The following is a 252,350-nucleotide window of genomic DNA, read 5'->3' on the forward strand; positions in this document are numbered from 1 at the left end:
AGGTGATGCAGAGCCTGGCGGCTGGGGTCAGCAGGGTCACCCTGAGCAGACCCATTCTTCGCTCTGCAAGATCCCAGAGGGGATGGGGGTGCACCAGTTGCAAGGCCTCCAGCCTCGTGCATGCTGAGCAGGAGAGGAATGATATGCAGGGCACGCAGCTCTTGGTGCCTTTCCCCTGATGCCCGGAAGGTGGGGTCCCTCTGCTTTCCAAGTGCCTGGTGCAGACAGATCTGAAGGGGCCAGTTACAGCTCAGTCTGGACAATGAGCCCTTTGAGGGGAGTGAAAGCCAAGGCTGAGAGCTGGAGTCAGGCACGGGGCGAGCTGGGCAATGTCCGCTTCAGAGAGAACAACAACAGCGAAGCAGCTTGACCTCCAAGCTGCCCCAGAGATGGGAAACATGGTCCAGCCTCGGAGGCAGCCAGAACCAAACTAGCCACCCACGGCTGACCTGGCTCTGCCGCCAGGCAGCATCCCCAGCGCTGTGGGAGACTCGCCCTGCACAAGGCTCCCATGACCCCCTTGGGATTTCCTGGGCAGGCCCCGCCTGCACTGGGCAGCCAGCCCTCAGTGGCCAGCTGTGACACGGTGAGCTCGCCCTGGGCTTACGGGGCTAGCCTGGGACTTGGGGAACCGGGGCTCCGTTTCCTGCTCTGCCACACGCTCTCTGTGTGACCTTGGGCAAATCACTTGGCCTTCCTATGCCTCATTCCCATCTGTATAACAGGGATAATGGCAGTGAGCGGCCCCCTGGGGAGGGGGAGGGGTGACAAGACACTGGCACTTGTGAGGCACTCAGACGGATAGTATGAGTGGAGCACTGTGGGATCTGGGGTTGTCATAAGGGGCCGTTGCCAGCTGGTGTGAGCTGACTTTGCTTGGGGCATATAAAGGCCATTTAAAGCCACCTTTGTCTTGTCCTGAGTGGGACTAAGCTGGATCTGAGGCTCAAACCTTATAACAGCATCTCCTCAGCAATCTGGCCCTCACTAGGACGCTGAGGGTCACAGTCTGCAAGACTGTGGGACAAGACGTTTCCAGGCTGGAAAGTTCTGCCCGAGGAGCACGGACTCTGCCTGTGAGTCTGTGGCCCTTTTACACACCCGGGGGAAGTTCCGGAGCCAGGAGAAACCTCCCAGCCTCTCCAGGGCGACTTTGACCCACTTTGAGTCCAGCCACACCAAAGGCCACAGAGGCAAAAGTGCCTTCTTCCCTCTCGGGGGATGGAGGGGGCCAACACTCACACACTCACACGCCCAGTTCATATCCTGTTGCGCTCAACTCATTTGCTCCACTCTTGGTCACACCTGCACAGCATCATCCACACTGTCAGAGTGGCGTCGTGTGGTTTTCACACTCCTCTGCACTCTCTGGCACAGACACAGTTGTGACCTGCAAAGGCGAAGGAAATCAAGTTATGTATCCCCTCCCCCCACCTCTTTGCTTCTTCACAATGACTAGAGAAGCCCCACCAGGCTTATTTCTTTTAAATCTGCTTCTTATTTCCATTTTAGCCATCTTGGGAATGTCAAACCTGGTCTTCGCTGGTTTTGCTGGATGACCTGGATGTTCACATTGAGAACCACAGGGCTGCAGTAAACATCGCCCAACACTCCATTCTGGCCATTCTCCCTGGTGAAATGAGCAAAGCTGGTGCTTTCTGTTGTGTTCACCATGGACACAGAGAGAAGGTAGATAACAAATACTAAATATTCTTGCTGGAAGGTTGCAACGGACCACAACTTTTATTCTTAGACTCTGGAATGATAACCCACAGCAACCAAAAACAGAGAGAGAGAAAGCAGGCTGCTCCATAATGCAGCGATGCACAACTCAGCCACCTTGTGCTAGGCTGGCTCTTTCTTGATGGACTACTGCTCCCACATGGCATGTTTCCATGCAAGCAGGACAAGGAAACGTTCCTCCTACTCTCCCACTTTTAAAGCGATAGCTTGCAATTTCAACACAGTCCTCAATCGCCACACTTTCCTGCATCCACTTTGTTGCTGTTGCAGCTGGATATACTCTGCTTCCAGATTTCCTGACTGATTTCCCCCAGCTGGACCCAGTATCAGAGCCGTTAACCCATGTGAGGGACACCGTCACCATGTTGTGGGTGAACTGGAGGGTGAGGAGGAGGAGAGGACGGGCATGGCGGGAGCATCAACCCCAAGAGCCCTGGTCATTAGCAACATGGTGAGAGGGAACAGGGCAAACACATGGGGACAGCAGATGGATCTAATTGGCCCTAGCTGCCCTCTTTCTGCAGTCCCATCTTCGACCTGACCTGCAGTGTTAGAGCTTCCTTAAATGGATCCCCTCAGCTGTCAATCGGGGGTGTTGCCACAACCGCCTTCCTGCCCACTGAGGTCACTTTCTCCTCCCGGCCTCGCGGGGAGGCTGCAGGTTCCTCTTTCTAGTGAGCCCCACAGAGAGGTTCCTGACCATCCTTGGTGCTCTGCTCAGCCCGTCCCCTAACTCCCTCGCCCGTCTCCCTCTTTGTTCCCTCCCCGCTGGGGCAGATGGAGAAATTCCCCTTTTGGAGATTTGCAATAATCACAGGGTTTCCCCAACCCGGTACAGAAACTAAGGGTAAAAATGACAGCAAGAGAAGTAAATATCCCCCCACCTCTCCTGGGTGGCTCTCTATGGGGGCTCTTTGCCGGCAGGAGCTAGGGGGCAGCTCCCCAAGAGACCGGGAGAACCAGGAAGGAGCTGAGAGAGAACTAGGGCTCAGCAGTGACCCAGGACAAGGCCAGCTAGACTGAGGGGACGTGCAGGTCTCCCAGCTCCATGCCATGGGAGGACACTATCATAAGAGCTTCCCAAGGTTTATTTTGCTTCATTCTGAGTCTTACCATTGGCCCAGATCCTCAAAGACATTTAGGCACTTCCAGAGCTAGGTGCCTAAATCCCTTTGAGGAGCCGGGCTGTAGCGCCAGAGGAGGATGCCATTGTGCTAAGTGTTGAACCGATACAGGACAAAGGGACAGTCGCTGGCTGTAACGGGGCACAGCCAGGAAGGGGCTACAGAGCAGGCCTGCCCCACAGGCGAGGCCTGGCAGGCCCGGAGACAGGCCCTTACAAAGGGGGCGGCCTGGCGCAGCAGAGAGCTGCACTGGGAAGGGGACAGATCTCTGCTCTTGCAGAGCATAGCAGGGGGCAAAGTCTGCTTGTGTGCCCAGGGCCAGTCTGAGCACAAAGCGGGTCAGACCGCAGGCATCTGCTCTAGAACTCCTGCGGGCCACACTAGCCAAGCCGTATGACGGGCTGCCTACATCACCCCTGGTCTGTCCAACCAGCTCATAAAACCCTCCAATGACGGAGATTCTTCCTTTCCCACTTTTGGGACCTACGACTGTGTGTGGCCCAAGCCCCTGAGGCCGGACAGCTTGAGGACATGAAACCAGACTGCGGCTTGCCAGGGAAGTGCAGCCACAGAGGCCTGTGGGACTCTCTGTCTGGCTTTCCTGTCTTTCTTTTCTCCTGAGCCCTGGACAGGCTAATCTCCAGCCAGAGAGCAAGTTTCTACACCCTATGGCAGACCACACAACAAGGGGTTGAGCACAGGATCCAGTCACACCCTAAGGGGGGATGCGCTGTGGAGGGACTAAACCCTATTTATCTCATAGAGCTGGAAGGGACCCTGAAAGGTCATTGAGTCCAGCCCCCTGCCTTCACTAGCAGGACCAAGTACTGATTTTACCCCAGATCTCTAAGTGGCCCCCTCAAGGGCTGAACTCATGACCCTGGGTTTAGCAGGCCAATGCTCAAACCGCTGAGCTATCCTTCCCACCCTGACAGTGCCCCTCAGAACTTACAATCCAAGTCAGTTTAGGGCTTGTTTACACGTAAAACCCTGCAGCGGTGCAGCTACCACCCTTCAGCGCAGACACTACGTCCGGTTCGCCCGTCGGCGCAGGTACTCCACCTCCCAGCCAGGCAGTAGCTAGCTCCACAGCAGAATCCCCCATTGACCTGCCATGGGTGTGCAGAATCAGTTAGGTGGTATAGCTGCATCTCTCAGGTGTGTAAATTCCTAGTGCCAGAGATCCACAACCTGCTACAATCGAAGTCAATGGCGGAACTGAGGCACATTTTTCATCATCAAGTGTTTTTTGACCGAAAAGGGCTTTTCGGACAGTGAGACCATTTTGGCAGAAAATGTTCAGATAGTTCAACAAATTTCAATTTTTGGTCAAAATGAAATCTTGTTTTCTTTTTGTTGCCCCTTCCTTTCCCAGGGAATGAGGGGGACAAAATGTTCTGAGTTGTTGGTTTTTTGGCTTTTTATTTTTTTTCCATTTGATTCAGTTTATTTTGTAAATTGAAAATTTTCAAAATGTTTCCTTTAGCTGGGTTTCAACAACCACCAAAAAAGAAAACACAAGAAAATTTCCATGAAAAATGTAGGGGAGAAAATGAAAACTCCATTTCCTTAGAATATGTTTTGCAGAAAATACTGGGTTTTTTCCTCAATCCTAGTCAATGGCAATGAGCCCATTGCCCTCAGTGGAAGTGGATTTGAGCCTTTGGGCTGTGAGGGATACATTTGTAGACGCACTTGTCACAACATCTTCTGGTAAAAGACTCCCAGCTGGCCAACCCTGGCGTGACGCAGTTTATAAGAAATCTGATAAAGGACCAGTTGTGTAAGAATGCAAGCCCTGTTCATTGCTCACCACGGAGGAGATTTCAGGATGGCTGCATTCTCCCCTTCACTTCCAACCCTCACCTCTTCCTGTGCTCCACATTCTCCATGGTTTCCTCATCACCCCTGGTTGTGGGGTTCACAACGGAGTGGAGCAGAGACATTTAACCGTGCAGGAAACCCCCCTTATTTCTCCAGACATGTCGGGAACATGGCTCTAATCAATTCACATTTCTGCCTTCGGACACATTTCTCAGCCCTTTGCAGGGAGTGATGTGGAATGTGCACTTGGAGCCTGGCAAGAAGGACATAGATGGCAGGCGGGGGCTGCTGTGATAACTGGGGCTACCACTGACTTACTCAATTGTGAGCGAAACTGTAACGAGTGGGTTACGTTCCTAGGAGGTCACGATAACCGATAACAACACGTGGTACTTGGGGAAAGGTGCGAAAGTGAGACCGGCTGAATGAGTCTGAACAAAAAGGCCTCCTGGCTCCTGCTGGAACTCAAGGACTGTGTTAAAATCATGCTTGGTAAACAAGAGAAGTGTGGGACCAGAAATCAGTGAACCAAAGCAGTGTCTCAGAAACCAGGCCAAACTGTCTGTCGGCAGTGGCCAGTGCCAGGTACCCCAGAGGGAATGAACAGAACAGGGAATCATCAAGTGATCCATCCCCTGTCGCCCATTCCCTGCTCTGGCAAACAGAGGGACCCATCCCTGCCCAGCCTGGCTAATAGCCATTGATGGACCTGTCCTCCAGGAACTTATCTAACTTTTTTTTTTTTAACACACCATCAAGTAAGAACATCCTTCTCTGCCCCGTCTCTTTTACTGGGATTTGGCATCCGTACCCCTGCTTAGCAAGAGTGACCCCCTCACTCAGGGCAGGTTAAGCACAGTTCTGCCTCCCTTTACTCATATACTAGAGAGAACAGCATTGCATCAACACTAAGGTGCTTTGTAACCCAGCACCAGCCACAATGGATCACTTCGGGAAATCAGCTCCATCTGCTGAGCCCCTAGGCAAAGTGGCTGTGTCTATGCAAATACAGTCTGCTCCTGAAATCTCCCCCCCACCCCCCTTTGGATGGCAGGGGAGAGCTCATCCAGACCCCGTTTTACACAAGTGAGAGTCAACACCAGAGACAGAAGCTGCATTTTCAGTCTTCGCTTTTTCATTCCCTTTTTGTGTGTGGGTTTGTCCTGCTTTGTCTTCTAGGAAATGGGATCAGTCTTCCACACAGCAGCAATAACAACCACTTTAGGAGCCCGTCTCAACTAATGGCTTCTGTTTGCCCCAAAAAGGACAGTTCCGACCATCTTTGCTACTATCTAAGGGACAGTCAGACACAGGCTTTTTTCCCTTCAACAGACTCTCTTCATGGAAAGGAAAGGGAAGAAGGGTTAGTGCTGAAATGGCAGCTTTACTTTACATTTCAAAGGGTTTCACTGGCTTTCCTTCTTTGCTATATCTTTAAAAACAGGTTGAATGGTGAGTTTGCCAGGGCACCGAGCAGACAGGTTTCTGTCTGCCAACCCCCGAACCTTGTTTAAAACTGTCCGGTGTTGGACGGTTTCAGGATCATGGGGAACCTTTGACTCGTCGGTCCCATATAGTCCATGTAGCAGCAGCCTCAGACATATCTCATGGTAGAATCTGCTTCAGAATCCAGGGAGTTTTTTGGCTTTTTCCCTTCAGAGCAATTCTCATCCCCTCACACTGAAACCTGCTATAAATAACAGCGCGATCTCACATCCTCTCTCAGCAGCTTCTTCAATTCACCCATCTCAATGAAACACACGAAAAACTTCCCCTTTTTTGTCCAGTCACATTTATCTTGGGCATTTGTTTTTCTTTGCTTTTTATTTTCGGGGTTTTGGAGCCTACAAAACGGCAGAACTCTGACACTGCATGCAAATCACCGCTGATCAGTGTTATCCTGCCTTTACCCAGTGCCAGTGGGAATCTCGCCAGTGCAAGGTCAGTGCTGGACAGGAGCAAGGGCAGGCTCTGAGCTGAGCCCAGGATTTGCTTGCAGACACTCAGCACCAGAGCTGATTGAAATAGGGGGAAAGCAATTCTTTGCCAATCATGAAAAAAAAATTGCTTTAAACTAAAAAACAAGAACATCGTTCATTGAGAACGTCCATGGAATTCATGGGCAGCGGGTGAACCCTGCCTTTGGGAAAGCTATCCCCATGGCCACGCCCCTTCTGCCCGAGGCCCCACCCCCCCGAGTGCCTCCGTCCCTCCCCCCATGGCCAGAGACCCAAGCGTGCCCACCCCTCGGAGGAGCCCCAGCCACGCCCCAGGCCGCCTTGCAGCCACTTCAGCCCCTGGTCACCAGCCTGAGCCCTGGGCTCCAGGCTGCCAGCCCGAGCTGAGCCCTCACCAGCTTGCAGGGAGAGGGGCAGCGGGGACAGGACCTCGGGGCTGAGTGTGGTCGGGGCCACAGCCCGGGTTAGGGGAGGTTGGTGGAATTCCAGCCAGCTCCATTTAGCACGTCTAGATCCGTCTTTGCACTTCCCTGGCCCCGTCGGTGTAGTAGCTGACGACCTCCCAAATGTTCATTCATGTGTCCTCCCCTCCCGACTGTGAGGTGGGGCCCTGTTACCATCCCCACCTGACAGATGAGCAACTGAGGCCCAGAGAAATTAGGGCCCAGAGATCCTCAATGGTATTTGTGCTTAATAGAAGTTAGGAGCCACAATACCTTTGAAGGTCTGAGCAACTTGCCCATGGTCACCCAGGGAATCAGTGGCAGAGTCAGGAATTGAACCTAGATCTTCTAAATTCCATTCCAGTGCCTTAAACATGTGATCATCCTTCCTCCATAGAGCAGGCATCAAAGCACCATGCAACTACTAACTAAGTAATGGGGTTAGTGGTTCAGAAATCTCCAGCTCAGATACAGTATCTAGTACAGATTGGGCAGGGACTGAAACGCAATTTTGAATGTATTGAAATTGCAAATTTTGAAGGAATTCCCTCAGTAAAGTCATGTGATCACAGCAGAACCTTGGGAGTTACTTTTTGCTTTTCATTATGTGATATTTCTTTTGGCCTGATTATTCATTCTCAGAGCTTTTTTCCGTTTCTATTTGGTTTCAGTTTCCAGTAGTGCCAAAATCAGGCATTTCAACAGTCATGAGTCAGACCCAAAGATTTAAAATAATCAATGTCAGTTTCTTTTTCTTTGCCTGAGCCTCTAGGGAACACTCACTTCACATCTTCAATCTTTTCTCTGCAATCATGAGGGCTAGAAACGTACTTTTTCTGTTCTTTTTTTTTAGTAAAAGCTGAGATTCGCACGCACTGTGAAAGTTGGCGCCCCCCGAGTTTCACACTGTGTCACAACTAGAACAGGGCAAAAGATGAGAAAAAGTATTTGCAATTATTTCAGTGACCTCTAATTACAACATTGAGTCGATTGTGCCCACACACCCTTTTGCTTCACTTTCTGCAGACATTCCTGCTAGTGAAATTATAGCTGTGCGCATAGCTGATTTTTTAGTCGCTGGCAATGCCGAACAAAAACCAAAAAACAACCGGTTCAACTCAAAGAAACCAAAAATGTTCTGACTTTTCAGCAAATCAGAGGAGTAGGTGAAATTTCATTTTGGGTTGAACTAAGTGGGTTCATTGGGGGTTGGACTAGATGACCTCCTGAGGTCCCTTCCAACCCTGAGATTCTATGATTCTATGATAAGTGCTTCATTTGACATCTTTTTAATCTTTTTGCTAAAAGCAAAGGAAAAGACGAGGTAGATTCACAAAAGCAGCAGAGGTGGTGGTGGTGCCCAGGCCTCCTGGTAACCTCTGAGCCAGTGTTTGGGAACCTACTTCAGATGTGGAGACCTGGGTTTGATCCCCACTTTGCCTGATGTGGAGACTTGAATTTGGGTCTCCCACATCTCTGCATAGCGCCCAAGTCGCTGGCCACCACCTCCTTCCCTGTCCCTCCATTTTAGTGAATGGCAGCTGAATCTGCCCAAACAATCAAAATGTGGCGTATAAACACAGCTCTGTGTCTCTCCCTGGCTCCGGGATGACGTCACACCATCTGTAATGTTTGCTCCATTCTCAAACCATGGAAGCTCCATGGTGGGGAAACACGGGTCACTTATTTTGAGCAGTGTTTGTAGCCGAACTGGCTCTAAACATTGTGATCGTTCCGTGTCCTAGCTCGGCTGGGGGAGTCCTCTCGCCCTTGCAGGTGAGATGGCAGAACCGAATGTAGTGTTACGGCTCAGTGCTGGGCACAAACCGTTTCCTGAGTCTTGGCTGTCCCTTCACTTTTCTGCTATCAGCATGACAGCAACGAGCCATCAGCTGCTGCTGCGCTGGAAATTGCACCATCTTCTTACACTCACCCTCCACAGCCCCTAGAAAGAGACACATTGTCCATGGTTCAAAAGACTATTCAGGCACCTAATAAAGAAATATTTGACCTAAGCACTCCTTGTGGCTAATATTATAAATGGTAAAAACAACAAGAAGTACTTGTGGCACCTTAGAGACTAACAGATTTACTTGGGCATAAGCTTTCATGGGCTAAAACCCACTTCATCAGATGCATGGAGTGGAAAATACAGTAGGCAGGTATATATACACGGTACATGAAAAGATGGGAGTTGCCTTAGCAAGTGGGGGGTCAGTGCTAACGAGACAATTCAGTTAAAGTGGAAGTGGGCTATTCTCAACAGTAGAATACCAAGGGAGGAAAAATCAATTGTGTAGTGGTAATGAGGGTGGCCCATTTCAAACAATTGACAAGAAGGTGCGAGTATCAGCAGAAGGAAATTAGTTTTTGTAGTGACCCATCCACTCGCAGTCTTTATTCAGGCCTAATTTGATGGTGTCCAGTTTGCAAATTATTTCCAGTTCTGCAGTTTCTCGTTGGAGTCTGTTTTTGACGTTTTTTTGTTGAAAAATGGCCACTTTTAAGTCTGTTATTGAGTGTCCAGGGAGATTGACGTGTTCTGTGATTGGTTTTTGAATGTTAGAATTCTTGACGTCTGATTTGTGTCCATTTATTCTTTTGCATAGAGAAATGGACACGAACCAGACGTCAAGAATTATAACATTCAAAAACCACAAGTACGCCTCGTTGTTTTTGCTGATACACGCTACCACGGCTACCACGCTGAAACCTCTCACATTATAAATGATGACAGGTTTCAGATTGGTAGCCGTGTTAGTCTGTATCAGCAAAAACAACGAGGAGTACTTGTGTCACCTTAGAGTAACAAATTTATTAGGGCATAAGCTTTCGTGGGCTACAGCCCACTTCATCAGATGCATGCAGTGGAAAATACAGTAGGAAGAGATATATATACACAGAGAGCACGAAACAATGGGTGTGCCATACCCACTATAACAAGAGTGATCAATGAAGGTAGGCTATTATTAGCAGGAGAAAAAACCTTTTGTAGTGATAATCAGGATGGCCCATTTCCAACAGTTGACACGAAGGCAAGAGTAAAAATAAGCATGTCAGCTGTAATGCTCTGGATTTCGAATGTGCAAACTACCCCGCCCAAGAAAATCTTAAAACATGACTCAATCTTCAGTATAAAGGAAATATACCAACTTCCGCACGTGCTGAATTTGTTATTTTTAGACTCAGACAAACACTGGGAGTTGGAGGGCAGAGCAGGGGAAATTCTCACATACAGATTAAAGGCAAGAGGTCAAAGATCCTGAATAGTATCACTCCAGTCAGAACACCAGTAGGTTATTACATGCTGATAGCAAAGGATTTCAATAGGTGGCAGGTACCACCTCTCCCCCTAGTGGGGAGAACAAACAGAATTACAATGAATGCCCTTCCCAGCATTCTCTTCATTCGGAATTCCCTCCCTAGCCACATTCCTCCCTTTCATCTTACCAAAATCAACACCATGTTCAAGTCCTTCTTGTGGGGCGCGGGTGACAAACCCAAAATCTCCTTACACAGATTACAGCGTCCCGTCAGAGCAGGGGCGTTCAGATTTCCCGGGTTCAAACTTTGCCATCAGGCACTAATTCTTAGCCAAGCAGCGCTGGGGCTCGTTCCTTTGTGCTGCAGAGCCACCGGCTGGCTCCAGCTGGGAGCAGAATCGGCTGCGCCTTTACCCCTTCCCAACATACTGCAGATTCCCTAAAGAGCAATTGGCAACTCTCGTGGCAGCCAGGAATACTTGGTGGACGACAGCTACTACATTGAAACGTGACCCCCTTCTACACACCGGCCTTGGTCTGTCTGCGATAATTCGAAACACTGAGCAGCAGGCAACCCCATCAACGGCCAGGTCGGATTAGGAGCGGGATTTTGAATTTACTGGGAGTCAATTTATTGAAAATGATGCTTTCCTGCCTTTTACAATATTAAAAGCCAGGTTCAATGTAGAGACTAAGAAGGGGTGGCAATATAGCCAGTGTAACCATGTCATCTCCCAGCTGTTTGGCCCGAAGTCTGCGGTATCCCTGACCCACAGAAACTGCTTTCATTTCTCCAACACCAATGGCAACACTGCGCGCACCGGGCCAGCCAAAAAAAGGAATGGGAAGAGGAACTAGGCCAATTACTTCCTGCTAAGCAATGGGAACACATTTTAGCCAGTGTTCTGAGCTGCTCCTTTGAGCTCTGTGTACGATAAATCCATCGATCAGAAAATCACATGGAGGATGCATTGGAGCCCTCTCCAGCTGTTCAAAACAGGTGCTGCACCTAGATCTGCAGTTTTCGGCAGGACCAAACTCGTCATTTTAAACCCAATGGATGTTCACTGGAAGCTGAATAAATCTGAAAAACTTTGGCTCAGCAGAGCACTAACAATTGCTAAAAGGCCAGCACTCCAAAAATGGAAATCCAAAAAGCAACCAACAATTGGAGACGAGCACAGACGTCATAAGGTTGGCCACCATGGAAATGCATCTGCCCCCCTTCTCTACCATTTCCTTCCCTCTCCGTCTCCAGCCCCCTCCTCTGAATTTTGCTTCTATTCTTTATCTTATTTTAATCATTTTTCTTTAACTATTGGATTTTTATAAGCAAACTGTGTTTGTAAATTGTGCAATACAAATCACTGAGTTACCTGCTAACCATTCGTATTGTATATAATTAACTGTTTAAAGCATAGCTCAGGTTAGGTAGCACGTGGTTAGTATCATATGAGACGTGTATGTGGTATGAGAAGTTGGTGTATATTTAGTGATGTTTCTTTTTTCTATATATATTATTTTTTAAATGAACAAAAAGTTAATAGAAAAATAACAATAATCGTGGCTTTTAAGTCCTTTACTTTAGGAGGAATTGGGGAGTGTCCCTTAAATAGTTTGGCGACTGTCTAGGAATACTCCCCGCATTGTGTGGTTTTGGAGTGAGCTAGGCACGGCAGCGTGTGTCTATTCAGTGACCGTGGTTACTTGGAACCCAGCTGGGCCTCTTCGTGTGATAAGATTGTCATTGTTGTGAAAAGACCAAAAGGCCCCGTGTTGTGTTTTGAGGCGCGTTTGCGGAAGATAGGATATGAAACATCATGCTGAAGGCAGCTCCTCCCCTTGATTGGTGAAGTAACAGCAAGTTATGACTCAAATCTCAGCCCTTCGCAGCCACTCAGTTTTTCCTGCAGTCAGCACAACGGCACCCTGACATCAGCTGCCCACCACGCTGGAAATTCCCTCGCAATCTCCCTCCGCTTTGCCGCCTGGGCGCCTATAAAAAGACAGATTGACCTTGGGTGCAGCATCAGACAGAGAAGGAGTGTTCAAGAGTCCCTGGTCTGCTTCTGCTCCTGACGCTCATCCTCACCCGACAGCAACATGAAGGTCTCCGTGGCTGCCCTCGCCGTTCTCCTCGTCGCTGCCTTCTGCTCACTGGCTTCCTCTGCCCCAAGTGAGTCCAGCTTCTCTCCTCTCTTTCAGTGTTTCCCTTCAGAGAAGGAAGGAGAAATGTCATAGCCGGGAGATGGTTCCTCCTGCCAGCTCCTAGCCAGCAGGTTCTCGGTGGTCGAGGCAGGGCAAGGAGCTCTCTTCTGGGGAGGGGAGAGCCCTGGTGGTGTCAGGGCTGCAGCCAGCAGCCCAACAAAGATCTGACAAGAACTTTCAGACCTGGGTGTGTCCAGGAAAGAGGAAAGGCTGGAAGGAATTACTGGAGGAAAAGCTCTCCCATTTCCCTCCTTCCTTCACCTCCTTTCCTCATCCCAACTCCCTATGGCTGGAAGTCTTCTCTTCCTGCTCCGTCCCATGTGCCCCAGGCTGCTAGAGGGGCTTTTCTTTGCATACAGCTCAGCACACACTCATGTTTCTTGTCTCCGTCTCTCTCAGTTGGCTCTGATCCCCCGACTGCCTGCTGCTTTACCTACGCGTCCCGGAAGATCCCACGCGGCTTGGTGGTAGATTATTATGACACCAACAGCATGTGCTCCCAGACGGCCATAGTGTAAGTACAAACTTCAGACCTTGAGACAGAGATTTTTTCTGTCCCCCAGTTACTGGCCTTGGAGGTTTCTTAAGACCCACTGAATGTAGAAAGGAGGCGGGGGGGCTCTGGCAGAGACTCCACCAGAGAAAGAGAACAGAGCAGACTAAGGGTGTGCAATCTTCAAAAGCGCGAGGCTGCTGAGTCATTGAAGTCCCGTTGTCGGAAGTGATTGAGAAACACAGGAGCTGAGTCTCGCTGAAAGGCGATGGCCCTTGTGCTCCGATGTGGCGAGATCACTTTTGAGAATGGGCCTTTGGCTGCTAAATCACATAGGTGTTTTGGAAAATGTCCCCCTAACCTACGGGATCTGGGTGCAGCTGGGATTAGTGAGAGGAGAGGTTTTAAAGGGAGACGTTTGGTTCTCTCCACTCACAAAGTTCCCCTTGTTCTAATCCAAATGTTTTTCCTTCGGCAGATTTATCACCAAGAAGGGCCGTGAAGTCTGTGCTAACCCCAAAGAGGACTGGGTTCAGGAGTACGTGACCAATTTGGAACTGAACTGAGCAGAGCAGGGGACAGACCAGGGACCCAGCAATGAAAGTGTTAATGATCAAAGTGCACCCTTCCTGCTGATGCATCTAGTGGTAGTGCCACTCGCTGACTTAGCGGAAATAACCTGACATATATAAACATATTTAAAATATTATTTCAATTTATTTAAGAAATTTAATTTGCACTGAAATCTGAGCTAAATAGTGTACTATTTATGGATTAGTACATGGGGGTTTGGGGGCAGGTCACATGACATGGCTCCATTCACAGCTCAAACGTGAAGATTATTTAATATATTTTATATCAAACAGAACGTTTCCTGTAATGTTGAGTTATGTGATTTGATGGAATGCTGAACATAGATTATGAAGAATAAATATTTTTATATGAACGTCTTGTGTTTGCCTATTTGTTAATGTGGATCCTTTTGGGGAATGACACCTCTTATTATTAATAATGATATCGTTTCATAAGGGTCCATGCCCTTTTCTAGGCCAAGAAAACTACAAGCAATTTACAAATATATGTCTGATATTACACAAAGTGAGGTGAAGACAGGCAGTGCGGGAGTGAGGTATGAGAAAGACAATTTACAATCATCAACTTTCGCACTTCCATACATTGGAGCAGGGGCTGGAAATTCGGCAGGTGGGACACCCTAGAGTCAGGGAGGTGCCTTTTGCTGCCCTCATGAAAACCCATCCAAATCTGACCCAGTTTTAAGGTTTTAAGCCTGGGAAAGATCACAGTTCAAACAGGCTCACACCTAGCTAGACTTTGGCAGCTAAACTCTTGGAACATTTCATCTGTACTGAGCATGCTCCAGTTCTGGGCTGCAGGGGCAGAGCAGGGCTTTCCTTGCAACTGATCTGCAGAGCTAATGGGGGCCCCTGGGGGGGAGGCACTCAAAATGAGAGCAGGGAGACTGTCTCCTCCATGCCCTCACTGACCCCACCCGAAAGGGAGGAGGAGGCAGCCTGACTCCAGTGTAGATGGGTGAGGAGCAGTGGGCAGGGCAGAGGAGGGATGACGGGGCAGACGGCAGGGGGACAGGCAGAAGCTAGGAGGGGCAGGAGTAGAATGCGGGGAGGAGAGGGGCAGCAACCAGGCAGGTGGGGGAGAGGAGCAGAGGGAACAAGGACAGACAGTGATGTGAGCAGAAGGGTCTGTCTGTGATGGGGACCAATTTCAGATATTTCAGAGACAAATACACAACCCCCCTGCTGACAGTCGCCAACTCTTGTGTTGTTGTCACCATCTGTTCTCGTAGCATTTGATGCTTTTCTTAAAGCCCCACCTCCTGAAGTCATGTGATGGCAGGAGACTCTCACGTTTCATTTAAAATCAAAGTTGGCCATGCTGGGTAGTTTGGCATATTGCATTCAAAAACATTGGCTTTGTCTCCTCAGTGACTGTGTAGCTCAGAGACTCTGGGGTCTGAATTAACGAGTCCTTCATCCCTTACTTGTGGCTTCAAAAGGGCCAATTTCCCAAAGCTGAGAAAAATTATGAGCAAAATTGATTGGGAATAAAGCTTTAACCTGAAAAACATGAATGCCAGTGAGGAGTTCTTTAAGAAGAGTTTATTAGACGGCCAAACGTCACAATTCCAAAATCAGATAAGAGGACAACTTTGGCCGGAAGCCAGTCTGGTTCAGCGGTGAACCGAAGGCAGCAATTCGACATAAAAAAGTGACAGACAATGTTTTGCTAAGAAGCACTGGTGACTGCATGGGGCACAAACCTCTTTGACGTTGGGCGTGTACACACCCCTCAATTAACATAACTGTTGTTCATCTCAAACACCCCCCCCACACACACACATACACCCCTCAGACAAAAGGGGTTCGCTGGGTGGGTGGAGGGGCTTTAGGTAACGTGTGTGTGAGTTAGGGAAGACAGAGCAGAGGCATTCAGAAAGCCAAAGCAGCAGGCTGTGATCACATGACCCTGGGAAAAGCTAGAGCGAATTTTTGGGTCCGGTGTTGGCTAAAGAGGCTTGGGGATAAAAGCAAAGAAATTGCTCTTTTTGATTTTGTTTCCTCCTGACTTGGCAGAAGCAGAACTTTGTAAATTACTGTAATGAGCCAAGACTCCAGCAAAGAAAGTACCAGACTCCTGCAATTCCTGCTTCCAGCTGGAACATCCCCAGGGGCCTGAATGCTGACTGGCTGTTCGGGTCAACTCATAAATGGTGAAAGGGAGACTAGAGAGCAATCGCTATAAATTAGAAGTTATGAAGTGCAGAAAATGGACAAGGAATACTAAAGACATGGGGGAAAATCCATGACTGGCAGGTATAAGAACTGTAAGAAGGAGTATTTAAGTCATAGGTGCCAATTGCGTGGGTGCAGGGCTGGAGCACCCATGGGGGGAAAATCGTGGGGGCTGAGTACACACTGGCAGTCCCCCCATCAGCACCTCCCCCTCCCACTCACTGATAGGCCCTGCTGATCAGTGTTTCCCCCTCCCTCCCTGCACCTCCAGCCCACTGCAATCAGCTGTTCCGCTGCGTGCAGGTGGCTGGGGGAAGAGAGGGGAGGAGTGAGGATGTGGTGTGCTCGGGGGAGGGGGCGGAACAGGGAGGGGCTGGGGCCTTGAGGGAAGGGGTGGAGCTGGGGGTCGAGCACCCCCAGCACAATGGAAAGCCGGTGCCTGTGATTTAAGTATATTAGGAACAAAAGAAATCCTAGAAATGATATAGGCCCATTACTAGATGGAGATGATAAAATTGTTAATCCTGATGTAGGAAAGGCAGAACTGTTCAATAAATGTTTCTCTTCTGTTTTTGGAAAGAAGCAGGATGATGGTCTTCTATCATGTGAGGATGATTAATTAACTTTAGAGTTAATTAATAACCCATGATGTGGGCAGTCATGCCTTGTGGTCACAGCTGGGGTCAGCGCCCGAATCAGGAACCAAACTGAAGAGCAGGGTTGGAGCGAGGCTGGCACAGGAATGATCACAGCGGCAGGTGTAAGTAGTGAACATCCACTGGCCTAATGCTGCTGCTGGACTTAAGGGCAGGTCTGGTGACACCTCTCAGCCAGTCAGGTGGTTTGGTCAATCAGGGTGTTCAGCTCCAGGGCAGCTGGCTGATCCCAGGGTCAGCTACAGGCCCTGATTCCTGACGCTAACCAAGGAGGATGTTAAACAGCATCTACTAGGGATAAACATTTTTAAATCATTAGTCCTGGATAAAGAGTCCTGTGCAGGGCCGGCTCCAGACCCCAGCACGCCAAGCGTGCGCTTGGGGCAGCATTTTGCCGGCAGGGCAGCAGGCGGCTCCGGTGGACCTCCCGCAGGCATGACTGCGGAGGGTTAGCTGGTCCCGCGGCTCAGGTGGACCTCCCGCAGGCATGACTGTATATTAGGAACATGCGTCTGACAAAGTGGGTATTCACCCACGAAAGCTCATGCTCCAATACATCTGTTAGTCTATAAGGTGCCACAGGATTCTTTGTCGCTTTTTACAGATCCAGACTAACACAGCGACCCCTCTGATACTGGTCCTGGGTAATTTCACAGTCAAGAGTTTTAAAAGAGCTGGCTGAGGAGATCTCTGGCCTGCTGATCTTAATTTTTAATATATCTTGGAATACCAAGAAAATTCCAGAAAACTAGAAGAGTGATCATATTTTTCCTCTAGCCAAAACAGGAGCAAGCAGGATGACCCAGGTAACCATAAACTATTTAGCCTGCCTCAGTCCCAGGTAAAATAATGGAAAAGTCAACATGGGCTTCAACTGGCAAAGAATTAAAGGATATTAATATAATTAATGCCAGTCACTATGGTTTTATGGAAAATAGGTTTTATCAAACAAGCTGATTATTCTTTGAGGTGACTACAAATTTGGTTGATAAAGTAACTGCATAGATGTAATATACTTAGACTTGTGTAAGGTGTTTGAGTTAGGACCACATGACATGCTGATTAAATAATTGCTATTATACAATTTCAAGGACGCACTTGTTAAAGGGAAGTAGCTAACTGACAGATCTCAAAACATAGTCATCACTGGGGAATCACCATGAAATGGGGATGTTTCTAGTGGGGTTCCACAGGGACTGGTTCTAGGCCTGATGCTATTCAATATCTACACTAATGATCTGGAAGTAAATGTAAAATCACTGCTGGTAAATTTATGGATGGCCCAAAGATTGGCAGAGTGGTAAACAATGATGAGGATGGGGCAGTCATACAGAGTGATCTGGTTTGCCTGGTAACGTGGGCCCACTTGAACGAAATGTGTTTTAATACACCTAAATGCAAAGTGATACATCTAGGAACGAGCAATGCAAGTCTTACTTACAGAATGGGGGACTGTGTCCTGGAAAGCAGTGCAAGGGACGGGAGGTCACTCTACTTGGCGCTGGCTAGGCCTCAGCTGGAGTCCTGTGTCCAGTTTTGGTCACCAATATATAGCAAGGATGTAGAGAAACTGAAGAGGATCCAGAGGCGAGTGACAAAATGATCAAAGCCATGCGAGCAAAGGCTGAATGAATGGGGTATGTTTCATTTGGAAAAGAGGAGACTGAGGGGGAACATGAGAGCAGTCTTCAAATACTTGAAAGGATGCCGTAAAAAAGATGAAGAAAAGTTGTTCTCTCTTGCCACGGAGGACAGGACAAGAGGCGATGGGTTCAAACTACAGCAGAGCAGATTTAAATTAAATCTCAGGAAAAAATTGCTAAGTGTAAGGGCAGTAGTTCAGTGGAGCCTAAGGAGGTTGTGGAAGCTCCTTCATGGAGGATTTCAAAAGGAGGCTGGAGCCATCTGTCTGGGATTCTTTAGACACGAGAAATCCTGCATCTCAGCCAGGACCCTTCTAACTCTAAGGTTCCATAGTTCTGACAGTCTATGACTTTGACAAGAATTGAGGGTGACTGTGGACCAGTGAGTAGAGCTAGAAGTACCTTCATGGGATGAAAATACCAGGTACCCAAGGGCTCGTTAACCTAGCAGAGAAAAGCAGAACAGATCTGTGGCTGGAAACTGAAGCCAGACTAATTCAAATAAGAAATTACGCACCAATTTTTCAGTGAGAGTAATTAACCACTGGCACCAGCTCCCAAGGGCTGTGGTGGATTGTCCATCTCCTGATGCCTTCACATCTAGGCTGGAGTTCTTCCTGGAAGAGATGCTTTGGTCAAACAGAAGTTATAAGGGACAATACAGGGGTGAAAAGTAACGACCTGTACTACAAAGGAGGCCAGACTAGATAGTCTAATGGTTCCTTCTTGCCTTAAACTCCGTGCATTTCTCCTTAAGGCAGCAGGGTATCTACAGATTGAATGTCTCTGGGTTCCCGAACTGCTAAGGGCGTTGCTTTCCCGTAAGTTTCTGGACATACAAATTCCAACATTTTGAGGCAGGGTGTGTATTCAAATTGCATCAGTTCAATACACGAGTCAGGACTGCAGCTAATACCAAAAATGCACCAGATACAGAATTATCCAGCCCACTCCTTGCTCCATGTGCCATGACCAATCCATGAGATATTCAAACTCCTGACCTGTTTCCTAGCAAAGTTGTGTTTATGATTTCTAGGAAATCAACAACATTGCAACACAGCATGATGAGTTCACATCCTCTATCGTTAGATCATTTGTTCCCTTTCTTCTCACTTGCAGCATCAGAATCGAAGTGTGAACATCAGAACACAAGAACGGCCAGACTGAGTCAGACCAATGGTCCAGCTAGCCCAGCATCCTGTCTTCTGACAGTGGCCAATGCCAGGTGCTTCAGAGGGAAGGAACAGAACAGAGCAATTATCGAGCGATCCATCCCCTGTTGCCCACTCCCAGCTTCTGGCAATTAGTGGCTTAGGGGCAGCCAGAGCATGGGGCTTGCATCACTGTGGAATCCTACATCTCTGCGCTTCCCCTGCCAACTCATAAGCATCATTTCAATCTTCTTGGTTCAGCAGAATTTCTCATGCCCAGCACCTTTCTGCAATGAACTCTCCCAACATGTCCCTTGAAATTCTTCATTCACGAAATTTCATCCTACAAAGAGAGGGTAAGAGCCCAGGGCTCAGAGCAAGATGAAGGAGTATCTGAGAGAGCTGTGTTCTTCTTTGGTCCCTCACCTGGTTCTGCTCCTGCAGCTCATCCCACCCAATAGTCTCTGTGGCTGCCCCTGCCGTTCCCCTCTTCTCTGCTTTCTGCTCCCAGGCCTCTGCTAGTCCACACGTGTCCAGTTTCTCTCACTCTTTCTCGGACACATAATCTCTCTCCCTCTGTCTCTAAGCCCTAGTTACAGGTGAGGAAAGGCAGATTTCCTTGCAACAACCTCTGTTCTGTCTGTAGATATCTGAGGATCAAGCTGCAGCGCAGTGCAGCCTCCCACCAGCCAAGGACGCAGGGTCTCTTACACTGAACTCTGGCCTCGTGTCAGACTCCTGGGCACAAGAGAACAGGACTGGAGCTGGGTGGGAGTGGAATCTCCTTAGCCCCCGACCGGAGTCAGCTCTCCGAGACTCCTGGACACCTTCAGAGTCGTGTGTAACTGGGACATGCTGAGAACACCTGCCATATACTTACTGAATTAGTGTTAAGACCTCTAGGTACATTGTACTAGAAAGGCAAGTGCTTATGTGCTATTGCAAGGTGGTTTGCAACTTCTTTAGCAGGAAGACATGAGTGGTAGTGTAGCCATGGCCTACGCGTGAAGTGGATTTCCTTAGGAAATCCTTTGAGGTGAGGGGAATGCAAATTCTCCCCTCACAAGCCAGACCCAGTGCATGCTAAATACTGCCTTGGGGAACTCCGTATCCAAGACCCCTGAGCTGTATGAAGAGTGAGCTGAACTTGTCATGAGTGTGCTTGTTCCGAGCTGAAGCTGTGATGAACTGGGAGTCACAGGGACTCTTCCCTAGGGTGGGAGGGTTGAGCTTATATCCAAGTTAAGGCTGGGTTCTTGGTAAGCTTATTAGCACATGTGTAGGTTCTTTGATTGGTTTTAAAATATGTTTTCTCTGCAGTGCTCTTTACCACAGGAATAAAGTCGGCTTGCTTAGGGAGAGCTGGGTGGGGGTAATACGAGCAGCAATCACGCTGTTATCAGATTCTGAACAGAAAGTGAGCGGGTCTGTCTCTGCTGGGAAATACGCCGTGACAGGTACAGCCTGGAAATGCCCACTCGAAAGGGAGAGATGTGTGCCTCCACCCAGGAGAAGCAAGAGCTGGATGCGGAGTGGGGTGCCTGGCTGAACTACTGACGGGAGACACAGGGGCAGTTGCCCTGAACTGGGACAGCAACCATGGAGAGTTTGTCTTTCCTTGGAGGGGTCATCTGCAGGCCCCGAACCTGGGAGCTCTGCCTCTACAAACTTCAGCCTCTCCCATAGGCGCAGATTCCGCGCTCAGCACCCACCAGCCACAGCTGTTTGGCGGCACCTCCAATCAGCTGTCAGGCAGCACCCCCGATTAGCTGATCAGGGTGCTGCCAAGCAGCTGATTGGAGGCACAGCCAAACAGCCGTTTGGTGACTGGGGCAGGGGCGTGGGGGCGGGCGGAGAGCAGTGAGTAGGCGGGGCCTCAGGGAGGGGGCGGAGCCAGGCCTGGAAGAGGCGGAGCGAGGGGGGCCTTACAGGAAGGGGCAGAGTGGGGGCGGGAAGAGGCAGAGGGAGGGGGGGGTCAGGGGAGGAGGTGGAGTGGGGATGGGGCCTCTGGGCAGAGCGGGGCGGGTGGGGCACCACCAGGGAAAAGAAAAACTCGGTGCCTATGGCTCCTCCGGCTTGAGGCAAAGGCCTATGAACTCAGAGGCAGTGACAGTCTCACCACCGTCTAGCCCTGCTCTCGCTCCCGCGCTGTTCAGTTATCGGAGCTTGCGGGCAGTCGCTATATTCTGGATCTGGGTCCAAGCGGCTGTGATAACAAGAGCTGCTCGCTGCCCCACCCCCACCCCCGCCTCTCTGTTTGGGAAGCTCAGCCCTTAACAGCACAGCCCCCAGTGCTGCCGTCCCTAGGGGCGCAAAGAGCTGCACTGCGTCGCCTGAGCTACGTCAGCTGCAACATTGTTGTGACATTTGTTTATTCAATTTTTGCAGCTTTTAAATGTCTCTTCCTAAGAAACATTCAGGCCCTAAGATTTTTCACAGCGGGGCTTGGGGAATCTACTTCCACCACCATATTCCGAGCTTCGAAATAGCCCACGGCAGGACTACAGCAGCTGTCCCTGTCCTGAGGACTCTGGCTAGTGGGGAGGGATGGTGTGGGGGTGATTACTCACAAAGCACTAGGAGTGCACACGGGATGTAGGGGTGTGAACAGAGCGACGCACGGGGAGGCACGCACTCCGACAGCGTCACACAGGCAGACGCGCAGCAGGCACGGTGGGGTCACGTGCTCTCTGGTTCCACCTCCACATGTGGCTTGGGGATCTGTCCTGAGCCTCCCAGATCCCCGCCCTCTTGTCCATCCAGGGCAGGGGGCCGAAGTGAGGACCCAAGCACCAAAAGCTCCACTGCAAGGAGGCAGCATCCGCTGGATCTTTCCCCGGAGCACAAGCAGGCAGTGGCTCCCCATTGCTCTGGAACTGTTCTCACGCAGCACGGCAAGCCATGGGAGGGCCGTGAGCAGGCACTGGCCCACCAGCAGTTCCCTCTGCACCGCAGGCCCCATCCCATTCCTGTGCAGACAGAGCCCAGTGGCCTGCAGGTTCCCATGGGGAGGGGGGAACCGGCATGGCCATCGGCTCAGGAGGCACCAAGAGAAGTGTCTCTCTGCCCCATGTCAAGAGACACATTCAGCATCATCCATCGGTGGGTGATGCTCCATAGCGCTTCAGAGCTCTTGATGGGACCCCCCTGAGCGAATGCGAATCTGGTGTGCTGGTCCTTTCCCTGATGACGTTTTGGAGTTTCCAACCCCAGTTTGTCCTGAGGCTATTTCCTCAGGTCCTCTCCAGGTTTCTCCACTGCCTCTCGTGACCAGCCAACTATCAACTGCACTAAATGGTCTCATCATTTTTGGAGTTTTCTCCCACTTGTTATCTGGTCTGATCCGAACTGTCTGCAGAGCATCCTTGCAGCCAGGCAAATGACACAGAATTGGAGATGCAAGAGCCGTAGGCTGCGAACGCCATCAGTTCCTTAGCAAAATATTGTTCTGCTGCAAACCCAGTGTCTCACCCTCGAGAAGCTCAGCTCCATCAACTCTACTCTCATGAATGGAAATTCAGGGCACTCCGGGCTCGTGTGCATTACCAGAGGTCACCGTGTTTGAATAAGACTGTGAAGATTTAAGTTAGCTGACACGATGCCGGTTGCAACACGGGTCACCACATGTTGACATCCCCTCGAGGCGTCACATGACTCTGCGGTGGCACTGCCCAGTTTCCCCCAATTGCATCACCAATATGTCCACCAGGGGGCTTCTATTTATGTCTAACAGGCCCCCCCCCCGCGCGCGCACACACACACACACACACACACACACACACACACACACACACACACACACACACACACACACACACAGAGCGGTCTGATTTATTAATGAAAAATTCAACAGAAAAGACACAGAAGGCTCTTCACTCACACTTCCCAGCCCCTCAGCTCCCCACCCCTCTTGCAAAATGCTAAAGGAGACACTAAGTTATACCCAGGTTAGTTCTTTATTGACGTTGTGTATGGACAAGTCACTGTTAAATTGGCAGCTACACAGCACGTGCTCTACGGTGCACAACACCCGCTCGCTGGAATTCATCATAAGGAATTAGCGTGTAAGTAACATCTCTACTAGGTCATTTCCATCTCTCACATGTGGCTAAAATCACTCGCCTGTGGGTCACCACGGGGAGACTAAACTCTCACACCCCACTTGCCAGCCACCAAACCGCAACCTTTCCCCCATAAAGCGCTTTCCCGGGTGCGGCCTGGAACTGGTTAGCTGATGAGGACTCTGGCTAGCAGGGTATTAATTTTTCAGTAACGTTAAGCTGCGTGTAACATCTTTGTCATTGCGGACGTCCATGGCCACATGGAAACTTGTGCTGTGCTCGCCCCTGATACGGCAACTCTGCCCCCACGCTCCTGCTCTTCCATCCCTGCCCCCAACAGGCACCCAGCTCCTTCACCCCGCTCTGCTCAGAGCTCAGAACAAGAGTGAAACTGACCCGTTCTGAAGGGCTGGGACAGTAGCTCTTCAGAGCCGGTTAATTACACTCCTACCTCTACCCGTCGGCCCCAGCGCTGTGCTGATGGGAGGGATAAAGGGGCAGCATCGACACCTCCTGCAGACAGACAGTTACAGAAGGATGCACCCACTCCCTTCTGTGTCCCTGACCCAGGAGATCACCAGCGGCTCGGCATTTTTGCCACCCGCGGAGGCACCAGGAAAGAAGAGAGGCCGGAGAGGCCCAGAGAACTGGTCGGTGAATGTGTAGATGTGGTCTCGATCGGTCACATTGTAAAATGTGATTTCTCCAGCCTCGTAGTCCAGGAAAATCCCAACCCGCCTGGGTCTCACACTCAGGTGAAGCGAGGTCAGGGGGGAGGTGAGGGCCTCGTATTTACCTCCGCTCTGCAACCGCAGCACCCAGTAGCCATTTTTAGGGGACAGGACAACAGACCCCTTCCTGCTGGCAGACTCCCTACAAAGCCCCAGGCCCCACTCCGTCTTGTCTCCCACCTGCACTTCCCAGTAGCGCCTCCCCGTGCTGAAGGCCTGAACCCCCAGGACCAGTGGGAAGGCGTTAAATCTCTTGGGGTTGTCAAACAGAGACAGGATCAGTTTCTTGCCGCCCCGTCTCACACTCTTCCGGTCGTCGGACAGGATGAGTTCGGGGTGCGCCGTCTCTGGATCCAGCGTCACGTCCTCTGGAGGGAGAGCGAGGGAAAGAAAAGATGGGTGGATGGACAAACGGATTAGGGGAAGGACGTCATACTGGGAGAAGAGTCACAGGCAAAGGGGCAGAGAAGGGAGGGCAGTAACCAGGCATGCCCAGGGACAGCCAGTGTTGGGAGCGGGTGTGAACAATGGGATACTCAATTGTTACGTATCAGCCGGAGGGTTCTTTTCTCCTGCATTGTGATTATGGAGGCAATTTTGCTTCCTGGTTCAGAGGAGCTCGGCTCTCCCCTGGGAGGACGGGGTGCCGAAAGAGGAGACACCGTTTAACACAAGATGGCACTGCACCATTGTTGGCTCAACCTGGCAGTATTTGGCACAGTGCAGATCTTGCCGGCTCAAAGGCGAGAATGAACCGTATGACGCAGATGGGGAAACTGAGGCAGAGAAGAGTTAAGTGGCTTGCCCAGTGAGTCAGTGGGTGAGCTGGGAACAGACCAAGGGGAACAGTGGTAATGGCGGCTGGTGGGAGTCTACAAACAGCACGTGAACATTCCAGATTGCAGGGCGATTGGGCCACGTTCAAAGCCCCTGTTATTGGCTGCTCGTGAACCTTTATGCAAAGGGATTTTTGCCTACATGAATATTTGGAGAATGGTGGCTCTTTGTGCAGGTGCACAGACTTGCATGCGGACCAGGTGATACTTCGGTGGCCACAACGGTACGGTGGGCTGCTACGTTAGACTGTACATCTGGATTGTCAGCTCTTCAGGGAAGGGACTGTCTTTTGTTCGGTGTTAGTACAGCACCCAGCACGCTGGAGAGCTGGTCCGGACTGGGGCTGCTCGGTGCTACCACAATGCAGATCATCACCATCATCATCATCATCCCCACAATCAGCATCTTTTAAAAAAACCTGGCATCCAGTCAAAGAGCAGAAATAACACCATAGCCTTAGGTGCCCAACCATGCTTCACTACAAATGACACTCCGGGACTTAGCTTTCTGGGCAAAAGTTAACGAGACTCACAACGATGAAGGTACCAAATGAAGCTCAATAGGTGAACTACAGCACATGACGTCAGAACTCGACCTCCCTTTCGAGTTCAAGTGCGGACGCAGAAGTTGAAGGACAAGGCAAAGCTAAATGACATCAAGATTTTTAGTGATGGGGAAATTACTTACGGGTGGGAAGTCCCATGTCCAAATGTGGATTGAGATTTAGTTCATAAATTTAGGGGTAAAAAAGAAACGGGGTATTAAAAGTGAAGTGTCCCAGTATGTAGATACACAGTGGAGTCAGTTTTGTCAAATATAGACAAGTAGGTGCAAACAAAAACAGGAATTGTAGGGACAGCACATGGTAGCCCAAAATTTGGAATTACTACAGCTAAAAGAATATCCAGTTTTTGTAGCTGTCATGACAGCTGAACTTACAGCAATGATGCTAGCACTGAGCATAGGCATGGAAAAAAATCAGCGGGTGCTTAACATCCACCGGCAGCCAGCTCCCGCTCAGCACCTTCTGTCTGCCGGCAGCCCCACCAATCAACCCTTCCCCCTCCCTCCCAGCGCCTACCGCCCACCGCAATCAGCTGTTCCGCGGCATGCAGGAGGCGCTGGGAGGGCGGGGGAGGAGTGGGGATGGGGCATGCTCGGGAGAGGGGGCAGAACTGGGTGGGAAAAGGCAGGGCGGGGGTGGGGGCTTGGGAGAAGGGGTCGGGTGAGGGTGAGGCCTGGGGTGGGGCAGGGGTGGGGGCAGGGACTGGGGAAGGGCGGGGGCAGAGGTGAAAGTAAGCCGGTACAGTACGGTACTGCGTACTGGCAAGGGCCGGTACACAGCCAACCGTACCAGCAGGGGGCAGCTTTCCCAGGCCGGCGATTTAAAGGGCCTGGGGCTCCCTGCAGTGACCAGAGCCCCAGGCCCTTTAAATCGCCACCAGAGCCCCGCTGCCAGAGCCTCGGGGTAGCGGCGGTGGCCAGAAGCCCTGAGGCTCGGACGGCGATTTAAAGGGCCCCAGGCTCCGGGCAGTGGCTGGAGCCCCGGGCCCTTTAAATCACCATCCGAGCTCTGGGGCTCCAGCTGCTTCCGCAGCTACCGCTACCATGAGGCTCTGGCGGTGATTTAAAGGGCCCGGGGCTCCCAGCCGCCGGTATCACAGCCAGAGCCCCCAGCCCCTTTAAATCTCCCTGCTCAGGACTTCGGTGTACTGGTAAGTTCTTTCAATTACTTTCACCCCTGGTGGGGGCTTGTGAGAAGGGGTTGGGTGGGGATGGGGCCGGGGCGGGAAGAGGTGGGGCAGGGGTGGGAGCTTGGGAGAAGGGGTCGGGTGGAGGCAGGGCCTAAGGTGGAGCGGGGGCTTGAGCACCCCCAGGGCCAGAGGAAGCCGGCACCTAGACTCATAGACTTTAAGGTCAGAAGGGGCCATTATGATCTAGTCTCACCTCCTGCACAACGCAGGCCACAGAATCTCACCCACCCACTCCTGTAACAACCCCCTAACTTATGTCTGAGCTATTGAATTCCTCAAATTGTGGTTTAAAGACCTCAAGGTGCAGAGAATCCTCCAGCAAGTGACCCGGGCCCCATGCTGCAGAGGAAGACGAAAATCCCCCAGGGCTTCTGCCAATCTGCCCTGGAGGAAAATTCCTTCCTGACCCCAAATATGGTGACCAGCTAAACCCTGAGCATGTGGGCAAGACTCACCAGCCAGCACCCAGGAAAGAATTCTCTGTAGTAACTCAGATCCCCACCCATCTAACATCCCATCACAGACCACTGGGTATATTTACCTGCTAATAATCAAAGATCAATTAATTGCCAAAATTAGCTTATCCCATCATACCATCCCCTCCATAAACTTCTCAAGCTTAGTCTTGAAGCCAGATATGTCTTTTGCCCCCACTTCTCCCCTTAGAAGGTTGTTCCTGATGGGAAACCTTCATCTAATTCCAAGTCTAAACTTCCTGATGGCCAGTTTATATCCATTTGTTCTTGTGTCCACATTGGTACTGAGCCTAAATAATTCCTCTCCCTCCCTGGTATTTATCCCTCTGATATATTTATAGAGAGCGATCAGATCTCCTGTGCACTGACTTGGAATTAGCCACAGTGGACATTTTTTCAGACTCAGTCTCAGGATGTCTCAGCTCACAGAAACGATTTAATCAATGAAATTATATTTCTAATAACGGAGCTAGTGCAGACACAGATACATGTAGCATTAGCTTGGATCCCAGCGCAAACCGAGATAACAGGAAACAAAATGGCGGACAAAGCAGCTACAAACGCTGAAAGAAATAGAAATATTGACACAGGAATACCCTTGAGCAAACAGGAATTCCAAAGCCTCGTATAGAAAAATGTATAAGAGGAATGGCAAAAACAAATGAAATTAATGAAAAACGAGGAAGATTTTTGGAATTGTGCCCTAGAGTTGAGGAGAACGACATCCTTCAGGGCCTGGATTGGGAAAGTGACGTGATTTTGTTAGCGTACTAACTGGGCATGACGGTTCACCCTCAAAAATGTTGTGAATAAATAGACACAAAGACGAACTCTGTCTGCTCTGGAAGGGGACGAAACAACGGCTCCCCTTTTCAGGGCAGGTGAGGGCTTTGAGGAAGAGCGGGAAAAGCTTTCTGAGGAACACAAACATCTTAACTTAATGTAACTTTTGTTACCTTATTCAGTGAAAAGAGCAGAGAAATGGGGTTGTACTAGACACTATCTGCAGGACACAGGACAGAGTAAGAGGCCATAAACCACAAATTATAGCTGCTGGCGGCTATACACTATTCAGTCAAGTCTGCTTCACCAGTAAGAAAAAGAGAAAAAGAAAGAACAAAGGAGATGCTGCCAGAGAGCGAAGTATGACCTGTGAATTATGGTTAGGGACTCTATGTTTGTAAGGAATGCTGTCCCTAGCCTCTGTTTGTCAGAGGGTGGAGATGGATGGCAGGAGAGAGATCACTTGATTGTTACCTGTTAGGTTCACTCTGGGGCACTGGCCACTGTCGGAAGACAGGTTATGGGCTGGATGGACCTTTGGTCTGACCCAGTAGGGCCGTTCTTATGTTGGGGACTTATGAAGGGCTGTTTGAATTATTTTGTGATTAAGGACTCTGAGGATGGCGTGAAATGATCTGATATCACATCAGCCCCAGGGAGGGTGCTGTGAGCTGCACAAAGACTGTGTGAAGTGTTTAAGGGGCCCGTCAGAAGGAACAGGGGCAGGGTACTTGAAAAAGTGACCCTGGCCATGGTGGGGGGCTCAGTAAGCAGCCCCCCCACACACACACTCTACACGGATCCTATAGATACCTAGAACCGATTAATCTGGTTTTGTTGCTACAGCAAAATATCTGGAACTGTTTTAACAGAGTTCACACACAAACTGGCACCCATTGAACTAAACAGCTTTGAAAACACGAGAAAGTTGCACTGGTTTAGCTAAAGATGCAACTTTAACTCAGTCTCGTTAAACAAGTGCCCGAGGCCCCGAGGCTGTTCTGATTTCACTTCAAACCTGGCTTGTTTTGGTTTCGCATAAAGCCACTGGAAATTGGTTTAAGACAACCCAAAACACCCCTCCCCCCCGACTCTGAAATGAGTGTCCACACAGGAGGTTGCACCACTTTCACTCAACTGGTTTAAAACCAATTTAGGTTAAACTGGTGCAACTTTCCTCTTGTAGCCAAGCCCTTGGTTAAAGTGGTGCATGCCTGTGGCTCACCGGGCCTCGGTGTAAATGGGAATCCGACCTGGAAATTATTATTACTATTTCTTGTGGATGTGGCTGAAATGCCTAGGAGCCCCAGTCCGAGACCAGGATCCCCTTGCACTAGGCCAAAGCACTCACACACCCCATCAGCTCACAGTTCAGGAGCAAATGGTTGTAGCCACCTGCCCCCCTTTACCTTTGAATTTCTTCAGCATGTTCCTCGTGCCCAGGCAGTGCTCCGGGATGCTGTAATTCTCTTTCAGTTCCACGGAGCAAGCCTCTGGAGCCTGAAATGTCACCGCTTCACACCTGGAAAGAAGACGTTCCAGCAGGTCAGCACCGAGCCCCCGGCCAATCACCGGCTATGCCTGCAGCTGGGCAAGCAGAGCAGCCAATCCCCTGCAAGGAGCCGGTTGCATTGTGAAACATCTGTGTGTGGATTGTCTCCGCGCCCACTTAGGGTTCACTTTCCAGGGATGTCCCAGCCAACGGCCCTGAGCCTGAGGCCCACAGCCATCCAGGGGAGGATCAACCCAGCATAAGGGGGGGCCTCCCGACACATGGAGCTGGCTGCTCCCCTCCCCAAGGCTGTCATAGACCCTGATAGCGGATATGGCCAGAGCCTCCCTGTGCCTTGACAATCACCAGCCACTGACAGCCCTTGGGGCCATTAGCCACTGACCCCTTGGGGCCTCCTGGGGTTGCACTGTGCACCCCTTGACTGGGGATGCCAGTCAAGGCCAATTACTTTACTAGCAGAGGTGTCCATTGACTATTAGGCTCATTTCAAATTCACAATCATGCCCCAGAAATCTGAGTCCAAGAGCTGTGCTCTTCCAGTCAGGGAAGAGAGCTATACAGGGGACACGTGTCCAGTCACAGCAGCCTGAATTTTGAATGTAAATTACACCCAATCAGTTGCTCACGGAATAGCTACAGGCCAAGGATTACCTGCAGTCATTGATCGGTAGCCACTCCCAGGAAGAGAGAGAGACTAAATTAACGTACTAATTAATTCATCAAGAAACATTCTCAGCTCTAATCAGAGCAATAACATCATGCATTTCACAGCAACTCAATCCAGAGCAAACAATAAACGGTATATCATCCCTCAAGTGCAGCCACCTCTGGGGTGGGAGCTGGCAACCAACCAGCACGCAGTATGCGCCGCAGTAGTGGATGGGACTTGGGCTCAGGGGTACCAGGGTGAGCGGATTCCCTGCTCTTCATAACTGTGCCAGGAATTCTTTGCTGTCCGTGCACCCAGACGGGACCTTTTCTGGTTAGTTCCCATCATTAGTGAGCTACGTGAGACTTCTCCTTGGAAAAAAACAAGGGGGGGTGGAACCCGTGTTTTCAGGGAGACTGGGGGCTGCAAACCTGCCTAGCCCCTCAAGGTAGCCGCACCCGTTAACAGGAGCAAAACGAGGCACGTACCTGCTCAAGGTGCTTTTCGTGTCCTAAAAGGAGACAAAGAAAAATGTTGCCCACTTTAGCCACTCCAGAACTGTGGGGGAGCCGGTCAGTGTCACTTGGTTCTAACCCCCATGAGCACAGAGCGGAAGGAGGGCCCTGGCCTAGCACCTGGGAGACTTGAGTGAAATTCCCTCCTCTGCCACAGGCTCCCATGTGAGCTTGGGCAAGTCATCTAGCTGCTCTGGGCCTCAGTTTCCCCTCTGTAAAATGGGGATAACACTGCTTCCCTGGGTTGGGTGGGAGGCTAGATACACTAAAGATTAAGAGGTGCTCAGCTGCTATGGTAACAGGACCCTTGGAAGGACCTAACCTAGATCCGATCTGCTCATTTCACAGCTCTGTCTTCTCTCCCATCAGCTCAGAATGAAAGGTAATTCCGTACCGAGTCACGTCCTTCTCCCGGGACCCAGAGGTAGCTGTTAGCATCCACCCAGCATCCTTCACCTAAGGAATCTGTTGGGAAAGTGCTGGGATCACTGAGCTAGAGGCCACTTCTGTCCCACTCTCCCCAGGTCTCGCTGGGGCACCGTTTGGGTTTAAAAGACAATGCCATTGATCTTTGCAGCTCCCAATCCACTCCATGGACCTGAGTGAAAGTGGTGGGGCAGTCATAGAATCATAGAATATCAGGACCAACCCCAACTAAATCATCCCAGCCAGGGCTTTGTCAAGCCGGGCCTTAAAAACCTCTAAGGATGGAGATTCCACCACCTCCCTAGGTAACCCATTCCAGTGCTTCACCACCCTCTTAGTGAAATAGTGTTTCCTAATATCCAACCTAGACCTCCCCCACTGCAACTTGAGACCATTGCTCCTTGTTCTGTCATCTGCCACCGCTGAGAACAGCCGAGCTCCATCCTCTTTGGAACCCCCCTTCAGGTAGTTGAAGGCTGCTATCAAATCCCACCTCAGTCTGCTCTTCTGCAGACTAAACAAGCCCAGTTCCCTCAGCCTCTCCTCGTAAGTCATGTGCTCCAGCCCCCTAATCATTTCCGTTGCCCTCCGCTGGACTCTCTCCAATTTGTCCACATCCCTTCTGTAGTGGGGGGACCAAAACTGGATGCAGTACTCCCAGTGTATCCGCACCAGTGCCAAATAGAGGGGAATAATCACATCCCTCGATCTGCTGGCAGTGCTCCTACTAATGCAGCCCAAAATGCCATTAGCCTTCTTGGCAAGAAGGACACACTGCTGACTCATATCCAGCTTCTCGTCCACTGTAACCCCCAGGTCCTTTTCTGCAGAACTGCTGCTTAGCCAGTCGGTCCCCAGCCTGTAGCAGTGCATGGGACTCTTCCTTCCTAAGTGCAGGACTCTGCACTTGTCCTTGTTGAACCTCATCAGATTTCTTTTGGCCCAGTCCTCCAATGTGTCTAGGTCACAACATGGTAACAGCCCACCCTGCATGTTAGCTAACACGGGTTAGATGTCACTTCCCCTCCTCTTGAAAGGTGCCCAGCTGAGCTAGTGGGGGGGGGGGGGGGCAGGGAGCCACCAGAGAACGGAAACAAACTCGCACATTCACCTTAGGTGGCACTGTGCCTTGCTCTGGCACTGAGAAATCACAGCTCTTCTACTCCCTGAGGAAATAACGGAACTGATCGTGTCCGGCCCTACCTGGGGGGAAGGGGTGGCCAGGAGCCCTACCACACTCAGATGCAGCCCTGGTGTTTCCCTGACTGCAGGGGCTACTCCTTCCTGTGGGCACTTCCCCTCGTCAAGGGGGGCAGGGAGCCATCATGGCCATGTCCTCCCACTGGCCAGCAGCGTGGGTTGGATGCACTGGGCATAACACATTGCGTCCTCCTAAGGAGTGGGGCAGCGGTACCCGCCCCCCTGCACACCTGGAAGCACCAGCAGGAGCTGTGCTGCCCTGGAGAACCATCCCGCTTTGATGCCCCCTGGAGGCAGGGTGACTCCGCACCCCTCTCCCAGCAGGGGCCAGAGCCTCCGAGGCACAAGCTGGTGTTAGTAAAGCAGAGAACTGAATGCAGTGGGACGAGTCAGACACAACCGGACTCCAGTGTCAGGAGATCTAACCCTGACTCCTGGACTCCAGTGTCCTGGGATCCAAGTCCCTTTCCCTTCTGCCTGGCTGGAGAGAGGGGATTTCTGCCACCCACTCACCTTGAGCAACCCGTCTGCTGACTGCTGGAACTTCTCCCTTATCTCCAGGATCAGCTTGTCCAGAGAGGATCTCAGCTCTAAAAGTCTGGTTAGGTTTTCGTTGATTTTCTGCAGGATTATCTTCTCTTCCTGTTCCAGCTTCTGAAGAAGCAGCTTCTCCTCCTCAGCCAGCAGCTGGTGCAGCTTCCCAAATTCAGTCACAATCCTCTCTCTCTTTTTTTTAACTACCTCCTTTGGAAAGAAAAATACACAGGAACAAAAAGAGGACGTATCAACAGCATGGATTAAAATCATAAACCACTGGAGTAACTGAGAGAATATACAAAATCACAGTGCATCTTAAACAGGAGGCATTTATTTAACAAAACAGCTAAAGAAAAACCAATATGTTTCCACACAGCTTGAGCTCCAACTTCATCTCCCTTGTATACCAGGGATGAGACCCTAGTTGGAGCTGTCTGCAGCACAGAGATATCTAGTGGCTTAATAATGTACTGGAAGTAAACATCATCACAACTTTCAGAGGTACAGTAACTCCTCGCTTAACGTTGTAGTTATGTTCCTGAAAAATGCTACTTTAAGCGAAATGATGTTAAGTGAATCCAATTTCCCCATAAGAATTAATGTAAATGGGGGGTTAGGTTCCAGGGAAAAAATTTTTTGCCAGACACAAGACTATATATATATATATATATCTATATATATATATATATATATATATATATATATATATACACAGTATAAGTTTTAAACAAACAATTTAATATTGTACACAGCAATGATGATTGTGAAGCTTGAGGTGGTGAAGTCAGAGGGTGGGATATTTCCCAGGGAATGCCTTTCTGCTAAATGATGAACTAGCAATTGGCTGAGCCCTCAAGGGTTAACGTGTTGTTAATGTGGCCTCACACTCTACAAGGCAGCACGAATGGAGAGAGGGGAGACAGCATGGCAGACAGAGACAGAGACACACATCATGTGTGTGAGAGATGCGCATTGCCCCTTTAAATACGCTGACGCACTCTAAGTACATTGCCTTTTTAAGTAGATCAGCAAGTTGAGACAGCAGCTGCTGCCAGCAAGCTCCCTCTGCCTGAGCCCTGTCGTGTTCCCTCCTCCCCCGGACTCTATGGAGGTAGGGTAAAGGAGTGGGGGGGCCGGAGTGGGGGACACCCTGACATTAGCACCCCTCTTCCCCCCTCCCCCGCACAGAAAAGAGGAGGCTCCGGGGAGCAGCTCACGGCAGTGGGGGGAGGGATACCTGAACTGCCCAGCAATTGATAGTCTGCTGGGCGGCAGCTGCACAGGGAACTTAGGGGAGCTGATGGGGGGGCTGCCGGTCCACCCTGGTTCCAAGCCCCCACCAACTACCTCCAACAAGCTGCTCTTCCTGCAGGCAGTGGACAAAGCAGGTGGCTGCCAAACGACGTTAGAAGGGAGCATTGCACAACTTTCAACAAGCATGTTCCCTAATTGATCAGCAACGTAACAACGAAACAACGTTAACCGGGAGGACTTTAAGTGAGGAGTTACTGTACAAACTTCAGAGTGTATATGTCCACCATCAAGGCCTACGCTAATCAATCCGATTAGATCTCTCTGATAAAACACCATCATTTGTTCTTGTTGCCTATTCTGCTTCAGTCTTCACACAAAAAATAACATGTGACCAGTCGACTAGGAAAGTTATCACAGACAACAAAGGGAAAGGGACACACATCGGGATAAGTAAAGAAAAGATCAGAGATCTTCTGAGTGAGTTAAATGAGTTCAAGTCAGCAGGGCCTGATGCTATTCACCCCAGGGTGCCGAAGGAATTAGCTGAAGAAATCTCGGAGCCATGTGCAAAGTCATGGATGACAGGAGAGGTCTCGGAAGACTGGAGAAGGGCTAATGTGGTGCCCATCTTTCAAAAGTGAGGAAAGGAGGAGCTGGGGAATTATAGACCAGGCAGCCTGAACTTCATACCTGTAAAGCTACTTTAGACACACACAACAAATCCGCATCGTGGCGGGGGTTAGACTAGTCCAGGGGGAGGCAACCTATGGCACGGGTGCCGAAGGCGGCACGTGAGCTGATTTTCAGTGGCACTCACACTGGTCCTGGCCACTGGTCCGGGGGCTCTGTATTTTAATTTAGTTTTAAATGAAGCTTCTTAAACATTTTAAAAACCTTATTTACTTTACATACAACAATAGTTTAGTTATATATTACAGACTTATGGAAAGAGACCTAAAACATTAAAATGTATTACTGGTACGCAAAACCTTCCAGCAGAGTGACTAAATGAAGACTCGGCACAGCACTGCTGAAAGGTTGCCAACCCCTGGACCAGATGATTCAGTCCAACTCAGAGGGAATTATTACACCGTGTTTAAATACAATGGCCTCTAGATGGCAGCAGACCCTAAGGAATAGGCCGGGCTGCTCTGTTCGTCCCAGCGTGGTGATTGCAGCCCAGAGGCCACTGGCCACCACACTGGGCCTTCTTCAAACGGCCGCTGGGCCGGGGCTGAGCAGCCCATCTGTGCAGGCTCAGGAGCTCCGTGTCGAGCCCCTGCGCCTTTCGCTGCTCAGCCCCCGGCGCATGGTCCCACGCCTGATCCCACCTAATGACTGTCCGGTGGCCCGTGTGAGAGGAGCTGGGGTCCCAGGTCCTGCCGCTCGGCAACTGCTGCCAACACCTGGTTCTCCCTGGACTGGACCCTTCTTGGCAGCTGCGGAAGGAGGAGCAGGGCCTGAAGCGTGATCCCCTCCCGCTCAGACTGAAACAAGAGGGGAGATCTCAGCCCAGGGGGAGCTGGGTGGCCCTGCTTACCTAAGCCGCTCTGCGAGCTCTCCCCCAGCCCCGGAGGGGATCCCCCAGCGCAGGGGACAGCTGGCCGGAGGAAGTTTGCACTGCCACTGTCCCAGCACATCTGCTCCCCAGGCCGCTGAGTCAGACCCACAGCATCACAGCTCATGATAGCTGGCGTTTTCCCAGATGCCAGAGCCAAGGGCTGCAGGAGAAGCTTGGCTTTCAGTTTCACTCGGAAAACTCCTGGGCGCAGAGAAAAGCTTGAAAATGTGAAGTGAGGTCACCCCAGGAACATGGGTAGTGCCAGATTGGCTCAGAGCCCGGGGTCCTGTCTGTGACAGTGGCCAGGACCAGACCCTTCAGAGGAAGATGTAAGGACCCACCTGGCTATAGCAAATGGGGACAACCTACCCCTCACTTAGGTAGCACCCTGCTCTCTAACAGAGACTGGTTCAAACCCTGATTCAATATCCTGCGTTAATTAAGACCCTAAAGGCTCGAAGACCGGAAGGCAAATAAAAAGAACTCTTCCAATTTCTTTATTCTAATGTCATGATTTTTAAGCCTCTCTCAGGCCTTCTATGGGCCTGCCTCATGAGTTGTGGGTGCTCGGGGTGCTTTCACATGCACTAATTTGCTTGGAATATGAATTGGAAAAAAAATAACCCTCATATACAAATCCACGGCACGCCAGGGCTGCTGTGTTGTGCCCCTGGAGGAGAGATTTCCTAACCCTTGACTCAAACAAGGCACAGTCACAGGGCAGAAAGACACGTCATGTTTCATAACACCCTCCTCAGCCGTGTCCCCACATCTGTGCCAACACTGCAACCAAGGGATACTGTTATCTCGAGGATCACATGCTGTAAGCAAGCGGATTCATAGAATCCCAGGCCAGAAGGGATCATTGTGATCATTCTAGTCTGACCTCCTGTGTGACACAGGCCACAGAACTGCCGCACAATCATTCCTAGAGCAGAGCTTAAATTGCCAGTGATGGAGAATCCTTGGTAAATTGTTCCAGTGGTTAATTACCATCACTTCAAAAATTGTGGTTTTTTTCCAGTCTGAATGTGTCTAGCTTCAACTTCTAGCCACTGGATCATGTTTCTCTGACAGCCTGCAAAGCCCAATATCAAATATTTGTCTCCCGTGTAAGTATTTATAGACTGTGATCAAGTCAGCCCTTAACCATCTCTTTGTTAAGCTAAATAGATTTATTTCACTAATAACCCGCCAGGTCGTTGGGTGAAATTCTCTGCCTCCTGCTATACAGGAGGTCAGGCTAGATGGTAGCTTCTGGCCCCAAACCCGTAAAAAGTGAGAGATCTTTGAAAGTCACATTTCTTTGTTATTGCTGATGCTCCTTGTTTATTCTTTGCATCTGGCTCCTGCTCTGTATAATCAAAGGACTCAGTTTCACTTTCTGGCTTTCCCCCAGGCAGGGAGAATAGCCATTAGTGTAAAATACAGCACATTGTGTTGCCAACTCTCATGATTTTTATTGTGATTACTGGTGTTATTCTTAAAGAAAAATAATGTTCTCCAGTTCAGTTACTTTGTGAATTTCCCAGTACTTTGTGCCTAGTCACTCTGACTGGTTTCCCGGTATAGTCAGTTTCCTTTGTTTCTGTGGGTCTCTCATGGCAACAGGAGGGATTTTTATACACAAATGTTGTTATGAATTTTAAAAAAATTGGCCGAGGAGCAGATGTGGTACCTGAAACTGTTATTAATTTTTAAAGTCATTGATCTTTTTTAATAACTATATTTGAGGTTAACAGCCTTCTCTTAAATGTGGCATCAATGTCAGAAGTGCCCTTTTTACTACAAGAACCCAAACACCTGCCTTGCATTCCTGGGTTTTTGTCCTCTCCACCATTTCATGTTTCTTAATTTCATCCACCTCTTTCAACAACCGTTCCAGGGATTTCTGGAGTTTGATCTGACAAGAAAAATAAATCCAGTCAATCCTCCTTAAGTGTTGACCCATCTCTGCTTGACTTGATCTCAGCTATTTGCATTTCCTATCAAACCGGTTGAAAAGTGCACTCCAGTGGGTGATGGGGGGTATAGAGACCCTGTTTCAAGGATTGGCAAGGAGACAGTTAATATTCTAACAGCTGATCCACCCCTACTGCCCAGACAATCCCTCCATTGAGATCAGGCAGCTGTGATCTTTCCTCAGCTCAGGGAGTATTAATTGTCTCCCTGCCAGTCCCTGAACAGGCTTCTATACAACTCAATCACAGGGGCTGAGATTCTTCATTATTCGCAGCAGTTTAATGCCTTCCATTACAGGTGCGTTCCAGGAGCAATCTGTGCAGAAAGGGGCCTGTCGTTTCCTGGACCCCAAGTTGCCCCTGCAGGCCCCGTTCCTGCATTTCCACGTGTGCACAAAAACATGCACATTGGATTTATATGAGCAAAATTAGTGACTGATTAACAATCCAGATTGTGGTCCCGGTTCCTGCTGCTCTGTGGCTCTCTGGCAGCGCCAAGCAGGTGAACAGCTGGTTTCACTGGCCGCCTTGGCATTGCCCTCGCATCAGGGGAATCCCTGTGTGGCAAAGGTGTTACAGCTCTACACCCCGTCGGCCTGGCCTGCAGTGTAGGGGGCATGAATGGAGAGGAGGGAATGTTCAAGGCACCTCTGTGCTCCAGCTAGTCCAACCCTAGGAGCCCAGAACGACCCTAGGAGCCCAAATCAATCCCCAGCCCCAGAATCCAGAGGCTGCCAAGGTGGGGAGCAGCCACCTTTGCCCTCCCGCTCAGAATCTGGGCTGCTGTTTCTCCAGGCTCTGGCTAGAGCAGGTGACTGGGAGTGAAGTGGTTAAGACAGTTGTCCCCAAACTTTTTACCTTGCTCCCCCGTTACCCACGTCCATGCCCTCCCCACCCCCTCCAGATTCGGGGCCGGGCGCAGGCCTGTGGCTCTGGGAGTGGGGGACACGGACAGGGGCAAGGGGGCTGAGGCTGGGGCCATGGCCAGAGCTGGGGGCGGGGCTGGGAGCAGAGCCTTGCCCAAGGCTGGCAGCCAGGGCACCGGGTGCGGGGCTGGCAGCTGGGACCGGCACCGGGGCTGGGGCCAGGAGTAGGGCTGGGTGGCACTCCCTCCCTGCCCCCCGTGAGGGCTGGCCTGGGCCCCAGCTGCGCCCCCCTGGGGAAGCACCCCCCACACACACAGATTGGGGACTTCTGGATGGCTCAGGGGAACTGTGGAATAAGAAAGGGGGGTCCAGCCCCGGGTGGTTGTGCCCACAGCCTGTTGCCATCTGCTGGCCGCTCTGTGGCCTGCACGGAATGAGTTGCTGGGTCTCAGCCCAGCCCGAGGAAGGCAGGGGTTCACCTCGCCAAACCACCACCGCAGCTGGCACCGAATGGGCAGCTCAGTCCGCAGAGAGTGAATGGGCCATGGGAACTGACTCGCCCTCCCCCCACCCACCGCCCCAGAAGACTGAGTCATGGTTGGGTGGGGGTGTCCCCAGAATGCCGACAACCTGGCCACACCCCCTTTCCCCTGGCCACGCCCCTACACTGGGAGACGATGGGGCGTGTAGGGGAAGCTGTCAATAAAGAGCTCTTCCAGCACAGCTCGGGCTGTCAATCTTGGTTGGCCGTATCCCATGACATAAGCTTTAATTCCTGGAGACTCCAGGACCACCCTGGAGGGTTGGCGACCCAAAGCCCAGCTCCCCTCTACCTTGTACACCTGGGCCGCCTCCTCAATGGGGTAGACAGTGTGAGGCCGGTGTTCCAGGGACTCTCGACACACCACACAGATGGCCTCCCCGTCCTCTTCACAGAAGAGCTTGAGCTTCTCCTCGTGTTTCCTGCAGAGCGCCTCTGGCTGCCCCTTGGCCGGCGGCAGCCCCAGCTGCTTGATGGTCTCCACGATATTGGCCAGCTGCTTGTTGGGCCTGATGTTGCTCTTGCGAAAGGCCGCCCGGCACTGAGGGCAGGACACGGGCCCGCTGGCGCCGAGCCCCTTCTCCTGGCAGTAGGCGGTGATGCACGCCCTGCAGAAGTTGTGCCCACAGTCTATGCTCACGGGGTCACTCATGTACTCCAGGCAGATGGAGCAAATTGCCTCCTCCTGCAGCTTCTCCAGCGGGTTCACGAAGGCCATGGTGGCAGCTGCTGTGTGGCAGTTTCCGGGTCACTTTCACTTTCCCACTGCACAGGGGAGGAGTCATATTACTGGTGCGGGCGGGACTATGCTAAGACCGTGAGCTAGCTCCAGCCCTGGGGGAGCTGTCACAGCTCGCTCTAACGGCCAGTGGTGCTCAGATCAGAGACATTACTTAGAGCAGCCTTGGCTGTCAGTGCCACAAAACTGCACTCAGAGAGCCCAGAGCCAGGCTCACAGTGCCTGAAAGGAGGATGCTGCCTCACGGCAGATGTGTGGCTGATTCCAATGACCCAGCCAGACAGGAAAATTCCTTTTGCCCTGAAGGAGGCTCTTTTTTAAAAAGTGATCTTGATAATATGAGCAATTTGGGAACGGCTGAGACGGTAGCGCATCCGTGCACTAGGTTAGTCATGTGTCTAGAACTGAAAAGCCGAATGAGGTCTGACTATGCAACGGGTGGCAGATGAGAAAAGACCTGCTGGGTATCAGACAAAGAACCAGCATTCTGCAAATGAAGTTAGACTGGTCAAGCTCCAACTAGTGTATTTTAATTAATCACTTGAACATTATGGGCCAGAACCTCAGATGGTGTAAATCAGCATCCCTCCATTGAAGACAAGGCAGCTGGGCTGGTTTACGCCGGCTGAGGATCTAGCCCTGTAGGTGTCAGCGAATGCTTTTAGGGACTTATTGGGCTTCCAAAGTGCTTTGCTGAGTGATTGACCCTGATTTCTAAGGGATGCTGCAGTGAGAACGGATGACATCATAATGTGAGCGAGGGACCACACACTGCACAGTGATCAGTGCCGGTGGGATTGCAGAGAATGAGAAAACGACTCATAACACCCTACTTAAAAGTCAAAAATTGGTCATATAGAAATTCTCTAAATTGGACATAAATGGAGCATGTTCAGTTTAACCGATCAAGCAGATGAAATAAAAGCAAGAGCCGAAGTGCCCACTTCACAGGATCAACAGGGATGGGGGACAGTGGGATGCTAAGCTATTCTGTATGGGCGCTAAGGCCCAGAGCCACAAAGGGACTTAGGTGCCTAAACCCCAGATTTAGGAGTTAGGCACCTAAATCCCAGATTTAGGCACCACTGTGATCCCCAAAACTCCCCCTCGGCTGCCTCAGTCGCTGCTGGTGAAGCTGTTCCACTTTGGATAAATATGTGATGCTGGGTAAAAAGGAAGATAACTAGTTCACAGATCCGGTCCCCACTGTTACAGAGTTGCAATAAATCTTGTACAAGGTATGTCAATGGACAAGTTATAAACTGTTCAGTATGATTATCCTGCTTAGCTCCATGTGTCTCCCTTGTAGCTGAGGAGATGAATATTGGCTACGTGTTTGTATCTCAACTATGCCTTGTTCAGGGGTGACACCCACCAGGCAAATTTACATCCAGACTAGCCATCCCTGGGTTGATGGGCCATTAACTACAATCAGCTGGGCCAATGAGCCTCTCCTGGAGACATTTCAGGCAATGGCTGCCCCAGGACTCAGCAAGGCATGTTAGGACATCATGTGATCCAAGACTCCATCTTTGGCCATAACTTTCCAGGCACTTGGGCTGAAAGTATAAAAGGAGACTGTGACATCACTGCATTGTCTTCAGGCCTGCTCCTCACCTCTGGACTCTGATTTTCTAACAAACGGAAGCTTTGGACAATGGACTGATGACCCCAATCAGTTTGGGTGAACCAGAGAGACTAGCAGACGTCCATCCCTGCTATGACCCTGATCTACAGACTCTGAAGTCACTTGTAATGTATGATTCCTTTAACCATTTAATTACTCTCTTCTTTTCTTGTTAGTAATAAACCTTTAGCTTTTAGTTACTAAAGGATTGGCTACAAATGTGGCATTTGGTAAAGTCTAAACTAAGTATGTATATATACATTGACCTGCGGGAGTGGCGGATCCTTTGGGATTAGAAGAACTTTATGTGTAGTGAATCTGGTTTTCAGTAACCTTTCACCATGAAGACCAGCTGTCTGGGTGGTGATAGGGCCTGGATTGCCTAAGGAAACTGTATTTTTAGTGTCTTGTTCACCAGAGCGGCGATACAAGAGCTCCCTTTGATTGCTGGCTTGGTGAATTCTAATGTGAGAATACCCCAGTTTTGGGGAGTGTCTGCCCTGTTTCTTGTGGTCTGCCCTGAATTTGGCAGCTGAGACCCACAGTAGGCACGGTCACCAAATACTTTAAAAGTAGGTGGCTGAGAGAGAGAGACTGTATAGCATGGTGGTTAGGGTACCCACCTGGGAGGTGGAAGACCCAAGGCCCCATCTCTCTGCTCCAGTAATTTTTTCATTATATATCCACAGTGGAACAGCTTCAACAGGAGATATGGATGGATGGATGGATGGACACCCCCTCCATCAGAGTGTCCCATAGCTCAGTGGTTAGAGCAGTGTTTTCCCCAGGAATTGAAATTAGGGGGGGTGTTCAAATTTACGGGGGGGGGGGGAGAAGGCTGATGAGGGGTGAGACCGTGAGGGTGAAGGTGAAGGTGGGCTTTATGGCACCATAGTAAAAACTGAAATATGTTTCATTATCATTTTATTAGATTTAACTCATGTTTTAAAATCATCAAACAAATTAAAGTTGGCTACTCAAGCCTTCTATGAAGCACTACATCTACATCATTCTTGGTTTTTCATTATAATTTTGCACAACTTTGTTAATAAACTTCTTGAATGCAGTGCGTTCATCTTTGGTGGCTTCTTGTGTGTCCGGTACTTACATTCCTTCAGCTGATATGCTCATTAGTTCATTCACATGATCAGGCAGAAGGTGACTTCTTTCAGAACACAAAATTCTATTCAATGAGGAAAAAGAACACTCAACTGTAGCTGTTGTGACTGGGAGTGGCAGGAGATGAATTCCTACTTCTTTCATCCCAGGAAACATAGCACAAAGATCAGGTCAAGCCACTAGTGATGATAAAAAAGAAGTTGAAGTCAAATTCGTTCATCATATGATATTCCACTCTGTGTTCAAATCCTCTATTCTGTCCTGTGCTCTTCACTTAAGGATTCAATATAAATGCCTTCATTAGTCAACCTCTGGATTAAAGTCTTGCTTCCTCCAGTATGTTTTCAATGAATAGCTCTCTGATTGATCCAAATGTAGCTTCTATTGCTGGACAAGGATCTACTACTGTTGTAGCAGATGCCTGGATGACATTGTTTAATGACCCAAGTGGTTTCAACAGTAGACTTACAAGAGAGAGAATGGCAATAGTCTTCTCTGAACGTAGTAGCAAAAGTAGTCCACCAGCCTCCCTACTTAGATCCATCCCATATTGGTAGATGCTTTCCAAAGCCAGTAATAGCGTCTGGAGTAATTTTAAGACAACAGCCAAGAATCACTCATGAGAAAGCCAGAGGGTTTTCCCAGGTTGGACTAATTTGAACTTCAGTCCAGTGTATCTTCTATATTTTCCAAGATATTCAGTCTTTTTGGACCCTTGCTGAAAAAAGAGTATAATGAAGACATTAAAATTGTAGCTTTTTAAATGTCTTTTGAAGAGTCTGCAGCTCGTACTAGCGCTAGTTGGAGTAGGTGGCCTCTGTAGTGTGTATAGGGTTACACTTTTCTCTGAGCAAAGCTTGTGCTCCACTATGTATTCCAGAGAAGTTTGCAGCTCCATCAAATGCACAAGTAGCCATCTGTTTGGGGTCCAACTGACAAGCATTTAACTCTTCTAAGATGTGGATTGTCACAGATGCACCTGATGTGTCTCTATAACTTGAACATCTAGAAATGCATCTACTGACCTACCACTGACATCAAGATAACATACATAATGATTTAATACTTGATGTGCATTTGCATTGGTGCATTCACCAGCCATGTATGCAATTTTTTTTAATGTGGTGAGAGAGTTCTTCACTTTTTCAACTGTTGAGTCTTTCACTGTTGCAGAGTTTCTTGCAGAAAGATAGTGAGCATTTGCTGGTCTTGTTCAGAACCAGTGTTCAACTTCAGGATGAACAAGTGACAATGCACTTAACATTGGCCTCCAGTTTGTAGTGTGTGGTATCTCTTGCTTATATAGAAAGTAGGATGCCACAGCCATGTGTGTTTGCATGAACCGTGTTTGTGTCTCCAGAATTCTTAACAGCCTCATTAACACTCACCGGTGTTGTCCTTGGTCAGTGGAGACTCAGAATTCAGAGGTGCTTTCACATGAGTTCACCTCCCAGGTGAGGGGCAAGAATGCACCTTGCTCATTCCTCCAGCTGCTACTGTTCGCTCTGGCCACGGCTGTTCGTTGTGCCACCGTTCACTCCATCACTCTGTTGCCAACGGCCCTGCGCCTTCACCTTCTGCTGCCACCTGCCACTGTGACCTCTGCAAGTTGGTCTCTTGAGGTTGCATTCAGCTCTCAGTGATTTCAGCTGAGCTCTCAGTGGGGGAACCTTGCTGCTAGTGCAGTCTGGGCTGTCTCTTACACAAAAACACTGTCCCACAGCAGATCTAAGCACTTAGATCTGATTATCAGTGATTTCAGCTGCAGTGGTCACTTAACAAAACAAAAGTCTATCTATGGGGCCTAATCAGCTCTGTCTTTAAACAGTGGAGAGAGGCAGGTCAAATAGCACTTGTGACTCAGGCAGACCATCAAGCAAAACACCTGTCCCCACCCTCTCTTGATGCCCTCAATCAGCACAGGCTAAGTACAGTTCTACTGCCCTGTCTGAGTGCAGGGAGGCTATAGCTCTATTTAGCGATCCGCGAATGGGAACCCGCTGCCTGGAAGCAGGTGGCTCGGGCACCTAAGTAGTTTCTTGCAGGAATGAGGGAGGATCCTGCCTCGCTCCACCTAAAGTGGCTAGAGGCGGAGGTGGCCCCTGTGCTATAACTTTTAGTCCAGCGGTTAGAGCACTCACCTGGGGGGGGAGTCCCAGGTTCAATCCCCCTCCCTGCCCAAGAGGGACAAACAGTTTGAACAGGGGTCTCCCACCTCTCAGGTGGGTGCTCTAACCCAGTAACCCAGGAAACAAACTACATTCCGCAATCTCTCCCCTCTGCAGCACCTGCACCCTTGGGATGGGTCTTAGCAAGAGTAATATTGGCAGCACATTGCCGCTCCTCATCCTGTCCTGCCCCTTCCCCTCCTTGCTGGTCTCTCTTCTGTCCCATTAATTCTGCTCCTCAGTTGCGATGTGTGCTCCCTCCCATGCAACCATAAACAGCCAGTGCTCAAACTGACTCCACAGTGCAGCTCCAGACCCAGCCTGCTGCACGGGCACCCGCCCCCCCGCCAGAGAGAAAGACGTTCAGCTGTTCTGCGTGCAGAAAGATTTACTAGCCATGGCGCCCTCAGAAGCCTTCAATAGCAGCCTTAATGCCTATGATTTACTCATAGCACAGTCGTGCCTAGAGACCCTGATCCGGTTCGGCACCCTCTTGTCCTAGGTGCTGTATAAACACAGAGTAAGACACCCCCCACCCCCGCCCAGAAGAACCTCCAGTCTAAGGTCCTAGTCCTACAGACACATGGCATTTGGGTAGCTTTAAGCATGTGTTGTCCCACTGACTCCAATGAGATGAGTGCTTTCGAGTTAAGCCCGTGTTTGCAGGCTTGGGGTCTGAATAGAAAAGACAGACGGGATGCCTGCAGCAGGAGAATTAGCCCAAGAGTTTCCATTTTTTGTTTTATTTTTATTTTTTTGTAAAATAAATAATAAACTTAAACCCAACAAATACAAAGGAGAATGAAATATTTCACAGTTCACATGACAAATATATTAAAATTTCTCTTAAATACAATTCAGAGCCATTAAAATTCCCTTAAATACAATTCAGAGCCATTAGAATCTTTTGCAGTTCAACGTTAATTGTGTCAAATCGTCCATAAGGATTCAAAGTGTTGCCAATGTAGTGAGAGCAGGTAAAGTGCTTCCTGGAAATCCGTTTGGGAAGGTGCTTGGTAGGAAGTGATGTCAGCCCCTAGGCTAAGGGTGCCATTGAAACAGCTTCCCTCGCTCTCAGCTGAGTCACAATATCCTGGACCCATTTCTCATCTGGATTGGTGCATAATGTTTTGCCTTTGATGGTGGTGAAGCTGCAGAGAGAAAACCCCAGTTAGAAAAGCCTGGTACCAGCTCTGAAGGGCGGCGGAGGAAAATGGGGCTTGTTTTCAGGGCAAACGCACGACGGCTGCACACACAGGGGATGAATGGTCCTAACGACACAACGGCCAGTAGCTAATGGCAGCTCTGCTGGCCCATTGGATTGCTGGGTGTCCACCCACTATTCACTATTAACAGGTTTTTCAAAAATCTTCAGCCAATCAGAAACCAGCTTATTCATAACGCTGGGGAAGAGTTTCACTACAATTGGCTGAATTTCACCAAAAGGTTCTCTCAGCCAGTCAGAGAGGGAAATCCACCGTCCAGTCCCACCCCTGCTTCGCCAGCTGTGACACTGCACTATAGCTGTATGGCCTCAGCATCTGGGGGCAGGGCGGAGGGATGAAAACCCCCTGGAGCCTAGCCTGTCTCTAGTGGAGAGAACCATAAAACTAGCCGAGGGCCCAGGACTGTCTCTCCCACAGGCTGCGCTCATGATATCCCAAACTACTCGGTGCCCCAGGAGGCACTTTCCTGTGGGGTGGGGTGGGGTCTCCTGGAGCATATGGTATCTGGCTGGGTATTATACTCACATCACAGCCGGCTTGGAGCAGCCACCGCTGGTGTATTCATACTTCACCACGCGGCTCCGCGAAATTGGGTTGGGAGAGTATTTATAGCAGCAGACACTTGGGGAGTTGAGTGCCTCTGAAAGAGAAGACAAGAGAATCGTGGTTGGTCTTTCTCATCGCTGGCTTGGAGAGGTCCCTTCCTGTAGGTGCAAAGGGCTCCTGCTAAATCCTAGCTCCAAGGGAGGTTCCCAGAGAGATCTCTGGGCTGTCTGTCATGGGGGCTACCTCGCATCACAGCATCATCCTTCAGTAAGGCAGCGAGAAGGGGCAAGCCTGCCTCTCCTTACTGGCAATGAAAACTCAGAAGGAGCGTTGCCTGCTGTCACTGTCTCGCTAGCCTGGGGAGATGGAGGGGAGAGCGGTCACAGCTCCACAGACTGAACTTGGACTCACGTGGACCAGCAGCTGAGGCCTGCGAGCAGAAGGCAGCAATGAGGAGAACGGCGAGGGCAGCCACAGAGACCTTCATGTTGCTGTCGGGTGGGGACGAGCTGCAGGTGCAGAACCAGAGATGGAATTCCTTCAAACCCTCCTTGTGCATCTGACACCGAACCCTGGATTCTCTCCTCTTTTTATGGGGAGTGGACACTGAGTGATGGTGTCAATGCTGTCACCTCCCAGGAAATGCCGTGATAGGACAGTGGTGATACAATGGAACAAAGTCTGCTGAATCAAGCGAAGCAGAAGAGGGAAGTGCGCTCTATGACTGGGCAATTCCACCCCCCTGCTGCAAGGCATGGTGCAAGTGACAGAGGAAAAAGGATGTGAGCCCATCCAGCACCTTATCTGCTGCTTTTTCTTTGAAATCACCCACCAGCCTTTACACGGAGAAGAGGCCAAGGGGATGCATGTCTCAGGGCATTAGTAACCAGTGGAGATATGGAGTACTTGTGACACCTTAGAGACTATGGGACCTTTCATGTAGAAGATGCTGGATCTAATGAAGCTGTCGATCAAGGGTCATTACCTTGTAACAGCTTCTTTGTGCTCTTAGTTTTAAGAACAGCATCTGCATCACAGAAGAAACCAACTCAGTCAGCCTGCTTGGTGACAGCCCCAGCAGAGACACCAACATTGCATGCGTCACAGAGGCTGACCTGGCCTCTCACCACTTGAAACGCAGGTCCCTTCAGACCAAGGTTGAGGAATGTGGGGGACGCTTGCCCTGCCATTCTGCACACCTACCCTTGGCACCTTCTCCCATGGAAGGGGATCCCAAACACCATCAATGTTCAACTGCTACTTCCAGAGGAACCAGGGTTGAGTGGTTGGAGCACAGGGCTGGGAGCCAGGAGATCTGGATTCTGTACCCACTTTGCCACTGACTCATTGTGTGTCTTTGGGCAAGTCAATTCCCTTCCCCATGCCTCACCTTTCCCACCTGTCATTGCAGACAATCATACTGGGGGCAGTGAGGCTCAGTTCTGTTAGTGTTTATAGAGAGCTTTGGAAGCCTTGGATGGAACAGACTAGAGAAAAGCAAAATATTGCTATGCTGCGGCATGTGGTTAGCTGCCAACAGGTGTATCATTGCTCTCTGGGCAGTCACAGATCTCACTGAAAGCTTCTGGGTATGCTAGCTACCCTTCATTCAGGTTAAATGGAGGAAGCAACTAAGCTCCTTTATGGAGTAAGATAGCCGAAACAATAGAAGCCACCACTCAAAGCACTGGATAACAAGAGGGGTTTCCCTGGAAACTGATTGAAAATGCCTGGGCTGAGTCTTCGACAGGATTGCAGCTGTGTGTGTCAGAAGGAGAGAGCCAGAGAAGTGCTAGTAGCATGCCCCTGAGAGGAAGCCAAGAGAGTGAGCTTCTTTTGGGCAGAGAGCTGGCTGGAAAGGCAGGCTTGGAATTATAAGCAAAGAAACTGTTCTTTGTTCCGATTGTGCTGAGAGAAACAGGCCACTGTGTGCGTTCTTTGTAATTAAACAAGATTGCACCAAAGAAATTCCAGACTGGATCCTTAATTTCTCTTCCTAATGAAAACAGCCAAGCTAAGCCCCAAATATTGGAAAATTGTTCAGGTTAGAGGAGCAACGATATTATCATAATTTTGCTCACCCAAATATTATCCAGGTGAAACTAGCGCAGCAGCAAGGTACTCCAGCCCTTTCTGAATCTACCAGGAAAGGGTAATTGAATGATGCATAATTCAGCTTCATACTTCATGTCTCCTCACCCACCAACTTAGTGGGAGAATCCCCTGCCTGAGTGCACTCCAGGTAGACTGAACATGGGACACCCCAATGCTGGGTTTGCCAAGAGGCCTCAGGGAGTTCAAAGGGATTTGGGTGCCTAGACTAAGCGCTTTGGGGTCCTGGGCCATGACTGGGTCTGCGAGACACTATCACAACACAACTATTTAATAGTAATAGGTCCCTGAGGCGCCTTTGCAAATCCCAGCCAGAGCCTTAGGGTACGTCTACAATGCAAAAAGTCCCGCAGCAGCGAGTCTTAGAGCCCCCGTCAACTGACTCGGACAGCAGGGCTACAAACAGCAGTGTAGACGTTCGGGCTTGGGGTGCAGACGGGGCTCTGAGAACCTCCCCCTCACCGGATTTCCGAGCCCAGGCTCCAGCCTGAGCCTGAATGTCCCAACTGCCAATCTCAGTCCCACAGCCTGAGTCAACTGAGCCGGGCTCTTTTTTCGCTGTGTAGACGTACCCTCGGGGCCATTGCAACATATGGGGTCTGTTTAAAAAACCGAACTCCCATCGTCCAAACTCCCGTCACTGTGCTGGGGCAATTGCACCTCTGCCCCCTTGTGGCCTCCTCGAGGGCACCCCACTCCGATCTCAGGCTCAGCCATAGCCGCCGATCCCGGGGGTGCTCCGGGGCTGGAGCCCCCATGGAAAAAAATAGTGGGTCAGCACCCACCAGCCACAGCTCTTGGGCAGCACCACCGGTCAGCTAATCAGGGGCGCCGCCAAAGAGATGATTGGAGGCACCACTCGGGGAGGCGCTCGCGGGAGGGTGGAGAGCAGCAAGCGGCGGGCAGGAGGGCGGGGCCTCGAGGAGGGGGCAGAGTGGGGGCGGGAAGAGGCAGAGCAAGGGTGGGGCCTCGGGGGTGGGGTGGAGGGGGGGCAGGGCCTCGGGGCAGAGTGGGGGTGGAGCACCCCCTGGGAAAAGTGAAGCTCAGCGCCTGTGCTTCTAGCTGTCACCTTTCCCAGGGCGGTATCTCATGCTCCCCTCCCTCCAGGCCAGGGATTTGGGCTGCAATTTCTTCCCGAAGCTCACTGTGCGTCTCCCTGCCGGTCTCATTAGGCCTGCCCCTGCCGTTCTGCTCTCTCCTGGGGACAATGACAGGGTTTACCTGCCACCAGCCGGCCTTCCAACGGCAACGTGTTTCTTTAGAACAAAAGCAAGACAGAAAAAGTAGACCATAAAACAGTACACGCGAGCTAGGGAATTAAAAAGAACCGATGTGTATAAGCTGGAAAGGACCCAGAGGCGAGCGACGAAGACGATCAAAGGGCGAGAACACAAGCCATAGGAGCAAAGGCTGAAAGACCTGGGCATGTTTAGTTCAGAGCAGAGGAGATTAAGCGGGAACATGACAGTGGTCTTCAAATACTTGAAAGGCTGCCATAAAAAAGATGGAGAAAAGTTGTTCTCACTTGCCACAGAGGCAGGACAAGAGGCAGTTGGTTCAAACTACAGCAGAGCAATTTAGCAGATTTACCTCAGGAAAAACTGCCGAGCTGTAAGAGCAGTGGGACAATGGCACAGAGGCCTAGGGAGGTTGTGGAAGCTCCTTCACTGGAGGTTTTCAAAAGGAGGCTGGAGCCGTCTGTCTTGGGTGGTTTAGACACAACAAATCCTGCATTGTGGCAGGGAGTTAGACTAGCTGACCCTTGCGGTCCCTTCTAACCCTGTGGGTCTATGATTCTAAGCTTATCTGGTGTCGCCCATCATCCACATGGGATCCTGGCAGGTCCGTACACTAAATGTGCCAGTTCTTTGTTCCAGAGCGACTCTGACGTGCGTCAGGTCAGGTTGACCTATATGCAGTTTGGGGGCCTCTGTCTCCCTGACCTCCTGACCCTGGTAAAACCAGTCAATGCCCCTAGCCACAGGGGCTGAAGCTTCAAAGGGCTGAGTATCTGCAGACTGGGCATTAGGAATTTGCAATAATTACCTCCCCCATGATTCCAGCTTCCACTGGAAACCCAGCCAGTGAGCCAGGAACACAACACGCACACCCCGCTCCTTGGTACATACGTCGACGAATACCTGTGCACGCATCACGCCTGGCACATCTCACTGTAATCGTCTTTTAAGAATCCATGCTTCCAAGGCCAACCTCTGTCACACCCCCGTTATCCAAACGTCACACAACTAGGGTGACCAGACAGCAAGTGTGAAAAATCGGGACGGGGTGGGGGGTAATAGGAGCCTATATAAGAAAAAGACCCCAAAATTGGGATTGTCCCTATAAAATCGGGACATCTGGTCACCCTACACACAATGCACAGTCAACCTGTGGAACTCCTTGCCAGAGGATGTTCTGAATGCCAAAACTATAACTAGATAAGTTCCTGGAGGAGAGGTCCATCAATGGCTATTAGCCAGGATGGGCAGGGATGCAACCCTATGCTCTGAGTGTCTCTAGCCTCCGTTTGCCAGAAGCTAGAAATGGGCAACAGGGGATGGATCACTTGGTGATTCCCTGTTCTGTTCATTCCCTCTGGGGCACCTGGCATTGGCCACTATCGGAAGACAGGACACTGGGCTAGATGGACCTTTGGTCTGACCCAGTATGGCTGTTCTTATGTACATAGCAACAACAAAGCAGGGATATGTGTGTGGAGAGTTACCACGTAACAGCTGTGGAAGGAAAGTTCTCACAAGTAATCCAAATGTTGGTATGTGCATTAAATTTTATTCCTTAAGAAATCATCTGGTTCTCTCCCTCAGTGGTTTGACTCTGCGTGATGAGTCCTGAAAGGACTGAGCACTGTGCTTCGTAGAATGAAGTACAGGGGAAAAGGGGGTTTATTAGTCATCTCTGCACCCGTGACAGCTGTCCACCCAGGAAGTGCGGCAGTTAAAAGAATCTCGGTGACTCTGCAATGGTTTTAACCTTGTGAGAATTCAGCTGCACGGGGGAGCTGGCTGTTGATTGTTCATCATCCCTGATCTCTCGGAAACCACACTGGCAGCGCTGTGGGTACTCCACCCACCCGGGGTGAGCAGCAGGCTGGCTTACAGGGAGGGAGCCTTCCCCACTATCCCGGGCAGCATGCCAGCACTGGGGCAACGTAGCAGCAGTGCAAGCGAACTGCCCCAAGAAGTGCCGTATCCTCCCCACCTGGCTGACCCTTCCTGAGGGCACCTGTGATGGAAGGATACTGCCACATGACTTGCCTCCCGTCGCCCAGAGGCTGATTCTATAGCTCTGCTCTTCCAACCCCTTGGGGAAACCCCATTCTTCTACTAAGCCAGTGCTTGGGCTCTGGTGGAACTGGACAGCCTCCCTATCTCGAGGGCCCCGATGCCCTATGAGTGTCCCCTAGGGAGTCCCCCAGCCCCCTCACATCTCCAGGGAGAGCTGAGCTGTAGCAGCACAGTGCCTGAGGCACAATCACTCTGCTGAGCTCATTAGCGGGGGGCGGGAGGGGTGTATTCACTGCCCTCCTGAGTCAGAGTTTCCTTGCTGAGTTGATACCCAGCCAGGTTCCTTTCACCCTTATTTGGCCAGCGTGAGCCACTGTCATGTCATCAACGTGGGGCTGGAAAGAGCGTGGGATTCTGCCTGCCCACTGGGGTTGGGCTGTGGCCATGGGACCACTGGGTACGGTGACCAGACAGCAAATGTGAAAAATCGGGACGGGGTGGGGGGTAATGGGAGCCTATATAAGAAAAAGACCCAAAAATCGGGTCTGTCTCTATAAAATCAGGACATCTGGTCACCCTACCACTGGGTGCGATTCAAAGTGCTGCCTGTCACTCTGAATGGTCTGGGAGGCAGCTGTCTGAGAGACCTCTCCCCTCGCATCCTGTCGTGGCAGATATGCTGAGAGATTCTGCTGCCAGCCCCTGGGGGTTAAACTCTCCACACCCAGCAGTAGGATTTACTCATTGAGCATCCTGGTCTATGAAACTTGCTGTCTGCCAGAACACAAGTCTGGCAGCCTTCTGAGCATGGTATAGCCCTCTGGCTCAGCATTTGGCTGTGATGTAGACTGTGCTGGTAGGAGTCACCAGGTGGCACTCTTACACATAGTTACACTGGTACACGTAGTCATACAGACGCTTGTCTTTTCTTGAGTGAGGTGAGATTTTTTGAGCACTGCCAATAACTAATTAATTTCTATTAATCTAAAGATTGTATACTTGAATTGCTTCTTACATTAGTAACCAGTTATAGCATCACATAACCTTGCTATATGTTGACATAAAACATCTTACTGTTCATATAACAGCGATATCAGGCAGTTATTGTATGAAGACTTGCATTTAGATACAAAATATTTGCAAATATATGTCTCAAAAGAAGCATATTCCCTGAAGCTTTTGGCCTCAATAGAAGCTCTGTGTGGCTCGAAAGCTTGTCTCTCTCACCAACAGAAGCTGGTCCAATAAAATATATTACCTCCTCCACCTTGTCTCTCCAACAAAGGTTTAAAACACTTCCAATTATATGTGTTTTTCCTAGGGGGTTTCCTGAACGAAGATTTTTAGAGTTCTGTGATTATAAAATTCATTTCAATTAAGTTATTTCTACAATTCTCTGTGTGAGTTTACTTAGATTTATTACTCTGAAAGCCTACTCTCCACTCCTTTCACAATCAGATCTTTTCCTAAAACATGAATGTTTTACAAAATCTGTTTTCTTGATATAAAGATCATATCTATACCAAACTGGTATCATATACAAGAGGGATGTGTCCTAGTCTATGATAAGCCACTCCGATCTTTCTGTTTACTTTTCTCCTAGATTTACAATCTACCATCTGCAGTATATTTACAATTTGTAATTGCAGACTTGTATCAAGCATTCTGTACCAGGCACAATAATTCACTTATATACATCTTTCAAAACATAGTATAAAACAAAACAGGATAGAATATTAAAGTCAAATAGAAGTTATAAAACTGCATTATAGAGTCTGTGTAAACACACACTTTGAGGTAATAAACATTTTATGGCTATAAAACCATATTTACCTTCTCTGATATTTGCTTGTCCTTGGAAAACAAGGTAGAAACCTCCTAAAATTCCTTTGGTTAGCTTGAATGTTTCATATAATTAAATAAACAAAACATATGTGCACATGAAGAATGTTTTTCAAAGCACCATATGTATGAAAGTATCGTGAACTATATTATAAGCATCAGTAAAGGCTCAGGCAAGTTGAATGACCTGATATTTAAAAATTTGTATTCATTTCATATCACTATTAAGGTCTCTCCCTATGGTGGGCAAGGGGAGCTGGGGAGGGAAAGGAGGCAGGGGTGTATCACCCAGCACAGTAAGTGGTTCTTTCACCACCTGCCGTGTCACTTTGCGTGTCAGAATGCCATGTTGCTGTGATTCAGCGCTCTGACACCAGTATGCAGCCTGCACGGTCCCACCCTGGTAGCTAGATTCCCTTTTCTGCTCCAAGTTACTCCGGTCTCTGAACAGCTTCCCAGCAAGCCCCCTGCCCTAGAGGGGACCCACGGACAACACCCCGCTTCGATGCTGGCCCTGGGTTTCTGGAGAGCCTGCACTTCAAATCCCTTCTTTTTTAACAGGGTTTGCAGGGGGGTTTTTCCGTTTTTTCAGGCTCTCTGGTCATTCCTGGTTACACAGAGCAGGCGGTTCCGAGATGGGGTTTTTGTTGCAGTTGCAAGCTGTGAAGGTCCTCCTTGGTCTCTTCCTGGCTGGACAATGCTAGGTGCTTAGAGCCAGTTTCATGTAAACAGCCGGCCTGGGCAGCGCCTTCATTGCCTGATTGCCTCACCACACTGCTGGGAGGCGATGCCCCAGTTGCGCTACAGTTACAATTACAATGTTCTACTCATGCATATATCCATTACCATAACCTGGGTACAGATCTCCTAATGCCCAGCAACATCAGGACATTACAAGCTTTCATACAAGACCTTATCGGACATATTTTTATACACAATAACATTGTCTACAAGCAGTGGAATCAATTTAGGGCTGCCACTAGGGCTGTCAATTAATCGCCATTAACTCACACGATTAATTTAAAAAAATGTATTGTGATTTAAAATATTAACCCCAATTAATTGCCATTTCAATCATACTCTTAAACAATAATAGAATACCAATTGAAATGTATTAAACATTTTTAGGGGTTTTTTTACATTTTCAAATACCGGTATATTGATTTCAATTACAACACAGAATACCAAGTGTATAGTACTCACTTTACAGTATTTTTTATTACAAATATTTGTGCTGTAAAAATGGTAAACAAAAGAAATAGTATTTTTCAATTCACCTCATACATATACGGTAGTGCAAGCTCTTTATTGTGAAAGTGCAACTTACAAATGTAGATTTTTTTTTGTTACATAACTGCACTCAAAAACAAAACAATGTAAAACAAGTCCATTCAGTCCTACTTCTTGTTCAGCCAATCGCTAAGACAAACAAGTTAGTTTACATTTACAGGAGATAATACTGCTCACTTCTTATTTACAATGTCACCTGAAAGTGAGAACAGGTATTAGCATGGCACTTTTGTAGCCAGCGTTGCAAGATATTTACGTGCCAGATATGCTAAACATTCGTATGCCCCTTCATGCTTCAGCCAACATTCCAGAGGACACATTTCCATGCTAATGATGCCCCTTAAAAAAATTGTTAATTAAATTTTTGACTGAACTTCTTGGGGGAGAATTGTATGTCTCTGGCTCTGTGTTTTACTCGCATTCTGCCATATATTTCAGTTATAGCAGTCTCGGATGACAACCCAGCACATGTTGTTCATTTTAAGAACACTTTCACTGCAGATTTGACAAAACACAAAGGTACCAATGTGACCTTTCTAAAGATAGCTACAGCACTTGAGCCAAGATTTAAGAATCTGAAGTGCCATCCAAAATCTGATTAGGACGGGGTGTGGCGCATGCTTTCAGAAGTCTTAAAAGAGCAACACTCCAATATGGAAACTATAGAACCCGAACCACCAAAAAAGAAAATCAACCTTCTGCTGGTGGCATCTGACTCAGATGATGGCAACGAACATGCATCAGTCCGCACTGCTTTGGATCATTATCAAGCAGAACCCGTCATCAGCCTGTACATATGTCCTCTGGAATGGTGGGCGAAGCATGAAGGGACATATGAATCTTTAGCGCATCTGGCACGTAAATATGTTGAGACACCAGATACATCAGTGCCATGCAAATGCCACAAAGAATCCTGTGGCACCTTATAGACTAACAGACGTTTTTTTTTGCAGCATGCTTTGGTGGTGAATACCCGCTTTCTTGATGCATCCGAAGAGTGGTGTATTCACCATATCATGCTACATCTGTTACTCTAATCTCTGATGCTCTAGCTGCTACTACAGAACCAGACTAACACGGCTACCACTCTGATACATGCAAATGCCAGTTCTCACTTTCAGATGACATTGTAAACAAGAAGTAAGCAGCATTATTTCCCGTAAATGTAAACAAACTTGTTTGTCTGAGTGATTGGCTGAACAAGAAGTAGGACTGAGTGGACTATCTAGGCTCTAAATTTTTACATTGTTTTATGTTTGAGTCCAGTTATTTTTTGTACATTATTCTACATTTGCAAGTTCAACTTTCATGATAAAGAGATTGCACTACAGTACTTGTGTTAAGTGAATTGAAATATTATTTCTTTTGTTTCTTTTTTACAGTGCAAATATTTGTAATAAAAAAATAAATATACCACGAGCACTGTACACTTTGTATTCCGTGTTGTGATTGAAAATCAATATAGTTGAAAATGTGGAAAACGTCCAAAACTATTTAAATAAATGGTATTCTATTATTGTTTAACAGCACAATTAATCACAATTGATTTTTTTAATGTCTCGTCAGCCCTAGTTGCCACCTTTCTAATGACTGGTAACCAGACTGTCAAGGCCCTGCCTCCCGCTCTGCCTCTTCCCCCAAGACCCCACCCCTGTTCCACCTCTTCCACCAAGGCTCTGCCCCTGCTTCGCCTCTTTCCCCCCAATAAAAAAAACAGACATCAGGGCTTATCAAATGGCACCCGGCGACACAAGCTGAAACCCGGACCGTCCAGGTGAAACCCAGATAGATGGCAATACTTATGGGGAGGGTTCAGAACCCCCCTGTTATCACCTTGAGGTGTCTGGACCTTGATTGTCACAGGGTGACAGATCGGATGAGGAGCTGGGGGGAGGTATTGGGAACCAGTGGGGTAGGGGGGATACAGATCTGATAGGGAGGCAGGATATGGGTGGAGAACTGGGACTAGCTGGGCAAAGAGATGGGGGGCAAGAAGCCAGAGGGCACAGACGCTGAGATTGGGCAAGGCACCTGTGGCGGCAGATTGGGAGTGGGAGCTCGGCGGGTGGGGAATGAGGGGAGGAGCGGGGAGGCTGGAGGCCAGGCTGAGGAAGAGGGACGGATTGGATGAAGAGCTGACAGGGGGGATCTGGGACTGACTGGGCCAAGAGATTGACCCTGGGAGGAGAAACCTGAGGAGTGGTGCTTTGGACTGGCTAGGTGAGGAACATGGGACTGGGAGGAGGCAGAGACAGGGACAGGTTGGCGGGAATGGGGCAGACGGGATCACACTGGGGAGAAATGGGCAGCAAAGCCAATGCCCATGAGCGCACACTCCCCTGTCGTTGGTGTTAGTTACTTTAGAGCACAAGCTGGCACAGCAATAGCTGAGGGTCGCCAGCAGATGGAGACCGTTGCCTGCCTTTGGGCCAAGGCCCTAGAGCCCACGCCCGGCCCAGTAACCAGCCCAGCCTATCGGTTTGATGTCACGTTCTGCAGGGCCAAAGGAGAGTGGCACCAGTGGGGCTGTGGGAAGGGCCTGTCCCCTCGCCCTGGAGGCATGCAGCCGGGGCCAACAAGACCCCCGCGCCTCTCTGACATGCACACTCTGCCTGGTTTGGCAGGGGAGAGGGGGGCTCCTGGGGCAGAGGGGGTGGTATCCACCTAAGGAGGTTACAGGGACAGGGTCACAGGACAGCTCATACGAGCTGTGGAAATTAACCCTTTCTGTTCCCCTACTACAAGCCCTAATGGTCTCTCAGATCGCCCTCCCAAATCCTTTACCGTCCTCTAGCCTCTTTAAGGTGAGGATCTCAAGGGGCTTCACAAACCCTCATTAACTGAACCCCAAGCCTCCCCTACCTCGAGACATTTTACATGTAGGGAAACTGAGGCACAGAGCAGCGACGTGGTACTGCTCCCTGGGCCAGGGGATAGCTCAGTGTCACAAGGCAAATCAATCCCAGAGCCAGGAACACAAGCCAGGAGTCCTGACCCCCCAAGTCCCCACATCTAACCTAGGGTTGCCAATTTCGACTGGACGTATTCCTAGAGGTTTTCTCACATGACATAATCTTTAATCAAAGATGAATATTTAATTCCTGGTGACTTCAGGACAATCCTGGAGGGTTGGCAACCCCAGTCTTGCCCCTAGGCCCCAGTCATACCCTGTACACGGTGGGACCTAGGCCATGTCTTTGGGAAAAAAAGGAAGGGCTGTAGTAAGAACATAAGAACATAAGAACAGCCGTACCGGGTCAGACCAAAGGTCCATCTAGCCCAGTATCTGTCTACCGACAGTGGCCAATGCCAGGTGCCCCAGACGGAGTGAACCTAACAGGCAATGATCAAGTGATCTCTGTCCTGCCATCTTATCCTCTTCCGTCCTCTGCTCCTGACTGGAGATTCTCTATCATCAGACTCTGCCCTGAGAGAAGTCTGTGTCCGATCCACATGCTCCTCTGCAGCAGTCGGCTTTCCCCCATCTCCTAGTTTAAAAACTGCTCTACAACCTTTTTAATGTTTAGTGCCAGCAGTCTGGTTCCACTTTGGTTTAGGTGGAGCCCATCTCTCCCGTATAGGCTCCCCCCATCCCAGAAGTGTCCACATGGACCCCTGCAGCCAGGCAGGGAGGAGTCAGGGGCTTGCCCCTGGGTGGTATGCGAGGGTTACTGAGGCTAGCAGGCAGGGTTGGAAGCTTGTCCCCTGGGGGGGTGATCAGGGAGAAGGATCTGATACCCTGTGCACACTCAGCTCTGGTTCGCCTGCTCCAGCAGACTCAGCTGGGTAACAGAGGAAGGACTGTGGTTGTCTCTCTCTGTTTTCCCCCTGAAACAAGGCGGATCTGTGCTGTCCCTGAGCTGGGGCCAGGCCAGGGGAGGGAGAGCATAGAGGCAGCACCTGGGAATCTCACAGCTCTAGGAGGAGCAAACTCCTTCGCTCCCAGGACGTTAGCAGAGCCAGTCTCCACGGGGCTGCTTCTACCTCACCCCGATGTTATTTTCCCAGCTCCAGTCACTTCCAGACCAGCTAAACTCCTCCTCCTTCACTCAGCCCCTCTCTGCCCCTTCTGCGGCTCCCTTATATCTCCCTTTGCTGTGGGGGGGAGTGTTCTTTGGGGTAAACCCAGCTGTGATCAAATTGCCAGTCACCCCCCAAATCAGAGATGGAACCACACTGCAGAGCAACCCTGCTGGATCAGGACAGAAGGGGCGGCAGGCAGCGAGGGGAGAGTCACCTTAATGAATCCTGCTGCCAGAGAGAGGAAATAGCCCGTTCAGCTCCACAGGGCCTGATCCTGTGAGGCACCGAGCGCCCTCCTCATCAATGGGAGCCGAGCACTGGAACGAGTTCACGTGCATCTCCTGGCCAGATCCTGCCCCAGCCAGGCCATTTTCTGTCCCTGAGCACTGCAGCTGCCCTGGGAAGGGGTGAGGGACAAGGGGTGATCAGGAGGCTGGTAGGGGATGCAGGCGGCTGTCAGCCCTCCCCAGACCAGGACCCCATGTCGTGACAGATACAAGTTTAATCCCCTCCCACCCTGCCATAAGGAGAAGGAGAGGGCTCATGCAGAGGGTGACCAGATGTCCCGTTTCTAAAGGGACAGTCCCGTATTTAAGCCCTCCTGCAGGTGTCACGACTTTTTCTTAAACACGGGCAAATTGTCCCGTATTTTCTGTCTCTCTCCCCCTTCCCCCCCAATCAGTACTGGTGGGTCCTGCTGCTGGCTCGATCCCTGCTCGCTAGCTGCCCACCCAGGGAGAAGATGCAGAGTGGAGGGAGGGGCCATTCCCCCTGCCGGTCCATCAGCACAGCCCCCACAGCGTGCCAGCGGCCAGCAGGGCCCTGCGCCCCCGGTCCTGTTTCCGGTCCAGGCTGGCTGTGAGCTGCGGTGGCTGGTGAGTGCAGGCAGGTGCCAGGCGACAGCTGATGACGTGTCACCTCTGCTGCCCACCCATCGGCCCCTCACTGTCCTCTCTCTGCTTTGCTCCTTTGCCCCCACAGCCCCGCTGCTCCTCCATATCCCCCCTGACGAGGCAAGTCTCACTCCTAGCGCTGTGCGGAGAACCAGCCCCTGGTCGGAGCGCTTAGCTCACTGGCAGCCTGGCCGGCAGGCTCCTTCCTTCCCCTACTGCCTCTGGCTGGGCCGGTGCCCTGGGAAAGCCCAAGACCCTCCGTCCCAGGGCACTGGCCAGGAGAAGCCAAGCCCTGCATGTGCCAAAGCCCCACACAGCACTGGCACAGGGCAGCATCTCCAAGCCTCAGCTATGCTCTGGACTGGTGGCGGGTGGGGCAGGGGGGAAGCGATTTCCAGCCTGTTCATGCCCCAGCCCTGCACGCTCCGCAGCAGCTTCCCGGGCAGGGGCTTAGCACCCTCTTCACCCCCCGTCCCCACTCTGCGTCCTGCCCCCAGGGAGCTGCTCCGTCCCCTAGGCACCCTCCCCTGCTGAGTCACCTCTCTGGCCGGGTTCACTGAAGCCCCTGCAGTCCCGTTCCCTGGGTCCTGGTACACAATGCATCCTTAGGGTTTAACCCCTTCCTGCCTATGCTGTAGCCAGGGGACAGGAGGCAGCTGGGTTATGTCGGTGGCCAGCAGTAGCCAGGAGGTGTTAGCTGCCTTTCCACACTGGGCAGGAAGGGACAAGCTGCTTCCAGCCACATGGGGGTGGGGGAAGAGATGAGCTCTGCAAAGACAAGGGTCAGGTCATCCCTTCTCCCCTCCCCTGCAGCTGGAAGCAGCTGCCCTCCCTTCCCTCATGCAAAGTGCCAAGAAGCTGCTGCTGGCCACATTCTGGTGTGAACCCTGGCAGAAATCTGTGGCGGGGGGGCAGGGAATGTGACCCTCATGCCCCTCCACATGTTATCTCAGGAAGACGTGGTGCCAGGTATCAGGAGAGGTGGGTCCGTCCCAGGGGCCTAGCCAGGCATGGAGGGCGGAGAGCGCCTGGCAGGGAGGGGAGGGTCAATCGGTTCCTCCCCACCCATGTAACAGAGGTGTACGAGGGGGTGTGTGTCACCTCTCCCTGTGTGGACCCTAAAGCCCTAAAGAGAAGAAGGGAAATAAAAAGAATCCAACTACACAATATTTCTTTTTAACAGGGGCTCAGTCAACTTGATGTTAATTTCAACGTTTGTACAGCCTAGTTCTGACTGATGACTGTTGAACTCGCTTGAATACGAGTAATTTTACCAGGTGTCCCGTATTCAGCACAGGGAAATAGGGTCACCCTACTCATGCCCCACAGCCCAGGAGCCATCCCACTGGTGATCCTGGCCTGAGGAAGGGCCCTTCCCCCAGCAGGAAGACATTTGAGAACCACCACTCTGGAGCTTAAGGGGGAAAAGTGGAACCTCTTTGGAGCCTAAGAGACGGGGTCTCCCCTGCTTCCCCATCCCCCCATCAGGAGCTGCTTCATGGGAATGAGCGCGGAGGGTCAAAGGGCACAGTTGTGTGAGGTGCTGAAGTCAGTGGCGGCTGAGCACTGGATCAGGCCCTAAGAGAGGACTGGAAGGGACTTGTCCACTAACCTTGAAGCCAGGCCCACACCCACAGAGACTCCCCACCCCAAGTCCCTTCACCCCCAGAACTCAGACTGACACCATGGACTGGCTGCATGGAGCATGGACAGAAGAGGAGCTGAGCATTTGTGGGGCTGAAACCATGTAAAGGGCCATCAGTGGGAAACACTTTGATCTGAAGGGGTGACAACCAACCCCCACCCCCACCCCCCTGCCCTCTCCACTTCCACCCAGGGCACTTGCTGTGTCGTCTACTGGGGCACATGAACCTCAGACCCTCTGCTGCTGACTGGGAGAATCATGTCAGCAGCACATCCAAGCATATCCGCAAACCACACACCAAGCTGTCCTTGAGCATCCTTGGTCTGCCAAAGAGAAAGGGGACCTGCTGCATTGCAGGAACCTCTCTGCATCCTGAGCTGAGCACAGCTTGAAGGCACGGTCCAGCTCAGCCACTCAGTGGATTGGTTTAGGCAAGTAGCACCCCACTTTACCCCTCCCTCCCCCCCAAGAGCCATGTTAGCAACTTGCCAGAAACTCACAGGTAGCCCCATGTGCATGAAATGGACCAGATTGCTACAGCCTGCCTCCTCTTTAATAAACAGGTGCAGTGGATAGATGCTACAGATCCCATCATGCCATGCTCCACTCTCCTGCGCCCGAGATCAAGATACACCTCCCTCCCAAGACTGCATGCGGGGACGTGTGGCCTCTGCAGGCCATGCCCAGAGTAGGCTGCATGTGTGCACTCTGTGTGAAAAAGGATGATAGTGAGCCAAGTGGAACGGTCTTTGCTCTCCTTTGTCAGGTACTCTTCTCCACCTCTCCTCCTCATCGCTGTGCAGCAATGACTTCACCTCCTCAATTATTAATCCTCTTTTTGCAGCCCCAGCTGTGGCTGGATTAAGCCCATTAAACCTCCTGTGGGATTGGCCCCAGAGAAGGAGGCAGGTTTCCAGGAAGCGCATTAGGGACAGAGGACAGACAGGGAGCCGAGACAAACAGAAGGGGAGGAGATGGCCTCTCTGAACAGTCTCCTCCATTTCCCATCAGCTTTGGTATCAATAGCCAAGGCAGAAGCAGTGATGAGTAAAAGGGGCATCATGTGAACCATCTCTTTGCAGATTGCACTAGCTGAGCTGCAGCCTGGGAGAGCATGACTCAGGATGCATTTTGGCTGTGAAATTAGCCATGGGACTCAGCCAGCAGGGGAGAAACATCTAGAACAAAGCCCAGGACAATTTAGCTCTCAAATCTGGATGTCTGACAAAGCATGCTTGACCTTTCTTCCCCCTTGGCGCTGCTGTCTCCATTGCTTTTGGTAGCAGAGTAAAGGGATTTGGACTACATGGCTGTCCCCACAGTCAGAGAGAAGCTGCTGAGCTCATCTGACTTGCACTTACAAATCCTGGGGGTTCTGACTAGCTGGTGTGTCTCTGATGAAGTCACCGCTGTTCTCTTGTAATCACCACTGATTAGCAGATGGGATGACCCATCCCTCCTACTCTGCTCAGCCAGCCATGCTCCATAGTGCACTGCAGCCATAGGGGCACATGGCAATGGCTGTGGGGCAGTTCTCCCCTTTACACCACTCTGGTGACATAAAGAAGGCAGAAATGGCCCCTGAATACCCACTGCAAATGGGAGCTCTCCTGCTGGAGTAGGGTTGCGCAGCCTCACTCCCAGGCCCCGACATAGTGGGAGTGTCAGAAGCATGCTACAGGAGTGTCTGCTGCTCTCCATGCTGAGGTACAGCCCTGCCATAGCAGTGTAAATGGCCCAGGGACATCTCCATGCTCCTGACCAGAACTTTGACACAGCTCTAAAGCAGGCTCTCAGCAGAGACTCCATCCTAGGTTTTACACAGGGCCCAACGTGTGCTGGGAGTGCGACTGTTGTGTGAATGCTCATGCAGTGCATGTAAGTCTGATAAAGTTCATAGGGCTCAACTCACTATAGAGTCTAGAGTTTTCAGTAATCTGGGAGGAAACATGCAAGAAGTTGGGGTCTTTGCCCATTGAACTCTCTGCCTCTTGGCTCTCCATCAATGAATGTGCATCTCTGGCATCCTGCAGGATGAAACCTCACTCCCTCTGGGACCGATTTGAGTTGTGAGTTCACTCAGTGTGTTTGTGATTTGCTATGTGCCACGGGCAGCGGCCAGGCGTGGGACCTGTTACCATTTCCTCCCTCTGTTCCTGCGCTGGGGCTTTACTAGGGTAACAATTTTGTTTCCTTTCTAGCTTGTCAAAGTGCCCAAAGGCCTGGGGGCAGAGGCATCACATTTATGAGTGGTTGGTTGATCTCTTTCTGCCTGTCCCTGCCTGTTTCCTCTGTGCATGTCTGCACCACTGTTTCTCAACGGCTGTGGCTTCCAACCAAAGGGCAGCTTAGTCAATAATACTCTGAGATTGTAGGAGCAGGGGACACGGCGGGGAGAGGCACCGCAGCCTGCTCAGGGCACTGGGACTGCACTGGTGCCCCCAGAAGGGGCCTAGAGTAGCTCATGCCCTCAAGTGGCTGGGACCCTGCTGGAGGGCATAGGGAATGGCAGGCTTGGCTGAGGATCTGTACAGCCACCCCACAAGGCTGAGCATCACTGTCTGTGTCTAAGGGCAAGGGGGGATGCTGGGGACTGGTTGAGCTACCCACAGTGCTCCACTCCTACTGCCCTGGCCAAGATACCCACAATGCTCCACTCCTATTGCCCTGGTCAATGTACCCACAATGCTCTACTCCTACTGCCCTGGCCAAGATACCCACAATGCTCTACTCCTACTGCCCTGGTCAAGGGGGAGTGGCACTAGACGACCTCCTGAGGTCCCTTCCAACCCTGATAGTCTATTCTATGATTCTACTAACGTACCCACAACGCTCTACTCATGACTGCCTGACTGAGGTACCCGCAGCGCTCTACTCCTATTGGTACAGAAGGAGGCGGGCTGTACATGGTGGACACGCCCAGCAGCCAATGAGATGGCCTTCTTTGACTGAGGGTCCCTGATTTAGGTAACCCGGGCAAGAAAAACAAGGGGGTGGGGAGTTTGATTGGCAGAAGGTGGGTGTAGGGGGCAAGATCTGGAGGTAAGCAGCAGGGGTCGGGGCCAATGAATGAAGAGTAGGCGGGGTAAGAGGAAGGTCTGTAAATCTGGGGCGGGTCGAAGGTGCAAAGGGCCAATGAGCGAGGAGGAGGCGGGAGAAAGGGGCGGGTCTTGGGGGGGGCAGTTCTCTTTGGAATAGCAGCTGCCTAGACCTGTGAGCATGGAGAAGGGGCGGGACCGTGAGGCGCCTTACGGGTCCCACTGGGAGTTCAGTTCGAGTAGCATTCGCAGTGGCCAATGAGAGACGGCAGGGCCGCGGGGCGGGAGGTGGCTCCCGGGGGGGCGTGGCCGCCGTGTGAGCGGCAGGGGCGGGGGCCAATGCCGCGGGCGTGGGTCCCGCTAGCGGCGGGTAGCGGCTGCGGGGCGCGCGGCTGGCGGGCCGGGGCGAGCCGGGATGGACCGTGTGAGCAGCTCCATGAAGCAGGTGCCCAACCCGCTGCCCAAGGTGCTGAGCCGGCGCGGGGGGGGCGGCGGCAGCGGCCTGGAGGCGGAGCGCGAGGGCTTCGAGCGCAGCCAGGTACCGTAGGTGGGACCGGGAAGGGCGGGGCGCCGAGCGGGGCGGGGGGGTGAGTGAGTGGGGCTGGTGGAGGGGCGGGGCGTTGAGGGGGCTGGTGGAGGGGCGGGGAGATGGTGTTGAGCAGTGGCAGGGTTGGAGGCATTGGGGGCTGGTGGGGGCTGAGCAGTGGGGGCATTGGGGAGGGGCTGAGGAGTGGGGATATGGGGGTGCTGGGGAGGAGGAGTGGGGGCATTGGGGAGGGCTGAGGAGTGGGGATATGGGGGTGCTGGGGCATTGGGGATGCTGGGGAGGAGGAGTGGGGGCATTGGGCTGAGGAGTGGGGGCATGGGGATGCTGGGGAGGAGGGATGGAGGGATAAGGAGTAGGGGCATTGGGAGGATGCTGGGGGATGAGGAGTGGGGGCATTGAGGGAGGGGGGCTGAGGAGTGGGGGGATGCTGGGGGAGGAGGGCTGGGGGGATAAGGAGTAGGGGCATTGGGAGGATGCTGGGGGATGAGGAGTGGGGGCATTGAGGGGTTGGGAATGCTGGGAGGGATGAGGAGTGGGGGCTGGGGGGGATGAGGAGTGGGGGCATTGAAGGGTTGGGGAGATGAGGAGTAGGGGCATTGGGAGGATGGTGGGGGATGAGGAGTGGAGCTGGGGGTGCTGGTGGGGACGCTGGGGGATGAGGAGTAGGGGCATTGCGGGGCTGGTGAAGGTATTTGGGGGGGGGGGATGCCCTGGGCCATGCAATACCAAGATACCCAGTCCCCTGAGAGCCAGAGGGATGAGATATCAGTGGGCAGAGAAGGCAAGACACAGACATGACCAGTTTGGGGATCCAGCCCCAAATGCTGTCCCCTCCCCAGTCTGTCCGTCCATCCATGTAGGTGCTTTCTCTACCTGCAGTCGCTGCTGATAACCAGCTGCTGTTATTTATATGCACTGAGGTGGCACCATGCCTTTGCCCGGAAGAGCCTGATCTAAATTAGACCTGCAATAAACAGACAGATGAAGCAAAGGGAGGGGCAGGGGAAGAAGCAGTGAGGCCCAGATATATAAAAGTATTGTTCCGTCACACAGAGAGCTAATCATCTCCCTTCTGGTATTTTTAAGCAGGCACTGAGATGGGGCAGAAGCTGAAAGTCTGAAAGTGTAGCTCAGATGTGAGAGGCACCAGTTTGGGAGAAGAGATGATTTTTGACAGACAGACACAAAAGCAGCAACTGGAGTCCACAGTTGCTGCAGTGTGTCAGAGCAATGAGGAGAAGAAGGCAGCCTCCTGGCCCCTTCACTGGAAGAGTTTTGCTCAAGTTAGGGGAGTCAAATGAAGGAAGCTAAGATTAGCCCTTGGTCTAGCCTGCATAGGACTAGCTCATGCAAGTAGATCTTATTGGTCAAAGATTTCAAGTTTCCAGGAGTTTTATCTACAGTTGGATGTTTCAAAAATTGTAGCTGAACAGATGCTACAGTGGTGGGTAAAATAATGGCAGCCAGGGTGAAAATATGTGTCTAGGTCTTGTAAAGATGAGTGTAATGTCCTTTAAAAGGAGAGATTCCCATCTTGCAATTAACTCCAAATGCATATGCCTCACTGGTAATGCACACCCAGGTGCCCTCTCACATTCCACCTCTATCATTACATTGGTTTCCAGAGCAATTCCAGATAGGCATTAAATGTCCCTTAACCTTCAAGGCTCCTAGCTTTCATACAATGGCCTGTTTAATGGAATCAGAGATGCTTTTGGTTCTGAATCTTCTCCGTTGCTTTGAAGTGCTTATTTCAGTAGCTGTTCCATTATGCAGTAGGATTTATTATATGCCTTTTGCTTTGAAATGTCTTATACCTTTAGATTTGTGCAATTCACTAATATTCTAAAAGAAAACTCCACTCTAGTTATCCTTGTAGGGGGCATTTTTATTTTTTGCACAGTGTGCACTTTGTTTTGTATAGATTGGAGGGTCTTGCATTGGCTTAAATAGCATTGCACCCCCATATAGGCAATGCCAATATGCTAGCAGATTGTTATTATCTATGTAGCTCTGTAATTGTGTATGTTAATATACATAAGGAACAATGTTCCAATGCAAATTACAACGTCCCTGCCTTTCAGCCTAAAGTCATGAGCAACCAGCACAGAGTGGCATGTGGTCTTTGTAGCTGTAATGCTTCTTGGAACAGGCAGGTTTTTCAGAAGGTTTTCTGGAAGAGAAGAGGAAGGCGACCTGGATGCTAATTGGGAGGCTGCTTTAAGTATAAGTGGGTCGGGGTGGCATGCAAGAAGGCACAGACTCGGAAGCAGTGGAAAGTAACAGAGGGATCAGTTGGGAGAGATGCTTGGCCAGCCCAAAGGGATTATATAGCAGGAGAGGAGAACAGAGTCAGGGGGAGAGTGCTGCAACTGATGTAAAGTAGGAACTTTGGGGAAGCTTCCCTATTGCTCTGCTCTTCATGGAGTCATTTGCACCAGTGCAAACTGCTAACATTTTGATCTAGTAGCATTTTATACCCACTTTGCACTCACTGGTGTAAATGACTGCACAAGGGGCAGGGCAACAAAGAATCTGGCCCTCTGTGGGGAATAAGAGGTAAAGCCAAGGCAGAGATTTGAGGAAGGAATGGAGGTAGTGCAGGCAGGGGATTGGGATTGCTGGTCAGAGCAGTAGAAGAGGGAGGGGATCTGCCCAACAGTATTATTTGTATTATTGTTGTGCCTAAGAGCACCAGTCATGAACCAGGGCCCCCGTGTGCTAGGTGCTGTACAAACACAGAACAAAAAGACAGTCTCTGCCCCTGAGAGCTTACAGTCTAAGTATAGGATGAGACACAAGATGGATAGACAGACCAAGGGGGGAGCGAACAATATTGATCAGTGTGGTAGGCTGTGGTTTCAGCACACAAGCAGCCTAACAGTTGTCAAAAACTGACTGTGAAAGGATGGGGTAGAGGGTGAGACTACAGAAAAGGCAATAGTGGTTGCTGAGGTGGGAAACAACCGGAGTATGGGTTAATGTCCTGATGGTAGAGACATAGAGTAAGGCTCAGTGTTGAGTTTATGAGGTTTTGAGTAAGGACTCCTGTTCTATTGGAAGCTACCTAGAAAAAGTACTTAAAGCCCTACATTTGGAGCCGGGACTAGCTTTGCAATCTAACAGGTCCTAAAGGGGATTGAGTGCAATCATCACTCGAGACCAGTGTCTCCAGTGTGATTCAGAGCCTGTAGAAAACAGTGAAGCCTGTTTATTTCAGATTTGAAAGCCTTTATTCCAACTAAAGTTCTGTGTTTCACTAAATGGCCTCACTCTGCCCAGACTAATGGGGTCCTTACATCAAATATGTAGTATAAGTATTCCCTTGAGAGCCTCTTCTTCCCCACAGAAAGTGAACATTACTAGACGGGTAATGGCGCTAATACTTAGTGCAGATAGCAAAGCATCAGAAGATGATAATTCATGCCATCTGCAACAAAAGTCTGTGCAAAACTTGGAACATCTGTATCACCTGAGTTTCATTTTCTTGAGGATATTATAAGCTCTAACTGGGAGGACACAATATGTGAACATCAGGGTCACAGGAACAAACTAGCAAGGTCCAGAAAGCTGGTTATAGGACCAAATTATTCAGCATTTGTTTCTAAGCAAGTACTTATCAGCACCCAGCAAGATGCTGCATCTTTTCTTGTTCTTAGTTGATCTTTCCAAATCTTTTGGTAGCTGGAAATCTCAGGGCACTGTGATGGAGAGTCTTTAACTCCATCACAGGATGCATGATCCCATTCCAGTTTATGGTGAAGTCTCTGAGATATGCCAAGGTGACTAGAAGTTAACTATGATTTTTCCAAACACTGGTTATTCAACACTTTTCTGATCTGTGCCTCCAGATTTTGCATAGAACCTGATATGCATTTATTTGAAATAGTGATTTTTTTTTAATACAGAAGTTTCATCTGATTCCCAAGACCTTTATAAAATCAAGGTTTACCTGTATTTCTGTATCCCCAGCCCACTCACAGTGTACTTCAGTATCTGCCTGGTCTTCTGGCAGCAGAACATTTATGAAGAGGAATGTCCCATGCCAGAGGAGTATCCCAAGTGGAAAAGCCATGTCAAAATGGTTATTCTGTCCTGTTGGATGACTGACATCTGTTTCTTGTCATGACTCATCCTATGTCAGTGTTTCTCAAACTGAGGTCGCCGCTTGTGTAGGGAAAGCCCCGGGGCCAGGCCGGTTTGTTTACCTGCCCCGTCTGCAGGTCCGGTCGATTGCGGCTGCCACTGGCCACGGTTTGCTGCTTCAGGCCATTGGGAGCTGCTGGAAGCGGCGCGGTCCGAGGGCCTTACTGGCTGCTGCTTCCAGCAGCTCCCATTGGCCTGTGGTGGTGAACCACAGCCAGTGGGAGCCGCGATCGGACGGACCTGCCCGGCCCGCCAGGGGCTTTCCCTACACAAGTGGCTACCCCAGTTTGAGAAACACTGTCCTATGTGGTGTGAGATCGGTATTGGGGTACTCTGCGAATATGATGAGACTGTTTCATTAGACTCTACGCAAGGATCCTGAATTTAATAGTTTTTCCTCTGACAAAGCTAATTTGTTGCTTTTGGGCCGGATGGGAATGAACTTTATAGTGGCAGACTTGCAGTCTCCGTTTCCCTGGCCTTGGTAGGTGAGTTCCTCAGGTTGCTTTGTGATGCAAACATAAAGATAGATCCAAATAAGTTTATTTTTACACTGTTTCAGTGCGTGTTTGCCAACTCTTGATGGACTTCCTGCTGGATGAAAGAACCTCTCCTAGAGCAGCTTAGATTAGACTGCCTGCTGTTGCTTTTTACATACCCGTAATGGCTCTGCTTTTCTTCAGCCATCAACACAGATGGTTTTTAATGGAAAAGCTGAGCAGTAGAGACATTGAGATCCTATAGATCCTGCTGTCTTACAGATACAAAACCAGATAGGAGTTAATAATTGCATGTGGAGGTGAGGGCTTTTAAAATGACTGCCTAGCTTAACATCTGTATCACTTGTTTGGATCTGCTAGTGCTTGTTACAGCGGCTGAAATGGAACAAATTTTAAGAGCTGAGCAACAACACTGGCTGGGGGCGGGGACCAACAAAAAAAATAATGAATCATGACATATGTTGTTAGAAATGTTGTTACTTGTGTTTCCTGTAGCATTTAATTTAGTCTGACATCTGTATCCTCTGGAAATGATTCTTTTGCTGTCAAGGAGTCTGCTACAGTAGTAACTATTCTGGATGAACCTTTAAAATGTTGTCAGGGTTAAAGCTCTAGCAACAAAGTTTGAAGCCAAAGGTCTGGAATCTCCTTGGTTAGGTTAGGCGTAGCACTACAATCTAATCTACTTTGATTTCCCGTCTCCCTTCCATTGCATTTGTCCTCAGGGGATGCAGTTGTGATGCTGGGGACAGAGAGTTGATTCATGCTCTGTACTAACTGAATTTTTGCCTAGCAAACTAGCAGAGACAAGATGTTCAGCTGTTGGATAAGCCAAATATTTAACCAAAAAAAAAAAAAAAAAAGAGTGAGTGAGAATAGAAGAAGGATGCATGTGTGGTGGGTAAGATGCACGCAGGGTGTTACATTCTGAGATATACCACAGAGCAATAAAGGATCACAGAAGGCTCCAGGAGCTTTTCTCAGGATGGTACCAATTACTCTTGAAGGAAAATGGATACAAGGAGACAATGTAAGTGAGGAGGGGGAAATGTGCACTCAGAATAGCAACTTCACTTGACAGAGCAGCTTCAAAACATGGTCTGCTTTTTGCCTACATTTAAATGATCTGCCCTTCAAAGCAGTGGTTTTCTGAAGGATTTGTGTTCTGTTGCAGGAGCACTGCATTTCTACACAGACTGTTTAAACCTCAGCACACCACTCTAATCACAAAAGCCTTGTCTACACTGGTGTTTGCAGTGTTGCTGCAGCTGTGTTAGTCCCAGGATATGAGAGAGACAGGAAAAGCTATAACCTTACCCACCTTGTCTCTTTTGTCAATGCACCTGTATGGAGGCACTTACGATTGGAAAGAGATGCTATGTATCAGCCCTTGGGAGCTGTGCAGGGCGTTGTAGGGTAACAATCCCTGCAATACATGCTACAGGTATTGTGTATGGACTTGGTGCCCCGTATGCGCCCAATGCATGATATGGATACATCACTGTTGTCACTTGCACCAGTTCAGACACATCAATGAATGTTCCAGTAGTGCAGCTGTCTAGTGTAGACAAGCCTACTGAGGAGAAGCAGGCTCCTAGGCTTTGTCCACACTACACCCACATTCTGAAGACTTCCTTCTCTGTATCACAACCATGGGAAACTTTAGGAAAATACAGCTAATGAAGGCAGAGCCTTACTCCACATGATTCAGGTTGGCCCTTTTAAACACAAGCATGCTGCAAGCCCTAGGTGAAATAAGGGCAGACACCCACTCCCAGTTGTTCTTTCTGTCTAGCCTTAATACCGGAGTGGTTTATTCAAGTAGGGAAGGAAGCAGTGGGAAAAGATACTACTTCCCCAAGGCAAGCCTTCCTCCAGATATCTGGAAAAATGGGATTTCAGGCCTTCCCTCAGAATATATCGGAAAGGCACTGAATAGTAGAGGGAGAGACAGAGTGGGTTGTATGCTGTTTGGGGCAGGGACCTCTTTTTGTTCTGTGGATATGCAATGCAGTGCCCAGCACGGTGGGGCCCTGATCCATAACTAGAGCTCCTAGGCTCTACTGCAGTACCACCAACAATAATCAATACTAATGGCTGTTGACAATTTTGGATGAGAGGCAAATCTAGAAGACCTTCACTGAGCTTCTGGACCACCACAGGGCTTGATTCACTGTTGCCCTGCTCCATGTTCATGCTGGTGCACTGTGGTTGTAAAATGCTGCCAAATAGGAACAGTAGAGTTTTACTCCCCCGTGCACTCACTGTGGATTGATGTAAATCACTGCACAAGACACAGGACAATGGTGAGCTGGGCCTGCAGACTGAAAGCTCTGCTGAGAAGTGAGGAACTTTTCTGGGTTGTAAAATAGCTACCATTGCATATGTAGTCACTAGAGGCTGTTTACTTTAAGAGAAAATTGGCTAGCAGATTAACATCTGACCCTATGTGAATTTCAGGAGTCCATTCAGCTGTCAGTAATGCATCTCCAGGCTAGAAGTACAGTTGAATCCCTGAATATGGCCTGATCTACACTTAAAAGTTAGTTAGACATAGCTACAATGGTCGGGGGTGTGAAAATTTCAGCCCCTAGAGCGCTGTAGTTAAGCCAACCTAACCCCGCTGTAGATGTGCTATGTTGACCTAGATACCACCTCTTGGAGAGGTGGATTATCAACAGCAACAGAAATCCCCCTCCGTTGCTGTAGCAAGCATCTGCACTATGGCTCTACCATGGCATAGCAGCAGAACCACAGCTGGGCTGCTGGGGCACCCACAGTGTCGATGTGCCCTTTGTCTGCACTGCGGGCAGGTGGTGTGATTGCAGCCTCAGCTAGATCCAAGCTAGCTTCAATAACAGTAACAGTGTTGCCACAGCAGCATGCATGGTGGCACAGCTGCTGCTGCATTATGTTCTTGGGTAGGGTTGTACTTTGGTAGACCAAAGCTAGCTCAGGTATGTCTACATGTGCTGCAATCACACCTCCTGATTGCAGTGTAGACACAACCTTGAAGTTTTAATTTCCATTTAGAAGACATACTGAAGTGCATTTTCTCTGTCCCTGGCCTGTTTCTCTCTTTACAATGTATTGTTTGACTGCTGTCCCCCTGGGATCCTTGAGAAGACAAGATGTGCCTCTCATAAGGCTATCCCTCACTGAGCAAAATCATGTAAACAAATATTTATTGCCCTTAGACTGTAAGGTCTTTGTGATGAGGACTTATTGGTTGACTCAGTTTGCGTGTTGTACATCACTTTGTGCACTTATGGCACTACATAAATAATGATATACTGCATCAAATGTCAATCTGGCATCTGGTTTAGGAAAGAGGGAGCAGGCGTGCATACAACATCAATTGCTGGGACAGGAGTTTAATGTGCCCATCTTGCAACATAATTCATTTTACAGGGAATGTAAGAGAGAAGATGTCTTGGTGTGATCCTTAGAGAACATAGAGTCAGAACACGGTTGGCTGGAACTGGAGTGAGGATGAAGAACTGTTGTTCCTATAGAGGGAGCCTGTTTTGTCACTGTAAGAGCTGATGTGCTCTGAATGTGAATGTAAGTTGCATTGGATAGGGTAACTTTGAGACATAGTGTTTGAGCACCTTCCAGTCGTGCATGACTAATATTCGTCACATGTGGTTTGTTCTTTTGCTGAGTGTTTGTGAAAGTGTCCCATTGCCAGTGCTTGATTAAGGCCAAGAAGGGGTATTCAGTGTCTGTGACCATTTTGGTTTGGGGCTATCTTCTTAGAGTGCCAACAGCCCATGGATTTTTCTTTGTTTTTGTAGAGGGAGGGAGGGCCGGTACCTTTCTGTTAGTCAATGGACTGAGATCACTAGCTTGCTTCATGTAGTCACTCGACAGCCATTGGATGGTGGTAACATTTGGTGCTACTGGTGTGTGTGTGTGTGTGTGTGTGTGTTTCAAGCTGGTGATGGAGAGGTGGAAGCCAAGTATCCCCTTTCCTGTCTCTTGAACCATCCAGTCCTTGCTGATTCGTTTTAAGTGAAAATGGCATAGACTGAAGGACTAGAAAGTATAAGAGCTTTGTTCTGTGTTTTAAGTCTGTTGATCACTTTAAACACCCGGTAACACAACTGTAATGCATAGAAGTAGCATCATTGCTGATTGGCTAGCTCGGATATCTGGAGAGCTTCACCTCTTCTAAGCTATGAATTCTCCTTTAGAGACCCAGAATTATTCCTGTACCAGGAACAACTTTGTTTCAGAGCCTGCAGCAGAGAAACCTCTTCCTGTTCTGCAGTTCAGAGGATGTGGGCCTTTGGCGTCCCAGAGGGGGATGTGGTCAAACAGTTGACAAGAAGGTATGAATATCAGTAGGGGGAAATTAGTTTTCTTGTCAGCTGTTTGAAATGGGCCATCCTGATTACATTGGCCTCATTATCCTGATTTTTCCTCCCTTGGTATTCTACTGTTGAGAATATCCCACTTTCACCTTAATTGAATTGACTCGTTAGCACTGACCACCCCCACACACACTTGGTAAGGCAACTCCAATTTTTTCATGTACGGTGTATTTATACCTGCCTACTGTATTTTCCACTCCATGCATCTGATGAAGTGGGTTTTAGCACACCAAAGCTTATGCCCAAATAAATTTGTTAGTCTCTAAGGTGCCACAAGGACTCCTCATTGTTTTTGCTGATACAGACTAACAAAGCTACAACTCTGAAACCTGTCACTCCTGAATGTTCCCCTTTTCTAGTGAATGTCCACTTTCAGAGATCCATCTTCCTCCACCGCTTGCTGACTGAGCTAGGGGAGAAAGGCAGAAATTTCTCTTAAGTGTAGTGGGATTGGCACAGTGTACAAAACTCAAATAGAAATACTGTCTTCATTCCAAAAGGCCACATTTTGCCATCCTTACTCACAGTGAGCAGTACATGTTTGCCCATGGATTTCAGTGGAACTAGTGGGTAGTAAATGGGAGTGAGGGGGGGAGAATGTACTCCATAACCATTAATATCCTGTATGTGTGCATCTCCCCGATGTGTCCTCCCAGTCCAGCTTTGGCACCATGCAGTTAATGGGCTGCATTAAGAGAAAACTGCACTCAAAAAGCTGATTTGGAATCTCCCAATTTCAAGGTACACGTGAACGTGAAAACTATCCAGGCGAAAAGATTTTAAAGTAGTTTCAGGTACCATGCCTGCCCCTGAGTCCTTCTGCCAACATCTCCAGTCTTTCAGTCAAATTTCCCTATATTTAAAAAAAAAAAAATTCTCTGGTGCTGGGGAAAAGACCCTCACAAACAGCATAAACAGACTGACTACACTGGAGAAAGTGGGAACCTGACTAGACCCAAAGTGATAAAAGCACTAAGTAAACGGAATAAAAAGAGAATATTTGTGATTTTTTTTATGTATTAATAATCAAAGGTGTTACTTATAACCACAGAAGGTAAAATCTTATGAAATGGATGTGTGATTTCTTTTTTTAAGTTGGTGGTCTAACTTTAATTTCTTTAGTAAAAAACTTGAAAGCAGCTCACTGCAAAGCACAATAGCTGGGCTGGAGAGTGCTGTCCTTGGTTGCCTTTGCAGCCAAAAATAATAATATTTAATAAAATACTGTATGGGGGAGATTACTGTCTCCCCTGTCCCTTTTCTTTCTCATCTCGTGTGCATAATGGGCCAAATTGTCTTCCCACTTGGCCCCTGAGCAGCCCTGTGAATTGGAGTGGACTTGCTTGGAAGAGGTACATTGGCACAGAGATGGGCCCGGTCACAGGCGTGAAGGGAAATACTAGTTTACTGCTAGCAGAACATTTAAAAAATCTGTTATTTTCTCAGTGGTTCAGATGCTGTAGCCATCCATCAATTTTGCTAAGAACATCAACTCTTACACAGGAAATGAGGCTCCTTTTAAAGTGCCAGAGTGTTACTATATATAGCCTTTGCGAGTAGATATTTAAAGAATCGTGTTGACACTTGCAGAGAACTGGGGAAAAAATAGCTCTTGTCTGTGGAAAGTGACAAATTAAGCCAGATGAACCCATCCTAAGGGAGTAGGTGATACAGTGGATTAGTTCACTAGACTTTCACCTTTGGAAAAATGAGCTCTTACGATCTGGAGGCTGAATGCCCTCAATTTCCAGTGACTTAAATAGGAATTGAGGGTGCTTAGGACTGGAATTGTAGTTGGCTTCCGTAACTAATGAACATGAGTCATCTGGTCTGTTTTGAGTCCCTGTTAGAGATTTATTTATATCCCAATGGTTTCACTAACGTGAATGAAAATATTTTAATTCTTAACAATTTACTGTAACATGTGGCTTCTTCCCCTTTTCCTGTGCTTTTGGGTGGTGGCTGCTGTTATATATATATATGCGCAGAGATCACGATTAATTTTTTACATAATGATGCACTCTGGAAACTAACACGTGCTGTGAAAATCACGGGTCTGAGCCTGCTTCCCCTGAAGTCAAGGGAATTTTGCCACTGACCTCAGTGGGCGCAGGACTGGGTCCTGTATTTTCAGGGTGTTGTTTGATTAGTGCTGCTATAGTAGGGCATGTGATGTGTCTGTATTTGAGTGAATTTCAAGCCATCTGGTAACAGGCGGAGGTCCTCTCACAGTGAATACAGGGGTCTGCAAAATGACAGTGACCGCCTGAGGCCAAGGGAAGTCTGCAGTTGTGAGAAAGCTTTGTCATAGAGTTCAGCAATGCATTAAATGAGCCTGAGGTTCTGATAAAGTAGGGATCAATATAAAACATTCTAACAGTGACCGGTTTAAATTGGATGGATTCTGTATTCAAGTAAAGGATTTTCCAGTGAGTATTTCACTGGTATAATGAAAATAGGAATTGCCTCTATTTCTTCTAAATCTTGGTAGCAACCTGCTTGTTGTCCATTTTTAGTGATTAGTTCAGCCTTGCAAACTAGACTACATTATTTTTCTCAAGGTCTCTCTGAAGCGGAAGATGCCATTTGCTCTTCAGTATTTCAGCCGGGTTTGCCAAGGCTGCAGGGATTTATTGCCAGACACAGAATGGAAAGTAATATTCAGTGGTGAAAGGAGGAGAGAGTTAAAAGATACACACTGATTCTACTGAGTGCATCAGCCACAAAGGATGTGATGTGCCTGGTCACTGGGAGCCCAGGATGAGAGGGAACTACAGGTAGTTTTTTAGATAGGAAATAAACAGTTTCTCTTGTTGTCCTGACCAACCTGTATTAACGATTCTTGTCACAAACTCTGCTCTTCCTCTGCATGACTGCTGTCAGTTGTATCTGCCTATGGCGTGTCCCTTCCCCCACCACACCTGGACTCATGCAGGAATGAGATTGTGCCTGTAACAGGGTGCTGGCCAGGCCCCTGTTAGCCCCAGCTCCCATTAAGGGGAATTAATTGGAGCTGGCAGGGTGTGGCTAATTGCTGGGCTAAAGAAGAAACACCTGTGGGTTTTATGGGCTGGGGGCTGTATAAAGCTCACCGGAAGGAAAGGGAGGAGCCCTAGGGTGGAGTTCCCAGCTAGCTGCAGAAGCCAACTGTCCCCCAAGGGGCTACCTGGCCTGAATTGAACTGTATCTAAAAAGTGGTGGGAACCAACACTGTGCAGACACCAGTGCCCTTTTATTTTCAGAGAGGGCTCTGGTTGGTTTTTGAGAGGAGTGGTGAAGCGCACCGCTACAGTGCCCCACAGCTAAGTTGACTGCTGATCTGAGCATTTTAGCATCTCATTGGAGCCAGAGCAAGAGCAATGTCCGATAAAAACAACCCTTACAGGACGGGGAGTCTGCTAGAATTCAGGGTAGCTTATTTTGACTGCTGTGGAACTGGAAACAGCCATCTGTATGTTCCCTCCAATGCAGACAATTGAACAGATCCTGCAAAATATGTTGTGAGGTACTTTAACAGCGTAGCTAAAGCAAACACATGAAACACATTTGGGACATTTAGTCCTTAACCTTTGACTTTTCAGATAGTCCCTGGGCAGTTCCAGGGGACACAGGAAATCAAAGGAATGGGAATTGGATGAAACTGTTACAACATGGATACATACCTGGCTAGGAAATCCAACAAGGAGTAATGAAGGGTTCAGTGATGGGTGGAGTCCCTGAAGATCTGCATGCAATACTAGATATTTTCAGTACTCGAGGAGAGAATGAAGAATACACCAATCAGATTCACAGATGATACAAAACAAGGAGGACTCACAAATATGTTGGAGGATAGTATCACAATACTTGACAGCAGGATCACAGAGTGGAGGATATGGGTGTTCTAGTGAATGTTGCCACAAAACCAGCAAATGCCCTATTGCTGTGTGGTATTAACAGGCATATCACAGACAGAACAAACTAGACAACTGTTCTGCTCAGTCCTGGCTAGGCTTCACTTGGGCACCACATTCTTTTTAAAAAGACATAAACAAAATGGCAAAAATTCAGAATCAGAGGGATAGCCGTGTTAGTGTGTATCTGCAAAAACAAGAAGTCCGGTGGTACCTTAAAGACTAACAGATTTATTTGGGCATAAGTTTTCGTGGGTAAAAAACCCACTTCTTCAGATGCAAAAGTTCAGAGGAGAGCAATAAAATGTTTGTGATAGAAGACGTGAGGAAAGGGCAAGGGAAGGGGAGTGCAGGCTGGAGGAGATGATGGAGGTCTCTCTGCCATATAGAAAGGGGACGAGGATTAGTTGTTCTTATTAGTCTGCTAGGACAGAACTGGAGCTAATGGGCTTAAGCTACAGGGGGGAAAACTTGGGTTGAATATTGAGAAAATCTTTAACTCTTAACAGTTCAGGGAATGGAACAAGTTTCTGAAGAGGCTCTGGAGACACCATCACTGGAAAGATTCAGGGTGGAAAATGCACCCCATCTATGAAGGATGGCTTTGTAAGAATGAACCAATCCCATCCAGCGAGAGAGGATGTCTAGGTAATGTACTCTATAAAGGGCCCTTCCAAATTAAGGGAATCTGATACTTGTGTATACTCTTTCTGGGTTCATGTATGTCCTCTGGGATCTCTTTGCCCTAATCCAGGGCTCCATGTCAACACTCCTCTGTGAGAGTTGGACCAGGCTCCTGCTGGAGCCACTCATTGCTGCTCTAAGTGCTTGCCAGAGCAGGTGACTCTAGCCTAGAAGGTCTAGGTTGGTAGTTGGTCATATTAAGTCGCATTCTTTGACCCTTGGAGCTGTTTCAGATTTCAGCCTCCTCTTGTGTGGGTTGAAACTTCCAGGGTTTGTTCTGCTAAGTGTTAAGTTACATATTTGCACTGGTTACTGAGTTTCCAACTGCAGGGGTTGGACCTATCACTGTATTTGGGACTCTTGGGGAGACAGTGTGGGCCCCTCAGGTATTGGGACCAGCAGTTCCAGTGAGATGAAACATTGTCAGAGAAGGGTATTGTGTTTCCAGCTCCTGTAGCTGTGGGTCTCTTGGTGTGTCTGAGGGGGAGTTCCTAGTGTGTAATCATGGGTTTGCTTGCATGTTACCCAGCCAAGTCGTAACACTAATAGAGGGCACCATTTTAGCCATTATTCAATTGCCTGGGCAGTGTTAGCCCAGTAGGTGCAATGGCGGGTGTGAGGGTGCCATTGGGCACTGTGACCAGAGCAGCACTGCTCATGAAGCTGTAGTGCAGGTAGTATTAGTTTCCTTTATAATCCTCTTTCTTTTTCCACATGCCTTAAGGCTGGAAATTGACTTAAGGAACAATGTGTTTAGATTAGATTTTTCTTTTTTTCTTGCATTTGTAAATATCTGACTTTAAATATTTCAAAGATAAAGAAAAGAAGAAGGTACAAGTTAAAGCTGCTATTCCATCCTTCATAGACTTTAAGGCCAGAAGAGACTCTCGTGATCATCTAGTCTGAGCTCCTGCACATTGCAGGCCACAGAACCTCATCCACTCATTCCTATAGTAGGCCCAACAACTCTGGCTGAGTTTCTGAAGTCCTCAAATCTTGATTTAGACTTCAAGTTACAGAAAATCCACCAACAGCCAGGTTGTTGACCACAACAAATTGTCAGTCTCTGGAAAGTTTTGTTACAGTCTTAGGCCATGTCTACACTACCACTTCTGTCAGTTTGACTGATGCTGCTGGGGCGGGGGGGGGGGGGGGGGGGCTGTGAAAAACACCCTCCTGAGAGACATAAGTTACACTGTCAGAAGCACCAGTGTGGACAGCACTATGATGGCAAGAGAGCTTCTCCTGTCGACACAGCTACTGCTGTTCGTGGAGGTGGTTTTATGATGTTGACGGGAGAGCTCTCTCCCACTGACATAGAGCAGCTACATGAGTACAGTGGTGCAGTTGCACCAGTACAGCTGTGCCACTGTAAACTCGCTAGTGTAGACATGGCCTTAGCTGAAAAACTTGGTTTATTTGTCATTCCCTGAAGGTAGGGAGCACTGGTTAAAGCCACGCATAATACAGTGTAGGTTTTATGCAAATTTATCTTATGCAGATCTGCCAGTGTAACTCAGTCCTGGCTTCCAGCATCTCCTGCTGTTCCAGTCCAGTCCCTTCTGGGCTAGATTCTAATCTAGGAGTTTATAGTGACTCATCACCTTGGTAGGTATCTAAGGCCGTGTCTACACTATAAACTTTTCCTGACACAAGTTATATTGGCATAAAGGTGTCACAGTTAATGCAGGGAGTCCTCGACTTTACAACATTCGACTTACAGTGAACGGCACTTACAGTGTTTCTCAGTTGACATCCTGATTGGATTTACGACAATGGTTTTGACTTTATGATGCTCCGTCCCGCAATGGAGTGAATTGCGGTTCCAAGTTACGACGTTTTGACTTACGGCACAATTTTCAGGAACCAATTGTGTCGTAAGTCTGAGGACTGCCTGTATATTGCTTGGCTCCTTGCATCAGCACTGCATGTGCTCACTAGGAGTGCTTGTGTCATTGCACAGTGCGGTGCCCAGTGGGCAACCTGCCACAGCGTGATGCTGCAGAAATGAGTCACTTCGGGTGACCGGGAGCAAGGCTCAACTTCCCAGCATGCAGCTGTCTCCTTTCTGTAATGTCATCTGTATCCCGTAATTTTTATGCCTTTTATAAAAAAAAATCCCTCAAACTGCACGGGCCTTGTTGCTGTTCTCCCTCTCTGACTGAAGCATGGAACCTGCACAGCTCTGTGCCATTGTCATGTGTTGCAAGTGCAGGAACCACCATCCTCTGGTATTTGCAGAGCTACAAAAAGAACCGAGTCAAGGGGAATGTGACAATTTTTTGGAGAACAGATTGCTCTGGGACATAGTGAGAATCCATTGAAGGTTGTTGGCATTCATGGAGCAGCTGCAAATGGTGGAATGCTGCTTTTGGGCCCAACAAACAAGCACCGACTGGTGGGATTGCATCGTAATGCAGGTTTGGGATGATAAGCAGCAGCTGCAGAACTTTCAGATGTGCAGGACTGCATTCCTGGATCTGTGTGCTGAATTCACTCCAGCCCTCCAGTGCTGGGATGGCAGATTGAGAGCTGCAGGGACAGTGGAGAAGCAAGTGGCAAACTTGCAATGCTGGACTGCTGCTGGTCAGTGGGAAATCATTTTGGAGTTGGAAAATCCACTGTGAGGGCCGTTGTCATGCAGGTGTGCAGGGCCATTAGTTGTCTCCTGCTCTGCAGCACTGGGACTCTCAGCAGTGTGCAGGCCTTAGTTGATGGATTTGCTGAAGTGGGATTCACGTACACTAGTGGAGCAGTAGATGGCATACATATCCCTATTTTGGCACCAGCCCTCCTTGTCATAGAGTACATCAAAAGAAAGAGCTATTCTTCTGTTGTTATGCAAGCATTAGTGGGCCATTGTGGGCACTTCACCAGCATCAATGTGGGCTGGTCAGGGAAGGTGCATGACACTCGCATCTTCAAGAACACAGGACTGTATAGAAAGCTATAAGCAGGGACTTTCTTTCCCCACTAGTAGATTGCCATTGGCAGTGTTGAAATGCCAGTAGTCATCCTCCGGGACCCATCCTGCCCCTTGCTCTGTTGTATACCAGCTACCCGGACAGCACCAAGAAATGACTCAACTACCAGCTTAGCAGGTGCAGAATGACAGTTGAATGTGCTTTTAGTAGATTGACGGGATGCTGGCATTGTTTACTCACAAGATTGGATCTCTGTGCAAAAACACCTAGTGGTTATAGCTGCCTGCTGTGTCCTGTATAATATCTGTGAAGCACGGGGGAGACATTTCTGCCAGGGCGGAGGTGGAGTGGCTCTCTACTGAGTTTGAAGAGCTAGACACAATTGCTATTAGAAAAGCTCAACATGGAGCTATACAGCTCAGGGAGGCTTTGTTAAAGTGCTCTTTCAGAGAGTCACAATACTGTGTCGTGGTGTGCTGTGTTCTACCTAACCCTGCTGTTTTGGGGCCTGTTAAGAATTGTGTGGTGCTTGCTATACATCTATGAATATAACACTAACAATGCACCTATTAGTTTTGTGGTGCTTGTTGTCCATTTATGATTATTACACTGAGTTTGTCACTGATACTATGAGTTGTTATTGCACAGTGTGACCCAAGTAAGTGGGTGTTTTCACTACTGCTAGGGACTCTGCAGCATATGATGGGAACTAATAACGGCTTGTTTTCCAAAGAATAGAATCTTGAGTTATAAAATCAGTGCAAAGAAAAGACTGCAGCTTAAAAGCAAATACATAAAAAACTTAATAAATTAATGGAACAGAAGTTAACAGAGGGAAGGAACATTCATGTCCATTTTATCTGCACATGCACTGACCTGTGAGTGTCATGGTTGCTGTATGTGAAGCTGTGGTTGTCCTCAGTGTCCACCGGAGTGCAGTGGTAGGAATGGAGATGCAGCCCCTGATGCCATGTGTAATGTTGAGGGGGTGGGGTGTAGGGAGGAGTTCTCCATGGACTGCAAAGGGAGGCAAGTCTGTGATTGTGATTGTTGAACCTGTAGATTCACAAGCGTGTGCAGCATCTGTGTTTGCTGCTAGAGAAGCCCCATTATGTCTTGGTGCATCTCCCTCTCCTTTTGGTGCTGGGACTCCTCCTGTCTGCTCTTCTCTTCACCAGGTTGTCTGCAATATTGATCCCCAGGGCTTTGTGCTCACAATCTGATGCAGCACTGACACTTGCAGGATCTCACTGAACATGTAATCCTGAGTCCTCTTCTTTCTCCTCCTTATCTGGCTCACGCGTTCCATGGGTGTGGAGGGGGAACCCCTCAAGGCCACAATGGCAGCAGCCTCAGACAAAACACACAGAGTAGAGTTGTCAGTAGAGTCACAACAGGAAGGAAAAGTTAAGATTCAGAACTTCCATCCCTTGCTCCCCTAAAGTTTTAAACAAGACATGCTGATTGACACTTGTGCTTTGGAATGCGTGTGCACGGCACCACTCACAGCACCAGCCGTGGTGAGTACGGCCTGCCAGAGGCTAGGGAAATTGCTCAGTTGCATGAAACTATGAGCCATTCAGGCTGTGGCACTGAATACTGGCACCATTTTCCACAAGCAGTGGTGATTTTAGCTGATATCTCACTCTTGAGGGAGACAAAGGCACAGAGAGCCCAGCTGCTGCTGCTGTCCTGAAGCTGGGTGGGCCCGTATGTTGGTAGCCTGTGCACTGCAATGACGCCTACAAAAGTTATCGCTGAGCGGCATGGGACAGTGTCCTACTGCAGAGGAAGAAGTAAGGCTGCCATCCCTAGAAGCTGTGGGGAGAGGATTGCAGAGTACCTCCATGGATGTTCCATTGAGAATATCAGGAGGATTCAAGGGACATCCCTGTGCGCATAAACAAATTGCTCTGCTTGGCTCCTCCTGCCTAACTGTGCAGGGGAATGAAAAACAGATAACGCTACCTCTCTTTGTTGTCCCACTGCCTTGTCTAGTAGTAGTAAATTAATGAGAAGTCAATAGCTGGGTCCCATTAAGTTGGGGACGCCATCAGTACATCATTGTAATGGGAAATACACATACCTGAGGTTCCTTCCTCTGTATCAGGCTCACCCATGCGCCACTGACTGGACTGTGGGGAAGTCTCAAACGGGTTCTGGCTCACTGCATAGATGGATCCACTAGTTTCATGTCCCACCTCTTCCTCATCCTCACTGTTCACAGCAGGGGTCAGTGCCTCGGGCTCCTCCCGAGTATTCCCACTGTGGGGAGGGGAAGGGCGTGGAGGCTCCGCCAGCTGTGCATGCAGCTCTTTGTAAAAGCAGTAGGTCTGCAGCTTGGCATTGGATTGACTGTTGGCTTCCTGAAATGCCTGCCGCAGTTCCTTCGCTTTCATGCAGCACTGTACTGATCCCTGTCTTACCCCTCTCCTGCATCCCCTGTGCAATGTCCTCATTGGTGTCCTCATTGCTCAGTATTGGTAATGATGAGAGTCCTAGGGCAGACTGCTCTTCGATTACTCCATCCGTCCATGGTTGGTACTTATCTGATACTGCCTCCCACCCCCCCACATTGCTGCAGTATCTGAGTGTCTCACTATTTTTAATGCACTTGTCCTCATACCACCCTTCTGAGGTAGGGAACTGCTGTTATCTGTTTGAAGATGGAGAATGAGGCACAGAGGATCCAAGGGCTAGTCTGTGCAGTGGGTGGGGTGGGGTGGGGGGCTAAACTGGATTAAGTTGAGTTAATCTGGTTTGAAGATGCTTGCATACACACGATGCAGTTCATATAGCGCACTCACTCCACATTTGTCATGAACTCTGAAGTCCTCTTTCAAAGTGACTTTGGTCTATTGTTCGTGTGCACACAATGCTGTTGCTCACTACTGCTATCCCATGCTGCTTTGTGGGCATCTGGTACTGACCCGTCTGTGTAACTGCTGTGTGCCCTACGCTGCTCTGGTGGCAAGTGACTGGATGTCCTCTCCCCATTTTAAAAACTGGTGTGGGGCCAGAATTTGTTCTTTTGCTCCTGGATTTGAGTATATCAGCATTGCTGCAACACTACTCCAGAAGCTGTACAGCATGCCTTGAGAAGCTGCTTGGAGCCATGCTGAGAGCCTAGATCTCATTGCCATCTGTGGAGAAGCCAGCCACCAGAGTAAAGATCTTTCTGTGGATATTGCAAAGCAGTTGTCCATGAGGACGCAACCAGGACGCCAACTGTACAGGATGAAGAACAAACAGCTCAGTAGAATGTACATTAAAACCAAGATCTGACAGTGGAAATGTGACCTTTTTTCCTTTTTTGAGGCGCTAGACAGGATTTAGCTCAGTGACACCACTACCGACCCCAAGAAGGGGTCTCAATTCCTAGCCAGAATCCCAGGCTGGGACTGAAGGGTCAGATCCTGTCAAGGGAACCTCGTCATGTCAGTTATTTTTAAAATTTCTTATTATTTTTATGCTGCTACACTGCTCTGCTAGCTTCTGTCTGGGTGTCCCACGGCCACAGCCATTTTAAGTGGATGTGATTTAGAAGCTTTTCTGAGACTCCAGCCCCTGCCCTCCTCCCTCTCTGAGCCCAAACAATCTGTTCGCTCCCCAACTCCGTCTTTAAAATGCGGTTGCTCTGTCCAAGCAATTGGCCTCTCTCTTATGCTAAAGCCCTGACTATCAACTGTTTTTAAGCCCATGCTCCAGTGGACACATGCCCATGTACATATTTTTCCTTTCATTTCCTTCATCTGTCCTGCCCAACTAATGTCGGGGTGGCCAGCTTCTCAGTGGTTATGGCCACCACATGTAGTACGTTGCCGCTGTAGCTCCAGGGCTGCATGTATGCCTTCACCATCCTGAAATTCTCTCGTCACTGCTGGTCATCACAGGTCTGCAGAATGATCCTTTTTCACCTACTGATGCTGGTTTCCCAAACCAGAAACATTGTTGCATGGTGTGAAGCTGCTCCAGGAACAGCTCCTGTAGTGGTAGTTGCTCAGTGTCGGCCTCTTCCTCGTCTTCATTCTGCTTCCTCTGCTGCTGCTGAAACTCCTGCTACTGCTGCTGCCACGTCATCTGCTCATGGTGCAGTGGGCAAAGTCTCAAACTGAATCACCTGGCTTTGAGAGCTGAAATACAGCCCAACCAGCCTCTGCATATACATGGTTGTCAGCGTAGTGGCGTGGAGAGCTGCTGGCTGAAAGCAATTTGAAAATGGCACTAGCCTGCTTGATTTCCACTCTTGTATGCAGTGTAATTGTAGCTGTGTTGGTCTCAGCATATTAGAGAGACAAGGTGGGTCAGGTAATATCTTTTATTGGACCAACTTCTGTTGGTGAGAGACAAGCTTTCGAGCTGCACAGGCTCTTCTTCTGGTCTGGGAAAGGTACTCCCAGGGCTTGTCTTCACTACGGGGTAAATTGGCGCTGCTGCAATCGACGCAGCGGTGCTGATTTAGCAGGTCTGGTGAAGACGCAATAAGTCAGTGGGAGAATGCTCTCCCATCGACTTCAGTACTCCACCTCAACAAGAGGAGGAAGCTATGTCGACAGGAGAGCGTTAAGTCGATGTAAACTATGTCAACTTAAGTTGCGTAATTTACATCGATTTAACCCTCTAGTGTAGAAAAGGCCCCAGTGTCACAGCTAAAGGCAAGGTGAAAGGCAGTCATAGGAGAAAGGAAGGGGTTAGTGGGTTACGGATTGTTGTAATAAGCCATAAATCCAGTCTCTCTTTTCAGGCTATGATTTTAAGTGTCTATCAGAGTTAAGAATTTAAGCTTCCAGGCTTACCTTTTGAAAGTGTTGTGCAGGTTTCTTTTGAGGATGAGGACTGAGAGGTCAGACCTAGAGTGATCCCTCTGTGAAGTGTTCACTTCCATGTGTTAGGGTGTTTTTGTCTTATATCATTTTCCTGTGTAAGTTCATTCAAAAGCGTAGTGATTGGTTTCACCCACATAGATGTTGTTGGGGGCATTTAGTGCACTGGATGAGGTACACCCTATATTGTGATAGGCATGTGTAGGACCCATGGATCTTGAAAGGTGTGTTGTGGGGGGGGGTGTTGATCGTTGGAGCAGTGGAGATATGTTTGCAGATTTTTTTTATCTGTTGTTCTGGCCGGGTCTGGTGCCGCTTTGAGTTATGTCCCAGTCTATAGGGAGCTTGTGTGGGTTACGCTTGCTTGTGATGATGAGCCTGGAGAGGTTGCAGGATTGTTTGAAGGCCATAAATGAGGTTTCAGGAAAGATTTCTTTCAGGATAGGGTCCCCATTGAGTATGGGCTGTAGTTATTTGATGATACCCCATATGGGTTGTAGTGTGAGGTAGTAGGTGACAAATAGGTATGTGCAATCAGAGAGAAACAGATTCTCTCGGGGTATTTGGATGGTCACTCCCCAAGCAAGCTCCCCACAGACCAGGACATACCAATTCAAAGCAGTGCCAGACCCTGCCAGAATAACAGATGCGAAACCTGCAGACAGATCTCCACAGCTACAATTATCAACACCCCCCACAACACACCTTTCAAGATCCACAGGTCCTACACATGCCTATCACAATGTAGGGTGTACCTCATCCTGTGCACTAAATGCCCCAACAACTGCTATGTGGGCGAAACCAGACACTCGCTACGCTTTCGAATGAACTCTCACAGGAAAATAAGAAGACAAAACCCCCCTAACACCTGTGAAAAGTGTTCAGCCACAAAGCAATCCTCTGCCAGACCTCAGTCCTCATTCTCCGCACAACATTTTCGAAAGTGAGGCAGGGAGCTTAAATTCATTACTCTGCTCGACGCTAAAAATAAGACTGAACAGAAACACTGGATTTATGACTTATTACAACAATTTTGGAACCCGCTAACCCTCTCTTTTGTCCCATGACTGCAGAGGTGTTAACAGGCCACTCTGCCTTGAATGGTCCTTTACGGTATGTGCTAAACAATTTGTTCCAGACTTCCATTTAGCTGTGACACGGGGAGGACCTTTCCCAGCCCCGAAGAAGAGCTCTGTGTGGCTCGGAAGCTTCTCTCTCACCAACAAAAGTTGGTCCAATAAAAGATGTTACCTCACCCACCTTGTGTCTCTGGTTTCCACTATGTATCCCACAATACACAGCGAGAAAAATCCCAGAATGCACACTCTCAGCAGCAAAGCAAAGGATCATGGGATACATTCCAAGAATGGCCCATGCTTAGTACAAAGCAAGCTGCCACCATGTGTACACAGTGATCTAGACTGAAAGAGGCCATAGCCATCCCATGTGCACAGTGTCGGTGCAGCTTGCATTTGCATGCGCATCAAATCTATCTGGTTTAACCCTCCATGGAGATAAGTCCTAAGTTACTTGCTCAAGAGCACACTGGAAATCTGGGGGAACAGGGGTTTGACACTGGATCTCCTGGGTGCCAGACTACTGCTCCTACCGCAGTACCATTTGCACCAGGCCTGCAGGACCCGTGCCAGGCTGATCCTAATGTTGCTAACACCAGAAGGAATTTTTAGAAAATGTCCCTAGTGTAACTAGAGCCAGCGATGTTAAATGGCTTGCCAAAAGCCACAGCTAAAGTCAGTACGTTTTGTGTCTAAGGACATGCAGCTCTCTGCTTTAATGGCTAGACTTCATTCCTTCCTTGTGGGGGTTTATCTGCGGGAGACTTTTTTCTTAAAATTTCCCACTGTTGCTACCACCAGTGCTGGTCTCTCGGCGCTAGCAACATGGAGAGCTGTCATGTGGCCTGGCTGCTGCCACTGTAACTACCATGTTGCCTAACCCTGCACAGGGCAGGTCTAGACAACATGGTGGCTAAAACACCAGTGTCGTTTGTGACATAATCAGAAACTGTCAAACTCAGGTATGTAAAGGTTCTCCTCCAAACTGAAGTAGGAAGTTGGGGTTTGTTTGGGTTCATTGTTTAAACTTGATTTCTAGTTGCAGAACTGAGTGAAAGGTTTGTGGTTTCTGTAATTGTCCTAGGAGTTTCATAGCCTCAGGCTCTACTTTTGCATGCTCTCTGGTTGCTAGCTCAGTTTCAAACAGTTACAATAAGACCGCAACTGAGTGGCAACTCTGCTGTAAGCTGTGTCACTCTGTGGTCTTACCAGATTCTCTCGGAACATGGGTGGCTGCTGATCCTGCTGCAGTGAATCCTCTTTAAAGGGTGCTGCATTCTGGTTTGCTGTTCTTCAGGGGCTGTCTCAAAGTACAGCTTTCACTGCCTGGCTCTCGCTTTGCAGAGTGACCTAATTCCTTTGTAGTACGGCTGCAGCCCATAAAAACTGAAGCTGCAGGCCACTGTGCGAATAGCTCTATTATTCTGGCAGCTGTTGTCGGCAGCTCAATTTCTCTGCAGCGGAAGATGGCACATTAAATATTTACCATACAGAAACAAGGCAAGTCACAGCAAACAAAGGGATCCATTGGAGAGATGGGATTCTCTCATCAGGGCCACGCTAGCAACTTTCTATTTATTGTTAACGGGTTTTTTTATTCTATACAAGCAGCTTGGAGCTCTGTAGAATCATAGAATATCAGGGTTGGAAGGGACCTCAGGAGGTCATCTAGTCCAACCCCTCTGCTCAGAGTGGGTGGCATTGCTTTTAATTTTACTTTTCAGATGTTGGCTGGGAAATAAGGGTTTCTAAGACATCATTTTCACATTAAAATTAACAAGAGCTTGGGGTATTATGAGCCCTAATGGTGTCTGAAGGTGCTTGTAACGGTATAGCAGGGGTGGGTAAATATGCATACAGTGGCCACTGTTTACAGGAAACATCAATTACGTTCATTGGTTGTTAAATGTACCACGTGTTGCATTTCCCATTTTCAGTAGGGGATAGCCACCCATAGTGTGGTTAAATTTAAATACAGTGGTGTGAAAATGCTGATGCCCAATGTATGATTAGGGCCCTACCAAATTCACAGCCATGAAAAACGCGTCATGGACCATGAAATCTGGTCTCCCATAGGGTGACCAGGTGTCCAGTTTTCCACTGGAACACCTGGTTGAAATTGGCAGCACCACAGGTGGGGCTGGCAGGCTCCCAGGAAGCAGCTGGCATGTCCCCCCTCTGGCTCCTATGCATAGCGGCAGCCAGGAGGCTCCACACGCTGCCTCCATCTCTAGCGCCACCCCTACAGCTCTCATTGGCTGGGAACCACGGCTAATGGCAGCTGTGAGGGTGGTGCCTGCGGACGGGGCAGTGCGCAGAGCCGCCTGGCCGCACCTCTGTGTAGGAGCCAGAGAGGGGACATGCTGCTGCTTCCAGGAGCTACTTGAGGTAAATGCCGCCTGGAGCCTGCATCCCTCTGCCCCAGACCTGACTTTCCCACCACCACCCTCTGAACCCCTCGGTCCCAGCCCAGAGCACTCTCCTGCATCCCAAACTCCTCATCCCAACCCCACCCCAGAGCCTGCACCCCCAGCCGGAGCCCCTCCCCCACACCCCTGCGCCTCAACCCCCTGCTCCAGCCCGGAGCCCGCTCCCATACTCCAAACTCCTTGGCTCCACCCCAGGGCCCACTCCTGCACCCCAAACGCCTCATCCCTGGCCCCACCACAGAGCTTGCATCCCCAGCCGGAGCCCTCACCGTCTCTCTCGTATCCCATCCCGCTCCTGCACTCTGAACTCCTCATTTCTGGCCGCACCCCCCCAGCCGGAGCCCTTACCCCCTCCTGCACCCCACCCCGCTGAGCCAGCCCGGTGAAAATGAGCGAATGAGTGATGGTGGGGAGAGCAAGTGACAGAGGGAAGAGGGGATGGAGTGAGCGGGGGCAGGGCCTCGGAGAAGGGGCGGGGCAAGGGTGTTCAATTTTGTGTGAGTAGAAAGTTGGCAACCCTAGTGTCTCAGATTGGGGGTTCTGTGGGGGGTCACAAGGATATTTTAGGAGGGCTGCCCTTCCTTCTGCACTGCCTTCAGAGCTGGGTGGCCGGAGAGTGGCGGCTGCTGACCGAAGGTCCAGCTCTGAAGGCAGCAGAGCAGATGTAAGGGGGCAGTATCACACCGTGCCATACTTACTTCTGCACTGCTGCTTGCAGAGGCTCTGCCATCAGAGCTGGGCTCCCAGCCAGCAGCCTCCGCTCTCTAGCTGCCCAGTTCTCAAGGCAGCGCTGCTGCCAGCAGCAGCGCAGAAGCAAGGGTAGCAGTACCGCAAACACCCCCCTCCCCCCCACACACCCTCCACAACTCCTTTTTGTGTCAGGACCAACCCCTACAATTACAACACCATGAAATTTCAAATTGAAATAGCTGAAATCATGAAATTTGCGATTTTTAAAATACTATGACCGTGAAATTGTCCAAAATGGACTGTGAATTTGGTAGGGCCCTATGTACAATGTAACCCACAGTCCCCTCTTCACTGTTGAGGTTTAGCCCATGAAGACTGAAGGTTCCTGCCAGCAGTGCTCCATCATAGTCTGAACAGCCTGGCCACTCGTACTCTGAAGAAGCATTGTGCGTTGAAATCCATAGTCTCTCTGGACTGAATTGCTTCTGGACTGAATTGATGTACTAAAAAGGCCGGGATTGATCTGCCTCCTCTTATGCAAATTAGAGGTAGTCATAGGGTTCCTGGCAAGTTCCCAGTTTGGTTCTTAACTGGGCAAAGTTTGTGTCCCTGCAATGTGGGAAATAAAGTAAGAAATCAGACAGTACTTGACTCCGACTCGCTTAAGTATTTTTAAATCTCATGCATCTGGCTGGTGCAGTGGCTTTGTGATTGCCCACTCTATTGATGACCTGAGGATATTATGATCACCCCCTTTTATCATTAACCATTGATAATGTGGCTCCATGTCCAGTTAAGTGTGCTGACTAATTATTCTTGCGTGTCACACTGATATACAGGATGACCTGCAACAAGTGTGCGGATAGCAAAAATCACACTGTTTCATGGTAACATAAAAATTTTTGGAAGCCCTGTGTTAAGTGGCGGCAAAGAAAGATTTCTTCTTTTCTTACTGTAGTGTTTGAAAAAAATCTCATGTGTTGTATGGCAGCCTGGCTCCACTTGGAAAAATTTGGATCTTTACGATGTGAGGAATTTTCTGTTTACTTCACAGGCAGAAACAATCATGTTCCTGCTGCATTTGCGGGGTTTAACTGCTTTGGAAGAGGCAAATCCATGTCTGGAAAGGGCAAAGTTGGATACTTCTGAGTTCAGGGCAGCTTTGTTGTTGTGCTGTATTTTCTAGGGTCACTTTGTCCTGTGATATGTAGTTTGGATATTGGCTCTGGTTGGCTAGAGTGTAATCAAGTTGGGAGTTGCTAGGTCTATTGTTAATATCCTTGCACAAGAATCTATCTCTGGATGCTGCTAGTTCCTACAGTTATCACCCTGTTTCTACCCTTCCCTATTGTGGGTGGTTAATTGAGAACGTGGAAATGAAACAACTTTGGAGCCATCTGGAATCAGCAGCTTTCCTTGATCCCTTTTGCTTTGCCTTTTGGCCTGGCTATGGCATGGAGACAGTACAGGTCTGGTTGGCCAGTAATCTCCTGATGTACAAAGGTCACATTCTTTTAGATCAGATACCATTGATCATAACGTTTTGTTGACTCACCTGCAGCCCTGAGTTGGGGGATCCATAGAAAGAATGCAACCATACTGGAATAGGCTAAGAAGTCTTAGAAGGTGGTTTATTCTTATTTGTTTCCATTATGTACTAGGCGCTTTCCAAACACTTGAGAACAGACACTGCTTCAAGGAGCTTTAAGGTTTGGGGCACTTGTTCTGTTAAAGGCTCTTTCCCCCATGCAGGAGGTCATGGGGCAGTATTTTTGCCACTCTTCTGTTCAATGTGTATGGGAAGCTGTTGTAGGAGATAACTTGAGCCATGGAGCCATCAGTGTGCTGATGACACACAGCTCTGCCTCACTTTCATCAGACCTAGCTGGTGCACTGCCTTTGCTGTCAAAGTGCCGAGCCAAGATTGGGACATCATGAAAGCAAGCTGGCTAAAGCTTAATCTGGATAAAACAGAGGTAATGCTAATGGGTTGGGGAAGGATGGGCAGTGTTCCAGCCTCCATTTATTGAGGGGTCTTAGCTACCCGTCTTCTAAGAGCTTTGTGATTTGGATGGAATTTCAAGATGCCATCTGCGTCTGGAGTTGCCAGTGGTGTAGGTAGCCAGAAGCATCTCTTTCTCTCTCTTTTTTTCCCCCTTATCTGCATCTGGTTAGATATTTGCAAACTCTTCTCTTGATATTGTGATCTTGCCTTGGCTGTGGTCTGTGACTTCGTGGCTTGCACATTAAATCTCATTGCACTTTACATGATGCTTCACATGAACACCACTCTGGGCTACATTTGGTCCCAAATATGCCAACATTATCCTCAGAGAACCTATTACACTGATTTTTCACCAATTGCATTGGGTGCAAGTCAAGTTGTTAACTTTGTTCTATAAAGCCCTAAATGATTTGGGACTCAGCTATGGGCGAGATCCATTACTGCACCTCACTTGCGTGCAGATACAGAAATTGAAGCTTCCCTGGATTTAATCTAGTGGAGTATTCTCAGCTCTTGACTCTAGAATTCATGTACCTAGCTGACCCAAAAAAGGTCATGTTTGCTGATTTTTAGGATGTACTGTATGCTCTTCTCTTGTTCCAAGTTTTCTCCTTTCCTGCATAGTTATTGCAGTGCCATTTGGGCTCTTTTTATAAATCAAAAAAGAAATGTCTCATTACCTAAATTGCGAGGAGGCCAAATATTCTGGTGTTTTTATATCTAGCAATAGCAATGCATTTGACTCCCAGACACAAATATTTTTATAAACCAGGCTTGACCAACTTTGAAATGACTAAAGCGCCCACAAGAATCCACTGCTACAAATGCCTAGTTAGGAAAGGCACATAACAGATCTTTCCTAATTTAATCAGATTTTCTTTCTTCTTCAGTTTCCTCACTACTCACTGGGGTTGGAGTGTGTTTTGAAGCCATCTGAGAGGCACTAAATGTTTTCTAGCCTGCATTGTTCCAGCCTCATCCACCCAGCAGAAATAATGTGAAATTATCTGCTGTGTCAGTCTTGGCAGAGCTGTGTGTGTTTGTTCACTGGATAGGAAGGTTCATTGAAGGCCCTTTGCTGAGATGAGGTCAGTAACGAAGGAAGATTGTGTTGGTCCCCCCACCCCTTGTTAAACAGCAACAGATGGGAGTGGTCTGCTTGGAGTGAGAGTAGGGAACACTTCTTGATCTTTGGTTTAGGTCCATTGTAAACTGCATCTATGTCCTCTTTCCAGGGAAGTATCCTGCCTTTCAAGGGCATGGACTATGATCAGAACCCTTTCTTTGCCACAGCCTCGGCCTCAAACTTTGCCATAGAATTGTGCTCCACATCCTTTTAAAAAAACTGAAGTGTCTGGTCCTTGTGGTTGCAAAGAAAACCTTATGCAGAGAAAAGTAGAATGCGAAGTAAGTGTAACTGATAGTAGAGTGATGTCTGCAAAGAGCCTGAAACAGTAGCTCTATCAAGAGATGAATTGCTTCCATCTGTTTAGGGGAAAGCGGTGAGGTGGGGGTGCTGGCCCTGACGCCTAATAATGATAATGCAAATGTCAGCATTAACTATTTCACTGCTGATCATTGTTAGCAGAAGTGTTCAGCGCACACGCCATCCTTATTTACTGAAGATGCAGAGATTGAGGTGGGGACAGTTGAAGCAGCTGATTGCTGGTAAGGTTTGTCTGTGTGGAGAACTAGGAGGTCAGGCCCTAAAACTCATGTGCCCCGGGGATGGAAAGAGAATTGTTCTGTGATGGGGGAAGCTGGAAGGAACGCTAACAGGCTTCTTCTCCAGTGCAGTCAAACATCACCACTATAGAAATCTGCAGCACCTGGCGGATTCACCATGTGGAGGCACTATAAAATAAACTGAAATAAATAAACAGATAAAAAGCCCATAGGAGGCTGAGCTGATTGCAGAATTCACTTTCATATTTAATTCTGTTTAAAAAATCCAAAACACATGGGTCTTTGTTTATTGTCTAAGATATTTTCTTCTCTTACTGTTAGCATCCTGTAAGCCCAGGAACTTCCATTCTCTGTCTGTCTAGTATCTCTTGCCATCTGCAGACAGAAAAATATGACTCCTGCTGATTCCCATATCAATGGGTGTATTTAGAAAGTGAGGCTTTCCAGCCTTGGCTTGCTGGGGATTAAGTTGCTGAGTTTGCTTCCATGTACACAAGAGTGAGTGAAGTGGAACATATTTCACTCCTGCCTCTTGAGTGGAGCAGTAAATTTCTTATTCTGTAAAGTAGCAAAAGCTCTGTGTGGAGTTGGTATGAGAAATCTTCATTCTGCTTCCACATTGCACAGATCAGACATGACTAGAGCTCATTACCACAATACTCTCATCTTGGATTCCTTTCCAATCCTACAAGCAGGGCCCGTGTAACCACTAGGCGAACTAGACGGCCGCCTAGGGTGCCAAGATTTGGGGGCTCCAAAAAGCAGTGCCCCAAATTTTTTTTACACTATTGCTGGAAAATGAATGAATAAAGAAAAGAGAAACGTCGTTGAACTTGCATTTTAACTTGTTCTTCTCTCGTACATTACAGCTATAGCCTGCGCCAGCTCTGCGTTGTGGGCATAAGCGTACTGCTTCATTACAGTACAAAGTGGCAATGACGTCATTTTTCTCGTCACGTGCAGCCATTACCCTTTCTGACAGGCTGCTTATAATGCTAAGTTTACTAGTTTTCGGAGGTTGTCAACTGAGGCTAACTATTTTTGTTGAATTGTTTCAGATCGAAGACTCCGGCAATCGCTGCTGCATCATTTTGCTAATACTTTGTTTCAATTGTGTGTGTATGTTAAGTATTTGAGTGTATATGTTTATCATGTGTGACTATGCATGTGTAGGTTGTTGAAATTTGTCATATTGATATGGTCAGTTGTTGTATGACGGCGTATCCGCCATTCTAATTTTATAAATGTTATTAATAACAATAATTGGATATTCTAAAGGTAGAATAAAATGTAGTAGATTTTGATATGAAGGAAGGAAGTATTTGTGAACAATGCCACATTATTCAGTATTCATTTTTGAAAGTTTATAATAACCAGCAAAGAGTCCTGTGGCACCTTATAGACAGATGTTTTGGAGCATGAGCTTTCATGGGTGAATACCCACTTCGTCGGATGCATGTAGTGGAAATTTCCAGGAGCAGGTATATATATGCAAGCAAGAAGCAGGCTAGAGATAACGAGGTTAGTTCAATCAGGGAGGATGAGGCCCTCTTCTAGCAGCTGAGGTGTGAAAACCAAGGGAGGAGAAACTGGTTCTGTAGTTGGCAAGCCATTCACAGTCTTTGTTTAATCCTGAGCTGATGGTGTCAAATTTGCAGATGAACTGGAGCTCAGCAGTTTCTCTTTGAAGTCTGGTCCTGAAGTTTTTTTGCTGGAGGATGGCCACCTTAAGATCTGCTATTGTGTGGCCAGGGAGGTTGAAGTGTTCTCCTACAGGTTTTTGTATATTGCCATTCCTAATATCTGATTTGTGTCCATTTATCCTTTTCCGTAGAGACTGTCCAGCTTGGCCGATGTACATAGCAGAGGGGCATTGCTGGCATATGATGGCGTATATTACATTGGTGGACGTGCAGGTGAATGATCTGGTGATGTGGCTGATCTGGTTAGGTCCTGTGATGGTGTCACTGGTGTAGATATGTGGGCAGAGTTGGCATCGAGGTTTGTTGCATGGCTTGCGCTGCACCATAGTAACTCTAACTCAGGAACCAATCCATGCAACAAACCTCTACAAACCCACTACATGCATCCGACGAAGTGGGTATTCACCCACAAAAGCTCATGCTCCAAAACGTCTGTTAGTCTATAAGGTGCCAAAGGACTCTTTGCTGCTTTTACAGATCCAGACTAACACGGCTACCCCTCTGATACTTTATAATGAGCGATGCTCTGGGAAGAAGGGGAGGGGGAGGGGAGGCGCAAGGTGGAAGTTTTGTCTCGAGCGCAAAATATCCTTACACCGGCCCTGCCTACAAGTTGTTAACATTTTTATGCTTATCATTCTACTCCTAAGCAGTGTGGAACACCAGTGGAGTTACTCGGGCTGCAGCACTATTGGGAGGCTTGAAGATAAAGCTTAGTGTAGACACAGCAGTGAGATCCAAAACCCTTGTCATATTAACTGCAAAATACACCAATTTACTGTGCAGCAGGAATAAAGCATTGGTTAAAAGAACCTCCGTACAAAACTAGTATAAATACATCTTGGGAGGCATCATCAGTGTAGTAAGGTGCTTTTCCGTGTGAAAGAAACGTCTTCCATCACTCCAGGTTTTAGCTGAATTCTTCACTGAAGGAGAAACAGCATGTGAAACCATCAGTTGTTGGAATGCTCATGTTGATTTTACTTGTTAAGGAGAGAGTATGATATTGCAGATCAGACACATTCTGTTAGTGCCAAGGTGAAGCATCTGAGTCTCAGTTAGTCCTTGTGTTCTATTGTATCCTCAACGTTTCTGAAGCAAGGAAATGGGATTATGCAGTTTTGTGTGTGTGTGTGTGTGTGTGTGTGTAAAAGTAAACAACTGCTTTCTCTGCTACACTAGTGGCTGGTTGCTAACATTTAAGTTCTGCCTAGTGTACAGTGCATTCTTCACTGGGGTATCTAGGTACTGTACAAATTTTCAAATGTATTCACGCAAGGATCTCTTTTTTTCTTCACCCTCATCAGTGGGAATTTAAAAATAATATTGTTGTCCCTTTGACTTGAGGTGTTAGTTGAAGTTCAGGACCTTGCAGGGTTGTTTCTATTAGGAGGAGAAATTGGGGATATGGGTCAGGCATATTCTTGATGCTCTAGGTCAGTGATACTCTGACCTTACTGGTTCAGGAGCTAAATTAGTGATCAGCATTACGCAAAAGAGCCACAGTAGTGTGAATTCATTGTTTCATTTATATAGTACTATACACTGTAAAACCCTGTTTCACCAAGCCTCCTTTATCCGGCTCTCTGTGTTAACCAAACCACCAGCCACCCAAGGCTGACAGCAGCTGAGGCTCAGGCTGTCAGCCCTGGGCAGCAGGAGTCCCGCCATGCGGGCCTGACAGCAGGAGTCCTGCTACCCATTCCCTGGTTTATCCAGGTTTTTGGTTATTCGATCTGGCTCTGGTCCCAATTAGATTGGATAATCGGGGTTCCGCTGTATTCATATGTATAACAGTTTGACAGGGGAAATATTTAGTGTGTATCTATTTATATGTGTGTGTGATATATACATATTGTAATATTACAATATGTATATAATATAATATTATTTTGTGTGTGTATATATAATATTCTCACAACAAAATGACTCTATTATTGTTATATGAACTACAATTGATTAATAACATAGTGAAAGCCTCCTGACTGGTTAATAACGTAGAGTGGTTAACAATTAAATCATACAGTGTTTTAATATCATGTGCTGCAAAGAGCTGCAGGAGACACGTTAAAGAGCTGCTTGCGAGGCTCAGTCTGAGTATCATTGGTCTCGGTATACTCAATCATGCCTCTGCACGGGGGGATGAGACTAGATGACCTCTTGAGCTCATTTCTATGAGTCTTTGACTGATGTAATCTTGTTTATTAACAAAAAATATACACCCAGTCCTGTTTTTCTGAACTTGGTAGAAACAGCAGCAGGCAGTTTCCTTGCTAAGAAATCCCCAGGTCTGCTCTTCAGCGAGTTCTGTACCCAAGAAGCTGTCAGTCCACACAGCTTCGCTCTGACCTGCTGTATGGTCTAGTGCTTTGGGCAGTAACCCTCCAGCCCCAGCGATTTGTTGCTCCTTCCGTTGAGCCTGAAATAGAGTGTGAGAGCTATCTATGGACTTTAACAAGGTCTACGATTCTTTGGATCCAAGACTCACCTGTTGGTAGCCATTATAACCTTTCAGCATAACAGTATTATTTGGGGAAATGGGAGCATTTTGTCCTGTAGGTGTTTAGGTTAGTGGCAATTCTGATTTCCTTTGGCAAGTAATTCCACAATGTTGGGCCAGTTGTGCAGCATGGGAGGGTGGTGGCATGATCTGTCAATTCAGCATGGCATAATCCCTTCTAAAAAACCTGAGGCGGCTTTACTTGTGCACCCTTGCTTCCAAGTGCTCTGCAAACTTAATGGATTTACTACACTAGCTGGGCAAGTTACTGCCATTCCACAGCCTGAGCCCAAAGACTCTCAGAAGGAAGTGAACTGCATAGAATGGGCATTCCCTTTAGGAGAGCCAAGGTGGATTGATTTCAATCACAGTGATGTGAATCACAGATTTTAGTCATGATTTAAATCAGCAGGCAGGGAACTTTGATTTAAATAATTGATTTTAATTGTTTTGCATTTGTTCTTTTAGTTATTTTCCTAAGGAAAGGTTTCTCATTAGTTGGTAACCACTGAAACAAGTTGATATGTAACTAAATACAGCCCTTACGCTAAATTTGATGTTTCTTTTTTGCTAACCAGGAGGATACACTATGTCTATTTACATTTATTTAAGCAACTATATGGCTTACCTTACATTTATTCCGATTTTTAATTTTTACATCTTTTATTATGTTAGAAAATGGTGAATGGTGCATTTTGTATTTACTAGATGATGATTAGTTTTTTTACTTCCAATTTGTGTCAAGCTCTATTTGAATGGAAATTGAAATTAAATTAAAATGCACAAAAACAGCATTTAAATTTTTTTGTTAAGTAATACTACCTTAAAAGTGATGGATACATACATTTTTTATCAAAACACGTTTTGCATTTAAAAGGAACTGATTTATTAAACAAAGGCAGTATTGTCTGTATTTACTGAATTGAACTGATTGTTTCTGGTCACCATGTCCTTCAAGATTTTAGAACTAGTAGATCTCGCCCTCTCACACATACTTTTTATTTGTAGATTGGAAGAGGAAAACAAATTTTACTGCTTTTTCAACACCCAGTTGGTTCCTTAACTTTGAATGAACTAGTCATTGACCTGAACTAGTTGAATAAACTGAAATGAAGAAAATATTCTCTCTGCCTGCAGAAGAGGCTACTGCTGTGAAAAGCTGGGTTAGCACTTCAGCAAACTCTGGTTCTAGGGTCTCAGCCAGTGACTCCCACCAGTTGAGTGGATTGACTTTCTTTAAGCAGCGAACATGTATTTCTTAATATTTTTTTGCATTTCATTGAAATGATTTTAATTAGAAGTTAAGGCCTTAACATAGGTTGTTCATTTCAATTTTAATTTTAAATTGGTTTATGTTTAAAAACAAAACAAAACTGTGCTTAATTTAAATGTAAAAAAGATTTAAATGCAAATATCTGATTTTAATATTTTTAAAATCCATTTTTTTATTCACCCTAAGGAGAGCAGAACTGTTGTATGTTAAATTGTGTTCCCCCTGTATCTCTAGTGATTTGCTTTGAGAGTCAGTGTTGTCACAAATGCATGGTGAGTTGAGGACTTGTGTGAGCTGGCTGTTTACATTTCATTTCTAGAGCAGCTGTTTAATGTGTGTTTCCATGAACAGTCTTTTGCTTTCTTTCTGAATTGATCTCTAATCTCCTCCATTGGTCTCCTGGGTGTGGTGTTCCTTTGTTTGTTCAGTGAGCTGCATCTCTGATGAACAGGAGATTCTGTCTGTGTTGCATGATGGGATCTTGCACTTGTCTCTCTCCAGAGCAGGCTGTGTGGAGAGTGAGAGAAGGGAATGCGAGACCTGAGGCGACAGCTCTGTAACAAACGAAAGCAGAGAATACCGGCTAGATCACACAAATGATCTTTCCAAAGACTGATTTAAAGCCATGAGCTCATCTGAAAGGGCTGTCCTGACACCAACTCCTTCTTTGCTTTTGCTTTGCTAGCCTACAAAGGGAAAACAGCTTTATTAGTTTGGTTTCTTGCCACCACTGGCCTGGATCTTCCTCTCACCCAGTGAGAGATGGCTCTGGGGGAGGACTCTCCCCAAGGGCCTCCTCACAGAGTTCCTCCCCATCATTCCATTTAGCGTGGGCTGAGGGGGGGATGTGTGGCTCCATGGAATAGACCACAGGACCCCTGGATCCAAACCTGCCAGATTGCCAGCAAGGTGCTGGAGTTAAGGCCATCTGCATGGAGGCCGTGCCTCCATAGCAGAGACACTTCCTAGCCACGCAACCCATGTCCCCAGAGGCATGACTGCACTGGAGTTGCTCTACCAGGGAACTTCCCAGGACACCTGCACCATGGGGATCCCTGCCACTATGCTATCTTTTCTGACTATAGTTAGTTGGGGTGGGGGGAGACAGTGTCTTTCCAAGCCTCACTGCTTGTTCTCCGCTCCTTCCTTTGTTATCTCATGGAGTCTCTCTGTGGATTCAGGAGAAGTAGAATGCCTAGGAGATCCCTGCTATACCTCCGCTCCCCTCCTTCTAGGTGGCAGAAGCAGATCTGAGCACACAGGGTCTCTTTTGCATGATCTTTTGCATCATGATGGGATGGATTGGATGGATGGGATGGATTGCACCCTCAGGAAGTTTGCAGATGACACTAAGCTGGGGGGAGAGGTAGATATCCTGGAGGGTAGGGATAGGGTCCAGCACGACCTAGACAAATTAGAGGATTGGGCCAAAAGAAATCTGATGAGGTTCAACAAGGACAAGTGCAGAGTCCTGCACTTAGGACAGAAGAATCCCATGCACTGCTACAGGCTGGGGACCGACTGGCTAAGCAGCAGTTCTGCAGAAAAGGACCTGGGGATTACAGTGGACGAGAAGCTGGATATGAGTCAACAATGTGCCCTTGTTGCCAAGAAGGCCAATGGCATATTGGGCTGTATTAGTAGGATCATTGCCAGCAGATTGAGGGATGTGATTATTCCCCTCTATTTGGCACTGGTGAGGCCACACCTGGAGTATTGCGTCCAGTTTTGGTCCCCCCATTACAGAAGGGAGGTGGACAAATTGGAGAGAGTCCAGTGGAGGGCAACGGAAATGATTAGGGGGCTGGGGCACATGATTATGAGGAGAGGCTGAGGGAACTGGGCTTATTTAGTCTGCAGAAGAGAAGAGTGAGGGGGGATTTGATAGCAACCTTCAACTACCTGAAGGGGAGTTCCAAAGAGGATGGAGCTCGGCTGTTCTCAATGGTGGCAGATGACAGAACAAGGAGCAATGGTCTCAAGTTGCAGTGGGGGAGGTCTAGGTTGGATATTAGGAAAAACTATTTCACTAGGAGGGTGGTGAAACACTGGAATGGGTTACCTAGGGAGGTGGTGGAATCTCCATCCTTAGAAGTTTTTAAGATCAGGCTTGACAAAGCCCTGGCTGGGATGATTTAGTTGGAGTTGGTCCTGCTTTGAGCAGGGGGTTGGGCTAGATGACCTTCTGTAGTCCCTTCCAACCCTGATATTCTATGATTCTGTGATCTAGGGAGGATGAATCCAGGCGACTCGTTTAAAGCTCTGATTAGCAACTGCTTCTTTTAGGCTGGGCAAATGATGTGTTGAGAATAAATGTACTGATAATAAACTGCTATCTGTGCGGGGTTGAAGATAAAATGGTGAGTAATGGGGGAAGGAGCAGTGAAGGCACCACCCAGATTCTGCATACAATCTCTGAGTAGCTGAGTAGTTTTGACTAAAATGACCAGCAGTGAAATCTGACGAAGTGGGTATTCATCCACAAATGCTTATGCTCCAATACATCTGTTAGTTTGTAAGGTGCCACAGGACTCTTTGTCACTTCTTTCAGCAGTGAAATGTGTATGTTACCATGTAAATTGCCATAGACTACACACGAGAGCTAGGTGGGAAACTGTTTTCTCATCCCATGAGCATTTTTTTTTTCAGGATTTCAAAAAAGTTTCCCATCCTGAATTGGGGCAAAAAGTTTAAATCTTGAAAAATTTCACAAACCAATAATTGAAAATAACTTTCAAATTGGGTCAGTTGAAATGTTGATTTTGACCTTTTAAAGATACGGTTTACTTTTTTAGTATAACTTAACTAAAATTTCCAAATGAAAAGTTGCTTCACATTAAGACAAAACTTTGTTTTGAAAATGTCAAAGTGGGTGGTTTAGAGTAGACAATTCAGAAACGTTTTTCCCAATTTTTTTTCAAAATGGGAAATTTTGTCAACACCAACCCTTTCCTAAAACAGTTTCAATGAATCCCCCAACTCAAAAATATTTTGAAAATACAAATTTTTCGTCAGAAAATTCCTGACAGGCTCTACTACAGAGTTAACACTCACTGAGAAAAATACGGGGTGGATCACATCTCTCAGGGCAACTTTTCTGTCTATCTGCAGACTCAATCAGGCAGCACTGTGTCTGGTCCCATTTGGAAGGTTTTCTTTGCAACATACCAATATGACTTTTAAATGAGTTTGCTCACGTAGCCCCAACCAAATTTCTTCAATGCCACTCGTTACCAGCTCCGAGTGACTGCTGGGTTGGTGGTGCACCTTTGATTGTTGCTTCAGTATGCTCTGGACGGGTTTTAGAGCCATCTAGGGAGAGGGGCTATAGATGGGTTATTAGACTCACTCCAGCAGGGAAAACTAATTAAAAAAGAAATGTGATAGAACCAGCATGCGCTGCCTGAGTCATAAATACCCAGGAGCTATGATCCATTTGTATTTAAAAGTCTAAACCCAGTTCTCTGATTATTTCAGGAAATTAAACTATATCTATGCAGATTTGGTATCTCTTGTCTACTACTCATCTGATTATCTGTCTGAGGCTAGTTAAAACTGAGGGACATTCTCTTGTGCACTTCTCTAAACCACAGTAATTTTCAAATAATGCAAGTCTTAAGGCTTTGGCTACACTGGCAAATTTGCAGCGCTGCAGCAGGGTGTGAAAAAACACCCTCTCCAGCGCTGCAAATTGCGGCGCTGCAAAGCGCCAGTGTGGTCAAATCCCCAGTGCTGGGAGTGCGGCTCCCAGCGCTGTACGTTATTCCCCACAGGGAGATGGAGTACGGACAGCGCTGGGAGAGCTCTCTCCTAGCGCTGGTGCTTTGACTTCAGTTAGCGCTTCAAAGCTCTGCCGCGGCAGCGATTTGAAGTGCTAAGTGTAGCCACAGCCCAGGCAGACCTCATGGTCCCCAGCACTCAGTTTTATCGGCCTTTCTTCCTGTTTCTTTATAGGGTGTAGAGTGAAAGCAACTTTTAAATCTACATCTTTATAAAGTCAAATGGTGGAATGCTATATATAGGAGCCTAACTCCTTTCAAGCATTCCACCCAAAGTGCCTCTAATCCATTTTCCACATCCTGTTGGATGGCATATGGATGTTTTCCACACCCTAGCAGGGTTTTCATTTTCTACAGCAAAAGTCCCAGAGCTGGTACTCCAACTAGATGCTTTTGCTGCATACAGGTTTGGTAAATAAAATGGAACACTAATGTAAGTTTCAGGCCAATAGTATTTTTCCATTTTTGGGAAAGGATAATGTGTCAAAAACCGAGTTTAGAATGGACTAAACTTGTAACTTTAAGGGGTCATGACTGATTCATAGACTTTAAAGCCAGCAGCTGTGAAACAAAGTTTCCTTTATACATTTTTTTCCATGTCATTTATTTTCCTGAATTACCTTGTATCCCACCCTTTGTAGCGATTCTATCTCAGTGGCAGCCTCCTGTGTGTGTTTAGGATTTTTAGCAATTGAACAAGGGATAGTCTGTCAGGTGAACCAAGTGATGCCAAAAAATTCTGTTTACAGCGAGGCACAATCCAGCTCTGCTTTGGAAGGTCATTCTCTCTGCATGTGTGCAAAGCTTTACCTGAACCTGTGTTTACCTGTGTTCTCTGAAGTGGGTGGCCAATTACTTGGGAAGGGGGAAATAATCACAGTTCAAAGCAAGGATCTGTTAATTTTGTAAGCTGCCATTCACAGGTGCCAGTTTGTGAAAGGGGTACTTTTAAAAGCAGCAGGGATGAGATGGTCTATGCTCGCCCCCAGAATGGGACTGAAAGGTCCCATTGCATGAGTGATTTGTACCCCAGAAGTCTAAAGCTGCTTGTCTCAGAATGTCCCTTCTTGCTTCTCCCCCTCCTTTGAGAGCATCCGGTTCTGGGAGTGCAGAGTTGAGATCCTTACATAACTTAATTGAGCTATTCAACGGGATAATTAAATGACTACGTGAAGTATGCAGAGTCCCTGGAATGTGCAGCCTTGCAAAAGCACTTGTTTTGAGCTTTGTAATGTTAGAGAGTTCACACTGTGCTGAGACCCCTTTTCTGTCCACCCTGGGATGTAGGAACTAGTGTCTGTCTTAACTTTGAGCAGCTTTGTACTAGAGAAGTATTTAGTTTATCCAACTTGCTAAGAGTGCTCTTAGCATCACTCTTCTAAACCGTGAAACTGAATTATTTAAGTAGCCAGATTCTGAGCTGTTCACCCTGAACCATCACACTCCCATTGGCCGACACTTTGAACAAGTGATGTGTTTTAAGGCTTGAATTGCAAGTGCCAGGGAAGCTAGAGGACTAATACTGAGCTCCTAGACCACTGTCTGCTGTGATGCTTTAGATTGCCTCTGGCAGCTGGGAAAAACCACCCTGAAGCTATTCTCTGGCTAAGTAGTGTGAAGTATATAACCCATAGTGTAGAGCTCCTTAGTTGGAATTGATAACAGTGACGTTGACATGCTCCAGAGCTAAAAGGCCAGCTAGTTTCGGGGAAGAGGAAGGGTCTCTGGGACTGGAGTTCAGGAACTGCACTGCAGATTAGGAGCCCGTCTTCGGTATAGTCTCCTGCCTTGGGTGTATTTTAATCTCTCTGCCTGTTTCCCCACATGTAAAATTGGGCTAATAATATCTGTCTATTGGGGGTGTTAGATCATGTTTGTAATGTTCTGTGGGGCAAATCTCAGTCTCAATGAAGTCCATGGGAAAACTTCCACTGACTTCAGGGGGAACTGGATTTAAATATATACATAGAGAGACACACACACACCCCTATCTCATAGAGCTGGAAGGGACCCTGAAAGATTGAGTCCAGCCCCCTGCCTTCACTAGCAGGACCAAGTACTGATTTTTGCCCCAGATCCCTAAGTGGCCCCCTCAAGGATTGAACTCACAACCCCGGGTTTAGCAGGCCAATGCTCAAACCACTGAGCTATCCCTCCCCCCAGGGCCTATATAAATAGTAAATATTATTTGTTATTGTCACTGCTTCCAAACAGGAAAGATTGGGCTCCAGGAGTGAGTTATTTCCTTGTTGGGAGAGAAATGAGTGGAACAGACACGAGATATTTTTTCCTAGCCTTTGTGTGTTTATGGTATGTGCGTAGTTCCTGTTTTTCCTTTTAAGCAGGGGTGGATATTAACCAGCAAATCAACTCTAAAGCTGACAGCTCACCGGCTTGAGAGAGTCGTGTTCAAACCCTCAGTCAGATAGCACTTTCTCTCAATGTCCCAGCTGCTGAGCGACTTCTGTGGCTCTTAATCTCGCCACCAAAACATTACAATGATGTCTTTTACTCAGACTCACGAATCTCATGCAGCCTTGGCTGCTTTGCAGAACGAAAGGAAATCCTACCTGAACACCAGACTCAGACCCTCATGCACACCTCTGCCTCATTCCATGGACAGACTTCCATCTGCACTTTTCTTTACTTACTGTAGTTTACCTGTAACACCTGCCATGACTGTATCGTTTTTGTAGTTTGTTTCCTTGGTGTATTTGGCTGCACATTCTGCATAGACAGGTCCACTCTTTTCCTTGTATAGTCAGTTTCTCCCTCTGTTTGTTTGTGTGAGGTTTTTCACACAGCTTCAGGGGAAAGAAAAGCACTTAAAATATCGTTGTAATGCCACTAGAATTGTAGGGAGACTCGGGCAGGAGTGGTATCTGAAACTATTTTTAACTGAAAAATTGAATTTCGCTAGAGTTCAAGTTGTTTGTGTCCCTTTAAATCTGAGGATCTCAGAGCACTTAACAGGTAAGCATTCTATCCATTTTAGAGATGGAAAAACTGAGGTACAGAGGTTGAGAGACATGCCCAAGGACACATGGTAAATTGGTGTCAGAGCTGAGAATAGACCCAAGACCTGACTTCTGATCTCATGCTTCGCTAGCTTTTTTCTTGTTTGCACTGTGATACATTATCCTCTGCCCACCTTCTAGACTGTCAATTCAAAGACATCAAGATTTTTACTAGGACTCTTTATCCTATAGAAATGTCAGCAGTTCCACAAGCAGTTTTCTTGAGAGCACGGAAATGGAAAGGCCTCTCTGGGGGGGGCTGAAGCCCGAGTAGCTAACGTATAGGCCTGATCACTGACATCAGTGCAAAAACTCCTGATGGGCATTGGCTCGGACACTGTAAGAAGAAGTAGCTGGCAGGCTGTATGTCTGTATGCTATGGTCTGCAGTCTGAGGGCAATGGATCTGGTTGCTGTTGTTGCTTTAGAAGCCCTGCACTGCAAAGCGGTTCTGGCAGTCTCTCTCCAAACATTCCCCAGATCTTTGATAAAGAACTAACCAGCCCTCCGTTTTGGCTGCAAGCACCGCTGTGGTACTGCAAGTGCTCTTTTGGAAATGCTGACAAGGAGCCGCCTTTTCACACCATCCTCCTGGGACCTGGGACTGACTCCACAGTGTCTGTGGAATCAAAGGGGAAAGTGGTTTGAAAGGACTTGTTTCCCCATGACAGTGCAATACAGAGGAGCTTATTTCTTCCTTTCTCTCGCACTTCTGCTTCTTGCTATGCAGAACGGGTCTGTCTGAGCTGAGCCGTCCAGTCTTTGTGAGTATATTCATATTTTCAGCCCCAGGAAAGTATCCACAGATAAATATGTTGCTTGTTTACTATAAATATTTTTCCTGTTACTCAAATCTTATAAACCAGCATAGCGGCCCATGAGCTCATCTCATCCTCTCATGCTGCTTCCAAAATTGCAAACTTTGCCTAGCATGGGATCCGGTTCATGCAGCTTCCTGATGCTGGGGGAAGCAGCAGTGACAATGGCAGCCATTGCAGTTGTTCTCCAGCCAGACCAGTAACACATTACTGGTTTCAAATGAAACCAACTTTGTCTATTAGATTGAACTCGTGTTAAGAAATAGCTACAATCAGTGCAGCTTTAGGAAGATATGTACAAAAGACACATGCACACTTAGATTTAACACAGCAGCTGCCATATGGTAAGTAAATAAACACTGGCAATTGAGTCCTTATTTGAGGGTCAGCAAACCTGTCACTTAACAGTTACACTCCTTTGTAACTCTGACAGTCTCTGACTTTAAATCTATCCCCAAAATGAATACAAAGTTATTGCTCTTAGGATATGTCTACACTATGGGATTATTCCGATTTTACAGAAACTAATTTTTGGAAACAGATTGTATAAAGTCGAGTGCATGCGGCCACACTAAGCACATTAATTCGGCGGTGTGCGTCCATGTACTGAGACTAGCGTCGACTTCCGGAGCATCACACTGTGGGTAACTATCCCATAGCTATCACATAGTTCCTGCAGTCTCCCCCTCCCATTGGAATTCTCCCCATACAGAGATCAGATTCAGTATCTTCTGTACGGTCCATGCTGGAGCTCTTTTTTGATTCTGGGACTGCATGGTCACCAGTGCTGATCCAGGCTGGGCAAAAAGGAAATAAAATTCAAAAGTTTGCGAGGCTTTTCCTGTCTACCTGGCCAGTGCATCCGAGTTCAGACCGCTGTCCAGAGCGGTCACAATGGTGCACTGTGGGATAGCTCCCGGAGGCCAATACCGTCGAATTGCGGCCACACTAGCCCTAATTTGAAATGGCAATGTCGATTTCAGCGCTACTCCCCATGTCAGGGAGGAGTACGGAAATCGATTTTAAGAGCCCTTTATATCGAAGTAAAGGGCTTTGTTGTGTGGACGGGTGCAGAGTTAATTCAATTTAACGCTGCAAAATTTGAGATAAACTCGTAGTGTAGACCAGGCCTTAGTGAGCTTGGTTTGAGAAGGATTCCTAAGCATGTTAGGCTGAAATCGCTTCTGGCACTTCTCCATTTTCAACCTATCTCCATACGAAATCTGCAGAGACAGCTCCCCTCCCCCATAAATAGCACAAGTACTCCTGGGGCTGTGTTTCAGGGAATTTAAAGGAAATTGATAGAGACCATGCTGTATTGACTATTTCCTGAATAATTCATTGCAATAATCCAATTATCGAAGGCCTGCAAAGTGGAAAAGTGAGGCCAAAGTGGAGGCCATTGATTTTTGGACAGGCGTATTTAGCCAGGGTAAGCCTCCAGGGCTCATATAAGGAACAGGATGATTGCAGCTGATTGCAGAAATAATACACAAGGACAACTAAATAGCATACATAGTAGCGCTGGGACGGCCAATTCCCTGCTGTGCACACCTCGGCAGGGAGCACAGCGATCAGCCCATAGCCCTAAGAAGTTTGGAAGCACATGTTTCGGAAGATATTTAACCCATATTTGTCCTTCGAAAGGTACTGTTTTTGTCTTGCATATTGTAGTATTTCTGTACATCAAGACTCTGCAAGGAAGCACGCCACTGGAACAGTATGGACTGGACTGTCTCTGCACAAAGTCCTCGTAGGAGGAACGTTGCAGAAGTCAGGAAGGCTGGAAGTGGCACCTAGAGTCCAGGACAGATTCCAAATAGCTTGAAGAGTGTGGCACAAGGAATACAGAACAACATCCAGAGTGGACAACAAGTGATCACGTACGCAATCTCTGAGCCTTCTAGGGGTGTGGAGTTAGTTCCATCAGTTACATTCATTTTTGAATTCTCTTTACTAAATGCTGTTCTTTCAGTCTGAGCACGTAAATCAGGGATTTCCCTAATTATCTTTGTGTTTCTTCACAAATCAACCCCTGTGAAAAGAAGTATGATGGCATCTGACAGAAATGGCAGAGCCTGGATGAAAGTAACGTACAGCTGAGGCTTTCCCAGCACTTGGATGCTAGGAGTTGTAACTCGGAAGTACAAATAAAAGAAAAACTGCACACGTTTGGCACAGCTCAGAAATGTGAAGGTTGTTTTTTATGCCTGTTAAAACAGCATGGAAACTAGTTCACACTTCCTTCCATTGGGCTCCCACGACTCCATGGTCAGTAATGAGCAAGATGACAGCCCCAAGCGTTCAGCAGAGAAATGCCAATTGGAATTAAGAGCACAGGGAAATTACTCCTTTTACAGTTTATACATGGTGACAAGCACTGCTGCCCTCTGAGCCTTCATGCTGTGGCACTAAGGAAAGTGAGTGTGGGTTTCCTTTAGGTAAAATGTGCACCTCTTGTGGAAATAACTCCCAATATACACATTTAAAGCATTTAAAAATTCTGCTTCTGAAAAATAGCGTTGGCTGGGTGCTCTGAAGAACAGGAACTTGCAGACATAGCTAGATCGAAGGCGCCTATCTCACTATCTTAGGGTATGTGTAAACTGGAGCTGAAGATATCATTTTCAGCTCATCTGGACATATCCATGCTGGCTGTGATCAGGCTAGCCTGCTAAAAATAGAAGCATAAGAGTGGTGGAATGAGCATCCACCCTGAGCACGATCCCGTCTGAAACCCTAGGTGCATGCTTGAGCGCCTCCCTCACCCGTCCTGCTGCTCAAGCCGGCATGACTACACTTTTGTTTTTAGTGCCCTAACTTGATCAGAGCTTACGCAGGTGTGTCTACCCCAGCCAGAAATTAGACCTCCATCTCGTGTGTAGACATTATACCGCCACCTATCACCATAGTATTCAAGTGCCTTCCGTGTAAAGTCAAAAGTAAAATCAAGAGTGAATTCCCTAGTGGGCTTCATGGAGTCTCTGGTCTTTTCAGGATGAAAACTCTGCTCGGACTGGAGGTTTTGGTTTTTATTTTTATTTTTTGGCTTGGTTAGAGCTTAAGGCTGGAAAGGGGTGCCAGTGTTGTGAGCGTCATTCTTTGGTGGGAGGGCTTCCTCAGAGAGGAAGGCTTTGCAGCATTTCCTAAAGATAGTCAGACTCTGTATTTGCCTGATCTCCTCTGAAAGTTGGTTCTCTAGCCAGTTCCCCTGGACTGAAAATGCTGAGCTCTACCATCAGATCACCACCATAAGAACATAAGAAAGGCCGTACCGGGTCAGACCAAAGGTCCATCTAGCCCAGTATCTGTCTACCGACAGTGGCCAATGCCAGGTGCCCCTGAGGGAGTGAACCTAACAGACAATGATCAAGTGATCTTTCTCCTGCCATCCGTCTCCATCCTCTGGGACACCATTCTTACCCATCCTGGCTAATAGCCATTTATGGACTTAGCCACCATGAATTTGTCCAGTCCCCTTTTAAACATTGTTATAGTCTTAGCCTTCACAACCTCCTCAGGTAAGGAGTTCCACAAGTTGAGAAGAAGAACTTCCTTTTATTTGTTTTAAACCTGCTGCCTATTAATTTCATTTGGTGACCCTAGTTCTTGTATTATGGGAATAAGTAAATAACTTTTCCTTATCCACTTTCTCAACATCACTCATGATTTTATATACCTCTATCATGTCCCCGTAGTCTTCTCTTTTCCAAACTGAAGAGTCCTAGCCTCTTTAATCTTTCCTCATATGGGACCCTCTCTAAACCCCTAATCATTTTAGTTGCTCTTTTCTGAACCTTTTCTAGTGCTAGAATATCTTTTTTGAGGTGAGAGACCACATCTGTACACAGTATTTTATATAAGGGCAATAATATATTCTCAGTCTTATTTTCTATCCCCTTTTAATGATTCCTAACATCCTGTTTGCCCCCATCATGTTGTATGTATAGTTGGGGTTATTTTTTCCAATGTGCATTACTTTACATTTATCCACATTAAATTTCATTTGCCATTTTGTTGCCCAATCACTTAGTTTTGTGAGATCTTTTGAAGTTCTTCACAATCTGCTTTAGTCTTAACTATCTTGAGCAGTTTAGTATCATCTGCAAACTTTGCCACCTCACTGTTTACCCTTTCTCCAGATCATTTATGAATAAATTGAATAGGATTGGTCCTAGGACTGACCCCTCTCCATTCTTCAATCCATGAAAGGACCTTCCCTTTTATCCATGACAGCTTAATTTCGTAGAGCCCTTGGTGAGGACCTTGTCAAAAGGCTCTGGAAAAAAATCTACACTACTACCACCCATCCCCCCCCCCACATGTTTGTTGGAACTCTAATAGATTAGTAAGACACGATTTCCCTTTACAGAAACCATGTTGACTATTGCTCAAGAGTTTATGTTTTTCTATGTGTCTGACAATTTTATTCTTTACTATTGTTTCAACTAATTTGCCCATTCTCATTCAACAGTGGCGGACAGTTCTTGCTGTCCGATGGCTCTTCAGTGACCTGTTTTGGAATGAACTGGTGGGTCTCAGTCAAGTTCTAAGTAACCCGGTTTCCCCATCATGAAAACTACAAGTGCAGTTGGCACAAATCACACCCTGCTTGTCGACAGTCTCTGGAGACTGAATATGCGGCGAGCATACTCCTCTTATTCTTGGAGTGTAACCTTCCAGGGAAAGGTTGAGGCATGTTGGCAGGGGATGGCATGGAGAGGCTTTTATGTTAGCTGCAGGGGTGGAGATGCCTTTTTTGTTTGGAGTGGACTAGGGTTAAAAAAAGAATAAAGTAACAGCTGTTGAATGTGGCTTTAATGAGTAGTTTTGTACTATGACTAAATCCATCCACTTTAATCAAATGAGATAAACAAGCTTCTGTTCTAAACTCAGTGTTTCCTTTATTACTGCGGTCCCCACATTCCCCAGTTGGTTATGGCCGTACCTGCTTTGTGCTAAATAAAGGTCTTCAGTCTGCAGAGCTGGAGACCCTGCCCCCTTTCACCTGCCTCAAATACAATTCAGCTGCAATCTGAAAAATGAATGAGCATCACCCACTGCTGGGGAACTGGGTCATGAAAAACCTGAGCCCTTGGAAGTCCCAAAGCATAAAACCACAATCTGTCTGCTTTGTATGTGGGCAAGGGGATTTAAACGGAAATCCTCTTCACCCCTGAGGCAGGCAGTTCATTGGCTTACACTGCAGAGGAACCCCTCGCTGGTGAATCGCACTGTCTCCTGCTGTGTCTCCCACCGATCGGACAGCAGGAGGCTGCCTCGTCTCCTTGCAACAGGAGCAGGAGTATCTGTCTGGGGGGTTTCTGTTTTTTCTGCCTAACCCCTTTCCTCTTAAATGTTTTTTCTCCAGTTCCCTTTGCACCCTGGCTGCCCAGAGGCTTCTACTAGCCCTGGATTGGACCCTGCTTGCCACTAGCTGTCTTCCAAATGGTTTTTACGTGAAGCTTGTGTTGTGACGCTAAGAAGAATGTGTGTGGTGCGAACAGGAGGCTAAAAATAGCTGAGGATCAATAATTATAGCACAAGCTGTGCTTCTGTTTATTTAAACAAGTAATCTGTATATTGACAACGCAGCAAGGGGGCTCCCCGAACCCTGTGCTAATACAGAGTGAGGCTCTGTGCCTGCACTCCTCCACGCTGGGAAGGGGTGCACTGAGAACTGAAGATGAGCCAAAAGCTCACTGATCTTTGCCTACATCTGTCAAGAGATGTGAATACTCTGCATTTTTGCAGTTCTGGGGCCTGGGTTTATCTTCTGCTTTTCGGTGTCTGTGAGAGATGAGTTCCTGGGCTTTAACTAGCACATAACCTCAGCCTAACTCGTCCATTGGCCAAGGAGACTGCTGGCCAGTCGTGGGCCCCATCGGGGGGAAAGTCAGCCCTGGGCAGAGGGCCAGCCCCAGGCCTACACCTCATTTACGTCCCATTTAAGCTTTGCAAGTGGGGCAGCGCTTAAGTGGGACTTAACTGGTGCCTAGTTTGTGCTGGTCCTTTGCACAGGGGGAAACCGCACCCTTTTAGAGGAGGGCCCTGATTCAAGAGAGAATGTAAGCACATGCTTAGCGCTGCCCTGAATAGGGCCAGGTTTTCAGAGATCTTTAGGCACTTAAAGATGTGGATTGGCACCTAGTGGGCTTTTCAGCAGGGTCCAGGTGCCTAGCTCCTAGGGGAAGCAGCGAGAGTGAGGCATCTAGCTGCTTTTGAAAAATCCACCTATGCACATCTCTAGGTGCCTAAACAGCTTTGGAAACCTGGCCCCAAATGCCTGGCTCTGAATCCTGTCTGCCGTCAAACTTTACTGAGAAGTGACGAGCCAAGGACAGTGTAAAGATTTCATGAATATTTGTTCCATCAAATACTTTCATTGGCACAAGAGTGTGTGGCTTTGGAGTTCCTTTGGTGGTGGTGATGGATTTCTTTTGAAAGCCCGAGACCCTCACTAGCAAGTTTATTGGAGCTGAATCCTCAGTGTAGCACAAGTCTGGAGGTATTGCAGCTTGATTCTGTAGTGAGTCAAGAGGATTAAGTCTGTCTTGGATTTCCATTGGTGAAGCTGACCCACCACTGTAATCTTGAGGAGATTGAAGAATTAAATCTGTGATATCAGACTCTGCCTTCAGTACAGCCAGGGTGTTAGCTGGTCACTCAGCAGAGGACTAGAATACAGATCAGGAACGAGTGAGGTAGCAGTGTACAAAGGGCATGTGGGGGGCTCCTTTTGGAGCACTGGGGGCAGTTTTCAGTCCTTTATTTCAGGAAGAAATGGAAAAAGGTGACAGGGCTGATCAGAGGTCTCAAGGGTTGTAACTAGGAAGAGGTTCAGAGTGTTGTTACATTCACAAGAAAATAAGCAAGTGAGAAGACCAGTTCAGAGAGAGAAGATGCCGCAAAACCTATAACAAGAATAACATTCAAACTGAAACCAGCTACTGAACACTGCTCCATTTTCCCTTGTGACCAAGTGGGAGTTTTTGGTGGTAGTTTTTATTAAGCCTGTGTGTGCCTCGGTTTCACCCTATATTTTGCTTTGCTACCCACCCGGTGGAGGGAAAGGGGATTAAATTTGCTCTCAGGACAGAATTAAGGCATGGCTACATGAGAGAGTTTAATGTAGCTCTCTAAGGTAGGCAGTCTAAGGCCTGCTCTACACTACGGGATTAGGTTGAATTTAGCCGCGTTAGGTCAATTTAAAAATGAATGCGTCCACACAACCAACCCCGTTCTGTCAACCTAAAGGGCTCTGAAAAACCAACTTCTGTACTCCTCCCCGGCAAGAGGAGTAGCGCTAAAATCAACTTTGCTGGGTCGAATTTGGGGTAGTGCGCACCCAATCGATGGTATTGGCCTCCGGGAGCTATCCCAGAGTGCTTCATTGTGACCGCTCTGGACAGCACTTTGAATTCCGATGTGCTAGCCAGGTACACAGGAAAAGCCCTGGGAACTTTTGAATTTCATTTCTTGTTTGGTCAGCGTGGCGAACTCAGCAGCACAGGGGACCATGCAGTCTCCACAGAATTGTAGAGCGTAGAATGTTTCTACACTCCCCCTATCATCTCCGTCCCTGAGATTATCACAGATTAGAAGGCAAAAAAACCGCACTCGCGATGACGTTTTCTGAGCTCATGCAGTCCTCCCGCACTGATAGGGCACCGCTTAATGCATGGAGGCATTCGGTGGCAGAGGCCAAGAAAGAATTAAGTGATAGCGAAGGCAGGATGCGATGCTGAGGCTAACGGAGCTGCTGGAAAGCCAACAAGAGCACAGACCCCCGCTGCATCCACTGTATAACCGCCTACCCTCCTCCCCATGTTCCATAGCCTCCTCTCCCAGATGCCCAAGAACATGGGGGCGGAGGGAGGGGAGTGGGAAGCTCCGGGCATCCCGCCACTCCACTGCCGAGGATGGCCCAAGCAACAGAAGGCTGCCATTCAAACAGCTTTGATTCTTAGTGTGGCTTGTCTTTCCTCCCACCCCATGCGGGCTACCTTGGCTGTTATCTCTTTTTTTTCTTTTTTCTTTTAATTAATAAAGAAAGAATGCATGGTTTCAAAACAATAGTTACTTTATTTCGAAGGGGCGGAGGATGATTAGTTTACAGGGAATTAAAATCAACAAAGGTGGGTTTGCATCAAGGAGAAACACACACAACTGTCACACCGAAGCCTGGCCAGTCATGAAACTGGCTTTCAAAGCCTCTCTTACGCGCAGCGCGCCATGCTGTGCTCTTCTAATTGCCCTGGTGTCAGGTGCGAAACGTTTGTCTGCCGTTGCTTTCACGGAGGGAGGGGCAACTGATGACATATACCCAAAACCACCCGTGACAATGTTTTTGCCCCATCAGGCATTGGGAGCTTAACCCATAATTCCAATGGGCGGCAGAGACAGTGCACCACTCTGTAAGTCGATGCTAGCCACGGTACTGAGGACGCACTCTGCCTACTTAATATGCTTAGTGTGGACGTACACAATCAACTGTATAAAATCGATTTCTAAAAATCGACCTCTATAAAATCAACCTAATTTCGTAGTGTAGACATACCCTAAGCCAACAGGAGTAGCTCAGCTTAAGTACTCCAGCCCCCGCAAGTGGTGGTAGCTATGTTGGTGGGAGAAGCTCTCCTGCTGTTCACACCAGCGCTTACGTCGGCGTAACTTGCGTTGCTCAGGGGGGTGGTTTATTAACACCCTGAGTGACATTAGTTCTGCCGACATAAGCTGTAGTGTAGACATGGCCTAACAGATGCAGGTGGTGGGTGTTGCCCATGTGTCTGAGCAGACTGACAGGGTCATTTTAAAAAAAGACTGGCTGACTCCTATCAATGGAAAATCCGAGAAGATAATGGAAAGGCCAGTCAGCAGGCCATTGATACCTGCCAGCTACCGACCAGAGGGAGGAGGATTTCCTCATCTCTGAGCAGAGACCCCAGCTTGAGAACAAGGGACTGGTGGGAAGTGGAGGGATAAGTGTAGGCTCTGAAAGCAGCTTGGGGCTCTCACGCCTGGTCTGTAGTTGGTGTAACTATGTTGGACAGGGCTGTAAACAATCCACACTGCTGACTGGCATAGTTTAACAGGCCTACGTCCTCTTATAGACAGTGCTACGTTGATGGAAGAATTCTTCCGTTGACCTAGCTACCGCCTCTCAGGGAGATGGGAGAATCCCTCCCATCCACTGCAGAGTTTTAGGTGTAGCCAAGCCCTCACCTGGCAACTGACTAAGGCCATGTCTACACTACCACTTACATTGGCAAAGCTTATGTCGCTCAGAGGTGGGGAAAAAAGCCACCCCTGGGCGGTACAAGCCCTCATGTGCACAGCGCTATATCGGCGGCATAGAGCAGCTATACAAGCGGTCTGACGCTGGCACAGAGAAACAGAGCCTGAAAATAAAAGTTCACTACAGCTTGGCTGGTGAACTGTGGCTTGACCCGACTGGAATATGCTTTAACCTTTATTTCTTTGTGCTAACCTCAGGACTTCTAACACTGTTCCACATGACTAAAAAATCCTATTCTGTTTTGAAAATGCTGTTTGGGGTGTCACTGCAAATACTGGCTGGAGTGCATTAGTCACTGAGCAGTGGGCAAGTCTCCACCCAGAGTCTATCTCTGTTGGATGTGCTGAGCAGAGCTCACAGTGTAAACGGGAGTGCCGAGCCCAGTTGCTCAGGCTGTGGGGCTGAGTGGCCTACCCTGAAGAAAGAGTGAGACCCCGTGGGTGTCTGGCCCACTAAAGGGGTTTCTGCAACAGACCTCTCCTGCCTCAGGCCCCCGTGTCCTTTCTCGACCCCGGTGCCCACAGCAGAACCCCCACACTCTGGGTCTCCCCTCCCAGGGGAACCCCAGTCCCTTATACCCACCTTGCCTCAGCAGCTACTGCCAGTTGTCATCTACCCCCTTTCCCTGGGGCAAACTGCAGTCTGTCATGGCCACTCATCATTGGCGAGGGGATTGGACCAGCTGCTTCTACCTATCCCCAGGCTGCACCTCTGCAGCCCCAGTGCCTCCAGTGACATTGCACTCTATATGATTTTATGAAAGTATGCTGATGAGTGTGAATATAATGTAACTAAAATATGCTTCATGCAAAAGGTCTCTTGTATCATTACAAAGTTTATAATCTACTGAGTGTGGTCCTCCTATTTGTATAAATGTATCATTCTTGTATCTGAAACTAGAAATACGAAACATAACTCTGAGGGCCTATTGTAATTATGCAAAGTGTGGGCCATTAATGGTGGCTTGGAATCTTGATGGCTCCCATCAACCAGGACAATTGACTATAGATGGCTCTGTTTTACTTGTAAGTCTTCCTGTATACGTGTGTGCTGGCAAGTGGGTAATGAAGTCTTGCAGTGACATGTGATCATGTCACCTGAACTGGAATCCATCTTTAACCTGGTGCTTTTCCACTGAGAAAAAGGGGGTGGGAACCCAGAGAGGGACAGAGGATTCCCGCCTTATGCAATAGATGTATAAATGGGTAGAACAGAACAAAGGGGGCAGCCATCATGAGAAATCCCCTAGCTACCGCCTGCGCTTGAACAAGAGCTGTACCAGGGGAAAGGATTGTGCCCAGACTAGGAAGGCGTCCAGTTTGTGAAAGAAACTTACTAAAACATCTCTGAGGGTGAGATTTTATCTGTATTCAGTTTTCTTACTGTATTAGGCATAGATTTGCATGTTTTATTTTATTTTACTTGGTAATTCACTTTGTTCTGTCTGCTATTACTTGGAACCACTTAAATCCTACTTTCTGTATTTAATAAAATCACTTTTTACTTATTAAGTAACCCAAAGCGTGTATTAATACCTGGAGGAGCAAACAGCTGTGCATATCTCTCTCTCAGAGGGCAAAAAATTTATGAGTTTACCCTGGTGTGGTGATGCGGTTTGCTTAGGTTAAATTCACCCTGTGCGCGGACCAGCTCAAGGCGTGCGAACCACCTAAATCCTGCATACGCCCAACTTTGCGCAGAGGTGAATCTCACCCACACTGCATGATGGAGGTAGAACAGGAAATAAGATGTTTGCCTCTATTTAAAAGGGACAAAGAAGAATATGAAAAGTATTCTAATGTCTGTTCTGCAGATCCATGGGATGTCCTCGCCTTGGGAGCAGCCTTCAGTTTCAGGTCTCTCATCTCAAAAAAAGACTCAAGAAATACAGCAAAGATCGAGAGGGCAACAAAGATTATTAGTCACCTAGGAGGTAGGAGGGCTCCATCGGAGGCGGGTTGAAAAGACCTAGGACTATTTTTAGATCTGGAATAGTGAAAAGTGAGACCAGAGATGACAGAGCATAGAAAGTCATGGATGGATGATATAGTAAAGGCCAGCTGGGCTTTCAATTTATTCCATCCCCTAAAGAGGGGCACAGAGGGGCACTCAGTCAAACAGAGGCAAGAACTGTAAAACTGATCAAAGGAAATATTTAAAAATAACGTATAATTAACTTGTCAAACTTGCTGCCAAATCTCTGTAAGATTCAAGGAAAGTGTTGAATGCTCCCCCGCCCTTATTAATGGCAATCAGAATTGTGTGTGTCCTCCCTTACCCCTTCCAATCTTGTTGGTGCTCCAGGGGAGGTGTGAAGGGTGGGAGAGAGGTGGGAGGGTTCTGGGTGTTTCTTTTCCAGCGTTTGTTTTGGCAGCTGCTATGTGGCGGGGCTGTGTCTTTTGACCAAGATACTGACTGATTGTATCGGGGAGAATAAATCCATAGTAGAGGGCTGTGAACTTTGGGGATATGTGGTAAGGAGTCTCTGTGCCCCAGGCTTAGGGAGTAAACTGACCTCCTGCTGAGAGCAGGAAGAAATTTCCTCATGTGGTTTGAGTTGCATAGTTAGATGCATAATAAGGCTTCTCTGCTTTCCTCTGAAGCAGGTGGGCCATTGTTAGATAGGATGTTGGATGGGGTGGCCCAGTGATTGAGGCAGAGCCCATACTGCAGTCTTTGAGTTCCTGGAGGATAGGACATTCTCAGCCTGTGTTGTTGGTTTTCTAGGGTATGCTTTCCGGATTGTTGGTAATCTATGTGCATTGCCTTCACCCCTGCCGCTGAAGGGAGTGCTAATTACAAAGGTTAGTACTGTACATCATGAGGACCAACACGAACACTTCAGCTGGAGGGAGAGCAGATGTGCCAAGATAGGAGCAGCTGTTTTGAATTGCTGGAGGGGAAGACTGGCAACTCTCTTCAGTGAAGCTGTTTTGCAGCTGTTGCTGCCATTGTCATCTGAGCCATGGATGTAATTACAGTGTGCGTGGGGGGTGAGGGAACCTGCCCCTATTTTCCCAGTGGGCAGAGAAGGTCACAGTGTCTCAGCCCTCCCCTCAGCCAGCACTTGGTCCAAGGTTATTCCACTGATCTGAGAACAAGCTTCCCCCTCAGCCACCTGACCCTGACCAAGAGCATGTGGCAAAAGGCCCCTGAGGCCTGGTCAGTGTCAGTGGGGTTATAAGGGCATTCCCTCCCCCTCCAAGTCACGGCTGTTCTAAATGAGCCCTGCAGGAATGTGTGTCATGTAGCCTGTTTTCTGTGGTGGAGATTCCACTGCTCATGTTTAGATCCTGCTCCTTTCTGTTTTCTATGCTGACTTTAATCTCTGCTTACTTTACTGTCTCTCACATTCCCTTTTTTGAATAGTCTCACATTTTTTCAGAGCATCATCTTTGTCTTCATGCACAGTTCTCTTTCCTCTCTGTTGATGATCTGCTGCGTGTATACGTCGACCGTTCCACCTACTTGTCCATAGCTGCACTGGTTTGTGTGGTTTGCAGAATGACTGCCTAGAACTTACTGATTCTGAATGGTAGTTTGAGTGGACTAGTTCAGGACCAGTCGTAATGGACCTCGGCCTGGGCTGTCTGGAGGAGCAAGGCTCTTATTGGAAAAGTAGTTTTCCATAGTCTTGAAATAATGTGGCAGATTACATGTCTGATCCTCAATGCTCAGGAAAACTTTGGCAATCTTTATCTAATCCACACCCCTGGTAACATAACATCTCTGAAGAGCTTGCTGGGAGTGGAGATTGAACCCAGGACCTCTGGATCGAAAACCTTGAGTCTCTACTGCTTGAGTTAAAAGATCCACTTCTGTTAGCCAAGGCTGTACCTTCTGTATGTGACCCAGCTACCACTAGATGGGGGAAGAGCAGCACACTGAGTGGGTGTGGGTTACACTCCCACCCCACCCTGGCTGGGAAAAACAACCTGCTCAAATCCCCCTATAGGCCACCTCTTCCAACATTATGCCCCTGCAGCAGTCGGTGGTGGCAGCAAGTATTGAACCTAGGACCTCTAGATCTAAAACCATGAGCATTTACTAAAAGAGCCACCTCTGTTAGCTCACAACTAGTAGCCTCTGTGTGTGGCCCAGCCACTAGAGGGAGACAGAGCACCACACGAGGAAGTGTTACCTATCCAACACCTGCTCTTTGAACGAAAAGAGCCATGGTCACCAGTGAGTTTCACGGTATAGATGTGATATGAAGAAAGTTCAAGGAAACGGAGCAGTGCAGGGCATCTGTGTATGCAGGTTGCAGAGCCAGTAACTTGGTTAGCAATAAGGGGTGGCTGGGTGGGTGTAAGTTGCCACTGAGATTTAGACAAGCCATCACGCAGTGCACACGCCTAGAGGGATTTGTGCTGTGTCAGGCTAGTGCATTAGTATAAAATTGCATTGTGTGTATAGCACCACGAGACAAACATATTCCAAACAATGCTAATAGTCTGACAAAACAGCAAATCCCCAGAGATTCACGCCTCCGCTGCAGTATCTATAGTACGTGAGATCATCCCATCCCCAAGGCTCTCATACTAACCATCCCCTGCTAGGTGCATTTCGGACATTGCCTCTACCTAGGCTCTCTACGTGCTTTGTAGACTTATTGAGGGGGAGTAGGTGACTTAAAAATGCTTAATGGGGCAAATGGCATGAAGATTAACCTCCCTCTGAAATCTAGTGGTGCTGCTAGAATAACCCTTGGCTTCCCCTCTCCAGATGTATGGGGTCAGGCCCAGGGGATTGGTGCGCCGTGACCTCTCAGGTTGTTCAGTCCCTTTTTGTACCTGGCAGAGCCTCACCATTCATTTGTCAAAAAGTAACCCAGGAGTAGGGATGCCCTACACTGCCCGGTTCTTTCTCTTTCATTGCCCCTGTTACACACCACGGTGGCCTGACAGATTCTGCGCACTCTCCCACAGCCTTCCCAGAGTTGATGTATTTTTATTTTATGTATCAGAGGGGTCGCCGTGTTAGTCTGGATCTGTAAAAGCAGCAAAGAGTCTTGCGGCACCTTATAGACTAACAGACGTTCATCCGACGAAGTGGGTATTCACCCACGAAAGCTCATGCTCCAAAACGTCTGTTAGTCTATAAGGTGCCGCAAGACTCTTTGCTGCTTTTATTTTATGATTTGCCCTGGTTTTTGCCATTTGATCTTTAGATCTCTTGACCCGCTAAATCTCCATCATGCAGTTTACCTGCCCAGCTCTATGTTCAATTCTCTCGGCATTGTGAATGGGAGAAAGAGACTTTTTTGCTTTTCCTTGAGAAACTCTTCTGGCCTCAGTAAACTAGCACATTGCCATTTAATTGTAATAGGTTATTTTCTGTTGTGTTTTTGGTTCCTGGTTTGACTCTCGCATAAGAGATTTTAAGCACCCTCCATGCGGGGAAGTGATATGGATTTTAATTTCTAAACTTTTTTCCCTTTCACAGTGTTTTCTAACTTATTTCCTCACGTTTTCAAATTCCTTCTCCTTGAAGTTTCCTTTCATCATATAAGCCGTTCTCGGGTTACCACCATGAGCTATGACTGGGGTACGCGCACAGTGCGCTTACACAACCCCACTGTGTGTTCGTTCCCAGCCTTTAGAATCCTTTGCTATGTACCCTGCCAGCAGTGGTTTGGGCTTCTTCACAGTAGTATTGCATTGTCGATGTGATCTCCTGAGGGACCTCTTCCCCAGCTGTTCATATGAAGCATCCTATGTGCTGGCCACCCCTTGGAGCTCCTGGAAATGAAAGGGGGGCTGAGCAATAAATCAGCAGCCCACATCCGAGCAGGCTGGGATATGAATTCCAATTTTCTCGTCGGTGTACTCGGTGGAAACTGGGGCTCCCCGAAGGGGACTAAATCATAGCGTCAGAGTTAAGGATTCTGGGAGCCCGGCGTTGATATTTGTGTTGGGGAGTGCATGGGAGAAACAGGCTGTCTCATCTGTTTGAGTGTTCCTATCCCATTGTCAGGGACTTTCCCATCAGTGCTCCAATTATGGGGGGGAAGTGGGGGGCCCTGAATGTCTAGTGGCGTGCTTTAAACAGTAGTGAGCAGTAATTGGGCCATGCCACAGAAGTAGGGTGGCCCCTAGCAGCTCCTAGCCGTAATTTGAGCAGTGGTTCCCATACATCCCTCCCAAACTCGTTTGGGCATGAAGATGTCAAATCTTTCTTTCGGGCATCGCTTTTGATCACCAGCAGCCCAGAGGGAGAGCAGAGTGCAGTTCACTTTACCTTCCTGCCCTTTTTATGGTCTTCACCAGGCTCCAGACACACCTGCACGCTGCCGGGAAGCACTCATGCCAAGTAGCCTATCAGTGTATTGGGTAGATTCTCAGTCCTGTGTCTTCTCCTACATGAATGTGCTAACTCTGTATGGAGAGGAGAAATGCAGGGCTGGCAGATATCTCACTCTGGCACATGCTGGTCTCCTGAATTCAGTCCAGGGCTGGTGGCAATATGCAGGGCTGGATTAACTCTCCTGTGGGCCTGGGGCTATTAGATTTGTGGGGCCCCTCTATACACGTCTTTTTCCTAATGTAAAACAAAATGATCACAATTCATAGAATCATAGAATCTCAGGGTTGGAAGGGTCCTCAGGAGGTATCTAGTCCAACCCCCTGCTCAAAGCAGGACCAAACCCAACTAAATCATCCCAGCCAGGGCTTTGTCAAACCTGACCTTAGAAACCTCTAAGGAAGGAGATTCCACTACCTCCCTAGGGAACCCATTCCAGTTCTTCACCACCCTACTAGTGAAAAAGTTTTTCCTAATGTCCAACCTAAACCTCCCCCTCTGCAACTTGAGACCATTACTCCTTGTTCTGTCATCTTCTACCACTGAGAACAGTCTAGATCCATCCTCTTTGGAATCCCCGTTCAGGTAGTTGAAAGCAGCTATCAAATCCCCCTCATTCTTCTCTTCTGAAGACTAAAGAATCCCAGTTCCCTCAGCCTCTCCTCATAAGTCATGTGCTCCAGCCCCCTAATCATTTTTGTTGCCCTCCACTGGACTCTCTCCAATTTATCCACATCCTTCTTGTAGTATGGGGCCCTTATGGCATCAAGGCTATTAACGTTATACTAAACTTTCCTTTTCATTAACTTAAAGCCATTCCATGGTTATGTTTCAGTCAGAAATGTTTCAGAAGCTTTATTTAAAATTAAATTAAAATGCAGATCTTATTAGTTTAGTGTGATCCTTGCCCTTGCTGAGTTTTCCGATGTCTGGTGGCACGTATTTAGATACTTTAAGCTGCACACGGGCTTCTGAGTTGATAACCAGCTGGCAGGAGGTCAGCGGCTGGAACCCCAGATCAGCAGCTGAGGTGAGTGGAACTGGAGGCTGGTAGGGCTGAGCAGGGCTGGAAGCCTGGACCCTGTCTGGCAGGAGACCTGCGCTGGAAGCAAGGTGAGGACCCCGGCTGGTAAGGGGCCAGCAGCTGGAACCCCAGAGTGGCAGCGGGCTGAGCGGATCAGCCCGCCCAGCTCTGGGATTTCAGGGGTGGGCTGAGCGGATCAGCCTGCCCAGCTCTGGGGTTTCAGGGGTGGGCTGAGTGTCTCTGCCAGCCCCCCTCTGGGGTTTCGGCTGCCAGCTCCTGTCAGCTGGGCTCACAGCCCACTGCCAGCCTGGGGTTCCTTCCCCCAGGCCAGCAGCGGGTGCTGAGTAGAACCGGCAGCAGGACCCCGTCTGGCAAGGGGCCAGCAGCGGGAACCCCAGAGCAGCGGTGGGCTGAGCAGCTCAGTCCGCCCCACGTGCCGTCAAAACTCAGCTCACATGCCACCTTTGGCCACACGTGCCATAGGTTGCCGACCCCTGTACTAGAGCTAGAGACATTTATATTGATATTATGTAAACTACATAGGGTAATTCTGCACTTCAAGTTGAAGGTGTCATTCCAGTGTGAGGAGACAGATCTGCGCTAGCGCTGCCTGAGCTAGTGTAGCGATGGCGAAGCAAACAGCAGGAGGGGCTGGCCACCTCGAGTCCACACCTGGTATGGTGGAGCTGGCACTTGCACTCTGTTTTTAGTGTGCTAGCTCAGTCAGAGCTAACTCAGGAACATCACCTTTCAGCTTGCAATGCTGCGGTACCCAGAGACATTAGTTACTAAGCCAAGGAGGGCACTAAGGCCGGAGGACTAGCTGTTCATGTACAAATGGGGAGAGCAGAAACCACCAAAGCTGATGTCCTTCATACTCCGGTTCTAAGTTCAGTCTACTGAATGGATTTCCCATATTCTAATATTCCACCTGCCAGCCATCAGTGGTGGGGGATTCTCCCATTCTGAGGCTGTCATCAGACAGGCTGCAGTGAGAAGGAACTTAAAAGTGGAGACTTGTATGAATTTACCTCTAAAACCCGTGATCACCTCGTAACTTAACAGGTTGTCTTCTGTACTTCCTGTGCACGTTTGGACCAGTTCCCAGCAGATTTTTGATGACAAAAGCGCTCTGTGGGGTGCTTACTCTAAAACAGTGACCTACATAAAGTAAAGCAAAGCAGCTGAATCCATCACAATGTGCCTGGGGCTATGTGAAATTTCAAGTGGCTATGGAATCTGAGAAAAGAACAGGAGTACTTGTGGCACCATAGAGGCTAACAAATTTATTTGAGCATAAGCTTTCGTGGGACCATTCTATGCATCTGATGAAGTGGGCTGTAGCCCACGAAAGCTTATGCTCAAATAAATGTGTTAGTCTCTAAGGTGCCACAAGGACTCCTGTTCTTTTTGCAGATACAGACTAACACAGCTGCTACTCTGAAACCTATGGAATCTGAGTGGTTTTCAGCTACAGTATACACACAGTTTTAGATCTGGAGTGAAATGGGTGGGATGCTTTACTGCAGTGGTTCTCAACTAGGGGTACTTGTACCCCTGGGGGTACACAGAGGCCTTATAGGGGATACATCAACACATCTAGATATCTGCCTAATTTTACAACAGGCTACATAAAAAGGACTAGTGAAATCCATACCCACTAAAATTCCACACAATTGTTTATACTGCTCTATCTACTATACACTGAAATGTAAATACACTATTTATATTCCAATTGATTTATTTTATAATTATATGGTAAAAATGAGAAAGTCAGCAATTTGTCAGTAATAGTGTGCTATCGCAGTCTTCTGTTTTTATGTCTGATTTCGTAAGCAAGTATTTTTTAAGTGAAGTGAAACTTGGGGTACACAAGAAAAATCAGACTCCTGAAAAAGGGGTACAGTAACCTGGAAAGGTTCAGAGCCACTGCTTTACTGGCTAGAAATCACTCATCTAAGCAGCTTCAGAGAGAAGTGTGTGGCTAAAACTGCTTATACTTTTAAGCCAAAATTGCCAACTGCCTGCTGGTGCTGGTGCCTGCTTAGCTTTACCCCTCCCCAGACTATGTGTCATTATTCATAGTCCATCAAGTAAACAGCTCATCTTGGTCCCTCTGATGATCAACAAGGCTCAGATGGGAGGCACAGACACTGCCACACTCTTGGCAGGTCCAGTCAGGGGTGACTTCCTTGTCATTGCTGCATCCCCCTCTGTCCCTGGCATGTTGGATGCAGATTTTGTTGCCTGGAGTGGTGCCATATATGCATTTGCAGGCTGCAGGGAGAGGCGATCTAAATTATGGGTGCTGTGCAATGATTTTGCAGAGCTGCCTTTTGCAGTCAAGCTACGTATTCATGCCAGCAAAAGTGGAAGAAAAATTATTGTTCTTGGTGGTAGTGTGCTACTGCAACCCAATTATCTCAAGTAGTCATAACGAGTATCTAATTCTCATTTAGTGTTCCTGCCAAAATGTATACTTCAGAAGACAGATCCCAGTAAAGCCACATATTCATGGTCTGGTTGCAGACTGCAGAGGATTATGGAATCCTCTGTTGATGTCCTGCCAGGATTATGGAATGAGGGTCCCATGAGTTAAAAGTAGGGGCTCTACTCCTCGAACTAAGGTTCTGTCTATACTAGAAGTACAACCTTAGTTTTGTAGCCAAGTTGTGACCTGCTCGTCAAACATGATTGAGTTATCTACACGCACGGGTCTTACTTCTCAGCCCAATTGTGTGCGTGTCAGTACCCATCCCACTTGCAGAACCATGTCAACAGCAGCTCATTGTGGGAAAAACTGGACAGCTGTCCCATTATAGCTGTCACTGACTTCACTGCCAAAAAAGGTGTGTTTCGAGGGAGATAACTAATGTCATGCATCTGACGCAGTGGGTATTCACCCACGAAAGCTTATGCTTCAATACATCTGTTAGTCTTAAAGGTGCCACAGGACTCTCTGTTGCTTAATGTGAGTTAACTATCTTGCTGTAAAATCCAAGTGGAGACAAGGTATAGGAAGTTTTTTTCCTTGATGAGGCGAGGTCTCCCCTAGATGGGGGCACAGTGTTAACTCACGGTCTGGCCAAATTCTTATTGTCTAAAACCACTCCTTGCTAATGTTCTGTGCTGGGTGCTTCAGGTGGATTTACTTACTAGGAACAGAAGACATTTCATTTGATGGGACGTGCGTCACCTTGAGCAGCCATAATTCTTATGTTTGCGCTGCCGTTGAATGAGGGATTGGGGCCAGGAGAGAGGAAGATGTAGTTCTAGTATCTCTTCCAGAGCCACCTTCCCTTTAATTTTCCAGTTCATTTGCTATGGGAGAGCATGGGGCATCGTGCACCATCTCAAGCACCTTTGCAAGCTGCTTCTGTGCTTTTTCGAGTGAAAAAGAGCTGTGAAGTACAGTGCCAAGATCCAGTTGCTGTTGAGCTGTTCTGTTTTGACACCCAGACTAAGTTGGCCTCTAACTGAACTGGAGGGATACAAAGGAGAGTTATATGCCCGATGCTAGGGAACACAGCGCTCTTGGAGGGGTCGGCTTTCAAATTAGATGTAAAATTGAGGACCTGAACACCTGAGGACTCCTGGAGATCTCAGAACTGTGGGGATGAGGGGCTAAATGCTAAGATGGGTGACTGCATTCTGCCTCCCTGGATTCTCTCTGCAGCGTGAGTGGGATATGGGATTCTTCACCACCTGGTTATTAACCATACCACTTTCTCTGGTGCTCCTCACGAGCAGGAGGGAGTTTCATGGCAGGGGAGGACCGTAGTGGCATTCTTCTTTTCCAGATGGGGTCACTGAGGACCACTGAGCTGAGTGATTTCTCATGGTCACACAGTAAGTGGCAGACTCAGAACCACAAGGCTGTATTTTTCTTTCAACAAGACCATCCTTCCTTTTACTTCCTTCCTGTTCCTGCACCTTCTTTTCACCATAAGCGGCAACTGCGGGTGCAGAGTGACTGCTCTGTTTCTTCTCCACCCTCCACCTTCCCCAAAGCAGTGGCAGCATGTCAGTGGTGGGTTTTATTTCCTCCCATCTACTTTCGGGCTATTTTTAGGGCATTTAAGGAAGCACAATAATAATCCTTTGTCCTTCTCTAATGCCCCCCAGCTGAGGATTTCAAAGCACTGTCTGAACACTAATTAAGTCACTCGGCCCCCCCACCCTAGGCAGGTAAATATTTTCTCTGTTTCTTTACTGCATTTTCTCTCCTCTCTTTGTTGCTCCACAAGCCTTCTCCTGTGAGGGATGCACCTTCCAGTCAGAAATGTCGGGCGAGGACTGTGCAGCCAGTCAGTAGCAAACTGTGTCGAAAGCATTAGGACTCTAGTAGCCAGCCCAGTTGCCTCTTTGTTCCCGTGAAGGTTGCTCCTGGACTGAAGAGACCTTTGATTGTTGGCCCTCCCCACAAGAGGACATCCAGGTCACTTGCAAAAACCGAAGTGTGGGCTGGAGCGTGTACCGAGAATGCCCAGCCACGGCATTGAGACTGGAGTGACTGTAAAAAGCACAGGAGTCCTGGTGGCACCTTAGAGACTAACACATTGATTTGAGCATAAGCTTTCGTGAGCTACAGCCCACTTCATTGGAGCGACTGTGTGGATCAGCCTCCTTAGGCTGCCCAGCCTCCTCATTATGCTGCTCCTCCGCACTTTCTCCTCCCCTGGCGGATGTGTTTTGGCGTAGAAGACTCTGCAATACACGCTCTTGGAAGGGAAGGTCTCGGTGGTATTTTATTGTGCAGAACCCCATGTAGATTTCCTGGAAAGACACTGCTAACCCTGGCAAGCCCTTGTCCTGGCGAGTGAGTGTGTGGTAACCAGAGAGCATCTGTGTAGAGGGAGACCAAATCCATCCCACTTTTTGGAGAGCCCTGCCTCCACTTCCTGAGTGTGATTGTCAGTAGCCCCGGTCCCCTGGCCACACACGTACCGCTCACGCCCTCTCTCTGTGAAGAGCAGCTCCGTCCTGGCGTGGAGAGAGGAGCTCTTTTGTTATTCAAATCACACACTCCAGCCTGTGGCTGAGTGCGGCAGGCAGGCTCCAGCCACCCGAGTCTTTCTCCTGCTGCTGCTATCGGAGGAGCCCCGCGAGCGAGCAGCTGGAGAATCCCGCGTTCCTTGCCCGAGGGGCCGGGGCTGTTCGGAGCGCCTGGGAGTTGGGGCTTTGTTGCCCCTCACCTCGCCTCTGCTTCCAGCTCCGTTCTGCCTTGTCCGGGGCCCTGCTCCGCCCGCAGGCTGGCCCTGCCCTCGGGCCGGCCCCTCTGCCCCGGCGTCTCCCGTCGCACGGCGCTGGGTGGCCGGTATGGGCTTTTCTGAACCGTAGTAACCGGACGAGCCTCTGAGCATTCAGAGAACGGGGGGTGGGGGAGGGGAGCTCTGTCTTCTTCTTGGATATTGTGAGCTTCAAGCTTCAGGATTTCTGAGCCGGGAGCAGCCCTTGGCCATGGAGGTGGGCAAGATGGTAAGTGCATGTTTCCAGCATCCCTTTAGCCTGGCCCTGGTTTGCCCACTGAGCTCATTTTAATCCCCGTTCTCCACCTGCATCTCAGGGGGCTTTTCCCTTTTGAGTCCAGTTTATTTTGTTGTCATCACTCCTCGCCCTGGCCATTTAGCCCCTGTTGTGTGTGATGGTGTTTGGGCAAACTCAGAAGACTGATACTGTGAGAGTGCAAACGAAGGATGGGGCGCGGGGGGGCTTGTGAAGGGAAATCTCAGGAGTTTGCCTGCAAGTTACCCAAATGCATCTCACCCTCCAGTTCCATGGTACTTAGTTTCTCAGGACACATTCTGGGGCTTTAATCAAGCAAAACTCTTTTCCAGTGGAGTCACGGGGAGTTCTGCTAGATTAAAGACCCCAGAATTTGGCTCCCATTGTTTTAATATGTGGGGAAAACAAGTGCCTTTGGGGGGGGCATTGGGGCAATTGTTACAATACAAGCCTTGTGCTCTCTGGAGCTGGGAGTTATTTTGGGATTGATCCTCAGAGAACTCTTATTATTGTGTTTGAGTTTCTGCCCCTCTGCCTGAATCAAGTGGAGTGTTGGGAATTGGGATTCGCTCACATCCACCCATCTGAACTTGTTTTTCCCTGTTGCTCTGCCTTCCAGTTTAACACCATTCAGGTTGTGCCTTAGGGACTTGAGTCTCCATGTATGGTGCTGCTGCGAGTTCTTTATGCACATTTGGGCAAGGTTCAGACACATTCTGTGCTTTGCAGAGAGATCTTTGTGTACAACAGAAGAGGGGAGCTGATCCATGGTGCCTGCCTTTTGTTCAGAGCAAAGGCAAGTGCTGGATGCAAATGTACTTTCCGCTCGAAAATAGCTTTGTGGGGTAATTACTAGGTGGTGCACTCGGTTAATACACTAACCTTTCATGGTGCAAATAATAACTAATAGTGGTAATCTTTGCAAAGCAGGCTTTCATGTGCAGAGTGAGGTGGTAGTTCTGAGCTGGAATAGCAGGGGCCAGCGCACCGGTGCATTGGCAGAGCTGAGTGGGGGGAGGGAGCACAGTGTGCAGCCCTAATAACTATTCTTGATCTGTCTCCCTTTCAAGATCATAAAAATCCAAACAGAGAGCTCTGAAAAGGACCGAGGCACTTCTGGGGATCAGACCCATGGCTCTCACAAGCACCCAGCATGAGCCTTCCATAGGGTTGCAGCTCTGAGATATTGGCACCCATCAGCTGCCAGGCATTAGGTTATATGGTTCTTGGTACCTTAATTAGATAAATGTATGCAATATGCACGCTCCTCTCATTTTCTCACATCTGCCTGCTGTGGTGAGGGATTCCTTTTTCTTTTAAGACGACCTGCCTCTCGTTTGCTTCTCAGCAGAAGTTTGGGGGGAAGGAGTTTGACAAAAACTCCAGTTGCTACCCTCACAGTCTCTGTCCGTGTACTGGATTAGATGTCAGGTTTTTTCACATCTGGGACCTTGCATTATTCTGTTTGGATTCAAGCTTAGGACCTGCTTAATTCACAAGCATGCTGCTCACCCACATGAATGAAACATTCTCTAGCAAGGGAAAATCTGTAGCTACTTGCTTGAAATGTAACTAATGTGTGGCGAAATTGGAGCGTAAGGTGCTGTCAGATCATCATGCACCGCTCGATTTTTACCTTCCTCTTGGAAAGGTATTTTCAGGCAGCATCCTTCGGAGTATGCACTTGGTGAGAGAATATGACTGGCTACCCCAAAGGGCAAGTTTCATCCTGAGTGGAAGGTTCTGTAAGGACTGAAATATTATTTCCTTTCTCAGCAAAATTTTCCTTTGATGGTAGAATCACAGGGTTAGAAGGGACTGCAAGGGTCATCTAGTCTAATCCCCTGCCAAGATGCAGGATTTGTTCTGATGCCAAATTGCTGCAGAAATTTTCCTCTAGAGGTTAGATTCTTGGGTACGGAGAGTTTGAGGGATCTCCACTCCAGCCTTTTCCAGTAGTGCACACCCTAAAGCCGGGGGACAGAGCCAGAACGACTCTGGCTCCTGTTGTGTCCTATAAATACCAAGAATGCCCAAACACTTATTTTTGCTGCACACTCCAGCTGCTTGGTGTGATCGAATATTGAGAGTATTCTGGAGGCTGAGGGAGACTTGTCGTTACACGCTGTGCGTAGAAAATGCAGGGGACCAGTGACCTTCTGTCCTGCAAGCACAGAGATTAAGCAAAGAAGTGTTCAGTGAAAGGTTATTGTTGCATGAAATCCCCACATAAAATACAAAACCCTGCAAACACAGAGAAGGCTTCTGGGCATGCTTGTGAACTGGCTCTGCAACATGGGCCACCAGCTTAACTGATTGGCTGCTAGTGACATCAGACTTGTATCAGTATTTAAGCAATGAGACCAATGGGGGCTTGTCTGGGGAAACAGCTGCTCAAGAAGTGCAGTAATTCCCTGGGACGCGCTGCCTGGGAATATCCTAGCTTGTGCCAGTCAAAAATAAGGTGCCGGTTTTATCTGTGTGTTTACTGGCTTGTTTCAGTGTGATGCTGACTTCTGAAAGTTCAAAGCTGTGATGGGTAAAAACAATACTTAGCAATTATGTTGTACTCCTAATATTTGAAGTGCTGTGGAAATGTTAACGGACGGATGCTCACAGGCCCCTGTGCGGTAGTTAAATATTGTCATCCTCACTTGACAGGTGGGGACGCTGAGGCATAGAGGTTAATTGACTTGCTGTTTTGGTGACAGGAGAAGCCAAAAGTACCTCTGCAGATCCCCCTTCTAGGAGTTACAGCCTTAACTAACAAGACAACAAACTATTGAGAGCAGTAAGATATGAATAGACCATGCCTGTATCTCCCACCATTGTGGTGTTCTGGAACGGAGGGTATAAACGGGTCTGCTCTCTAACCATCCCTCAGTTCCACTCTTTCTGCCAGCTCTCATGGTCGTCGAACCGCTGTCTCCCACACACACCAGTTTTAGTCTGTATTTGGCAGTTGTAGGGGTGTATTGATACCTGTTTGTGGCCATTTGTTGCAATGTGTCTAGCAAAGTCCAAGATGTGTTCATAGCCTCCATTGAGGAGCACCATAGGAAAGCCCATAATAAGAGCAGTGTTCAAAAAATAAAAAGTGTAGCTTGATACCCTCATGCTTGCATGGCTTTTATGCTTTGTGTACAGGTGGTCCCTTCTGCTTCTGGAGGGTAGCTGGCTGGGAAGCTCCCAAGTCTAGGTGGCCTTGACGTGCTGTTTGACCTACGACCACCTGTTAGCCTCCCTTATAAAGTTTGTGTCCTACAGGAAATGTGGCTCTGGAGCTCTCCTTCCTCCCACCTCTTATTCTTGTGATGTTACCCCTGTTGGGAAGATGATGGAGAGCATGGAGGGACACATGCTCATTCCGCTTCACCCAAAAGATCAAGGGCTGGTAAGGAGGCGGGTTCCGCTCTAGAGTGAACAGGAATCTGAACTTGCATGTTTTTCACTGACAGATGCAGCTTTTTCCCTTCTCTTTCCAAAGTCTTGAGGAAGATTCAACAAGAGAACCATGAGCAGGTTTTGGATCTGCTAGTCCTATCCAGAGACCCCTCTGTTCATCCTCCCTCAGATCCCAGATCACCTTCCATGTACTGATATTTCACCCAGAGCAGAAGTCTCTTCAGCAGGCTGCTTGCTTTGTGGGTACTTACTGGTTCAGTTCTCTGCATAGCTTGGAAAGTACCGGTTTGGGTCCAGGAAACCGTCCAGTTTGAAGAGGCGATATTCCCAAGATTTGTCCATGCTTTAAAATGTTGATCCTGTTATTTGTCTGATCCCAGTTTTTATCCTTGATTTACTTTTTATTTCTGCTGGGGCTGGGATGATCTCTGGCCACTGTCAGGGTCTGTCTGTCAGTGCTTGCAGCTTACCATGCTTCTGTACAGACTCCTCAATCTTCTTGCATCCATGAGGGAAAGTTTCTAATGTGGTTGACATATTTATTCATCAATTTATTACTCTGCTGCTTTATAAAGCATTCCCAGGCTGCTCTACTTTATACAAGGAAGCACTTCAGCCCCATCGAGAAGCTCAGATCTTGACTCGCACAAAGGTGACTTAAAAGCCACCCTCGCCCCATCTTCTTGGGCTGTACTTAGACAGTCTCAGCTGGCATTTCTAGTGGCTTCAGCTACACTGTCAATGAAATCTGAGCCCTTCTGACAGAAACTCCCAAGAGAGGCCTAGACTGCAAGGACATGATGCCTTTGTGACTTCATCTTAAATTTTTGCCCACTGTGGCCACAAAATCCCACTTAAATCAATCTGCTTTGCCTCCAGTCTTTTTTCCTAAACCTCATTCAACGGAGGCCAGATTCCATGAGTTGGAGTTAAGGACACTTGTCTATTACTTGGACAGAATCCAAGCAAGCCCTTCAGTAAGTTGGATAGATTGTTTGTTGCATTTGAGAACTCTAATGGCCCTAACCATTTTGGTTCAGAGACGATCACAATGGATTAAATTGTGTATTCAGATTTATTAGGGTCTAGCATCCATCTTTTATTATCTCTGTAACCCGTCTCCTTTCCCTCCCATCAGCTCTCAATTCACTGAGTGCTCTGATAACAACAATTGCCTTGAGTTCTCTTCCAGTCTGTATTCCCTCCTGATTTCTGCCCCGCCACACTCCACCAAAACTGTTCTCGCTAAGGTCTCAAGAGACCTCTTCCTAGCCAAAATGTCATGGCCTTTACTTCATCCTCATCTTCTGGGACCTCTTTGCTGCATTTGACACAGTCATTCATACTCTCCATCTCAAAATCTTGTCCTCAGTTTTTGTGGTGCCGTTCCTCCATGCAGTCCAGTCCAGGCTACTTAGCAGAATCTGGAGCTCTCTGAATACCTTGCCTCTGCAGATCCACACTGATCCCTTCCTTCTTTGGCGCTACTGTCATTGGGCTCTGCTGAGGTTAATAAGAATGTGACAGATGATTAGAAGGAAAGGTCTTTCTAGAATTCCTCATGGGGTAAGGATGTGTGTGTGTCTTACTACTTTTTGGACAGTTGTGGATCATTCTGTGGCTCACAGACAAAGTCCACAAGTCTTACATGGCAGAGGCAATGTATACAGAAATTTCCTATTACCAGTAAGTAACCTTACTTCTCCTGATGCCCAGTCCCAGGTACAAACCTCTAGCCCTCATCTCTCGATATTGCCATGGGCTCACATCTTCCTTAGAGTGACATTTACTGTAACCATCGTTATGACTGTTTGTGGGGTGGATGAACAGTTCTGTTTCACGATTCACAGTTCTCACATCTTGCATTGTCCTTTGCATTAAGACATTTGGTGGTGATTGGTAGGTGAAAGATTAAATTAACCTTAGAAGTCAGTAATCTCTTCCCAAGCAGCATGATATCAGAACTGAAACCCCTGACATCTTCTCCACAATCTACAATATCTTCTCATCACATTTTAGCTGCATGGATTCTTCTTGCCATGCCCAGCCAGTTACAGGTTTGTTTTGCAGATCTTTGCCTGGGGTAAGTTAAATTGCAATGGCTGTACATGTCCCACCTCCCTCGGCAGTGTTCTGAAGATTCTGTCAAGCCCTGCTCCACTTAGGTGTATTTCTCGCTCTTGAGACATGCACGCACACACCCCATCGTCATCTTCATATGGAGAGAGTAGGATTTGCCCCAAGTGAATCTGACCGGCAGATATTTTCCAACACTTGCCACTGCTTTGGGGAGCACTCTGCCCCAACTGGCATGAAGCAGAAGCACGAGCCATGTCCCAACTCTTCCAAAGTGCTGGTGCAGCTGCTGAGTCACCAGCGAGAAGTGGGGACTGTGGATTGAAAGTGCTGTCTGAAAGCCAGATGAGACTATAAGCGCACTCCTGTCCAGCCCTTCCCAAGACACAAGCCCCCAGTGTGCATGTGTGCCTGGCAGGATTCCCTTCAGAAATCTGCCTGAGCTGGACAGGGTCCTACCAATGGTGGGGAAAACCCAGCAGCCAAAGGAAGGGTCAAAGCCCAAATACCTGTCAGGTGACCTGGTCCCTCCTCTGTTGCCCCTATGACAGGAGGCACTTATCTCGCTTCCATGTACCTGTCCTCCCAGTCCCCAATTTGCGTCTTCCTTTTCTTCTCGCTCCTAAGCTCCGCTAGCAACAAGAGCTGGTACCACAAGTAGCATTAACGTTCTTCCCTGAATCAGATGGTGGTCCAGCTGTCCCTGGAGCCTTCAATGCCAGGAGCAAGGCTCAAAGTGGGCAGCTCATAGCCACTCAGTGCTTGGGCTCTCCTGGAGGCTGCCATTTGTGTTCTCCAGAAGATCAGTTTTCATTTGCATCTGCAGGCCTTACAATTGTGAAGTAAAGATTCAGATTGTGAGCCAAGCATCAGCCAATGCAGTAATATCTGCATGAGTCTTCAGGCAGCCTGAAACCGTAGCTCTGAGAGCCACATGAGTGCCCCACTCATCTGAATGGTGTGTTCACTCTGAAGCCTAATGTCGATTATTTACAGGTCAGCAGTATTCACTATTTCACTGCTGATCAAAGCAGGCAAGTTAGAGGAGGGACAATCATATTATGAAGATCGACAGTGAGTGGCTTCTCATTATGCTGTCTCAAGTTCACAGAGCTTGGTTTCTGGGAGGGGCCTGGAAGAATGCAATTTTTTTTCATTTCCAAATTCATCCTTTGGCTGGGACCTGAGGAGAAATGGCCAGGAAAGAATGGTACCTTTTTGTGTCCCTCACTATTGCCATCTCTTCTTGGGGAGCAATTGTTACAACTTCACTGGAAGGTTGTGCGTTATTCTTCATCTACAGCATGCCACCTGCCTCTGTGGTCTGCTCTGGCTGCACACTCCTTTCTCCATTTCCTTTCGGCTCATGTTGTGTACAGGAATGGGGCTGTGCTCTTTTTGCTGCTACTGTATAAGGTCATCACGGCTGTGCTGCTGAGAGCTCTCATGCTTCAGAAGAGTCTGCTCGAGAGAACTGCAGGCAGAGCAGAGCAGAGCAGCTCTACTTTCCAAAGGACGAGGGAGGTCACCCCCTTAGTACCAAAAGAGCACTCCGCTCCCATTCATGTTGATCGTGCCGAGATTATTCAGCACTCGATGGAGGAAAACCTTTTCTGAGACTGTGTTAACTTGGACAGCTGCCTGTGTGTGGTGGTGTAGTTTTGCCTTTTGCTGCTTATTTAAAGAGAGAAACTTAAATCTGAGAAATTGTCCTTTACACCCAATTAAGAGAGCCCCTTCCTCCCTTCCTCCCAACCTCCCCCCCACCCCACACCTGCCCTTACTCCTAAATGTCCCTTCTACACTCAGCGCTACCCTACTCCAGTGTGATTCCAGAGAGACAGCTGTGTAGCCGTAACTGAACTGTCCTGTCTCCTTTTAGTTCATAGATTATCGTTTTACAGGGAACTTTTGTGGGACCGTATCTTTCTCATGGCTTGAGGCCCCTAATACTGTGGTGTGCCTTGCGGCTTGGCTGAAATTTTTTTTGGGAGTTTGCATAACCTTTAGCAAGCCATTTTTAGAAAAGAATTAAGGAGAAATGAGGAGCGTTACTAAGAGGATTTGCCCTGGAACTTACTTAGTGTTTCCAAATCAATTGCGATGGTGAAGGATTCCATAGTCGACATTCATTTCCTTTTGGACTGAAAGGAGACCTGAGAAATCTCCGGGCAGCCACTGGCTAGACCGGAACAATTCTTTGCCTAGTGGTAGATTTGCAATTCAAAGTACACTAAGCTTGTAATTTTCGTGGGGTTGTGCCTGGCAGATTTGAGACCTCTGCCAGTGCGTGCATGTGTGTCTGAGAGATCTATTTTAGAAATCCCGCTGCAATTCTGCATTGGTTGTGATCCTGCTTGTGGCTCTGAGTCTTCGCTGACACAGTAATGGATAGAGAGTTATTATGGTTGCTCTGAGTTTTGTCTCGTGTGTTTCCCATGCTGGATACAGATACATTTTGACCTTGCAGCCACGGTCCCCTACTCCGTCCGGCTGTGATGATTGATTTGGATGTGGGTATCTTCCACGTGACCTGTATGTAGGGCTGGTTTCACCATGTTTTTACCTTTTGTATAATTTATATTTCTGCAGAATAGTTGGGTCACGGCTGTTTCCACATCCAGTAGTTACTCCCTTCTCTGTCCCCCCAGCCAGCCAATCAGCACCCTCCATTCCCCACCATCTTGTCTGACCCCCAGAGCCATTGGCACTGATTGGCTGGAGAGAATCAGCAGTGGCTCCAGGCACCAGCACTCCAAGCACGTAAGGCACAGGGGGTGCCCTGCCAGTCCCTGCGAGGGCGGCAGTCAGGCAGCCTTCGGTGGCACGCCTGTGGGAGGTCCGCTGGTCCCGCAGATTCAACGGCAATTCGGCGGCAGGTACACCAAAGCCGTGGGACGGCAGACCTCCCGCAGGCAAGCCGCTGAAGGCAGCCTGCCTGCCTGCTGTGCTTGGGGCGGCAGAAGATCTAGAGCCACCCCTGGAGAGAATGGAACGTTTCAGGACATTTCCAGAAGGGGATTTCTGTCCATTCCACTACATTTATCATGTAGGCAAATTCTGCAAGATGCCGAGTACCTCTGCTCCCACTGATGTCAATGGGATTTAAGGTTCTCAGCACCTGGCAGGTTTATACTCAGTGAACACATGCTGGCAGAGTTAGTCTGACGGTTTGAGGCTGCCATCTTGTTCAGGTTGCCCTCACAGTTCTCATGTCTAAATTACTCAAAAAAGGACCCTGACCCAGCAAATATAATGCTGATAGACTAGAGGTTGGAGCAAGGGGGGGTGGGAGTCAGGACTCCTGGGTTCTCCCACTAGCTTGCTGTGTAACCCAGGGAACATCTCTTAAGCCAAAATTTTTAAGTGTCCACTAATTCTGATGCCTTCATTTTTGTGTCCAACATGAAATGTCTTCGGACTGATTCCCAAGAGTCACTGCGGAGGCTCAGCTCTTTTGAAATGTCATGGGGAGGGGCAGAGGTGGTCAAACAAACCACAGCCAAAGCAATTTCCCCAGAAAGGGAGAATACTGCTTCCACACGCTTCCTGTAACACATGCTAATGAAGTGGACAGGAAGCAGATGCCGCAATGTTGGCAACCCAACAGCATGCTGGCCAGGTTCTACTCATGCTGCACCAGGGCAAGGAGTTTTAGACAAAATATTTCCTACCCTGTTTCCTGTGACTTCCTGCCTGGACTCTTCACTGCAGGGTGGTAATTTCTACACCTGTAGCATTGGCCGTTCCTTATTCTGCTTCGGGTGTACCTGCAGCTTTCACAGTTCTTCTGGCACGCTGAGACCCTGTGTACGTGACAGGTATGACACAGTCGGGGTCCTGCCTTGACTTGGGTAGAATACTGTTAAAAGTGCTGCAGGGTTCTGGGCCCAGCAGTGAACTCACACCGGACTATAACTCAGTTCTGGGGATGCTGTTAAGTTTTGATGACATTATAGCTCTCCACTATGTTGTAACCCTGTCCCTTGGCTCAGTTGTTGTACGGGTTGCATAAATGGAGCCTGAGTCACATGTGCTGATGAGATTTCTACTCTTTCTTCCCTTTCAGGGTTTGAGTTGTTTGCACCATTGCCTGAAAAGAGGAACTGATTTGCAACATCTCTCCTCCATAAAAGGGGGAGGTGTGCAATGGTTATGAGAACTGCTCCACTGCAGAATTGCTGATCCTCACCCCCCAATCTGCCTGGGCTCTCAAACAGGTTCCTGAAGTGCGGAGCAGACCTTCCATGTCCAGATTTCCCCCTGCGATGGTTTTCACAGGAAACTGACTTAGATTTTGTCCAGTTGTGCCTGGGTTCCTGACCACATGCCAGAAGCCCATGGTCCTGTTGTAAACATCCCACTAATAAAAGCACTGAGCAGCTCCAGTTCTGAGCGGCCTGTGAGCACTCAGAAAGACTTGGGCTTCCCAGACACCAGCACAAATGCCCCTCCGCAATAATGTCTAGTATTTAACAGCCCGGTCAGGGGAGATGCTCTCCCCAGGGAGCTCGGTCTAACAGTCAGTCTGACACACATTTGGAGTTGCCCTGGAGAGCGAAGCATCTTCTAGGAACTATGACAGGATTAAAACTGGAGCAAAGAGCTTCCTGGTCCACAAAGCTAGTCAGGGAACTGTCCCAGAACGGAGGGAATGGTGGTGAAGGGAGGCAGCCGGAGCAGCTGTACATCAGTGAGCAAAGCCAGGCACCTTTCTGCCACTCCCAAAAATGAAGGCAGTAGAGCAGGCATCCCTTCATCATTCTGAGGAAAAGGTGCTACTGTGCGGGGGATTTAGTCATGGTCTGGCAGTGCCTGAAGTAGCCCCTGCTCTTTGCAGCATAGTAGCTTGCAATTGAAATGTGCTCCCCCTTGATGGCTGGCTGATGGGGAGTTGGAGTTGTGTGTCTAGTGAGAGGAGGCTTATTTTGCTTTTAAGACGAAACAAGATCTGCTATGAGATACCTCAGCCTTTTTTGACTTAGTTTTGTAGCACTAATCATTAGGGCTAGTTTTGTACCACTGTTGCTAGCTGTGAGCATGGTGCTCTCCTTGGGCTACATCCTTTGAGATGCCCCATCTGCCTGTTCCACAGGTAGCAACTCCCGTCTCTTTGCAAGTGCCACAAAGCATTGTCCAGACGGGAAGGCTGCACAACACAGTTAGGTGTGCTTTGGGCCTGTGGGCAGACAGCATTTTGAAATGCGTGTGCCTCTTGAACTTGGGTGGCTGCAATAAAACCGCTCTTCTCCCAAGTTCTGTATCCTGAGATGTCCTCCCTATGGTCTGGTGCTGGTGCTTTGAGCTGGGATAAATTCTTTGCAAAACTGGCAAATGCAGCTTTGTCGCTTCCCCACAACATTCAGCTCATACCTCCTGCCAAGTGTCTGGCTTTGGAACTTCTGAGGAGGTAGCTGGAGTCTAGAAGAGATGAATACTAGTAACATCCAGTGGTTTTGAGGGCCTCTGAATGCATTTAGCATCAAGTTGGGATGCTGTGCTGAATGGGAAACCCGCAGTGTGTACAGGAGACAGCTGCAGTGAAAGAGCAAATGTAGCCACAGCCTGAGTGAAAGGTGCAGAATGCGTAAAGCCCGACGCACCAAGCCTCGTGACTCCACAGATAATTAAAGGCAGAGGGTATGTATGTCATAGGCTTCAGCTTCACCTGAAGGTCAAGGTTCCACCAGCTTTGTATTGCCTTACGTGATGTAATTGACTGCTTCTGCCCATGTTGGCCCTGTCTCTATCTCCTTTGCCTGGGCTGGACCAGTCTGGCCCATTGTCTCTGTCTCACCCAGAAATTAGGTCTCGGAAGGTGAGATGATAGAAGTATGTAAAATAACAAAGGCCACATCATGGACCTTTCTCTGAAGCCTCAAATGCTGGTTGCTGCCAGAGAATCGCTGGTCGTGCTGGGTTCAAACATCAGAGCTGCCAATCAGCATTGTCCTCGTGCAGCAGGTTTGTTAGGAGTCACTTCAGAGGCTCCTGGTTCCCTCCAAGGCTTTCCCTCCAGGAGCTCTGTTGGAAGGTGCTGAAATTATGTGAACTTCTACTTGTTACCTTGGTTCTGTGAATCGGGGGTGGGGGGGTCGCATGTGGTGTCACTTCAGGGTGGAGGTCAGTTGCCAGTTCTGTGCTATCTTCCCTATATTGTTGATCTGTTAGGGGATCGTACTTTAATGGAAAATTCTTTCTTACTTTAACAGGAAAACCCAGTGGGAACCAGCCCTGGAATTTTTAGCTTGGAATTGAGCTTCCAAATTGGCCCAAGGACACTGGTCATGCTGTAGGAATGGGTGGCTGAGGTGCCTTAGTGAGGCACAAGATGGGAGGAATTTGGGAGGCACTGATTCCCCCCCTCACTTTTCTCCACACGTCAGCAGACTGGAGAGGCCAATGCTCCAAGGGCTTCAGTCTGTGATGTTGAACCAGCTGTGGCCTTGGGGCTTTGCCAAGAGATTGGATGGGTGTGTGACTGTGCAGAACTCTGTCTGCACTTAGTGAGCAGTTCCTGTGCCCTGCTTCCCCCAGGAATACACTCAGCATTTTCTTCGGGAGAGACACTGTTTTGGGGGGACGTGGGAGGGGCTGGGGGGATGAAGCGTGCCTTCCTGTGTGTTGCTGCTGATAATTGCCTCTCCGGAACCAGCTTCATACAGAGCTGCTGGAGCAGGAAGTGCTTTACAATGCTGCTCTTTCAGGGAGCGTTGAAAGGTCCCAGCTCCAGGAAACTCTTGGCCTTAAGAATGCTGAGTCCCATGCATATTCTTCCTTAACCTTCCGGGAAAGAGCGCGCCTCTTGAACTGCCTTGGAGGCGAGAAAAGGAGGCTCCCTGTGCCCCAGACTCTCTGGCTTTTGCTTTCTGCAACATGCAGCCAGAGAGACCTCATTCACTAAAGCGCAGCTGCACCGAGGAGTCCCTTCAGGCAAAGCTCTTTCAAAATGATACTATGTCTGTCAGCTGTGTTTGTGGCCTCCCGCAGCCAGGAGCCCTAACTAGCAGCATCGTGCTCTCCAGCCACTGCTGCTCGTGTTGCTGAAGAAATGAAAAGGGTGCGCTGAACAGAGGTCGTGGCTGGACAGCTTCATACTTAATCCCACTGGGTCAGATAGAAACGTACAGTACCCTAGATTTTCGAGCTCCAAGCAGCCCTAGTTGATAGTGCCTCCTATTGGATCAGGTGGCAGATCGGGGAAGGGGATGTTTTGGCACGGCATTCAAATGACAAAGCCTGCTATGATTTTCCTTAAAACTTGCTGCCAACAGTAGCACATTGGCAACAGCGAGATTACAGTACTGTGGTCTGGATGCTGCAGTCAGGATTGAGATTTCACTCTAAACTCTATTTTCAGGTACGTGATTATTACCTCTTGGTCTGAAATTTCTCCTGCTCCTCCTCAGCCCAGTTTGAGCTATTTTGGAGGGGAGAATGTGAAGTAACTCCATTCAGCCAGATTTGAGTTAGCCGAGCAGCTCTCTACCCCATGCCCCTCTGGTCCTATGCTCTGCCTTCTCCCCTCTTCAGCACTTCTCTCCCCGCTGCACTGCTTGCCTTTTTATCACGCTCCCCTCTACCGTTAAAGCACCATCCTCTTCCTGGGTGACATTTGTCCTTGTCCCATTGGGAGTCAGTGGGAGCTGCACGTCCTCCTCACCTTTGGAAATCTGACTATTTATTTAGGTGCCTAGATATGGATTTATGAACCTCGCTTTAGGTTGACAGGAGCCAGCCAGTAACACTTGCAGCTCAGAGCTTGGAATGAATGTGAAGTTTAATGATCACCCAATTAGATAAAGGACCTTGTCTGTCTATTTGAATTAACCCAACCAAAACCCTGGGCACACTCTTACCTCACACTTTGGGGAAACAGAGAGTGTGATCCACTCTTGCTGGCCCATCTCTGATCTGATTGGACAGCCTTAGATTTCACACTCCAGTGGTCAGACCCAAACACTGGCTACCTTCCTTTGCGAAGTTGGTTTTATTTTCCTCATTCGTCTTGGTGTTTAAAAAAGGGAGAGCGAGAAAAGTAAATACCAAAGCAGTGAATGTGAGGCTGGAACAGTCAGGTTGAAATTTCGCGTTCACTGAAGTCCGTTTCCTGCAGTGACAGTGTACACACATGAAGTCTTCTGCTGCTAAGCGTAAAGTTCAGACCCTGCTGCTAGTGTTAGATGCAGGCTGTGAGCTGTCTGGGGAGGGCCCTGTGTGCCCCTTGTACCAGTGCAGGAGATACCTCTCCTGAGCTAATCCCTCACGCCTAGTGTTGCATTACCTGTAGTTCTTGCAGTTAATTGCTTTCTATAAATACAAGTTAGGTGAGTGGAAAGGGAAGAACAGTGTTTTAAAGCTGTCCCTTGACTCCAGCTGGACCCCGCTACCTATGCTCTTCTTCCTCAGGGCATAAGCTGACTGACTGCAAACTGAGCAGCCTCCGAGGAAGTTTCCCCTACAGCCAGGTTATTCCATGATTGTCCACTGCAGGGTTTTTTTCAGCTGCCTCTAAAGCATCTGGTGCTGCTGGCCACTGTCACAATCCGGGTACTGAGCTAGGTGGGCCCCTGGTGTGATCCAGTTTGGCGGTTCCTATGCTGACTAGTTCCTCCCATCACCTGTCCACTGAACTGCTCCAGGGGGAGCTCAGTGTAGTTTAAGCAAGTTAACACTGAGCCACACTGAAAGATGCTCGAGGGAGGATTGGGTGGGTAGGCTATGGAGCCCATGAGGGGAGGCAGAAGGGAACAGTGACCCCATGCAGAGGGCAAGGCATCCCTGGAGCCGGGCAGGTGCCTCTGAAGGATGTCTGAGTGGCTGCCCAGGTCCCACAAATGCTGCAGGTTTAAAGGCATCCTAAACATTTTGACAATGTATTGCACGGGGGAATTATGTGACATTCTGCGACCTGTGTTCTACAGGAGGTCAGGCGAGAGGATCTTATGATCCCTTCTGGTCCTAAAATCTACTAATCCGTAAATCTGCACTACCTTAAAAATCCTAAGCCCCCTTCCTCCCAGGCTGGCTTGCTTGTCCTCCCTCGCTGAGGAGAACAGTCCTGATGTTCTCCTATGAGTGCATTAGATGAGACGCAAGAGGGAGAGAACCTTTGCACGGTGGTGGAGTGGGGGGCATTTCAACCCTAGAAGGAATTCCTGTGCAGTATTTGAGTAACTGTAAAGTGTGGGTTAGACTGGAAACTGCTTCTCAGCTTTGAATGAAGCTTTTGCTACCTGTAAATGCTAGGCTGTTGCAAGGGGCGGAGGGATGTTTGCTGTGGGAGGCACTTGGCCCCCCAACTGTGCTTGTGCAGAAGGGTCTCTGTCTGCTGTGCCTTGGGACATACGTTTTGTGTAACTGCTAAAGCCCCCAGTGCACTTTCCTCAGTCCTTTTCTGTTGTGCTGAAGCCACAGGGGGGCCATCCTGAGACCCAGGATGTTAGTAACATTTGGGGAGGACTGTAAGTACATCAGGCATTAGGAGGGAATTAGTCCCACCACTTTAATTGGCTGAGTCAATAATTATCTCCTGACTGTGCTGAGCCAGCCTGTTTCTCCCATTAATGTACTGTGAGGTTAATGGAGGCCAAATTTAGGCTGCTAGGTAAGAGATTGAAGTCCAGGACCTCCATGGTAGCATTTTCTGAAATGCTTCCAGTTCCACACACAGGGCCAGTTGGACAGGCAGACTGCAGGGTCTCAATGCATGGATGAGACGATGGTGTAAGGAGGAGGGGTTTACATTTATTAGGAACTGGGGAAACTTGTGGGAAAGGGGGAGCTTATACAGGAAGGATGGGCTCCACCTAAACCAAAATGGAATCAGATTAATGGCAGTTAAAATTAAAAAGGTCAGAGAGCAATTTTTAAACTAAGGCTGGGGGAAAGCTGACAGATGTGGAGGAGCATGTGGTTCGGACGGAGCCATCCATTAGGGGAGGATCTATTAATGGAGATTATCTATGTCCTAGTAAGGAGGAGAGGATGGAAGATAATAAAATATGGGTAGGGTGTGATGAGAAACAGTCAAATGAAAAAGAATCCCATTCAATTACATCACAAAATGTTAGACAGCTAAAAAGTGACAAGTTTTTAAAGTGCTTATATACAAAGGCTAGAAGACTAAATAATAAGATGGGTGAACCAGAGTGCCTCATATTGAATGAAGATATTGATCAAATAGGCATCAAAGAAACTTGGTGGCCTGAGGATAATCAATGGGATACAGTAATACCAGGGTACAAAATATATTGGAAGGACAGAACAGGTTGTGCGGAGGGTGGGCGGGGGAGTGGCACTGTATGTGAAAGAAAGCGTAGAATCAAATGAAGTAAAAATCTTAAATGAACCAAACTTTACCATGGAATCTTTATGGATAGTAATTCTATGCTCGAATAATAAGAATATATCAGTAGGGATATACTACTGACCACCTGGCCAGGATGGTAATAGTGACTGTGAAATGCTCAGGGAGATTAGAGAGGCTATAAAAAAAAAAAAAAATCAGTAATAATGGGGGATTTTAACTATCCCCATATGGACTAGGTACGTGTCACCTGAGGATGGGATGCAGAGAGAAAGTTTCTTGACACCTTAAATGACTGCTTCTTGGAGCAGCTAGTCCTGGAACCCACAAGGTGAGAGGCAAATCTTGATTTAGTCCTAAGTGGAGCACAGGATCAGGTCCAACACATGAATATAGTTGGACCACTTGGTAATAGTGACTATAATATAATTAAATTAACATCCCTGTGGCAGGGAAAACACCACAGCAGCCCAACACTGTAGCTTTTAATTTCAGAAAAGGAAACTACACAAAACTGAGGAACTTTGTTAAACAGAAATGAAAAGGTGCAGTGCCAAAATCCTGCAGGCTGCATGGAACATTTTTAAAGACACCATAACAGAGGCTCAAAGTATAACCCAAATTAAAAAACATCGCAAGAGAACCAAAAAAAGTGCCACGGTAGATAAAAAACAAAGTAAAAGAAGCAGTGAGAGACAAAAAGGCATCCTTTAAAAAGTGGAAGTTAAATCTTAGTGAGGAAAATAGAAAGGACCATAAACTCTGGCAAATGAAGTGCAAAAATATAATTAAGAAGACCAAAAAAGAATGTGAAGGACAGCTAGCCAAAGACTCAAATAGTAATAGCAAAAAAATTTTGAAGTACATCAGAAGTAGGAAGCCTGCTAACCAACCGGGGGGCCACTTGACGATTGAGACGCTAAAGGAGCGCTCAAGGACGATAAGGCCGTTGCGGAGAAACATAGTGAATTTTTTGCATTGGTCTTCACGGCTGAGGATGTTAGAGAGATCACCAAACCTGAGCCAGTCTTTTTAGGTGACAAATCTGAGGAACTGTCCCAGATTGAGGTATCATTAGAGGAGGTTTTGGAACAAATTGATAAATTAAACAGTAATAAGTCACCAGGACCAGATGGGATTCACCCAAGAATTCTGAAGAAACACAAATGTGAAATTGCAGAACTACTAACTGTCATCTGTAACCGATCATTTAAATCCGCGGCTGTACCAAATGACTAGAGGATAGCCAATGTGATGCCAATTTTTAAAAAGGGCTCCAGAGGTGATCCCGACAATTACAGGCCTGTGAGCCTGACTTCATCACTGGGCAAACTGGTTGAAACTATAGTAAAGAACAAAATTGTCAGACACATAGATGAACAGAATTTGTTGAGAAAAAGTCAACATGGTTTTTGTAACTGGAAATTATGCCTCACCAATCTACTAGAATTCTCTGAGGAGGTCAACAAGCATGTGGACAAGGGGGATTCAGTGGATATAGTGTACTTAGATTTTCAGAAAGCCTTTGACAAGGTCCCTCACCAAAGGCTCTTAAGCAAAGGAAGCTGTCATGGGATAAGAGGGAAGGTCTCTCATGGATCAGTAACTGGTTAAAAGATGGGAAACAAAGGGTAGGAATAAATGGTCAGTTTTCAGAATGGAGAGAGGTGAATAGTGATGTCCCACAGGGGTCTGTACTGGGCCCAGTCCTGTTCAACATATTCATAAATGATCTGGAAAAAGGCATAAACAGATGATACAAAATTTGCAGCTGATACAAAACTACTCAAGATAGTTAAGTCCCAGGCAGACTGTGAAGAGCTACAAAGGTATCTCTCAAAACTGGGTGACTGGGCAACAAAATGTCAGATGAAATTCAATGCTGCAAAGTAATGCACGTTGGAAAACATAATCCCAACTATACATCTAAAATGATGGTGTCTAAATTGGCTGTTTCCACCCAAGAGAGAGATCTTGGAGTCATTGTGGATAGTTCTCCAAAAACATCCACTCAATGTGCAGCGGCCGTCAAAAACGCGAACAGAATGTTGGGAATCATTAAGAAAGGGATAAATAATCAGACAGAAAATATCATGTGGTCTCTATATAAATCCATGGTGCACCCACATCTTGAATACTTGGTGCAGATGTGGTTGCCCCATCTCAAAAAAGATCTAATGGAATTGGAAAAGGTTCAGAAAAGGGCAACAAAATTGATTCGGGGTATGGAACCGCTTCCGTAGGAGGAGAGATTAATAAAACTTAGCAGGGATAAGGACCCAGGGGTCCTGATGCCCAGGTTCACTATAATAATTCTCACTACCGCAGCTGAGCAGGTGTGGAACCCCCTCCTCTAACTCTCTGGAAGCAGATCCTCTCAGGGTTCGCAGGCTGATCTTGCCTATTATGTCATTGAGAAGCTCATCTTCCCTGGGGGTGGGCTCAGGATGCTGTGGGCACCCCAGGCTAGAGGGAACTTGCACTGCACTGCCTGGTCGAGCGAGGGAGGACATACTGTAGCGAAGTACCATGGCAGCACCTCTGTGTATAGTTCCCGGAGCGCTGTCGCTGCTGCGGGAGAGCTCTCTGCCCTGCCCTGCACGGCTCCTGCTGGGCTGTGGCGCAGATTCTTCCTGTTGGCGTACGCGCAGCGCGCCTCAGGATTCTTCACCGAGTTTGCTCCACTGGTCGGATCACTCGCTTTCCTGGCTTGGGCTGGGTACTGGTGGGGAGTACGGCATGAACGCTGATCCATGGCGAGCAGATTCACCCATGCTTAACAGTGGGCAGACACTAGCTCTTCAGGCAGCCTGTGTTTGGAGACCACCCAGAGCAGAGCGGAGCTGGGGCTGTTGAACTGACAGGGGTGCTGCTGTGTCGGGGGACAGCTGACTCCAGAAGGAATCTGCCCCCGCCCCGTTGCGTCACTGTCTGTACCTGGGGAGGGATGTAAAATCCCAGGCCGTGCTGCCCGGTTGGTACAGCACTAGACTGTGCTGTGCCCTGGCGGGTGCATCTGCCCAGCACAAGCTGAGTCCCGTTAGCGGGCAGGGATGGGCAGGCCCAAGCAGTGCCGTGGCCGCATTCCTCAAGGCTGGTGTGGTCACTGGGGAGAAGCACTGCCTTGTACGGGTGGGAGCTCTCCCGAGATGGGGGAGTTTCTTCTGGCAGCTGGGGCTGTGAGGAGGGCAGGGCTAGAGCAGGGAGGCTGCCACCTTATCCTGTTTAAATCCCTCCTGTAAAGCTCACCTCCCCCGACCGACCGATCACTCCAGTCGGGCCTTGGTTGGGCGTGAGGCAAACTGAGACCTCAGCTTTGCTGCCAAACTCCACTGGGCTGATCGCAACCAGAGCCTCCTGCTTCCCAGATTCCCCTGGGGGTTGTGGCCTGTCTGCCATGCAGATTGGGAGCTCTCTGGGGTAGGAAAAGGCTCAGCCATCATGTCTGTGCAGCCTCTAGCACAGTGGGGCTCTGGTCCTCGACTGGGGTTCCCAAGCATTACCGTAATCTAACTGATGGGAGGCGTGTGGCAGGCATGTCTGACCGCAGCTGTATCTGCTCAGAGAGCCCCTGCTGCCCTTGGGCAGCTCTCTGGTCTAAATAATGGCCCCTGCCAGGCAGGGGGGGCTGCTCCCCCCCCCCCCCCCCCCCACAGACAGGGGAGTGGCAGTGATTTGTGGAGACTGGAGGAGAGAGCCAGCAAACAAAGCCAAAAGCTGGATCTGGGCTCTTGGGCTCTCGAAGGCAGCAGCAGAGGACTGAGGACTAGTTCAGTCCCCGGTGGAAGGCCCAAGGAGGGAAAGCGTGGGAAGGGTGTAATGCTCAGAGGAGGATCTGCCCAGACTATGTGGGAGGGTGAAAGCAGGAGAGATGGGACCGTGTGAAGGAAAGAGGAACTTGGATTGACTGACCAAACCCATTCCTCTGTCAGGAGGGGTTCCCTCTTCATCTCCTCAGGGAGCAGTGGAGCCCTGCCCCTGGAGTGCAATCAGTCCGAGAGACAGAGCACTGGGGCTAAGTGGGACCTGCCGGATCTCTGCTCTCTGAGTCCCCTGCCCTGGGGACCCTGGTTGGACTTCAAAGCACTGCCCTGTCTCGGCTTTGTGTGCAGGCTCTTCCTCAGCACAGGGGAGGGAGCTCTCCAGTTTAGAAGTGGAGGAGCCCAGCCGTGTGTGGCGTGGCTCTCTGAGCTGAGGGGAGTGTGGCGGATCAGGAGGAGGGTGTCAGTCAGACAGGTGGCCCCTGCTGCTGCTCCCTCTCCTTCCCTTGAGTCTCCCTGGTTTTGGGATCGCCCAAGGTGCCAGGTTAGCAACGTGTGGAGGAGGGGACTTTGCCCAGTGGTTTGGGGGTTTATCTGCTTCCCTATGCAGGCTTGGGTGGAAGCTGAGCGACAGCATCACCATTGGCTCCCCTCCTTGCCCCTCTTTGGGGAAGGTTAATGGGGTGGTTCCTGCCCTGCCTCATCTCCCCGTGCATAGTGGACAACCCGTGGCCAGGAGCTGGGTTCTCTCCTCCATCCCTGTCCTGGGCTCCATTACCCCACAGTTCTCCTTTTGCATTTTGAAGCCTCCATTGCCAGCACCAGAGAACTAGCCTGTCTCCTCCCAAATGTGCCAGGGATCCGAGGGCTGGGTTTCCTGCATGCCCAGCCTGGAGTAGGACTGGGCCCTTGCTGTCCTGGGCAGCTGGCCTCTGCATTTGGCACCAAGAGCATGGTGACTCCCAGCTCCCTGCCATGAGCCAGAGCCCGCCGGCTCCATGACCATTGTCCCAGGGCAGGGACGTGGGTCTGACTCTGGCTTCAGCCGGAGAGGGGCAGGTGTGGGGGATTATTCTTTGTAGTCACTGCTTAATTGCCTCGTTATTGTGCTGAGCAAATGAATCCTGGCATCAGCTGAGCGTGGCCGCTCCTAGAAATGCATTCTGGAGTTGGCAGAGTCCAGCTGGCATGGGAAAGCGGCCTCGTCCAGAGACAGGCGCCTGGATCGATACCAGCCATCAACAGGTGCAGGAAGCGAAGGGAGCTGTGTACGTGGCCGTGGGAGGATTTGAATCAGCCTGTGACCCTGACCACCCCCCATGCCCTTCACAGCTAATGCTCACATACCCCTTTTCTGTTTTTCAGACCGTCAGCATCAATAAGGCCATTAACACACAGGAAGTGGCTGTCAAGGAGAAACACGCCAGAAATATCCTTTTCAGAGTTGGCGGCAGGACAAGCGAGCGTGGGAGTCGACTGGAGACTGGCTGGAAGGCAGCTGGGGCCAGGTGGAGGTACAGGTGTGGAAGTGGGCAGAGACAGGGCCGGCTTTAGGCCAATTCCCTGGAATCGGGCCCCGTGCCTAAGAGGGCCCCGTGCTGGTGCCTTTTTAATTTTTACTCACCCGGCAGCACTCTGGGGGGGTCTTCGGCGGCATTTCGGCGGCAGGCCCTTCACTCGCTCCAGGTCTTCGGCGGCATTTCAGCAGTGGGTCCTTGAGTGCCACTGAAGACCCGGAGCGCCGCCAGGTGAGTACAAATTGGGCCCCGCACTTGCTAAAGCCGGCCCTGGGCAGAGAGCAGCCATCATAGCAAGAGCCCCTCATGGACTGGTTGCAGCAGACGTCACAGGGTTCCTCTCTGCTGAATGGAGGGGTTAGAGCCAAAATCCCACTGGGATCCCCTCTGCCCAGCAGGAGGAAGAGTGGGATTCCTGAAGGGAAGCGTCTGAGTGGCCAAGGGAGGGTGGTTGTGAATGCTTCTGGCATGGCACTACCCTTTCTCTCCCGGTGCTGTAGCCTTGCTCTGAGCAGGTCTGTGCCAGCTGCTGTTTGCAGTTGTGTCCATGCTTGGTGCTTCCACCACTGTCATCCCTTGCCCCACCCTACCCACCCCGCAACCCCAGAGCTGCCCCAATGGTAGCAGTGGTGGTAAATGTTAGTGTGGAAAGGCCTAGCCAGGCAGGTAGCTGCAAGAAGTGGGAGGGTGTTGTCATTCCTCGCTTGTTACCTCCACCCTAATGAGCTTTAGCGCAGTTATAAATACCAGGTGTGCTTAAGCCTGAACGGCCCAAAGGTCTGAATAGTTCAGATCCCGCTGAAGAAGAATGTATTTTGGCAGCTCTGCGGCTGACCAGGAGCCAGGAACGTGCAGCAGGTGCCCTCCAGATCATTCCGCTTTGTAGGGAGAAGAACTGGGGAGCGTTTCGCTTTCTGAACCCGTGGGGTTCGGCATCGCCCAGCTCCAGGGCCAGGCAAGTGGGGGCAGGCGAGACCTTAGCCTAGAGGCTTTGGGGCTGGTGGATCCTCTGAGAGTGTAGCTGAAGCTCCTGGGCCGTTGCTGTCAGAGCATGGAAGGGTTCACGATGAGCGATACCTGCCAGTGCTGGGAATAGGGAGCTGGGTGATGTCCCCTAGCTGGAGAGACCAGGGCTCCAGACCAGCCTGGACTCAGTGGCAGACCGAATTCTCCTAGGCGCTCTGGGGGCTCAGCCCCAGTGTGGGCGTGGGGAGATCTTCCTGGGGGGGTCTCTTTGGAGGGGAGCGGGCGTGGCGCTGGAAGGGGGGCTGCTTGGTTTGAACCCCCATGGCACAGTGTGTCCCTGGGCCTGAGGCAGTGACTGGGAACGGCCCGTCGCCGGGAAAGACCAGAACGTCCCCAGCCGTTTGAAGTTCTCTGCTGCCTAGCTGAGGCTTGAGCTCTGGGCTGCAGGTTGGCTGGCTGGTGTGTGAGGAGCTCAGCTGGTGGGACTATGCTCATTCCACCTTCTTGAAGAGAAACAAGCTCCAGCGGCTCACAGGAGCAGCCGCCTTGATGTATCTGACGGTGGGATGTCTGTGGCAGGGCTGTTTCCAGGCTGGCATTCGGCATGGGCCCCTTTGTTTTTGTCTCAGGCCTGTTTTCAGTGGGAAAGCAGTTCGTGCCCGGCGATCCCAGGCCTGGAGATAAAGCTTCACTGCGGTCCTGTTGGCTCTTAGCTTCTTGATGCAGCAGGCTGCCTGCCACGCCGATCCCCCTTCTGCATTCCCAGTCTATAGCAAGAGTTAGCGTGGTGTTCTGCTCCCCAGAGCACTACGGAGGGGTCTGCGCCGGCCTCACGTGACAGGACCTGCATGGCCTGTAGGCAGAGCTCTCGACTGTACCGGATTTAGTGGGACATTCTGTATTTCCACTTCATCAGGATGCCTGATCCACTGCCCACTGAGGTGGGCAATGAGAAACTGCTTCACCTCCCCTGCAGAACAGCCTGTAGTCAAGGGAGAGCAGAGAGGGCTGGAATCCAGGGATCATGAGTTCAAGCCTCATCTCTTCCATTCACTGCTACTTCTACTTCTGTGCATTTCATACCCCGTATTGCTGACCCAGGCTTCAGCCCCCTGCCTTCTGAGACAGACAAGGATCAGCCCCTCCCAATTTGACTAAGAAATTGCACAACTGGTCACTGGAGGCAGAACTGGTGTGGACCCTAGATCTTTAATCTAGCACACCCAAATTTCAGTCACTCAGCCATGCTGCCTTTTGGACTGACAGTGCCAAATCTGTGTGCTTGGCTGTCCTATCTGCAGCTACCCCTCTGTCCTCCCTGACCCAGGAATGGTGCCCCCCACCCCCCCTTTTGCTCTAGCAAATAGTTGAGTAATCCACTGGCAGTGTGTGTCACATTCTCCCTCTAGCGGCTGGCCCACACAGGGGGGAGCAGCTGCTGCTTTAGCTCGGCAGCCTGGGCTGGGGATCTGAAGGCCGAGGACAGATGAGGGCAGACGGTACATAGCAGATGTGTGTACGGCAGGGGGTTTCTGGGCAGTTCCAGTGACAGCTGGGAAAGAAAGCAGCCCGGAGAGAGGAAGAGCAGCTGCAGGTTCCAGCAGCTCTGCTGGCTGCTTTGGGTTTGGAAGCACATTGTTGGCTGGCGCCCTGAAAGGATCCTGCTTCCTTTCCCCAGCACAGTACCTAGTGCCTTTTGCTGACACGTGCTGGTTGTCACATTGGTGGGTAGAAACCTCTCTACCTGCTCTCTACCTTCGCACTTCCTTTGGGATCCAGAACAGAGGGAGGGGATATCTTGGGAACAGCCAGCAAGCCTCATTGTCTCTGGGCTATTGTGTTTTGTGGGTGTCCCTGTCACTCCTGTGCACTCTGAGCTAAGGGATTGACTTTTCCTTAGCCTGCCTCTCACCATGCATCCTGGGAACCCACCACGAGAAAGGAGCTCAGACCTTCTGGTCCGTCGTGAACCGACTGCCCCTCTCCAGCAACGCCGTGCTCTGTTGGAAGTTCTGCCACGTGTTCCACAAGCTCCTCCGTGATGGACACCCAAATGTATGTGCACGGCCGTGTCGCTGATATTGCCACATGGGGGGGCGGCATGGGAGAGGAATACTGTGATTGCCTCAAGTCTTTTCAGCCCCTATTGGGCCAGGAATAGGAAGACCTGAGAGGCCACCCAAGTGTTGCCAACTCTTGTGACTTTTATTGTGGGCTTTGCAATATTTTGGTGTTTTTCTTAAAGCCCCAGCCTGTCTGTCCTGCTGTGCCGTGGGCCCTGCGCGCTCCTGGGTGCTGTCAGGCCCAGCTCTGCAGCAGACCAATGGCAAGAGTCGCAAGGGTTCATGCATCACCGCCCCCCCCCCCCCATCCAACAGCTGAGCCCTGGGAAGGGAGACGAGTATTCACCCCAGGACTAACCCTGCAGCCCTCACCATTCCCTGCCGGTCAGCCAGCGCTCTGCCCCATTCTCTCCCCTCCTCTCCTCTCCTCTCGAGGCCTAGGAAGCCCACTCCCTCAGCCATGTGGACTTAAACAACAGTAATACTGTGCCTCCATCCCCCTTCCATCAGAAGGTCTCAAGCCAGTTACAGCCAGGAACAAATTAAGCCCTGTATGAAGTGGGTAAGACGGGATGGTCCTTTCCACTGTACAGATGGGGAAACTGAGGCACAGAGAATCAGTGACTTGCCAGTGATGACACAACTAGTCTGGGACAGAGCTGGGAATAGTACCCAGGAGTCCTCTAGATCAAACTAGATCTTCCCCTCAGGGGCCAGGAGCCTGTGAACGTGGCTGGCTCTCCGGCAGCTTCTGTGCCCCTCCTTTGCTCTCCAGTGGCCTCCTCTCAATTTCCCTTCCAGGTCCTGAAAGACTCTGTGAGGTACAAGAACGAGCTGAACGACATGAGCAGGATGTGGGTGAGTGGCTGGCTTGCCATGGGGGAGTTTCCTCCTGGACGCCAACGGGCGCTCATGCTGGGAGGTGGTGCTAGGAAGCCCTGCACCTCTTAAAGGAAGAACAGCAGGCCCTGGGGGTGGTTTGTCCATGGAGCAATAGGCAGAGCCTGACTGAAGCTAAGCAGACAGCTGCCTTCCCCTGCCCTAGGGCTGCCCAGAGCGTGTCTCTCCCCGGGCTGCAAGCAGTGGAAGCCTGTATCACGGAGAAGCAGTTTCAAGCTGAAGCTAGCTCCCCGTTGTCAGCGTGATTGGTATCTCCCCCCAGAGAGACCAGGCTCGGGATCATTGTGCCCTTGTGTGCCCTCTAGGAAGCAGGGTGGAAATCAGAGATTTAAAGTCAGCGCTGCTTGGAAATCAGAGCTCTGCTTGACTTTCTAAAATCTTGGCTCCTCGTTGCTCCAGAATGGCTTGGCCTAGACACGCCAGATCTGTCTGGCTGGGTTGGCCTTGCTGAGAGGAGAGACCCAGCCTGAGAGATTGCATTGGGCTGAGTTTACTATGAAGAATACTTATAACAGAGCTCCTGCTGCTAGGCCCAGCCATAGGTGGGGCACTAAACAGCAAGCAGAAAGGTGGTGAGGCTGGCCTGCAAGAGGGGGGCTGGAGAGTGGCTGGGTCACAAGGGCAGCTGGAGTAGCCAGGAGCCTGTGCTTGCCCATATCACATGGAGGGGCGCAGGGAGCGCCGGTAGCCTAGTGGAGATGGGGGACATGGAATGGGGCAGGTGAGAGAGGCCATGGCAGGCGGTGAGTGCAGGAACCTGGGGAGACAGGGAAAGGCATGGGGGTTAACGTTTTCGGTGTGGATAGATGCCTTTGTCCCTGAACCATTGCCCTATATGCTGTCCACTACGCCGATATGCTGCCCAGGGGCCTTCACGCAGACCTCCCGTGGGCTTGCGAACGGCTGGCCAAGGGAAGTCCTTTGAGGAGCCTCACAAAACCTGTAAAAGATCCTAAATGGAGCAGAGCTCCTCTCCTGCAGAGGTCAGACAGAAACTCAGGGTGAGCTGTGGGAGCTCATTTTAAATTGGTGGGGGCAGTACAAGAAAGTCATAAACAAAAACCACGTGAAAGGCGAGTTATGGTTGAAAGTTAGTTTCGCTGGAGTCCAGCGAACACCCAAAATATTACCCTGGCTTCACAAAAACACCCCAGCCCCTTAAAAACCCAGACGTTAGCCAGGCTGGATGCTAGCAGCTAAAGGACCTGGCCGCCCAGTTCTTTACTCTTTTGTCCTTCACACTGTCCACCCAGCCTTAACTTTGCCTCCTGATGCACTGAGCCAAAATGTACACTGAGGTCAAGATGATACAATTGTATAATCCCAATTCTCATTCCCGGGCTCCATGTCCAGTCGGAAAAGGGGTGAGTTTGGACTCTGCACAGGGTGTGGACTGTGTTTTTGAGGAGGCTGGGAAAGGCACCAGCTCATTCTTAATACGTGAATGGCGATTATTTTGGTTTGACGTATTCCTGATGTATCTGCTAGCAGTGTGCAGTCTCTCCTGAGTGATTGTGAAGGCAGGAGTGTCTCTGCTTCACCCCCTGTCTCACTGGGGACAGTGTGGGTGTTTGCTCATTTGGGGTGGGGGCAGGGGTTCCCCAATAATCAGTTACAAAAGATTCCAGTCCCAACAGCTAATTTCACACAACACAGAGTTTCGAGAGGGTAGGGGTCTATACTAGTGGTCCCCAACCCTTTTTGTCTGGCGGGCGCCAGACGAAGGACCGTGGTGGCAGTGGAGCACCCGCCGAAATGCCGCTGAATTTCTGCGGCATTTCAGCGGCGATGCCTCTCAATGACGTCGGTTGTCGGCGGCAAGTGGCGTCATCGAGAGGCGTCGCCGCCGAATTTCTGCACCGCCAGCAGGCACCGTGTTGGGGTCTATACTCACAACCTAAGGTGCTTTGGGAAGGCCAAATCTAGCCACGGGGCATTCTGTTACCTGGCGGAAAACAAATAAAACCCGACCAGCCACTGCGGGAGACCTATTGCCTTCAGTAACGGCCCTTTGCACAGGGGGCTGCATGAACAGAGCCCTGTGGAAGTCAGTGGGGCTCCACAAGGGCACAGGGGTCAGCCGCATAGGCGCTATGGCAGGACTGGGGCCCAGTACACCAGCCGTGGTGCCTGCTGTTGGGGTAAGGGCTGAGATGGGAGCTGTTCAGAATGAGCCCTGCAGCCCGCTCTAGCCACATACAAGGAGTGTGTTGTCCTGGTGGGTGTGGTTCAGAGCTGATGTGGGCAGATCAGGAGCCCTGTAGCAAACACAGCTGGTTGTGCAGGATCCCCTTTGGGAGGGGGCGGCGTTAGGAGATTCCCCTCCCCACTGCTGAGTACGGTTTCTTAATATTGTAAGATTTCCTCGGTACCTGAGCCAGGGTGGCAGGAGAGCCCGCTGGGCTGCTGCCAGTTCCATGCCCTTGTTGTGGCGTCCCACCACCGACCGTCCAAGCTAATGTAGCGGACGAGATTTCAGAGGGAAGACCAAGGAGCTACGTGAGCAGGTGCTGAGCCAACTGACGCCATGAAAATGCCTGTGGTTGACTTGGGATATGAAGCAGAACTGTCCGGAGAATGAAAAGCAACAAGCAGGATCCACACGCTGCAGCCAGAGAGAGCAACAGGCGCATGGGGCAGAGGCAGCCCGGTGTTAGGCTCTGTCTGGGAAGTCCGTGTCATCAGCAAAGCCCAGTTCTTTTGGCAGCTTTGCCTGTACCATGCTGTGGAGAAATGGGCTGCAGTTAGATGATCAGTCTCTTTCCACAGGCCAGAGATGAATTCACTTGTTGCTAATAGACTAAGCCTGTCCCCACAAAGGCTCCTGGGTGCTGTACGGTACTAAGTAAGAAACAAAAATAGTTCTCAGTGGTTCTGCTATAACACCCCCTCCCCCCAACCCCAGCACCCTCTGTGCAGAATGGGGAGCCGGAGCTGGGAGACGGTGAGTGGCTGTCATTAAAATGAGTCAAACAGGAAGGATTACGAATTCCGAAAAGAGGCAAATGAATTGGCAGCGTGCACACCCAGAGAGACGTGCAGGCAAGTCCTGCGTGACCAGGCGCACAGACACACACACAACTTTTTATCTTGCTTTGGGTTCCGCTCTGTCCTTTGACAGGTTCAATTCATTGCGGTTTTCCCTTCTGTTCCCAGGGATGTGTTTGTATGACGCTAACCAGCGGGCAGCAGATTTCATGTGCTCCCAGCACATCTCTGCTTGCCCTCCCTCTCCCCACCACCCCCAAGCAACTCCAGTGACTCTTCTCAGCTGGGGCAGAATGTGGCACCTGGCCTTTTTCTTTGATTGCGACTATTTTCCCATCCCCCTCCCTGGGCAGCAGGCGTTATGCACTCACTGCCTGCTTTGGTTAGCATTAAACCAGCCCGGTGCAAATCGCTGCCATTGGAAACAGGTGAGTTGTAAGTTAGTTCAGCCATTTGTTCCCTGCCCGCACCTGTGAGCCTTGTGCCTCTAGGCAGAAGTGGTGGCGTAACGCTCTGCTAGGGAACCAGGCAGTGGGGTTAGCCCAGATGCAACAGATGCTCAAAGGGGGCCCACTGTGAACTGTAACCTGGCAGGCTGGGGGACCACCTGCTCTCAGAGCCTAGCGTGCACGTGCCAGTCTCAGGTGCGCGTGAAGAGCTCCCACTCGCTTCAGTGGCAGAGTTGTGATTTCAGTATGAATTGTTAAAATCTAGGGTGTTTAACCCCCCTCCCCTGTACTGAGGTGGTGGTTAAACCCCAGCTCTGCAGAAGCAGGAGACTTCCAATTGCAACGCTGGTACCAGGTCCAGCTAGTCTGGCTAGGGGTTCTGCCAGTCCAGCAGCTAACTTGGCTGAGGGTCCCAGTTAGGGGCTGAGTAATGCTCCATGCAGAAGGGGGCCATGCCAGTTAGTCTCTGAGTGAATACATCTGCTGCACACCTCACCCTGAGACCCTCCCAGAGGCTGCCTGAGCCTGTTCACCCCGATTTTTAAACAGGCTATCAAGGTCTCCAGGGATATGTTGGGGCAGAGGTCAGATATCGGAACCTAACTCTTCTGAGCCTTATCATGCCATAGTCCAGGGTATATACAAAGGTGACAACAGCCCACTTGCCAAGATGCATCCCAGCCTGTGGGTAATGTTCTCCTAGTGGGTGGGCGGATATTCCGGATCAGTGATGTGTGGTCTGGTGTATGCCACATGCTGTAAAGATTCAGTCCCTAGTTGCTGTGAGGTTTTTCCCCCTTTCCTGAGCTTTTTAACAACATGCTGATCGATCTGTCTAGCAGACAGAGATGAGCATGGTAAGTACCAATCCTTTTGGCTTGGTCTGGCACTGTCAGCAGTTGTGTTGCATGCAGCGACCTGGCTAGCTTGGGAAACAATGGGGGAAATGCTATTGTGTGTGTCCAGTACTGAAGCAGCAGCCGCCCTGCTCGGAGGGCAGCCAGCAGAGCTCAGGAGCTGGGAGCAAAGAGCCCTTGTCCTGCAGTGAGTGCCTCGGGAAACAGGGAGCCCTGGGAACAGAGAATGTGGGCTGCAGATAGTTATTTATTGGTGTAGAAAGATTAGTGACTTGAAATGTGCAACTTAAGTAAATACAGGGGGTGACGCACCCAGTGGCTGAGCCATGTGAGCCATTTGTATACTGGGGTGAATAAACAAACCCAAACAAGAGGGAGGACAGGAATGTATAAAGCACGGGGAGATTTTGTAGGCCTGCATCTTAAAGGCGTCATGCAATTCCATAAGCTACCGGCCTCTCCAGGAGGGAAGGTGCAAACCTTGGCATCCCAGAGCAGGTGTCTCACCGGCATCAGACCCTGGTGCCTCATTTTCTGCTTTCTCCTGTTCCACAGAGTCATCTGAGTGAGGGCTATGGGCAGCTGTGCAGCATCTACCTCAAATTGCTGAGAACCAAAATGGAGTTCCATATGAAAGTAAGGCCGCTTCTTGTCCTCGCCTCCTTTCTCCCCTCCTCCCCTCCAAACAGACCATGCTCTTCCCACCCACATCTGATACATTGATTTGGTTGGGAATTGGACCTGCGTTGAGCAGGGGGTGGGACTAGATACCTCCTGAGGTCCCTTCCAACCCTGATATTCTATGATCCGTTCCAGGAAGCTGAGGTCTGGTGCTGGGGTCTCTTGCAGCTCCACCCGTTCAGTCCCCCAGGGGTACATTCTCCTACGGGGGTGCTGAGCAGCTGGTGAATGCGAGGCCTGCTCAGTCCATTTGCCTCATGGAGCTGGTGACTGGCATGTGCTGTGTGGGCGAGGGTGCCCATTACGCAGTGCAGCTCCTCGGCGTGAATCCAGCCTTGCCAGGTAGCTCACTGCTGGATTGAAAGTGAAGTGCAGTAAGAACTCCCTTTGAGGAGTGGCCAGGGCTGGACGGGAGCTAGTGTGATGTAGAGCCGGTGCTGTACCAGTTCCATGGGGAGAGTTATCCTGGGGTGACACCGGGGGGACACTCGCAATCTGGTAGAAGAGCAGCCTTTTTTTCCCTTCAGTTTAGCTTAACCCCTTCCCGTGCCATGAGCTAAAGGGGGTGTTTAGTGAGGAAGCTGCACTGCTTTAAATTCACCCCTGATGTTAGAGCTGAACAACTTTCCCATGTAGACAAGGCCGAAGGCTTTGCCCTTGCAGCTTGAGTTAGCAGGTGCTTTGTGGGCGGGGAATACTGCACAGGGCTCAGGAAATGGAGGCCTTCCCCTGGGGCTATGGAGGGTTGGAGCACTCTGGACTCTCGCAGAGATGGGGCACTCACACTGGGACTCCATGGCTGCATGGCTTCCTCGGGAAATGACACCGCCCCTGCCCCCACAGTCCCCTCCCAGGGGCAGTTTCAAGCACGGGACCAATGGCAGCTTGTGCTGGCTGGATTGGCAGCAAGTCCCCGGGGCATGTGGATTTGTGCAGAGCTGATGCCACGGAGAGCAGCCTTGTCCCCTGGAACCTGTGGAGGGTGCTGGTGTGTGGCCTTCTGCGAGATTGGGGGAAGCATCCCATGGAGCCACTGCTCCTCTCCTGCTGTGCTCTGTGGCTGGCTCATGCGAGCAGAGACGCGGGTGGCCTCTAGTGTTGAAGGAGAAGTGAAACCTAACCCAAGTGCCTGTGGCCAGGTGTGAATAACACGGGAGCTGAGACACAGATGGGAATGGCCAGGTGCAGTCAGCAGGGCCTTTCCTTGAGGGGGGCTGTTTATCAGCAGAGAGCAATACAAGCTAACAGAAGAACACGTCCTCCAGCCCGGGGTTCAACCCAGCACGAGCAGCCCAGCCTCCCCATAAGCATCCCCTACCTGCTGGCTCCCAAGCAGGCCGTCTGTAATCAGCCAGGGTGCCTCTGCCAGGGGGAGCTGAGCTCCAGCCCTTGTTCCCCGGGGGCAGGCAGTGCCTGGCTCTGTGACTCCCCACTCAGTGCTCTGAGATCTCTTTGCCCGGCTGGATTTGTGGGTTAGATTTTGTTTCAGGGGGTGGGGGGAATAGCGTTTTGGTCAGATCTGCTGCAGCTTGAATGCAGGCTGTTGTGCCGCCCTGAAGCCAGCCTGGCAATCAGATTTTACAGCTGCCCGCTTGTGCTGATTAAACATTCCAGGGCACCTCGTACAAGAGTTGGGGTGATAGCCCTGTTGTCCTGGCCCATTACACAATGGCTAATCACATGCTGCACAACCTGTCCCAAGCTCGTGTGCATTGCGAGCTGTGTAAGGGGAGTGGCTGCATGGATGAAATAATCTCTGTCCGTCATTTTCTAACCAGAGTGTGCAGGTGAGCCCTGGCTCCAAGGTGCTGAGCGAACGTTGGTTTTTATAGCTGGTGCCCTGCGGGAGGGTGGGGAACCAGGCCAGACGAGGGTTTTCCTGGCTCTGGTCTGTCTGCAGCACAAGCTCCTCCTGAATCTGATTAGAATGAGACTCCTCACAGGTTTGCTAGCTCCCGGCCTGCCGTTGTACCTCCAGCCAGCTCACCACCGCTGCAGCCTGTTTAGCAACGATCTCGGCGGGTGATGGAGAGCGTATTATAGGAAGGAGTCTGGCATAGTACTGGGAAGGAATGTGTGGATTGAGCATATTGTTAAGGCAGCTGCTTTCTTATGCCTATGATATTAAAATAAAGGATGGTCTTTTATAAAAGAATGTACCGTGCAGTCTCTCTGTGTGTGTAAAAAAACAAATGCTGAGCACTTCCATCGCTCCTGTGATCCCTGGATCTTAAAGTGCAATACCAGGAATAATAACTGGCTATAACTTACTCGGTACTTGGAGTGGTTTCCCTCTTTAAAGGAAGCTCTGCACAAACATGAGTGTCCCCTACATCTGTGGGCTTCTGAGCATCTTGCGCTGTGGTGCAGGTGAGCTCTGCAGCTGGGGCAGGGTGGGGCTGCAGTCTGGGGCCTGCTGGAGCTGCGTTCCCTGTACGCAGACGCCTGCTGCTCCACCTGATGGTGACGGGGTGGTGGTTGCTAGTTTGGCCTCTCGTTCTCTCTCAGGGCTCTCGATTGTAATTGCCTCTGAACAACTGGTTTAAAGCTGCCTTGATGCCAGGCCGATGTTATCTACCCAGGATCTAAATCTAATTAGGGCTGTAATTTAGCCCTCCCTGAAAACCACCTGGAGATGATCATTTGGTTACCAATGTGGCATGTAGAAAAGGCTTCATCTTCTGGAGCAGTGCTACCAGCTATCTCCTCCCCCGTGCGCTTGGGACAGATGAGGTTACAGATTCTCTGCTTGGCTCTCTGCAGCTAGGAAGATCATGTGTCCTGCCTGTTCCATCATCTTCCACTCTAACCCAGGAGTCTCCAACATACAGGCCAGATACAGATACTGATCCTACCTCCATGTCCATATCGCTCTTCCCCAGGAGAGAGAGCCGCTAGGCAGAGGAATAGAGGCCCCCTGCCTAGGATGGGGAGGCTGGAGGGCTCAGGGCAGTAGTAATGAGCTAAGGAGCCGTTAGATTCTAGTCCACTGGTTTGAACCTGGAGTGAGGCAATAGGAACCAAAGTTGCTGCCTGTTACTGGTTGTCCGGTGGCTTCTTTGAAGAGTTGGTGGCGTCTGAGTGAACAGGTGTCCAAAGCACAGTTAACTCTCTGAGCCTGCATCAGAGAGGCCAAGGAATCAGGGCCCATGGGGAATGTCCCTCCCTTCTGGCCCCTAGAGGGCAGGGTCAGGTAGCCACTTGCAGTGTGCTGCTGGTTCCCGTCAGTCACCAGAGGCCTTGCCTCAAGCCTCCTGAAATAGCAGCCAGTCCCAGTGCTCAGCCGTGCAGCGCCCCTCTCCCAGAGCTGGGGTCTGGCTCTAGGTTGACTGGCCTAGTGGTGAGGGTCTGCCCCTGCCTGTGAGCTGCTCCCTTTCATCAGGCAGGAGTGGGAGCAGCTGTGTGGCCTGCTGGAGGAGGTGGGGGCAGCCAGCAGCAGATGGGGCACAGTACTTGTGGGGCACGAGAGGAGGCAGCTGCCAGGGGAGCCCCAGAGCCCTTCTCCTGTAAGTCGCTGCCCAGGTCCGAGCAGCTGGGCCACATAAAGTGTGGCCCTGCTGTGAAACGTCGGCATGATGTGGTGCTGTGCCTAGCTGGGCGGAAACTAGATGGATGTGTGACCGTCCGTCACTGTTCAGTGCCTTTGAAGCCCATCTTGTGACTGTGTATGTGTAAACTGCAGCGGCATTTTCCTGCACTGGACGCTGCCCGTGGGTGCTTAGATGGAAGCCAGAGGGGTGGCTTTTCAAATCCAGAGAGGGAAGGTTGGTTGAGGGCAGTGAGCACTGTCACTGAGGGAGTCTGCACGCCTGGGCCGAGCATGGCAAGAGAAATACAATCCCTCTCCCTACAGCCCCACGGTCTGGGAGCCAGCTCTGAGCCATCCCTCCAAACCCAAAGACAAGGGCAGTTCTGTGACCTGAGCCCCTCCAGTGGGGGTTTGGAGATCCCTGCTGGGCGCACACAGCCACTCCTTCAAATACCCCCTGCGGTATCAGGGATCTGCCTCTAATCAGAGGTGGCTACTTGGTAAGGGCAAGCCTAAAAGGCACACGGGTGCCGGGGGGCCCCTTGCTCTGACTACCCCCTCTCTCTCCTCATGCAGAACCCCCGGTTCCCAGGCAATCTCCAGATGTCTGACCGGCAGCTCGACGAGGCAGGAGAAAACGACGTCAATAACTTGTAAGTCCAGAGCACGTGAATCTGGGCACGTCCGTGATGGGAATTACTCCTGCCGTAGCCGAGAACCCAGCCACAGGAGATGTAAGGGGGAATCTCCAGGAGCGGCCATGGCACCCCATCAGGGTCTCTCCCTGGCATTGCTGTGAGCCACGGGCAGAGGACTTGGCCACACTGACGGGAATCCTGGTGCTGTGTGCACCCATTGGCTGGGGCTGGGACATCCCTCCTGACCACAGTACTCCACAGTAATGGTTGGCTGGATCCCCCCCTCCTCCAGGGCTGCTGGCCAACTCCCCCCCACCCCCCAGGATTTTGGGGGAGGGGGCTGGGTGGGCTTTGTTTTGTTTGTAACATTCTTGTGCCCTCTCTCCTAGCTTCCAGCTGACGGTGGAGATGTTTGACTATCTGGAGTGTGAGCTGAACCTGTTCCAGACAGGTAAGGCTCTCACTTGTTCTGCTGCTGACATACAGCTGTGGGGCAGGAGCTGGGTGCTGCGGTGACGTCCCTCTCTGCCCGGCTGAGCGCAGCCCCGATGGCCAGTGTGTATGGGGGTGGGTGGCAGAGTCCAAAGCTGCTGTTCACTCTGTGTGTGTGTGTCCGTCTGTCCTGCCTAGGTGCAGGAAGGGAGTTGGCTGAGGGCGTCTGAGCTCATCTGTTTTCCAGGCACGCCACCAGAGTTATTATTAGCTGGAATTATTTCATGTCAGACCAAATGTGCCTGGCTCCTCCCAGCCGCAGCCTGCCTGCCCTCCATTCCAGCCGGCTGTGCCAAGCCTCCAGGAACCACCTCCGCCCTGTGGCATGCTGCACTTCCTCCCCGTACCCCTCCGTGGGTTGCTTCCCATCTCTGAGTTCTCCCAGGCTTGAATTTCTTCCTTTGCCCTTAGCTCTGGGGTTTATGGCTGTCATGACGTGAGAGCAGCCGTCCCCTTGCAAACCCATCACAGAGATGCTGTGTGCTTCAGGGCTTGCTGTGGTGGGGGAGCGACTGGCTCTGCAGTGTGTGCTCCTACGGGTTGCAGTGGAGCAGAGAGAAAATAACAAACTGGTCTCCACAACGTACCCTCGGGTGCTCAGCTGCCACGTGCTTCCGTGTAGTGCTGTAGGATTCTGCTTGTTGGGCTGAGTTTGAGCAGGGTGATTACTGCTCGTGCCGTGCCACACAGGGTCTTGGGTGCGGTGGCTGTTATAGAGTGGAGGGCTTTGCTTGCGTTGGAGCAGGAGTAAAGCCATATGTCAGCGTACGGCGGTTCCTGGATGCTGCGATTTCATATGAGCAGTGCTACGGTTGGATCCTAGCACGGAGGGTCCCCGAGGATGTGCTTTAATAGAGTCGGCGTGCTGCAGCTGTCTCGCAGTGCTAAAGGCACGTCCGGCCGATGAATCCGGTTGTGTCCCAGTGTCAAAGGGCTCTGTTGCAAGGGACTGTCAGTGGCTTTACTCCACTGGCGTTACTGCATCTCTAGCAGGGCAGTTGCGCACATGTGCTGGAATACAGTGCGGGGAGGCAGGTGTGTCTCCAGACAGCAGGTGGCCTGGGTCTGTGCTGGGAGGTAGCCTGGGTGATCCCGTCGTGTCTGTTACTGGCTCACGCCCGGTGATAGAGCAGGACAAAGGCAGGCACATCTGTGGGACAGGCGAGATGGTGCCTTTGTGTCTCGTGGGCTCGCATGGGTAATGCAGTGATCCTTGGAGGGGCAGGCCTGGCGTGCTGGGCTGCAGTCACAGGGCCAGTCTGGGGGAAACTCCATGCCCCAGTATATGCTCCCTGCCACCAGAACGGGAACCGAGAGTAACGACAATTAAACGCATGGGATCAAAGCCCAAACAGGGTGGGACTCCATAATGGGGGGGGCCATACCCACTCCTGCCACAACCCTGCGGGGTGAGTCTCTTTCTTTCACAAACTTTGGTAGCATTTGTACAGTTTGTCACATCAGAGTCTCATTGACCTGAACTAAGGCAGCATCTAGCGTCGCCATGGTGGCTCACGAACCCCACTGAACCGAGCCCCCTTCGCTAGCCCCATTGTACAGACGGGGAAGGTGAGGCACAAGGCTGATCAATGACTTGGCCAAGGGCCACAAGACAGGTCTGTGGCAGCCCTGGAAGCAGAGCCTCCATCTCCTGACTGCCAGTCCAGGGCTTCAGCCACGTGCCCCTCCTCCTTCCCCTTCCTCCGTGTCTGCAAGGGAGCAGTACAATGCTGAGCGAGACAGGGCTCTGGGCTGGCACCTCTGCAGCCATGCGCAGGTACTTGTCTGATCCATCAGCTTCATAGCCCCACTGGGAAGGAGGGAGGCCCTGTAATGAACTTGGCTGTGTTTTTCTGCTGCTAGCTTAAGTGAATTAAGCAGGGCTAATATCAGCTCTGCCTATTTACATCTCATTAGTGTAGCTTAGTTTCTGATTTACTCTTAAATCGCTGCTCAACTTCCCTGCTAATTACCGGGGACGTCACTTGATTATCCGAATGGGAGGGGAGGCAGGCAAGCTGGTGGAAATCCAAACTGCCTCCCGCTGCCTGGGCGAGGGTGACATTGCTAATTGTCCCATGGTGTGCATCCCCTGCTAAGGAGAGAGCAGGCTGGCACGGTCCCCAGGGAAAGGCCCTGTGCTCCCCCTCAGGGGCGGAGATGCTTCAGCTGTCAGAGGAAGGAGATGAAGAGCCTGCGAGTCTCTGTTTGATGCTGTGCACAGAGCACGGCTGCAGGTGTGATGGGAACGGCTTCCCCCAGCAGCCAGGCCTGTAGAAGGCACGAGAGGGTGGTGTTGGGGATGTGGCGAAATGTGGAGCCTGCCTGCCAAACTCCATCACTGCTCCCTGTTCATCTTCCTTTGGGGTCCTGCACTCCCCTTGGATCCCAAAGGTCTTTGTGATTCCACCCACCACTGAGTGCAGCAGCTGTTCATTCCTCAGCGTGAGGTCCTTTGGCCTTCCTTTCGTTCCGGAGCAGGATGGGTGTGGTCAGTGGGGCCTGCCGCTGAGGGGGGAGATAGGGACAGATCCGTGTGTCCCTAAAGCCGTGTTGTCCCACCCGGTGCCTGCCTTGTTTAGGAATAACACATTACAGAGGAGCAGGGGTTGTGTCTGTCCAGCGTAGGCGGACTCAGGGATCTCTCTAGCATTCGCTGGGGGCACATCTGGCATTCAGCACGGGGATTCTGGGGTGAATTCTTGAGACGTTGGCACTGGACTCAGTAAATGGGCAGATACCAGGGGAAAGGGACCTTCCTTCAGGTCCTCCCTATCTCTTCTCCCGTCTCTCCAGGCACCCACGCTCCAGCAGGAGCTTAGAGGATGTGCATAGCGAGGACCTCTCCCTTCAGGCAGGTGGCTCGGCAGGTATGAGTGCCCCATGGAGAATGATGTAGGACCCCAAAGCTAGCAGCTCGACGCCCGTATGGAGAAAAGAAGGGGCACGCCCTCGCTAACCCTGTCAGCCAGGTCTGGGCTGTGCTCATTGCCAAGCGCTGGTGCGCTCGGAAGGATTTCCTTGTGCCATTGGTGCGCTGATGAAGTCTATCCCTCCCTTTCCTAGCATCCCCAGAGGGATGCTGATGTCTGCCCCTAAATTTCTGCTCTAGCTTAACAAGAGTGGAATGGCTGTACCCCGGCTGCCTGGCATTGGCCGAGTGGCTCTGCACTGCCACAGGGGAGAGCGGGCTGCTCCCAGGCAGAGGCCGCTGTTGGAAGCAGCATATGCATCCTCTGGGAAAGGAGATGTCTCACAGAGCGCCCTGCCCCCACCCTTAAGGGCTGGGAGCCCTGCACCAGCCTGTGGGAGTTCTAGGCCTGAAGTCACTGAGCAGCGACCCTTCCAGCCAGCCACAGAACGGCACTGAGGGGGTGCGGAGGGCAGCTGGGAGGGGCAGGGGCGAAAGGAGAGGAAATATGGGACTCGGGAGCGCTCCAACAGGAAGGGGAGAGGAGTGACTTGCTCTGGGTGCATGAGGAGACCTGGGCCCTGGTGGGGATGTCTGTGCAGGGCCCTGTGCCCACACGCAGCGGCAGGCCCAGCTTTCAAGCACTGCCTTTTCTGGGGGGAGCGCTACCTTCCACTCGGAGCCAGCTGACCCGCCCCCATCTGCAGCAGTTACTCCTTAGGAAGCCACCAAGCTCACAGCTGCTCCATTTCAGCCAGCTCCTCTAGCTGCTGTGCGTTTGGAAAGTACCCTCCAGCCCTTGCGTCCAGACGCAGTGCTGTGCTGCGTGGGAGAGGAATCGGAGTGCGCTAGCAGAGCGAGCTGGCAGCCAGGCGAGAACCACAGTCAAGGCGCCTGCAGTGGCCTCCTTGCTTAGTGCAGATGCAGCCATGGGGCCATTGGGGAGATCGCTGGCAGCCATCACTCTGAGAGGCTCTGGAGAGACCTGCACAGACAGCAGAGTTCTCCAACTGTCCATTTAATTAAGCCAAGTGCAATGGGGAACACGGGGCCTCGCCCACCCCGACTAATTTCTGCCTAGCTAACCTAGCGCTGGCTGCCTCTAGCAGCCTGGGAGTGCCGCCGTCGTGGTGGCACCGTGCCCTGCTGACTGCAGCATGTAAACAGACTAAGGACCCAATCCTTCAATTGATCCAGGCTGGAGGAGGCAGACGTGGAAGAGAGATATGGTATAATCCCAGTCCCACTGAAGTCAAATAGATTTTCCATGATTTCTGTGAGCCCAGGATTTTGCCTGTTGTCTTTCTTCTCGTCTATTGCAAATCAGCATAGACATGAGCCAGCATTCTGCTCACTCTGAGATGTTTCTGGAGTCTCCTCACGTTATCATGCACGGTGCATCTCTGAGCCAGAGCAGCCTGCACGCTCATTGCAAACCAGGGGCACGTTTCTGTGATCAGAATGTGACCAGTTCTCGCCTCACCGGCTCCCTCCCCGCCTAACATCGTGCAGTGCTTTGCCTTTCTGTTCAGTGAGAAACAAAGGGCAGGCAGAGAATGATTGCTGGGGACGAGTGAGGGGTGACTGATGCTCTGCCTGAAGGGGCTATGGACTGGGGACGGGATCAGAGCTCCAGATGAAAAGGAGAGGTCTGGCCTCATTCTTTTATTCTGCATAGGAGCAGCATCTGCCCTGATGCTGACTGGGATGCAAATGGTAAGTGATATTGATCGTCACGCTCTTGTGTCCCTGTGGAAATGGAAGGGTAAATTCATCCCGGTAACCTACCAGCCCAGGGCAGGGTCCAAGTGCTGGAACATGGACAGGGACGTGAAATGGGCCGTTGGTGTGATTTACCACAGCAAGCCTGTGTCCAGTAAACGAAAGTCCAGCCTTCCCCAGCCCAGCTAGTCCCTTCGAAACTGTTTCCAAAGATGGGGGCGATGGTAGAATTGTGCCAGGGGACTGGGGGTGCTTGGCTCCAGGACTGCGCACCCAGGCTGTAGAGACACCTGTTGGTGCCTGAGATGCCTGGTGGTTCTAAAGTGAAAACCAAGCAGAACCAAACAACATCTCCATAAAAGTAAAATCCCTTCCGGGCCTCCTTTACGCCTCAGGACGGGGCAGAGAAGGACATGGCGCCAGTGCTTTCGGCCTGGATCCTCAAAGGGAGTTAGGCACCAACCTCCCTTTGATTTTCCTTTGCAGCTCACCTTAAAGCAAAGTTGCTCAGGTCGCCTGAGCACAAACAAAGCAGCTGAGAAATGTCCTAGACAGTTACTGCAAAATGGTTTGTCTGCAGTATTGACTCAGGGAAGTAACTGTCCCTAGTAGGACGGTGCTGCCCTCGCACCATGGGCCAGTCAGAGCCTCTGCGAGGAGTGGAGTTGGACCCACTCCCGTGGCGTCAGCGGTCAGTGCAGCTGGTCCGGTTAGTGCTTGTATTGGCAGATGGTGCTAACGGGGCAACCGGTTCAGAGCGCTGTTCATTCGGAACCAGTTCCCTTCAGGGCTGAGACTGAGCACAGAATCGTAGAATCTCAGGGTTGGAAGGGACCTCAGGAGGTGTCTAGTCCAACCCCCTGCTCAAAGCAGGGCCAAGCCCCAGACAGACTTTTGCCCCAGATCCCTAAATGGTCCCCATAAGGATTGAACTCAACCCTGGGTTTAGCAGGCCAATGCTCAAACCCCTGAGCTCTCCCTCCCCTCGGAAAAAAATAAAACTCCACTAATGTAAGTGAGAGCTTTGCTTCAGATCAGTCCTGAGCTCACTGCTGAGTGAGCCTGGGTATTTTATGATTTCAGGATCGAGCCATGTGAATGTTGCGTTCCCCTGTGGGTAGATATTTAAATGGTCATTGGGAGCGAGGGAGGGAGAGCATGAGACTGATTCTGTAGTGGGAGCATGAGACATTCCAGCCCCACAGGGCTAGTCTGTTAAACCACAGGAGCACTGGGATGGGCCAGACACTGGGCTCCATTCTTGCCTCAGCTACAGCTGTGCTGGGCCTGATATGCCTGAATGGGGAAATAACTTGGCCCATTACCTTTGGGGCCCTGCCTGCTTCTCCCCTTGTGACCCATCTCCAAAGGCAGGTTCTTCAGGGGGGCACACATCTGCTAGCCCATGGTTTGCTGGTGGCTCAGTATTGGGCTTTCAGTGCTTCTCCCATGACACGAAGGTTCGAACATTGCAACCGCTGAGCACCTGGGACTGGAAGGGGACTAACTTGCATGCCTGCGCAGTGAGGGGCTGGGCACGGTGTAGTGTCTCACCTGAGTGCTGTGTTACAGCAGACACACCAGATGTACCATGATTCAAGTGCACGCACTGGAGATATATTAGCTGCTAGGCCCTGTTGGCTCTAGCACCTGGCAGTCCCAGGAGGCTCTCAGATGAAAGGGTGACGTACTAGGGCAGGCAGAAGAGGTCACGTGCTCTATGCTCAATGGCTCAAAAGTGATTCCTAGCATGGCCCCTTAGGGACACCCACCAGAGTTAGGACTTCTCGGGCTTGGGGGGCGGGGTGCCCCTTTTTGGTCCATTGCTCTATGATAAGTAGTGAGGTATCCCTGCAGGTCCCCTGGCCTGGATTCTGTTCCATAGTGAGTCTTGTTGGGGGGCCACTCACATTGTCCTATCCCAGTGCAGCAGCTCCTCCCAGCAGGTATCCAACTGGGGCAGCCGCTCCAGCTCCTTGCACGGGAGCTGTCACACCTCAGCTGCCTTCAATCGCTGCACTCCACCCGGCCCACAAGGAACCCTGCTGGCCTGACCCACTCTTGAGCAACCCTGCTGCCAGCAGACATGGAAACTTCCTCCTCCTGCCGCACTGTGCCCCCCAGCAGTAGAGAGGGAAAGCGGTGAATCTCCTCCTCTCAGCAAATTGATCACAACGTGTGTAATAGACACATGGGAGAGATCCCTCCTCGGTGTGCAATGCTTAACCAGCTTTGTCCACTGAAAGCCGGATTTGCTAGTGAACTATCTGAATGTCCCTTAGCTATAGACGTCTGTCATCTGGTTCCCAGGTGTCTCTGACCATGGCCGTGTGGCTCACAGTACAGGACTGTGTTTCAAGCAGCTCCCCTGTGCACAAGTTACCTGAGCAAAGCCATGGATAACAGTGGGCTAGTGCAGTTTTCTGTCGGCTCCCTCATTCGCTTTCCTCCTTTGGGTTTAAAGCCGATGGAATTTGGTTTGTCCGATCACTCCTGTGAAATGAGGATAGAGACTCTTAGGCTAGCATGGAGGGGAGGAAAGGTACAACAGCCGAGACATACAAGTGTCCTGTAACAGTCTGGCTGCTTCAGTGTAGTGCTATGAGCAGCTGTGCAGAATAAACTCCTGGGATGGGGTGGGGGTGAGAGAGAGATCAGTGAATGTCATGGAACAAGTCCTGAGTGCGCTGTCTCTCTCTCCTGTTAGTATTCAGCTCCTTGGACATGTCTCGCTCCGTGTCGGTCACTGCTGCTGGCCAGTGCCGGTTGGCCCCGCTGATACAGGTGATACTGGACTGCAGCCATCTCTATGACTACACCGTTAAACTCCTCTTCAAGCTCCACTCCTGTAAGTACACAGCAGGCAGCTGCCATTTCAGTGCTGGGACGTCCTGAGAAGTGTTTCGGTAGCCGATGTCACAGAGACGAAGCCCTGCACCAAGGCTGTGCGTGTTACAGGTGTGCCAAGCACAGGGAAATGCCCTGTCTGTGTTTCCTCTGCTCCCAGAGCGAGGGGTGCCCAGGCAGAGAGCTGGTTTAAAGCACTGGCGGGGGCTGGCTTGGTAGCTTGGCCCAGTGGCTTGCTCTGTGTCACCGGCAGAGACTCCTGCCTGTAGCCTCAGACTGGTAGCGTATGGAAGTGCTGCTGAGTCAGGGCAGGCTGGAGATCGGTGGCTCCCTCTAGCTGATGGGGAAGCTGTGTTGATAGGTGTCGAACCGCAGCCCAGCCTGCTCTGTGATCAGTGCAGAGAGAATCCTCCCCGGGGAGAGGGATGTGGCACATTAACTGTGGGTTGATGCTGAACCGCCTGGTCTGGGCCAATGGAGCATTAGCCTCATGGCTGGACCCTGCATTTGCTGAAGCCCCTGCTGCACCAGCTGTGCCCTTCCCTGGGGAGGGGAGGGGGAGTACTTGACTGGCAGCCCCCTCCCGGGAGCAGGGAACAAGGCATCCCCTTTCTACCCTTCAGGGCAGGGCATAGGAGACCCCAAGGGCCAGGGGAGGCCAGTCCAAACACCAGCATGCTTCCCCCTCTGTTTCCAAGACTGGATGCTGGGCTAGCCACTGGGGCCCTTCCCCCCCACCACAGATGTTGGCAGCTGGAGAGTCAGAGAGAGGCAGGTGGGCGGGGGGATTGAACAGAGAAGTGGTGAGATGGTGGGGGCAGGGAGACCAGCTGTGGGGAGAGGGAAAGGGGAGGCGGGGATGGAGCAGCGATTGCAGCAAGCTGCCAGCGCAGGGAAAGAGAGGATGGGGGAGAGAGGGAGCAGCCAGGAGGAGCGAGAGGAGGGGAAAGGGGGCACAGAGGAAGGGAAGCAAGGAGGCCGGGTCAATGAGGTTGGCCTGGTGCAGGTGGAAGCCTGAGAAGCATTGGGGGGGGGTCCCTCTGCATGCACCCGGAGGGGACCTATGCTCGTGGCTCATAAAGCTACCCCCAAGGAGCACGTTTCCCTTTAGAATGCCCCAGCCCGCCCCTTCCCCCGCAAGGGCGCTGGCCTCCCTCCCTGCCCATGCCAAGGCACTCAGCAGCGGTGTCTAGGCCAGGACCCTGTGCCCTCGCCAGTCCAGCCCTGAAGGACTCGTAGCCACCAGGGGGGTTCTGCATCTGGAGGAGTAAAAGCAGAGAGCAGTGAGAAATGTCCCCCCCCCCACCTTAGCTACCCCAGAATGAGAGCGCCCGCCAGGCCGCAGCTCCCTGGCCGTGCCGAGCGGTGGCATTTCTTCCTGGGCGAGTGCCAAGGCTCAGAGCCGAGCTGTGCACCGATCTGCAAAAAGCACTTCAGGCCCTTGGACTTGGGCGAGGTCGGCTTAATAGCTTCAGATAGATTCCTGCAGTACGAGAAAGCGGCACCTCAGTGCTCCTGGATTTAGACAGCGGCTGCCAGCTCCCCGGCTGAGTGCAGGCGAAGGCCCTTTCCCCTCCATGAGTGAAACCCTGGGGATCCGCCCCCGCCAGCTCCTCCAGCTGGGAGCCATCTCAGAGCCAGTGCCCCTACCCTGCAGCGCCACCTGCTGGGAGCGTCTGAGCAGAGCTCGAACAACCGGGAGAAGGGGGGTGCCCTTAGGGAACGCGGACAGGCCTGGAGGTGCCAGGGTGCCCCCTGGGCGGCTCCTGTGCTGGCATCCTCTGCGCTGAGCCCAGCTGCAACAGGAGCCTCATCTCCTCTCTGCTCTTACCCCTCCCTGCCTTCTGCCCCCTCCCCCTGCCTGCCTTCTGCCCCCTCCTCTCCTCCTCTCCCCCTGCCTGCCCCCTCCCCCTCCCTGCCTTCTGCCCCCTCCCCTGCCCGTTACCCCCGCCTTCTGCCTCCTCCTCCCCTCCCCTGCCTGCCTTCTGCCCCTGCCTGCCTTCTGCCCCTCCTCTCCTCCCTTCCCCTGACTTTCTGCCCCTCTTCCTCCCCTCCCCTGACTGCCCCTTCCCCTGCCCATTACCCCTGCCCGTTGCCCCCACCTTGTGCCCCTCCCCCTTCCCTACCCCTCTCGCTTCCTGGTGGGATGAGAGGGGCTTCTCCAGCGCTGGAGCCTGGGTTACGCCAGTGAAGAGCCGAGTCCAGGCAGTGGGACCTGCTGTGGCTACGGGACACCCACCCTCCCCTCTCTCCACAGACCCACCCCGAATTGTGCCCTGGCTCCCCCCACAGGACAGCAGTGGCAGCTGCTGTCAGTGCTTTCCCAGCTGAGCACACAGGGAGAAGTAAGGGGCCAAAACACACCCTCTACACCCCTTCCAATAAGTCAGAAGTGGGGTAACCCCTAAAAGTAGTAGGGGGCCTGCCCCCAGGCCCTTCCGTAATTCAGGCCCTGAGTCTGAGGCTGCAGCGATGAACTGGTCTAGCACTGGCTGCTTCCCAGTGCAGCCTGGTCCCTCTGTGCGGTGCTGCTTGGCTGGCTGGAAGGGAGCGCGGTGCGCGAGGAGACCTGGGAGCTGAGAGCTTCCCTTTGCATTCATCCTGTGTCTCTTCCTCAGGCCTCCCCGCTGACACACTACAGGGCCACAGGGACCGTTTCCTGGAGCAGTTCAGAAAGTAAGTGCCCTGAATGCCCAGCCTGTCACCTTTGGCACTGATCCTTTGCATGCTCACAGCGGCTATTCCGACGTTCATTACTGGCCACTCAGCCCTAGGCTGCAGGCAGCTCAGGGCTGACAAGAGCGCCCTGGGTTTGAAATGAACCGTCTGTGGCTGAGAGATGAGAAAAGTCCTGATTTCTGGGTCCCCCAGCTCCCAAATGTTTATCCTGGAGCAGGGCTGGCCTCTTCTCTGCCCCATGCTGTTGGGATAACCCCTTGGCACTGAAGAATAATCGCCTTATTAAATCCAAGGAGGCTTTCGGGCTCTAGTGGCATTGTATGGGAGGTGCCAGCCATTGAACTGCGGTTTGGCTGCTTGTGCAGTCGTCACGCTGCGGTGAAAATGTGAAGGTGCAGCCCTACTCCCCTGGGCTTTCCTGGGCGTCTCGGAGCCATTTCGTATAAAGGCCCTTTGGGGGCTAAGATAATCAGGGTTTAACAATGGTTGTCAAGCTTGGCCGCAGCCCAGCTGTGCGCTCAGCCTGATGGTGTGCACATGCTGCAGCCATGGGTTGCTGGGTCCATCAATCCTTCCTCCCTTGGAAATGTACCGAGCGAGCAGCATTTTCTGTTCCGAGATGCTCTGGCTTTCATTCCCCCTTCACCTTCCCCAGCCTGGAGGGAGGGGCAGGCTGTGATATGCTGAACGGACCTTGGGGTAGGAAACCAAGGAGGGAAGCCGGAAACTCAGGGGAGATGGATCTGGTGGTTGGTTCTTCTAGGATTTAGCTGGTAAATTCTTTCCCCTTCATTCCTAGTCGCAGCTGCAATTTGCATCAGTGACGGGCCAGCCCCTCCCTCCCTAGGTGTATGGAGAGGGGCCCCACCCCCCTGGATTCAACTTTTAGGAGTGTGTTTTCCACTTGGCTTGAGGCAGATGTCTGGGTACTGTCCCACGGAGCAGAGCCGGTGGCTCTCTTCCCAGGGTCCCCGTCTTGAGTTGTATGGCAAAATGGCGTCCATGTGGCTGAGGTCAAGGGCTGCCTTTCCTTCTCTGCGTGGGATGCCGGGTTTGGAACCACAAGTGATGGGCTCTGTTAAATGAGTGTGCAGGGAAGCCACCCGCATCCTGCGACTGCCCGGTTCTGCCCCAGCCGGCAGAGTCCCCTCTCTTATGTCCCATTTCCTTCCAGGTTGAAAGATTTGTTCTATCGCTCCAGCAACCTGCAGTACTTTAAACGGCTGATTCAGATCCCACAGCTCCCAGAGGTGAGACCCGAATGGCTTCTCTCTTGCCCTTGGACGCAGGCTAAGAGGGAGGGGTTGCAGTGACCATTGGCGTGACTAGGCAGTGGAGTCTAGTGGTTAGAACAGGGCCCTGGCAGTCAGGACTCCTGGATTCTATTCCCAGCTCCACTGCGGTTTCTGGGCAAGTCAGTTAAACCCCAGCGTTGAATGCTGGGTGCCTGCAGCCAAGCCCTGGAAGCCATATTTGCACTTATAGGGGATTGCTTTTCAGAGATCCCTACTAGAGCTGGGAGAAATTTTGTTGGTAAAGAATAAATTCATTGAAAAATGCACTAGATTTTTCACTATTCACTAACTCGGCCCCCCTTTGTGCTAGACATAGGTGTGTGTAGCACGTTTCATTAGAGTGTGCACCCAGGGCTTTTTTTTTTTAAAGGTGAACGTTTATTGAATACTCAGTCATAAAGGACATTATTTTATTCATCACACTAAAGAAACTAAAACTTAACTACTTTTTTTAAAATTAACAACTAAACTTTACTTAAAAAATGAGACACAAAATACCAAATTTTTGCTGTAGTGATAACCAGGCATATACAAAGATACAGTCAATTTTCATGATCTTTATCTTTAACCAGATAATGAGCTAACCCAAATTGACCAAAACAGATTAAGGTTTCTTCATCTTCCTGTCTTAGAGAATGAGACGTCGTTCACCAGGTGTTATGGACTTAAAGTCCTCAATCACATCATTGTAATTAACTGACGAAGCCAATTCTTGTTCAGTGTACAAAATCATGAGTGAGTCGAGGCGCTGTTGGGACACTGTACTTCTTAGTTTGTTTTTTACATGTGCTAGTTTCCAAAAGGCTCTTTCACGTGAACAGCTTGTCTGCTCCTTTTCTTATCTTAACAACGAACCGAGCCATATTTTAAAATTGAAGGGGGTATCATACGATTGAATTAAAACGTAAAGCCACGGGCTTGTTATGCTATTTCAGTAGAGTACACGCGACAAAGATTACAAACACTGTAGACACTGCACTGGGCATGGCTGACACGGCCACTTATATAGGTCAAAGAATTTTCTAGAATAGTAGTCGGAGGAGAAGACCAATGGTAATGCGGCACCGCAGTAGCGGGACGCATGCTGCGAGCGAACGCAGACTTTCTATATAGAGCGTATCATGCGATTAAATTAAAAGGCAAAGCCACTTTTTTTTTTTGAGATGTTAGGGCAGCTGTGGGCAAACTTTTTGGCCCGAGGGCCGCATTGAGGTTCCAAAATTGTATGAAGGGCCAGGTAGGGAAGGCTGGGCCTCCCCAAATAGCCTGGCCCTGACCCCTATCTGACCCCCACCCACTTCCTGCCCCCCAACTGCCCTCCTCAGAGTCCCCAACCCATTCTGCTCCTTGTCCCCTGACTGCCCCCTGACACCCTCCCAACCACCACTCCGGGACCCCACCCCCCACCAACTCCGTCTGCTCCCTGTCCCCTGACTGCACCGACCCCTATCCACTCCCCCGCACCTCCTGACAGACCCCTGGAACTCCCACGATCCAACCGGAGCTCGCGGCCCCGCCCCCTTACCACGCCGCTCCGAGAGGGAGGAGCTCAGATCCCGCCGCAGCTCGCGGCCCCGCCCCCTTACCACGCCGCTCCGAGCGGGAGGAGCTCAGATCCCGCCGGAGCTCGCGGCCCCGCCCCCTTACCACCCTCTCCGAGTGGGAGGAGCTCAGATCCCGCCGGAGCTCGTGGCCCCGCCCCTTTACCACCTGGCTCTGAGCGGGAGGAGCTCAGATCCCTCCGGAGCTCGTGGCCCCGCCCCCTTACCACCCGCTCTGAGCGGGAGGAGCTCAGATCCCGCCGCAGCTCGCGGGCCCCCCCCTTTACCACCCGGCTCCGAGCGGGAGGAGCTCAGATCCCGCCGGAGCTCGCGGCCCCGCCCCCTTACCACCCGCTCCGAGCGGGAGGAGCTCAGATCCCGCCGGAGCTCGCGGCCCCGCCCCCTTACCACCCGGCTCCGAGCGGGAGGAGCTCAGATCCCGCCGGAGCTCGCGGCCCCGCCCCCTTACCACGCCGCTCCGAGCGGGAGGAGCTCAGATCCCGCCGGAGCTCGCGGCCCCGCCCCTTTACCACCTGGCTCCGAGCGGGAGGAGCTCAGATCCCGCCGGAGCTCGCGGCCCCGCCCCCTTACCACCCGCTCCGAGCGGGAGGAGCTCAGATCCCGCCGCAGCTCGCGGCCCGCCCTACCACGCCGCTCCGGCGGAGGAGCTCAGATCCTGCCGGAGCTTGCGGCCCCGCCCCCTTACCACCCGCTCCGAGCGGGAGGAGCTCAGATCCCGCCGGAGCTCGCGGCCCCGCCCCCTTACCACCCGCTCCGAGCGGGAGGAGCTCAGATCCCGCCGGAGCTCGCGGCCCCGCCCCCTTACCACGCCGCTCCGAGCGGGAGGACGCTCGGGTCCCCCCAGAGCCACGCCGCTGCAGCGCTGTCAGGGCCACTCCTGGACGCGGAACCCTGAGGTGCCGGGGGATGGGGGAAGGCAGGGCCGGGAGGATCCTTCCTGGCCGGGAGCTCAGGCAGGCCGGGCAGGATGAGCTTGGCCACCCCTGCATTGGGGTGTGCCTGGGCACACCCCATACGCACGCCTATGGTGCTAGAGAAGGGAGGTGAAACGCTGCCTCATAGCACTGTTACGACACCACTAGGGCTGCCTGGGGTGGTGCGGAGGGCGGATTTGGGCCCGTTGCGTCCCACAGAGCTGCTTTTCTCAAGATCCCGCCATCAAGTTCTCCCTTTCCACCCTAGAATCCTCCCAACTTTCTGCGGGCCTCGGCTCTTTCAGAACACATCAGTCCCGTGGTGGTCATCCCGGCTGAGGCCTCGTCCCCAGACAGCGAGCCCATCACCGATCTAGTGGAGACGGACACAGCGTCACAACAGGTGAGCGCCTGGCCCCCTGATGTCAGTCTCTCTCTTTGAGCCCGCGACTGGCTCTGCCTATGTCTGGCAAGGTTTTCAGCTGCCAAGAGAAGTATGCCTGGCCTTCGCATGGCCTGCCGTGGCTCTGGGGCTGTACTGCCAGGGCTGTGATCTCCTCAGAGCTCATAACATACTCCCGGCCTGGCGCCTGTTTGGCTGTATGACACATGGAAAACGAAAAGCCCGGGCACTACAGGAAGCAGCATCAACGCTGCTTGTTCACGTGGGCTTAGTACTGAGTCAGCGCCCTTGGGGGTGCCGTGCTGCTAAAGGTGCTGTCTGGCTAATCGCCATGAAACCAAGGGTCAGGGAGTAATTCTGGTGTCCTGGCCAGGTGACGATTGGTTGACTGCATTTGGCTTCCCCTGCATTTCCCCTCCAGTTCTAGATCCCCAGGGCATGCTCCATTTCCGGTCCTAATACGCCAGCCAGAGGTGGCTCCACTTTGGTGGCAGGTGAAGTGGTTCCTACATCTCCTGTTAACGTAATGGCTTTGGGGGCTGTGGGTGGTAAATACATACCCATAATCAGCGCCGGCACAACCCATTAGGCGACCTAGGCAGTCGCCTAGGGCACTAACATTTGGGGGGGGGGCGACCGCGGCGGCTGGATCTTCAGCCACCCTGGTCTTCGGCGGTATTTTGGGGGCGGGACCTTCCGCCGCCTCTGTTGGGGGCAGTATTTCGGGGGCAGGACCTTCCGCCGCCTAGGGCGCCAAAAAAGCTGTCGGCGCTCCTGCCCATAATGGTTATTTAGGCAGTACCATTTGGAGCAGACAATAGCTTGCCCTAGTTGCAGCTCTTGGGTTGGAGTCTCTGCATCTTGGGGAGTCTCCTGCACCAGCGTGGAGCACGGCCATTCTGGTGTGGTGGGATTTTAAACCCACTTTGCACTAGGATAAATGACTCCCCAGCTGCAAGGCATCACATTTGGCCCATTGCCTCTTGTTATGGCTAATGGGGATATTTCACATGAAGAGAACGGGATTTCTGTCATGCCAGTAACTCCCTTGGCAGCTAGTGGTTGCCTGCTGGTAAATGCAGCTAACTCTCACCACTACAAGTACCTCATAAGTAGCTGCTCCGCTTGCTGTCCCAGACAGGACTGGCCTTCTGTCTGCTGCAGTTGTCTGTCTGTCCGTCCCAGTCAGACCCCAGCTGAATTAGACTAGCTGCAGTAACCTGGTGTTTAATAAAGCAAGTAGAACTGCCCTCAGCTGCGTCAGGCTGCATAGAGGATGGGGGCCCGTGCCTGGTGGGAGCTGTCTGTCTGCAAGGGGAAGGGATAGCTGTCCCTTAGAGGGCCTGGGGCAGCTGCCGTTCTTGCTAAGGGGTGGGGTCCTGGTGTATGGGGGAGGGATCTTCTCTTGGGGGGGCGCTGAGACGGGGGGCGGGGTCCATGCGCCCCTGGCCACGTGCAGAGCAGCAGTAGGTTCTTCTTCGAGTGATTGCTCCAATGCATTCCAGTTAGGTGGCGGCGCCGCGGCGCGCTTCTCGCTTTCTCGTTTCCTTCTACTTGGCGGCGGGCGCCCGCCTGGCCTGGAGTGGGCGCGCTATGCTATATAATACTATATACCCCCCGGCTCCCCCGTCCCTTCCTCTTCGTGCGGTGGGCCGGGTGGCGGTGTGCGCCCTGCCACCACCACTCCCTTCCACCACCTATATTTCACTCTTGTAGTTTAGTATATAGTTAGTTTAGTTGTTAGTTAGTTTAGTTTGTGTAGTTGTTCTGAGTAGTTAGTTAAGATTGGGAGAGTTTTCCTCTTTGGGCTTCCCCCCCGCTCATGGGGTGCGGGCTCAAGCCCTGTGTGGTGCGCCCTATGCCAAAAGTGCATGCCCACACACCGCGCACTTGCCCGTTGCCTCGGACCCTCACTCGCGACAACGGTTGCCGCACCGACTTTGCCGACACCATCGACATTTGAAGCAGGACCACAGGCTTAAGCAGACTTAGCCGCGGCGCTCCAACGGACAACCGCGCGGCGGCGGCACCGCTGGCGCGACCACCGCCGGTCCGAGCGCACCAGCGGCACGGCCCGGCACCGCCGCCGTCCCCCGCACCCGCGCGAGCACCCGCGGCGCACTGGCCGCGAGCCCCGCCGGCGCGCCCGGCGCTCGCCGTGGGCTTGGTGGGCTTCGTAGTGCTGTTGCTAGCGCAGCGCCGCTAGTGTGCTTGGCGCCAGGCAGAGACTGGGCGCAGACACTGGGCCCGCACGTCCCGTCGGTACGTCCGCCCGCCCGGTGCCCGCGGAGCGCCGCCGGCGAGTTGCGAGGCGGCTGCCGCCGCGTCGGAGCCGCCGCTGCCCGCCACGCTCGCGGAGCACCGGCCCGGCCCGGCGGTGCGGCCCTGGCACCGGCACCGAGCCTCTGCCCGAGGGGCGTCCGACCTCCGGTGACCCCCCGCTGGAAAACCCACTCCACGGCCACTCGCGCTGCGAGGACCGTCGCGCGGCGCCGTCCCGGGTCCGCCGCGCTCCGCGCGGTCGCGGCTCGGCGCCGCGCCATCTCGCCCCGGTCGCAGTCGGTACCGATCGTCATCGTCGCGGCGGCGTCCCGATGCGGGGTCAGGTCCGGTCACCTCGCCACCGGCGCGTCTGGGTCGCCCCGCCGCGGCGTTCGTCGGAATCCGAACGCCGGCACCGCCAGTCCCCGGGTCCCTCCCGGGCCCGCGGGTCGGGGCGCGGCACCGCGGGCGGTCCGGTCCGGGCGGGTCGCGGCCGGCCCGGCTCCCGGTGCCTCCAGACCGCCCCCCGGTACATCGTAGGGTACCGCCGGGCCGGGCCTCACCGCCTCCGGCGGTCTCCGCGCTCGCGCCCGCGGCGCGGCGCGCACCGGCGCGTACGGTCGCCCTCATTACGCCGGCCATCACGGCTCATTGCCGCATTGCCACCAACCCCTGGGGTCATCCGCAGCGCAAGGCCCGGCGCCTGGCCACACGCTCGCTGGCAGCTCGCGCCAGCGCCGACGCGCCGCGGCCCCGAAGTCCCTCGGGCGGGAGCCCTCAGCCCGCGCCCAGCCGGGGCCCCATCGTCCCCCACGAGCACCTGGACCTGAGGCAGGCCCCGACGGCCAGGGCCAGTCTCCCCGCGCCTCTGACGGCCCCTGGCCCGGCCCCGGCCTCTCGCCCTGCTGGCGGCTCTGCCCCGACCGAAGCCCCAGAGCCCACCGTCCCGGAACAGACCCGGCCATTGGCGGGCGGTGGCAGAGGTCAGGGGCGTCCGGGCCATAAGAGGGGAGGAGGAGGCGGACCATCGGATCGCGGACATCCTTCCCGTGGCACCAGTTTTGTGAACCACCCACTCCAGTCCATACAAGGCCGTGGCACCCAGACACGGCCCCACGGCGCGGAGCGAAGCCCTGCACTCCGCGCGTACTTATCCCCACCGTGCAGGTATGCTCCGTCGCGCACCCCAGCCCGCTGAGGAGTGTGAGCAGGGTCAACAACCGGCGGGGTGGGCGGGGCATGCAAATGAAAGGAACATGAGTACAGGCGCGTCACCCCGCTGCGGACGAGCAGGCCGCTCAGAGGCTGCCTGCTAGGTCCTTATGCATTTCGGATCCTCGACCTGCTGGGCCGGTATGACATCCTCTGCGACCTCCTCTGGCGAGCAGGATCAACCAGCGATGCTCGAGGAGGAGGCAGTTACACGCGACGCTCGGACGCCCTCGCGCATTACGGCCCTCGGCGGCGCGGAGGAGAGAAGTTCGGCCTCGACCATGGGACTCGGGGGCGCGCATCTCATAGCTCCAATCCTACTGCGGGCTGACGGCCTCGCGAGCTCGAAGCAGGAGCATCATTCGACCCAGGAGGGCGATCCGACCTGCAGCCTATTCTCCGAAAGACCGACCACACGGTGCAAGACACGAAAGGTGGGCGAACTCGCCATGCGAACTCCCGGCTTACAAGCGCCCGGCCCGCGGCCACGCCCCAATTCGGCGCCAGGCGGCCTCGGTCGGGCTCGTCAGTCCTTCCGTCGCCCCGGCACCGTAGCGCCGGTCCAAACAACAGGCCTCCGTCCAACATGGCCCTTCGCCCCAGGTCCCAGGCCTGGCCTTGGGATCCAATCCATCCGCTCCAGGTCTCCTCCATCTTTCGGCTCCTCCCTCCTTCCCAGGCACCTTCTCTCGGTTTTCCAACGCCCTGTCCGTTCGTCTCGTGGTCTGTATAACATCCAGACTGTCCCCTTCTCACTCTCGCCAGGCCATCCTCTCAAGCCCTCCCTGGGATCTTCTCCCCCCATCCCCCCACCCTCCCTCTCAGACTGTCAGTGCCATCCTTCAGTGCCTATCCACTGCAGACCCTCCTGAGCGTGCCAGGTGTCAGGCGAAGCCAGGGTCGGACTCTATTCCCGGGTTTTCCCTGCAGGTAACAAATAGAACCAAGGCTTCCAAGGAGGGTTCGTCCCCTTCGGGACAGCCATGGTCTGAACAAATACCTGCTCATTCAAGATTGGTTAGGCGAAAGAGAGGTTGGCTCGCGCTTCTCTCCATGAGATTGGAACCCTCACAGACGCTTCCTTCGGTTTCGCGCTTCCTTCGACTCGCCCTCACCCCTTCTCTTACCAGCTCTTCACTGTTTCGGCACCCGCTCGTGTGGGCCGTGGTTGCCCTCAGTGCCTTGCCACTGCAGCGGCACCGAGGGGGTTTGCATGGTGTAGGGCTGACGTGCTGCGCTGGGCAGAGCAGGGGGCCGCAGGCACCGACTGGCCCTATCCCAGCGACCTTCAACACCAGACTTCGGGAGCGATCGGCGCTGGCGCGACTTCCGGGCGTCTGCCTCTGGTCGGCCTTGGCGGGTGAAAGTCATGCCTCCGTCTCGCCTGCTCCGTGGGCGCCTGCTCGGCCTGACACCATCCTCTCAGCGCCTCGCTCCCTGCCCGCCTCCTCGGCGGCTGACAGGCGCGGCGGGCCTCCTCATCAGACTCGGCCATCATGTCGGCCGCTGGCCGCTGCACGCGCTCAGCGGTCACCCCGTCGCCTCCCGTCCTCATCGGCTGGGTCACGTACGACCGCACCGACCCGCTCGCGACCACGTGGTCACTCGTCCGACCGCCCGCGCTGACTGGTCTCTCGACCGGTGTGCGACTCACGAGCGTCTGCCACCCTCGCGCTCCGTCCGCCGACACCGTCCGTGCACCGCGCTGGCGCTGGGCCCCTCGTCACCTCTGGGTCCCGGTTGGGGCTCCACCTGGCGCCAGAGGCGCGCCGCCTCGGTCAGCTGCGCGCTCTCACTCGCTCTCCACCTGGGTCCGGCCGTCGCTCTGGGCCTCTGCTGCCTGCGCGATCCGCCTGGCACATCAATGTCCACTGGCTCCGGGCACCCGTTTGCATAGCACTAGCCTGTAGACAAGGCAAGGACAAACACGGGACAAGCGGCCAGGGCGATCCGTCTCCTCTCTCATTCACCTGAGCCCTGCTCTGCTCGTCCGCAGGTCCTTTCTGCTCCCGACGGACTTCCTCTCTCTCTCTCTGGGTCGGCAGGTCGTCCGCTCGATCGACGTGCGTGTGTTTCTCCCAGGCCCGTGGGCCTCTCTCGGTCGTCTCTCTCCGCCTCTCCGGCGCCTCAGGCGCCTCCTCCCAGTCGTTTCCAAGGAGGGTCGGTCGTCGCCGACTGTCTTCTCAGCCTCAGGCCCCTCCAGGCTCACCTCCTGGCGTGCGCCTCCTTCCGGCACTCGCTCATCCTCTGTCGCTCTCTCCTCCTCCTTCCGCACCCTCCTCCTCTGCTCCCCAAACCCTGGTGCAGCATTGGTACAGTGCTCCAGAAGCCGGAGCCATCTGAGCACTCACCCTCCCGTGGTCTGCTCCTCCCTCCCATGACTCGGCGCCCTCTCTCCACTCAATCTGCAATCTCATCATCTTCCACCGGTTGCCAGACTCCTTCACCCAGGACTGGTTCCTCCATGTTACACCCTGGTTCCTCCTCTCTCATCCCCCACAGCCGCCATCCTCCTGGTACCTTGGTAACAGGGGAAGCACCCGCAGTGCACCTGGGGGTGAACACTGTTGGCTCCTGGGTACCCCCTCCCCAAGGTAAGAATTGGTTCGGCAGAGGAGACCAGAGGCTTGTGTACAGCGAGACCTCAAGCCAGTGTCTCTGGCGGACCATCCCCCTTCTACCTGTGGTCCCGTCCTTCCTGGCAGCAAGTCTGGCTCTTTGACTTGAGCCTCATCGCTGTCGCCCGCCCCGGTCCGGCCTTTCGGACCGGGGTCTCACGCCGCCAGCATTGAGGCCCTCCTCCGCTTCTCCGCTCCAGTGCTCTCCTAACGCCGACCTCCCGCCCTCCCTCGCCTACACCCTGACTCCGTCCTACCTAGACCCTCGCCGGCCTTCTCCTACCTCCTATCGCCCGGCGCTCTCTCTCCCTCTCCTCTTCCTCGCCCTTAAGGTCCTCCTTCCCTTCCACGCCCGGCAAGTCATCCCTCCCGGTACCGGCCCTGACCGCGAGCCTTTCCCCTCTCCTATACCGCTCAGCACGGCGTTCCGCAGCTCTTCCTCGCCCTTCCGTGCCGCCCTCGGCCATTGGCCTTCCGCTCCCAACCCAGCCTTCCATCGACGCTGGCAGCCGATCACAAGCGCCGGTCTCGGCTTTCAGCGTCAGCCTCCTCCTCCTCCGCATGTCATGATCCGCCCTAACCGACATCCTCCCTGGCCCCATCCGCGGAGCCCCGTTCCGCGGGCGCTCGCGCTCTGCCTCCGCGACTCACAGCCTCATCAACGCATCAGCGACCTAGCCCATCAAATCCGTCGCTCCAATCCACCGCCAGCTCACCGAGACGCATGCGACGCCCGCCACTCACCTCTGGCCTTCTGCTACCTGTTTACACTCCAGCAGTCTCACTCCTAGAGCACGCTTCACCTTGCAGAGCGGTCACCTCAACGCCTCACTCCTCCTCCACGACCTAAGAAGGTAAGTCTAACCCACTGGCGGCCTAGGCTCGAGCAGTTCCACCATCAATAGATCCAGAGCGGTCCCTCCCCTCCCTTAAAGGCCAGCAGTAAGAGCCTGGAATCCGACGGGCGGCCCGCGGTTACTCTGCTGCGCCAAGAAGAAAAAAGAACTTAAAAGGCGTCCGGCCCTGGGTGAGGGAATGGATTGGTTCTCCAAGGCCAGAGCAGCCGGCCTGTACTCACCTGTAGTACGCCGGCGCTGCGAACTGAGCAGCGGGCGATGGCCGACTGGGATAAGCTTTTGACTCCAGGGATCTGTATTTGTTTCCCCCTCCAGAGCTTGTTTGACAATAAATTTGATGACATCTTTGGCAGTTCGTTCAGTAACGATCCTTTCAACTTCAGCGGTCAGAATGGGATGAACAAGGATGACAAGTGAGTGCTGGCTCAGGGGCCCCATAGCTGCTGGTGGGGCGTGTTCAGTGTCAGGGGAAGGAGCTGTGAATGCGGAGGCAGGGTGCAGGCCAGTTCTGTGGGGAAGGCCTGGGCCTCCCTTGGAAAGGGCACCCCGGGGTTGACTGGTGAGGGCTCTCCCGCTCTGGGGTTCATCTGTGAAGGGCGCTGAGCGGCAGGCTGAGCGCTCTGACTGGGCTGGCTCTGTGATAGGAGCTGGATGCCTGGCCGTAGGCTGGAACCTGGGCAAGGAGCTGAAGCACATAATCAGCAGCTGGCAATGGCCCCTGCACTTAGCGCAGCGTAGCCTCGGGCAGCTCCTTGTGGTGTTACCGGCAAGGAAAGGCTCCTCCAGCCCCAGACACTTGCCCCTGCGAGCTGCCAGTCAGCAGGGGCGGGACCTCGGTGGGTCATTTAGGAACAGCCCTGGGGTCCATCCAGCCCAGTATCCTGTCTCTGACAAGGCACAGCTCCAGCTGCTGCAAAGGCTAAAACCCTGCAGGGGGCAGTGATGGGATAAGCTGCCCCTAGGGGAGATTCTCTCCTAACCCCGGTAGTTAGATCTGCCCATGCCCTGAAGCAGGAGGGCTGAGATCCTTTCCAGAGCTCTTGTTCGTGTTTACAGCTCTTCTCTGTATTCACGTAACGGTCCAACCCTGTTTAGCTCTTGCCTTCAGTTCCATCTTATGGCGGTGAGTTCCACAGGCTAACAGTGCATTGGAGGACAATATACTTCCTTTGGACAGTTCTGAATTGGCCACCTTTCAGCTCCATTGAATGCCCCTGGGCTCTTGTGTTATGAGACCCAGGGAATAAAAGATCCCAGTCTCCCTCCTCTAGACCAGTGGTTTTCAACCTGTGCTCCGCGGACCCCCGAGGGTCCACAGACTGTCTGAGATTTCCAAAGGGGTCGGCACCTCCATTCGGAATGTGTTAGGTTGAAAACCAGTGTTCTAGACCATTCATTACTTTGTATCCCCCCATCCTGTCCTCTCTGAACTGTCTCTTTCTAAGGCAAACAATCCCGTCCTTCCCCTCTCGCTCGCTATGAGAGTTCCAGGCTCCTGACCATTGCTTGTCCCTGAACCCCCTCTTCTGCTGCTGCACGCAGGATCCCAGGGGAGGGCACCCCTGGGTTCATGTATTGGCCTCGTAATATCTTTGGTGTAATTCCCATCTGATCTCCAAACCTCCTCTGCGCGGGGTGGCAGGGGCATGGGCTAACGGACACAGCACGGAGGAAGCAACTGGTGCCGTTCTCCTTGCCAGGGACCGGTTGATCGAGCAGCTGTACCAGGAGATCAGTGCGCTGAAGGAGGAGCTGGAGAACTTCAAGGCAGAGGTGAGCGTGTAGCGCGTATTATTCACGGTAACACAGTATGCAGGCTGTGCCCTCTGCGGCCCGTGACGTGCAGATCTGGGACCTCAGTGGTGTGGTCGCTGCGTCTCAGGGCAGGCTCAGAGCTGTTAGCCCGTACGTTGGATGGGAAACACGCAGGGCATATGCTGGGTCACACTGAACCAGGGGCCCAGCCTGGCTCTAGGGAGCACTGAGCTCCAGAGATGCCACCTTTCCAAGACGCTGAGGCTGTTACTCTGTGCCCAGGGCCTGCGCCAGGGATGGTATTTCTGCTCTCCCACCTTAGGGAGGAGCTAGGTTTCCTCATTGACCCAGGGATACCAGTGCTGTCAAGTGATAGCTGCTTAGACAACTGCCAGTCAGGCACTGGCTTATGCTGAGTTGTCAAGGATGAATCCCCACTGTGGCACTTCGAGTGCAGAAGGTGGGGGCCCACAACTGGTGTTGTTCTCCTTGCTGGGGGCCTGCAAGGATTTTAAAAATTAATACTGGCCCCTCCAGGCTTGTATTAAACTCCCAAGATTACAGCTTTTCTCTGACCTTGGCTTGGTAAGAGGTGCCACCACCCAAATGCAAAAAAACCCCTTTGAACCCAGGAAGGAACACTTGGGAATTCTTCCCTGTGGGGTACCCTCAAGCCCCCCCTTCCCCCCCCACACACACACACTGGGGAAGAGCTGAGAAAGAAAACAAAGGAAATTACCTGTGGCTACCAGCTAATCAAACAACATGCACAAACCTCTTAGGACACCAAAAATCCAAATCCTGTTCTTAAAAAAAAGTAAATTTTATTAAAAACAAAAAGGAAGAAAATACATCTGGAACTTGGGCTTTTGCTAGATTTTAGAAGAGCAATTCCAAAAATTAAGCACCCAAAAGAGCTTTCTTGGGGGTTCAGCTTAAAGGTTACAAGCAAACAAAAGCATCTGGGGTTAGCACAAAGGAGATCCACAAGCCAAAATAAGAACTAAACCCGATCACTAAACATTCTAACTAAACACTCCCTCTTCAGATAATTTCTCCTAGGTATGGAAGATGAATTTTCATCCCTGGTTCAAACCTTACACAGCATTGCTGCTCCATCCCTGCAGCCCAGAGAACAACAGACAAGGGGAAAGTTTCTTTCCCAGTTTTAAAAGTTCTACCTTCCCATTGGCTCTTTTGGTGAGGTGCCCACTCCTTGTCTTTTACCTGGTGGCTTGTTAACCCTTTCCAGGTAAAGCAAGCAGAGAATAGACACCAAGAGGGATTTTGCAGCTAACTGGCTGGCTGGGTGGGTGTCCATAAGGGAGCTCCCCCCTTCACTTATTACACGAGTGCTGTTGTTTTATAACTCACCACAGAATCCCTGCGTGCTGAGTGGCTAGTGCTTTTGTTAATGGGTTTCTTAGGCATTATGGGTCTTGGGCACTTTGATTGGCTGGCCCAGGTCTAATTGGCTACAGCGGTGTAAGAGCTGTGTTTCAGACTGCCCCTGCAAAGGGCAGCTGGGGCTAGGAGGGTGTTTGACCCACCCTGGCCCACCTCTCCCCCTTGGTAACCTGCAGAGCCATCGCCTAGGGGTGCAGCTGAGGGGACGGATCAGCGAGCTGGAGGCAGAGCTAGCGGAGCAGCAGCACCTCAAGCAGCAGGCCCTGGACGAGAGCGATTTCCTGCGCACCGAGCTGGAGGAGCTGAAGAAGCAGTGGGAGGATACTGAGAAAGCACAGAGGAGCCTGACAGAGATTGAGAGTGAGGAGAGACCTCTGCTCTGCTTCGGGGGCTGCCCCCGGAGTCCCCAGCCCAGCCTCTTCTGCAGGGTTGGCTGTAGGGGGAGCTTGCAGCTACTCCAGCCTCAGCCTCTATCAACGGGGAGTGGGACAGGCTGGCTGTGGGGCGGAGCTCCAGGCCATCCAGTCCCAGGCTCCCTCAGCAGGGGGTGCTGTAGGGGGGCAGGCTGGCTGTGGGGCGGAGCTCCAGGCCATCCAGTCCCAGGCTCCCTCAGCAGGGGGTTTTATAGGGGGCAGGCTGGCTGTGGGGCGGAGCTCCAGGCCATCCAGTCCCAGGCTCCCTCAGCAGGGGGTTTTATAGGGGGCAGGCTGGCTGTGGGGCGGAGCTCCAGGCCATCCAGTCCCGGGCTCCCTCAGCAGGGGGTGCTCTAGGGGGCAGGCTGGCTGTGGGCGGAGCTCCAGGCCGTCCAGTCCCGGGCTCCTCAGCAGGGGGCTCTGTGGAGACCCATGTTTCACAGCTGGAATGGCTGTAGGAATGGGGTGACTCATTTGTCCCAGAGAGATGGGATTTTCCTTGGGAGACGTCCTTGCCACGCGTGTCCCCAGGCTGCTCACCCCGTGTGTGTCTGTGTTGCAGGGAAGGCGCAGGCTAACGAGCAGCGGTACACCAAGCTGAAGGAGAAGTACAGCGAGCTGGTGCAGAACCATGCTGACCTGCTGCGCAAGGTAGGGCCCAGCTCCTCTCTCCTTCATTCCACCCCTGCCAAGCCTCCTGCCGGCTTTGGGTCAGTTCCCCTGCCCAGGAGTAGCAGGGATCTGCCACTGTAGGCCCATGGGCCATCATGCCCTGTGGAGAGCCAGCTCTGCTGTTATTCTGGAGGCTAGTGGGCAAAGATCCCCCGTGGGGAATCCCCTCCCCCTGCATCACACCAGGGAACAGGCTTGTGCTCTAAGAGCAGGATGGGGTAGAGGTGAGGCATCAGCCCTGTCCAGTGGCTGGGTGGGTGACGAGCAGGGGCTGACGCAGCTGACGAGTTCTTGCCAATGTTCCCCAGAACGCAGAGGTCACCAAGCAGGTAACGGTAGCCAGACAGGCCCAAGGCGATGTGGAGCGGGAGAAGAAAGAGTTAGAGGACTCCTTCCAGCGCGTGAGTGAGCAGGCCCAGAGGAAGGTGAGTCCGAGTGTGCAGAGCGGAGCAGGGAAGGCCTGGAGCGTGGGGGTGTCAGCTGGGGGTGCTGGGTGGGTTAGAGCCCAGCGTGAGGGAGTCCGTACAGTAGACAGGTCTACAGCGTTGTGCCCGCGGGACGGTACAAGCGAGGAGTGAGGGGAGAAGGCTGCAGATTGGTGATGTGATCAGATCCTGAGCTCTCAGCTAAGGTCTGCAGTGGGTAACAAACAGCCCAGGGGCAGGGAGTGCCACCCTGTGATGCGCACACTCAAGGGTTACTTCTGCTCTGTCTGCAGACTCAGGAACAGACAGATGTCTTGGAAACCTTGAAGAGAGAGCTCACAGCCAGCAAGCAGGAGCTGCAGGCCCTACAAAGCACCCTGCAATCCAGTTTGCAGGTGAGCGCGTGCTTCCCGCAGTGAGATCTCCTCCTCTGAGACTCGGTCCGGCCCCACGCCCTGGCTGGAAGCGTGCTGCTGGTGGAGCAGCAGCGTGAGTGGGTATCTACTGGCAAGTCTGGCTGTGCTCTCCCTGCCAGAGGGACGGGCTGTCACACTGCGCTGGGAGCAGTGCCAGCATCGTGGGCGGCAGAAACTCGCTGACCCAGCACACCGGGCTCTGAGGTGGTTTAATTTTGGAATATAGTAGGGGAGGAGGGATCCCAGAATGAGGGCACTTGGTCCACCCTCATTTTTTCTCTCCTCGTTCCTCCCTCTGTTCCCTTTGCCCTGCAGTCGGAAGCAGAGCGTAGCACCAGGACAGCAGGCCTGGAGCAGGAGAGGGACACCCTGGTGGTGGCAGTGACCCAGCGCAGCCAGGAGGTGGCGGCATTGCAGGCCGAGCTGCAGCAGCTGAAGGACGCTCTAGACAGCGAGAAGGAGAGCAGCAGTAAATCGCTGGAGACGCTGCAGACCCGGCTGGGAGAGAAGGTACAGTACTCCTGTCTGCCAGTCTGGGGGTGCCCGAGGTGGACAGCAACATCCCGAGCACCCAGGGCCCCCTGACTTCACCCAGCGCAGTGACAGGAGTCCAAGGGCAGCTCTTGTGTGAAAAGCGGTAAAGCTCATGCCCTGGAGCTGCGATCTGCAGAGGCTGCATGTCCCAGCATGCCGTGCGGTTGGACTCCTCCTTGCTTGGTTGCTCGGGTTAAGATGGAGCATTGCGCTCTAGGAACTGATAGCCCCAAAACTGTTCTTCCTTAAATGCAAAGATATGGGGAACACCCCATGGGTGTGGCGTTTTGGTCCCCCTCTGCCCCCTTTCCTCCTGCTGGAACTTGGAAGGAACTGGGGCCAGAGCAGCCAGGGATGGCCCTTGCTCTTTCGATTACATGGCTCTGGCGTGTCAGTGGCCTTGCCGTTCTTGCCCAGAGCCTCCTGGGTGCCAGGGTGGCCTGGCTGGGGCTTGGGAAGGCCCTGAGCTCTCTCTCCTCTGTCTGTCCCTCAGGAGAGCCGTGAGCAGGCCCTCCAGCAGCGGCTCCTGGACGAGCAGTTTGCCTTGCTGCAGTGCACGGTGCAGGAGGCAGAGCAGATGGTGCAGGACTCCCTGAACCGACTTGATGACCCCGCCCACATCAGCTGCACGAGCTCTGCAGGTATGGCCTAGCTGCCCTGCCATCAGGGTTGGGCTGGCTTCTCCCTCTGCGCTGGGTGTATCCAGCTGCCCTGATCTCCAGCTGCTCTCACACACGGCGTGAAAGCTCTTATAAATGAGGGTTGGGTGCCACTCAGGGAGCACCGGCCTGGAATTCAGTCACAGCGTTTGGCTAGCCACTTGCCTCCCCTAGGGGCTGCTGAGGAGAAAGCCTCGGGACTGCTCCCAGGCAGCTGAGCTGGCCCAGAGCTAGTGCCACTGACTGCAGCTTCCAGGGTCATAACCCCACTCACCCTCACCCAGGCGGTGCTTGGCCAGTGGCAAGTATTTCAGGGGTATCTCACCAAGTGTTCCATAGCTCTGGAGTTGCACTAGAGTGTGTGCGCACTCCTTGGGGTTTCCCAAGGAATTATTTGCTGTCCCTCCCTAAAATCTTCAGCACAGATGAGTGCAAAGGCTACTCCTGGGGTAATTCTGCACCTCGGCGTGTGTGCAGAATTCATGTTCCCTGCAGATTTCTTTGCTTCCCCGCAGAAAAATGACTTTGACAGGGAAGCAAAGGGAAGCTGCAAGAGCAGTCATGCCCCACTCCCTAGCTATACAGGTACATTGTTTCAGGCACCGGGAGCAGCTGGCCAAGAGGTAAATCACCACAGGGCTGGGGACACCCCAGCCAGTGGCTCCTACACTGAGCTGAGATCAGCTGCTAGTCTCAGCTGGGCTGGAAGCAGGACAGGACGAGACTTCCTCTTCCCCTGCAAGGAGTGGCTGGGGCTGTGTCAGACCCATCCCCAGAAACCTCTCCCAGCTCCAGGAAGCTCAGCATCTTCCCATTTGCTGCCCACATCGCTCCTCAGCTGCAGGGGGAGGGGTCACTGTATGGGGAGCTGCTCCCCTATGCATCTGAACCTCCCCTACCTTGGTGGGTCCTGTGCTTATTTGGCAGATTTGCTCACCTCAGTGATCTTCCCCACAGTCTGGGTCAACTCCTCCTGTGTCTGATCAGGAGTTGGGAGGTTTGGGGGGAACCCAGGCCCGTCCTCTACTCCGGGTTCCAGCCCACGGCCCTGTGGACTGCAGCTGTCTATAGTGCCTCCTGGAACAGCCGCCTGACAGCTACAACTCCCTGAGCTGCTTCCCCATGGCCGCCTCCAAACACCTTCTTTATCCTCACCACAGGACCTTCCTCCTGGTGTCTGATGACGCTTGTACTCCTCAGTCCTCCAGCAGCACAGCCTGTCACTCTCCGCTCCTGGTGCCTCTTGCTCCTAGCTCCTCACACGCACTTCCTCTCCTCTGGCTCCCCCCTGCCTGACTGGAGTGAGCTCCTTCTTAAACCCAGGTGCCCTGATTAGCCTGCCTTGATTGGCTGCAGGGGATCTAATCAGCCTGTTGGCCTTAATTGGTTCTAGCAGGTTCCTGATTACTCTAGTGCAGCCCCTGCTCTGGTCACTCAGGGAACAGAAAACTGCTCATCCAGTGACCAGTATATTTGCCCTCTGCCAGACTCCTGTACCCCACTGGCCTGGGTCTGTCACACCAGACACCCCCGTCAAGCCTCACCCCGTACACCCAGAACCTCCCTAGCCCTCCATACCCGAACCCCACCCCACTGAACCTCAACCCCTGCATCTGGAGCCCCCCTGCACCCAGACCACCCCCCATTGAGCTCCCAGTACTCAAACCCTCACCCTGATGAGCCCCACCCCTCTGCACCACTGGGAGCCCCCCACATCCAGACCCCCACACCACTGACCCCCAGCTAGCTGCACCCAGACCCCCAGCACCCAGATCCCCCTGCAGAGACCCTCATACCTAGACCCTCTGCTGATCCCCAACCACCTTCACCTGGAAGCCTCTGCAGAGACCCATTGCCCCTGTGCCTGGAACCCCACCAACAAGCCTCTGTGCATCCAGATCCCCCCAAACCTAGACCCCCCATTGAGCTGCCTGCACCCAGATTGTCCCACATAGAATTTTCTCACCCCACACGTGGATCCCACCACACTGAGCCTCTCCACACTTGGTCCTGCCTGGTTGAGGCTGCCTGCCTCACACCTGGTACACCTGGCGCAGCGGGGCAGGACCCCAAGGTGTTTCTGGGGCAGGCCCAGGGCTTGTGCTGTGTCAGGGTTGGGTGCAGCCTCACCGCTGAGTCTGTGTCCCAGGGGTGGGGAGGCTGTAGGGTGATCTCCCATCTTCAGGCAGCCAGTGGCCTGTGCTCCCCACTGCCCTGCTGGAGCCTCCACATTTATTTATTGACAAATAAAACTTGCAGAATTTTAAAATACTGGGTGCGGAATTTGTAATGTGTTGGTGCAGAATGTGCTCAGGAGTAAAAGGAGGGGGAGGGGGCTCCAGCCCTAGTGTGGGGATTTGGCTGAGGGCAGAAATCGGGAGGCCAGGAGCAGGGGTGGGTTGGGGGCTCCCAGGAGCCCTTTGTTCATATTCTGCCCCAGCCTGCAGGGAAGGTTGGGGTGACCGCCCTTCCCGTGATGGAGTCCCCCCCCGCACCGCACTGGGGAGCCCTGTCAGAGGCGACAGCTCCTCAGGGCTCGCAGTAACTCTTCTGGAGAGCAAACGTTTGGCTTTGGAAAGGGCCCCAGTGCGCTGCAGTCCGGTATTCCCAGAGGTGGGCAGACTCCCTGCAGGGCCTTTCCCTTTGCCCTCGCTCTGGAGCGCCCACGCCGAGTGCTGTGCTGTGCTCTGCTCCGGCGGGGGCAGGAGCACAATGCAGCCAGCTGGAGCCGACTGGCCGTGCGGCGCTGCCTCCCTCTCCTCTGGTTTTCAGGGGGTTTCATTGTGTAACTGGGGATCGCAGAGCCCAGCCCCTCTGGGCAGCACGCTCCACTGCTCAGTCTGGGGGCTGCTTGTAACTCCGGGGCAGGCTCCCTGGGGCCGTGTTGGCAGCACACGGATGGGCAGGGGATGAGGCTGTGTGCAGCCCCAGACTCTGCGCAGGCCGCTGAGTTCCTTTGGGTCTCTCTTGTGTGTGCAGATTATCTCCTGTGCAGAACGTTGGCTGCCTCCGACTGCATAGAGCGGCTCCAGGGCGCGCATGGCAAATACCTTTCCAACCGCTCAGGTGAGAGAGCTGCGGGCTCACAGTGCACCTTCCTCTGCCCACCGTCGCCCAGGGCTGCTCGGGGCTGAGGAGTGCTGGCAGAGCGAACGGTGGGGGCTTCCACAGGGATCCCTCCAGACGATCCCACCCTCCCTCCTTCCAGACGTGCCAAGCCCCAGACCCCGCAGCCCACGGGCCAGCCGCCCCCCTTGGAGCCCTGCTCTCAGCGTGTCACACGATGCACTTGACCCTTCCCCCTTCCCGCAGCACCCAAGAAGCAAAGCAACAGCAGCCCTAGGATCCCCTGGCCACAGCAGGGCAGCAGCTAGCTCAGCTGCAGGGCAGACTGGGAAACTGAGTCGAGGGGGGCTGGGCTGTAGTTCCCGAAGCCAGGGCACAGCGAGGCCACATGCACTGGGGCTGCACACGCCCTCCGTGCCTGTACTGGCCTGACGCTGGCCAGCGTGTGCACACACGGCTGCTGCGGACATCGTCCTGGGAAGGGGATCTCTGAGCTGCAGCGAGTGAGCTCAGGGCTGGGTCTGCGCCTGCCTCTGGTGTCCGGAGGGAGTGAGGAACATACCTGCTCAGCTCCCTTTGAATCTGACTCTCAAACCTGTGAGTCTTGTTTGCCTGAGAGACTGAGAGGGCAGCGATGGGGCTGGTTGAACCGCTGAGGTGGCCGGTGACTTAGCAGGGGCCGTCTCCCCGTTCTGTCTCCTTTGCCCGCAGATGTAAGCAGCCTGCTGCCATGCGTGGCCCTGTTTGCCCATCTCATCAGCGACACCATCTTGCAGGGCAGCGCCACCTCCCACATGGTCCCTATGGAGCCTGCTGACCGTAAGTATCCCCGCCGGGGCAAGGGGCTGGGGCTGTTCCCGCTGGGCACTCCTGCCTTCCTCACCGGCTCTCGCCCGGCCTGCTTTCAGTGCTGTCGGAGATGTGTAAGCAGTGCGGGAGCGAGGCCCTGCGCTACCTTGGTGCCCTGAAAGACGAGGCCTCCCTGGGGGGCGCCGACTGCACCGCCGTCAGAAACTGCCTGAGCCGGATCAGCGCCCTCGGAGAGGTGAGAGGGCCGGGGGCTGGAACGAGCTGGAGGCAGGGGGGCCTGTCACGTACTGAGCGGCTGCGGCCTGGGACAGGGTCACAGGAGACTGACTGCTCCAGAGTGGGCAGCAAGCAGGGGCTTGGGAGGATCCCTCTGGGCGGGGGTGAGGGTCTCTGAGAGAGGCAGGAGATACAGTCCATGAGGGGAACTCCTGGGACAGGCGTCTGCCCTGCTCTGTTCCCCGTCCCCCTCTGACTTGGGGGGGCTGCCCTGGCAGGCTGGGGGCTGTGTCAGTGTGTGCGGCCTGCCTTTCAGCCCTCCGCTGCCCCTTCCTGCTCAGCCGTTCACTCTCCCGAGTTCTCCTCCCAGGAGCTTCGGCCCAAAGGCCTGGACGTTGAGCAGGAGGAGCTGGGGGACCTGGTGGACAAGGAGATGGCAGCTACGTCAGCAGCTGTCGAGACGGCCGTTGCCAGGATAGAGGTGAGTGGCTTGGGCGGGGGGACGGGAGGGGCTGTTCCTTGTGCGGCTTCACTCCCAGCAACCCCTGCTCCGAGGTGACTCAGACCAGCACCCCCAGGGTCACCAAAGCAACAGCCAGGGCCACACACACGCCACGGGGCAGGCTCCAGCCAGTCAGCAGCCCACACAGCAGCCGAAAGCTGCACCACCAGGAGCCTCCCAGACTCCTGCGTGTCTCGGAGCTGCACCCACTGGAGGTCGCTGACCAGCCAGGTGGTGTCAGAGGCTGGAATCTGGTATGTTCCCTTGTGGGCCCAGGCACCACAGGCTAATGCTGCACTGGCAGAATCGGAGCCATTGGAGGGCTGCTCCAGACCCATGTCCTGCCCCCCTCGAGCTCTGGGCAGGTGTGCAGCCCAGTGCCATCAGCTCAGGAGAGCGCTTGCAGGTCGAGCTGCAGGAGAGCAGTGGGGCGAGGGAATGCGGCTTGCAGGCCCTTGCCGTGGGCTCTCAGTCACACCGCCTGGAGCTGGTCCCCATGTGGGGTGATAGGGGAGCTGTGGGTGGCTTGAGGCTCTGCCTTGTCCTGTGTAACCGGGTGTCCGTGAGTTTCACAGCATGGCTCTGTCGCTCCAAACAGGATATGCTCAGCAAGTCTCGGGCTGGGGACACCGGGGTCAAGCTGGAGGTCAATGAGAGGTTAGTACAAAGCCAGGCTCTACCCCTGCCTGCTGTCTGCAGTCAGAGCGGCTCCATGGGCTGGTGCTGTGAGCACAGGAACTGCTGGGTTCTAATGCCGAGCCCACCACTGACTTGCGAGGGGACTGTCTGCCTGCCTGCCTCTGCAAACAGGGATTGCAGCCCTGGCCTGGCGCCCAGCGTGGCTGGGAGGGCTCCTGCCTGGGAAGCGCGGTGCAAGGGCTGATTCATGCTGAGCCACAGTCAGGCCATTAAAACGTCCCAGTCAAGCAGTGAAAGCAAAGGGAGATGCTACATACAACAGGAGGAACGGCCGGGGGAAGGGCCAGCGGTGCTTGCAATAAAGACAAAAGTGCTTGGGGTTTCCCACGACCTCGCTATGTTCCAGGGAAAGTGGGGAGGCTGTCGGGGGGAGCGTGCTCCCCCCACCCCGCAGGCCCACCGCCCTGGGTTGCAGCGCTGGTACCGCCGCGAGGCACACGGTATCCAAGCCCCGATGCCCACGCGGCCAGGCATGTAGCCACGATCTCGCGTCGCTGTTTGAGGGAGAGCCCTGTGTTTGCCGGCAGCACTGGCTGTGGGGGAGCTCCCCATGCAGGACACCAGAACAAGGCCTAGGCCCCCTCGACCCAATGGGGAATTGCACCCCAAGGGAACGAGCGCGCTCCCCAGAGCGCCTGCCGGCCGGAGCCCTTCTCACTTGCAGCGGGCTGAGGCCAGAGGGCACTGAGGAGCCTGTCGTGTAGGGAGGGTGACGTTGCTGGGTGCTCGCCCTCCGAGTGGGCGGTGCTTGGGAGAGCTGTGCCCAGCAGAGGAGCCCCATGGGCGCTGTCTTTCCTGCCAGTCTAGCTGCTGGGGGAGGGGGGTCTGTGGAGCCATGAGGGTGTGACTGGGAATTAGCTTCTTACCTAGTTGTAGAGATGTAGGACTGGAAGGTCTCTGGTGCAGCCCCCTGCACTGACCAGCCCTGACAGGGGTTTGTCCACCCTCCAGTGCTGGGGATTCCACTGCCTCCCTGGGAAGCCTGTGCCAGAGCTTAACCACCCGGAGAGGTAGAAAGATTTTCCTAATATCGAACCTAAGTCTCCCTGGCTGCAGATTAAGCCCGTTGCTTCTTTTCGTTCCTTCAGTGGATGGAGAATGACTGAGCACCGACCTCTATAGCAGCCCTTCATGTATTGGAAGAATGTATCAGGTCTGGAGTCTCCTTGTCTCCAGACTAAACACGCCCAGTTTCTAACCATTCCTCACACGTCAGGTTTTCTAAACCTTTGAGCATTTTTGTTACTGTCCTCTGGTCTCTCTCCAGTTTGTCCACATCTTTCCTGAAGCGCGGGGCCCAGACCTGGACTCAGTGTTCCAGCCGATGCCTCCCCAGTGCTGAGCAGAGAGGGAGAATTACCTCCTCAGTCTAACATACAACACCCCAGAATGATACTCGCCTTTTTCACAGCTCCGTCACATTACCTCCTATTCAGTTTGTGCTTCCCAGCAATCCTGCAGCCTAGCCAGTTAGTCCCCACTTTGCAGTTGTGTATTTGATTTTTCCTTCCCAAGTGCAGTACTTTGCACTTGCCCCTATTGAATTTCATCTTATTCATTTCAGATCAGTTCTCCATTTTGTTTTGAATTCTAAGCCTGTTGTCCAAGGCGCTTACAACCCCTCCCAGCCTGGTGTCCTCTGCAGGTTTTATAAGCTCTCCATTATCCAAGTCATTAATGCAGATATTGAATAGGACCAGACCCAGGACTGACCACTGCGGGACCCTGCTAGATATGCCCTCCAGTCTGACAGCGAACCATTGCTAACTACTCTTGGAGTACAGGCTTTCAACCAGTTGTGCACCCACCTTAGAGTAATTTCATCTAGACCACGTTTCTCTAGGTCACTGGTTCTCAACCTTTCCAGACTACTGTCCCCCTTTCAGGAGTCTGCTTTGTCCTGTAAAAGCAACAAAGAATCCTGTGGCACCTTATAGACTAACAGACGTTTTGCAGCATGAGCTTTCGTGGGTGAATACCCACTTCTTCGGATGCAAGTCTTGCATCCGAAGAAGTGGGTATTCACCCACGAAAGCTCATGCTTTCCCACAAAACGTCTGTTAGTCTATAAGGTGCCACAGGATTCTTTGTTGCTTTTACAGATCCAGACTAACACGGCTACCCCTCTGATGCTTTGTCCTGTGTACCCCAAGCTTCACTTCACTTAAAAACTACTTGCTTACAGAATCAGACAAAAATACAAGTGTCACAGCCACACCAGTACTGACAAATTGTTTACTTTCATCTTTTGTCCATATGAAATTCTAGTTTGCACTGACTTTGCTAGTGCTTTTTCTGTGGCCTGTTGTAAAACTAAGCAAATAACTAGATGAGCTGATGTATCTGGAATTCCTCTGCGTACCCCCAGGGGTATGTATGTTGAGAACCACTGGTCTAGTTTGCTTAGGAGAATGTCAGGTGGGACTGTAAAAAGCCTGACCCAAATCGAGATGTATCACATCTACTGCTTACCCCATCCCCATTAGGCCAGTAACCCTGTCAGAAAAGGACATTTGATTGGTTTGGCAGGATTTATCCATGCTGCCTACTCCTCATAATCCTAGTATCCTCTAGGCGCTTACAAATGGATTGTTTAATAATTTGTTCCAGTATCTGCCTAGGTATTGAAGTTAGGCTGACTGGTCTATAATCCCGCAGGTCCTCTTTGTTCCCCTTGTTAAAGCCAGATGCTATATTTGCCCTTCTCCACTCCTCAGGGGGCCTCTCCTCCAGGAGTTCTCGAAAATAATCCCGATGGTTCGACGATTGCTTCAGCTGTTTCCTCCAGTGCCCTAGGATGAATTTCATCAGGCTCTACCGACTTGATTACATCTAACTTAGCTAAATATTCTGTAGCTTGTTTGGTCCCTGGCTTCTCGCGAGCTGCCTTTCTCTCTTGCAGGATTCTGGGCTCCTGCACAGACCTGATGCAGGCTATCCAGGTGCTAGTCCTGGCTTCTAAGGACCTCCAGAGGGAGATTGTGGAGAGCGGAAGGGTGAGCAAGGCACTCGCTAGCACGCACCCCCTGGGAGAGCTGCTCCTGGCAGCCCTGTGTCAGTCATTCCGTGGCTAACACCAGCTCCCAGCCTTCTCTGGCAGCTGGGGCAGATTAGGATCTCCATAGTAGCTGGAGGCCACTGATTCAGAGGGCCAGAGAGAGGTGTGTCCTCAAGCTCGGGAGTGTGAGATCTGGGAGCGTGGGGCCAGCTACTGGAAGTGCGGGGCACCAGCCGCGAAGCCCAGAGGCACTTTCCAACATGGCCAGCTTCAGGCTCCAGCGACGTTTGGGAGGGATCCGGTTCCCAAAGAGTGAGGCCAAGACCTCTGCTGCGCCCGTCCGAGCCTGTCCCCGCCCTGAGCTGTGTGGGTCGGACCTGCCCTGCAGCTGCTTCCCCAGCCACGGGGGCGTTGAATGCAATTGAATGGAATGGCCCCAGAGCCAGCAGACACTTATCGTGAAGGGAGTGATGGGCACCTACAGTAGCAGCTGAAGCAGCTGGGGGCACCAGTGCCAGCCACTGGGAACCGCTGGCCTTGGACACCGTGGTCTTTCCATGGCTGGCAGCATCCTTCGGTTTGGGGCAAGGTTCCCCGGCTCCACTGAGTCTCCTGGTGTGAGTGGCAGTGGGGCGCTCAGGGCTGGGTCCTGAGGGTCTGGCAGACGACGTGCTGCTCTGAGCCAGGGCAGAGGCCTCCCCAGAGAAGCAAGTAGGGGTTTCGGAGAGGAGGCGATCCAGGGCTTGGGTGGCCAGGAGGGCCGAGGGCAAGAGGGGGAGCAGAACTGTAGGCCAGGTCAGAGAGCCAAAGGCTGTGAACCCCTCCCCGCTGCCCCGGGAGGGCTGCTGTCCGTGGAGTCCTCACTCCTGGGTCCGTGTGTCTGGGACATAACCCTGCCCGGGTTACTGCTCAGCTTCTTCCACAGACCTCCACCCTGGCTGCTCTGGGAGCTCCTGGCTCTTCCTCCTCCTCGACCATGGTGCTTCTCCCCAGCTGGTCACCATCCCCGCGGGCTAGGGACGAGGCAGGGCCAGAGCGACTGAGCTGCACCTGCCGCTCCCCAGCCTCCCGTGCGTGACCCTTGGGCCTTTCTGCTTTGACCGACAGGGCGCGGCCTCCCCCAAGGAGTTCTACGCCAGGAATTCCCGCTGGACGGAGGGCCTGATCTCCGCGTCCAAAGCCGTGGGCTGGGGAGCCACCGTCCTGGTGTAAGTGCCCGTTGGGGCAGCGGCGGCTTCGCATTGTGGGGCTGTGAGCGAGACACCCGGGGGTCTGAGATGGGCGGTGAATGTGTGATGTCTCTGGGAAGTGCAGTGCCAGTCCCCTGAGTCCTTCCCAAGAGTCTCCATGTGATGCCCAGTGAACCACTGCCAGAGAGCTGGGGACAGGCCTGTGCCCTGCCGGTGCCTCGGCTCTGGGGAGCCGAGTGCCACAGTGACATCCCCTTGCCCAGGCTGGTGAGAGCCTGGGTGTTTTGGTGGAGCTTGCACATTGGGGTCCCAGCCGCTCCATCTGCTGCCTTCCACAGTGACGCCGCTGACCTGGTGGTGCAAGGAAAAGGCAAATTCGAGGAGCTGATGGTGTGTTCTCATGAGATCGCGGCCAGCACTGCCCAGCTGGTGGCTGCCTCCAAGGTAGGAGCTTTGCCCAGCCGCTCTCCTCTGTATACAGCCTGGTCTTGTGTGGGGTGCCGGCTGGCCTGCCTGCTTGCAGTAGGGCAGCTCCAGTGGTGGGGGTGGGAGGAGTGGCCAGTTGGTACCCCTGTGGACTGTCCCCTGGTCAGCTCCCATGCTCAGAGCATGGATGCAGGAGCAAGCAAGTGAGAGCAGCAACCCCCCCTCCTCCCCCCCAAATTTGGCTACTCATTGTGTGCTAGCAGCACGACTCCTCCCCCTGGGGCAGGGGGAGGGGTAGCTCAGTGGTTTGAGCATTGGCCTGCTAAACCCAGGGCTGTGAGTTCAATCCTTGAGGGGGCCACTTAGGGATCTGGGGCAAAAATTGGTCCTGCTAGTGAAGGCAGGGGGCTGGACTCAATGACCTTTCAAGGTCCCTTCCAGTTCTAGGAGATTGGTATATCTCCAATTATTATTATTAGGGGGCGGGGCTGGCAGCATGACTCCTCCCACCCCCCAGGGGCAGGGTCCGGGGCTAGTGGCATGACTCCCACCCCTGGGGTGGGGCTAGCAGTACGACTCCTCCCCCTGGGGTGGCGGGGGCTAGCGATATGATTCCTCCCCCTGGGTGAGGGGCGGGGCTAGCGGCATAACTCCCAGCCCTGGGTGGGGAGTTAGCAGTACAAATCCCGTCCCCACACAATCCTTGCTCTTGGTGAGCCATGCACCTGTGCAAAGAGGAGGCTCTTTATGCCTCACACACACACACACCCCCACAGCTCAGTGCAGGCCTCGGTCTGGCCCTGCGTGCTAGCCACTGATGTGGCTTTCGGCTCCTGGCGGCCGTCGGCACACAGCACAGCTCCCGGAGCACTGTGTGTGCAGTGCTGTGATCACACGGCCCCTGGAGCCAGCCCAGCAGACGGGTTGTTTCCTCTCCTGGCCCGTCCCCTGCGTGAGGCGAGTGTGACCCTTCTCTTTGATCCGGCAGGTGAAAGCGGATAAGGACAGTGCTAACCTGGCCAGGCTCCGGCAGGCATCGCGAGGAGTCAACCAGGCCACTGCCGGGGTGGTGGCCTCCACCAAGTCAGGGAAGTCTCAGATTGAGGAGAAAGGTGAGTGCCAGGCCCATCTGGATGGGGAAATCTCTGCCCAGCTTCCCTAAAGGGCTCGTCACATCTCCAGCCGCTGTGCAGATCAGAGCCCCTCCCATTTCACTGTCTCCTTCTGTTCGCCCATGGGGCCCATCCTTCATCTCGGTGGGCTCATCTGTCGCTGGGGGGCCTGCGCGTCATTCTCAGCCCAGCCTCCGGGGGAGTCCCAGGCGCTGGGGAGCAGCTCCTAACGGGTACAACTTGTCTGGTCTTCCCCGCAGACAGTATGGACTTCTCCAGCATGACACTAACTCAGATCAAACGCCAGGAAATGGACTCACAGGTAGGGGCATCGTCTCTCAGGCTGGCTAACGTCTGCGCCATTGTTTCTGGCCTGTTCAGCATTAACGAGGGCGGGTTTAGCAGACAGACACACACGCTGCCGGGGAGCTGAGGGTGGCTCAGAGTGGGCTGGGGCCAGGACGGGGTGGGGATGGGGAGGCGTGCGGTGGGACAGAGGAGGCCCAGCTGCTGAGAAGGCGTTCCCCTTCCCCACTAGGTGCGAGTGTTGGAGCTGGAAAACCAGCTGCAGAAGGAGCGCCAGAAGCTGGGAGAACTCCGCAAGAAGCATTATAAGCTAGCGGGCGTGGCGGAGGGCTGGGATGAGGACGGTAAGTGCCAGGGGATGTGCGGGGCAGGGAAGTGTACAGGAAGCAGACCAGCTGGGAGGATTACCCTGGAGAAATCTGATACAAGCACGAAGCCAATGAGATGTGAGAGCCCAGGCAGCCGGAAAACTCCCGCCCCAGGATGCAGGGGTCAGGGATCGTTATCCCACAGTCGTCATGGAGGAAACTGAGGCAGAGAGGTTGTGGTTTGCCTAGGGCCACCCAAAGAGTCTGAGCTGGGAGTAGCTCCCAGGAGTGTCTGCGTCCCTTGCTTAACCCACTAGTCAGCACCGCGAAATTACACCACAAAACAGACTCCCGCTTGGGGTGCTGTGGGAGCTGGGCTAGGGCGACTCCTGGCTACTCCCTTCCAGCCTCTGCCAGCAGGGGGAGCTGTGGGGAGCGGGGCAGGAGCTGGCTGTGGGGGAGCTCGCGGCTACTCCCTTCCAGCCTCTGACACCCGGGGGAACTGTGGGGAGCGGGGCAGGAGCTGGCTGTGGGGGAGCTCGCGGCTACTCCCTTCCAGCCTCTGACACCGGGGGGCGCTGTGGGGAGCGGGGCAGGAGCTGGCTGTGGGAGACTCCCGGCTGCTCCAGTCCTGCCTCTGCCAGCAGGGGGCGCTGTGGGGAGCGGGTCAGGGACGGTGGCTGAGGAGACCGTGCATTTCCTCTGAGGAGGAGTCCCTAGGGCCTGGCAGGGATAGTATTTGTTCTCTCCCCAGTCCCAGGGCCCTCTGACCCTCTGTCCGCCCTTGCTGGCATCTCTCCCCCTCCAGCTGCAGAGTAGCTTCCCACACCTGAATCAGCGACCGACGGATGCCCCTTCAGTTGGCCCTGACCCAGCTTGGTGCAGCTCTTTCTGAAGATACAAACTAAACCGGTGCAAAATCCACCTTGAAGCACATGTCCTCTGCGTTCCCAAGGACCCTCCTCCAGCCGCCCGGCCGGGCAGCCGCTCCACCCTCGACTGGGCAAGTAGAAAGTGCGGAGGCCTGAAGTGCCCGGAGCAAGGCTCCCGCAGCCATGGCAGCGCCGCTCCCCATGGCCACGGGACACAGACTCTGCCCGCGTGTTTAGTGCAGCTGCGTTGGGTCCTGACTGTAAGCCTGGCTTCCTTCTTGCACAGACTCTGAACCGGTTTTGCCTCGGCGATACGAGCCAGGACGCACCCTGTGCCCTGGCGGCAGCAGCTCCGATCTGGCGGGGGGGGGCTGGGGCTTTCTGCCCCCACTGTGCTTCGCCAGCCCCCCGCCAGACGGCGCCTGTGTCACGCTGGGCAGGGCATGGAAATGCAGCCAAGCCGCTTCTCCTGCTGGCGAGGCTGGGCGGGCTCGGCTTGGTGCTGGGCACACTGCCCTCCCCACCCCCACGCTCCCTCTCCCACTTGCTGTTCTAAGCTGGCCCTGTGCAGCCGAGAGCCCGTGGGGGGCGTGCTGCACCCGGGGGGTGGACGACGAGTGCCTTTCACTGCTGGAAGAGGGCCAGCGTGCCACAATAACACCTCATCCGCGAGTGTCTTACTGCACTTGGAACGGGGCCGTCCCAGGGCAGCTGCCAGCGGAGCCCCAGCACGCAGTCCGGGGAGCCCTGGTCCCTTAAAGCCATGTGTTAGACACCCGGTGGGGGCTGGGCTGCCGAGGCGCTCCCCCAGGCAGAGAGCAGCGCCCGCCCCTGAGCCCCCGGTGACTCGGCCTGACGGCATGGGAGAGGGTCCGCTGTCAGCCCCAGCCCAGAGCAGGGAGCTGGTCCCTGGAGCAGATCACACTGTTAGTGCCAGCAATAAACCACTGACTGAGGTGCTTGGCCTGGCGCAAGCAGGAGGCGTCTTTCCGAGCTCCTGCCGCTCCATCGCAGCCTCTGCCTTTGCCAGCGGGGAGAGTTCCCCGGGCCGCCCCCGCGGGTAATACGCGGAGCTGCCCCACCGGCTCTGATCCCCACCCAGTGGGAAGGGGCACTGGGCCCCCGGGTACCCAGCTCACTGATCAGAGCAGCACGGCTGGTGCAGACTGCAGGCAGCTGGTGCTGGACGGACCCTCGGTGCTCTCCGCGGGCTGCTCTAGAATTTGGAACAAGCACGGTCCCCTTCACTGCCTCTGTGCCCTCCATGCTGGCGCACAGCTGGGCATCGTCTGGGCACTGTGAGCCCGCGGGGGCAGCCCATGGCCCGGAGAGCTGCTGGAGGGTTTGCTTGGGAAGCCAGGGATGGGAGCAGAGCCGCGACCCCTGGGAACGCCTGCCTTCCCTTCTAGACAGGGCAGAGGAGGCTGAAGCCGCTTGGTGGCCTGTGTCATTTCACCCCTTTCGAGGCAGCGAATCCAAAGGCTCCCTGCTGAACTCCTTGGGGAGCTCAGTGTGGGGGTCTGAGCTCATCCCTCCCTGGGAGCCCAGCCAGCTGCTCAGAACATGGCCACCTCATCTTTTCGATCCTCCCCCTCCCTGCTCAGGCAGCACCCGCCGGGAACGGAGGGGCAGTCTGCCCTCGCAGTAACACAACACCGTCCTGCTCTGCTCGGGGAGGGGGCTTTCGGGCGCTGCCTCTCAGCCAGTGCTGACAATACCCTCCCTGCTACCACCGTCGGGCAGTCCTGGGCTGCTTGTACCCAGCCGCCAGCCTGCACGGGGGCAGTTCATGCAAATCGCGACCGGTCTCATCCCCTGGGAATCGTACTGCAGTGAGATGTGGAGGCGAATTTGGCTTTGTGTGTGCGTGGCTGGTCCCCCTGTCCCTGACAGGACCCGTGGCTGCCCGGTGTGTGTGGCCGGTTCCCCTCCCCCTGCCAGGGCCAGGGGCTGCGGGTCGGTGCCCGGTTCCCCTCCCCCTGCCAGGGCCAGGGGCTGCGGGTCAGTGCCCGGTTCCCCTCCCCCTGCCAGGGCCAGGGGCTGTGGGTCGGTGCCCGGTGCACAGGGCCGGTTCCCCGGCCAGGGGCTGTGGGTTGGTGCCTGGTGCACAGGGCCGGTTCCCCTGCCGGGGCCGGGGCTGTGGGTCGGTGCCTGGTGCGTGTGGCCGGTTCCCCTGCCAGGGCCGGGGGCTGCGGGTCGGTGCCTGGTGCACAGGGCCGGTTCCCCTGCCAGGGCCGGGGGCTGTGGGTCGGTGCCTGGTGCGTGTGGCCGGTTCCCCTGACAGGGCCGGGGCTGTGGGTCGGTGCCCGGTGCGTGTGGCCGGTTCCCCTGACAGGGCCGGGGCTGTGGGTCGGTGCCCGGTGCGTGTGGCCGGTTCCCCTGACAGGGCCGGGGCTGTGGGTCGGTGCCCGGTGTGTGTGGCCGGTTCCCCTGACAGGGCCGGGGCTGTGGGTCGGTGCCCGGTGCGTGTGGCCGGTTCCCCTGACAGGGCCGGGGGCTGTGGGTTGGTGCCCGGTCTCACATGCCGCTGGCTGGGATGGGGTTGCCACCCAGTGTCTAATTTGAAAACCAGCTGGTTCAAGCAGTGGCGATAGTTGGGCCCGACTCAGACCTAGTCTGTGTCCAGCTCCGCGGAAGCCATTGCTGCCCCCCTCCCCCCGGGGCTGAGTCTGTCCCTGTGGGAAGTGGCTGTTACCCCTTGTCAGCAATGGCTGCAGCCGGGCCCTGGGGAAGGTCTAAGCCGGATCTGCACGGGAGGCCTGGGGACTTGGGAGCGGCGCTCTTACAGCCTGGCCAGTCAATCCGCCAGTCACCCGGCAGCGCTGGCCCCCTCTCTCAGGAGCCGGCCGGCCCAGCCGCCTCCAGCTAAGCTGCCAGCCGTGGCCCAGCCCAAGCCATAGCAGGACAAGCCGGGACAGCCCAGCCTCTGTCCACACTGGCTCTGGCGTGTGGCACCACGTGCCAGTCTGGGCGCCTGTTGTGCCCGTGTAGGAGAGAACGGAGCCCCGGCCTTCAGGCAGGCAGCATGTGGGTCTGTGGTGTTCACCACGTGGGCCCCCACGCGCCGGCCCCAGCCCCGGATCTCTGCTCTGAGCCACTAAACACTAACCCTTGCTCCTGGGGGAGCCCATGTGGTGCTATGGCCCTGCCCTGCCCGTAGGGCTTAGTGCCTGGTGCTTTCACTGCCTCCAAGTCAGCGTGATCCACGCCCGCCGCAGGCCGACAGCCTAAATGCAGCCCCGGCTCCAAGGAGCACCCTCGGCCTGCAACTACCTCCGAAGCAGTAGGAGCTGCAGCAGGCAGGCAGGGGGGCATGCTTACCCCCCCTTCCCCTGGGGCGGGGCGGGTCCCACCTGGGCAGCTCAACCCCAGCTACCTCAGCTCTCCAGGCTGGTGACACAGGGACAGAGCCGGGATAGAGGGGTTGGGGGAGGTGTGGGGCTGATGGAGGGGTTCTGGGCAATGGAGGAGGAGGGGGGCTGACGGGAGGGTTCTGGGGGATGGAGGGGGGTGCTGACGGGTTCTCAGCAGGAGAGAGGTGGGGGCTGATGGGAGGGGTTCTGGGGATGGAGGAGGAGGGGGCTGACAGAGGAGGGCTGACGGGAGGGGTTCTGGGGATGGAGGAGGAGGGGGCTGATGGGAGGGGTTCTTGGCAGGACAGAGGTGGGGGCAGATGGAGGGGTTCTGGGGATGGAGATGGAGGGGGCTGACGGGAGGGGTTCTGGGGATGGAGGAGGAGGGGGCTGAGGAGTGCTCAGCAGGAGAGGGGTGGGGGCAGATGGAGGGGTTCTGGGGATGGAGGAGATGGGGCTGATGGGAGGGGTTCTTGGCAGGACAGAGGTGGGGGCAGATGGAGGGGTTCTGGGGATGGAGGAGGAGGGGGCTGATGGAGGAGGGCTGACAGGAGGGGTTCTGGGGATGGAGGAGGAGGGGGCTGATGGGAGGGGTTCTTGGCAGGACAGAGGTGGGGGCAGATGGAGGGGTTCTGGGGATGGAGATGGAGGGGGCTGACGGGAGGGGTTCTGGGGATGGAGGAGGAGGGGGCTGAGGAGTGCTCAGCAGGAGAGGGGTGGGGGCAGATGGAGGGGTTCTGGGGATGGAGGAGATGGGGGCTGATGGGAGGGGTTCTTGGCAGGACAGAGGTGGGGGGCAGATGGAGTTCTGGGGGATGGAGGAGATGGGGGGCTGATGGGTTCTCGGCGGGATGGGGGCGGGGGGGCTCACAGGGATCTCGGATGAATCTTGGGGAAATCCAACGTTTGTTTCCAAGTGAAGTGACTTTTCCTCGTGTCTTTCTGAAGTGTCCCGAGCCCGGGTGACCGAGAGTCCCTGGGAGCAGGTCCCGGAGCAGCTGCCAGTTCACTGCGCCGTCTGGCCCGCACAGGGCTCGGGCAGCCAGCTGCTGCCAGCAGCGCTTTTAATGATTGTACGGAGGGAGGGTTCATGGTCTCAGATGGTGACTGTGTGTCTCTATTTTTAAATAAATCTTTCAGCCCAGCAGTGGCATTCGCTCTGCAGCGTCCTGTTCAGTTTGGGGTTCAACTGAAGTGGCTTGTTTGGGCTGCGCCGCATTTTCTGTGTGGTGTCACATGGGATATTATGGGCTGTTCTGCTCACCCCTGCTGAAAAAAATACAGCGAAAAAGGGGCTCTGTAGCCAGGCCTGCAGGTCGCTGGAGGGAGGCAGCGTGGCCTATAGGAGAGCGCACTGGTGTGACAGCAGGTGAATCACAGAACCCCCCTTGGGAGCTGCCCCCTGATGTGCCCAGACTACTACTGCCCCTGCTTTCCCTGCCAGCTCAGGACTCCAGCACCCTGTCCTGCTGCGCCAGACACACCCGTCTGCTCCAACACAGACCCAGGGTCTGAATTACCTGCCCCAAAGCTGCAGGGTTACCTGGAAGCAGCTCACAGACATGTTCCTGCCTTTAACACTCAGATGCCCAACTCCCACTGGGGTCTAAACCTAAATAAATCTGTTTTATGCAGGGTAAACTCATAACTTGTTTGCCCTCTATAACACTGAGAGAGAGAGCTGTGCGGCTGTTTGCTCCCCTGGATATTAATACACACTCTGAGTTAATTAATAATAAAAAGTGATGTTATTAAATACAGACAGTAGGATTTCAGTGGTTCCAAGTAGCAACAGCCAGAACAAAGTAAGTCACCAAGCAAAATAAAATAAAATGTGCAAATCTCTGTCTAATCAAACTGAATACAGCTAATCTCACCCTCAGAGATGCTTCAGTAAGATTTTTCCTCAGACTGGACAAAGGCCTGGGCACAATTCTTTCCCCTGGTCCAGCCCTTGTTCCAGCTCAGGCGGTAGCTAGGGGATTTCCCATGATGGCTGCCCCCTTTGTTCTGTTCCACCCATTTATATCTCTTTTGCATAAAGTGGGAATCCTTTGTCCCTCTGGGTTCACCGCCCTGTCTTCTCAATGGAAAAGCCCCAGGTTAAAGATGGATTCCAGTTCAGGTGACATGATCACATCACTGCAAGACTTCATTACCCACTTGCCAGCACACAGGTAAACAGGGAGACTTACAGGTAAAACACACCCATCTGCAGTCAATTGTCCTGGTTGTTGGGAGCCATCAAGATTCCAAAGCACCATTCATGGCCCACACTTTGCATAACTACAATAGGCCCTCAAGTTACGTTTCATATTTCTAGTCCCAGATACAAGAGTGATACATTCATACAAATAGGATGACCACACTCAGTAGACAATAAGCTTTGTAATGATACCTTACACAAGACCTTTTGAATGAAGCATGTTCCAGTTACATTATATTCACTCATTAGCGTCTCTTTATAAAACCATATAGACTGCAATGTCACAGCTGGCATTCGGGAGACCTGGGTTCTAGTCCTGGCTCTGCTGGGTGACCTTGAGCAAGTAACATCTTTGTGTCTCTGTGCCTCAGTTTCCCCATCTTTAAATGGGGATCAGGATTCTACCCTCCTTTGTAAAGCCCTGTGATCGCTGCAGATGAAAAGTCCTCGGTGAGAATAGTATCCAGCCCTTCCATAGCAGTTTTCATCCATAGATTGCAAAGGAAGTCAGTGTTAGCCCCATTGTACAGATGGGAAAACTGAGACACAGAGAGGGGGAGTGACTTGCCCAAGGTCACCCAGCAGGCCAGTGGCAGAGCTGAGCATTAAACTCAATTTCCTGAGTCCCAGTGTTTTGCCTACTAGGCCACACTGCCTCCCTAAGAAGTAGCCATTATGTTCCTGCCTGGCCCCCTCATTTTCTGAGCACATGAGAAGGGAGATGGAAAAGACGAGGTGAAACAGGCCATGTCAGGTGCTCGTACAAGAGCAAGGGACACTGAACCAGAAAGGCAGCATGTTTAAAACTGTTGAATGGACAGTTGTAGCCAATGCATCGTTAACCTGTGGAACTGACTGCCACAAGCTAGCAAGGCCAACGCTTACAGACTGTACATTGACATGGACAATGAGGAGGGCCAGAGATCTGTGAGCTGAGGTACAAATGTACAAAGGCTGCCACCATGCAGCCTTTACCGTATGAGCCACCCACTGTCTGCCCGGAGCCAGGAAGCCTCCCCTCTGGGAAAGCCACATGCATAATTGTCTTTGGGGTTCCCGGCCTCTGCAGCACCAGGCCCTGGCCTCCATTGGCGACAGGATCCAGGCCTGCCTGGGGGGCTGCACCTGCCGGGAGCATTCTGCAGCTATGAGCGAGGGGCAGGGGCCTCTGAGCCGTAACCCAGGGCCCTGCTGCGTAAATGACTGGGCTTCATTTCTTACAGTCACACGGGAGGCCCCGTATCTCCCACCAGCTGGGGGCCGGGGGGAGCCAGCTCCAGCCTTGTGCCTCCCCTGCACTTCGGCACTACCGGGTCCCTTCCTCGCTCCTGTTGCATCCTTGCTCCCGGGGTTCAGCTCACACCTCTTGGGTTCTCGTGCAAGGAGTCCTCTGGCAGCGGACGAGCTGGGAGGCATGAGGGCTCTTTCCAGCTCGGGTGTCTCCTTGAGCCCGCAGGCTCACTGCAGTGGGGTCATTTCCTTGGGCTTGCGACGTTATTTCACCTTCTGGCCTAACCAGCGCCGGGTTTGAGCTGCAGCCCGTTTCCGGCTCTGGCTCCGGCTCCTAAGGCTGTTGCGTCCTGGCTGCAGGCATGGGTTGCCCTGAGGGCGCTGTGTGCTCCCTTCTCGCTGAACCTGGTACCAACGTGAGGGTTTCACCCCAGGGCGGGGCAGGATCCCCTGGGAAAGGGACGAACCTGACAGTGCTGCTCTGCACCCCCAGCAACCTGCCCTGCTCCCTGTCTGGCACTGGGAAGAGCAGGGAAGCGGGTGAACGTCTTGGGACTAAACGAGCGGAGAAGGGCCGGCAGCAGAGACCAGACCACTCACTGAGGCGGATGTGCCACCCCTCGTTCGTGGCACGGGCGGCTCCGAGCCGGGGGGGTGAAGAGGTGAACAGGACCCACTGCTCGGAGCCCCCAGTGGGGCGAGGCAGCCTCAGAGGGGCCGCTCCTCTCTCCCAGGAGAAGCTGAGGGCAAGGAGCCGCGTGTCCTGGGGGCGAAGGCCTTGCCTGCGTTTGCATTTCCCTCCCGCAGCGCAGGGTGTCCTGCGTCCCATGGGCCCCTCCACTGCTACTTGTACAGAGCCAAGGGCTTTGTTCGCCGGGGAGACCCTCCCCACGTGAAAGGTGCTGGCTCCTTCCTTTCTCCCTGCAGGCTCCGTATCACTCCCTGTATTTAAGCCAGGGCGCAGTAACGGCTGGCGCTTGCTGTCAGGGATCTGCAGGATCAGGGCTCTGCCCCCAGCTTTGGAACAGTCCCTGGGAGGCCCCTTCACTGTGCCAGAGCCCCCAGGTGTCTCCCTCTTCCTCCAGGGTCAGTCATGCGGCTTCACCACCTCTGGGCTGTCAGCACCCCGCAGACAGAGCCCTGCAGAGACCCGCCGTTCAGGGATCCATGCACCTGTCACGGAGTCCCCGGGCGCTGCTCTGGAACTGCTCCCTGCCAAGCCAGGCAGGACTCTGGGGAAGTCTCCTCTCTGTGAGCAGACTGCAGGGCAAGAAGCTTACGGAGCGTCAACCTTCCTGGGTCTCTCCTTGGAGCATTCAGCATCCTCTGCCCCTCCATGTGCTTCCCACAGCGAGTCCGCCCAGGCGGGGTCCTGGGGAAGCCGCAGGGTCCTGCACCCCCACTTCGCAGTCAGACGTGACTGTCAGCCAGCCAGTAACACAGAGGTTTATTCGATGACAGGAACATGCTCTAAAACAGAGCTTGTAGGTACAGAGAATGGGACCCCTCAGCCGGGTCCATTCTGGGGGCAGTGAGCCAGACCCCCACGTCTGCACTTCACTCCTAGTCCCCAGCCAGCCCCAAACTGAAACCCCCTCCAGCCCCTCCTCTCTGGCCTTTGTCTCTTTCCCCGGGCCAGGAGGTCACCTGATCTCTTTGTTTACCGTTAGCATCCCCTTGCATGGGGGGGAAGGGCCAGGGGAGAGTGTCAGCCATTTATGCACGCTGGAGATTTAAGAAATGCATAGGGGAAACTGAGGCACTCACAGTATTAAGAGGAAACATTAAGAACAGTCCCACTTGGTCACATCTCAGGAAGCGCTGGCAGGGACACTCAAGCAGCGGGTTTGTTAGGGAACCAGCACCCAGCCCCGGGAGAAGCCCTCAGGGTGGCCTAGAGCTCTGATGGGTAAAGCAGGGTCCGCCCAGAGCCCAGCCAGGCTGTAGCGTCCCCCTTTCTGCAAGCTCCATGTCTCCCTCTCTGACCTTGGTCAGGCTCCGTGTGAGAGCCCCACCTCCTTCCAGCTGCCAACTCTTCTCCTCCCACCTCTGCATCCTTTGCTCTCCAGCTGGGGGTGCTGCTCAGCCTCCCTGCGGAGCTGGGGGAATCTAGCCCCACTGGGCATTGGGTGGTGGGGGCACGGGCCCGGTGATTGAGTTTGCCATTGTCTTCTCAAACGCTCCACTGCTACGGGGACTAAGGCCCAGCCAGCGAAGTGCCACCCAGACCCACGTCTCCTAGCCCGGTGTGAGAGCAGAGTCCCTTTCCCGCCCCCATTGAGTGACAATGCAGCATTTAGGGGAAACTGAGGCACAAACAGGGCTCATAAGAGAACATTCCTTCTTCATCTCTCACCCCCATAGACCAGCCTGGCACCTCCAGAACCTCCGCCAGTCTCAGTGCAGCGCCCAGCACTGCCCTCCTGGGCCGGGCCGGGGCAGTTCACCCCTCTGCTGTGGGCAGGCAGGGCGGGGGCTGGGCCTCAGAGCAGCGGAGACTGGACTCCCCCCGGCTTTGGCAGTTGGGAAGGGGCGGAGGGTTGAACGCATTAGGTGGCTGGCGGGAGGAGCAGGAAAGCGCAGTGATGCCATGGAATTGGCGTGAAGGAGAGGAAAGGGGCAGGTTACAGAGCTGAGACCGGGGAGCAGCTGGTGGAGCTGGAGGAGGAGGCAGAAATGCCCAGTGAAAATTCAAGAAAATTCATGGGAGATGGAGTCTAGCGAGGGAGCCCAGCCCCCATGAGGAAACTGAAAACTACAACTCCCATGAGGCCCAGCAGCACCAGTTACAAATCACATTATTTTGGCCTTTGAGTGATCAGGTTTTCAACCAAAACCAACTTTTTCCGCACGGGAAGCGACAGTGTTTGCAAAAAACGTGTCAGACTTGACAGCACCAGTTTCCATCAGAAACCAGTTTCAATGGAAAAACTTTGGCCAGGCCTAATCCCTAATTTAAATAACGCAACAACTATTGGAGAAGAAAAAAAATCACCAAACAACTGGACCAAAATTGTCAAACTCGGGCTCCTCAGGACGTATGTGGGCCCTTAAATCCGGGGTCCGATTGTCCCCGGTGCGGCTGTTGACAGGATCGGGGCAGAGCCGAGAGCGTATCACACACAGGAGAGGTGAGGTGAGGGCTAGAGAGCAGCGTGAGACCTGCTCCTCCGTAGGGCACCGCCCGAGCCCATCGCCCGCCTTGAGCACAACGTCTGGCCTTGTCCTGCTGAAATCGACGGGACTTACGGAGAAATAAGGGACGACTCAGAGGGAGCTACCAGGCCCTTAGAGATCTGCAGTGGTTCTCGAGCGGGGGCCCCTGGGGGGCCATGGGATGGTTTAGGGGGCTGCCAGGCAGGGCTGGCGTTAGACTTGCTGGGGCCCAGGGCAGAAAGCCGATGCTCCACCGCATGGGGCTGAAGCCTGAGGTCCCGAGTGCCACCACCCAGGGCTGAAGCTGGACCCTGAGCACCTCACCCTCGCAGGGCCCCAGCTGCAGCCAGCGCGGCTGGCCCAGGGGCGGCCCGAGCTGCTCAGGTGGCCCCTGGGCCAGCCACTGCAGAAGTCCCACAGGTCCCAGAAAGTTCTGGAATAAGAACATAAGAATCCGTGACAAACTCAGAGCCTTGGTTATAAGATTCCGCTGTGTGGTGTTACTAAGACATGTGCCACGGCTGGGCAGTGGCCAAGCCAGCTCCTCCGAGACAAAGGGCAAACCGACCCCTCAGCCAGGTGTAAACGAGGTCAATCGGCCAGCACCTGCTAACTCACTGCTCTTTGGCAGGAAAAGGGACACGGGCGAAAACTCAGCCTCTTAGCAAAGGAATAGCCTGGGGTTCCCCTCCACGCCCTCTGGCTGGTGCCATGCTCCCAGCTGGAGGTGCTTCTCCAAAGGAGGGGGGGGACCATAAAAAGGAGGGAGAGACGCCCCAAAGGTTCCCTCCCTTTTCCTCTGCCCATGGCCTTCATGACACGTTGAACTAGGGGGATCCCGACTGAAAGCCACTCAGCCCGTCAAGCTGCTAGACCGTGGTGAGAGCGACTTTGCTTTGGATTTGGTACGTTAGACACTGGGGGCACTTTCCTTTGTTCTTCTTGTAACCAAGTCTGACTTTTAGGCCTGCTCGTTTTGAAGTGAACACAAGCTCTCGTTGTAGTTAATAACCTCGTTGGACTGTTGTATCTAAACCAGCGTGTTTGGATTGAAGTGGCTGGGAAGCTCCATTTGGGGAGAACAGGATTTGCGCGTATCATTTCTAGTAATAAAATGACAGACTTTATCTGAGCTTGTATTGGCCAGGAGAGGGCTGGGCAGGACAGGATGTCATTTCTGGGGGAAGTCTGGGACTTGGGAATGTGCTGGGGTCACCCTGCCGTGTAATTCAGGCTAGTGAAAGCCTGCCCGTGACGGCACACAGACAGCTACATGCTAGAGGCTGTTTGTGACAGTCCAGGAGTGGACACAACAGGAGCAGAGCAGTGTGAAGGACGTCCCATGTTCCAGGGCAGGGGTGACACAGCTACTCACTAGTCTAAATTGTACCCCGGGTACGTCATGCCTTGTCTGATGTTTCGTAGAGGGTATCAAAGAAGGCAATAACTCTCCTTTGGAGAAAAGAGAAGTTAGTTGAGCTGCACCGGAGCTGTCGTCAATGATGATGTTGTTAAACTCCGATCCCAGTTCCTAAGACGACAAAACGAGACAAACTCACACAAAAGGGGAGAGAACAAAACAGCAACGAGAGAAAATGCAGCTTCTGTCTCGGGAGAGACACAGACCCAGCACATGGTCTGATCAGCCACTTGAAGACCTGGCAAACTCGTACCACTGTTGGGCTGTGTAGAGCGTTGCTTTTAGCTAGATCTTTGGCCACATGCTTACAGCAGTGCTGCAAAATATACAGTCATGGCCAGCTAAGCCAGACTTATTCAACAGAAGCAATAGGAAGGAGAACGTGCAAGGTGAGGGGGTGGGTGACGAAGTCTCACATCGCAGGAGGTGTTTGGGAGTTAGCCAGGGTGGTGACAAGGTCATCTGGGTCCCTCTCTCTGGCCTGGTCTGGTCGGGAGGTTTCTCAGGAGGAGGGAGATGGGGGGCTGGCAGGCATGAAGGTGAAGCTCCTGCCTTGTGGTTCTCTTGTCTGTCAGTCAGTCAGCATCGCAGCAGCCAGCTTTTCTTCTCAGTGCACGTCCCTGTGACAGGGCAGGGCCCTCCTCTGGCCTTTTATGCAACAAACCACTCGGGAACCTTCTTGTGAGCAAACCTTTATGGCTGAGGTCACCGTGTTCTCCCCACCACCCACACACAGGCGAGCAGCTCCGTATTCACAGTGTCACACAGTCCTTAGCTCACTCCACCAAGCCGGGGGGAGACGGTCGATATCTCCCCCCGGCAGAGCTCCCCATGCTTTGCCCCTCAGTCCCATCTCACCCGCCTGCGGCTTGAGACGGAGACCTGGTGCCTGCTGTTGTACGGCTCCCCGCCTTTCCGCGCTCACTCGGACATTTCCCGCGCTCTCTGGTTAGTGGTTTCGTTTCTTTCAGCACGGTTGTGCTTTCAGGGAGGTTCCCCCTCTTCAGGGCTCTCTCAGTGCACCGGCACCTGGGGTTTGCGCCCTGCCAGGCCTGCCTCAGCTCTAGAGACAGGTCCCACTCCCGTCACTGGGGATTTGGAGACACCCACAGCCCATCAAAGCGCAGTGTCTGCGTAGGGTGTAAAGGCAGGTCCACGTCCTCAACGTCCTTGGCCGCTTCGGGGACGGCTGGAATCTCAACAGCAGCCCCAGAGACTAAAACCTCACAGAGCAAGAGCCCTGGGTACCTACACCATTTACTGCGCCCCGGGTACCTACACCATTTACTGCGCCCCGGGTACCTACACCATTTACTGCACCCCAGGCGCCTCCACCATTTACTGCGCCCCTGGGCGCCTCCACCATGCCCCGAAGAGGAAACCTGACTGTCTGGAGTGGCTCACGACCATGGGCACCAGCCTCCGGGCAGCCTGTCACAAACAGGGCAGACGCCCCACGCCGGTGCTGTGCTCTGTCATTAGATTACACCAAGCCGGTGACTAATGTGAGCACCTGGATCACTCCAACAGTCTCACCATGGAGTCACAGACAGTCCCCTTAGACTCCCCAGCCTGTCGTGCCACCCAGGCAAACGGGACTTACTGATAAATCGTCACTTACCCCCCAAATCACCCCGCGTTCAGGGTGCCCCCAGTCCCAAGAGACCAGTCACTTACCCCACATCAACCGGTACCTTAGATCTCACACCAAAGATGCCGGTAGCCAATCCTGTAACAAACTATCTACAGGTTTATTAACTAGGGAAAGGAAATCAGAGAGTTATTTACAGGTTCAAGCCAGCAACCATGGCCACACCAATGAGTTACCATCTAAGTCCTAAGAGTGACGGAGTTGTAGTGATCGGTCAGTCCAAAGCGTCTCTCAGGGCAGACCCAGGAGGTGACCCCTGGGAGCTCTGGCTGCAGTTGGGTGGCTCTGACCCGGTGAGAGTCAAGCAATAAAGAAAGATGGAAAATGTTCCTGTGACTTTGTTTCATTTCCTTCATTCAGCTTCCAGGTCCACACGATGAGCTTCCTTGCATTGCCAGGTGCCGTAGGGTCAAGAACTGATCCTTTGTATTGCCATGTTCCTTGGTGGCCCGTCCGATTTCAAGAATCCTTCTGGATGGGCCAGGAGGGTGGGGGAAGACGACTCCCGGGCCTGGGTTCACAAGTTCAGGGCAAACATTCTCGAAGTTATAAAGCAAAACTTACATATGTTCTTACAGCCTGGAAGCCAGACATTACACGTGAGATTAATGCGGGCAGCAACTCCCAAGCATTTCCTAGTCTAAACCAGGGATCTCAAACTCAAATCACCAGGAGGGCCACATGAGCACCACATCACTGACACCTCCGGCCCCACCCCCACGCCCCCCTTCCACGAGGCCCCGCTCCTGCCCCTCCTCTTACCACCCCTTTCCCACCCCATTCAACCCCCTCCCCAAATCCCCACCCCTGCCCGCCTCTTCTCCACCTCCTCCCCTGAGCACGCAGCTCCCCACTCCTCCCCCTCCCTACTGGAAAGTACTAAGTGCCGCCAAACAGCTGTTTGGTGGCGGGAAGCACCTGGAGGTAAGCAGAGAAGCGGGGACGTGGCGTGCTGGGACAGCAGGAGGGGAGCTTGGCGGCCGCAGGAAATAACTCATGCGGGGCAGGGGGGTGCAGGGAGCTTGGCGGGCCGCACCAAATAACTCCGCGGGTCGCGTGCGGCCCATGAGCCACGTGTTTGAGACCCCTGGTCTAAACACTAAATACATTCTTAAAAAACGAATTCCTATTTTGAGCAAAACTAACATCCAGGGGAACAGGTCTGGTCTCCAGCTATGAGTTTGTTAGTTCTTAGCTAACACCTGCGGTCTTGGCAGGAGCTGGCACCTAGTCTGCCAGCGTCACAATCACCAGCAACCCTAGAGGCCCAGACCACGTCCTCAGGGCTTCTATCGGCAATGCCTATGTGACCCCCCCATGTTAGAAGCAAAGGGCGCAAAGAGCCAGATATACAGCATCTTCTGCCTCCACAACCCACCCCTACCCACCGTCCAAGGGGTAGTTTGATGGTGCAGTCAAGGACTGTGTGCCAACATCAATGCCATGTCTCATTGCTCCCCGACGCTCTGGTGGCCACCTTCTGCCCTGGCTGCTGGCAGGCCTGAACGGCCATGGCCCCCAGAAAGGGATGGCTGAGGTTTACGACATCCCATTTTATCCTATTGAGAACACATTCGAATCCACTATGCGTAAGTTGTGGCACTGCTTGACCTTGGTCACATTTTTTCCCAGTTACAGCACCAGCATTAAACAAACTGTGAGCCAAAATAGAAGATGTTGAATTAGTTATTTTGAATTACATATTTAAATTAAATAAATACATTATGGAATGAAATTAATTAATATCTCAAATATTTAAGGAAGCACAAAGTAAGAAAACACCTAATGTATCAAGTAGGCTAATTAAACACCTAATTGTGATTCACGTGTAACCTAAAGACATGGGAAAAACTGATACACAAGATGTAACTGAATATGACCAACAACGTTAGAATATACAATACAATACTTGCGCTGCTGGTGCTGTGGGACATCAACACCCACAGCAATGCGGAGACGGCAGGCCTGGTGCCCCACCTCTACCGGAGATCTCTGCGGAGGCGGCCAGGGGCAAAGGCCGAGGGAAAACCTGCACCTCGTGCCCTGACGGAGCGGTGGAGGCGCTCAGGAGAGCGGCTCGTCAGCCAGTGCTAGCGGTGGCGAATGAGGGGCTGGCCTCGGCTGCCTCTCTGCAGCTCGACTGGGTGGCTGAACTTGCTGGCTTGTGTTTGGCAAGGAGCCGCAGCCCTGGGGAGGAAATCGGGTAGCGCAGAGGGAGCTTGTTCCTCTTTCAAGTCTCCCTGTCCTCAGCCCCACAGCCGGAGAGCCAGCACGGCAGGCACCGCGGCTCCCGAACAGCCAGAGGAGGCAGCAAGCTCCACGGTTCCCAGGCGTCTGTTGCTGATGCTCTGCCAGGCTGGCAGCGCAGCAGCGCGCTGGCAAACTGTCACTGTCACAGCGAGGGAGGGCGCTGCATAGACGCTGACTTTTGGTTTTGCCAGTGGGTGCTTTTGAAGAGGTGTGTGTGTTGGGGGGGGGGGGCTATTTTCAGCATATTTATTAACTTCTTTCATATTCTGGTTACTGAATGTGTCTATCATTGGTACCTCTACTATTTTAACAATGATTACATTGTTATGAATTACATTCTCCTAAATTACAGTAAATTAAAATCGCTGCAATCCCTACAAGCTGTCTTCACTAACGGCCCAGTTTAAAACCGTTATGTCTCGCTGTAGCTTTCTGGATGAAACTGTCAGCAATCTTATTCCTATCTAGTTCCCTGGTATGGTCTTGACACACATTAAGGACGGCTACGCTATTCAGTTGTGTCTGTCCCATTGATGACTGGAGATCATTTTTAAGACTCCTGAAGCTGGAGAATGAGCATTCTGCAGTTCAGGATGATACAGGCAGTGAGAAGGATTTTTGTACGTTTGCAGTTTACTGCAAGTGACTCCACGAGCTCTTTCTTGATGGGTAACAGCTAATTTAGGCCCCATCATTTTTGTATGTATAGTTGGGATTATATTTTGCTACGTGCATTTAACACTGAATTTCATCTGCCATTTTGTTACCCAGTCACCCAGTTTCGTGAGATCCCTTTGTAGCTCTTCGCAATCTGCTTTGGAGGGACGGGAGCGGCAGTTTGGGGGGTTTTAGAGACATCAGAACCCCTCTCGGGGGCAGTTTAAAAAATACTTTTCTGTGCTTGTGAGCACCTCTTCCCAAGGATTGTTTCTGGCCATTTGTGCCCTCATTTCCAGAGACGCCGAGAACCAGCAGTTCCCGTTAGCTCCAGTTCGATTTCATACATTCCAAGGAAAAAAGGGACCATTGTGACCACCTAGTGTGACCTCCTGTAGAGCACAGGCCAGAGGCCTGCCTGAACATAATTCCTAGAGCAGAGCTTTGAGAAAAGCAGCCCGTCTTGGCTGAAAAATTGCCAGTGATGAACAATCCACCAGGACTCTTGGTAAATTGTTCCAAGTCCAGCTGTGGGTGCTCAGCCCTCCTAGAAATCAAGCCCTTGGTACCTCCCAGACTGCTCTGATTGTAGTCCCAAAGCAGAGCTAGGAGAACCTGGGGCTCCATGTGGAGTATTTCTCCCGGAAACGCCAGCCCCTCAGGGACCATGAAGTGGTGCAAGGACATCAGCCTCTGCAATGCAGGCTCCATCGCAGCCCCCACTTGGTGCTATGGCATTAGAAGCAGCGAAATCCCCAGCTGTCTGAACCCACTTCTGCAGCAACACCTAAAGAGTCATCACCATCCCTCTTTCCTGCCATCGAGGGGCCGCAAGGAACACTCCATATTTACTAATCAAACTCAATTCAGTGCCTGCTAAGCCAACGGCTACAGTGTCGGACTAAGGTGGCAGAAAAAAAGGGACGAGATGGGGAAGCATTAGAGTCACTCCTAGGTGAATATAATGGCCAGGCTGGGTCAGACCAATGGTCTATCCAGGCCAGTGTTCAGTCTCTGACAGTGGCCAATGCCAGGTGCCCCAGAGGGAATGAACAGAACAGCGCAATTATCCAGTGATCCATCCCCTGCCATCTGCTCCCAGCTTCTGGCAGATGGACGGTTAGGGACACCTGGCACATGGGGTTGTGTCCCTGACCATCTTGGTTAATAGCCATTGATTGCTCATCCTCTATGAACTTACCTAATTATTTTTTAATCCAGTTATGCTTTGGCCTTCACAACATCCAATGGCAAGGAGTTCCACAGTTTGACTGTGTGTTGTGTGAAGAAACACTTACTTTTGTTTGTTTTCAGTCTGCTGCCTATTAATTTCATTGAGTGATCCCTAATTCTTGTGTTACGTCAAGGGTTAAATAACACTTCCTTATTCGCTTTCTCCATATGTTCATGATTTTATAGACTGCTGTTATAAACCCCCCAGTCATCTCTTTTCTAAAATAAACAATCCCAGTCTTTTTAATCTCTTCTTTTATGCCCTGGACCAGCCCAGCTCCTTGTCTTTGAATCTGTGGACATGATTGCTGGATGGTTCTCGGGCACGAAGCTGACCTGTTTGGTCTCTTACCCAGCAGGAAACCTACCAGAAGTGGAAGTGTTTCCATTCCTGCTGGTCTCCCCAAGATCCTAGACTGCCTATTGGATTTAACGACACAAGGTCTGTCAATGAGCTCAGTCAGAGAACATCTGGCCGCTGTCACAGCCTTCCATTCACCCAGTCAGGTTTTGCCCACCCAACCACGGCCTGGTATCTTACATGCTTACACAACTTGCTTCCCACTGCGTGGAGCTCTGCTCTCCCACAGGACCTTAATTTCATTCTCAATGCCCTTAGGAACTGCCCCCCTTGGAACCAACCCCGACCTGTTCTCTCCTCCATCTCTCTCTCACGACTTCATTCCTCATACTTATAACTTTGGCTAGACCAATGGGAGAGCTCGGTGTGCTCATGGCAGACCCGCCATTCGCTACCTTCTACAGAGACAGGGCCATACTATTTCCTTGCTTCCCCCCAAAGGTGTCTTCAGAATGCCATGTTAACCAGGAAATCCGTCAACCAGTGTTCTAGCCAATGCCTCGTGCCTCCAGAGAAGAATCTGGCCTACACATGCTAGATGTCAAAAGGGCTTTCGCCATATACTGAATCAGAACCAGAACCTTTAGGGTTTCTTCCAGACTCTTTTTCCTTTGCTGAAAGGAAGAAGGGACAGCCCATTTCCACACAGAGGCAGGGGCGGTGAGCTGTGTGGGCCTGTGGTGCCCGTGCTCCAGGAATATTCAGAACACGGTGGCCTGGCTTCACTAATGTTCAGGGCCAGGTCTCTCCCCCAGCCTCACGTGCTGCCCCTGCGCGCTTCCCCGGGAGCGTCTCCTGGCCCCACCTGCCAACCCCGGGCAATTAAAAGGGCCTGGGGACCCCCACAGGCAGCGCAACGGGGCTAAAGTGGCTTCCTGCCTGCCCTCGCTTTGCACCACTCCCAGAAGCAGCCGACACGTCCCTGCAGCCCCTGGGGGTGTATGTCCTGTATGTTTGGTTTTGTGGGAGTAGTCACCAGAAAGTTGGCAACTCAACCCTCCCCTGTCTCCCGAACCCCTTCCCTACCTCCCTCTCCCCCATCACCCCTCTCCCGGTTCCCAAACCCCTTCCCTCCCCTTCCCCATAGACCCTCCCCCAACTCCTGAACCCTTCCCGTCCCTCATAGTCCCTCCCCCAGCTCCTGAACCCCTTCCCTCCAGGGGTGGCTCTATGTCTGGGGTCCCCAACGCGGTGCCCGTGGGGGCATCTAAATGCGCCCACGTCCTGGCCGGCGGTCGAGCATCTGCCGAAATGCAGGTGAAACTGGGCGGCATTTTGGCGGATGCTCGACCGCCGCCAGGGCCCTTCGTCAGGCGGGGGGTGGGGACCGCGGCTCTATGTGGTTCGCTGCCCCAAACAGGGCAGGCAGGCGGCTGCGGGGAGCTCCCGCGGGCAGGCGGCCAAAGGCAGCCGGAGCGCCCGGGGCACGTGCGCGGCTGCCTGGAGCCGCCTCTGCGTCCCTCGCCTGGCCCCGCCCCACGGCTCCCGAGCCCCGCCCTCTCCTCTCCCGCCCCGGCCCCTCGCCCCGCCCCGCCCCGCCTCGCCTCGAGCCCCGCCGGCTGCCGAACCCCGCCCCTCACCCCGCCCTGTCGGCTCTAGCCCCGCCCATCGCCCCGCCCCCGGCCCCCACGCCCCCCCACGAGCCCCGCCGGCAGCCGCACCCCGCCCCTCGCCCCCCCTCGCCCCCCTCGCCCCGCCCCCGCGCGGAGCATGCCGGGAGGGGCGCTGCGGCCGGCGGGTGGGCGGGAGGCGGCGCGGGGCCGCCATGTCTCGGCGGCGGGGCTGGCGCTGGCCCTGGCCCTGGCTCTGGCTCTGGCTGCGGGGCGCGGCGGCGGGGCTGGCGCTGGCGCTGCTGGGCCTGGCCTGCCTGGTGCTGCGGGGCCTGGGCCCGGGCGCGGCGCTGCTGGGCGCGGCGGGGGCCTGGGGCGCCCTGAGGCCCGGCCCGGGGGCCGCGCAGGCCGGGGCCCCGGGGCGGCCACAAGGCGCCGGCCAAGGCCGCGGCCAACGGGGCCCGTTCGCTATGGGCGGGCAGCTGGGCCGGGCCGAGCCGCGCCCCGCCGGGGAGCCGGGACCGCGCTGCCGGGCCCGAGCCGCCGCCGCGCCGTGGGGTAAGCGCGGAACGACCCCGTCACTGCCCCCGGTCCTGCCCTCCCCGGACCCCACTGACCCCGGCCCCCGTCACCCTCCGCATGTCCCGGCCCGAGCCGCCGCCGCGCCGTGGGGTAAGCGCGGACCGACCCCGTCACTGCCCCCGTCACTGCCCCTCACCCGGACCCCACTGACCCCGGCCCTGCCCCTCACCGGACCTCCTCTTCCCCGGCCCCCATCTCCCCCACTGACCCCGGTCCTGCCCCTCACCCGGACCCCACTGACCCCTCACCCCTCCCCATGTCCCGGCCCGAGCCGCCGCTGCGCGTGGGGTAAGCGCGGACCCATCCCCAGTGACCCCCGGTCCTTCCCCTCACCTGGATCCCCTCACGCCAACCCACTCCCCATCTCCCGGCCTGAGCCGTGGGGTAAGCGCAGGCCGACCTGACCCCACCACTGACCCCCTGTCCTTCCCCTCACCTGGACGACCCCCGACCTCAACCCACTCCTCATTTCCTGGCCTGAGGCCCCCGACTCCCTCGCCGACCCCCCCCCGTCCTTCCCCTCACCCTGACCCCCTCCCTCTTCCCCGGCCCCCCATCTCCCCCCACTGACCCCCCGGTCCTTCCCCTCACCCGGACCCCCACTGACCCTCCCACCTCCCTTCCTCTCCCCTGACTGATCCCCGGCCCCCTCACACTGACCCCATCCTCCTGCCTCCCCTCCCCACTGATCCCCCGACCCCCTCACCCCAACCCACTCCCCATGGCCCGGCATGAGCTGCTGCTGAGCTGTGGTGTAAGTGCGGGCCAGACCTCCACTATCCTCCCTGCCTTCCCTCACCCTGCCCCTGCTAATCCCCCGGCCTCCCTCACTCTATTCTCCCCTCACCCCACCCCACTATCCTCTCTGCCTCCCCTCACTGCATCCCCTCTGATCTCCTCCTGGCTTCCTCCTCTGGACCCCCCACTGTCCCCCACACACACTATCCTCCCAGCCTCCCCTCACCCTGACCTACCCCCCATCTCCTGGCCTGCTGCCTTGCATTGGGGTAAGAGCTAACTCCCGACCTCCCTCTGACCCACCCAGCCCTTTTCCCACAGCCCGCCGCACCCCCTTGACCTGTCTAGCTCCCTCACCAGCCCAACATCCCTCAGCCCTTCCCTTCACCCCCACAATCTCCCCACCCTGGCTTCCTCCCGCCCCGGCCCATCATGCCACCTCGCCTTGGGATAAGAACTGAGCCCCCTCACCTTCCTCTGACCCACCCAATACTTCCCCCTCATCCTGTCCCCCCCGCCACTGAACCCGATGAGCCTTCCCAGACCCATCCCACAGCCTTGCCTTGGGGTACAAGCGGACCGACCTCCCGCCTCTCCCCTCACCCTGCCCACTGAACACCCCCTCAGCCTCCCCTCATCTCCCAGCCTGCCATGTCTCCTTGCCTCGGGGTAAGAGTGGACCGTCTCCACCTGCCAGCCGTTCCCCCCCCACTTTGCCCTGATTCACCCCTCCCAGCTTCCCCTCACCCCTGCCCACCCCCCATCTCCCAGGCTGTCCTGCAACCTCATCTTGGGATACCGCACCAGCCCGACCCCCCCAACCCATCCAGCCTCCCCTCACCAGCCCGACACCCCTCTGTCCAGCCCTTGCCCCTCACCCCAACTCACCCTCTGACCGTGCCATCTTCCCTCCAGCCCAGCCTCATGCCTCACCTTGGGGTAAGAGTGGACCGACCCTCCTCAGCCTTCCCTCTCATCCATTGATCCCCCAGCCCAACCTGCGGCCTTGCCCCGTCCTCTCTGGTCCCCGAGCCTGCCCTGCCCTTCCAATGCCCCCACACTCCCTCCGCTATGACTCCCCATCGCCCCCCAGCCCAACCTGCCTCCTCAGGCCCCCTCACTCCTGCCTGCCCCATCAGCCCCAGCTGGCCAGCTCCCCCTTCAGTCTGCTACATTCCCCCCGACCTCCCCCTACCCGTTCCTCTGCTCCCATTCCCAGCCTGGACCACTGCCTTGCCTTCAGCTAAGGACTGGACTGATCATCCCCAGCCCTCCCTCACCCTGATCCCGCTCAGCCCATCCACTCCCACCGACCCTGTAGGCTGATCCACTTCTTGGCCTTTGGGTAAAGACCAGACTGCCCCATCACTCCCAGCTTGACCTGCCACCTCTCCTTCAGGAAAGGACCAGACCTGCCCCCAAAGCCTCCTAGCCCAACCCCCGGAGCCCCAACCCACGGCCTCTCTTCCCAGTAAAGATGGGACCAATCTGCCCCAGCCACCTCCTCCCAACCTCCCCATTCTTCCTGATGCATCTCCTCTGGGTAAGGATAGGACTGAACCCCCTCTCAGCCCTGCTCCATCCCTGCCCAACTCCTCATCCCCAATCCATGCTGCCCCCTCGCTCTCCTTCAAGTAAGGACAAGATGGATCCCTCCTCCCCATTGCTCCCTCCTCAACCCCCATTTGGGGGGCAGCCCCCTCTCTATTATCCTCCTGTCCTTGCTGTCCCTCCTGGCCCCCTCAACTCAACTCCCATTTAGCTTTCCTTGGCCCTGCTACCCCCAACCCTTCTGGGGAATGCCCCCCCTTCCCTCCCCACTGTCTGATCTTCCCCCTCTTGTGCTGCTTCTGGGGTACCCCTTCTTCCAGCATTGGGCAGAAGGCCCCACCGTGGAGCTGGGGGGCGGGGAGGCTCCCTGCTTTTGGTGGGTTCTGGGAATAGGTCTCTCCCCAAGCACGTCTGTGCTCTGAAGGTACCAACTTGGGAAGAACATCCAGAGGATTTACCTCCCTCCTAGTATCCGGTTTGGGGAATGCAGGCAGGTAGCAGAGAGCTGGCACCACAGTGTGTGAAGCCCCCTTCTCCAGGCAGGAGAGGAAACCCTCTTCTTGCAGGGCATTCTCCAGGCAGCTCTGTGGGGCACTTGGGCTTTGTGGGTTCTACCCCACTCCATACAAGCTCCTAAGCAATCAGCTGGTTCGGGAGGGGATGGGTGGAGCAAGTGGGAGTGGGGGAACGCTCCCACTTCTCTCTGGGATTTTGGTCAGGCTTCATGGGGATTTTTTGCATTTCTGTTGCAATGGATACTCTGCATGTGTACACAGGGAAGTCTGGAGCTCCAGGGCATCATCCCAACATATGCAGGGAGTGGGTAATGCTTTGGGCCCTCACAAGTTGCTGTCTCCTTAGGCTGGCATGGGTGGGCAAAAATGGGCTGAGCACAGCAGCATCTTAGCATCCCCATGTAAGCTCTTTGGGGTAGGGAGTAGACCACCACATTGTGTGTGTGCATACAGCGCCTAGCACAATGGCGTCCTGGCCTTTGACTTGGGCTCCCAGTAACACATGCTGCTGTTACTACTAATGATGTAAATAGCGATGGCCTCTCACTCCTGTTCTCTAAGGTCTTGGCCACACTTACTACTTATAGGTTCTTAAAGTGCAAAAACTCTGTTTATAATGGCTAACAAAGTTTGTGCCTGTTACATGGATCTCCTGCAGCCTACTTACCAGCATGTTAACCGTGTTTGAACCCTGGCTCTGGAGAACAGTTCTGTTGAAAATAGTTCAGCTGTAGTATGGCAGGGCACAAACTCTGTTAACCAGTTCTTAGAATTGGGTCTGATTTGTGCTTGGTGGGGCTGGGGCATTGCTGAGATGCAGGCTTGATGACTCTGGTGCAGCCCCCATGGAGGAGCTGGTAGTAGTTACAGAAAGGAACCATGTGCCCATACCCTCCCTTGTGATTACTACAGAGGAGTAGAGGCTGGGAAACAAATTGAAGGGAGGCAGAGACCCCATTCCCCTTTATGCCAAGACAGCATGACTGGGAAATTCCCTTTGAAAAACATCCTGGGAGTGGTGCTGTGTCTGGGCTGCATTGTTACTCCTGGGGGAATTCTGCACCACTACGCATGCGCAGAATAGATGTCCCCCGCAGATTTATTTGATTCCGTGCAGAAAAATGACTTTCTGATGGGGAAGCAAAGGGAAGTCACAAGAGTGGTCATGCAACCCTCCTCAGCAATATGTTTCAGGTGCCCAGGCAGTGAGGTAAAACACTGTGGGGCAGGAGGCAGGACTGGGGAAGACCCAGATGACGGACGGCTCCTACCCTACGCCGGCTCAGCTGCTAGGCTGGGCTGTGGAGGATGGGACTTCCTCTTCCCTTGCATGGCAACTGGGGCCGGGTCAGACCTACCCCCAGATTTCTCCCCGGCCTGCAGGAAGCTCTGCAAATTCCCCACCACCGCTTCCCGCATGAATTGCTCCTCAGTTACAGGGGGAAGGATCCCTGTACGGGGAGCAGCTCCCCCATCCGCCCAACCCCATACATTCAGACCCCCACACCAAGCCTCACCCCTCTGCACTCAAGAACCCCCATGATGAGTCCCACTCCCCCAGCATCTAGACCTCCCACTAAGCCCCCCAGATCTACCCCTGCTGAGCCCCAACCACCTTCACATGGACCCCTCTGCAGAGTCCCATTACCTTTGTACCCAGAACCCCTGCCCCTGGGTATCCAGATCCCCTCCGCACCCAGATCCCCCATTGAGCCGTTCGCACCCAGATTGCCCCAAACAGAACCCTTTCAACCCCCAACTGGATCCCTCCACACTTGGATCCAGCCTTGCTGAGCCTACCTGCCCACACCTAGTGCCCCGGGCATGGAAGTGCAGGGCCTTGGAGTGTTTCTGGGGCAGGCCGGGTCCTTGTGCCGTGTCAGGGTTGGGTGCAGCCTCACCGCTGAGTCCGTGTCCCGGGGGGAGCTGTACAGTGATCTCCCACCTCTGTGCAGCCAGGGGCCTGTGCCCCCCAAGGCCACGCTGGAGCCTCCACATTTATTTGACAAATAACATTTGCAGAATTTTAAAATATTGTGCGCAGAATTTTAATTTTTTGGCACAGAATGCCCTCAGGAGTATATTGTGGAACCAAACGGTGTGGAGTGAATTCACATCCTGCCCAGAGACTATCTTCTGCAAGACTGGCCTAGGGTCGAGGCACCTTGGTTTATTTTGGAGTGGCTCCTCCCTCCACTTAGTTCAAGCCAAAACTTAGATTTTGCAAGAGACTACTATAGAGGTTGAAATCCGAGGTTCTGTTTTCAGAGCTGAATATTTCTTCTGTTCCTAGCAATGAGTCAACTTTCATAAACTATTCCTCCCCACCTCATGAGTAAGAGTGACTGGGTTGCAGCTGGAATGTTTGTGTCTCTGGAGTTGGTGGGAGAACTGCTTACCCAGAGTCTCTGCCAAGTGTTCTTTCATTGGCTTCCTGTTAAATAAGCTGGAGGGGGGAATCTCCAAATAGATTAGTATTTGTTTGGTGCTGCCACATGCTAATGGTTCTGTGGATGTTTTCCCTGCTGTCTGCCCCATATTCTGAAGCTGGGAATAGTCAGACAATCCTGGTGGATTTTACTGCACCGGCATCTCTTCTACAAAGAGAGGGTAGTTCCGAAGGGTAGCTCTCACCAAAACTGGCTGATTTGCCCCAATCCCCTACTGTAGCAGAAGTGTTCCAGTCTTTGTGATGTCTCACCCCCTACCCATACAGCTCAGTCTGCCCATCCCAGAGACCATAAATCCACATGAGATCTGCCTTCTCCTGATGATGGTTTAAAAGGATTGGCAGCTGGATTTTAGGAGTGTAGACAAACTGGTGTATTAGGTCATTAGGCGCACATGAGGAGTAGGGAGTGGATGATTACTGCTTTGCACTGGAATAGTTAGAGGCCTGTAAATCCTCTTTACTGACAGAGGGCTCAGTATGGCCTTGATGCTTGTAACTCTGGCTGGCTCTTCAGAATGTTGAGGGGGGAGATTGGGGGATTGCATGGACACCCCCCCCATGTGTGTTTGCTTGATGCTGACAATGTTAAAGCATTAATCAGAATTGTAATAAGAACTCAACTATTTAATGCCTTCACACCTCTCCTGCTCTTGAGACAGGGTCACAGAGCCAAGATGATTCACAGAAAGATAAAAACCGAGGTCCTCATCACTTAGGCCATGTCCATATTGACCAGGGGCACCTTGTTTTAGTGCCCCTCTGGCAAGAATACTGCCCTTAGCCAAGGTCGTCTTGGCCAGACGGTATGACTGTGGTTACTGGCTTTTGCAAGAGGATGGTTGTTAGCCTTAGTGCCCAGGCCAGATTCTGAAGTATTGATCACACTTTGCTTCCCTACATTCTTGAAGTTTAAAGTGGTATGGTCTTTTCTTGCTGTTGTGTGTTGTTGCTGTGGAGATGCACGCTCCGCCAGCATCGTAGAGGAAGCTGTGTTTTGGTGAGGTTGTGTAGATCGTGTGTAATTCTGGTCACTTACAACTTGTTGGGGGTAACTGTTTGTAATAACTAAAGCAGCCCTTTTCTGAACCTTTCGAGTTTTTCCTTGCAACAAATAATTGCAGCTTCGTGAGCTTAAACTCATTTGATCCCTTGCAATGCATGGAGTGTCTTGGGGTTAGCAAGAGGTACATTAGCTGGCTGGCCACTTATACCCTGTGTTTTTTCTCTGCAGGGATCACCTGACTCCACCAACTCCCTTTGCGCTGACTCCTCGGCGCCGGTATCCAATTCAGCAGGCCCAGTACTCCTCGTTGGGGGCCCTGCCCACAGTATGCCTGGATGGCTACCAGAGGAAAAGCCTGCTATCTGCTCGCAACTCCAGCATGGTGCACAGCCCGGTGACAGTGAAGATTGCACGGCCGGACAGCAACCTGGCTCGCTCTCCACTGTGAGTACAGCTTAAGCAGTGGCCCTTCAGCATCCCACTGCACGCGTGGTGCACGCGTACAGCCAGTGCTCACAAACACACTTGTATCTTATGTGTTAGAGGTCACTGAGTGCTGTGCAGAGTAGTGTTTACCATTCGAGGGTAGGGGCCCTCTCATCTGCAGAGCCCTGCTTCTCCCAGATCTCCGCACTTACTGGTAGCAAGCAGGTTATAGCTCCTGTGTGGTGACTGGCTCTGGATGCACTGAGGTAGTGTGCGCACTGGTGGTTACACTTATGCATCACTTCCTGCTACTAACAGCCCTGTAAAACCTCCCCTTAATGAATCACAATGGGGAGAGTAGCCTGCTTGGGAAAATGGGTTGTTTGCTCTTCCCTTGGTGGCTTGATGCGCTCTTCCCTGGGGGAGTGTCTGTAGCCCATGGCCCTGTAGTGACTTTTTAATCCCCCTCTCAAGCATCACTTCATTGCCATGGAAAGGATTATGAGGTCACAAGCTAGTCCTGAAGCTGCACTGGCGATGCTGCCTAGATTATTTCTCTTTCTTTAGAGGGGGGCTAGTCTTCAGATGTGCTGTGCTGTTGGGGTTCAAGGCGCAGGGGAGCTCAGCACGTGCAGCACCACTAATGGGGAGGAGGTGGGTGCCCGCTCTCCCTTAACTCCTGGCTTTACATTGCAGCTTGGAGCAGCTGGTTTCGCCAATGGCCTTGTCATGCAATAGCACCCTGGACCCATGTGCAAAGGAGACTGTCCTGAGTGCCCTCAAAGAGAGCAGGAAGAGGGCTGTGGAGGAGGAGGACCAGAGTTTCCCCAGTGGTCAGGAGAACAAAAGGAGGTAATAAGTTAGTGGGCCTGGGTGCTATCTTTGTGTGTCTGAAGCAGTGCGGTGGATGTGCCAGGTGCTTCACTCTCTTCAGTATCGATATACAGGCAGCCCGCCAGCTGTGAACATGGAAGCAAACAGCTGGCCTTTCCATTGTGGCTAGTAATCTGAAACAGAACTTTGGTTTCCTCTTGCTGACCAGCGTTAATAGCAATCTGGTATCTGTGCCCTTCCAGTTACCTTCAGAAAGCCTCGAAGACGTCTCTTTTGAGGAAGAGGAAAAACATTCTGTTTGGGTTTCTATCGTGGAAGTTTCAAATGCCAAGCCTGGTCTCCCCTGCTTTGGTGGAGGGCTTTGACAGGGGCCTGGTGTGTGGATTGAAGGCTCTCTCAGCACTTGGTTGAAGGGGTAGAGGAGTTGGAATCCTAAAACAATCACTTCCAGCTGCTCGGATTCTTAAGTCTGGTTTATTAACTCCCATTTAAATGTAACCACCCCTTCCTCTCACTTCACCAGGTCTCGCTTCCATATTTTTATCATAAATGAATCAGTTCTCCAGTCAGCCTCTGTCTTTAGAGAGAAATGGGATACGCGCGTCCTGAATTTCTGATGTAAAACAAAACTTGACCATTTAAAATCCGTTGAGATCTCCTTTATATATCTCAATAAGCAAAAAAAGCATGCATGTTTTTCTGTCAAGAAATGATGGGGGAAAATATTTCCCAGTTTCCATTCGTTAAGGTTAATGAGAACACCAGACCTTAGGTCTGCAGCAGTATCTTTCCCCAGGATCTTAGGAAGGAGTAGGATAGAAATCAGTGGATGCCATCCTCTTTCTGGTGGAGCCTTCTTGGAACTCTCCTCTCTTCCAGCTGTGTTTTCCTTCTGTCCATTTCTGTATGTGTGGGTTTGTCTTGTGGCTCTCCATGTCTGTCCCTTGCTTGCCATGAGGCTGCAGGCTGCTTGCAGTGAGAAGTCCATTGGGGCTGGGTGTATGCGCTCTTGCAGATGAATTGAATGCTAGAGAACAGAGAAGAGAAGCTTGGGCTCATGAGATACTGTTTGAGTCTGTCATCCTGTATGCTGCTCCTGGCCCCACTATTAGATGTCAGTTTGAGAGCCCAGGGGATGAGTGGCTTTCAGGGAGCAACCAGTTGCTTTTCCCACTGCTGCAAGAGCACACTTTCAATTGGAGTTGTAGTGGCTTATGCAGCTTTCTCCTCTCCCACTGCTCTTCTCTGTACTTCTTGGACTGGTGAATGTCCGGTCCCACCTCCCAAGGCGGGGGACACAGGATGAATACGATCCTATAAAGAGTGGTAGAGGGTGAGCATGGACGTTGACACTTTATTCTCCTTTCTGACCTTGGCTCCACAGCTGTGTAACAGTAACCCATTTCAAAGCACTTAGCCAGCGGGGGAGCGTGAGGAGGTTATGTAGGCAGAAAGCTCACTGCTCAGTGACTTGTGTCAGCTACGTCCTATCTTAGCACCAACAGCCTGAGGCCACCTTTGTACTGCCAGCGGTTATGCCTGGCACGTGGGCAGCATCTGGTGTGGCTTGCACTTGAGAGAAATGCAGTCAAGCTTGGCAGTAGAACTGACCAGAGGATGACGATTCTGTTTCAAGGCAACTTCCAAGGTTTTGACATTTGTTGTCATTCCACATTGGAACAAAAATTAAAACTTCTGAACGTTTTCATGAAAACAGAATTCTGTCAGTGTTGATTTTCAGATGAAAACATGGGTGGGCCGGTCTGTCTGGTCATGTCTGTCTAGTTAGGGCAATGGGTGGGTTGGACTAGATACCTCCTGAGGTCCCTTCCAACCCTGAGATTCTATGATTCTATGTAGGAGTTCAGGGTTCCAGAGCGGAGATTTTCATCAGATTGCTGGATTGGGTGGGTCCTTCTGAACACTGAGGATTTCCTCATGTCTTTTTCTTGCAGACGCCATGACAGCAGTGGCAGTGGGCAGTCTGCATTTGAGCCTCTGGTAGCCAATGGAGCCCCAGCTTCTCTGGTACCCAAGTAAGTGCCTGTCAGACTCTAAAGGGGCTAGTGGTGGCTAACGGGCAAAGCCAAAAGGCTCTGCAGACTTGGCCAGTCGAGTGGAGGCCAGAGGATAAAGCAGTGTGCGTTTCCTTCCTGAAGTGCAATTTATTGAAATAGCAGGCAGGGCTAGAGCTGGGCTTCCTGTCCTGTGACCCAAGCTCTGGGGGAGGAAAGACCTCTAGGAGGTGTCCAGTGCTGGGCTGGATTCTCTCTGTATGGAGTGGAGCTTGGCCTGAGCTGCTGGCAGCCCCCTGCTCAAGATCTTGGCTGCACAAGCTGAAAAAGGAAAACTGAAAACCCTGCCCCTCCCTCAAAAAATCATCCATACTAACCTGTCAGAGAGAGGGGCTGGGTGGGAGACTCCCAAAACATGTGGATGTGGGGATTGCATGAAATTAAAACTGGGCAAAACTTTTTTTGGTGAATGGTATTAACTGAAAAACACATTTTTCAGGCCCCAAAATTGTGTGTGAATTTAAGTTAAATTCAGCGAATAGTTTCATCCAGGAAAAATGGAAAATCTTGAAAGTCAAAGCTGTTTTTTTTAATATAGTTAAATCTCTAAACAAAACATCAAGTGCTAAACACCTGAGAATAAAACATTTTTGTGTGAAATGAGACAAACGCCTGATATGAGACTCTCCATTTTTTGTTTTGATGAGAAAAACAAAAAATTAAGCTTTGGTTCAAATCAAACTTTTTTGGTTCAGCCCCCAAACTGAAAATTCAATGATTTACTTACCTTCATTAGTAATCACCTCTCCCTCTTTCTCTAGGCCAGGCACTTTGAAGAGGGCCCTTGTTTCCCAGTGCCTAGATGATTGCTTGAGCAAGAGATCGCGCACTTCTTCCATCAGCTCCATGAACACCACATATGCTGGTGGGATTCCCAGCTCCATCCGCAATGCGATCGCTAGCTCCTACAGCTCCACCCGGGGACTCTCGAAGGTAGGTCACAGCATTTCTAATAAACCACCTGGAATTCACAGGAGAGACAGTGGTTTGGGGTGGCATGGCCTCATGAGAATAAGGCAGCATTGCCAGGTGCCTGGCAGTAAACCAGAGTAGTCTTTCTTCAGCTTCATGCAGTACAAACACCTTCCGCAGAGCATCCTCCAGCATTGGCTAAAGCCAAGGGGTGTCATGGAATACAGCCCCCTCAAACAGACCAGAACACTGTGATTTCCTTATGATTTAGTTTCAGTTCGATGATGCTCAGTTTGGATTGTTCTAGGTAAAACAAAATGTAAAATCAGAACCATTCTCCTGTCATGCCACCCTCCTTCAGGCTGCAGTTGGCCAATGTTTGAGTCCAGCATTTTCAGCTTTGATCCAGGGCTCTTAGGCAATTGCTAATCTACAAAAAAAAATAATGGTGTTGAAATGACTCCTTTGTCATCAGACAGGACTGTAAAATTGCTGATGCAGCATAAGGGGAAAAAGGGGTAAACAGGTGGCAACATTTGCAGCTGATACAAAACTACTCAAGATAGTTAAGTCCCAGGCAGACTGTGAAGAGCTACAAAGGGATCTCTCAAAACTGGGTGACTGGGCAACAAAATGGCAGATGAAATTCAGTGTTGCTAAATGAAAGTAATGCACATTGGAGAACATAATTCCAACTATATATATAAAATGATGGGGTTTAAATTAGCTGTGACCACTCAAGAAAGAGATCTTGGCGTCATTGTGGATAGTTCTCTGAAGACATCCACTCAATGGGCAGCAGCCGTCAAAAAAGTGAACAGAATGCTGAGAATAATTAAGAAAGGGATAGATAAGAAGACAGAAAATATCACATTTCCTCTATATAAATCCATGGTACATCCACATCTTGAATACTGTGTGCAGATGTGGTCACCCCATCTCAAAAAAGATCTATTGGAATTGGAAAAGGTTCAGAAAAGAGCCACAAAAATGATTAGGGGTCTGGAATGGCTGCCATATGAGAAGAGATTAATAAAACTGGGACTTTTCAGTTTGGAAAAGAGACAGCTAAGGGGAGATGTGATTGAGGTCTATAAAATCATGACTAGTGTGGAGAAAGTAAATAAGAGTGTTATTTACGCCTTCTCATAACACAAGTACTAGGGTTCACCAAATGAAATTAATAGGCAGCAGGTTTAAAACAAATAAAAGGAAGTATTTCTTCACACAACGCACAGTCAACCTGTGGAACTCCTTGCCAGAGGATGTTGTGAAGGCCAAGATCACAACAAGGTTCAAAAAAGAACTAAATACGTTCATGGAGGACAGGTCCATCAATGGCTATTAGCCAGGCTGGGCAGGGATGGTGTCCCTAGCCTCTGTTTGCCAGAAGCTGGGAATGGGCGTCAGGGGATTGATCACTTGATGATCACCTGTTCTGTTCATTCCCTCTGGGGCACCTGGCACTGGCCACTGTCAGTAGACAGGATACTGGGCTAGATGGACCTTTGGTCTGACCCAGTAGGGCCTTTCTTAGGTTCTTATAAGAGCAGATAACTGAACTTTACTATCCTTCTGCGGGCTTAACTGCTGCTGTTCTACCCTCTTTCTTTTGTACCTCCTTGTCTCCTGAGCCAGAGGGGACCCTGGGCATCAAACCTGATGCACCTTTTTAAAATAAATCCATGGGAAAATTGCATATTGCATGCCATTCTGATTTCCCCATTCAAAAAAAGATTAGATTTGGAAAGATACAGAAAAGGGCAACAAAAATGATTAGGGTATGGAACAGGTTCCATAGGAGAGATTAAAAAGACTGGGACTATTCAGCTTGGAAAAGAGATGACTAAGGGGGGTTATGATAGAGATCTACAAGATCATGAATGGTGTGGAGAAGGGGAATAAGGAAGTGTAATTTACCTCTTCACATAACGCAAGAACCAGGCCTCACCCGATGCTATTAACAGGTAGAAGGTTTAAAACAAACAAAAGGAAGTATTTCTTCACACAATGCACAGTCAACCTGTGGAACTCACTGCCAAGGGATGTTGTGAAGGCCAAGACTATTAGAGTTCAAAAAGGAATTAGATAAGTTCATGGAGGATAGGTCCATCAGTGGCTATAAGCCAAGATGGTCTGGGATGCAACCCCATGCTCTGAGTATCCCTAAGCCTCTGACTGCCAGAAACTGGGGCTGGACGATGGGATGAATCACTTGATAATTGCCATGTTCTGTTCATTCCCTCTGAAGTATTTGGCACTGGCCACTGTTTGAAGACAGGATCCTGAGCTAGATGGACCATTGCTGTGACCCAGTATGGCCATTCCTCTTATTACGATTCCTGTAGGAAATGTTCCCTAGGTTCAGTCTCACCTGAAATGTGCCACTTTCAATGGAAAAACGCTACAGTCCCTGAGGTAGGATTAACTGTAACTTGTGTGGTGTTGCTGAGAGCACAGCCTGCTCTTGCCAGAGGAACTCAATGTGCTTATGGGTCTAGGGTATGTCTACACCGCAGTTAAAAACCTGCGGCAGGCCTGTGCCGCTTACTCAGGTTCTCAGGGCTCGAGCCAAGAGGCTAATTGTGGTGTTGACATTCGGGCTGAGGCTGTGTGGCTCAGGCTCTAGGGCCCTGCAAAGTGGGAGGCCCCAGAGCTCTGGTTGCAGCCCAAGCCCTAACGTCTACACCACAATTAAACAGCTCTGCGAGCCCAAGTCAGCTGGCACAGGCCAGCTGGGGGGCGTCTGATTGCAGCATAGACCTATCCTAAGGCTCTAGTCTCTTCACCAGCCAGATCATTGTTGCTTTATTTGTTACAAAGGGGACCAATACAGCCTGTGGGGCTGGCCAGGAGCACAGGGCATTTAGCTTCCTGGTATGAATTACCTTTTAATGGTCTCTCTCTCTCTGGGTTCCAGCTGTGGAAGAGAAGTGGCCCGAGTACTTCCCCTCTCTCCAGTCCAGCATCTTCCCGCTCTCAGACACCGGAGAGGCCTAACAAGAAAGCCAGGTAACCAAGCTGTGCTTCCAGTTCAGTGCAGCTTGCATTTGTTGCTGATTCAGTCTGAACAGATGTTGGGGGTATCGTTCTAGCGGTATCCTGTGTGCAGGCTCCAGTTGGGAGGTGGCAAGGCATGTCCAGACGGGGCCGGTGAGGCGTTTTGGACTGCCCTCTTCTCTCTCCCCAAGTCTTGAGCTCTGTGTGAGCCACGCATCTTGGGGCACTCCAACACTTCCCTTCCAAGCCGTCTTGTCCCCTGAAGTCTGGCTGACTTTACTCTCCCTTGTCTTCCTGCTAGCGGCCTAAGGAGGGTTGCACTAGTTCCATTCTCTAGTGTCCGTACCTGTACCCTGCCTGCCCTGCGGCTGATACGGGTTACTGGGCTGGTGACTTCCGATGCTGAGCACACCCTGCTGTTTTTGCCCATTTCCTTGACCTGGATTGTTCACATGTCTGGGGCTGGGAGAAAAGAAAGGGCCCGTTGCCATTTCGTTAACTAACACCCACCTCTGCTGCTCCTAAGGACTCCGTCATAGCTGTCCAAGGGATACAGGGGCACCTGGCTACTTCCAGCCTCCTGCCGTAGTGTTCATCCCTCTGCAGCAAGGGGGGAGGGGGGCCTGTCTGCAGTCCGAGTGTGTGGCACATCAGTCGTAAAACAAATGTTGAAACAGGCTGTTCTCCCAGAATATTCACTGTGAATGTTTGGGTCTAAAGCAAAATGACTCTCAGGCCAGCAAAGTGTGGGTCCCTCAGTGATGTTCTGAGGTTAGCTTTGCCTCTGCAAAGTGCTGGAGGGCTTGTGTGCAATTCTTCCTGTGCTGATATGCCAGACCTCTCCACTGGCCCAAGCGTGCGCCTTTTGCCTCCGGGCACTGTCGAGCTGTTTGGGCTAGAGGCAGCACGGTGCTCAAGGCACTGGTCTTACCAGTGGCTGGCAATTTTGCTTGTGGCTTTCAAGATGATCATTCACAGCGCGTGGGTTGTGTTTAAATCTGTCCTGAAATGTTCGCAGCCCTCAGAGGAGGTGCGTTGGTGTGAACTGGGCTTAACGGGCTTTCTCCTGTCTCTGCAGGGAGGAGGATCCTCACTGGTCCAGCACGTCTACCCCTGTAAAGTCTGACAAGGAGCTGCAGACAGAAAAGGGTGAGTGGGGACAGGGTGTGGCTTGCAAAGCCACTGGGGATGCCAGTTTGCCTCAGGCTCTGCAACTGCCTTGTAAAGGAAAGGCTGCTGGAGAGTCAGAGGAGGCGGAAGTTGGAACCTTCTCTGGAAGTAAGATTTGAATGTGGTCTAGAAACGGAGTAAGTAGGTACTGGGCACAGCAGAGAGGACAGGATGATGCGTCTCCACCAAGTTCCAAGCTGAGCAATGATGGGCCCCTCCCTGTTTCCTCCTGCTGGTTAAATTGGCCAGTGTTCATCATTTGCTGTCCTAAGTGGTTAAACAGCTCCCATGCTTCACCCCGCTGGGGGCTGAGTGTGAGTGGTAGAAAAGTAACCTCAGCTCTAGTTTGTCTGTTGGTTAGTGGAGCACGTTGAGAGGGTGGTGGGCGGCCATTAGAAAGGGCCACTGCACTGCTGCTCTGAGTTACTGAATGGGCTCGTCAGGGTAAGCAGGAGCAAGTCCTGGAGCAGTCTGTCCACATCCCTGGGAGTCTTCGCACAAGCTGCCTCCTCAGTTTGCAGGGTGTGCAAACTGACCACCTCCTCTATCTGGAACCCCCACTTTCGATTGGTTCCTCCCATACTAGCTTTGGAGACTCCTGTGCGGAAGAAGCAGAGTTCCTTGACCTCGCCGTCCGTGTCAGGGAGCAGTGGGAAACGCAAGCGGAAGATCCAGCTGCTTTCTTCTCGCCGAGGAGACCAGCTTACCCTGGTACGTTGCCTCCATGTAGCCCCTCCTGGGCACCTCTGGTAGTGGAATACCCTGCTGCAGGTCCTCCAGGAGTGGGGGGAAGCCTAACTTGGCTGCCCCTAGGGATAGGAGCACCTGCCCTTTGTGGGATGGGAAGTGAAGCCAACCCCAGCTCCTGGTGTCTGGGGAGCTGCTTACTGCTGGGCCTTTCCTGGGCAATACTGTGGCCCACTCAGACCAAACTGAAAACAACCCCAGACCATGTGCAGTTAGTGGGCAAAACAGAGGAGTAGGGATCTGAGTGGCAGACTCTGCTGCATAGCAGTTGCTGCTCTGTGGCTTTACCATGAGTTTGGCTGGGCTGGGCTCTGCCTGCCTCCTTGAGGAAGGGACTAAGCTCACGCAGTTGTTCTTCCCTTGGCAGCCCCCGCCCCCTCAGCTGGGTTATGCTGTCACAGCAGAGGACTTGGATGCAGAAAAGAAGGCAGCACTGCAATGGTTCAACAAAGTTTTGGAGGATAAGACGGGTAAGGACCCCCTCACTGCCGTCCCCTCCCATTTAGGAGGTGCGGTTAGTAGGATACTTACAGTAACTTAATGCTGTAAGCAAGAAACTGAAGGAAACACCCATCCCATAGATTTCTAAGGCCAGAAGGGACCATTATGGTCAGGGGCGGCTCTAGACCCCAGCGCGCCAAGCAGGCGCGTGGGGCGGCCCTTTCCCGGGGGGGCGGCATTTGGCTCCGGTGGACCTGCCGCAGGCATGACTGCGGCGGGTCCCCTCTTCCCGCGGCTCCGGTTGAGCTTCCGCCGGCATGCCAGCGGCCGGTCCACTGGAGCCGCGGGACCACGGCACCCGCCGCAGTCATGGCCTGCGGCAGGTCCGCTCGTCCCGGGCTCCGGTGGACCTGCCGCTGGCATGCCGGCGGGAGCTCAACCGGAGCTGCGGGAAGAGGGGACCCGCCGCGGGACCGGGGAAGGGCGGCGCAGCGCACCGCGCTGCTTGGGGCAGCCTACTGTCTAGAGCCGCCCCTGATTATGGTTAAGGATACGAGTCCGTCATGGAGTCCATGACTTTTGGTGACCTCTGCGATTTCAGCCCCAGGCGGCGCGGGGCTTGGAGGGTGCGGGCCTCGGGCGTCTATGAATTGTTTGACTGTGATCTTACTTAAAAATAACCCTGACAAAATCTTAACCTTAATTATGGTCATCTGGTGTGATCACCTGTGTAACACAGGCCAGAGAACATCACCGTGTGAGTCACCCAGTAGAGCTGCCTTCTCCCAGCAGCTAATGAAGTTGATGATCATAATGGTCCCTTCTGACCTTAAAGTCTATGAAGTTAGATTTTCTGCCACTCTGGGTCCTGAGGAGAACTTCATGAATGACACCCCCGCCCCACCCCAAAACCTGGGGCTTTTAACCCCATGTGAGTCCTCCAGATCCTGGGTGGGGGTGAAGTCCTTGGATCCTTTCAAGAATGTGGCATGTCCTCCAAACGTCACGTCACTGCGTCAGGCTCTGGTTCCATCTTTGGCTGCCCCTGCGTAGCTGGGAAGCCCGGCTAATAGCAAAGCGTGTAAGCATGTTTTTTCTTGTTCTCCAGCAGTAGATGCCACCCCAAGCACTGCTGCAGAAACCACCCCTGCATCTAGGCCTGTGTCATTCACACTGACATCTACTGGGCCTACATCTGTTTCATTGGTCACCGGCACTGGGTCACTCCTGGAGAGTCTGAAGAAGATGCAGAGCAGCCAGAGTGCACTTGTGCTTTCAGGTTAGTGCTCCAGCCAGGACAGGAGTGACCATGGGGCTCTAGTGTGGTGAGGGGAGATGGGAGAACACTGGGAATGGCCTCCGTGAGTCACTAGTCAGTCCCAGCTTGGCAGGGCTTGGAGTTGCAATGTTGCTTCTCCCTGACACAGCTTGTAAAGAGCTGAGTGCAGGAAATCCCAAATGGCGTTTGGTTTAGTGCGTCCTGAACAGCTCTCCAACCCAGAGTGGAACAAGAGCAGCGGTGCAGGAGGGTCTCTAGGGGGAGCTAGCCAGGTTCTAACCTCGTCCCGCAGAGCAGTGCTCTGTTTGGGTCGGGGGGGTTGCTCCAGGTAAGTCTGTCTTGGTGGCAACTTGATAATCTCTCCCAGCCCACCGAGTCCACTTCCTTCATGGCACAACTCAAACTCGGGTAGTAAGTCAGCTGTTCATCTGTAAACGATTTTCTCTCTCCCATAGATTCAGCTGGGGCTGCAGTGACCTCTCAGCTGCCTCGGACAGTTCCCATGGTATTGCTGGATTCAGGTTCACTCCCTGCAGCTGTGTCTGACTCCAAGCCTGGGCCAACATTAAACTTGCCGGCTCCCTTGGCCCCTCCCTCCTCCACTGCCCAGCCTGCCAGCAGTGTGAGCAACCTGGCGATTCCTGCTTCATCTGACCTGGGCGAGACCCCCACCAAGACGCCCTCCCCCCCTAAACCCAGCATTCTCTTTGGGATGCTGAGTACCCCGCCCGCCAGTCAGCCTGGACCAGCGGCAGCAGCCACCGCACCCGCAGCCACCCCCATGTTCAAACCAATCTTTGGCACCCTGCCAAAAAGCGAGAGCATGGCGCTCTCTGCAGCTGGCACCTCTCTGGCAGTCACAGCATGTACCAGCTCTGTGCCTCCCTCGACAGCGTCTTCCTCTGCCGCCACCACCGCCACATTCAAGCCCGTCTTTGGGAACTTGGCAGCTGCGGCTGCACCTATAGCAACAGCGTCTCCTTTCACATTCAAGCAGACACCTCAGCCAGCCCCAGCTGCTGATCTGACAGCAACTTCCACTACAGACACCACCTCTATCTTCACCGGCCTCCCCAGTGCTGTCTTTACTACTGCAGCCACCGCTGCCAGCACACTGAGTGCCACCACTGACGCCACCACAAAGCCAGCCTTCAGCTTTGGACTTGGCGTGCCGCTCACCACCAGTGTATCCAACAGCACAACCGTCACCGCGCCTGTCTCCACTAGAGCAACCCAACCATTCCTCTTCGGAGCCTCTCCAAACCCGGCCCCCAGCACAGCAGCAAGCTTCACGCCTACCGCTCCCATCTTCCAGTTCGGAAAGCCTGCAGCCCCCACTGCCAGCGTTCCAGCAGGCTCCACCTTCGGGCCAGCCCAGGCTGCTCCCAGCACCACTGCTGGCTTTAGCATCTTTAGGGGCACAAATCTGACTTCTACCCCACCAACCACCAGTCAGCCAACGCTGTCGTTTGGTTCCTCCACTGCTGCATTTGGTGGTTCCTTTGGAACAGGTGCAAAACCGCCCCCTCCGTATCCTGGTGCAGCTGGTCAGCCTGCGTTTGCCACTGGCACCCCGGAGAGCCAGCAGCCTACCAGCAAACCTGCCGCTGGCCCCGCGAGCTTCAGTACCCCCGCTTTCGGCTTTGGGGCCTCTGCAGCTCACTCTGCGGCACAGCCGGCGTTTGGGAACAGCTCGCAGCCGGTTTTCGGAGGGACTAATACCCAAGTTTCCTTTGGCACCAACAGCTCCCAGCCAGCTTTTGGAGGCACGACATCCGTGTTCTCCTTTGGAACAGCCACCACTACAACCGCGTCAAGTTTTGGCTCCAACACCCAGCCTACGAAGAGCGGTGCAGGTAGCATGGTATTTGGCGGAACCACCCCCTCTCCGTTCCCCTTTGGGGCGTCCAACCAGCAGAGCACAGGCGCCAGTGCCTTTGCCATGGGAGCGTCTGCCCTGAGCGGGGGCACCCCCTCCGTGGCATTCAGTTTTGGGGCTGGACAGAACGGATCGGCAAGCACAGCAACCCCCTTTGGTTCTTCCCTGACACAGAACACGCTGGGTGCCCAAAACCAGAGCGCGCCGTTCGCCTTCGCTGTGCCTGGCACTCCTGACAGCAAGCCTGTGTTTGGAGGTAAGGTGCAGGGGAGGAAGGTCTGCTGAGCCCTGCTGGGCTGGGCCCCGCATTGGAGCTGGCTTGGGGAGAAAGTGGGAGGCTTGAGCGGATCTAGGCCGTGACCTTGCTGTGCTTTCGTTCTCCCTTTATTCCTCACCCCTCTAAACGTAGGGCTGGCGCTCCCCTCTGCCATGAGCCATTCCTGGGGATCAGGGGAATCCCAGATGGCTGCATTTCCAGTCTTTTCATAGACCAGGGACCACTCCGGCTTCTAGCAGTGGGTCTGCGAGGCTGCATCCGCCGGGAAGGAGTGGGCTGGGGTCACTCTTCTAATAGGCTGAGCTGTGCAAGAGGTTCTGCCCCAGCCGGCAGAGTGAGCTCCCCCAGACTCCGCGAATCCCAGTCTGTTCTGGCCCATGGCTCTGCTGAAGGGAGGCTTCAGGAAGTAGGAAGGGAGTTGATGGGAGATGCAGGAGCCAGTTTTCCCAGGAACTCAAGTGTTTCAGGGAGAGCGGGGAGGTGGTCGCCTTGGGAAAGGGGGAAATGGAAACCCTCTGGGGCTTGGGGGAGTGCACATCACCTCTGCCTGTTGGGAGGCTGGGTGGGGATGTTCCAGCCCTTCCTGTAGGACCTGTGCAGTTTGTTCTCATCGTCTCCTTCCTCCCTTGGCTGAGCTGCACCCCCTTCCCCCACCCCGCGCTAGAGCAGAAGCTTCCCCAAAGTGCACAGGCTCTGACCCTGCTGTGGCCGTGACACAGACTCCCCGTCCTGCTCCTCTAGCCAAGGCTGACAGTGGGGTGTTGTTTTCAGGAACTCCCACTCCCTCCTTCGGGCAGAGCACGCCTGCTCCAGGAGCAGGGCCTGTCGGGAGCAACAGCCTTTCCTTCGGGACCCCCAGCACTCCTGGGTCGGGCTTCGGAGGAGCCAGGCCTCCATTTGGTAAGAGACTTTCCTCGTGGCTTCCTCTTCCCCCAGCTCTGCAACCTGGGGGGTGGTTGGGGATCAGTAGGAGCCCTGTCCCTAAAGCAGAGCCTGCTGTGGGGTGCACTGGCTTCAGACAGGCTCCCAGAGGGAAGTGTCTGTGGGCTGGCTGTTGGGTGGCTGGTACAGCCGGTCCTGGAAGACAGCCTTTGCCTGCCTGCCTGCTCCCTGGGATGGTGGGGGAGGACCGCATCCCCCTCAGAAACAGAACCTGGGTTCTCTGTTTGGGGGTGGAGGGGTGAGCTAGAGTGGAGGAGAGTTCAGTGCTTCACCGTAGCAGTGTGATAGTGCGCGCTCACATTCGCAGGCCCCTGGGAAGTCAGTGCTGCAGTGGGCTTCTTGTGTAGCAGTGTCCGCATCCGATAGACATGGGTAAAGGCTGACAGTGGCTCATGCAATCTCTCTTGCCTCTAGGACCATCAACCCCTGCGTTTTCTATCGGGGCAGGATCCAAGACTGGGCCCCGTCAGCGGCTGCAGGCACGAAGGCAGCACCCCCGCAAAAAATAACCTCTTGGGGCTTCTGTTGGATCTTAGTTCTGGCCCAGCTGTGAAGAGCCCCAGCCCAGCCCCCTGAGCCGAGGGTATCTGAGTTCTAAGTAACCCTTCTGACAAGGAGCCGGGGCCCTTGGGTCAGGCACTCGGTTCTGAAATCGGCTGGAGACGCTTCTGGGTGGCGGCGACTCCGATGCAGGACAGGATAAACCAAACCCTTCGTACTTGAACAGTTCCACAGCTGAGACTGGATAAACTCTGTACATAGCAGCAGCGTTCCTTTCCTCCCGTATTTCTCCAGGGCTCACAATGTGTAATTTCTCCATGGCTTCATCTAGCTGCTCCTGTGCTCTCCTGACCATACTGACAGTTCAGCCTTGCCCATCCCCCATGGACCGAGTGTGTGGCGGGGGACGAGGGGAGGTGCCCACGGTGCGGCTCATATGCACGTTCCCTGTCTGTGCCTAAATGGAAACTCGTGTTCTGCTCCTTCCCATGCTATGTCCCTGCGTTCCCCCGTGTAGCTTTGCTGTAAGTGAGGCTCTTCCCTCCAGGCAGCCGCGTTCCCAGTCTGCCTGGTGGCTGCTGGTCCTGGAAGGGGGGTGTCTTCACTGGCTCCAGAGGCCTTTCCCTGCACGGTGATCTCATGCCCTGGTAAATGCACCTCTCCCCCCTCCTCCTAAGGGACTCCAGCCTCTGGTTTGAACTGGCAGGTGCTGGCTTGCCAGAGGTCTGGCCTGGGCAAATCTAGTAGGTGGGACCGGCCCGAGTCCCTGTGTGTTGGGGAGTAACTCTTGGTGCTCCAGACAGCCCATCATCCAGCTCCTGCATCTGCGCCTAATGACCCGCTGTGAGCAATCTGCCTCTCAATGCTCCCACGCAGACCCTGCAACTCAGCGTCTCGCCTCTGCTGCGGGAACCCAGCCCATTGCAGGGGTAACCAGTCTCTGCAGCCGGGAGAGCAGGAGGGTGGTGCCTTTGGTGCACCAGCCATGTTCTGACAGGCCCAGGCCCAGGCATGAGCAGAACCCCTGCCCAGAGGAGGTGGGACGCTGCCACTTACCGCCCTCTCCCATCGTGATGCTTCTGTAGGCTTCCCTGCTTCTGTCTAAGCACTGTCTGGTGTGCTCTTTGTATGTTTGTTCGCTCATTGAATCGAGCTTGGAGGAAGAATTGAACCGTGTGAGTGGCGGCATGTTGGTAATGCCGGATTTGCTGTGTAAAGATTTTGCGGGGAGGCTGTCTCCTAGTGGGGGATGCACCCTGCCTAATTGGGTGTTGAGAGTAGCATCATTGTGTGGCTACTAGTGCTGAGTGAGCTCTATCTTAAATGTGATGACTGAAGGGATGGCAGCCTGGGCCGTGGGGGGGTCACAGGGCCCTCGGGGTGCAGGGGCTGGAAGGGTTCCCTCGGTCCCAGGCTGGCAGCTCTTCTCTCCCTGTGTCAAACCCAGCTGGCTCTTGTCAGCCCATGAGCTTGGTACCCAGCCAGGGGTCTGTCGCACATGTCCCCTCAGTGCCGGGCTGCCCGAAGCCACGAAAGGGAAAGAGTCCCCAACTGACACGCTTAGGACTCTGCTTCTTCCCCCTTTTTAAAACTTGCAAACTCCTCCTCCCTGAGCCTGGCTCCAGGGGCTGGGTGTGCTCATTTCCAGCCAGCGGGGGGCGCTCGGAGGGGAGAGGGCCAGGGCTCCTCCTCCCTCTACTGCCTGCAGCCTCTGGGGAGCTCTCACTGGGAGGAGGATGCCTTGTGTGCCTCGGGGAGAGGGGCCAACACCCCAAAGGCCTAGGCCCCTTTGACCCCCCCCCCCACGTTCCAAGGGTGACTCTGGCTGCCAGATCTTTTTACTACTCAGAGGTGTGAGTGTGTGTCTGCCGAATCCTAAATTAACAGATATTTAAACATTTTTTAAGAAAATAAAAATTTATTTTTATATTTAAGCTAAATTGCCTTTGAATTCCTTCAAGCTTGGTTCACTGAGGTGGTCAAAAGTTCAAAGCTGTCGACTAGGATTTAGCTGTGCAGTTACCTCTGGGGAGGAGGAGGAAGTGGTCCCTTGTGGGCCTGGAACCCACCCCTGGCAGCCGGGGCAGGCTGGGCTAGCCGTGGGGCAGGAAGGGCTGGCCTGCTCTGCTCTGTCCGAGGGCTGCTTTCTCTCCCTGCTGGCAGGAGCTGCCGGGCTTCTCCTCCCTGACAGTCAATGTTACATGAAATGTACTTAATTCTTTTATAATGTGATGTATGTGGATGTGACTAAACTTTTTTTATTTTTCCTTGAGACTGAGACTTAGGAGCTCTTTGCACGTCAGAGAGAGTTGGGGGAGGGGGGGTATTTTATTCTACCAGGAACAATGAGCCTCTCCTGGCTGGGGAAGTGGGACGTGGGCAGAAAGTCTCTGGGCTCTAGCAGCTGGGAGGTGGCTTCCTTTAGGGTGGGGGTGTCCTGCCCTCACCCTTGCCCCTTTGGAGGGCTGGTTTTCCCCAGCCGTTCCTTAGGATACCAAAGCAGCCGTGGCGGAGCTCTGCCCGGCCGTGTAAATAGCACCGGCCCGGCCTTGCTGGAGTCTCATTTCAGTCTGACTCTGCACAGGTTTGGAAAATCAGGTGAAGGGGCTCGTACCTTAAAACTGATCCCGATCCCCCGCCCCCAGCAGAGCCTTCCTAGAGCATACATCTGGGCCCACGTGCTGTTAAGCGCTGGTGTCAGGCCTGTGCTTTCCCAGCCTGCTGCTTGCGGGGGGGAGCGGGGGTTGTTTAGAGGCTCTGGAGCTTCCCAAATCCCCTGGGAATTGGGGCAGGTTGGCTCTGATGCTAATCTGTGGCTGTTGGTTCGTGCCGGCCTCATAAGCGAGTGTCTTTGCTCCCTGGCTTAGACCCGAGAATTGCTTCTCCTCTCCAGTGTCAACCAGCAAGCAAAGCTCAGGTAGGTGTTGGTAGCTGCTATGCACTCTGCTGGCAGGCCTGCTCCCACACTCCTGCATTCCTTGGAGACAGGCCGGGAGGGAACTGCTCGTCTCGGCTGACTTTCCTCCACCACAAACCCATTCTGCCCAGCCTCCCATTTACCTTCATTTGTGGCCGTGCTAGGCTAGAGGTGACATACGAGGCAGAGGCCACGAATTAGTTTTCTGGCCACGGGCCATGCTGCATTGGTGTGTAACTTACTGCAATTCTAATGCCCTACAGCAGAATATGAGGCGGCGGCCTCTTGCTCCTCAGACACAGCTGGGCTCCTGCCAGCTAATTAAACTCTGTTGGGTGTATACTGCATCTGAGGCCCCTGTTCATACCAGTGCAGTGCAAGGCCTTTCCGAGCTGCTCTCCAGGCTGCCTGGGTCATCCCCATCGGAGGCAGGTTGCTGGGGCTGGTGGAGGAGCTGAACAGAACGAGGGTGGGTTGATCATACGCATTTATGGAACAAATTAGCAGCAGCTCAAAAGAGCCCCTTGCAGAGGTTTCTGCCTTGAAACAAACCATGTTCATAATCAGCCTTCAGGGCGTGGCGGTTTCCTTTGAAGCCTCTTTCAGGCTAGTCCAGTGAAAGAACCAGGGTAGGACAAAGTAATAGGGTCCAGGTACCACCATGGACTGATGGGCTGGTTCAGACACTGCCTGGAGTGTTACCCTGGGCTGAGCTTGTCATTAACTCGTGTTGGTGCTCTAACCTGCCAAGCAACTCCGCAGCAGTAACGAGTCACTTTGCTGCACCTTGGTTGGCTTTGTGTTTCCTCGTTCTCTAAGCCAGTTCCACTGGCCTGAGTGTTCTCAGCTCCCACCGTTCTCTGCTGTGATAGCAAATACCAAAGCTGCCTAGTGACCAGGCCGCTGCTCTAAAGGAGCCCATCTGCGTGTTGCACAGAGACCTTCCGCTGCCCGGCTTCCTCCTCAGCTGGGTGAGAACTGTGCGCATTGCAAACCTGAGTGGGCTGCAGACATGAATGTTGGGGGGAGGGTGGGGGTTTTATTACAAATGAAAACTTAGATCATTCCTGGTGCAGCTGGTGGGGATTTTTAGTGTGAATGTGCAGTTTTTTCCTTGCTTATGTCATTGATTTAAAATAAAAACAAAATTGTGCTCGATTCTGGCACCAATTGCTTTGTGTCGCAGGCAGCCCCAGCTCTGCCCGAGATGGAAAGGGCAGGCTCAGGCAGACACCCACTCGGCAGCGTTCTAGAGCAGCATTTCTCAAATGTGGCCACCAGAGGGTGCCAGCAGTGGGCTTCAGCCCTCCTCCCCTGGTTCAGCCAGAGGCTCTGGGGATGGGCTTAACCCCCCCCCATCCCCCCTTCAGCTGCAGGCTTAACCCCCCCTTCAGCCTTGGGGCTCTGGCAGTGGGATCCATGATTCAGCACCCCTCTCCCCCACACCAACTGCAGGGCTGTGGGCTCCAGCAGGGCTGGTTTTACTGGCCACTATAGTCAGCGGCAAGGTGAGGGGTGAGGCTGGAGTGCAAGGCTGCAAAAGGGAGCTTGGCAATGGAGGGGGGGGGACACCCAGGTGAGGATGGAGAGGCAGTGGGGGCCAGAGGTGATGGGTGGGGGACCAAGGCACTATTGAGTCTGCAAAAGCCTACGTACATCAGAGACAATGATGTGGACAGGTGCGTATTTATTGGTTTTTCCTAAAGTTAAATATTTTAGGAAAATGTCAGAGCAGCCACCAGCAAGAGTTGGTGGCCACACTCTGAGGAGCCCCCGTGGCTGCCTTGTGCTCCTCAGACTGGCCGTCCCCTTGGTGTCAGTGCACCTCGCTCCCGGCGGGGGGGTGATCCTGTCAGCTGCTGGGTTGCTCTCCTGCTGCTGCTGTTCACAAATCAATCCTTGGGTGTGGTGAATACAGCAAAATTGGTAGAACTTCCCTGCACTGGCTCCATCCTGCCCTCACTAGAATATGCAGCTAAGCTCCGGAGCTGTGGCTAGTAGGATGCTGTTTACCCTTTGTCTGCAAATAGTACAGAAGAGGGGCCCTTGCCTGGCCCAGTGGGATGCATCACACATCAGCTGTGGGAAGAGGGGCTCTGTGCCCCTTAGTCAGGGGGTAAGTGTCTGTAGGTGGTGTGGGGCTGTGCCAAAGCCGAAGGTCCCCTGGTTCCAGCTAGAACGGATCCATGCTGCCTGGAGGAGGCAGTGAAAGCAACTTGCTGAGGGCAAGTTCTATAAATACACAAGTACTGTGAGGGTCCAAGGTTCTGGAGCAAAACCTTAGCCAGGTGCGTGATACCCATAACATGCTCCTAGTGCCGGCTCTGACCTTTGCTCCACCTGACAGAATGAGCCTGTAGCAACAGGAATTCAAAATGTTTGTAGTACATCGTACTAGCACTAGCCACGACCCCTGAAACCAAGCAGAACTCCCTTGCAGAACAGTGGAAGGACTTTGAGCCAGCTCAGTCCTAGACTGGGGAAGAGCTTGAGAACATAGTAATTGAGACCTGAGGCTCAGCAAAGCCAGTGTCCTGTCTGCCAGCAGCCAGTACGGCACCAGACCCTTCACAGGAAAGGGCAAGAAGCTGCCCCTTAAGTACAAGTAGGATAATCTGTCCTCCACATGAGGTTCCCTCCTAATCCATCAGGCAGGTCTCTCTGTTAATGCATTAACTAGAATAAGAACGGACACACTGGGTCAGACCAAAGGCCCATCTAGCCCAGTACCCTGTCTTCTGACAGCAGCCAATGCCAGGTGCCTCAGAGGGAATGAACAGAACAGGTAATCACCAAGTGATCCATCCCGTCGTCCATTCCCAGCTTCTGGCAAACAGAGGCTAGGGCCACCATCGATGGACATATCCTCCAGGAACTTATCTAATTCTTTTTAAAATCCTGTTAATAGTTTTTGCCAGAGGATGTTGTGAAGGCCAAGAGTTCCACAGGTTAACTGTGCGTTGTATGGAGAAAGGCTTCCTTTGTTTGTTTTAAACCTGCTGCCTATTCATTTCATTTGGTGACCCCTAGTTCTTGTGTTATGAAAAGGGGTAAATAACACTTCCTTATTCACTTTCTTCAAACCAGTCATGATTTTATAGACCTCTGTCATAACGCCCCTTAGTCATCTTTTCCAAGCTGAAAAGTCCCAGTCTTATTTCTCTCTCCTCAGAAAGAAGCCATCCCATAATCCTAATAATTTTTGTTGCCCTTTTCCAATTCCAGTATATCTTTTTTGAGATGAGGCAACCACATCCGCACACAGTATTCAAGATATGGGTGTATCATGGATTTATATAGAGGAAATTAAATATTGTCTGTCTGTCTTATCTATCCCTTGCTAATGATTTTCTACACTGTTTGCTTTTTTGACTGCTGCTGCACCTTGAGCAGATGTTTTCAGAGAACTATCCACAATGACACCAAGATTCTTTCTCAAAGGTTAAGATAATTTAGACCCTGTCATTTTATACGTATAGTCAGGATTGTGTATTCATTTGCATTTATCAACATTCAATTTCATCTGCCATTTTGTTGCCCAGTCACCCAGTTTTGTAAGATCCTTTCGTAGCTCTTTGCAGTCTACCTGGGACTTACTATCTTGAATAGTTTTGTATCATCTGCAAATTTTGCCACCTCACTGTTCCTTTTTCCAGATCATTTATGAATATGTTGAACAGCACTGGGCCCAATACAGACCCCTGGGAGACACCACTATTTACCTCTCTCCATTCTGAAAACTGGCCATTTCTTCCTACTCTTTGTTTCCTGTCTTTTAACCAGTTACTGATCCAGGAGAGACCTTCCCTCTCACCCCAACAGCTCTCTGAAAATCTCAGTGCACTTTATCCACTAGATCCCCCTTGTCCACATGCTTGTTGACCATCTGAAAGAATTCTAGTAGATTGCTGAGGCCTAGTTTACTAAAATCATGTTCCCTTCCCCCACACATTACATTCATCTCGATGGCAGACAATTCTCTTCCTTACTATAGTTTCAACCAGTTTGCCTGGTACTGAAGTCAGGCTCACCAGAAGCCCTTACTCTGGGGCCCTTTGTAAAAATTGGCAGCACGTTCGCTACCCTCCAGTCCTTGGGTACAGAAGCTGATTTAAATGACAGGTTACAAACCACACTTAGTTCTGCAATTTCACATGCGAGTTCCTTCAGAACTCTTGGGTGAATCCCATGTGGTCCTGGTGACTTATGATCAATTAAATAGTAAATTTGTTCCAAAACCTCTTCTAATGACACCTCAATCTGGGACAGTTCCTCAGATTTGTCACCTAAAAAGAACAGCTCAGGTGTGGGAATTTCCCTCAGCCATGAAGACTGATGCTAAAAACTCATGTAGCTTCTCTGCTGTGGCCTTACCAGCCTTGAGTGCTCCTTTAGCAGCTCGATTGTCGAGTGGCCACAGTGGTTGGTTAGCAGGCTTCCTGCTTCTGATGTACTTAAAACATGGTTTGCTATTGCTTTTTGAGTCGTTTGGCTGGCTGCTCTTCAAATTCTTTTTTGGCCTTCCTCATTATAACGGTGCATAGTCTTGTTAACTGGCCACTGCCTTTTAGCTTTACTACATTTGTGGCCTTACTTCATCCCTTGGGACAAATTGTGAGGAATTTTTTTTTTTTAAATCAGAGTTGAACTGGCCATTTTTAATATAATGACTAGAAGGGGCCCTGCTTGTGGGAGATGGGCAGAAAAAGGAAGCCAGAAGCCAAGGCTGGCGTTTTGAGCTAGGTCCTACCCTTAGATACCTGCTGAAAAATCAAGAGCACTTGTGTGAAGTGCTGAACTCTCAGCTACCAAGGGGAGTTCCCTACCTCCACTTCAGTGACCGCAGCCTGGAGCTATTACGGGAGGCGGCACTGCAAGTATAACTTGAGA

General features: G+C 51.9%; 5 protein-coding genes across 9 annotated transcripts; 3 read left to right on the top strand and 2 right to left on the bottom strand.

Moving 5' to 3' along the window:
• The first annotated feature begins 12,164 nt into the window (after window positions 1-12,164).
• On the top strand, window positions 12,165-13,898 carry LOC120387377 (C-C motif chemokine 4-like). The gene is made up of 3 exons (XM_039508057.1): window positions 12,165-12,531; window positions 12,963-13,077; window positions 13,535-13,898. Exons 1-3 carry the CDS (start codon window positions 12,459-12,461, stop codon window positions 13,620-13,622), a joined length of 276 nt encoding a protein of 91 aa, XP_039363991.1. The 5' UTR covers window positions 12,165-12,458; the 3' UTR covers window positions 13,623-13,898.
• Window positions 13,899-23,207: 9,309 nt separating this feature from the next.
• LOC120387578 (E3 ubiquitin-protein ligase TRIM39-like) lies at window positions 23,208-39,700 on the bottom strand. The gene is made up of 6 exons (XM_039508503.1): window positions 39,235-39,700; window positions 37,382-37,477; window positions 32,736-32,966; window positions 30,570-30,592; window positions 29,329-29,441; window positions 23,208-24,437 (listed from the first exon to the last, which is right to left on the bottom strand). The coding sequence occupies exons 1-6, from the start codon at window positions 39,658-39,660 to the stop codon at window positions 23,866-23,868; spliced, it is 1,461 nt and encodes a 486-aa protein (XP_039364437.1). The 5' UTR covers window positions 39,661-39,700; the 3' UTR covers window positions 23,208-23,865.
• A 5,832-nt stretch (window positions 39,701-45,532) lies between these two features.
• Window positions 45,533-46,944, bottom strand: LOC120387101 (C-C motif chemokine 5-like). Its single transcript, XM_039507301.1, has 3 exons — window positions 46,779-46,944; window positions 46,347-46,461; window positions 45,533-45,746 (listed from the first exon to the last, which is right to left on the bottom strand). Exons 1-3 carry the CDS (start codon window positions 46,924-46,926, stop codon window positions 45,632-45,634), a joined length of 378 nt encoding a protein of 125 aa, XP_039363235.1. The 5' UTR covers window positions 46,927-46,944; the 3' UTR covers window positions 45,533-45,631.
• Window positions 46,945-61,986: 15,042 nt separating this feature from the next.
• HIP1 (huntingtin interacting protein 1) lies at window positions 61,987-207,592 on the top strand. Of its 4 annotated transcripts, none has more exons than XM_039507613.1 (31): window positions 61,987-62,183; window positions 150,370-150,433; window positions 153,400-153,542; window positions 154,352-154,408; window positions 159,300-159,380; window positions 163,531-163,607; window positions 163,982-164,043; window positions 171,425-171,565; window positions 174,183-174,240; window positions 175,418-175,493; window positions 178,283-178,417; window positions 185,682-185,779; window positions 187,067-187,139; window positions 188,705-188,888; window positions 189,504-189,592; window positions 189,922-190,038; window positions 190,332-190,433; window positions 190,770-190,964; window positions 191,482-191,629; window positions 194,627-194,713; window positions 195,425-195,532; window positions 195,622-195,758; window positions 196,110-196,220; window positions 196,840-196,898; window positions 199,843-199,936; window positions 201,046-201,146; window positions 201,467-201,572; window positions 202,543-202,666; window positions 202,927-202,988; window positions 203,205-203,316; window positions 204,089-207,591. In XM_039507613.1, the coding sequence occupies exons 1-31, from the start codon at window positions 62,016-62,018 to the stop codon at window positions 204,097-204,099; spliced, it is 3,180 nt and encodes a 1,059-aa protein (XP_039363547.1). In that variant the 5' UTR covers window positions 61,987-62,015; the 3' UTR covers window positions 204,100-207,591. The 4 variants fall into 4 exon arrangements, with proteins under 4 accessions (XP_039363547.1, XP_039363549.1, XP_039363548.1 ...); XM_039507614.1 differs by lacking the exon at window positions 61,987-62,183 and adding an exon at window positions 64,825-64,993; XM_039507616.1 differs by lacking the exon at window positions 61,987-62,183 and adding an exon at window positions 129,281-129,426.
• Window positions 207,593-223,648: 16,056 nt separating this feature from the next.
• Window positions 223,649-245,011, top strand: LOC120387332 (nuclear envelope pore membrane protein POM 121-like). Of its 2 annotated transcripts, XM_039507923.1 has the most exons (13): window positions 223,649-223,777; window positions 230,289-230,504; window positions 231,183-231,338; window positions 233,276-233,356; window positions 234,157-234,328; window positions 237,228-237,319; window positions 238,386-238,456; window positions 239,064-239,188; window positions 239,592-239,694; window positions 240,774-240,944; window positions 241,400-243,079; window positions 243,872-244,000; window positions 244,457-245,011. In XM_039507923.1, exons 2-13 carry the CDS (start codon window positions 230,440-230,442, stop codon window positions 244,549-244,551), a joined length of 2,940 nt encoding a protein of 979 aa, XP_039363857.1. In that variant the 5' UTR covers window positions 223,649-223,777; window positions 230,289-230,439; the 3' UTR covers window positions 244,552-245,011. The 2 variants fall into 2 exon arrangements, with proteins under 2 accessions (XP_039363857.1, XP_039363856.1); XM_039507922.1 differs by lacking the exon at window positions 223,649-223,777 and having other exon boundaries at window positions 230,301-230,504; window positions 240,777-240,944.
• The last annotated feature ends 7,339 nt before the right edge of the window (window positions 245,012-252,350 follow it).

This window comes from Mauremys reevesii, linkage group 20, assembly GCF_016161935.1.
Source record: "Mauremys reevesii isolate NIE-2019 linkage group 20, ASM1616193v1, whole genome shotgun sequence".
Classification (NCBI taxonomy): domain Eukaryota; kingdom Metazoa; phylum Chordata; order Testudines; family Geoemydidae; genus Mauremys; species Mauremys reevesii.

Coding starts and splice junctions, on each gene's coding strand:
- LOC120387578 (XM_039508503.1), bottom strand. CDS start 39,660: ATGGCCTTCGTGAACCCGCTGGAGAAGCTGCAGGAGGAGGCAATTTGC. Junction 37,478..39,234: donor AGGCGGCCCAGGTGTACAAG/GTAGAGGGGAGC, acceptor TTTTCTTGTCAG/ATCAAACTCCAGAAATCCCT. Junction 24,438..29,328: donor CATGCTGAAGAAATTCAAAG/GTAAAGGGGGGC, acceptor CTCTCCCTCCAG/AGGACGTGACGCTGGATCCA.
- LOC120387101 (XM_039507301.1), bottom strand. CDS start 46,926: ATGCACAAGGAGGGTTTGAAGGAATTCCATCTCTGGTTCTGCACCTGC. Junction 46,462..46,778: donor GGCCTCAGCTGCTGGTCCAC/GTGAGTCCAAGT, acceptor CTTCTCTTTCAG/AGGCACTCAACTCCCCAAGT. Junction 45,747..46,346: donor TGCTCCAAGCCGGCTGTGAT/GTGAGTATAATA, acceptor TTCTCTCTGCAG/CTTCACCACCATCAAAGGCA.
- HIP1 (XM_039507613.1), top strand. CDS start 62,016: ATGCTCCACTCTCCTGCGCCCGAGATCAAGATACACCTCCCTCCCAAG. Junction 154,409..159,299: donor ACGACATGAGCAGGATGTGG/GTGAGTGGCTGG, acceptor CCTGTTCCACAG/AGTCATCTGAGTGAGGGCTA. Junction 175,494..178,282: donor AGATCCCACAGCTCCCAGAG/GTGAGACCCGAA, acceptor TTTCCACCCTAG/AATCCTCCCAACTTTCTGCG.
- LOC120387377 (XM_039508057.1), top strand. CDS start 12,459: ATGAAGGTCTCCGTGGCTGCCCTCGCCGTTCTCCTCGTCGCTGCCTTC. Junction 12,532..12,962: donor ACTGGCTTCCTCTGCCCCAA/GTGAGTCCAGCT, acceptor CGTCTCTCTCAG/TTGGCTCTGATCCCCCGACT. Junction 13,078..13,534: donor TGCTCCCAGACGGCCATAGT/GTAAGTACAAAC, acceptor TTCCTTCGGCAG/ATTTATCACCAAGAAGGGCC.
- LOC120387332 (XM_039507923.1), top strand. CDS start 230,440: ATGGTGCACAGCCCGGTGACAGTGAAGATTGCACGGCCGGACAGCAAC. Junction 230,505..231,182: donor AACCTGGCTCGCTCTCCACT/GTGAGTACAGCT, acceptor TTTACATTGCAG/CTTGGAGCAGCTGGTTTCGC. Junction 238,457..239,063: donor GGAGCTGCAGACAGAAAAGG/GTGAGTGGGGAC, acceptor CTCCCATACTAG/CTTTGGAGACTCCTGTGCGG.